Source organism: Pristiophorus japonicus, chromosome 10 (genome assembly GCF_044704955.1).
Source record: "Pristiophorus japonicus isolate sPriJap1 chromosome 10, sPriJap1.hap1, whole genome shotgun sequence".
Lineage (NCBI taxonomy): Eukaryota > Metazoa > Chordata > Chondrichthyes > Pristiophoridae > Pristiophorus > Pristiophorus japonicus.
Genome location: NC_091986.1, coordinates 140,315,111 through 140,548,124, shown reverse-complemented (window position 1 = coordinate 140,548,124; position 233,014 = coordinate 140,315,111). Strand labels below are relative to the sequence as shown.

General features: G+C 45.6%; 1 protein-coding gene across 5 annotated transcripts; it reads right to left on the bottom strand.

Annotated features, from left to right (window-relative positions):
- Nucleotides 1-40,706: 40,706 nt before the first annotated feature.
- On the bottom strand, nucleotides 40,707-205,147 carry LOC139274813 (coiled-coil domain-containing protein 138-like). Of its 5 annotated transcripts, XM_070891507.1 has the most exons (16): nucleotides 204,924-204,982; nucleotides 204,353-204,460; nucleotides 200,238-200,292; nucleotides 176,178-176,313; nucleotides 163,619-163,740; nucleotides 155,838-156,025; nucleotides 153,444-153,602; nucleotides 122,974-123,093; nucleotides 119,491-119,568; nucleotides 114,586-114,699; nucleotides 112,695-112,856; nucleotides 104,532-104,651; nucleotides 70,035-70,227; nucleotides 59,837-60,013; nucleotides 48,434-48,572; nucleotides 40,707-42,124 (listed from the first exon to the last, which is right to left on the bottom strand). In XM_070891507.1, exons 4-16 carry the CDS (start codon nucleotides 176,267-176,269, stop codon nucleotides 41,944-41,946), a joined length of 1,845 nt encoding a protein of 614 aa, XP_070747608.1. In that variant the 5' UTR covers nucleotides 176,270-176,313; nucleotides 200,238-200,292; nucleotides 204,353-204,460; nucleotides 204,924-204,982; the 3' UTR covers nucleotides 40,707-41,943. The 5 variants fall into 5 exon arrangements, with proteins under 5 accessions (XP_070747608.1, XP_070747605.1, XP_070747606.1 ...); XM_070891504.1 differs by lacking the exon at nucleotides 204,353-204,460 and having other exon boundaries at nucleotides 204,924-205,147; XM_070891505.1 differs by lacking the exon at nucleotides 204,353-204,460 and having other exon boundaries at nucleotides 70,035-70,224; nucleotides 204,924-205,147.
- Between the last annotated feature and the right edge of the window lie 27,867 nt (nucleotides 205,148-233,014).

Here is a 233,014-nt window from a genome sequence, read left to right as displayed (position 1 = left end):
ATTGTGTTAAATTTTCAGTAGTGTATCCCTTCAAAAAGACATTGGCAATATGGAGAGGACTCACATATGAGTGACAAAGAGGATTCTGAAACTCAGGGCTTTCATTTATAAAGACTTATGGGGAACTGAGAATACCTGGTCAAGAAATACTGGCTGATGCCATCCACCTACTTCTATTCTGCACAGGTACCAAGCTCTCTCCAGTTAAACATCCAGTTCCTTGATTTGGTAGCCATATCCAAACTGTGTTCAGTGCACCAGTGGTGAAGATAGCTAGACAAGTTATTAGATTCATGGCAATCTTCAACAAAATGTGCCCCTGCTTATTATTGTTTTACAAAACAGTTTGAATCTGATTACTATTTTGCTCCTAATCTTGTTACAGTCTAAACCAAGATCAGTGCAATAATTTAGATTAGCCGAACCCATGTCAGATTCTATCTTCTCCAACACTGGAGGAATTGGGATGGCTCTTAGCCTGTACATGGACATGACTAAAGCTGAAGCTTAAGCCAATCCTCCATGGTTATGTTAGGAATTTTAGACCTTCTCAATAGGTGAAAGAATACAAGCACAAAATTTTACAGTCTGCTGTTACTTGTAGAACTTTGAACCTACAGAAAAACAGTGGGAGGTATTCAATGAAGTATTTACCCCCAATACAAGACCAATATACCCCATAACAGTAAACATTCCATGTAGGTCAAGCAACTGTGGTCAACCTATGAGGTAAGGCACAGTGTAAAGCTAAGGGAAGTGATTTACGCAAATGCCAAGATAAGTGGTAATCCACAGGACTGGGAGAAATATAGCAAACAACATAGGAATATGAAGAAATATTAAGAGCAACAAAAAGGAATACAATTTTTTTTAAGTAATACAAACGCTAATAGTAAAAGTTTTTATAAATATATTAAGAGTAAGAATTATCAGGTTAATGGAGGAGGCCGCAGACTGATGAGGAGGAGGAAGCCTTACCCCTGAAGGACTTTCAGGGAGAGGGGCTCATACTTGGACCTGACGGCTGCGCTTCTTAAAAGAGGTGATCAATGAGATTTGCCAGCTCATTAAGGCAGACCTGCAGCCCAGTACCACTAACATAACTGCACACTCTGTCGAGATGAAGGTGACTGCGGCACTTTCCTTTTACGCATATGGCTCTTTTCAGGCATCAGCAGGGGACGTATGCTGCATTTCTCAGCACGCTACTTATCGCTGCATTTGACAGGTGACCAAAGAACTGTATGCATGCCAGATGGGATTTATAAACTTTCCAATGACCAGGGAGGCACAGAGTGAGAAGGCTTTGGGGTTTGCACACATTGCCGGCTTCCTCAAGGTGCAGGGTGCTGTTGACGGTACCCATATTGCCCTGCGAGCAACATTACATGAGCCGGAGATGTACCAAAACCATAAGGGATTCCACTCCCTCAACGTGCAGCTCGTTTGCGACCATACGTAGTGCATAATGGCAGTGAATGCCTACTTTCCAGGGAGCATCCATGATGCGCACATCTTGTGTGAGAGCACTGTGTCTGACCTGTTGAAGTCTGAGCTACAAGGTAAATGCTGGATGTTGGGGGACAAAGGGTACGGCCTCGCCACCTGGCTCTTGACCCCCCTGCGTAACTCTCAGATAGAAGCTGAGCAATGATATAATAAGAGCCACATTATCGAAAAGACAATTGGAGTGCTGAAGCAGTGCTTTCGATTCTTGGACCACTTGGGAGGCAGGCTGCAATACCACCCTGGCCTTGCTCAGTTCACAATGGCATGCTGCATGTTGCATAATTTAGCAATCATGCAGGGACAGGAGTTGCCACAGGGATTGCGGGACCACCTGAAGAGAGAGTGCAGGAGACGGAGGAGGAAGAAGAGGAAAATGAGGGGGAGGAGGATGAGGAGGAGCTTCCAGATGAACCCATGGCACCACCCCACAACACCACAGTGGAGGGCTCGCGGAACGTATGCCACTGCAAAATTGTTACATCAGCAGCTCGTAAATGAACGCTTTGCTAAATGTGGAAAGCGGGGTTTCATCTTTTCCTGCACACAGTGTATGGGACCCCACTGTTACCCCAAAAGTTTGACACTGTACAAGAATGCTTAAATTCAATTCAAACGTTTATGTAAAAATGTTAAATATATAGAACAATTAAAAAACTTTGTAAAACTTATAAGTATAACTTTGAAAAATTGTAACAACTTTAACAACTTGAAATAAACTTTAAAAAAATCGAACTTCAACTATTTTAAATTAACAATGAACAATTGAATACAACAAAGCACTCTTTACTGTCCTCGACCTCGACTGCGTACTCCCCCACCCTTCGGACTCACCCCCCATTTCTTACTCCCGCCCTTCCCTTTCCCAATGCCCCTGAGCCTGGACCTCCTCATGGTGGTACTAAGCCGGTGTACAGCAGTACACCCCGAGTGCTGTTGCTGTCGTTGGGGCTGAGACATTGCAGGCGCAATGATCCGGAAGGCACAGCTTCAGGGCTGGAAGCTGCTGGCAGCTGCCCACCTTCAGGTGCTGTTGACCTGACTACTATGGCAAGGGGGGATTCCACGCTATATCCCGATCCCGCTATTGCCGCATAGCATCGACAGAGTCGGCGGTTTGCTCCATCGCGGTGATCAGATGTGACATATCCTCTGACTTTCGTTCTAATAGAGCCGTGATGTTTCCAGCTATCGTAGCCATGGCCTTGAGCAGCTCTCGACCTATGTCGACGCTGGCCTGTGACAGACGCACCATGTCCTGGTACATGCCCATCTGTCTTGCAGCAATGGGCCTTTACTCCACCAACCCTCCGTCGCTACGGTAAAGGCGCTGCAATGCTGGAGGTGCATTGCTGCACACCGCTTGGTCCCACAGAATCCGAGGAGGCATGGGGGAATCCCCTGAATATAGAGTCGCTGGTGGAGTATGTTCTAGCTGGCCCAGATTTAACTGTTATCTCCTCCTCCGTCTCCACCTCCCACCTCCACTGGCTCCAGGATGAGCTGCTTTTCCTCTTCCTCTTCATCATCTCTGGCAGGGGTGAAGTCGGAATAGGGCTGGGTGATGTCAGAGGTGGAGGCAGTGGGTCTGTCATCTGGTCTCTCTGCAGAGGTCTGGTCTGAATCCTCCGAGTCTGGATGCACAAAACATTTAAAAGTGCTTGGCAGGGGTCAGCGACCAGCGACAGGGCACGGATCTCAATCTCTGTCAATAGTTCTTGCATTGGGGGTCCTCCCCCCTGTATGACGCTGATCCGCTACTATTGCAGATGTCTTCTTCTGCAGAAAATAAAGCAAATGAAAGTAAAAATCTTCAATCCATTTAACATCGAATACACACAGGTTCACACATACACACACATATCAAAACACTAGGTTGATCCACTTGTCATTGCCTGAAAGCACAAATACATCGCTGTAACCTTGGAATAAATAACATCATCCGTGTTACATGGAACCTATATTTACATGGTGCATGGCACATGGAGGGTGCATAAATAAAATCATTCTTACTCTTGCTACTCTCACCAGGTCATTCCACCTCTTACGACACCTTTCTCCAGTGCGTACCATTGTACTTGTGGAGGAGACAGCCTCCCTGATCTCGTCCCATATTTTGTTGTACTCCTATGGGGGGGCTTTCCACGACCACCCTTGGTTAAGTCAGAGTATCTCTCCGTGATGTTCGCCAGCAGGGCAGGTAGCTCCATTTTGTCGAAGGCGGGCGCCCTCAACCTCCCGTCCTTCTTGATATTTCTGTGCTTAGACTTCTATTTCATCATTTCCATTATATTTATATTTATTATATTTATTATATGATTTTTTATTTATAAAATATGTATTATTATTATTGATATTGTATATTTGATTATTTGTTATTAATAGTATTTGACTCTGGAATCTCTGATGAAAACAACTGACTCTCGAATACTTTGCTGCTCCTTCTCACTCTCTCTCGCTCGACTCCAACTCTCTGCGCATGCACAGGTGACCCCTGACGCCCAAAGTTGCAGGGGAAAAGCATCTGTAAAGAAACAGCAAAAAAAAAATTCACGCATGCGCAGAGCAGTGCCACACCATCTATCGACAAGAAAGTCGATCTTGATCAACTATAATGCTGCATACCGCTCGCATACCACCCAAAATCTTTTGACGAAACTCGTGGTCTTCGGTCTCGGCGGTATTCCGGTGGTTTTAAACCACAAACTGCCGGAATACCACCGAGAAATGGGCGGCCCTTACATCCTGATGAATTTCGGGCCCTCAGTGTTTTTCCTATCATTGCCAGTAAAAAAAAGACAACAAAGAGGGGAGGCAGGCTGCTTTAATTATAGTTCACTCCTCTTAGTTGCTTAATTCAAATTACCATTAATTCAAACAAACCATGTAAAAACACCTCCGGTTCTGTCTTATTGAAATTCCTTTATTCAAACTACTGAATAATTTTATTTTTTTCAATCAACTTCAAATTAATAGTAGACTGTATTTTTTTTAGCAGTCTCGCGGTCTATCTTATGGGCCCCTAATGCACAGTTACACAAAATATAAATGTAAAACTTTGTGTTAACATTCATTACATGATATTTGAGTCAGAACTGTTCAATTTTGTTTTAAAGTTTGCTTAATGTCTCCAGACTTCTGGTTTAATCCAGTGCTAGTGATTACCATTCAATGGCCTAGAATTTGCAGTCGGGATGACAGCGAACTGGCAGCATTCGTTGTCATTTCGCCGTTGAAACTCACTGCAACTTCAGGGTTTAGTGGATGCGCAGCTTAATGCGGCATTCCTGAAGTAGCGGTCCGTCATTCACTGCTCCACCACAGGCTGCGCTGTGCCCACCGAGTCCCCCCCCCCACTCCCACAGGCTGCGCTGTGCCCACCGAGTCCCCCCCCACTCCCACAGGCTGCGCTGTGCCCACCGAGTCCCCCCCCACTCCCACAGGCTGCGCTGTGCCCACCGAGTCCCCCCCCACTCCCACAGGCTGCGCTGTGCCCACCGAGTCCCCCCCCCCACCCCCACAGGCTGCGCTGTGCCCACCGAGTCCCCCCCCACTCCCACAGGCTGCGCTGTGCCCACCGAGTCCCCCCCCCACCCCCACAGGCTAAGCTGTGCCCACCGAGTCCCCCCCCCCACCCCCACAGGCTGCGCTGTGCCCACCGAGTCCCCCCCCCTCACCCCCACAGGCTAAGCTGTGCCCACCGAGTCGCACCCGCCCCCCACCCCCACAACAGAACTGGCAGTCAGTATAATCTCTGAAATCAGGGAAACTGATGAAAACTTCAGCTCTTTTGCAGTAATTACGCTGTTAAATTCCCCACTAAAAGTTAGGTCCAAAGGAATTAGATGTAACTGCGGAATTGACAGTGTACTGTTAATTAGCTGGGGAATTGACTGCTAAACAAAGTTTATGGCCCTGAAAAGCTAATTTTTATTTTGTGCAGTATCAAATTTATCCATGTTAATAAAAATCTAAAATTTTCAAGAAACTTAAAAATGTTTTATTGTTTTAATGTTTGCTCATCTTTATTTGCCTTTCCCCAGGTGACAGCCCCAATCTTTGTTTTGCTCTCTCTAACATTTTTTAAAAGTTAGAATTTTAAGAGCTTATTCTCATCCTTGTTCATGGTCTGTGATAATTCTGCATTTTGATTGGCTGCTTAGACAGCTTGTTGATGTCTCAGCAGCTTGCACTAGGGGATCCCCACTATATTCTGTTGATTTGAACTATGTGTCGGAAAACCCAAAATTCTCAACACAGAGATCACGAGATCTTTGTGTGAAGCTTACTTCGGGGCCAATGGTGAACGCCTTTGCTTCGCCACTGACTCAAATTCTGGCAAATATTACTGTGGAAAATAACTCTGTTATAATAATACATTCCTCACAGTTGAGTACTGTTATTGGGTAATATGTACCCAGAGACATCAATTAGTCTCCAAACATCTCAGTTGACTGTTTCCATTAATAAAATAAATATTTGTATATTTACTGTATGTGTGATATTGTTTTCACTGTTGCTGATTGAGCAGAATAAATGCTTGACCTCTTTAAAATAAAGGTCCAAAATATTAAACTTATGAATTCACTATTATCAAAACTTCTGCTGGTATTCTGTTCACAAAAGACTTCCATTTACATTGTTGTTGGTTAGATGAGTCATGCACATTATCTGTGGAACCCTTATCATTCGGTGGCAAAATTCATGAGAAAAGGAGCTGCATTCTTTTTGGCAACCAGGTGTAAGGATTCTAAACGATTCAACAATAAATTGCTTTCATCAAAGTCACAAATTACATTCTATGTGACAGTGACAAACATAAACTATCCCTCCTCATCCTTCTTGATCGGTCTGCAGCATTTGACATGGTTGACCACTCTATCCTCCTTCAAGGCTTCTCCACCATTGTCCAGCTGGGTGGGTTTGCATTTGCCTCGTTCCAATCCTATCTATCTAATCATAGCCAGAGAATTACCTGCAATGGCTTCTCTTCCCACTCTCACTTTGTTACCTCTAGGGTCTCCCAAGGATCTATCCTTGCCCCCATCCTATTTCTCATCTATATGCTGCCCCTTGGCGACATCATCCGAAAACACGGAATCAGTCTCCACATATATGCTGACGACACCCAGCTCTACCACCATTTCTCTTGACCCCCTCCATGGTCTTTTAATTGTCAGACTGCTTATCCGACATCCAGTACTGGATGAGCAAAAGTTTTCCCCAATTAAATATTGGGAAGACCAAAGCCATTGTCTTCAGGCGCCGCCAAACTCTGTTCCCTAGTCACTGACTCCATCCCTCTCCCTAGCAACTGTCTGAGCCTGAACCACACAGGTCGCAACTTTGATGTAATATTTGACCCTGAACTGAGTTTACGACCACATATCCTTCGCATAATTAGGACCGCCTATTCCCACCTCCATAATATTGCCTATCTCCACTCCTGCCTCAGCTCATTTGTTGCTGAAACCCTCATCCATTGTTACCTCGAGACTTGACTATTCCACATTCTACCCTATGTAAACTTGAGATCATCGAAAACTCAGCTGCCCGTGTCCTAACTCACACCAAGTTCCGTTCAGCCATCACCACTGTGCTCACTGACCTTCAGTGTCTTCAGGTTATGCAAAGCCTCGATTGCAAAATTCTCATCCTGGTCTTCAAATCCCTCCACGGGCTCGCCCCTCCCTATCTCTGTAATCTCCTCCAGCCCCACAAACCCCGAGATATCTGCGCTCCTCAAATTCTGTCCTGATTTTAATCGCTCAACCAGCGATGGCCCTGCCTTCAGCTGCATAGTCCTAAACTCTGGAATGCCCTCCATAAACTTCTCCGCCTCTCTACCTCTCTTTCCTCCTTTAAGACACTCCTTAAAACTGACCACTTTGTCCAAGCTTTTGGTCATTTGTCCTAACTTCTTATGATGGCTCAATGTCAATTTTTTTTGTCTTACAATACGCCTTGGGACGTTTTCCTGCGTTAAAGGCGCTGTATAAATACTTGTTGTTGGAAACCCAATTAATTTTAAAAGTATGGTGAAAGATGAATAGATCAAGGACTTAATCAGTATAGTGAAACTTGTTGGTTGCATTGGAGACAAATCAAAAGGAACAAAATAAGCACATCTGGAAATACACGTTAATAGTGTCCTTTATAATCAGGAGTACATTATGGTGGCAGAGTTCCTATATGGAAGGAAGGATAGACAGAAAGGAAACGGAAGCGGGGTGGCAATGCTGGTTAAAGAGGAAATTAACGCAATAGTAAGGAAGGACATTAGATTGGATGATGTGGAATCGGTATGGGTGGAGCTACGGAATATCAAGGGGCAGAAAACGCTAGTGGGAGTTGTGTACAGACCACCAAACAGTAGTAGTAAGGTTGGGGACAGCATCAAACAAGAAATTAGGGATGCATGCAATAAAGGTACAGCAGTTATCATGAGTGACTTTAATCTACATATTGATTGGGCTAACGAAAACTGGTAGCAATGCAGTGGAGGAGGATTTCCTGGAGTGTATTAGGGATGGTTTTCTAGACAAATATGTCAAGGAACCAACTAGGGAACTGGTCATCCTAGACTGGGTGATGTGTAATGAGAAAAGACTAATTAGCAATCTTGTTGTGCAAGACCCCTTGGGTAAGAGTGACCATAACATGGTAGAATTCTTTATTAGGATGGCGAGTGACACAGTTAATTCAGAAACTAGGGTCCTGAACTTAAGGAAAGGTAACTTTGATGGTCTGAGGCGTGAATTGGCTAGAATAGACTGGCAAATGATACTTAAAGGGTTGATGGTGAATAGGCAATGGCAAACATTTAAAGATCACATTGATGAACTTCAGCAATTGTGCATGCCTGTCTGGAGTAAAAATAAAACGGGGAAGGTGGCTCAACCATGGCTAACAAGGGATATTAAGGATAGTGTTAAATCCAAGGAAGAGGCATATAAATTGGCCAGAAAAAGCAGCAAACCTGAGGACTGGGAGAAATTTAGAATTCAGCAGAGGAGGAAAAAGGGTTTAATTAAGAGGGGGAAAATAGAGTACGAGAGGAAGCTTGCAGGGAACATAAAAACTGACTGCAAAAGCTTTTATAGATATGTGAAGAGAAAAAGATTAGTGAAAACAAATGTAGGTCTCATGCAGTCAGATTCAGGTGAATTTATAGTGGGGAACAAAGAAATGGCAGATCAATTGAACAAATACTTTGGTTCTGTCTTCAGGAAGGAAGACACAAATTACCTTCCGGAAGTACTAGGGGACCGAGGATCTAGTGAGAAGGAGGAACTGAAGGATATCCTTATTAGGCAGGAAATTGTGTTAGGGAAATTGATGAGATTGAAGGCCGATAAATCCCCAGGGCCTGATAGTCTGCATCCCAGAGTACTTAAGGAAGTGGCCCTAGAAATAGTGGATGCATTGGTGATCATTTTCCAACAGTCTATCGACTCTGGATCAGTTCCTATGAACTGGAGGGCAGCTAATGTAACACCACTTTTTAAAAAGGGAGGGAGAGAGAAAGCGGGTAATTATAGACCAGTTAGCCTGACATCAGTAGTGGGGAAAATGTTGGAATCAATTATTAAGGATGAAATAGCAGCGCATTTGGAAAGCAGTGACAGGATTAGTCCAAGTTAGCATGGATTTATGAAGCGGAAATCATGCTTGACAAATCTTCTGGCATTTTTTGAGGATGTAACTAGTAGAGTGGACAAGGGAGAACCAGAGGATGTGATGTATTTGGACTTTCAAAAGGCTTTTGACAAGGTCCCACACAAGATATTGGTGTGCAAAATCAAAGCACATGGTATTGGGGGTAATATATTGACGTGGATAGAGAACTGGTTGGCAGACAGGAAGCAGAGAGTCGGGATAAACGGGGAATGGCAGGCAGTGACTAGTGGAGTGCCGCAGGGCTCAGTGCTGGGACCCCAGCTCTTTACAATATACATCAATGATTTGGATGAAGGCATTGAATGTAATATCTCCAAGTTTGCAGTTGACACTCAACTGGGTGGCGGTGTGAGCTGTGAGGGGGACGCTAGGCGGCTGTAGGGTGACTTGGATAGGTTAGGTGAGTGGGCAAATTCATGGCAGATGCAGTATAATGTGGATAAATGTGAGGTTATCCACTTTGGGGGTAAAAGCGCAAAGTTAGAATATTACCTGAATGGCGGCAGATTAGGAAAAGGGGAGGTGCAACGAGACCTGGGTGTCATGGTTCATCAGTCATTGAAAGTTGGCATACAGGTACAGCAGGCGGTGAAGAAGACAAATGGGGTATGTTGGCCTTCATAGCTAGGGGATTTGAATATAGGAGCAGGGAGGTCTTACTGCAGTTGTACAGTGCCTTGGTGAGGCCTCACCTGGAATATTGTGTACAGTTTTGGTCTCCTAATCTGAGGAATGACATTCTTGCTATTGAGGGAGTGCAGCGAAGATTCACCAGACTGATTCCCGGGATGGCAGGACTGACATATGAGGAGAGACTGGATCAATTGGGCCTTTATACATTGGAGTTTAGAAGGATGAGAGGGGATCTCATAGAAACATATAAGATTCTGACTGGACGGGACAAGTTAGATGCGGGGACACAGTCTTAGGATAAGGGGTAGGCCATTTAGGACTGAGATGATGAGAAACTTCTTCACTCAGAGAGTTGTTAACCTGTGGAATTCCCTACCGCAGAGAGTAGTTGATGCTAGTTCATTGGATATATTCAATAGGGAATTAGATATGGCCCTTACGGCTAAGGGGATCAAGGGGTATGGAGAGAAAGCAGGAAAGGAGTACTGAGGGAATGATCAGCCATGATCTTATTGAATGGTGGTGCAGACTTGAAGGGCCGAATGGCCTACTCATGCACCTATTTTCTATGTTTCTGTGCTGTAACATAAGAGTGCTGGAGAACAGTTCTAAAAACTTTTTGTACACAAAGTTTCCAATTTCAGTTGGCCCATTGTCTTTATTTATTCATTCACGGGATGTGGGAATCGTTGGCATTTATTGTCCATCCAGAATTGCCCTTGAGAAGGTGGTGATGAGTGCTGCAGTCCGTGTGGTGAAAATATTCCAACAGTGTTAGGGAGAGAGCTCCAGGATTTTGACCCAGCGACGATGAACCAATGTTGATATATTTCTAAGTCAGGCTGGTGTGTGACTTGGAGGGGCATTTGGAGGTGAGGGTGTTCCTACATGCCTGCTGCCATTTTCCTTCTAGGGGGTAGAGGTCGCAGGTTTTGGAGGTGCTGTCAAAGAAACCTGGGCGAGTTGCTGCAGTGCATCTTGTAGATGGTACGCACTGCAGCCAGGTGCACTGGTGGTGAAGGGAGTGAAAGTTTAAGGTTGTGGGTGGGGTACCAATCAAGCAGGCCAATCTAGGCAAGTGGAGTGTATTCCATCACTTGTGCCTTGCAGCTGGTGGAAAGATTTTGGGAAGTCAGGGGGTGAGTCACTCGCCGCAGAATCCCCAGCCTCTGACCCTCTCTTATAGCCATAGTATTTATGTGTCTGGTCCAGTTAAGTTTCTGATCAATGGTTACCCCCAGGATGTTGATGTTGGGGCATTCAGCGATGGTAATGCCGTTGAATTCCAAGGGGAGGTGGCTAGACTCTTTTGTTGGAGATAGTCATTGCCTGGCACTTTTGTGGCACGAATGTTACTTGCCACAAGCCTGAATGTTGTCCAAGTCTTGCTGGTTGCGGGCATTGATTGGTTCATTATCTGAGGAGTTGCGAATGGAACTGAATACTATGCAATCATTAGCGAACATCTCCACTTCTGACCTTATGATGAAGGTCATTGATGAAGCAGCTGAAGCTGGAGTCCAGTTATCTCAGCCACAGAACATCGCTGCGGGAGTTTCTCAGGCAGCTCAGTCTGCCTGTATTGGGGTACAGGACGTACTTCCTTCCCTCCCTGAGGGTCTCCAGTTCAGCCATGGAAAATCTGGTTGCCCTCCTTCGTACTGGCCTCCAACAACGACCTCATTTGTGCTAGGTTTAACTCAAGCCAGTGGAGAGTTTTCCCCCCTGATTTCCATTGACTTCAATTTTACTAGGACTCCTTGATGCCACACTCGGTGAAATGCTGCCTTGATGTCAAGGGCAATCACTCAAATCTCTGGAATTCTGGGGGTAGAAATTCACCTGCTGCTGATTTGCTGCTAACGAGTCAAATGCTCCCTGACCTTCTTAAAGGGCAGAGTTTGCAGCTACGCCCTGAGTAGGGAAGCCATTTGAGTGGAGGACATGGCTAATGTACCAGTAGGAAGCAGGGCAACCAGATTTTCCGGCGCTGAACTGGAGACCCTCATGGAGGCTGTGGAGGGAAGGAGGTGCGTCCTGTTCCCCGATATAGGCATACCGAAGTTTTCATGAATGCCTGGAAAATGCTGAAGAGGTCTGAGCAACCTCCATGACCGGTGTTATGTCTCAAATAAAACAATGTGACTGAATACTATAGACTTGAGTAAGTGTGACCTTAGTCTCTTTATTCTGACTCCAGAGTGCTGGTACAGCATGGGAGGCCTGCTTGTATACAGTGCTCCCAAGGGATCCCATAGATGCGCCCGGTAAAATGCTGGTTACAAGGTGTTGCATACATAACATCACTCCACCCCAAAGTCAATAGTACACTTTTTTACAGGGTGAGACGATCTGGGGCTTTCCACTCCCTAGTCGATCATCTCGATACAAAAACAGGTGCAGGTGAGTTGGTTGGGCCTTTGCTGGACTGCTGCACAGCTGGCCTTGCTGGGGATGATGAGTTCAGCTTCATGGTCAACCGTGATGTCGGTTGCCACTTGTGTGTGTATCGGAGAGTCAAAGTTGGTGGTGTCCTCTTCAGGTTGCTTGTGGCTGTCTGTGTATCGCAGTTTGGTTTGGTCCTGTAAGAGAAAATTGGCATTAGGGGTATAAGTGAAATAAGGTTTAAAGTGCCAGCTTCTACATTGGCTCAGCAAAAGGGGCAGAAGGTCTTGGCTGACCTCACATTCTAACATATTCCAGCACCAAGGACCCAGAGGCCTCTGATTCAACATTGATGTACCAAAACACCAGATAACATTAAGGTACGTTCAGTCCGACAAAGATAAGACTCTGTGAAAAGACTCTAAACAGACTTTTAGGCGCTACGTACGATCAGCAAATTCTAACCCAATGAGGTCATCCCAGTTAAGGTTTAAAAGTTGCCTTGAGATCTTGGTCTGTCAATCCAAAAATCCAAACCCAATTAGAGATCGAGGGAGGTTGTACCGGGTTGGGTGGGGGCGGGGCGAAGGGATCTATGAAATGTATAAATGATGTACAATTTTGCTATTCAGGGAACATCTCCACTCACAGTCGGCTGTGATGAGAAGTATTCCCGGACGTCCGTAATTAAAGATCGTTATACCTTGCCATCCATCTCCGTCTAATAGTTCGAGGGCTGCTACGCAGGTTGGGACGAGCGTTATATCAAAGGGCCCACTCATGGAAAGAGAAGCCTTCCCATTTTCTCCTTCAATTTGGCGCTGCGAGCAGAGTACAAGAACTTCCCGAACGGAACAATGATCCAGCTGTTGAGGTGAGTATATTTAATTTACCACCTTCAAGTTAGAGCTGAGGCATTGTAAACCGGAAGGGAAGGACATTTGTACAAAGAACCATCTGTAGCATGTCCCGGATGGACGGAGACAGAGGACAGGGACGATCTAGGGGTGGGAGGGGGTTAAAAGGCATACTCTGAGACACGCGCGTGTAGGAAGCACGGCAGTGCGAGGGTACGACGCAAGGAAAGACATAAGGACAAGACCTATTGACCCAAGCAGTATGAGCGCATGGCGCAGGGATGAGACATTTGACCTGGAAGCGTGGAAGTACGGGTGAATGGCGCAAAAGGAAGATATATAGACGACGTCCCCGCAGAGACGAGACATATTGACCCAGAAGCGAGGCAGTATGAGTGTACGGCGTCAAGCGGAGACATATAAACGACGTCCTGCATCCCAAACCCGAATTAAAGGGAATGTCCAAGACCCCTACACCTTCCCCAAAATAAGATGGGTAACCCGGCTAGTAAAAAGGCGAATAAAACCAATGAGGGAACAGGAACCCAGGCCAGCAAAAAAAAGGAAGTATATAACTGGGGACCAAAAGGGTCTCTACTAAATTTGCTGGGCAAAAAATACGCAACATTAATGGAAGAAATGAAACGGAAAGGGTGGCAGCCCACGGATACCCCCGATAGACAGAAAAAATGGTGGGATAGTCAGACCAAACACAAGGTTGAAATGGCCCAAGTAATTATCCTTACCTGTTAGCGGGAACAGGTAAAAGAAATAGATACCCATACTGAATTGATTCAGGAATTAAAAACTAAAATAACGGAATTGGAAAAGGCTGTAAAGGAGAACAGACAAACCCTACAGTGCACATCAGCAACACCCGACCCAAAAATAACCCCCCCAGTACCCAAAATATACCCCTCCCTGAAAGAGGTACAGGCAGGGGAGCCCCAAGATAATAAGGAAGGGCCCCTGGCATATGACAGGCAGCTCACGTACGTACCACCACCGTCCCTGCACACGGGCAGCAACCCGCTCACGTCACCATACATGAAGTTCCCCTCACCCCGCATGAGAGACAGACACTGCTAAAAGATTTACCCACCCCCAAACCAAATGGCAAAAATACAGAATTCTGGCAAAAGGTTGAGGAAATGTTCAATGCGCATAATCTAACCCTAGGAGACGTACACGGTCTGGTAAAAGCCAAAACCGGTAATGTAAACTGGCAAAGGGCTACCCAAGCCATGCAAAACGGCAATTGGATGACGATGGGAAACCTGATGCAAACTAAGGCACAGCGGCTACTAGACCTCAAGACGGGATGAATGAATGTTGGGGACCAATAAGAACTAATTAGAGCAGGATATTAAAAGCAAGCCAAAAACCGAACGAAATTGTAGGGGAATATGGAGATCAGAAATAGCTCGAGTACAAGGACCACTCCGGTGCTAACAGCCCCGATAAAGAGGATGCGGCATTTTTAGAAATGTTTAAAGATGGAACGGGGGAGGCGCATCAAAAAATAATTAAGCTGTGATTCAAGATAGGAGATGATTATGGTGAAATCTTAGAATGGGCACAAAACGTGGAGGAATTAAAGGTCGAGCAAAAGGTGAAGGTAGCCACTCGGGCTGTATTGGGACAATCCTTGTTACTCGCTGCTGCTGATGTCCCGGACAATCGAACTTCTGTTGGGTCTGATATTTCTCTCCCCATATTATCTGATCATGCTGGGGCTCTATAAGTGCCCCTACTTCCCTCAGGGTGTCAATCCCTAGTGTGGTGCCTTCCGGGTTAGGGCAGCACCAAAATTGGGTGGGTATCATTATTCCCTGTTTCTCTAACAGTACTACTTCGCTTAATGTCACTTTTTTGGATCCTCCTCCTATCCCTTGAATTTTAACCGTGGTTCTTGTAAGAGGGAGGTCTAGATTAGTTATGGATACTGACGCTCCCGTGTCCATTAGCATGTTGCACTGCCAGCCGCCTCACACTGCATTAATAAACATACGGGGGTCGCCCAACCTTCCTTCGGGGGCCGGTAACCCCTAGCGGGTACTGGCCAATTTAAGGAAGCTGATGAGCTCCTCGCTAGAGAATGGCTCCGGAGGGGGTGGGACTGGCAGTGTTGTTTGTCAGAGAATTTCCATCAGTTCCTCATGCGTGATGGGTGTCCCTGTCTGTTTTCTGGTTTGCTGGGGGCCCTTTCCTGCCGCCCCGCCTCCCGCTGCCCAGCATCTTTTTGCTGTGTGTCCCAGTTTGTCGCAATTACGGCACCTGGGTCTATCCGTCCCTTTTTCAGCCTCCCTTTGCAGGCAATCTCTGCTAAAATGCCCGTCCTGATGACATGTGTAACACGTCAAGGGGGCTGCGTGGAGGTCCCTCCTATCTTCCTTTTCTCCCGACACTAATGCTGCCGCCACTATCTTGGGTTTCTCAATAGCCCAGGCATATTCCACCGGGCATTGTCAGGAATCCTGGAACCCCTGGACGTAGGAGAAGGAAGCACTCTACTACAGTACGTGGACGATATTCTTATTGCTTCAGGTACTGAGCAACAACACATGTTGGCCCTCACTACAGTATTAGGGGCCTTACAGTGCTCGGGGTTGAAGGCAAATCCTAGGAAAGGCCAGGTGGGAAAGGAGGAGGTTATGTACTTGGGCTATACTAGGGAATAGAGAGATGCCCGCAGATCAGAAGGAGGCTATTAGAACAATGCCTACACCAGGAATGGTAAAAGGGGTCTGACAGGTATTGGGACTATTTAACTATTGCCGGAACTTTATTCCGGAGTATGCGGAGATGGCCCAACCGATACAGGACCTAGTAAAAGGAGGAAGGCCCTCCCTGGAGCCAGTCGACTGGGTTAGCCCCCAGGAGGCGGCGGTTATACAACTGAAGCAAGCCCTTATGAGTGCACCCGCCTTGGGATTGCCGGATCAGAACAGGCCCTTCCACCTGTATATGTACAATAGTGAGACCCATTACAATGCGGTGGTAACCCAGGAACACGGGGATAGACAAAGGCCCATGGCATACTATTCCATAAAACAAGGACCGGTGGCCACAGGGCTGTCCCAATGTGTCGCAGCTCTTGATTGTGCGGGATGGGCCGTGAGGGCCAGCGAGCCTATAGTGACGACCGGGCAGGTCATAGAAACATAGAAACATAGAAAATAGGTGCAGGAATAGGCCATTCGGCCCTTCGAGCCTGCACCGCCATTCAATGAGTTCATGGCTGAACATGCAACTTCAGTACCCCATTCCTGCTTTCTCGCCATACCCCTTGATCCCACTAGTAGTAAGGACTTAATCTAACTCCTTTTTGAATTTATTTAGTGAATTGGCCTCAACAACTTCCTGTGGTAGAGAATTCCACAGGTTCACCACTCTCTGGGTGAAGAAGTTTCTCCTCATCTCGGTCCTAAATGGCTTACCCCTTATCCTTAGACTGTGACCCCAGGTTCTGGACTTCCCCAACATTGGGAACATTCTTCCTGCATCTAACCTGTCTAAACCTGTCAGAATTGTAAACGTTTCTATGAGATCCCCTCTCATTCTTCTGAACTCCAGTGAATACAAGCTCAGTTGATCCAGGCTTTCTTGATATGTCAGTCCTGCCATTCCGGGAATCAGTCTGATGAACCTTCGCTGCACTCCCTCAATAGCAAGAATGTCCTTCCTCAAGTTAGGAGACCAAAACTGTACACAATACTCCAGGTGTGGCCTCACCAAGGCCCTGTACAACTGTAGTAACACCTCCCTGCCCCTGTACTCAAATCCCCTCGCTATGAAGGCCAACATGCCATTTACTTTCTTAACCGCCTGCTGTACCTGCATGCCAACCTTCAATGTACCATGACACCCAGGTCTCGTTGCACCTTCCCTTTTCCTAATCTGTCACCATTCAGATAATAGTCTGTCTCTCTGTTTTTACCACCAAAGTGGATAACCTCACATTTATCCACATTATACTTCATCTGCCATGCATTTGCCCACTCACCTAACCTATCCAAGTCGCTCTGCAGCCTCATAGCATCCTCCTCGCAGCTCACACTGCCACCCAACTTACTGTCATCCGCAAATTTGGAGATACTACATTTAATCCCCTCGTCTAAATCATTAATGTACAATGTAAACAGCTGGGGCCCCAGCACAGAACCTTGCGGTACCCCACTAGTCACTGCCTGCCATTCTGAAAAGTCCCCATTTACTCCTACTCTTTGCTTCCTGTCTGACAACCAGTTCTCAATCCATGTCAGCACACTACCCCCAATCCCATGTGCTTTAACTTTGCACATTAATCTCTTGTGTGGGACCTTGTCGAAAGCCTTCTGAAAGTCCAAATACACCACATCAACTGGTTCCACTCTACTGGAAACATCCTCAAAATATTCCAGAAGATTTGTCAAGCATGATTTCCCTTTCACAAATCCATGCTGACTTGGACCTATCATGTCACCTCTTTCCAAATGCGCTGCTATGACATCCTTAATAATTGATTCCATCATTTTACCCACTACCGATGTCAGGCTGACCGGTCTATAATTCCCTGTTTTCTCTCTCCCTCCTTTTTTAAAAAGTGGGGTTACATTGGCTACCCTCCACTCGATAGGAACTGATCCAGAGTCAATGGAATGTTGGAAAATGACTGTCAATGCATCCACTATTTCCAAGGCCACCTCCTTAAGTACTCTGGGATGCAGTCCATCAGGCCCTGGGGCTTTATCGGATTTCAATCCCATCAATTTCCCCAACACAATTTCCCGACTAATAAGGATTTCCCTCAGTTCCTCCTCCTTACTAGACCCTCTGACCCCTTTTATATCCGGAAGGTTGTTTGTGTCCTCCTTAGTGAATACTGAACCAAAGTACTTGTTCAATTGGTCCGCCATTTCTTTGTTCCCTGTTATGACTTCCCCTGATTCTGACTGCAGGGGACCTACGTTTGTCTTCACTAACCTTTTTCTCTTTACCTATCTATAGAAGCTTTTGCAGTCCATCTTAATGTTCCCTGCAAGCTTCCTCTCGTACTCTATTTTCCCTGCCCTGATCAAACCCTTTGTCCTCCTCTGCTGAGTTCTAAATTTCTCCCAGTCCCTGGGTTCACTGCTATTTCTGGCCAATTTGTATGCCACTTCCTTGGCTTTAATACTATCCCTGATTTCCCTTGATAGCCACGGTTGAGCCACCTTCCCTTTTTTATTTTTACGCCAGACAGGAATGTACAATTGTTGTAGTTCATCCATGCAGTCTCTAAATGTCTGCCATTGCCCATCCACTGTCAACCCCTTAAGTATCATTTGCCAATCTATCCTAGCCAATTCACGCCTCATGCCTTCAAAGTTACCCTTTGTTGTAGGCATTAGGCACCTGCTAAATATATCTAAACTCATATAGGTTTAAAGTGGCCACATATAAAATGGCTGCCCAAGCATGGTGGGAACTCAGTAAGTCAAGCAATGAACTGTTGACTGAGGCTGACCGAGCAATGACCTAGTGAGGCCCACTACCGGGAATGCCTTGGATCATTATAGTACCTGGTATGGAATGTCCTTAATCAAGGACTTCGCACAGCAAAGCCCCGAGGAACAGAGATAAGGGGAGGCCTACCTCACATAACGAGGCCATTAATCAGCCCGAGCTGACAAAAATGAACATACAGCCCCTGAGGTATCAGGGTAATTCTATTGGATTAAAGAAACCTATATGTAATCTATAATCATTATGATTGGATTGTGTCCAGCCAAAGTGGGCTGAGTAACTGTAATGAACTATTGTAAAACATATAAATATCGATGAATTTCTTTGTTCGTTGGAGAGTGGAGTGCCTGGAGTTGGACCAGAGGCTCTCTCCCCGCCGGCGTAATAAAAGTCGTTTTGGCGTTGGAACCAACCCAGAGTGTCGAGTGATTCTTGCAGGAAAACATTCGCGCTAACAATGGCGTCACGAACAGGATTTCCCGGAGTCGCTGGACGCCCTTGGAAAAACCCGAGTGAGTATAAAAATGTTTAATTATAAAGGGTGTGGGAGGTGGAAGCCAGTTGATCGACATGAGGAGACGGTCTAATATCTCAAACGCCTAGCCTGAGGCCAGGAACTAAGTAGGCGTAGGGAACACACTTAGACCGTGGGATCGTGATACCGAGCGACACTTCCCAGACCCAGTAGTTTGATTTGAAAGTATACCCCGGAGACCAGGCAGTGCACAGCGACCAACGGAAACCAAACCTGTGAACAGGGTCGGACCAACAGACAAAATGATGGTAGGTAGTCGATAAGGAGGCGTGGGGCACTGCAGGAATTGCTTAAATGCGTTTTACGAATTGTATAAGTTTATGTAACAGCAGAACTTGTGACCTGACAGTAGCCAGAAGACGGTCTACTACAAGTTACGCTAGGTAGAAAGCGGATCTCTGAGAGTGGATTCCTAACGGTTCTAGTCCTACCCAGGAATGGCCAATAAAGCAAATAACCTCGAGTGGGGATCAGAAGGGTCCCTTACCCGCCACCTGGCGGAAAAACAAAAGAAACTAATTGAGAAGGTGATTAAGTCAGGATGGGACCCCCAGGACCTTCCAGCAAATCAGCGGGAATGGTGGGAGAAGGAAAAGAAAGATAAAAATGAAAAGGCTGTGGTCTTGATACTGCGAGCCCACGTAAAATTAACAGAGGAAGTAAATCAATATGTAAGAAATTTTTAAAAAAATCTGATAGTGATTATCTTAAGTGAAGTATGGATCCAAGAATAGAGCCGGCCAAAAAAATTAATAAGCTTTGTTGAATGAAGAGAGACTTTTGTGAATGTCTGTCGTTGAGAGTCCTTGTGTGATTTTTTGACTGCGGAATGAATTTCTTTTTGTGTTTTCATGTTTCTGAAAGCCTGTTTGGAAGAGGAGTGCAGCTGTCTGTTTATTTTAGCTCCACCCACTTTTCCAAACAGAGTGAAAGTTTTTTTAACCCTTTGTAGTGTTGTCCTGTATGTGGGAAGTTTTAAGACATTTTAAGTTAGAAACGCAAGTGTGGATTTATTCGGATGATAAGTTACGGAGCTAGGAAATGCACAAAGGATTGATTACATTGGGTTGAAAGACATAAATTTAGTCTAGGAATGAGATAAAGAATGCCTTTTAAAAAAAAAGCTTCTAGCTCAAAAAAAAAGAGTTTTAAATAAAGATTGAAATTACAAAATTTGAATTGGGATTTTGAGATATTAAGAGAAGGCACAGCAAAATGCTGAGATGGATTCAACTAAAAAAAAAAATTTAATTATTAAATTAAATCTCTTAAAGAAAAAAGGAGAAATAAAACTAAAAGGTTTGGAAACAATCTAGAAATACCTTCACGGATCAGATCAAACTCCTGGGTGAGTGGTGAGCTATCTACGAAGGTGTAAAAGGGACTTTTGAAAAATGTTAAAACAGCAAGCTTTAGCAGTTTTAAAAAAACATTGTAACGACCTCGAAACTGGAATTTGAGATAATGAAAAGCAGCCCTCAAAGCCTACGTGCTAGACTCCGTTCTAGTTATGGAGAAAAGAAAAAGATAAAGACGCAACTTTGAAAGTAAACAAATTGAACGAATTTGAAAGAAAAAGTGTCTTCGATTGTCTGATGATTTTAAATTAACAAATTTACGGAGTCACGAGCCCTCCATGTAAAATGCTATTTGAAGAAAGGTGATCTGAAAAAAAAAGACGTAACGCACTAATTCGGTGTTGAAAAAAAAGGGGGGTGTTTGTGATGGAAAAAAACATAACTTACTAAATACCAGTTGATATTGACTGTGCAAAAGATATTGGTTGAATTGAAAAAAAAATTGGAGGAGGTAAAAGACACTCTACATTGATAATGATTTTAAATGTATTACGAGAAAGTTTGACTGCAGTTTGAAAAGATTTCCAAAGTGGACTTGTTTATCAAGAAAAGTCCCGAACAGTCTAAACAAGCAGGAGGGTTTTGAAAATAACCGAGGAGAAAAGATCTAAGCTATGCGAACTCAGCAGAGAGAGAAATAAAACACAAGATTTGCCCAGTGAACGGAACCGTTAAAAAAAAACGAAATGTTGGAATGTATACAGCTTGTGTGAAAATTGGATTTCAGTCTCTCATTTTTAAAAAAATCTTTGGCAAGTACTTGAATTAGAAGTTTAGAAAATTTGGAGTTTAATTGGGAACCTTAAGACCCACGCAAACACTGGATGATACCAATGGATTGCAGCGCACTCAGGAAATAAACAACTGCATGAACTATGCAGTCTTGTTTAATTTAACGGATGGAATGTGCATCCCAGCCAAGGATTGGAGCAAGGACAGGACTTATTTTAATGCATGGTTACAAGTGAATCCTAATAAGAACCGAGTATGTGTACAGTGCTCCACGGGTATAAGGAGCAGCTGCATTAAACGGAGGGATGTCAGAGGGCCCGATGAATGTACTTTCGGCATAATTTGCGCACCTCCAGGACAGTCCCAGCAATCAGTCATCCGCAAAAAGGGAGTGGGGCTGTGTGGGTACTACGAGGAGATGGGGGCGGCTGCAATATCATTGTATGTATGCTTCTCACCCCCTCCGTCACCGCGCCCCATAAGAACCACCACACAGCCTGAGGAATTGCCATGCCCCATAACGACTAAGGGACCAGACAATGGGATTGTACTGTTCAACGAGGGTGAACTATTATATGATAATGTCAAACATGAAATTGTGCCTGTCCTGATCAATGTCTCAGGCATACGAATGCCAGAATATTGTACAGAGCAGGCAAGAAATATGTATAAAATGTTGAGTAAAGTAGTAATGCAGCAGGCTGCCAATGCCATGGGTGCCAGTAGATTCTGAGGACAAGAGCCAGTTCATAGAACTAAGAGGGGAATAGTTAATGATGTCGCTACCGGCTTTAATACCGGAACCTCCGTGGTAAACTCGATAGACATACAAAGGTTAAACGAGAGGGTGGAACAGCTTAGATGGGTGATGAAGGGGTTATTAGAAAGGGTGGAGCAAAACCAGGAAGACCAAGCCAACCTAGGAAAGGAGGGTGCCGAAATCCAGTTGGATGGCATCTCAGTCCTGGAAGCTCACGCCAAAACAATCAATCACCTCATTGATAGAGAAAGAGAAGATACCGGAAAGCAAAGACAGGGGCAACTCTGTCACGCTTATGGTCTGTGGATGGTGGGACAGATCTGCCACAATCTCGATCAGATCCAACGCGGGGAGGTAACCGATTGGATAGACAGTTCATATTTAGCTCAGTTGGCTAAACAGAGGGGGACACTGGATAATTGTACTCTGAAGGGACTGACCCGAGTATACCCAGCGATTCCAGATTGCCAGATGGGTAGGAATACTGGGATAGGGATAGTCCTGATGATTCATATAGCCATGCCGGACTCAGGACCGTTCCCCCTGTACCAACTAGAGAATATCGGAGTAATAGGGAAAATGTCTCCATCCGTTACTATCTGACCACCACCTCCGCCGTTCGCCGAAACGACATACTTACCGGGATTTCCCTAACAGAATGCAAGCAAAGGGGGGAGTTCACAGTATGTCCTCACCCGCTGGGCCGAGGGGAGCTAGACGAGTGCGGGTTTAACCGAACCGACGGATGTGTACTAGAAATAGTGCCCGCACATAGGCACTTCGCGAGGGCAGGCTACGGAGGGAAGGGAAGGTACTGCGTTTCTACTACCGAGCGTTCATACCAGTATAATGACCTGCAGTGCCCGATACCATAGCCGAACTTTTGCTTTGTGCCGCTACGACCTGTCACAATCAGGCAAGCGCATATCACCCAGGTTAGGCGCTGGAAGCCCGAAGTTATTGATGTAACCGATCAGCTCAGGATTATGACGAGCCAGATCAGGTCCCTATCCCACATCTAACCAAAGTATTACGAGAATTGAGGCTCAGGGTGGGTCAATCCGTAAAGCTCTACCACCAACTGCAAACTAAAATTAAAGTACTGGAAGAAGATATTGATGTAGACTTACAAAGTCAGAGTTGGTAGAGAAAGGTCTGCGACTGGGGAATAAATGTGAACATCCATCCTTGGATTCGAATAATTTCACACATACTGGTCGGGATACAATAACATGGGGCATAATGGCCTGCCAGGCATGCAGGCACCACGCACAACGAAGAGGGACCCATAATCGGTCCCCGGATACTAAACAAGCCTGTCTAATAAAGGGGCAGGAGGATTTGGCCTTTGTCAATTTGATTTAAGCAACCGGGACTTCTGAAACCGCGTGACTGGCCAGCACATTGCGGCAGGGAGTACCGGGCCGTGCACAAAATCTAATAAAGGTAGGGCGGTCGGTTAAAGGGGGACTAGGACTAGTCCCTTTACCGAAAGGGGGGAATTGTTGTAGGCCTTAGGCACCTGCTAAATATATCTAAACTCATATAGGTTTAAAGTGGCCACATATAAAATGGCTGCCCAAGCATGATAGGAACTCAGTAAGTCAAGCAATGAACTGTTGACTGAGGCTGACCGAGCAATGACCTAGTGAGGCCCACTACCGGGAATGCCTTGGATCATTATAGTACCTGGTATGGAATGTCCTTAATCAAGGACTTCGCACAGCAAAGCTCCGAGGAACAGAGATAAGGGGAGGCCTACCTCACATAACGAGGCCATTAATCAGCCCGAGCTGACAAAAATGAACATACAGCCCCTGAGGTATCAGGGTAATTCTATTGGGTTAAAGAAACCTATATGTAATCTATAATCATTATGATTGGATTGTGTCCAGCCAAACTGGGCTGAGTAACTGTAACGAACTATTGTAAAACATATAAATATCGATGAATTTCTTTGTTCGTTGGAGAGTGGAGTGCCTGGAGTTGGACCAGAGGCTCCCTCCCCGCCGGTGTAATAAAAGCCGTTTTGGCATTGGAACCGACCCAGAGTGTCGAGTGATTCTTGCAGGAAAACATTCGTGCTAACAACCTTTTTTAAGTTCTGGACCATGGTCTCTGAATTAATTGTTTCATTCTCCATCCTAATGTAGAATTCCACCATATTATGGTCACTCTTCCCCAAGGGGCCTCGCACAACGAGATTGCTAATTAATCCTCTCTCATTACACAACATCCAGTCTAAGATGGCCTCCCCCCTAGTTGGTTCCTCGACATATTGGTCTAGAAAACCATCCCTTATGCACTCCAGGAAATCCTCCTCCACCGTATTGCTTCCAGTTTGGTTAGCCCAATCTATATGCATATTAAAGTCACCCATGATAACTGCTGCACCTTTATTGCATGCACCCCTAGTTTCCTGTTTGATGCCCTCCCCAACATCACTACTACTGTTTGGAGGTCTGTACACAACTCCCACTAACGTTTCTTGCCCTTTGGTGTTCTGCAGCTCTTCCCATATAGATTCCACATCATCCAAGCTAATGTCCTTCCTAACTATTGCATTAATCTCCTCTTTAACCAGCAATGCTACCCCACCTCCTTTTCCTTTTATTCTATCCTTCCTGAATGTTGAATACCCTTGAATGTTGAGTTCCCAGCCTTGATCATCCTGGAGCCACGTCTCTGTAATCCCAATCACATCATATCTGTTAACATCTATTTGCACAGTTAATTCATCCACCTTATTACGGATACTCCTTGCATTAAGACACAAAGCCTTCAGGCTTGTTTTTTTTAAACACCCTTTGTCCTTTTAGAATTATGATGTAGTGTGGCCCTTTTTGTTTCTTGCCTTTGTTTACTTGGCCTTCCACTATTGCTTTTTACCTTTCTACCATCTGTTTCTGACTCCATATTACTTTGCCCTGTCTCGCTGCATAGGTTCCCATGCCCCTGCCATATTAGTTTAAACACTCCTGAACTGCATTAGCAAATGTTACCCCCAGGACATCAGTTCCAGTCCTGCCCAAGTGCAGACCATCCCTTTTGTACAGGTCCCACTTCCCCCAGAATTGGTTCCAATGTCCCAGGAATTTGAATCCCTCCCTCTTGCACCACTGCTCAAGCCACGTATTTATTCTAACTATCCTGCTCCCTCTACTCTGATTAGCACGTGGCACTGGTAGCAATCCAGAGATTACTACCTTTGAGGTCCTACTTTTTAATTTAACTCCTAGCTCCCTAAATTCAGCTTGTAGGACCTCTTCCCGCTTCTTACCTATATCGTTGGTACCTACATGTACCACGACAACTGGCTGTTCACCCTCCCTCTCCAGAATGCTCTGCAGCCGCTCCGAGACATCCTTGACCCTTGCACCAGGGAGGCAACATACCATCCAGGAGTCTCGGTTGCGGCCACAGAAACTCCTATCTATTCCCCTTGCAATAGAGTCCCCTATCACTATAGCTCTCCCACTCTTTTTCCTGCCCTTCTGTGCAGCAGAGCCACCCATGGTGCCATGAACCTGGCTGCTGGTGCCTTTCCCTGGTAAGTCATCTCCCCCAATAGTATCCAAAACGGTATATCTGTTTTCGCGGGAGATGACTGCAGGGGACTCCTGCACTACCTGTCTGCTCTTGCCTTGTCTCTTGGTCACCCATTCACTATCTCTCCTAACCCTTACCAGCGGTGTGACCAACTCACTAAATGTGCTATCCACAACATTCTCAGCATCGCGCATGCTCCAGGGTGAGTCCATTCGCAGCTCCAGTGCCATCATGCGGTCTGTCAGGAGCTGCAGCTGGACACACTTCCCGCACACATAGTAGTCAGGGACACTGGAATGTCCCTGACTTCCCACATAGCACAGGAGGAGCATGAAACGGGTCCGAGCTCTCCTGCCATAACTTAAGCCTTAAATTAATTTACTTACTAAAATTTAGTTAAACACCAAACAGCTACTTAGTTGTTCGCTGCCAATTAAACCAATCTAAAAGTCAGTCTAAAAGAGAGTTATACTTACTAGTCGAACAGCCAACCACTTACCAGCTTGGCTGTGATGTCACCTCTCGATTTCGCACCCCTCTATCTTTGTCTGCAGCTGGTTGGGTTGGTCTCTGGGCCTCCGTCTCCTATTCTCACACTCCTTATCAGCTGCTCTAGTGTCAGCACTGGTAGGAAAAACAAGACAAAACAACACCGAACTCACATTCTTACCAAACTCACGAATGCCACTCTTTGCTGCTGCACTCTGTGCTCTGCACGAGCTGCCTCTTTTTAGACTGTATCTAGGTCAGATGACTCACTACTGGTCAGTTGTTTACAGAACTGGTTTTAATTAGCTGCTAATTGCCTCCTACTGGAGAGTTACCTTGTTTTTCTCTGCCTAAATCTGAAAGATTCCCAACTATTTAACTTTTCCCCTTTAAATTAATCTGCTGCTTACTTAGAAGGATGTTCCTTAGAGCCGGAACATCCACAGATGAAGAAAGTAACGGACCTCAAGACCTATATTATAAGACATTGGAAAATGTTAGCTGTGATCCCGATTCCCCTAATGGTGATAGTCGGCACAATGGTAGATTTAAATTGTAGCATTGGACTAACGGACATAACACAACCTAACAGAGATTCCAACTGACAGTGGGGGTGGAACAATAACAAGGGCATAACATTAGCAGTAAATGAGACTGCAATATGCTTCGTGTTAGAAGAACGAGGAAGTTGCACTCGTAGGGAAGGGATACAGATACGGTGCATGCCCGTCTTCACTCAATTCTCGGGAAGGCCACGACAAATGAATACCTGATGGAAGATATGTCTGGCCTCCCTGTGCGTGGGTACGGACCAGTGGTGTTGGGACATTCTTGTCTGAGATAGACCCCCTACCGCTGCCCCGACAACCACCCTGGGGATAACAACTCTTCCCAGCACAACCATGCAAGCCCCCCCCATATGCCCGCCCATAAAGACTGGAGCCAAAGGGGGGCTAGTAATAAAGGAATCTAAGGAAAGGATATATTTTGGGGTGCGTCAGCGACTACTTACGGTAGTCCTAAACCTAACGGATAGCATCCTTCCTAGCTTCTGTGGGAATTAAACTATAAGTCTATACCAGAACCTGACACAATGAATCCTCGAAGGCCAGGAATCCACTAACCTGAGATTTAATGTCAGAAAGGGAACAGAACAAAGTCGAATGAAATGGGGAATACTGGAAACACTAGGCACGGGTTATGCGACGGGGGTTGCGACAATGAATTCCATAGACCTGTATGCAATAGACGACCGGGTTAACACCTTAACGCAAAGATTAAGGGGTTTATTGGGGAGGGAAATAGATAGCCAAGCCCTACAAGCACAGTTGGGAGATGGTGCTGAAGGGGAACTGTTACAAGTGGCCCACACATTACAGGAACATGCCAAGACCATAAATTTGATCCACGCAATGGGGAACGAACTAAGTAAATGATTACAAGCTGAGATAGTTTCCCCTTCAGTCCAAATGCTTTCTGCAAGTTAGTCCATTTGCAAGTTTGATCTCAAACACTCTACTCCCTTCTTTGGCTACGACAGTGCCAGCAAGCCACTTGGGACCATGTCCATAGTTGAGTACAAATACAGGGTCATTGACTTCAATATCACGTGACAAATTTGCACGATCATGGTACATGCTTTATTGATGCCGCATGCTCTCGACATCATCATGGAGATCAGGGTGGACTAGAGAGAGCCTTGTTTTGAGTGCCCTTTTCATGAGCAGTTCAGCAGGGGGAACCCTGGTGAGCGAGTGGGGTCTTGTGCGGTAGCTGAGCAGGACTCGGGACAGGCGGGTCTGCAGGGAGCCTTCCGACATGCGTTTCAAGCTTTGCTTGATGGTTTGGACTGCCCGTTCTGCCTGGCCATTAGATGCGGGCTTGAATGGGGCAGATGTGATGTGCTTGATCCCATTGCGGGTCATGAATTCCTTGAATTCAGCGCTGGTGAAGCACGGCCCATTGTCACTGACAAGGACATCAGGCAGGCTGTGCGTGGCAAACATGGCTTATAGGCTTTCGATGGTGGCAATGGACGTGCTTACAGACATTATTACACACTCAATCCATTTTGAATAAGCATCTACAACAACCAAAAACATTTTGCCTAGAAACGGGCCAGCGAAGTCAACGTGGATCCTAGACCACGGTTTGGAGGGCCTTGACCACAAATTTAGCAGTGCCTCACTGGGTGCATTGCTCAGTTGAGAGCAAGTGTTGCATTGGCGCACGCAAGACTCCAAATCTGAGTCGATGCCGGGCCACCACACATGGGATCTGGCTATAGCTTTCATCATTACTATGCCTGGGTGGGTACTGTGTAGGTCGCGTATGAACGTTTCCCTGCCTTTCTTAGTCAAAACCACGCGATTACCCCACAAAAGACAGTCCGCCTGTATGGGCATTTTGTCTTTGCGCCGCTGGAACGGCTTGTTCTCTTCATGCATCTCCGCTGGGACGCTGGACCAGCTCCCATGGAGGACACAGTTTTTTACAAGGGATAGTAAAGGATCCTGGCTAGTCTAGGTCCTGATCTGGTGGGCCATAACGGGTGACTTTTCGTTTTCAAATGCATCCATCACCAAGAGCAAGTTTGCAGACTGTGCCATTTCCACCCCGGTGGTGGGCAATGGTAGCCGACTGAGAGCATCAGCGCAGATCTGTGTGTCTGGCCTGTGGCAAATAACATAGTTATATGCAGACAGCATGAGCGCCCATCTTTGGATGCGAGCAGAGGCATTAGTATTAATACCTTTGCTCTCTGAGAATAGTGATATGAGCGGCTTATGGTTAGCTTCTAACTCAAACTTAAGCCCAAACAGATACTGGTGCATTTTTTCACCCGTAAACGCATGCCAGAGCTTCTTTTTCAATCATGCTGTAGGCCCTTTCGGCCTTGGACAAACTCCTGGACGCATAAGCGACCGGTTGCAATGTTCCCGATTTGTTTGCTTGTTGTAACACACACCCGACCCCGTACGAAGACGCATCACAAGTTAGCACTAAACGTTTACATGGGTCATACAGAACGAGCAGTTTGTTGGAACATAACAGATTTATGGCTTTCTCAAAAGCAGTCTCTTATGATTTCCCCCATACCCAGTCATCTCCCTTGTGTAGCAACACATGTAGAGTTCTAGCAAGGTGCTTAACCTGGGTAGGAAATTACCAAAATAATTGAGGAGTCCCAGGAACGACCGCAGCTCTGTCACGTTCTGTGGTCTCGGCGGGTTCTTGATGGCCTCCATCTTGGCGTCGGTAGGTCTGATGCCGTCTGCCGCAATTCTTCTCCCTAAGAACTCGCCCTCTGGCACCAGGAAAACACACTTCGAGCGTTTCAACCGGAATCCCACACGATCTAGCCGACTTAGAACCTCTTCCAGGTTCTGCAAGTGTTCGATGGTGTCCCGACCTGTGATCAATATGTCATCCTGGAAAACCACTTGCACTGTGTGGAACTGACTTTAGCAGATTCTCCATGTTCCTTTGAAAAATAGCCGCGGCCGATCGAATCCCAAACAGGAATCTATTGTAGATGAACAGACCTTTGCGCGTGTTGATGCAGGTGAGGCCTTTCGAAGATTCCGCCAGCTCCTGCGTCATGTAGGCTGAGGTCAGGTCCAACTTGCCGAACGTCTTCCTCCAGCCAGCATCGCAAATAGGTCGTCTGCCTTGGGTAGTGGGTACTGGTCTTGCAGCGAAAAACAGTTAATCACTACTTTATAGTCCCCACAAATTCTGACCGTGCCATCGCCCTTGAGAACCGGAACAATCGGACTGGCCCACTCGTTGAACTCAACCGGTGCGATGATGCCCTCTCGTTGCAGCCTGTCCAGCTCGATCTCCACTTTCTCTCACATCATGTATGGTACCGCACATGCCTTGTGGTGGATGGGTAGTGTACTGGGAACCAAATGGATCTGCACCTTCGCCCCAGAGAAATTTCCGATGCCTGGCTCAAACAACGACGGGAACTTGCTGAAAACCTGGCCACATGAGGCGTCGTCAATGGACGAACGTTCTCGGATGTCGTCCCAGTTCCAGTGGATTTTTCCCAGCCAGCTTCTGCCGAACAGTGTGGGGCCATCTCCTGGTACAATCCATAGTGGTAGTTCGTGCACCGCTCCATCATAGGAGACTTTTACTGCTGCATTGCCAATTACTGAAATCAGCTCTTTAGTGTAAGTTCTCAGCTTGGTATGAATAGGGCTCAGCTTGAGCCTTTGTACCTTGTTGCACCACAGCCTCTCGATGGCCTTTTTGCTCATGATAGACTGATTCGCACCCATGTCCAATTCCATGGATACTGGAATTCCATTCAGTTCGACTTTTAACATGATCGGTAGACATTTCGTGGTGAAGGTGTGTACCCCATACACTTCTGCCTCCTCAGTTCGAGTCTCTAGTTCAGTTTGATCCGCCATGGATCGGTCTTCCTCTGCAACGTGGTGGTTTGTCGCTCATCTGCACATTCTCTGGAGGTGTCCCATTGTTCCACAGCCTTTGCACGCATAGTGTTTGAAGCAGCATTGATGGGCTCAATGATCATCTCCACAGCGCCAACAAGGTGTTAATTGCCTTGCATTCACATTGATGGCAGACTCTGAGTCATCTGAAGTCGTGCAGCTGCAGGCGTGTACGTTCTGCCATATGCATTTCTGCCTGAAAACGACGTTACTTTGTGTACAGTACTTACCAATGCATCTTTATGCTGCAAAATTTGTTTTGTGTTATCGCTGGTGGACATAAATGCCTGGGCTATCGTTATGGCTTTGCTCAGGTTCAGTGTTTCAACAGTCAATAGTTTGCGAAGGATAATCTCATGGCCAATGCCAAGCACAAAAAAGTCTCAGCATTTGCTCCAGGAATCCACCGAATTCGCAATGTCCTGCAAGGCGCCTTAGTTCGGCGACGTAGCTCACCACTTCCTGACCTTCAGACCATTGACATGTATAAAATCGATACCTTGCCATCAGAATGCTCTCCTTCGGATTTAGGTGCTCCTGGACCAGCGTACACACTTCTTCATACGATTTGGATGTTGGTTTCACCTGAGCAAGAAGATTCTTCATGAGGCCATAGGTTGTTGCCCCGCAGACGGCGAGGAGGATCATCCTTCGTTTGACAGCGTTCTCATTCCCTTCCAGCTCGTTGGGCACGAAGTATTGGTTGAGTCGCTCCACGAAAGCTTCCCAATCATCATCTTCTGAGAATTTCTCCAGGATACCAACAGATCTCTGCACTTTCGCATGATGGTTTGTTATTTATAACTCGTCGCCAGTTGGTATGTCTTAAATAAAGCAATGTGACCAAGTACTGAAGACTTGAGTAAGTTTGACCTTAGTCTCTTTATTCTGACTCCAGAGTGCTGGCATAGCATGGGAGACCTGCTAATATACAGTGTTCCCAAGGGATGCTGGGATTCCAACAGATGCGCCCTCTGGTGGCAGTAGAATGCTGGTTACAAGGTGTTGCATACATAACAACCAGCCCGCGATCCAATGCCGCAAAAGGCTGAACGACTTCATTTGCCTGATGAGAGTGATTATATGCTCCCTCAACTCCTGACCTTCCATCTGCGCACTTCTCCTTCACCCTTCTCTTATTTCCCATCTTCACTATATAGTCACTGAAGCAGCATTTGATTGTTGAGGCCTATATATATATATGTGTGCGTTCTCGCAATGAAGGTTTCCTTTCATGTCTTAGTTATAACTGCATGACAGGGACACACACTTGTGCACTCATTGCTGAGGCCTCATGACACTACTATTCAGCAAGCCTTCTTTGTTTTGCAGGCGAAAGTTACTCACAACCGAGTGGAACAACAGAGGACTGGTGGTGGCGAGGCCGACATATAGCAGCTCACTCCATGGAAAGGTCCAGATGCTACTGGGCCCACATGTTGCCTTCCCTGTGGCCGCCGGTTGTGCCGATCCCGCTGGGAGCAGCATGGATAAGTGAAGGCCTTCCTTTAATGCCATCTCTCCCTTAAAGTGCCAGTGTCTAACACGCATTTGCTTATGATAGTTTGCAAGTTGTAGAGCCTGCATGCGTCAATGCCCTACCTCCCCCTCATGGCAGCCCTTGTGCCATTTATACTTGCAGATGAGAGCCTGAGTGTTAGCCAAGGCCGGGGACATAGCGGTGATGCGAGTGGCACTTTAAGCCAGAACGACAGCCTTGAGGGCACTGGGAGCCGAGGCCAGGAAGAGGCTCATGAGGATATTGGGAGGCCAAGCCAGGAATAGCCACAAGGGCAGTGATAGTCGTGGCCATGAAGAGGCTGATGAGGACATTGGGAGCCAAAGCCTGGACGAGAGCCAAGAGGGCATTGGCAGTGATGGCCATGCCCACACCCGAGAGGCCATTGGGAGCGCGAGTCTGGGTGACACCCTGGAGGTCACTCCATATGTTGGTGTGATGTCTGATGAGGCTGAGGAAGAAGAGGACACAGCTGGGCACCGCATCACTGCTTCCTACAGTCACACGCGCCAGTTCAGATATTGGGAGCATGCAGCCCGATCAGTTAGAGATAGCAGAGGGGGTCTGCACTGGGTGATGCACCAGGGCCTAGTGGGCTGCAGCATGGTGAGGGGCAAAGGGAACCTCAGGTGCCATTTCTCCGGGGGTCTAGTGCGAACGTGAGTTCTGAAGAGGACTCAGACGAGCCCATCGATGTTGGGGCTTATGAAAGAAGCGTGGAGGCCATGCATTCCCAGATGTTGTGGGCAGTGGCAAGGGTGCCGGAGAGGCTGTTGCAATTTGTCAGGAACACGGAGGAGTCCGCCTCCCTCATTGTCGACAGCTCTGCGCACACCAGTGTGCAGACGATGATGGACTCCCAGAGTGACCGTACGGATGCAGCTGTGATGCTATAACTCATTGGGGATGTGGCAGGTGCCAATTCAGCACAGGCGCAAGTGAATGAGCGTTTGAGTGCTGCTTTGGAGAGGAAGGCTGCGGCCTTGGAAGCTCAAAATGCTCTAATGCACTCTGGGCAACAGGCCATGGAGCATCTTACTGCTGTCCCTCTCTGGTGGGCTTCGAGACTGTGTCTGCTCTCATGTAGTCTCAGCTGGATGCCATGCGAGACCTAAGTGTTGCCATCGCGGCTGGGTCCACCAGAGACCTTCCATTGTCGTCCCACCCTACCATCCTGTGCTCCCTCAGATGGGTGGCGATGGTGATGTACTGCCCCTGGGGAGTGGCGCAGGCTCCTTGGACCAGGATGATGATGATGTGCTCTTTCAGGCTGATGATGTGCTCTTTCATCATTCCTGACCCCTGACCTGTCACTCCGCTATTGCCACGAAGCATGGACTCACCTGAGCTGGATGCTGACCAGTCTGCATCCAGCCCTTCCCATATCTGTGCAGGTGTATCATTTCACTGTGGGCAATGATGTATAAAAAGGCTCATTGGGATGGCCATGGAAATCCAAATATGAAGGGTGAAGTGACCATTAACTCATCGGAAACAAACAGCAACGAGACAGGTCTGCTCTTCCCTTGCAGGGTTTGGATGGCGGCGACGCCTCCTGGCTGGCTGCCGACCCGCATCCTGTGCCTCCTCCTCCTGCATCTCCTCAAGTACTACTGCTGGCTCATCCTCCAATGGCTGGCCCCTCATGATTGCCAGGTTGTGAAGCATGCAGCAGACGACCATGAATAGGGAGACCGGCTCAGGTGAGTACTGCAACACTCCACCAGAGCGGTCCAGGCATCGGAACCTCTGTTCAATTGTGCACCTGGCAGCTGAATTGAGAGTTGTAGGCATGCTGCGCAGCAGTCCTGGGGTTGCGAAGGAGTCAGCAGCCAAGTGCACAGTGTGTAGCCCTTGTCACCAAGCAGCCAGCCGCAATTTTGGTTTGGCCCGGAAAACATGCTGAGCAAACTGGTCTGACGCAGGATGACGGTATTGTGGCTGTTGCCTGGATACCGGGCATCAACTGCCATGATCTTGCGCTGGTGGTCGCACAGCAGCTGCATGTTGAGGGAGTGGAATCTCGGTTGATGAACATCTCCGCATTGGTTTGTGGCACCCTCAATGCGACGTGGGTGCAATCTATGGCGCCCTGAACCCTGGGAAGCCAGCAATGTGCACACATCGGGTCTGCCGCTCCTTCTGCTTTGCCCTGCTTATCGGGAAAGAAATGTATTCGCTCCTTCTCTTATAGAGAGCATCTGTAAGTTGACGGATGGAGCAATGGGTGGAGAACTGAGAAATGGCTGCAGTGACAGATTGGAAAGAGCCAGTGGCATAGAAATTTAGTGCTATGGTCACTTTGGTTGCAACTCGTCTGAGGCTGCACATCTGGCCGCAGGAGATTGCACAGCTCCCTGACGATGTGTTTTCTGAATCTGAGCCTGCGGAGACATTGGTCATCCATAAGGCCAATGAAGAACAAATGCTGCCTATAGACTCTTGCACAATAGTGCCTTCTTCCCCCAACTCAATGGTCGGCTCCTCCTATGGCAGCTGGCTCATTGCCTTCTCCCTCATCATGTTCCTTGGCCTCTGCAGCCTGCTGCTGGCAAGTATCTGCCTCATGCTTTCTTTCTATCTCGCCAACTAGCTGGTGCGGGGAGGGGGGGTCAGCATACCCAACCCTCCTTCTCATGCCAGGTCCTTCCTGGGCAACCTCTGCATTGAGGTCTGTCACCATTTCCAGGCCCTTCTCTCTATTGGGCATCCATGTCTGCTGCCTCCCTTGCCCGCTGTCTCTGGAGCCATTGCAGATGGTGCCGCTTTCTCCTGCGTGCCTCCCTGCCACATACAATGTACAGGAGGCGTTCTGCTGCCAGCATTGAGCTCATTGCCTCTGCAAGCTCGACCTCCACAATGAGGCCTCTGTGGAGTACAGATTAAGGCCCCTAGCCCACTAGCATTCAATGCCGCTATAAAAAGGGTGAGTGAGAAAGTTTGGAGAACTCGGGGATGTTCAAAAGTTTTTCGGCCAAAAAAGTGGAGATGCATGCAACATGCTTTTGAACTCCGCTGGGGGGCTGGGCCGGCACAATGCACCGACACAAAAAATGGTCAGGGGCACCGACAGGCGGCCAGTTGACTTTAAAAATGAATTTAGCTTCCAGTGCGCGATCTGATGACGTCTTTAACGACGCATCTGCAGGAGCGGGGCGGAAGTGGAGGGAGCGGAGCAGATATCCACACTGCTGCAAATACCTCCCCCCCCAGGATAATTTTGCAATTGCCGGCTATTTGACCACAAATTGGCGGCCCCACAACACCGCCGGGTGGTCGCCGCCTTCTGGCAATAACAGGCTTGATCGGGAGGCTTCATTTCGTCTGCCTGCTCTTTTGTCCATAATTGGTCCAAAGCTGTAATGTGGTCTGGAGCCGAGTGGTCCTGGCAGAACCCAAACTGAGCATCAGTGAGCAGGTTATTGGTGAGTAAGTGCCATTGATAGCACTGTCGACGACACCTTCAATCACTTTGTTGATGATTGAGAGTAGCCTGATATGGTGGTAATTGGTTTTGAGGACAGGACATACCGAAGCAATTTTCTATTTGTCAGTTACAATTCTACTGCTGCTGATGGCCCACTGTGCCTCATGGATGCCCAGATATGTGCAACTAGATCTGTTCTGAATCTGTTCCATTTAGCACAGTGGTCGTGCCACAGAACACAATGGAGGGTGTCTGCACGACTATATGGTGGTCCTTATTAACATAATAAAATGTCCCAAAGCGCTTCACAGGAGTGCTATATAAAAATAAATTTGACCAAGCCATATAAGGAGACATTCGGGCAGATGACCAAAAGCTTGGTCAAAGAGGTAGGTTTTATTGAGCGGCTTAAAGAAGGAAAAAGAAGTGGACGCAGAGATTTAAATTCCAGAGCTTAGGGCCTAGGCAGCTGAAGGCACGACCGCCAATGCAGGAGCATTTAAAATCAGGAATGTTCAAAAGGCCAGAATAGGTGGCATGCAGAGGTTTGGGTTTTTTTTTGGGGGGGGGGGGGTCGGTCGGTTATAGGACTGGAGGAGATCATAGAGAAGATAAGGGATGAAGCCATAGAGGGATTTGAAAAGGAGGATGAGAATTTTAACGTCAAGGCGTTGCTTAACTGGGAGCCAATGTAGGTTAGCAAGCAAAAGGGAGATAGGTGAGCAGGACTTGGTGTGAGTTAGTACACGGGCGGCAGAGTTTTGGATGACCTCAAGTTTATGGAGGGTAGAACTAGAGTGGTTGGCCAGGAGTCTTTTGGATTAGTCAAATCTAGAGGTGATCCGTCGTCCAACTGCACTCCTATCCAGCTGGATGATGGTGGAGAGCCGTGGGAGCAGAATGGTGTGCTCAACCGTGTCAAAGGCTGCACAGGTCCACAAGTACAAGAAGGGACGATTCAAGGCCAGCTTTCAAGACTATCAAAATGATCAACCAATTTTACATTCCTGATCACTGAAAAAGGACTGGAACACTTCTGTGAACAAGAAAATCACATGGGCTATTCAATAACAACTTGCATTTATAAAGTGCCTAACATGAGCAAACATTCCAAACATAGAAGCATACAAATTAGGTGCAGGAGCAGGCCATTCGAGTCTGCACCGCCATTCAATAAGATCATGGCTGATCATTCACCCTCAGTACCCCTTTCCTGCTTTCTCTCCATACCCCTTGATCCGTTTAGCCGTAAGGTCCATATCTAACCCCTTTTGAATTTATCTAACGAACTGGCCTCAAAATCTTTCTGCGGTAGAGAATTCCACAGGTTAACCACTCTCTGAGTGAAGAAGTTTCTCCTCATCTCGGTCCTAAATGGCTTACCCCTTATCCTTAGACTGTGACCCCTGGTTCTGGAACTCCCCAGCAATGGAAACATTCTTCCTGCCTCTAACCTGTCCAATCCTGTCAGAATTTTATATGTTTCTATGAGATCCCCTCTCATTCATCTAAACTCCAGTGGATACTAGCCCAGTTGATCCAGTCTCTCCTCATGTCAGTCCTGCCATCCCAGGAATCAATCTGGTGAACCTTTGCTGTACTCCCTCAATAGCAAGAACATCCTTCCTCAGATTAGGGGACCAAAACTGAACACAATATTCCAGGTGTAGCCTCACCAAGACTCGGTACAACTGCAGTAATACCTCCCTGCTCCTATACTGAAATCCTCTAGCTATGAAGGCCAACATGCTATTTGCCTTCTTCACCACCTGCTGTACCTTTATGCCAAACTTCAATAACTGATGTACCATGACACCCAGATCTCCTTGCACCTCCCCTTTTCCTAATCTGTCACCATTCAGAAAATATTCTGTCTTCCTGTTTTTGCCACCAAAGTGGATAACCTCACATTTATCCACATTATACAGCATCTACCATGCATTTGCCCACCCACCTAACCTGTCCAAGTCACCCTGCAGTCGCTTAACATCCTCCTCACAGCTCACACCGCCACCCAGCTTAGTGTCATCTGCAAACTTGGAGATATTACATTCAATTCCTTCATCTAAATCATTGATGTATATTATAAATAGCTGGAGTCCACTGGCACCCCACTGGTCACTGCCTGCCATTCTGAAAAGGACCGTTTATTCCGACTCTCTGCTTTCTGTCTGCCAACCAGTTCTCTATCCACGTCAATACATTACCCCCAATACCACGTGCTTTGATTTTTCACACTAATCTCTTGTGTGGGACCTTGTCAAAAGTCTTTTGAAAGTCCAAATACACATCCACTGGTTCTCCCTTGTCCACTCTACTAGTTACACCCTCAAAAAATTCTAGAAGATTTGTTAAGCATGATTTCCCTTTCATAAATTCATGCTGACTTGGACTGATCCTGTCACCGCTTTCCAAATGCGCTGCTATTTCACCTTTAATAATTGATTCCAACATTTTCCCCACCACCGATGTCAGGCTAACCGGTCTATAATTCCCCATTTTCTCTCTCCCTCCTTTTTTAAAAAGTGGTCTTACATTAACTACCCTCCAGTCCATAGGAACTGATCCAGAGTCAATAGAATGTTAGAAAGTGATCACCAATGCATCCACTATTTCTAGGACCACTTCCTTAAATACTTTGGGATGCAGACTATCAGGCCCTGGGGATTTATCGGCCTTCAATCCCATCAATTTCTCTAACACAATTTTCTGACTAATAAGGATTTCCTTTAGTTCCTTCTTTTCGCTAGACCCTCGAACCCCTAGGATTTCCAGAAGGTTATTTGTGTCTTTCTTAGTGAAAACAGATTCAAAGTATTTGTTCAATTAATTGGTCTGCCATTTCTTTGCTCCCCATTATAAATTCACCTAATTCTGTCTGCAAAGGACGTCGTTGGTCTTCAGTAATCTTTTTCTCTTCACATATCTAAAGAAGCTTTTGCAGTCAGTTTTTATGTTCCTTGCAAGCTTCCTCTCATACTCTATTCTCCCCCTCCTAATTAGACTTTGTCCTTCTCTGCTGAATTCTAAATTTCTCCCAGTCCTCAGGTTTGCTGCTTTTTCTTGCCAATTTATATGCCTCTTTCTTGGATTTAATATTATCCCTAATTTCCCTCGTTAGCCACGGTTGAGCCACCTTCCCCTTTTTATTTTTACTCCAGACAGGGATGTACAGTTGTTGAAGTGTTTCACAGGAGCGAAATCAGACAAAAATTGACGCTAACTCAAACACACATAAATCCTTACTTGTGAAAACTTGAAGATATTACTTCTAATCTTACTGCTGCAAATGAGACTCCAAAATGCATGAATGCTTTCCTTTCAAAATGTTAATTATAGACATTATTGAAACACCAGAAAATTGTTCCTGGCAACAGGATCCTCTCCTTGGGTTTAATAGTGGCAGCAACGTTGTGGGAAAAGTGAGAAGTATATTAGAACTTGGCAGAAAACTAAATCAAGACAAAGTGAAAATAATATATAAGGAGAACTCAATACTCTGATGTGTAGAACAGTTTGAAATCAGAGACCAAATTGTAAGCCTGTAATTTTCTCCCCTCTTGTGATGGATTCTAAGACTAAATTCTAGTTGTAAGCATGCTTTACTACTAAACTTTGCTGCTGCTTTTCAGCTGGTAATTGAATTTTGCATGGTAACAGGATATTTGTTTTGGTTAATAATTATGACAGACCATTCATTCTTAGATTAGGAAATCTTAAAGATGGGTGAAGGATGAAACCGCCTTGCACAATAGTAGTAATGGAAGTGTTAACACTATGAAATCCTTGTTTGCTATTTTTAAAAAGACATTAACCTGCAAAGAGAAATTAATTTCAGCAATGAACCCCACCTACATTGGATACCAGGCACTTTGCACACTTTAATATATGTTTGTAGTGAACACAGCAAAAAAAAGTAACATGAAAAATTTAGAAGATGCCTCTTGCTGGGATCCAGTTTCACTGGCTCTGGTAGAACCTCTGGTATCTCACCCATTTATCTATACTTCATATGTGAGCCTATGTAGTGAGTCAACAGTTTATTTGATATTACAACCAAAATGGATCCCATCCTTGTCCAATATCCACACATGTATACTTTAAAGCAGAAGTCTCAGGACAGCATTTTTTTTAATACCTCTTTCCACCATCTCATGTTTCAATTTGTTAGTATACAACTCATGTGCCATTAATATTGGAATAGAATCTGTATCCAAGAACGCAATTATAGTGTTTAGAACCATAGCGGCCGAAAGTGTCCCTCTCCTTAAGGCCTGTTACCACTGCGAATTGGCGGCTGCTGACTTTGTGGAATGGCCGCTGATAGCCCAATTGCCCTTTGGAGATTTCCCAGCGGTGCCCCAATCTCTCCCCCCTACCGCTCCGTCGATCCGTCTTAAGTGTGTCATCACCATGCGTACCACCGATCTACCCTCTGATGGCAACATTCCTCTCTGAAAATCTTCAGCCCGCCAGGCGGTAACAAAACCTGTTTTTTCCCAGTGGTCCAGTGAGACTGTGGCCTTCTGCAATGGCGATGCAGCTTCCCTTACAGGGGAAGATGCACTGCCACTGCCATGTTTTTTTTTGTTAGCCGACTGCCATGTCGGCCCAACAATTATGCCCCCGATTTGTTGGGCTACCAACAGGCAGCCTGGCACCCTCTCTTGGGTGCCAGGCCGCTGGCCCGGCTGAAACCCTTCCAGGTGGCCCGGCGGGCCAAAATTTAAAAATCATGAAGGCTCTCCCCTAACGCAGTGCCATGATGACGTCTTCACGGCGGTTTCTGCCCCTCAGATGTTGCCGCTGGCATGTCTCTGCTCTTCTCATGTAGTCACCGGCCCCATTAAGAGTGACTTCCGGATCGAATAAAAAAAAAACGAAGAGCGGAATTTCGCTCAACAGGTAACCTCAACCACAGCTGCGGTAAAAACCATTGAAACGGAGTGTGCGCGTTCCGTTTCAGGTGGGGGGCAATTTCTACCCCATAGTGTTAAGTCCTAATTCAGCTTCGACTAAATGTCACTGCAATTTTTAGTTATGGAATTTATCACCGATTTGGTCTTTTGCACACTATTACTTATGAGCTTAATTAAAGCTTATTTTATTCTTAATCACTTTGGTGGTTAAGTATCAGCATCAAATGAATAGCAAAATTGGTGGTAGACATGCCATGTGCAATCTTACCACAAAAAGTCAACTTTACATTTGCTGAAGTGTTGAAATTAAGTAATAGAAACAAGTGCCATGTCTAGTTTTATTTAAAATGACAGATGTATAAATTAGTGGCACAAAACCAAACGATCCAAAACGTTTCCAATTTACTTTTATTGGTACTGCAAATGCGGTCTGTGCTTTACCAAAATAAAATCTGTAAACCTAGAGTCTAAAAGAACCTAAAAGCAAGCCTATTTTGAACTCCCCAACACTCCATTTAGTGTGTTATTGCACCAAGTGGTGTGGAACTGGTTTTCCAGACTAGGAAGGTAGAAACATCCAGTTATTGATTTGTGTTTGGTTAATTGATTTTTGCCAGGAAAGTAGAGAGAATGGTAGAAGTGGAAAAGGAAAATTAGAGGGAGGAATTAAAACAAATTTTTAAAATCAGCTGGTCAGGAGCCTGCTCTAGATCACTATTCAGTGTCATACTGAAATAGATGTTGCAGGTATGGAATGAAGATAACATGTAATGGCTATAAAGTCAATTAGCCCATTGACATCATCGAGGTTCATTAGAAAATGGTCACCTGGATCAGGCATGGGCCTCTGCTGCTCATGGAACCATATCATGGCATAAGTGATTAGAATCAGGAGGACAGGAAAGAAAAATTCTGATGTGGAGGGAAGAACAACATTTATTTGCACTCCAGAATTTTAAAGAGTTTTAATGCAAAATATGATAAATTATATCATTTAACATAGCAAATACATTTAACGGATACCTTTGGAAGAATTAAAGAAGTAATTGTGTTTGTGTGTACCTTCTGATGTCTCTCAAAAACATATCAAAGTGCTTCACATATGAACCACCTTTGGAGTAGAGTTGTTATAATGTAGGCAAATGTAGCAGCCATTCTGCATCAGCAAGATCCCACAAATAGTTCGTGTCTTTTTTGGTGGTATTGGTTGAGGGAGAAATGTTGGTCAGTACACAAGGAGAACATCCTGCTCTTCATCCTGAACAGGCAGACAGGACTTTGATTTAATGTCCCACTGAAAAGTTAGCAGCTCTTTCTCAATGTTGTACTGAAGTGTCAGCCTAGATATGAGCTCCTGGTGTGAGACTCAAACCCACAATCTTCTAACTCAGAGGTATGAAAGTTAACAACTGACATACAGGGACTATTCCCCAACAGTCTAGATGTAAAGTCTCCATTTCCCTGAAGCAACTGAAGTTTCCAATTGATTTGGTTTCAATTAAAAATATGTACACTAAAACATGCTTTGTTTAAATATAGCAAAGTACAAGATCTGTTAATTATTGATAAATTAGACACAGAAAGCTTACCAATGATGCTAACAGTATAAAAAGCAGCACTTAAGTCTAAATGGATAGATGTTCACTGATTTGAAATGCTGTTTCCCAGGCTGCTGGCCAAATCAGTCCCTTTAATTATGCCGAGGTTAAACAGAATGGACTGGAGGTTGATAGCCAAGAAAGTATGCTCTGGATCTGTAGTCCTGTGTAACTCTTGAATCAAGATGTGGATTGTGAATAATTCAAATAGTTTCTTATTATTCCTGTAAAGAAAGTATACATTTCAATTAGTCTATTTGTCCAACAGTATTACAGTTTATCCCTGAGGGTTTAGAAAACAGTTTTGAGGTTGATCCTCATCCATTGGAGAAATTAATTTTAACTGCTGAAAACTGCAATCATACATTGCAATTGGGAAAATGAGTATTTTAAAATGGTGAGGCTAGTTCTCCAAATTGGTTTTGCTTTCTGATTTTTTTGTTTGAGGATCATTTGACATCCTCTCTCCTGTTCATAATCTGGACCAGAAGATTTCTCTCAAATATTACATTAATTACCTCAGCTTCAGTGCAGAGTGTGATTTAAAAAATAATTTAAAAGATTTAAAAAATAAATTAAATAAAAATGGAGTTGTGGATGCTCGTAATGTTGTTTGGGATAATCTTAAATCAGACAAAATGTTAAATATCATAGTAAGTTTCATTTTTGAAATTGCACACGTCATTAAGAAAAGCTTAATTAATTGGGGGAGGGGACTGGAATATAGAGGCCCCAATATTGATGAGCTATAAGGCCCGTCCATTTTTCGGCGGTCCCTGGGTGGCACCTACCTTTTTGGCGCCTGCTGCCGCTGGGTCCAGCCAGGAGCCAGTTTCGCCTCAGTATTGTGGGCGGCAGTGGAAGTCGGAGGGCGGGTGCGGATATCAGCATCAGTGGGCGGGAGGTGCAGGCCTCTTGAATCAGAGAACTTTGGAGGCGCTACACCGCAAATGCGCAAGATTTGGGGGAGCCGGATGTTTTTTGCAGTTCTAATCAGCACACCGATGTCATTTTTGCCGCAATTGAGACTGCTGGGACATCTGCACATGCATTTAAATGGTGAACACTCTCCTGCACCTGACAGTTGTATAGGGGAGAGTTTAGGAGACGCAGAACTACAAACTTTTCATAAGCCATTCCTTCAGTGATTTAACATGAGTGGAAAAAAGCATCAAAGAAGACTGTCAAGACCAGGCCCAGAGCTCCCTGCTTTAATGATGAGGAACTGGAGGAGCGTGTATCAGAGGTGGAGTGCAGGTATAAAGACCTCACCCAGGATGGTCGTGGCAAACCTCCACCACCCCAATACAAACACTGGCACCTGCTCGACTATGTCATCGTCCGAGCTAGGGATCGCAAGGATGTGCGCAACACCTGCACTATGACAGGAGCTGACGACTGCTGGACAGACCACAGCCTAATCCGATCCATCATTGACATCAACATAGCCCCAAAGCGGAGGAGGCAGCAGAAGCAGTGCCGCAACAAAATCAATGCCGGGGCACTTAAGGACCCAGCTAAGAGAGCCCTATACAGTCAGCGCCTCACAGCTAACCTGGCGTGCTTTGATGAGACGCAGAATGCCCACAATGCTTGGCCTGCCCCCCCCAAGTCTCCATAACCAGTGCCTGCAAAAAGATACTCGGTCACTCAACCAGGAAACACCAGGACTGGTTTGATGAGAATGATCATGAGATCCAAGAGTGAATAGATTGCAAGTGCAGGGCATTTCTGAGCCTTAAACAACAACCCAACTCGGGAGCAGCAAAGCAGCAATACAGACAGTTCAAGGCTGAGGTCCAACAAAAAGCCCGGGACCTAAAGAACAGCTGGTGGATGGAGAAAGCACAAGAGATACAGCAGCTGACCGACAGCCATGATGTGCGAGGATTCTTCATTGCAGTCAAGGCCACCTACGGCCCAAACACCCAAGGCCACACCCCACTGCTGGCCAAGAACGGGGAAACTCTCATCAAGGACACCAAGGCAGTCAGGGTCCGCTGGAAGGAGCACTTCGAAGATCTCCTCAATCGAGACTCTGCCTTTGACCAGAGTGTTCTCGACTCCATCCTGCAGCATGCTACCCGCCACCACCTCGGCAAAACCTCAACACTGCACGAGGTAGAAAAAGCCATAAGACAGCTTAAAAACAAGGCGGCTACGGGAGTGGATGGAATCCTTGCTGAGGCACTGAAGTATGGTGGAGAGGCACTGTTGGCGCGAATGCATGACCTCATCTCTCTCATTTGGAGGAAGGAGAGCATGCTGGGAGATCTCAGAGATGCAGTGATCGTGACTATCTTTAAAAAAGTGGACAAGTCCAACTGCGGCAACTACAGAGGCATCCCTTGTTATCAGCCACTGGGAAAGTAGTCGCTAGAATCCTCCTCAACCATCTTCTTCCTGTGGCCGAGGAGCTCCTCCTGGAGTCGCAGTGCGGATTTTGTCCCCTACGGGGCACAACGGACATGATTTTTGCAGCGCGACAGCTGCAAGGGCGCCAGCCCTTATACATGGCCTTCTTCGACTTTACAAAGGCCTTTGACACTGTCAACCGCGAGAGTCTATGGAGCGTCCTCCTCCGTTTCGTCTGAACCCAAAAATTCGTCACCATTCTCCGCTTGCTCCATGACGACATGCAGGCCGTGATCCTTACCAACGGATCCATTACAGACCCAATCCACGTCCGGACCAGGTTCAAACAGGGCTGCGTCATCGCCCCAACCCTCTTCTCAATCTTCCTCTCTGCCATGCTCCACCTCAGTCAACAAGCTCCCCGCTGGAGTGGAACTAAACTACCGAACCAGCGGGAACCTGTTCAACCTTCGCCGTCTCCAGGGCAGGTCCAAGGCCACCCCAACCTCTGTCGGCGAGCTACATTACGCGGACGCCACCTGTGTCTGCGCACATACAGAGGCTGAACTCCAGGACATAGTCGACGTATTTACTGAGGTGAACGAAAGCATGGGCCTTACGCTAAACATCCGCAAGACAAAAATCCTCCACCAGCCTGTCCTCGCCACGCAGCACTGCTCCCCAGTCATCAAGATACATAATGCAGCCCTGGACAATGTGGACCATTTCCCATACCTCGGGAGCCTGTTATCAACAAGAGCAGACATTGACGACGAGATTCAACACCGCCTCCAGTGCGCCAGTGCAACCTTCGGCCGCCTGAGGAAAAGAGTGTTTGAAGACTAGGCCCTCAAATCTACCACCAAGCTCATGGTCTACAGGCTGTAGCAATACCCGCCCTCTTGTATGGCTCAGAGATATGGACCATGTACAGTAAGACACCTCACGTCGCTGGAGAAATACCACCAATGATGTCTTCGCAAGATTCTACAAATCCCCTGGGAGGACAGACGCACCAACATTAGCGTCCTCGACCAGGCCAACATCCCCAGAATTGAAGCACTGACCACACTTGATCAGCTCCGCTGGGCAGGTCACATTGTTTGCATGCCTGACAGAAAGCAAGCGCTTGACTCGGAACTCCTTCACGGCAAACGAGCCAAAGGTGGGCAGAGAAAACGTTACAAGGACACCCTCAAAGTCTCCCTGATAACGTGCAACATCCCCACTGACACCTGGAGCGGAAAGAGCGTGCGGCAAACCAGTCCCACCCACCCCTTCCCTCAACGACTATCTGTCCCCCCTGTGACAGAGACTGTGGTTCTCGTATTGGACTGTTCAGCCACCAAAGAACTCATTTTAGGAGTGGAAGCAGGTCTTCCAAGATTCCAAGGGACTGCTTATGATGGTGATGACAGACACATTTGGAGGGAGATTGGTGAGGCCGTGTCCTCAATGGGCAACATTGAGCGAGATGGAGACCAGTGTAGGAAACTAGTCTGGTCTCCCACAGACCAGACTCAACAAGAGTGAGTAAACATTTATGGAACCCCTCCCGTGCAACTGCAAAAGTTATGCCCCAGATGTGTGTGGGTGTGTGCGCGTGTGGGGCATGAGAAGAGGGTAAAGGCTGCAACGTTTCTTTCTGCAGAAAAAAAATACTTCCAAGGCAGCAAACCTCAGTGCCACGGGAGGGGGCCCAGCACAGCAGAGGTGATTGAGTTGAGCAGCCTGAAGGAGTGTACCCTGGCATTGGTGGGTGACCGCTGCCGTGCAACCAAAAAGGGTGATGCAGATCCCGTGTTGGAGCATGGTAAGGGTATAATAATCTCCAGTGTGAGTAACGCTCATGGCATGAAAGGTCATGCAATGTAAAGGCAAATGCGTTTTAACGTACAGTTTGTCGGCCATTATTGGTGTGCCCATGTAGAGATGGAACTCCTTGATGGCACAATGTGAGATGAGACGGCTCACGTCAGCTTGACCTACCCTCCCCACCCCATAGACTGAAATGTTGCCCTCTACTTGCAGATGGTGAGTCAGACAGCACTGATCAATGCACGGCATCCACCTCTGGCACTCAAAGGAGGATTGTGACCCCAGTGTCTCCCATCCCAACGTTGTCCCCAGCCCAAGACTTGGGCTCCTTTCCCCCCCAAGATCACCCATTTCCACTGCAACCAACTCCGCCACCCAGAGTCATGAAGAACAGGAGAGAGAGGAGGGAGAAGGGCTCAGGTTTGAGCCATTTGAGGCCGAGGAGCTGGAAGAGGATGACACCAGCCTCCTGCCATGTGTGCCACCTGTCCGGAGAACCTCGGTGTCGGGCTCAGAGTTCATGGGCTTTGAACCGGTTGCAACATCTTCAAGTGCTGCTAGGCGCAGAGGCTGTGGAGCTGACCCAACCAAGGCGCGTCCACCCACAACAAGCTGCTGAGATTGCAGGACAGCTCACAGCAATTCATGAGATGGTCCGGCTATCGAGGACAAGCGTCGACCTAGGTCGCCAGCTGCTGAAGACCATGGCTGGAATAGGTGCCAGCATCAAATCTCTCACTCAGCATCATCCTGACTGAATGGACCGGCTCATTAGTGCTGTGGAGCGCAACACCCTGTCTGCTGAGGCGATGAGGCAGGCGATGGCTTCTAGGCAGGTCGTGCAAGCCCTCGACCCCACACCCTCAAGGCACACAGATCCAGAGGAGCTGGAGATGCCGGTGTGACACCCTCTACTGTCTCTCCAAGACATACATGTCTGCAGAGATCCGGCTGCCTTCCTGCACAACCTGCTCAAGCAGAGGCGGGGAGGGAGAGGGGCGCCATCTTGAAGGCGGGGCAGAGAAGACAATGGGCCTCACATCGGGGGTGGGGGGCGGAGAAGAGAGGTGGTGGTAGCGGGTAGAGGGGCGGGTGTTGATGGTGGAGATGTACGTGAATTCTATAAGGTTATGTCACTTTTGTAACTATGTACTTTTAAATACAGTCACAATGTTCACCCTCTCTTGGTCAATGTCTCATTTCCACATGATGTGTGATGCTTGTGAGAAACACACAGCTGTCCCTCAGGTGTTCTGCTGCATTAGGAATATATTGCGCTCCACATATGATTCCACTGTATAATGGGTCCTATCATCAGGATATCGCAGCATGACACGTAAGGGCGACCAATGCAGAAAGGCTTCCATTCAATCAGTCACTTGAACTACTTGCAGGTCACACATTAATGCTTGCAGGTCACGCCACTTTTTAAAGACGCCAAACACGGCAGAGTGCCATCCCTGGGATGACATGTTCATCAGTTACATTACAGTCCATTATATGTATTTTCCCCTCTTCCACACCTCATGTCAAGATGTTCTCAGGATCAGTTGCAGTTATGTGCCATCGATTGACACCTAATAACTTTCACTTAATAACTCTGACATAAGCTCATACCATTTGTGAAGTCACATCAGTCACTAAATAGGTTCCACATGAAATGGTCTCCAAACACTTTCATCTCCATTGAGCCTTTACCATCTTCCGTAACTCATTGCCGCTTCCTCTACCACACCTTCCCTTCAACGGAATCATAGGGAGTAACATATCCGAACTCTCTCTGGGTTAAGGTGCATCACCTCACTATTTATGTGCCACTGATAATGCTGCATGATCTGAACGATATCCTGAAGTGCAGCGCTGCAGCACTCTGAGCGAAGCTCCCTGTCGCCCGACTCACAGCCAGCTCAGACCAGCTTTTCCCCAGCAGTCCTTCTGGCGGGCGGCAGGGTGATCTTACACGGTCGTCGATGAGGAAAATGCCAGATTTCCAGCCTCCGGCGAGGGCAGGTAGCAGACTGTTGGAACCTCTGCGACCAATCTTGCGGTGGATGGACCGTGGATGGCACTGGAGGAATCACTGAAAAAAACTTCACTTCCGGCGAAACCTCGCCGACTGTGGGCAGGACTACCACCAATTTCGACCCCAAAGTATCTGAATCCTTCCACACATATGGGTGTCCAAGAACAAATTCCTATTTGTGAAGTCGTTTTAAACATTAATGCTAGGTATCACAAGCATGCCAAAGAACAATTACTGTTATGAATAAGTCAACTTAAATGACACATAAAATTACACATTAAATTTTTGAAATTATTCTTAGTATATTGGCAACATTTCAGTCATTTCATTTTCATACTTTATTTTAGAGAGTTTCTGTAGGACGACGCTGAGTTTCTCCAGTATTTGTACCTCCAGTTTAGAGTTTCTCAGAAGCAAGGAACAAGTGCGGAACCAGGTCTCATTGCTGCATGCCTTGAGGAAATGCTGCAAATATCCTGCATAAAAAGAAAATATGGTACTTCTAGCAATACAGCATGTTCCTTATTTCAGCCCTTCCCAAATTCTTTTAGAATGTAATGATTCCACAGTTTTTCAATTGTGCAGACTTTCTATTGTGGAACACTGCAAAAATGTTTCTTCTTTACCCTCTGTTACAATAAATTAAAAGTTGACCATTTGAGCTAAAGTATTTGCTCCTTTTTAATGCCATGTCTTCGTTCTGTTTTACAGTATATAACTGAATTCCTCAATTCTTCTTAAAATTAAGCATCACATTAACATGAATTCAAAACGATTTGTTTAAAACTCTAAAAATTATAATTCAATGCAATTAACTGACTGCACTGCATGTGTTCTTATGAACATTCTAGTACATTTGTAAAATATTGCACAACAACTTAGAACCAGATCCAATGTTACGACAGCTTGATAGTTCAATAGGTAAATGGTACACAGCCACACCACTCCTGAATTTAGTTCCTGATTTCTGCTAAATTAGCCAGCATCAGTTAAGAGTGGTAGTGGTGACACTACAATTTGCTGAAAAATCTCCAGGCTTGAGAAAGAAAAAATGTCAGGACTCCAGTTCATGAGCAAAGCTGTACATGTAGGGACATGGAATCATACAGCACAGAGGACACACTGTATACTTCCTTCCGGTCTGAAAACCAACCGTTCACCACTACTCTCTGCTTTCTGTTCATTAGTCAATTGTGCATGCATGCTGCCATTGTCCCTTTAATCTCATGGGATTTCATTTTGCTAACAAGTCTATTATGTGGCACTTTGTCAAACGTTGTTCATATTTGCCTGATTGGGGTAGAAATTGGTCATTATTGTGCCGTTTTCACAAGGACACCTGAAATATGTCCGATGCCATATTGGCAGAAAACAATTTTCAGGAAATTGTGGCGGCTGCCTAAAACATATGCTAATGAGGGGCATGCCGCTGGTTTTAGGTCCCCTCTCTGCTTTCTGCCTTTTAGCCAATTTCATACCAATCAATGCTGCCACCACCCCATTAATCCCATAGGCTTCAATTTTGCGAACAAGTCAATGTGGCACTTTATCAAATGCCTTTTGAAAGTCCAGATACACGTCATCATCAACTGTACTACCTTCATCAACCCTCTCCCGTTATTTCATCGAAGAACTCAATCAAGTTTGCCAGGCACGATACACCTTCAACAAATCTCTGCTGCTGTAATTTAGTAGCAACGTTCCCGCTAAGCTGGAAGTCCCGTGCAGGCTGCTTACAGGAACGGACGGCGCAACCAAAAACAATTAGGAGGAACATCGTTTATTAGCCCATGTTTTTGCAACTGACAATTTTGTCTCCAATTATGGTCTCTACAAGTTTCCCCATCACTGACATTAGGATGACTAGCCTGTAGTTACTGGTTTATCCCTCTCTCTTTTTTTGAACAGGGTTGTAACATTTGCAACCCTCCAGTCCTCTGGCACCACTCGCATATCCAAGGAGAATGTTAAGATTGTGGCTGGAACCTCCACAATTTCGACCTTTACTTCCCTCAGCAACCCAGGATGCATCCATTCTGGACCGGGTGACTTTTCTACTTTGAGCACTGCCAATCTTTGAAGTACCTCCTCTTTATCTATTTTCATCCAATCCACATAGAAACATACAAAATAGATGCAGGAGTAGGCTATTCGGCCTTTCGAGCCTGCACCACCATTCAATAAGATCATGGCTGATCATTCACCTCAGTACCCCTTTCCTGCTTTCTCTCCATACCCCTTGATCCCTTTAGCCGTAAGGGCCATATCTCTTGAATATATCCAATGAACTGGCATCAACAACTCTGTGGTAGGGAATTCCACAGGTTAACAACTCTTAGAGTGAAGAAGTTTCTCCTCATTTCGGTCCTAAATGGCTTACCCGTTATCCTTAGACTGTGTTCCCTAGTTCTGGACTTCTCCAACATCGGGAACATTCTTCCTGCATCTAACCTGTCCAGTCCCGCCCCACCAGAATTTTGTGTGTTTCTATGAGATCCCCTCTCATCCTTCTAAACTCCAGTGAATACAGGACCAGTCGATCCAGTCTCTCCTCATATGTCAGTCCTGCCATCCCAGGAATCAATCTGGTGAACCTTCGCTGCACTCCCTCAATAGCAAGAACATCCTTCCTCAGATTAGGAGACCAAAACTGAACACAATATTCCAGGTGAGGCCTCACCAAGGCCCTGTACAACTGCAGTAAGACCTCCCTGCTACTATACTCAAATCCCCTAGCTATGAAGGCCAACATACCATTTGCCTTCTTCACTGCCTGCTGTACCTGCATGCCAACTTTCAATGACTGATGTACCATGACACCCAGGTCTCGCTGCACCTCCCCTTTTCCTAATCTGCCGCCATTCAGATAATATTCTGCCTTCGTGTTTTTGCCCCCAAAGTGGATAACCTCACATTTATCCACATTATACTGCATCTGCCATGCATTTGCCCACTCACCTAACCTGTCCAAGTCACCCTGCAACCTCTTAGCATCCACCTCACAGCTCACACCGCCACCAGTTTAGTGTCATCTGCAAACTTGGAGATATTACACTCAATTCCTTCATCTAAAGCATTAATGTATATTGTAAATGGCTAGGGTCCCAGCACTGAGCCCTGCGGCACCCCACTAATCACTGCTTGCTATTCTGAAAGGACTCGTTTAACCCGACTCTCTGCTTCCTGTCTGCCAACCAGTTCTCTATACACATCAGTACATTACCCCCAATACCATGTGCTTTAATTTTGCACACCAATCTCTTGTGTGGGACCTTGTCAAAAGCCTTTTGAAAATCCAAATGCACCACATCCACTGGTTCTCCCTTGTCCACTCTATTAGTTACATCATCAAAAAATTCCACAAGATTTGTCAAGCATGATTTCCCTTTCATAAATCCACGCTGACTTGTACCGATCCTGTCACTGCTTTCCAAAAGCGCTGCTATTTCATCTTTAATAATTGATTCCAACATTTTCCCCCCTACTGATGTCAGGCTAACCGGTCTATAATTACCCGTTTTCTCTCTCTCTCCTTTTTTAAAAAGCGGTGTTACATTAGCTACCCTCCAGTCCATAGGGACTGATCCAAAGTCGATAGACTATTGGAACATGATCAACAATGCATCCACTATTTCTAGAACCACTTCCTTAAGTACTCTGGGATACAGACTATCAGGCCCCGGGGATTTATCGGCCTTCAATCCCATCAATTTCCCCAACACAATTTCCTGCCTAGTAAGGATATCCTTCAGTTCCTCCTTCTCACTAGACCCTCAGTCCCCTAATATTTCCAGAAGGTTATTTGTGTCTTCCTTCGTGAAGGCAGAACCAAAGTGTTTGTTCAATTGGTCTGCCATTTCTTTGTTCCCCATTATAAATTCACCTGAATCTGACTGCAAGGGACCTACGTTTGTCTTCACTAATCTTTTTCTCTTCACCTATCGATAAAGCTTTTGCAGTCAGTTTTTATATTCCGAGCACGCTTCCTCTCATACTCTATTTTCCCCCTCCTAATTAAACCCTTTGTCCTCCTCTGCTGAATTCTAAATTTCTCCCAGTCCTCGGGTTTGCTGCTTTTTCCGGACAATTTATATGCCTCTTCCTTGGATTTAACACTATCCTTAATTTCCCTTGTTAGCCATGGTTGAGCCACCTTCCCCGTTTTATTTTTACTCCAGACAGGGATATACGATTGTTAAAGTTCATCCATGTGATCTTTAAATGTTTGTCATTGCCTATCCGCCGTCAACCCTTTAAGTATCATTCGCCAGTCTATTCTAGCCAATTCACGTCTCATACCATCGAAGTTACCTTTCCTTAAGTTTCGGACCCTAGTCTCTGAATTAACTGTGTCACTCTCCATCTTAATAAAGAATTCTACTATATTATGGTCACTCTTACCCAAGGGGCCTCACACAACAAGATTGCTCATTAGTCCTTCCTCATTACACATCACTCAGTCTAGGATGGCCAGCTCCCTAGTTGATTCCTCGACATACTGGTCTAGAAAACCATCCCGAATACACTCCAGGAAATTCTCCTCCATCGTTTTGCTACCAGTTTGGTTAGCCCAATCTATATGTAGATTAAAGTCATCCATGATAACTGCTGTACCTTTGTTGCACACATCCCTAATTTCCTGTTTGATGCTGTCCCCAACCTCACTACTCCTCCAATTTCTCCTCGTCTTTTATTGTGTGACATTGGAAGCACTCTCTTCTTTTAGGAAGACAGATGCAGGATGTTTTATCTAAGAATACCCTTCCTGTTCTCCTTATAGGAATGGGTGAGAACAGGAATAATCTCATTGTAGTGGTCTCCATCAAATAGCACAGCTGCAATCACTATCTAACCTAGCACATGCAAAAGGAGGCACGCGGAAGCATGCCCTGCAAAGTCTGTTTTCAAGAATGGCAGAGCAAAAAAAACAGAAAACTGAGGAGGAAATTGGAATTAAAATTATAATGAAATAGAATTTAACTGGGCAATGTTAACAGGATATTTTTCTTTAATAATTTAACAGGATATTATGTATAACTTTGTGGTAGCAGCATTTGTGGTAGAGCAATCAATACACATATGCAGCCTAATCCCACTTTCCAGTTCTTGGTCTGTAGCCTTGCACGTTATGGCACTTCAAGTGCATATCCAAGAACTTTTTAAATATGATGAGGGTTTCTGCCTCTACCACCCTTTCTGGCAGTGCATTCCAAACACCACCCCGCCCGTACCCCACCCCTCCCCTCCCAATGCCCTTTGGGTGATTCTACTATTTATTGTGTCTTCCTTTGCCTTGTTAGCCCTCCCCAAATGCATTACCTCACACTTCCCCAGATTGAATTCCATTTGCCACTTTTCTGCCCACCTGATCAGTCTATTGATATCTTCCTGAACTCTCCAGCTCTATTAAACATAGAATATAGGTGCAGGAGTAGGCCATTCGAGCCTGCACCACAATTCAATAAGATCATGGTTTCATTCACCTCGGTACCCCTTTCCTGCTTTCTCTCCATACCCCTTGATCCCTTTAGCCGTAAGGGCCACATCTAACTCCCTCTTGAATATATCCAATGAACTGGCATCAACAACTCTTTGCGGTAGGGAATTCCACAAGTTAACAACTCTCTGAGTGAAGCAGTTTCTCTTCATCTCAGTCCTAAATGGCTTACCCGTTATCCTTAGACTGTGTCCCCTGGTTCTGGACTTGCCCAACATCGGGAACATTCTTCCAACATCTAACCTGTCCAGTCCCGTCAGAATTTTATATGTTTCTATGAGATCCCCTCTCATCCTTCTAAACTCCAGTGAATACAGGCCCAGTCGATCCAGTCACTCCTCATGTGTCAGTCCTGCCATCCCAGGAATCAGTCTGGTGAACCTTTGCTGCACTCCCTCAATAGCAAGAACATCCTTCCTCAGATTAGGAGACCAAAACTGAACACAATATTCCAGGTGAGGCCACACCAAGGCCCTGTACAACTGATGTAATTGGCATCACGGAGACATAGAAACATAGAAAATAGGTGCAGGAGTAGGCCATTCGGCTCTTCGAGCTCCAGGGTGACCAAGGCTGCGAACTCAACATCCAGGAGTATTCAACATTTAGGAAGGATAGACAGAAAGGAAAAGGAGATGGGATGGCATTGCTGGTTAAAGAGGAAATTAATGTAATAGTAAGAAAGGACATTAGCTTGGATGATGTGGAATCATTATTATGGGTGGAGCTACGGAATACCAAGGGGCAGAAAATACTGGTAGGAGTTGTGTACAGACCACCAAACAGTAGTAGTAAGGTTGGGGACAGCATCAAACAAGAAATTAGGGATGCATGCAATAAGGGTACAGCAGTAATCATGGGTGACTTTAATCTACATATTGATTGGGTTAACCAAACTGGTAGCAATGCAGTGGAGGAGGATTTGCTGGAGTGAATTAAGGATGGTTTTCTAGACCAGTATGTCGAGGAACCAACTAGGGAGCTGGCCATCCTAGACTGGGTGATGTGTAATAAGGAAGGATTAATTAGCAATCTTCTTGTGTGAGGCCCCCTGGGGAAGTGTGACCATAACATGGTAGAATTCTTTATTAAGATGGAGAGTGACACAGTTAATTCAGAAACTAGGGTCCTGAACTTAAGGAAAGGTAACTTCGACGGTTTGAGGCGTGAATTGGCTAGAATAAACTGGCAAATGATACTTAAAGGGTTGACGGTGGATAGGCAATGGCAAACATTTAAAGATCACATGGATGAGCTTCAGCAATTGTACATCCCTGTCTGGAGTAAAAATAAAACAGGGAAGGTGGCTCAACTGTAAGGAAATCCAAGGAAGAGGCATATAAATTGTCCAGAAAAAGAAACAAACCTGAGGACTGGGAGAAATTTAGAATTCAGCAGAGGAGCACAAAGGGTTTAATTAAGAGGGAGAAAATAGAGTACGAGAAGAAGCTTGCCGGGAACATAAAAACTGACTGCAATAGCTTCTATAGATATGTGAAGAGAAAAAGATTAGTGAAGACAAACGTAGGTCCCTTGCAGTCAGATTCAGGTGAATTTATAATGGGGAACAAAGAAATGGCAGACCAATTGAACAAATACATTGGTTCTGTCTTCACGAAGGAAGACACAAATAACCTTCCGGAAATACTAGGGGACCAAGGGTCTAGTGAGAAGGAGGAACTGAAGGATATCCTTATCAGGCAGGAAATTGTGTTAGGGAAATTGATGGGATTGAAGGCTGATAAATCCCCGGGGTCTGATAGTCTGCATGCCAGAGTAGTTAAGGAAGTGACCCTAGAGATAGTGGATGCATTGGTGATCATTTACCAACAGTCTATCGACTGTGGATCAGTTCCTATGGACTGGAGGGTAGCTAATGTAACATCACTTTTTAAAAAGGGAGGGAGAGAAAAAGCGGGTAATTATAGACCAGTTAGCCTGACATCAGTAGTGCGGAAAATGTTGGAATCAATTATTAAAGATGAAATAGCAGCGCATTTGGAAAGCAGTGACAGGATCGGTGCAAGTCAGTATGGATTTATGAAGCGGAAATCATGCTTGACAAATCTTCTGGAAATTTTTTGAGGATGTAACTAGTAGAGTGGACAAGGGAGAACCAGTGGTTATGCTGTATTTGGACTTTCAAAAGGCTTTTGACAAGGTCCCACACAAGAGATTGCCGTGCAAAATCAAAGCACATGGTATTGGGGGTAACATACTGACGTGGATAGAGAACTGGTTGGCAGACAGAAAGCAGAAAGTCAGGATAAACGGGTCCTTGTCAGAATGGCAGGCAGTGACTAGTGGGGTGCCGCAGGGCTCAGTGCTGGGACCCCAGCTCTTTACAATATACATCAATCATTTGGATGAAGGAATTGAGTGTAATATCTCCAAGTTTGCAGATGACACTGAACTGGGTGGCGGTGTGAGCTGTGAGGGGGACGCTAAGAGGCTGCAGGGTGACTTGGACAGGTTAGCTGAGTGGGCAAATGCATGGCAATTGCAGTATAATGTGGATAAATATGAGGTTATCCACTTTGGTGGCAAAAACACAAAGGCAGAATATTATCTGAATGGCGGCAGATTAGGAAAAGGGGAGGTGCAACGAGACCTGGGTGTCATGGTTCATCAGTCATTGAAAGTTGGCATACAGATACAGCAGGCGGTGAAAGCGGCAAATTGTATGTTGGCCTTCATAGCTAGGGGATTTGAGTATAGGAGCAGCGAGGTCTTACTGCAGTTGTACAGGGCCTTGGTGAGGCCTCACCTGGAATATTGTGTTCAGTTTTGGTCTCCTAATCTGAGGAAGGACGTTCTTGCTATTGAGGGAGTGCAGCGAAGGTTCACCAGACTGATTACTCCCAATACCATGAGGAGAGACTGGATCAACTGGGCTTTATACATTGGAGTTTAGAAGGATGAGAGGGGATCTCATTGAAACATAGAAGATTCTGATGGGACGGGACAGGTTCGATGCGGGTTAGAATGTTCCCGATGTTGGAGAAGTCCAGAACCAGGGGACATAGTCTTAAGATAAGGGGTAGGCCATTTAGGACTGAGATGAGGAGAAACTTCTTCACTCAGAGAGTTGTTAACCTGTGGAATTCCCTGCCGCAGAGAGTTGTTGATGCCAGTTCATTGGATATATTCAAGAGGGAGTTAGATATGGCCCTTACGGCTAAGGGGATCAAGGGGTATGGGGAGAAAGTAGGAAAGGGGTACTGAGGGAATGATCAGCCATGACCTTATTGAATGGTGGTGCAGGCTCGAAGGGCCGAATGGCCTACTCCTGCACCTGTTTTCTATGTTTCTATGCAGTAAGAGCTCCCTGCTCCTATCAACCACACAACAAATTTTTGTATTATCTGCAAACTTATTAAACATGCCCCCTACATTGAAGTCTAAATCATTGATATATACCACAAAAAGCAGGGGCCCTACTACTGGGCAACCCACCGGAAACAGCCTTCCAGTCACAAAAACACCCGTCGACCATTACCTTTTGCTTCCTGCCACTGAGCCAATTTTGGATCCAACTTGCCACTTTCCCTTGGATCCTATGAGCTTTTATTTATTTGTTTTAAACCAACCTGCCATGTAGGACCTTGTCAAAGGATCTGCTAAAATCCACGTAGACTACATCTAATGCACTACCCTCATTGACCCTCCTCGTGACCTCCTCAAAAAATTCAATCAAGAACTGGCAGTAGACACCACAGGATAAATTTTGCGAGACAGTATTCCTGACAGAGTCTTTCTTGGACTGCAGATCATAGGATCGGGTGCAGAGGTCAGTGTGCTTAAATTCTCCATCCTCCTGATCTTCCAATTATTAATTTTAATGACTGTAAAATCGGTAGCATGATTCTGCAATCTGCACTCCTGGCAAGCAAGGCTCTGCACTGAGAGTCTGGCCTCGTAAAATTAGGCTTCCTAATCTAATTAGTTTGATTCAAGTCTGCTACAGGAAAAGCCACTTAGAGAGGCACAGGCAAGTTGTGGATTCTAGCAGTTCATTCAGGAAGTGAGGAAAAAGACAGGACTCAAAAAACTCTTCCTGCAGAACAGAAACTGTGTCACATTGCTGCTGATAACAGGGAATAGAAGATTGGCCTATAGCTGTAATACCCATCAGTCATTTTCAGGGGACGTCGCATAACTTTTACTAGGCAATCATAAGTGAAACTATGAAAGGGGTCCTGTCCTTGTAAATTCCTCCCCACCTTGTTTATAATGGAAATATCCTAATGAATATGAAGTACAAGCTAATGAGGAAATACACAATTGCTTCAGATTGATGTCCAAAATTAGCCTGTGGATAAAAAGGACTATTACACTGGAGAAATTACAGTATGTCCATGTTCAAAACAGCAAAACCATTGAATAGTAGAACATGGATTCAAGATAATAACACTTCACTATGATGCTATCAAAAAGAAGTGTAGACGACAGGAATTTCTCTCTAAAGATGTATGTGAAAGTCAGTATGCACCAGTTTTGAACACCTCCTGGGATTAGAAGACGACTGCAAAAAGGCATATTTTTGTAAGACTAATGCTGATCAAGCCCATGTTAGCTTTGGTCTATTTCACTGCTAAGGTGGACTAAAAGTATGTGACTATGGCCCACTAACTGGGAGAGGGAAGTAATGGTTTATTATTATTATTATTCACAAGAAGGGGTTTGAAATGAAGGAAGATAGATAGATTTGATTATAGCTGTTACTTTGTATATTCACTCATTGTCTACAAAATATAGCAGCTTAATGATTAATATCTGGCCTTGTGCCACTGGATTACCTACAGAAGGATTGGAGAAATGCACATCAGGGCATGCGCAAAAGACACGATATCCAGTGGTCACGACTGAGAGTATGCTATTGTATGATTAGATATTGGGACATATGACTGAACACAAGACTGCTTATGGGATTGACCAGTGCCACGGAACTTCAATGAATGTCTAAGGCAAACCCGAATTTTTTAACACCATATACTGTGGCATTTATATAGTTCAACTGAATAAAGCATTCCATTATTTTCCCATCAATTCAGAAGTATATCTAGTGTACATACATTCTTAACAAAAGACCAAGGGGTAATAATTCACCTCTGCCTGAAACAGGGCGCACCTTCTGTTGTTTTAGATTTTCACACCCACATGGATTGCGGCGGAGGTGTTGTCGATATTCAGCACTTGGACATTTTTTTTTTGCTCGGGGCGAATGTAGTTGTGGCTGAGGGGCAGAAGTGTCCTTGCTGCGGGTGGGCCGCCCGATCAGTCATTTGCACAGCGTTAATGATGTTAGCGCTGAGCTGACGTGTCACAACGTCTCTCCCCTGCATATTTTTAAGTTAGGTCCACTGGGCCACCAGGGAGGGTTTCGGCCGGTCCAGCGGTCTGACATGCAAGAGGGGGTGCCAGGCTGCCTTGTTGGCGGCCCGGCAGAACCCGGGGGCACAATCGTCGGTCAACCGACAATAAAAAATAAAAATTGTGTCGCTGGCAGCACCACCCCCCCTTTAAGGGCAGACGCGTCACCAACCAACAAGGAGTGCACTGTCAGTGACACCGACACAAAAAGCTGTCAGTGGCACCAGCCGGCGGCGGCATCTCTTCTGCGGGGCAATTCCGCAAAAGGGATATTTCTCACGGGACAATTTCGGGAAGCAGTTGCCACCGGTCGGTAAGGGGTCGGCGAGTGCACGCCGCAGCGGGAAAACGGGCGCCGCTCCGCCACTGATGAAGGGCAATTTGCAAAATGGCTGCCCCTCCGCGGAGAGTCGGCGACCATTCTGCGCCGCCCCGTGGTCGCCACTTTCAGGCGGTCAGAGGCCTTATCGGGAGAGGCAATATTGGCCCCCAAGTGTATGCACATGAATTTCTGTAAGATGTTTTGAGACCAAGTTGTACAGTTAATTCCATCCATAATCTTTGCAATAGACTTTAAAAATGGTCTTTATAATCATGTTCAAATCTGAATCTTAGTTTAAGGAGCAATAAATAAATAAATTTGTTTGTCTTTTTTGTACTTGGATTTTGTACCAAATGCTGAGCAGCTGAAGACCACTGCACTCACCTTTTTAGAAGTCATGTTGCCAGGTTTGCACATCATAGGTAACATGTTTAGGTAACATTTAGCAAAAAAATTTAATACGGCAGCTCAAACTAGTTCATTGGGAAAATCTTGGCTTATTGTTCAGATTTATTAAGTGGAAAATTCTACTGTGTATAGATACTTACTTGACTCCATTGTCATCTGTAGAATGATGTCAACAGCACTGTACAGCAGACATTTACTCGAGGGTTTCAGGTAACAAAGAATAATCTGCACAGCCTGGTACTCCAAGAACAAAGCCTTGCCTTCATCTGTCTTCAGGTCGACAAGAAGAATGTCAAAAGCTTGAGCCAAATAATCCACTATTAATGAGAAGTATGTAAATTAAAAATATTAATCTTTGTCATTGAGAAAAATTGTTCAATATCATGGAATAATGCTCAGAAAAAGTAAAAAGTGGATCAAAACAAAACATCAAAGTGCATCAGCTTGGCTCAGTTGGTAGCATTTTCACCTCTGAATCAGGTTTTGGGTTCAAGCCCCACTCCAGGATTTGAGCACCTCATCTAGACTGACACTTCAGTGTAGTACAGATGGACTGCTGCATTATTAGGGATGCCATCTTTTGGATAGCGGATCCCCTTCTGCCTGATCATGTGAGCGTAAAAGAATCCATGTCACTACCTAAAAAACAATATGTTGTCCTATCAAAACAATCAAAAACAGATTAAATGGTCTTCTGCTCATTTGCTCTTTGTGTACACATTACTGTTGTATGAAGCCAAACACAACAGTCAAAGAAAAAGAAAGACTTGCATTTATATAGCGCCTTTCACGACTGCCAGATGTCTCAAGCGGTTTACAGCCAATGAAGAGCTTTTGGAGTGTAGTCACTGATGTAATGTGTAAAACGTGGCAGCCAATTTGCACACAGCTAGCTCCCACAAACAGCAATGTGATAATGACCAGATAATCTGTTTTAGTGATGTTGATTGAGGGATAAATATTGGCCAGGACACCGGGGATAACTTCTCTGCTCTTTTTCGAAATAGTGCCACGGGATATTTAACATCCACCTGAGAGCACAGACCCGGTTTACATCTCATCCGAAAGATGGCAACTCCAACAGTGCAGCACTCCCTCAGCACTTCACTGTAATGTCAGCCTAGATTTATGTGTTCAAGTCCGACAATTTTTCTCATTGCTCCAGGTTGCTAGATGCACTCAAATATGTCATCAGCATATTTACCATAAAGAATTTTGGCAGCTTTCCCTACAATTAAAATTCAGCATTTTCAAAGTATTCTGGAACAATAATTATTCCCTGCTGCTAAAGAAAGAGAATTTACTTTTATATAGCACCTGATCGCATCTCTCAAAAACATACCAAATCACTTAATGTACAATGAACTGTTTAAAGTCCAGTTACTGTTATATAGGTAACAGGGTAAGTTAGCATAGTACCTGTATTATGGAACTGGACTAAAAACCCAAAGATTAAGTGCTCAAATACCACCACGACAAGTTGAAAATTAAGTTCAATAAATTTATATATTTTCTTCTGGTGCCAACCCACAAACGGCCTTGAAAGTTGCCAGATTGCTGGAAAAATCCAACTGGTTTGCTAACGTTTCATAGGGAAGGGAACCTGCCTTACTTGGTCTGATCTATACGAGACTCATCTCACACTATGGGCTGGATTTTCTGCTCTTCTGTGCTTTGTTTTTCGCCCCGGAGCGGTGGCAATGAGATCTTCTGCACCCGGCAGCGATCCTTGGGTCCGGTTTTGCGGCGGCACGAAGCAGCACCGCCTGGAAGCGCTGTGCCGGTGTGCAACGTCCCTGCCACGAGTTTGAGGTCCTGCCCGATCCAGCAGCCCAGAAGTGCACCCCACAATGACTGCTTGGGAAATCAGGGCGGTCAAACCATCCCGTCGGCGAAGAGGTGGAGGTGAGTAATGGGCTCCAAAGGTAAGTGATTGATTTTTCTTTTAATTTTTTTCAGCGATTTGCGTTGTGGTGGCGTGGACAATGTTTTAGCAATCTTTTGTGGGTTTTTTTGGTTTCCCCCCACCTCCCCCAGACATCTCTCTCAAAGCGCTTCCGGACCGGCTCTTCAGCTCAGGAGTTTCCCATCCTTGTGCCAAGAGAGCTGTACAACGCCTCCCTTAGCGCTGCGCCCCCCTGATGCAGGGCCCAGATGCCCAAACTTACCTACGAAGGCGCAAACTATTCCCGGCCGCTAACTTGCCCGCCCCACTGCCATTATCGCTCCATAAACATAAAAACCTAAAACCCAGCTCAAAGTGCTTTACCTTTTGTGCCCTCTGAAGTGGCCAAGAAATCCATTTAGTTGACAATCACTAGAAGGCCCACAAGGACCTCCTCAGGGTAATAAATGTATATTTGCTAGCATCACCCATATCCTGACATTCAATCAATATTTTTTTTTTAAAGTGCAGAAGTCATTCTGTGCATAGCAATGCCCCACAAACAGATAATTTAAAAAATAAACCATTTAACTCATTTATTATCCAAGACAGAAATCATGCCTACTCTTTGCATAAACTCTAGGTCTCGCTGGTTGGAAATCCTGGAGAAACCACAACACTCCTAAATACTTCCCCAAAGTCTTGCCTTAATGAATGGTAGTCCCTCGGAATTGAGGAAGACTTGCTTCCACTCTTAAAATGAGTCCTTAGGTGGCTGTACAGTCCAATACAAGAACCACAGTCCCTGTCACAGGTGGGACAGGTTTGCCACACGCTCCTTCCGCTGCCTGCGCTTGATTTCTGCATGCTCTCGCCGATGAGACTCGAGGTGCTCAGCGCCCTCCCGGATGCACTTCCTCCAGTTAGGGTGGTCTTTGGCCAGGGATTCCCAGGTGTCGGTGGGGATGTTGCACTTTATCAGGGAGGCTTTGAGGGTGCCCTTGTAACGTTTCCTCTGCCCACCTTTGGCTCGTTTGCCGTGAAGGAGTTCTGAATAGAGCGCTTGCTTTGGGAGTCTTGTGTCTGGCATGTGGACAATGTGGCCTGCCCAGCGGAGCTGATCAAGTGTGGTCAGTGCTTCAATGCTGGGGATGTTGGCCTGGTCGAGGATGTTAATATTGGTGTGTCTGTCCTCCCAGGGGATTTGTAGGATCTTGCAGAGACATCTTTGAGTGAGCAGATTTTAGTGACCAGTCTCCCAACAGGAATTTGGGTAAGAGCATAAAGGAGGCAGGAACCCAGCCCTAATTTTGTCTCTTTCCCCACCCTTGGCAGAGGATCTGCCTCAATTTCACTTTCCCTTCACACCAAAATTTTGGATCCGTAGGCAACAAGGACAAATCAGTCACTCTGATGGATCTCACAATGCTAATTTTTAAAATCAATTGTGCTGTTTTATGTTTTTGTTTCAGTACAAAAGGAGATATCAAGGGCTGGATTTTCGGTTCTGCTCATTTCAAAGCGGTAATAGCAGTGGGTTGGTAAAGTTTGCGCCCGGGGACAGTTTGCGTCTCAGTCAGCAAAATTCAACAGCTGGGCCCTGAGTGTGGGGTGGAGCCCTAAGGGAGACATTACATACCTCTCTTATGGTGCTAGGCTGGCTGAGCAAGCGAAAATCTTGAGCTAAACAGCCGGCCTCGGAGTGCTCCAAGAGAGAGGCCTGGGGGAGGAAAAAAAAAACTGACCCTCCAAAAACAATCCCAATAAATAACTCATGCCACAACATAAGTTGCAAAAAAAATTAAATAAAAAACAATCACACTCACCTGAGATCGACATTCATCATCATAGGCAGTTCCTTGGAATCGACGAAGACTTGCTTCCACTCTTAGCATAAGTTCTTAGGTGGCTGTACAGTCCAATACGAGAACCACAGTCTCTGTCACAGGTCGGACAGATAGTCGTTGAGGGAAAAGGGTGGGCAGGGAGCCTGGTTTGCCACACGCTCCTTCCGCTGCCTGCGCTTGATTTCTGCATGCTCTCGGCGACGATACTCAAGAAGTTCAGCGCCCTCCCAAATACACTTCCTCCACTTAGGGCGGTCTATGGCCAAGGACTCCCAGGTGTCAGTGGGAATGTCGCACTTTATCAAGGAGGCTTTGAGGGTGTCCTTGTAACGTTTCCTCTGTCCGTCTTTGGCTCGTTTGTCGTGGACGAGTAGAGCGCTTGCTTTGGGAGTCTCGTGTCTGGCATGCGGACTATGTGGCCTGCCTAGCGGAGCTGATCAAGTGCGGTCAGTGCTTCAATGCTGGGGATGTTGGCTTGGATGAGGACGCTAATGTTTGTGCATCTATCCTCCCAGGAGATTTGCAGGATCTTGCAGAGACATCGCTAGTGGTATTTCTCCAGCAACTTGGTGTCTACTGTACTTGGTCCATGTCTCTGAGCCATACAGAAGGGCGGGTATTACTACGACCTTGTAGACCATGAGCTTAGTGACAGTTTTGAGGGACTGATCTTCAAACACTCTTTTCCTCAGGTGGCCGAAGGCTGCACTAGCGCACTGGAGGCGGTATTGGATCTCATCATCAATGCCTGCTCTTGTTGATAGAAGGCTCCCGAGATAGGGGAAGTGGTCCATGTTGTCCAGGGCTATGCCGTGGATCTTGATGTTTGGGGGGCAGTGCTGTGCGGCGAGGACAGGCTGGTGGAGGACCTTTGTCTTACTAATGTTTAGCGTAAGGCCTATGCTTACTTACCTCACTGTGGCCACTACATCTTGGACCGCCAGCTTTCACATGCAGTCCCAGCAGGATGCTCTACGGAGTGCTACAGATCGGGCAGCTGCCAAAAATCGAGCCGGTGTCGCAACCAGGGGCGTTACACACCGGCTCCTTTCTTCCGGGCGGTAATGCTCCACGTCCCGTCGAAACGGGCACCGAAAGTTCCAGCGTGGTGTTTGAAGCTGGCCGCCGGCCTGGAACAGCTTACTGCCGCCCCTCTGGGACACTAACAGGGGCGGCAACAAACTGAAAATCCAGCCCCAGGATTCTTAAGAAGACTATTTCTTACAGATGGGGTTATCTTTTAAGTTTGATTAATATCGAGTAAAAGTTTTCCATTTAACAATTTTTAAAAAAAGTTAAAAATCAATGTTATTCCCCTTCCCATTCGAGACACTGGATAAGAGACCAGGAGACAACCTGCTCTATAGTCTCTTATCAATCGCACAAGAACATATGCAACTGCAACACAAGGTAGGGCCAAGAACAAATTTCTCTTTTGCTGATGGAAAGTGTTAGCTTTAGTTAGCTCCTCTTATGACCTGACTGGTGAACTTGGTACTCATTGCAAACTGTTACCATGGCACCTTATGACACCACAAACAAATATGCTGGTGTGCTTCCCAAATACAGATTGTTTTGTATAAATCCATCACACTGGAAAGGTACTGGAGCAGTTTAGGATATATAGCCAATAGCTTATTCCCTATTTTCCCGGAGAAGGTAGTGGTGGGCCTGTTCTTTGAAGTACTGTAGTTCTTGCGGTGATGGCCCCTCCACAATTGTATTAGGTAGAGAATTTCAGTGACAACAAATGAATAGCGATATATTGGTTTTGCTGTGATTGAGGGCATTACAAGTGCAGGTGAGGGACTGGATGAGCAAATCAATAGTTGCAGCGATATCTAGTCCAACCACCAGAGGTTTGATGGATTTGGTGCTAAGTGACAAATAGCCGGCATGAGAGCAGAAAAATTGGGAAATAGCAAGCACAACATAGTTAGGTTCAGTGCAAGAATTAAAAAGGATAATGAAGATGATGTTGCTGGACTGGAAGGTAGCAAAGTTTAGCAACATAAGGTCCTGGCCCAAATTAACCAGGCAAACAGGTCAATGGATCATCAGTGGAAAAATCTTCAAATGTGAGATGCATAGAATACAAAATAAATATATTCCTAGAATGAGAAAAAGTGTTGGATAAAGGTCTAGTGCTCCATGAGTAGATTTAAACTAAACTGAAACTTTAAAAGAAAACATATGATGAAAAAGGGCTAATGATACCAAAGAAAATCATGAGGACTATATAAAGTGTAGCGGAGATGTGAAGAGAGAGATTAGAAGAGCTAAAAGGAACTATGAAAAAACTGATAGCTAATAAAAGGAAACATGGCTCTTTAAGCATATAGGGCCCAAAATTGGTCGATGCATAAGGTCCGTCCATTTCTCAGCGGTGTGTCGTTTCAAACCGCTGGCGTACAGCCGGAGACCGAAGAGGACAAAATTGGTCAAAATGTTTTCGCCGTTATGTCGGCAGCATGCCAGCGGTCTGCAGCAGGCGGTATGTTACTTCGTAGTCGATCAAGATCAACTTGCTCTTCGATGGACGGTGCGGCACTGAACTGTGCATGCGCAAATATTTTTTCCTTTTTTTCCAACAGAAGCGCTTTACCCGCGAATTCGTGGGTCAGGGGTCACCCGCACATGCGCAGTGACTTGAAGAGGGGGTGAGAAGGATCAGCAAGCTAGTCGACAGGCAGTTACTTGAAAAACACATTGCGGAGTTAAAAAATATTCCGAACAACTAATAATTCTACAGTTTAAAGAATAAGAAGCCATATTTTACAAAGCAAAAATCATAACAAATATTATGGCAATGTTAAAAAAAAAGCAAAGCGCAGGAACATCAAAAAGGACGGGAGGTTGAGGGCGCCCGCCTTCGACGAGACAGAGTTACCTGCTCTTCTCGAGCAGATAACAGAGGTACTCCGAGCTAATGAAGGCTGCTGGTGGAAAGCCCCCCCCCTCTCCAAAGGAGCACAATAGGATATGGGACGAGATCGGGGAGGCTGTGTCCTCCAAAAGTACCATGGTACACACCGGGGAAAAGTGCCATAAGAGGTGGAATGACCTGGTGAGAGTAGCAAAAGTAATGATTTTATTTATGCACCCCCCCACCCCCCATGTGCCATGTAAATGTCGGCTCAGTGTCACACGGATGATGTCATTTATCTTAAGGTTACGGCGATGTATTCGTGCTTTCAGGTCACGACAAGAGGATCAACACAGTGGGGATTTTTGGTGTGTGTGTGTGTGTGTGAGAAAGAGAGAGAGAGAGAGAGAGAGAGAGACCCTGTGTGTCTGCGATGTTAAATGGATTGAAGATTTTTTACTTTGATTTACTTTACTTTCTGCAGAAGACGACATCTGCAATAGCATCCGACCAGCGCAGTACGGGGGGCGGACCCACAACCCAGGAGCCTCTGACTGGCATCGAGATCCGTGCCCTGTCCCTGGTTGGGGATAGCAACCATGCCACCACCGACATTGGAGCTGACCCACAAAATGATAAGTTGAATAAAATACAGTCTGTGTTGCAGTCCTCTCAGGTCATGTAATGTAACTGTAATGTTGGCCTGATGTAATATAATGTAAGTTTATTGCACTGTAATGTTGGCCTCATGTGATGTACTGCAATGTTGGGGGCATGTAACGCAATGCATATATGTATTGTCTGTCTGCGATATGTAATGCAGTGCTGCAGCAGTGGTGGACATTTAAGTAAGACGGCGATAAGTCATTGTACTATGTACTCATGTAACTCTGACCCCTCCCCTGGTACCAAGCTTCCTTAAAATGTTGTTTTGTACTTCTAGACTCGGATAATTCAGACCACACCGACACAGGCGACAGACCCACTGCCTCCACCTCTGGCGTAACCCAGCCCTCTCCCGACTTCACCACTGGCAGAGATGAGGAAGAGGAACAGGACGAGGAAGAGCCACTGATCCTGCATCCAGTGGCGGCAGGGGTGGAAACAGAGGAGGATACACCAGCTCCATGTGAGACAGCTGGAACATCCTCCACCACGGAGTCTATATTCAGGGCATTCCTCCATGGCTCCTCTGATTTTGCAGGACCAAGCCATGCGCAGCAAGGCACCCCTCCAGTGTTGCAGCACCTTTGCTGCAGTGACGGAGGTTGGTGCAGGAAAGGTCGGTTGCTGTAGTGCGTCTGTCACAGTCCAGCGGCAACATAGGTCGAGAGCTGCTCAAGGACTTGACTACGATAGCCGCAAACATCACGGCTCTATCTAAGTGGCAATCGGAGGATATGTCACGTATGATCACCGCGATGGAGCGGACCGCCGACGCCATTGAAGCCATGCGGCAATCGACATGTCGCGGAACCCCCCCCCCCGTGCCATAATCGTCAGGTCGACAGCACCTGAGGGTGGGGAGGTGACAGCATCATCCAGCCCTGAAGCCATGCCTTCCACATCGCAAGCTTCTCCTGAGGCCTCATTTATTGCGCCTGCAATGTCTGACCCCCAACGACAGCAACAACACTCTGGGTGCGGCGCTGCACGCCGGTGTGGTACCAGCACGGGGAGATACAGGCTCAGGGGCACTGGGAAAGGGAAGGCCGGGAATAGTTCCAAGGGTGGTGTAGCACGCGGTCGTGGCCGGGGGCAAGGTCGTGGCCGAGGCCAGTAAAGGGTCTTTTTGTTGTACTTGTGCATTGAATAATTTAAGTTTAGTTTGTTAAAGTTGTTATTAAAGTTGTTTTAGAGCTGTAAGTTTTACAAAGTTTTAAAATTATTGTATATTTGAGATTTTTACATAAACATTTGAATTTAATGTAAGCACTCTTGTGTGGTGTCAAATTTTGGGGGTAACAGTCATCAGGGAAGGCCTCCTCCTCCTCCTCCTCCTCCTCCTCATTAGTCTGCGACCTCCTCCATTACCCTTATAACTCTGCTCAATAAACCTTCTCACATCTGATTCCTTCATTAGACAGGTTGTCAGCAATACAGGCTGAGATAGTACAGGCCCCATTCTTTTTTAATCTCCACAATATTTTTCAATACCTTCTATCTTAATAAGTTACTCAGTAACAATAAAAATACCTTTTCCATCCTAAATTGCATTGTAACATCACTGTTCATTCAGAAATACAGAGGTGCTGCCTTAGCTGACAGTTCCAGATTTCCAAAATGGCAGATCCATGCACTCCGCCCATCCCCACCCATTTAAGATCGCATAAAACCGCCTTTCGAAGACGTTATGCAGCTCCGGTGGTATGTAGGCGGTATGCTATGGAAATCAGACTTTTTGGGGGGTATGTGGGCAGTCCCTCATGGCAGATGATGTGCATACCGGTCAGCAGTATGTCAATGATGAATATTCTGCCAACCGGTATGTCGGCGGTATGTAGGTATTTTTTGACCAAAATCGCATTTTGGGCCGATACGTGGCGGTATGTCGGCCAATTTCAGGCCCTATATAAAAAGTAAAAGAAAAGTTAGAGGATAAAACTCCTCAGGAATGAATGAGGGAGTTTAACTGTGGAGAATAAAAGGAGTGGCAGGATCTTAAATATTTGTATCAGTTTTTCTGATGGTGCCAAAAACGGTGAAATATCGCCGAAAAACCAGGCACCAGGTTGGCGAATTTCCAGCCCACTATCTTTTTTTGGCTCAGTGCTCTTTTTTCTTGCATCTCTATGAAGCGGCTTGAGCGTTTTTCTAAAGTTAAAGGTGCTATATAGATGCAAGTAGTTGTTATAATTCCTTTCAAGTACAAATGCAGATAAAGCTATAAAAAAGGCGAAAAGCATTTTAGATTTTATAAATAGGAACACAGAGTATAAGAGTAACCAAATAAATTTGTACAAAATGTTAGTTAGGCCACAGTTAGAGTACTATGTTCAGTTTTGGGCACCCTATTTTAAAAAGGACATTAAAATATGAAGCCTGTTCAGTGTACATTCATCATGATAATGCCAGGGATGGGAAACTACAGCTATTGAGTCATGAGAAATACTGGGACTATTTTCACTGGAACAGAAAAGGTTAACAGATTTAACAACGGTTTTTAAAATTATGAAGAGTTTTGACAGAATGAATAAGGAAAGACAATTTCCTTTGGTTGGGGAGTCGGTAACAAATGGTAATTAATTTTAAATTGTCACTAAGAGAATGAGGAGATGGGTTGGGAGAAATTTATTTACACAGCGGGCTGTTGGAGCAAAGAATGCATTTCCCACAGGGACTGGTTGTGGCAGAGAGCATTGCAACTTTTGAGAGAAAATTCAATACACATTGAAGCAAAAGAAGATACAGAGCTACGGGGAGGGGACGGGGTTCAGAATTAGTTTTGGATTACTCAAGCAAAGAACTGGCGCAGACATGATGCAATGAATAATCTCCTTCTAAGCTATATACTTTTATGGTTCCAAGTGAAAATTCTTTCTAATATATTCAAAATATTTAATTTAGGATACTATATCAAGTCTTGCACGAAAAAGATAGTAAGTCAGACCCTGAACTGTCTCTGGATTAGGGATCTTCCAGCTGTACCTGAAACAAGCCAGAATCTGTGTTTTGGTTTGTTGCTCTCAGCAAGTTATAAAAATGAATCAGTTCCTTTCTAGCTAAAAGTTTCTGCTCACCTTGTGTAATTGTTTTCAGGATACTGAGAGCAGACAAAAATCGGATGTTAAGATCAGAGCTCCTGAGGAACGCGGATGCCTTAGGTTTGGCTTCTGCAATAGACTCCGAAGGACTTTCCTGCACTATCCGGGTCACAGTTCCTCGGTACAGTTCTTCTCCTAGTCTTCGCAGAGTTGAAGTAATCATGGACTGCTAGAGTAAATTTGCAATTATTACATATTACTGCTACAAACCATAAACATTCAACAACCCAGTATTATTGTTAGTAATCTATCTTTACCGGCTTTTTTAAATTGGAAAAGGTAAATAAAAGGTATTCAGATTTATTAAATAGTACGGACTACAACTACACACCTCATTCAACCCACACCCAATTTTGGTTAAAAAAAACTTTTTCTTACATCAGACCAAAAGTAAAGTGTTTGTATTAGGAAATTCTCTTTGTAGGAAGTGTTTGCAGCATAATTGCCTTTCCATATTTCCTCACCACATCCAAGTTAATCCTTACGTAAATAATAACAAAGAGAGTGAATAGCACTGAACATTAATGGATACCGATAAATTTATTTGTTGCATCTAGCCATCATGGCTAATGGAAACAAAACTTCCACTTCTGAAATTGAGTTTTTTTTGTTGCTAATTTTGTTGTCTCCTCTCCTGAAGGTTCCTTGTGAGGTTATAGTTCATTGGGTGCCTGTTGCCTACTGGATACCTGTCCAGCAGCCATAATTAACTTGACAATGAGTACTGACAGACTATACAACCCTATCCTCACCCAACACACTTCCACAGCACGGATAATAATCAGGAACAGGAAACATACGTTGCTAGACTTTCAAGGATGATCGTTATCGCCCAAAATGCGCAACATTTCTGACCTTAGGTGATTTTTAAATTTTTTTTAGGATCGCTGGAATATCGCCCATTTTTTTGACCGCTAGTTTTGGCTTTTTATTTTGGGCGATAGTGTTAGCTATGTGAATGGGCCTTAGCGATGTGAAATGGGCCTTCGCGATGTATTCAGTTGTGCAAGGCTGGCGTCCATAGCAACGGCCGTTCTGCGCATGCGCTTTTTTTTAAGCGAAGATCTTTTCCCGCGATTCGGGAGGTCAGGGGTCATCTGCGCATGCTCAGAAGGCAAAGGAAGGGAGAGAGAGAAGGAAGCTTTTGAAGAGGGTTGATTGTGAAGGAGTGCTTAAAGTTGAAATGATGCAAATGTCCCAGGAGGATTCGGGAGAGAGTCTGCAGGAGGTTTCAGGGAGAAGGGCAAAAGCCTTTTCAAACGAGGCTAATGAGGCCTTACTGAATGAGGTCGAGACTCAGTGGGGCCAATTAACCCGGGCTGGACGTGGGAAACCTCCACCCCGGATTTATCAAAAAATATGGGGTGAGATCGCCGATATTGTTTCCTTGGCGTCCCACGATAGGTGAGAGTCGGACCAGTGCCGCAAGAGGTGGAACAGCCTGGTTGCTTCCACAAGTGTAAGTATTAAATTATGAGATTTTAAATTGTAATGATCCACTGAATATGTAAATCTGTTGGATTGTAATGAAGCTGGGTAATCTTGCGTAGCTTCCCTGCTAAGATTTGGACTGGGGTCAGAACCTGCGCTCTAAGTCTAATTTGGGCACCATCTCCTTTTTGGTTACGTTGGTGGATAGGACACAACTGAGCACTGAGGGGACCGGTCACCTTTACCCAGACTGTGTGAGTCTCTCCGGCTGCTGTCATTCACACAATAACCCAGCCTGGACTGGGGGAGAGCTGCCCTGCTCACTGTCTGCCCTGTGACACTTTGGGACATTAGCTCCGGCCACATGGAGGTCTCCGAGCACAGCCTATGGACACTGCACCCTCCCATTATACTCTTGTCATTGCTGAACTCACCAGTGGTCCTGATTTCCCATCCCCCTGAGGGACCTCCATCGAGTCAAATAAACCACCTACCTCCCCTCAGGCACATAATGCAACGGCCTGTGGATGGGGCCCTTCCTGGAGATTGTACGCGAGATGTTTGGTATCAAACATTAGTTCCTAAACACGATCTTATAAAATATTTTCTCTGAATGTAGATGTTATAACCATGCATCTATTGTGGATACAAACCGTATTAGCATATAACGTTAGAATCTGTTGTCTTTTTGTCATACTACCTAGTCAATTAGCTATGCCATGCTCGTCATGTTTGCAGAGGAAGATATCTAAGAATCAGACAGAGCGGAGGCTTACCGGAGGAGGCCCGACTGAAGTACAGCCGCTCGCTGATTTGGAACAACGTGCTGCAGCACTAGTGGGCAGCCAGTTGTTCTGCCACCCGTGGTGATGCAGATCCCATTGTTGCATCATGTGAGTAATGTGTAAAGCAGTGGTAATTTAAAGTAATTTAACAGCATTTCATTATAATATATGAATGATGTCATGTTATGCATGCAGCTTCTGCATTACTCTCGGGTTAAGAATATAAGAGATAGGAACAGGAGTAGGCCATTTGGCCACTCGAGCCTGCTCTGCCATTCAATAAGATCATGGCTGATCTGATCATCGACTCAGCTCCATTTCCCTGCCGGCTCCCCATAACCCTTTATTCTCTTATCGCTCAAAAATCTATCGCCACAGCTCTCTGGGGCAGAGAATTCCATAGATGTATAACCATATGATTTAACATTTCATTCACATTTGTTGCAGGAGTGTTGCTCCTCGTGCATTCTCATATCTACCTTCTCTTCTAATAACCTCAATTATGTTTTGCAGCTACCGAGACGCAAAGGGAGGCCCCTGCAAGAACTCCTTTGCCGCTACAGGTGGTCATTACCACAGGTCCAGAAGAGGAGACCTCCGAGGAGGAGGATGACCACCACTTGTCATCTGTAGTACCTGTGGCCATGTCTTCATCGACAGGTGAAGTAACGGGGCCAAACAGCTTGCAGCAGGCCACCCCAAGGCGTCCAGCGCCCACGCCGACCCCATGGAGGTTGAGTCGGCGACGTAGGCACACGCTGCGACGGGCAGATCCTAACGAGGACATGGTATCGCAGTCAAGGGCGAGCGTCGACATAGGTCGAGAGCTCCTCCAGGCGTTTGCTGGGTTCACCGGAAACATTGCCACAATGTCCGCACAAATAACGGAGGGCATGGATCAGATAGTTGTGGCAATGGGGCAAACGACAGACGCTGTCCATGCCTTGCGGCTTGAGATAGTGTCGGGAGACGGCACTGCACCCCAAGGAGCCATCCCATCAGGACAGATGTGAGACAGGAGGAAGAACTTCCTTCTGATTTGGAAGACGTTTCTTTGGAAATGTCTTCTCTTCCAGCCACTGAGGAGATTCTGCCAATGTCACATCACCCGCCAGCAAGCCTTGAGGTCTTCTGCTGCAAGACGTCCTGGTCCCATTACTCGGGGCTTACTACTGGGGGGGGGGCGGGGGGGGAGAAGAGTCAAGGTTCAGGAGGGAAGCGTGGCCGCAGGTAGGGAGGAAGGGGGGGTGCTGTACATAGTCCTTAGTTCTTGTTAAAAATACATTTTTGTTAAATGTTCACTGTTGGGGATGGTGGGAGGATGCTGTTATGGTATTATTGTGTTAAAAATGTTGTTGACTGTTCGGGGTTGGCGGGGGGGGCGGTGAGATGTTATATATGTTTGTTCTAAAAAAAAATTCAAATTTGTCTTTAATTATTAAACATTTTTATTTAACTTTACAATTGTCCTCAAGTGTCTTCTAATAACATAAGGTAAAACAATGGTTGGAAACAATGGCCATGACCAGTCAAGGATGAAACGTAATGCAACTGTAACCATCGCCAATGTAAGTTCACGCAAAGCGTTCATTTATGAGCTGCAGATGCAAGAGTTTTGCAGCTGCATAACTACCATGGAACTTTTCCAGTCTTGCGGGGGGGGGGGGAGGGCATGGGTTCATCACCCAGCTGATTGTCCTCCCCAAGGTCATCATCCTCCTCCTCGTCCGCCTCCCCTCTCTCCTGAGGTGGACCGGCGGTCCCATCTGGCAATTGTCGTTCTCTCCTTATAGCTAGGTTATGCAACATGCAGTACACCATAATGAACTCAACAACCTGCGCAGGGGAGGCCAAAAAGGCCCAAGGTTGGCAGAGGAGCGTCGGCAGTGTCAAGGAGGCGGTATGGGAGTCTGGGGAGGCCTATAAAGACCCAAGGTCGGCGGAGCAGCATCGAGGAGGCCAGTTGGTGCAGGGAGAGAAGGCAAAAAAGAAGTAGAAATAAATCGAAGGGTGACATCACAGCCAAGGGGATAAATGATTGGCTGGAGATTGGCGAGCAGTTTTTCTTTTTCTTTTCCTTTATCAGTAGGTAACCTTTATCATTGTTGTTGCCAAATTAAGTTAATCTAAGGGTTAAGTCATGGCAGGAGAGCTCAGACACGTGTCATGCTCCTCCTGTGCTATGTGGGAACTCAGGGACGCTTCCAGTGTCCCTGATGAATACATGTGCGGGAAGTGTATCCTGTTGCAGCTCCTGACAGACTGCATTGTGGCACTGGAACTGTGGGTAGATTCACTCTGGAGCATCCGCGATGCTGAGGATGCCGTGAATAGCACGTTTAGTGAGCTGGTCATACAGCAGGTAATGGTTACAGACAGATAGGGGATGGGTGACCAGCAGGAAGAGCAGTGCAGGGAAGGTAGTCAAGGGTCCCCTGCAGCCATACCCTCCAAAACAGATACACAGCTTTGGGTACTGTTGGGGGGGGGGGATGACGCACCAGAGGAGGGCAGCAGCAGCCAAGCTCATGGCACCGTGGGTGGCTCTGCTGCACAGGAGGGCAGGAAAAAGAGTGGGAGAGCTACAGTGGTAGGGGATTCTATTGTAAGGGGAATAGACAGACGTTTCTGCGGCCGCAATCGAGACTCAAGATGGTATGTTGCCTCCCTGGTGCAAGGGTCAAGGATGTCTCGGAGCGGCTGCAGGACATTTTGGAGGGGGAAGGTGAACTGCCAGCTGTCGTGGTGCATATAGGTACCAATGATATACCGTATATACTCGCGTATCCTACGATCTCACGTATCATGCGACCCCTAAATTTTCGTCCCCAAAACATGATTTTATCATATATCTTATGTATCATGCGAGTCACTTTTTTGAGATACCAGATGACACTAGGCTAGGCTTTCAAACAAATTTAACAAGTACCCAACACGTAACAAGTACCCTAACACATAACAACGATCGAATACAGACCTTAACAACTGAATCATGAAACGACTCTTCCGCCGTAAACAACCGAATGAGAAACAGCTGTTTTGCTGTTTCTCAGTACGATAATAAACAGTTACCGTATTTCGTTCCAAATCTCATCTAAGATAGTAAACTATGACAAATATATTTTTACATTCTACCCTTAGCCACTATGGAGAAAAGATCTGCGAAGAAATATACTGCCAAATTTAAGCTGCAAGTTGTTGCCGAAGCAGAACAAAGCAACAACGATAAAGCTGCAAAGCTGTTTGGTGTCGGAGAAAGCTGTGTCCGAAACTGGAGAAAACAAAAAGAAAAATTGAAGGAAACTCCTTCCTATAAATGCGCAAATCGCGGGTCGAAATGTCATTGGCCGCATTTAGAAGATAAAGTATCAAAGTGGGTGTCCAAAAATCGAGAAAATGGTTATATTATAACACGATCTAAAATAAGACTTTATGCTTTACGAGAAGCAAGAAAAATGGGCATTTACTGGCTAACAGCCTAATCTTGGCCAGCACTTCACACCCGCAAATTTTGTATCTCGCGTATCATGCTACCCCCCAAATTTAGGTTACAATTTAGGTCTTCAAAAGTCGCATGATACGCGAGTATATACGGTAGGTAAAAAACTGGATGAGGTCCTACAAGCTGAATTTAGGGAGCTAGGAGTTACATTAAAAAGTAGGACCTAAAAAGGTAGTAATCTCAGGATTGCTACCAGTGCCACGTGCTAGTCAGAGGAATCGTAGGTTGGCTCAGATGAATATGTGGCTTGAGGAGTGGTGCAGAAGGAAAGGATTCAAATTACTGGGACATTGGGGCCAAGTTTCGGCCTGAGTTGCTCCTGTTTTATTGGAGCAACTGGTTTAGCATGGAGCATCTTAGAAATTGCAATTCTCGGCATTTAGTTTCCTCCAGTTCTAGTCAGTTAGAACAGTTTCAGTTTGGAACAGATTTTTTTTTTCCAAAAGGGGGCGTGTCCGGCCACTTACGCCCGTTTTGAAAGTTTAGGCAGTGAAAACATACTCCAAACTAACTTAGAATGGAGTTACGCTCAGAAAAACCTTGTCTACACTTAGAAAATCAGGCGTAGGTTACAAATCAGGTGTAGGAAATGGCGGGGGGGGGGGGGGTTTAAAAGGTTAAAAGGGAAGTTTACAAACATTAAACACTTCAGTTTTACAAATAAAGAGCCATCATCAATAATAAAGGATAAATACATCAATAAATGAACCAATAAATCAAACAAACAAAAAATTAATAAAAAATTAAAAAATCAGTAAATAAAACATTTTGTACTTACTGACTGCAGCACCGGGAGTCCTCCAACAGTGTGCTGGGACAGCCCCCACTGTGTCTCTCTGTCAGTGTCTCTATCTCTCTGACTGTCTGTGTGTGTCTCTCTCACTCTCTGTCTGTCAGTGTCTGTGTTTCTGACAGCGAGGGGAGGGGGTGGGGGAGGGGGAGAAGGGGGGTGGGGGTTGGGGGGCGGAGGAAGGGGAGAGGGGAGGGGGGGAGGAGAGGGGAGGGGGGGGGGGAAGAGGAAGGGGAGAGGAGAGGGGGGGAGGAGAGGGGAGGGGGGGAGGGGGGGGGAAGAGGGGGAGGGGGGGGAAGAGGGGGGAGGAGAGGGGAGGGGGGGAAGAGGAGAGGGGAGAGGGGGGAGGAGAAAGGGGGGGAAGGGGGGGAGGGAGGGAGAGAGGGAGGGAGGGAGGGAGGGAGGGAGGGAGGGAGGGAGGGAGGGAGGGGAGGAGAGAGGGAGGGAGGGAAGGAGAGAGGGAGGGGGGAGGAGAAAGGGGGGAAAAGGGGGGGAGGGAGGGAGAGAGAGAGGGAGGGAAGGAGAGAGGGAGGGAGGGAAGGAGAGAGGGAGGGAGGGAAGGAGAGAGGGAGGGAGGGAAGGAGAGGGGGGTGGGAAGGAGAGAGGGAGGGAAGGAGAGAGGAGGGAGGGAGGGAAGGAGAGAGGAGGGAGGGAGGGAAGGAGAGAGGAGGGAGGGAGGGAAGGAGAGAGGAGGGAGGGAGGGAAGGAGAGAGGAGGGAGGGAGGGAAGGAGAGAGGAGGGAGGGAGGGGAGGAGGGAGGGAGGGAAGGAGAGAGGAGGGAGGGAGGGAAGGAGAGAAGAGGGAGGGAGGGAAGGAGAGAAGAGGGAGGGAGGGAAGGAGAGAGGAGGGAGGGAGGGAGGGAAGGAGAGAGGAGGGAGGGAGGGAGGGAAGGAGAGAGGAGGGAGGGAGGGAGGGAAGGAGAGAGGAGGGAGGGAGGGAGGGAAGGAGAGAGGAGGGAGGGAGGGAGGGAAGGAGAGAGGAGGGAGGGAGGGAGGGAAGGGGAGGGAGGGAGGGAAGGAGAGAGGAGGGAGGGAGGGAGGGAAGGAGAGAGGAGGGAGGGAGGGAGGGAAGGAGAGAGGAGGGAGGGAGGGAGGGAAGGAGAGAGGAGGGAGGGAGGGAGGGAAGGAGAGAGGAGGGAAGGAGGGAAGGAGAGAGGAGGGAGGGAGGGAAGGAGAGAGGAGGGAGGGAGGGAAGGAGAGAGGAGGGAGGGAGGGAAGGAAGGAGAGAGGAGGGAGGGAAGGAAGGAGAGAGGAGGGAGGGAGGAAGGAAGGAGAGAGGAGGGAGGGAGGGAGGGAAGGAGAGGAGGGAGGGAGGGAAGGAGAGAGGAGGGAGGGAGGGAGGGAAGGAGAGAGGAGGGAGGGAGGGAGGGAAGGAGAGAGGAGGGAGGGAGGGAGGGAAGGAAGGAGGGAGGGAGGGAAGGAGAGATGAGGGAGGGAGGGAGGGAAGGAAGGAGGGAGGGAGGGAGGGAAGGAAGGAGGGAGGGAGGGAGGGAGGGAAGGAGAGAGGAGGAGAGGGAAGGAGAGGGGGAGAGGGAAGGAGGGAGGGAAGGAGAGGGAAGGAGGGAAGGAGAGGGAAGGGAGGGAAGGAGAGGGGAGGGAGGGAAGGAGAGGGGAGGGAGGGAAGGAGAGGGGAGGGAGGGAAGGAGAGGGGAGGGAGAGAAGGAGGGAGGGAGGGAAGGAGAGGGGAGGGAGGGAGGGAAGGAGAGGGGAGGGAGGGAGGGAGGGAAGGAGAGGGAAGGGAGTGAGCGAAGGAGAGGGGAGGGAGGGAGGGAAGAAGAGGGGAGGGAGGGAGGGAAGAAGAGGGGAGGGAGGGAGGGAAGGAGAGGGGAGGGAGGGAAGGAGGGGAGGGACGGAGGGAAGGAGAGGGGAGGGAGGGAGGGAAGAAGAGGGGGGGGAGGGAAGGAGAGGGGAGGGAGGGAGAGAAGGAGGCAGAACGGCCGGGCCCAAGACTTAGGGTTGGATTTATAGATAGATGGCGTCGGGTCTTGGGCCCCGGGTCCGCGGGGTGGGGGGGGAGGAGGTCGCGGAGATCATGGGGGAGGGGGGGGAAGAGAGAGTCGCGGAGGTCGGGAGTCGCGGAGGTCGGGGGTGGGGAGAGTCGCGGAGGTCGGGGGGGGGAAAAGAGAGTCGCGGGGGAGGGCGGTCACGGAGGTCGGGGGCGCAGAGGTTGGGTCGGGTCGCCGGGCGGGGGGGGGTGTGGGGGAGCGGAGGTTGGGTCACCGGGGTGGGGAGAGCGGGAGTCAAGTCGGGTCGGGTGGGAGGTGAGCCTTATCTCCCACATGCAGCCCCAGTGAGGCCATTCGGCCAGGGCTCGGGGCTGCGTGCTTCGGGCCCCTCCGACAGTTTTGGGCGCCTGGAACTACTGCACATGCGCGCCCACTATACCACGCATGTGCAGAGGTCCCGGCACTGTTTTCAGCGCAGTCTCCTGGCTCTGCCCCCCACAGCTCATGCTGCACCGCGCCCAGCTCCAGAGGACTTGCAGGGAGCCGGAGAATAGGTGAGTTTTTTTTAGGCGCACTCTGTGGCGCGAAAAACGGGCGTCCAGGTCCGGGCTGCGCCGTTTTAGGCGCGGCCCGAAACTTGGGCCCATTGGAACCGGTTCTGGGTGAGGTGGGACCAGTACAAACCGGACGGCCTGTACCTGGGCAGGACCGGAACCAATGTCCTAGGGGGAGTGTTTAAGAGTGCTGTTGGGGAGGGGTTAAACTGATATGGCAGAGGAATGGGAACCTATGCAGGGAGAGAAGGGAAGTAAAATGGGGGCTGAAGCAAAAGACAGAAAGAAGAAAAGTAAAAGTAGAGGGCAGAGAAACCCAAGGCAATAATCAAAAAGAGCCACATTACAGCAAAATTCTAAAGGGGCAAAGTGTGTTAAAAAGACAAACCTGAAGGCTCTGTGCCTCAATGCGAGGAGTATTCGTAATAAGGTGGATGAATTAACTGCGCAGACAGCAATTAACAAACATGATATAATTGGCATCACGGAGACATGGCTCCAGGGTGACCAAGGCTGGGAACTCAACATCCAGGGGTATTCAACATTTAGGAAGGACAGACAGAAAGGAAAAAGGAGGTGTTGTAGCGTTGCAGGTTAAAGAGGAAATTAACACAATAGTAAGGAAGGACATTAGCTTGGATGATGTGGAATCTGTATGGGTGGAGCTGCGGAATACCAAAGGGCAGAAAACGCTAGTGGGAGTTGTGTACAGATCACCAAGCAGTAGTAGTGAGGTTGGGGACAGCATCAAACAAGAAATTAAGGATGCGTGCAATAAAGGTACAGCAGTTATCATGAGCGACTTTAATCTACATATAGATTGGGTTAACCAAACTGGTAGCAATACGATAGAGGAGGATTTCCTGGAGTGTATCATGGATGGTTTTCTAGACCAATATGTCGAGGAACCAACTAGAGGGCTGGCCATCCTAGACTGGGTGATGTGTAATGAGAAAGGACTAATTAACAATCTTGTTGTGCGAGGTCCCTTGGGGAAGAATGACCATAATATGGTAGAATTCGTTATTAAGATATGGAGTGACACAGTTAATTCAGAGACGAGGGTCCTGAACTTGAGGAAAGGTAACTTCGATGGTATGAGACATGAATTGGCTAGAATAGACTGGCGAATGATACTTAAAAGGTTGACGGTGGATAGGCAATGGCAAACATTTAAAGATCACATGGATGAACTTCAACAATTGTACATCTCTGTCTGGAGTAAAAGTAAAACGGGGAAGGTGGCTCAACCGTGGCTAACAAGGGAAATTAAGGATAGTGTTAAATCCAAGGAAGAGGCATATAAATTGGCCAAAAAAAGCAGCAAACCTGAGGACTGGGAGAAATTTAGAATTCAGCAGAGGAGAACAAAGGGTTTAATTAGGAAGGGAAAAATATAGTTTGAGAGGAAGCTTGCTGGGAACATAAAAACTGACTGCAAAAGTTTCTATAGATATGTGAAGAGAAAAAGATTAGTGAAGACAAATGTAGGTCCTTTGCAGTCAGATTCAGGTGAATTTATAATGGTGAACAAAGAAATGGCAGACCAATTGAACAAATACTTTCATTTTGTCTTCACGAAGGAAGACACAAATAACCTTCCGGAAATACTAGGGGGCCGAGGGTCTAGTGAGAAGGAGGAACTGAAGGAAATCCTTGTTAGGCGGGAAATTGATGGGATTGAAGGCCGATAAATCCACGGGGCCTGATAGTCTGCATCCCAGAGTACTTAAGGAAGTGGCCCTAGAAATAGTGGATGCATTGGTGATCATTTTCCAACAGTCTATCGACTCGGGATCAGTTTCTATGGACTGGAGGGTAGCTAATATAACACCACTTTTTAAAGAAGGAGGGAGAGAGAAAATGGGTAGTTAGCCTGACATCAGTAGTGGGGAAAATGTTGGAATCAATTATTAAAGATGAAATAGCAGCGCTTTTGGAAAGCAGTGACAGGATCAGTCCAAGTCAGCATGTATTTATGAAAGGGAAATCATGTTTGACAAATCTAGAATTTTTTGAGGATGTAACTGGTAGAGTGGACAAGGGAGAACCAGTGGATGTGGTGTATTTGGACTTTCAAAAGGCTTTTGACAAGGTCCCACACAAGAGATTGATGTGCAAAATAAAAGCACATGGTATTGGGGGTAATGTACTGACGTGGATAGAGAACTGGTTGGCAGATAGGAAGCAGAGAGTCGGGATAAACGGGTCCTTTTCAGAATGGCAGGCAGTGACTAGTGGGGTGCCGCAGGGCTCAGTGTTGGGACCCCACCTATTTACAATATACATTAATGATTTAGATGAAGGAATTGAGTGTAATATCTCCAAGTTTGCTGATGACACTAAACTGGGTGGAGGTGTGACTTGTGAGGGGGACGTTAAGAGGCTGCAGGGTGACTTGGACAGGTTAGGTGAGTGGGCAAATGCATGGCAATTGCAGTATAATGTGGATAAAGATGAGGTTATCCACTTTGGGGGGGCAAAAACGAGAAGACAGAATATTATCTGAATGGCGGCAGATTAGGAAAAGGGGAGGTGCAACGAGACCTGGGTGTCATGGTTCATCAGTCATTGAAAGTTGGCATACAATACATCAGGCAGTGAAGGCGGCAAATTGTATGTTGGCCTTCATAGCTAGGAGATTTGAGTATAGGAGCAGGGAGGTCTTACTACAGTTGTACAGGGCCTTGGTGAGACCTCACCTGGAATATTGTCTTCAGTTTTGGTCTCCTAATCTGAGGAAGGACATAGAAACATAGAAAATAGGTGCAGGAGCAGGCCATTCAGCCCTTCTAGCCTGCACTGCCATTCAATGAGTTCATGGCTGAACATGAAACTTCAGTACCCCCTTCCTCCTTTCACGCCATACCCCTTGATCCCCCGAGTAGTAAGGACTTCATCTAACTCCCTTTTGAATATATGTAGTGAATTGGCCTCAACTACTTTCTGTGGTAGAGAATTCCACAGGTTCACCACTCTCTGGGTGAAGAAGTTTCTCCTTATCTCGGTCCTAAATGGCTTACCCCTTATCCTTAGACTGTGACCCCTGGTTCTGGACTTCCCCAACATTGGGAACATTCTTCCTGCATCCAACCTGTCCAAACCCGTCAGAATTTTAAACGTTTCTATGAGGTCCCCTCTCACTCTTCTGAACTCCAGTGAATACAAGCCCAGTTGATCCAGTCTTTCTTGATAGGTCACTCCCACCATCCCGGGAATCAGTCTGGTGAATCTTCGCTGCACTCCCTCAATAGCAAGAATGTCCTTCCTCAAGTTAGGAGACCAAAACTGTACACAATACTCCAGGTGTGGCCTCACCAAGGCCCTGTACAACTGTAGCAACACCTCCCTGCCCCTGTACTCAAATCCCCTCGCTATGAAGGCCAACATGCCATTTGCTTTCTTAACCGCCTGCTGTACCTGCATGCCAACCTTCAATGACTGATGTACCATGACACCCAGGTCTCGTTGCACCTTCCCTTTTCCTAATCTGTCACCATTCAGATAATAGTCTGTCTCTCTGTTTTTACCACCAAAGTGGATAACCTCACATTTATCCACATTATACTTCATCTGCCACGCATTTGCCCACTCACCTAACCTATCCAAGTCACTCTGCTGCCTCATAGCATCCTCCTCGCAGCTCACACTGCCACCCAACTTAGTGTCATCCGCAAATTTGGAGATACTACAGTTAATCCCCTCGTCTAAATCATTAATGTACAATGTAAACAGCTGGGGCCCCAGCACAGAACCCTGCGGTACCCCACTAGTCACTGCCTGCCATTCCGAAAAGTACCCATTTACTCCTACTCTTTGCTTCCTGTCTGACAACCAGTTCTCAATCCACGTCAGCACACTACCCCCAATCCCATGTGCTTTAACTTTGCACATTAATCTCCTGTGTGGGACCTTGTCGAAAGCCTTCTGAAAGTCCAAATATACCACATCAACTGGTACTCCTTTGTCCACTTTATTGGAAACATCCTCAAAAAATTCCAGAAGATTTGTCAAGCATGATCTCCCTTTCACAAATCCATGCTGACTTGGACCTATCATGTCACCATTTTCCAAAAGCGCTGCTATGACATCCTTAATAATTGATTCCATCATTTTACCCACTACTGAGGTCAGGCTGACCGGTCTATAATTCCCTGCTTTCTCTCTCCCTCCTTTTTTAAAAAGTGGGGTTACATTGGCTACCCTCCACTCGATAGGAACTGATCCAGAGTCAATGGAATGTTGGAAAATGACTGTGAATGCATCCGCTATTTCCAAGGCCACTTCCTTAAGTACTCTGGGATGCAGTCCATCAGGCCCTGGGGATTTATCGGCCTTCAATCCCATCAATTTCCCCAACACAATTTCCCGACTAATAAAGATTTCCCTCAGTTCCTCCTCCTTACTAGACCCTCTGACCCCTTTTATATCCGGAAGGTTGTTTGTGTCCTCCTTAGTGAATACTGAACCAAAGTACTTGTTCAATTGGTCTGCCATTTCTTTGTTCCCCGTTATGACTTCCCCTGATTCTGACTGCAGGGGACCTACGTTTGTCTTTACTAACCTTTTTCTCTTTACATACCTATAGAAACTTTTGCAATCCGCCTTAATGTCCCCTGCAAGCTTCTTCTCGTACTCCATTTTCCCTGCCCTAATCAAACCCTTTGTCCTCCTCTGCTGAGTTCTAAATTTCTCCCAGTCCCCAGGTTCGCTGCTATTTCTGGCCAATTTGTATGCCATTTCCTTGGCTTTAATACTATCCCTGATTTCCCTAGATAGCCACGGTTGAGCCACCTTCCCTTTTTTATTTTTACGCCAGACAGGAATGTACAATTGTTGTAATTCATCCATGCGGTCTCTAAATGTCTGCCATTGCCCATCCACAGTCAACCCCTTAAGTATCATTAGCCAATCTATCCCAGCCAATTCATGCCTCATACCTTCAAAGTTACCCTTCTTTAAGTTCTGGACCATGGTCTCTGAATTAACTGTTTCATTCTCCATCCTAATGCAGAATTCCACCATATTATGGTCACTCTTCCCCAAGGGGCCTCGCACAATGAGATTGCTAATTAATCCTCTCTCATTACACAACACCCAGTCTAAGATGGCCTCCCCCCTAGTTGGTTCCTCGACATATTAGTCTGAAAAACCATCCCTTATGCACTCCAGGAAATCCTCCTCCACCGTATTGCTTCCAGTTTGGCTAGCCCAATCTATGTGCATATTAAAGTCACCCATTATAACTGCTGCACCTTTATTGCATGCACTCCTAATTTCCTGTTTGATGCCCTCCCCAACATCACTACTACTGTTTGGAGGTCTGTACACAACTCCCACTAACGATTTTTGCCCTTTAGTGTTCTGCAGCTCTACCCATATAGATTCCACATCATCCAAGCTAATGTCTTTCCTAACTATTGCATTAATCTCCTCTTTAACCAGCAATGCTACCCCACCTCCTTTTCCTTTTATTCTATCCTTCCTGAATGTTGAGTTCCCAGCCCTGATCATCCTGGAGCCACGTCTCCGTAATCCCAATCACATCATATTTGTTAACATCTATTTGCACAGTTAATTCATCCACCTTATTGCAGATACTCCTTGCATTAAGACACAAAGCCTTCAGGCTTGCTTTTTTAACACCCTTTGTCCTTTTAGAATTTTGCTGTACAGTGGCCCTTTTTGTTCTTTGCCTTGGGTTTCTCTGCCCTCCACTTTTCCTCATCTCCTTTCTGTCTTTTGCTTTTGCCTCATTTTTGTCTCCCTCTGTCTCCCTGCATAGGTTCCCATCCCCCTGCAATATTAGTTTAACTCCTCCCCAACAGCACTAGCAAACACTCCCCCTAGGACATTGGTTCCGGTCCTGCCCAGGTGCAGACCGTCCAGTTTGTACTGGTCCCACCTCCCCCAGAACCGGTTCCAATGCCCCAAGAATTTGAATCCCTCCCTGCTGCACCACTGCTCAAGCCATGTATTCATCTGCGCTATCCTGCGATTCCTACTCTGAGTAGCACGTGGTACTGGTAGCAATCCCGAGATTACTACTTTTGAGGTCCGACTTTTTAATTTTGCTCCTAGCTCCTTAAATTCTTTTCGTAGGACCTCATCCCTTTTTTTTACCTATGTCGTTGGTACCAATGTGCACCACGACAACTGGCTGTTCTCCCTCCCATTTCAGAATGTCCTGCACCCGCTCCGAGACATCCTTGACCCTTGCACCAGGGAGGCAACATACCATCCTGGAGTCTCGGTTGCGTCCGCAGAAACGCCTATCTATTCCCCTCACCATCGAATCCCCTATCACTATCGCGCTCCCAATCTTTTTCCGTTCTTGCTATTGAGGGAGTGCAGCGAAGGTTCACCAGACTGATTCCCGGGATGGCAGGACTTACATGTGAGGAGAGACTGGATCGACTGGGCCTGTATTCACTGGAGTTTAGAAGGATGAGAAGGGATCTCATAGAAACATATAACATTCTGACGGGACTGGACAGGTTAGATGCAGGAAGAATGTTCCCGATGTTGGGGAAATCTAGGGGACACAGTCTTCGGATAAGGGGTAAGCCATTTAGGACTAAGATGAGGAGAAACTTCTTCACTCAGAGTTGTGGAATTCCCTACTATAGAGAGTTGTTGATGTCAGTTCATTGGATATATTCAAGAGGGAGTTAGATATGCTCTTACGGCTAAAGGGATCAAGGGGTATGGAGAAAAAGCAGGAAAGGGGTACTGAGGTGAATAATCAGTCATGATCTTATTGAATGGTGGTGCAGGCTCGAAGGGCCGAATGGCCTACTGCTGCACCTATTTTCTATGTTTCTACGTAGGTTGCCTCCTGAGTGGTCCAGGCATCTGAAGCGCTGCTTCAGCACTCCAATTGGCTTTTCAACGACATGGTGTGTAGCTATATGGCTTTCATTGTAGCTCTCCTCGGCTTCCATCTGGGGCTTACGGAGGGGGGTCATGAGCCAACTGGCAAGGCCATATCCTTTATTCCCCCCCCCCAGCATCTAACCAAGACCTTGTGGCTGACTGTTAAACAGGTCAGAGACAGGGCTCTCACACAAGATATGCGCATCATGGATGCTGCCTGGAAAATTTGCATTTACTGCCATGATTATTTGCTCGTGGTCGACAACGAGCTGCACATTTAGGGAATGGAATCCCTTTCGGTTCTGAAACACCTCTGCATCCGGTAAAGGTGCTCGCAGGGCGATGAGTGTACAGTCTATTGCTCCCTGCACCTTGGGGAAGTTTGCTATTCGTGAAAAACCCAAAGCCCTCTCAGTCTGTGCCTCCCTGGTCATAGGGAAGCTTTTCAAGTCCATCCTGCGTGCGTAAAGGGCTTCGGTCACCTGTCGAATGCAGCAATGTGTGACGTGCTGAGAGATACCGCAAATGTCACCAGCTGGCGCCTGAAAGGAGCCCAATGCGTAGAAGGAAAGTGCCGCAGTAACCTTAACCTCAATGGACAGTGAGGTCCTGATGGTGCTGGTAGGCTGCAGATCTCCCTTAATCAGCTGGCATATCTCATTGATGACCTCCTTTCGGAAGCGCAGCCTCCTAACCCACGTGTTATCGGACAAGTTCAGGTATGATCGCTTATCTCCGTAAATGCATTAAGTGTAATGTCTCCTTCTCTGCAGCAGTCTGTCATCTCTTTGATTGGGCACATAAGGCTCAATATACCTTCTCCCGTCTCTATTCTGCAACATGCGATTAATGACCAATACTGGTTGAGAAATTACAGGCCCCATTATTGTAAATCACTATAAATGCCCTTAATTTGTCCTCAACAGATAAAAATGTGATTAGATGATTGGCAAGAGTCAAAAAGACCCTTAAAAATCACACAAATTGATTCTCCTCACAAACACTTCAAGCAGCCTTTTAGTACAGATTCTCCGAGTTTCAAAATGGCATCCGTAGTGCCGAGTCCTGGCTAAGATCAGATGAGTGCAGCTTTTTTTCAGCGACATTTTCGGTGAATTCTGGGCGAAATGCCGAAAGTTGCAGTCAGCGATAATCTGGGCGATAATCGGGCGCAAGTTTCCATTTTCAGCACTATTCTCAGTCTTGCATGCAGACGATGTCATATTTTTTTTTTAATTAGGCCGGGTGATGCAGCACATTCATGTGTGCCGATAGTTGGGCCGGTGATAAATGGGCGATAATCGGCGCTAGTTTCCACTTTTTAGCAAATATGGGTAATAGCCTGCATCTCAGCTCTTATATGGGCAGTAAATGGGCGATGATGTGCCAAAAGTCTAGCCCCTAATTTTTGCCTCCTGGATCCAACAACACTGAGGCCAACCAGTGTCCCTTCTGTCACTCAACTGAGATCAGTTAATTCAACACAAAGTATGGATGCAACCTGGAACTTGCCTGATCTGTTGGCTCAGCTATTTATTGGTGAAACCATTGGGCAAGCTGAAATTGTGGCAATCTTGAGAAATAATATTATGGTCTTGAGTATTCAAAATATCTTTTGAAACATCTAGTCAATGTCAGAAACAGCAGAGATTGTGGACTAGAAATTGGATTGTGCAGCTACCATTTTGCAAACAAAAAAAACAGGCACTAAACGATGCAATAGGGTGCGCTCACTCCTCACTGGGTATGTGCAAACACCATTTTGGTTAGGGCACCCTGTCGTTGTCTAAGGTGCCCATCTAGAACAGGCCCTGTCCTACACAAATCGGGATCCTAACGCCTATTTCAGGCCTCCTTCTGATACTGCATCGCTACTGACCGCAGCATGAGCCGCGTATTCTGTCGTCAGTTTTGTCAGGCAAACAGCAACCGAACCATCTGGGACCTTCAAAGCAGATAATGTCATGTTAATCACTTCCCTGCCAAACCTAGATGATCATCAATATCCATTATAACAATGAGTTACAGGTACACCTGGCGCGTAATTAGGCAAAAAATGACACTGACCAAAGAAGGAGATGTTAGATGGGGTGACTAAAATCTTGGTCAAAGAGGTGGGTTTTAAGGCAGTTCTCAAAGAAGGAGGGAGGTGGAGAGATTTAGGGAGGGAATTCCAAAGCTTAGTGCCTATACAGCTGAAGGCAAGGCTATCAATGGTGAGGCAAAATGAGTAACAGCTGCACAAAAAGGTCAGATTTGGACAAGGACAAGGTTAGAGATAGGGAGGGGAGGCGATGAAAGATTTGAACACAAGGATGAGAACTTTAAATGTGAGACATTAGGGGATAGATAGCGAGGCAATGTAAACCAGCAAACAATAACAACTTGTATTTATATAGCACCTTTAACGTAGTAAAATGTCCTAAGGCACTTGACAGGAGTGTTATAAAATAAAATTTGACACTGAGCCACGTAAAAGAGAAAGATGGAGAGAGACAGAGAGAAAGATGGAGTAAAATAAGGCACAGAAATAAATCTGCACTCAGAACCCCAGTAAAATTAATTAAAATGGCCATCACGTTAACCATCATATAAACATAGAAAATAGGTGCAGGAGTAGGCTATTCGGCTCTTCAAGCCTGCACCACCATTCAATGTGATCATGGCTGATCATGCACTTCAGTACCACATTCCTGCTTTCTCTCCATATCCCTTTAGCTGTAAGGGCCACATCTAATTCCCTTTTGAATATATCTTATGAACTGGCCTCAACAACTTTCTGTGGTGGAGAATTCCACATGCTCACAACTCTCCGAGTGAAGAAGTTTCTCCTCATCTCGGTCCTAAATGGCTTACCCCTTATCCTTCGACGGTGACCCCTGGGTCTGGACTTCCCCAACATCGGAAACATTCTTCCTGCATCTAACCTGTCCAATCCCGTCAGAATTTTATATGTTTCTATGAGATCCCCTCTCATTCTTCTAAATTCCATTGAATATAAGCCTAGTCGATCCAGTCTTTCTTCATACGTCAGTCCTGTCATCCCAGGAATCAGTCTGATGAACCTTCACTGCACTCCCTCAATAGCAAGAATGTCCTTCCTCAGATTAGGAGACCAAAACTGTACACAATATTCAAGGTGTGGCCTCACCAAGGCCCTGTACAACTGCAGTAAGACCTCCCTGCTCCTATACTCAAATCCTCTCGCTATGAAGGCCAACATGCCATTTGCCTTCTTCGCTGCCTGTTGTACCTGTATGCCAACTTTCAATGACTGGTGTACCATGACACCCAGATCTCGTTGCACCTCCACTTTTACTAATCTCTCACCATTCAGATAATAATCTGCCTTCCTGTTTTTACCACCAAATTGGATAACCTCACATTTATCTACATTATACTGCATCTGCCATGTTTTTGCCCACTCACCTAACCTGTCCAAATCATCCTGCAGCCTCTTAGCATCCTCCTCACAGCTCACACTGCCACCCAGCTTAGTGTCATCTGCAAACTTGGGAGATATTGCATTAACTTCCTTCGTCTAAATCATTAATGTATATTGTAAATAGCTGGGGTCCCAGCAGTGAACCTTGCGGTACACCCCACTAGTCACTTCCTGCCATTCTGAAAAGGACCTATTTACTCCCACTCTTTGCTTCCTGTTTGCCAACCAGTTCTCTATCCATGTCAATAGATTACCCCCAATACCACGTGCTTTAATTTTGCACGCAAATTAATCGTACTGTCCAAAACACAAGCATTATTCTGGAATTATAAAAATCCTTTACATGGGTCGTGTTGAGGACTTTAATTTCACAACCTCAGGAGAGCCTTGCAACCAATGAATTCATTTTTGAAATGTAGTCACTGTTGTAATGTAGGCACAGCAGGGGTGGTAGGTGAACAAGACTTGGTACAGGATATGGTATGGGCACCAGAAATTTGGATAAACTTATTATGATGGGGCAGTCGGCCAGGAGATACTGGAAGCGGAAACATTTTCAGGGCTATGGGGAAAGAATAGGTGAGTGGGGCTAATTGTACAGCTCTTTTCGAAAAGCCAGCACAGGCACAATGAGCCAAATGGCGTTCTTCTATGCTGTATCATTCTAGGAGAGCATTAGAACAGTCAAGTCTGCAGGTGACAAAAAGGTGGTTGAGAGTTTCAGCAGCAGATGGAAAGAGGCAAGGGGGAAATGGACAATGTTACAGATGTGGAAGTAGGTGGTCTTTGTGACGGAGAGGATATATGGTCGGAGGCTCAACACGGAGTCTAATAAAACGTCGAGGTTGCCAACTATCTGGTTCAACCCAAGATAGTGGCCAGGAGAGGGACAGAATAAATAGCAAGGGTAGAGAGTTCGTGAAAGGTGCCAAAGATGATGGCTTTGGACTTCCAAATATTTAAATGGAGAGGGGTGATGGAGAGGTCGAGTTGGGTGTCGTCAACATAAATGGTGAAACTGACCCCATGTTTTGGTTGATGCTGCCATGGGACAACATACAGATAATGAAAAGGCAGGACTCCAGAACCTTAGGAAACTTCATACGTAACAGTGTGGGGGCGAGAAGAAAAACCATTGCAGGAGATTCTCTGGCTACAATTGGATAATGAGACGAACTGAGCGAGGGCAGTTCCACTGATCCAGACAACATTGGGGAAGTGTTAGAGAAGGATGGTGTGGTCACCAGATGAAATGCCAAGAGGTTAATAAGGATGAGGAGGGAAGTGCACTACGGTCACAGTCACGCTGATGTCACTTGTGATTTTGATTAAGCTGTTTCCATGCGGTGCCAAGAGCCAGAAACCAGATTGGAAAGTTTCAAACATAAAGTTGCGGAAAAGTTGGGCATGGATTTGAGAGGTAGTAACATGTTCAAGGACTTGGGAGAGGAAAGGGAGATTGGCGATGGAGTGGAAGGACAAGGGTGGGTTTATTGAGGAGGTGGTAATGATGGTAGTACTGAAAGAGGGCGTATAGTACCCGAGGAAAGGGAAGCACTGAATGTCAATTAGTATGGGGCCATGAAGGGTGGTCAGCAGTTCAGTGAGAATGGAACAAAAGAGCATGAAGTGGGTTTCATGGACAATATGAGCTCAGAGAGGGGATAAGGGAAGATACTGAGTTAGGGCATGGTTGAACCTTGGAGGAGGTTTGGCTTGGTGGCCAAGGAAAATGGAGGGTGCTGCAGAGGTAACAGAGTGCAAGGTCTCAATCTTAATGGTTGTCCCTAACCTCCTTGCACTTTTCTGGAGGTGATGGTGGAAGGGGCAGGGAAGAGGGATTCAAGGAGATGGTTGGTCTTAGAGAAAAGAAGCCAAAGGTTATCTTTGTTTTCCATGATGATTCTGCAGCAGCAAGTTGTTTTGGCAGAGGAGCACAAGGCCAGATCTGGCGATGGATGGCTAAACAATGTGTGTGCCAAATACACTGAAGTGTGCACCCCTTGCGGGACTGAAAATGGGAGCACAACCAGGGTGGGAGAGAGAAAGGGTTTTACTGGAAACGGGGGCATCAAAGGTGGAGGTGAGGGGGTGGTTGATCAGATTGACAGCTACAGGAGTATTCTGACCAAGGCCAAAGGCGAGACAGTTGAGAGTTTGAAAGTGCAGTTGTAAGTGACTTGGGGAGAATTCTTACCAGCGGTAGATGCAGAAAGAAGTGCAGTCGGAAGGGATAGGGGATGTGGGTGGTGAGGGGTTCAAGGAAACGGTCGGAGACGGAGATCATTGGAATAGAGAGGCCACGCGAGATGACAAGGTCGAGGGGTGGCCATGAATATGTGTAGGAGAGTTTTAAAAAATTTGTTCCTGGGATGTGGGTGTTGCTGGCAAGCTCAACATTTATTGCCCATCCCTAATTGCGTTTGAGAAGATTGTGGTGAGCCACCTTCTTGAACCACTGCAGTCTGTGTGTTGAAGGTACTCCTACAGTGCTTTTAGGGTGAGAGTTCCAGGATTTTGACCCAGTGATCATGAAGGAACGTCAATATATTTCCAAGTCAGGATGGCGTGTTGCTTGGAGGGGAACTTGCAGGAGATGGTGTTATCTGCCTTGTGCCCTTGTCCTTCTAGGTGGTAGAAATTGCAGGTTTGAGAGGTGCTGCCGAAGACGCCTTGGCGAGTTGCTGCAGTGTATCTTGTAGATGGTACATGCTGTGTATCTGTAAAGCATGCACTCCCATGTTTCACCACCAGGGAGCGCATCCTCTGAAGTCCCAAGGGATCCCAGCATCCCTTGGGAGCAATGTATATAAGCTGGCCCCCTAAGGCCTGTTCCTCACTCTGGAGTGTCTTAATAAAGACTGAGGTCTCTGTTACTTTAAACTCCCTGTGTGCAATCTCATGTGTGTTAGGAACACAATAACTGGTGACAAGTATATGAATCCAACGCAAAGATGCAGCAAACTGTGGGCATCCTGGAGAAGTTCTTGGAGGGTGAGGACTGGGAAGCCTATATCGAAGGAGAGACCAGTACTTTGTAGCCAACGAGCTGGACGGAGAAGGAAGCGCTGCAAAAAGGAGAGCGGTCCTCCTCACAGTCTGCGGGGCACCGACCTACAGCCTCCTGAAGAATCTTCTGGCTGCCGGTGAAACCCACAGATAAGTCATATGAGGAGCTGTGTACACTGGTTCGGGAGCATCTTAACCCGAGGGAGAGCGTGCTAATGGCGAGGTATCGGTTCTACACGTGCCAGCGATCTGAAGGTCAGGAAGTGGCGAGCTACGTCGCCAAGCTAAGGCGACTTGCAGGACAATGTGAGTTTGATGGCTACCTGGAGTAGATGCTCAGAGACTTTTTTGTTTCGAGACCATCCTACGAAAGCTTTTGACTGTAGAGACACCGACCCTCAGTAAGGCCATTGCGATAGCACAGGCATTTATGTCCACTAGTGATAACACCAAACAAATCTCTCAGCACACAAGTGCTAGCAATGTTCATAAATTAACTGAAACTGTGTTTGCGAGCAGAAATGTACTGGGCAGAAACCACGAGTCTGCAACTGCCAACAGGCCTCAGGTGACCCAGCTGACTCAAGAGTCCGCAACAAAGGATGAATGCAAGACAATTCACACCTTGTTGGCGTTGCGGAGACTTCCATTCAGCCTATTCATGCCGCTTCAAAGGGTATGTTTGCAAGAGCTGTGGAACAAGGGGGCACTTCCGACGAGCTGCAAGCTCTGCAAAACTTGCTAACCACCACGTGGCAGATGAAGATCGGTCCACGGTGGACCAAAGCAATTTCGAGCCTCAGAGAGAGGAGACAGATGTTGAAGTACACGGGGTCCACACATTTTCAATGAAATGTCCACCTATAATGCTAAATGTAAAATTGAATGGCTTACTCGTAGCCATGGAACTGGACACTGGCACTAGCCAATCCATCATGAATAAAAAGATGTTTGAGAGACTGTGGTGCAACAAGGCACTCAGACCAGCCCTGAGCCCCAACCACATGAAACTGAGAACGTACACCAAAGAGCTCATTACTGTCCTGGGCAACGCCATGGTCAAGGTCACCTACAAGGGCACGGTGCACGAACTGCCACTCTGGATTATCCCGGGCGATGGCCCCACACTGCTTGGAAGGAGCTGGCTGGGCAAAATCCGCTGGAACTGGAATGACATCCAAGCGCTATCACATGTCGATGAGGCCTCATGTACCCAGGTTCTTAACAAATTTCCTTCCCTTTTTGAGGCAGGCATTGGGAACTTTTCCGGGGCGAAGGTGCGGATCCACTTGGTCCCAGAGGCACTACCCTTTCACTGCAAGGCGCGAGTGGTACCTCATGATATGGGAGAATGGAAATCGAGCTGGACAGGCTGCAACGCGAGGGCATCATCGCCCCAGTGGAATTCAACGAGTGGGCTAGCCCGATTGATCCAGTACTCAAAAGTGATGGCACGGTCAGGATTTGCGGTGATTATAAAGTAACTATTAATCGTTTCTCGCTACAGGACCAATACCCGCTACCTGAGGCAGACGACCCATTTGCAACGCTGGCAGGAGGCAAGACGTTCACCAAGCTCAACCTGACTTCGGCCTACATGGCACAGGAACTGAAGGAGTCTTCGAAGGGCCTCACCTGCATCAACACGCACAAGGGACTGTTCGTCTACAACAGATGCCCGTTTGGAATTCGGTTGGCTGCAGCGATCTTCCAGAGAAACATGGAGAGCCTACTCAAGTCGGTACCACGCACGGTGGTTTTTCAGGACGACATATTGGTCACGGATCGGGACACCGTCGAGCACCTACAAAACCTGGAGGAGATCCTCCAGCGACTGGAACGCCTACGCCTCAGCTGAAGAGGCCGAAATGCATCTTCATGCCAGCAGAAGTGGAGTTTTTGGGGAGAAAGATCGCGGCGGACGGCATTCGGCCCAGACGCCAAGACAGAGGCTATCAGGAACGCGCCCAGGCCACAGAACGTCACGGAGCTGCGGTTGTTCCTGGGACTCCAACTGTTTTGGTAACTTCCGACTGGGGTTAAGCACCCTCTTGGAGTCCCTACATGTGTTATTGCCTAAAGGTGAGAACTGGGTATGGGGAAAAAAAAAACAAGTAATTGCTTTTGAGAAAGCCAGAACCATTTTATGCTCCAACAAGCTGCTTGTATTGTATAATCTGTGTAAAAGACTTGTGCTAGCATGTGATGCGTCGTCGTACGGAGTCGGGTGTGTATTACAAGCTACCGTTGCGGGGAAGTTGCAACCTGTCGCCTATGCCTCCAGGAGAGGGCCTACAGCATGATTGAGAAAGAGGCATTAGCATGTGTGTTCGGGGTAAAGAAAATGCATCAGTATCTGTTTGGCCTCAAATTTGAGCTGGAAACCGATCACAAGCCCCTCATATCCTTGTTCGCTGAAAACAAGGCGATAAATACTAATGCCTCAGCCCGCATACAAAAGTGGGCACTCGCGTTACCAGCGTATAACTATACCATCCGCCACAGGCCAGGCACAGAGAACTGTGCGGTTGCTCTCAGTCGGCTACCATTGCCCACCACAGGGGTGGAAATGGCGCAGCCTGCAAACTTGTTGATGGTGGCGCAGCCCGCAGACTTGTTGATGGTCATGGAAGCGTTTGAAAATGATAAATCACCAGATTAGGACTTGGACCAGCCAAGATCCTCTGCTGTCCCTAGTAAAAACTGTGTACTGCATGGGAGCTGGGTCAGCATCCCCGTTGAAATGCAAGAGCTAATCAAGCCATTCCAGCGGCGAAAGGACGAGCTGTCCATTCAGACTGACTGCCTGTTGTGGGGTAACCGCGTAGTGCTACCTAAAAAGGGCAGGGAGACGTTCATCTCGGATCGCCACAGCACACACCCGGGTATAGTAATGATGAAAGTGATAGCCAGATCCCACGTGTGGTGGCCTGGTATCGACTCTAACTTAGAGTCCTGTGTACAGCAATGCAGCATGTGTGCTCAGTTGAGCAATGTGCCCAGAGAGACACCACTAAGTTTGTGATCCTGGCCTTCCAGACCATGGCTGAGGATCCATGTTGACTATGTGGGCCTGTTTCTCAGTAAAATGTTGCTGCTGGTGGTGGATGCTTTTTCAAAATGGATTGAATGTGAAATAATGTCGGGAAGCACCGCCACCGCCACCATTGAAAGCTTGAGGGCCATGTTTGCCACCCACAGCCTGCCTGACATACTGGTCAGTGACAACGGGCCGTGTTTCACCAGTTTAAAGAATTCATGACCCGCAATGGGATCAAACATGTCACCTCGGCCCCGTTTAAACCAGCCTCCAATGGGCAGGCAGAGCGGGCAGTACAAACAATTAAACAGAGCCTTAAACGAGTCACAGAAGGCTCACTCCAAACCTGCCTGTCCCAAGTACTGCTCAGCTACCGTACGAGACCCCACTCGCTCACAGGGGTGTCCCCCGGCTGAGCTACTCATGAAAAGGACACTTAAAACCAGACTCTCGCTGGTTCACTCCAACCTGCATGATCAGGTAGAGAGCAGGCGGCAGCAACAAAATGTAAACGATGGTCGCGCCGCTGTGTCACGGGAAATTGATCTGAATGACCCTGTGTATGTGCTAAACTATGGACATAGTCCCAAGTGGATCGCAGGCACGATGATAGCTAAAGAAGGGAATAGGGTGTTTGTAGTCAAACTAGACAATGGACAAATTTGCAGAAAGCACCTGGACCAAACTAGGCTGCGTTCACAGACTGCCCTGAACAACCCACAGCAGACACCACCTTTTTCGAGCGCACAACACACACCCAAAGGGTCAACGACACCACCCCAGACCCGGAAATTGAATCCATCACGCCCAACAGCCCAGCAAGGCCAGGCTCACCCAGCAGCCCTGCAGGGCCAACAACACGCCAGTCCAGTGAGGGCACAGCCAACACACCAGAACAGACATTTGTACCGAGGCGGTCCACCAGGGAAAGAAAAGCTCCTGACCGGCTCATCTTGTAAATAGTTTTCACTTTGACTTTGGGGGAGGAGTGATGTTGTGTATCTGTTAAGCATGCACTCCCCTGTTCCGCCACCAGGGAGCGCATCCCCTCAAGTCCCAAGGGATCCCAGCATCCCATGGGAGCACTGTATATAAGCCGGCCCCCAAGGCCTGTTCCTCACTGTGGAGTGTCTTAATAAAGACTGAGGTCACTGTTACTTTAACCTCCCTGTGTGCAGTCTCATCTGTGTTAGAAACACAATAGTATACACTGCAGCCACAGTGTGAGTGATGGAGGAGGGAATGTTTAAGGTGATGAATAGGGTGGCAACCAAGCGGGCTGCTTTGTCCTGGATGTTGTCGAGCTTCTTGAGTGTTATTGGAGCTGCATTCATCCAGGCAATTAGAGAGTATTTCATCACACTCCTGACTTGTGCCTTGTCGATGCTGGAAAGGCTTTGGGGAGTCAGGAAGAGAGACATTCACTGCAGAATACCCGATCTCTGACCTTCTCTTGTAGCTACAGTATTTATTTGGCTGGTCCAGTTAAGTCATTGCCTGGCACTTGTGTGGCGCGAATGTTATCCTGGTCTTGCTGCATGCAGGCATGGACTGCTTCATTATCTGAGGAGTTGCAAATGGAATTGAACACAGTGCAATCATCAGCAAACATCCCCACTTCTGACCTTATGATGGAGGGAATGTCAGCTGAAGATGGTTGGGCCTAGGACACCAGCCAGTGGAGAGATTCTCCTCCCGCCCCCGCCCAATTTTAATTTTACTAGGGCTCCTTGATGCCACACTCGATCAAATGCTGCTTTGAGGTCAAGGGCAGTCATTCTCACCTCACCTCTACAACTGAGCTCTTTTGTCCATGTTTGGACCAAGGTTGTAATGAGGTCTTGAGACTAGCGGTCCTGGCGGACCCCAAACTAAGCATCAGTGAGCAGGTTATTGGTGAGTAAGTGCCACTTGATATCACAATCGACGACACCTTCCATCACTTTGTTGATGATTGAGAGTAGACTGATGAGGTGGTAATTGGCTGGATTGGATTTGTCCTGATTTTGTGGACAGGACATACTTGGGCAGTTTTCCACATTGTTAGTTAGATGTCAATGTTGTAGCTGTACTGGAACAGCCTGGCCAGAGGTGCGGCTAATTCTGGAGCACAAAGCTTCAACACGACAGCCGGGATGTTGTCGGCCCATAGCCTTTGCTGTATCCAATGTGCTCAGCCACTTCTTGATATCACGTGGAATGAATCGAATTGGCTGAAGACTGACTTCTGTGATGTTGGGGACATCATGAGTAGGCCGAGATGGATCATCCACTCGGCACTTCTGGCTGAAATGGCTGCAAATGCTTCAGGCTTGTTTTTTTACACTCGCCTGCTGGGATACTCATGGAACCTCCTCCTCTCGTAAGCTGTCCACCAGTGCATTGGAATAGTCACGTCTAGAGGTGGAGCAGTGTGAACAAGACCAAGGGAAGGCATAGCACGGGCCAATTGTGAAGCTGTGAGGTTGTGATGCCCACATACTGGACCAAGACCTTGCTCCATCAAGCCCGTGTGGTGGCTGGTGTGTGGGGGGGGCGGGGGGGCGTTAAGGAGGAGGATGGAAGATGAGGGAGGAGGAGGTGGAGGATTTGTCCACCACCATTCACGACTGGATGTGGCAGGACTGCAGAGATTTGATCTGATCAGTTGATTGGGGATTGCTTAGCTCTGTCTATAGCATGCTGTTTCCACTGTTTAGCATGCAGGTAGTCCTGTGCTTTAAAGATACGCCTAATGCTGCTCTTGGCATACTCTTCTGCAGTCCTCATTCAACCAGGAATGGTCCCCTGGCTTGATGGTAATGGTAGAGTGAGGGATGTGCCGGGCCATGAGATTACAGATTATGGTGGAATATAATTCTGCTGCTGCTGATGGCCCACAGCGCCTTATGATGCTCAGTTTTGAGTTGCTAGGTCTGTTCTGAATCTATCCCATTTAGCACAGTGGTAGTGACACACAACATGATGGAGGTGTCCTCAGTGTGAAGACGGTACTTCGTAGCCTAAGGACTGTACCATGGTCACTGCTACAAATGCTGTCATGGACAGATGCATCTGCGACAGGTAGATTGGTAAGGACGAGGTCAAGTAGATTTTTCCTCGTGTTGGTTCTCTTGCCACCTGTCGCAGTCCCAATCTGGCAGCTATTTCCTCCAGGACTTGGCAAGCTCGGTTAGTAGTGATGCTACCAAGTCACTCTTTGTGACGGACATAGAAGTCTCCCACCCAGAGTACCCTTGCTACCCTCAGTGTTTCTTCCAAGTGGTGTTCAACATGGAGGAGTACTGATTCATCAGCTGAGGGAGGGCGGTTGGTGGTTTCTTTGCCCATGCTTGAGCTGAAGCCATGAGACTTCGTGCAATCCAGAGTCAATGCTGAAGACTCCCAGTCATAACTGTACACCACTGTGCCGCCACCCCAGCTACCATGGTGGGATTTGAACTCATGTTTCTGGATCATTAGTCCATGCCTCTGGATTGCTAGTCCAGTAACATAACCACTATGCTACTATTCCCTTATAATTTAATTGGAGAAGTTAAAGGAGGGCAATGAAAGCAGAGGAGGGCAAGGAGAGTTAAGCTGGAAGTTGAAATCATTGAGGATGCGGAGTTTCTCGGTGCAGAAGCTGAAGGAGGAACGGAAAGAGGTTATCGCGGTGAGAAACTCATGTTGGGTTTTGATGGACAGTGGCGAATGAGGATTTTAAAGGAGGCACGAGGTGAATATTTTCAGTCACAGTTCAGTCCGAACGCACGCACAATTGCTTTCAATCTCTCCTCCCTCCTTTTGACACAAAATACAGTTTCAGCTTGGATCAGGTATTGTAGATATGGGTTTGTGAAAGTTAAGTGATTTTTTTTAATGACTGCACGCCAACCAGTAAGTGAGTAAAATTTCATTGTGCTTCCCCCTTCAAAACTTTCTAAATTTGCAATTGTTAAAGTTATGTACTTCCCTATGACAGCAACTGATGGAATATTGAATATAACTGAAGCTTAAGTTAGGACATGTCCATTTTCTACTACACGTTCATGTCTCCACTGCATTCCTATTTCTTCATATATCATACATTCAGCCACTGGATTTTAGTTTTCACAGAAAAGCAAGCTGAATTCCAGAGTGCGATTCCAAATTACTAATAAAAATGTGCACGTATGAATAACTTTTCTTTTACCTGCTGACACAGAATCATGACTCATGCATAAATAATAGCCACTTTGGTGATTTACCAGAATCATCCGTGAAACTGCACACTATCAAGAGCAGAAAGCAGTCAATTGATGAGAAAAATGGGACATCAGCATCATAAAAAAGTAATGAGATATATCTTAAGAGTGGCTGCCGAGAGCATAAAGCGGCCCAAAGAATTTTTACTGGCCGTCAGGTGGCAAATAATGCATGCTCTAATAATCTTGGATCAGCAGATGACAAGAATTATGTTTTTTTAAATCCATCATAAATGGTGGTCACAGCAATGTGCTGTGGCAAAAAACAGTTTCAGGTTTGTAACAAAGTCATCAAGTAACCTTTAGTCTTTCCCCACAGAAAAAGGGAGGAATTGACGATCGAGTTATTTCTTAGTTGCTGAATCAAGAGCAGCCTTGAAAGAAGCAAGGAAGCAGGTCATCTTAGTCCCAAGTCAAGGAACAGTGATTACCACAAGCTTATTAAAAGGGAGAGAAGAAGAAACCCTAAAAAGTTTATAAATTAACATTTTAAATATGTATTACAAGTTTCTGATACTGTTTCCCATAATAGGAAACAAGTTTAAAAACAAACAAACACTAAAAATTGTTTTAAAATAGATTACCTGTGTTTTCTTTAAAGTGCCATCAATTTAAATTTCAGTTGGAGAATCAAAGAAAAGATTTGGCAGCAGTATCATAAAAACTTTGTGAATGCTAATTTGATGTTTGAAGTTACCTTTACAGAACTTGCAATATTTAAGTAACATCATGGATAATTGTCATGACATGTACAGGTAGCACATGTCATGACATGTACAGGTTTCTTCATATGGATGCATAAATTGTTTTTTGAGAGAGAATAAAGCAAACGGTTTGATTATCTAGATGATTATCCTGATTCTCCAAGAAAGGATCTTACACATCAAATCAATATTTTAGTTTCATGCATAGCATCTCAGGTATTTATAATCATTATAAATCCTCTTCTCCCACCACTCCATTACTGATCTTACATAAACTCTTCCAAACAAATTAACTTTTTTTGGTTTAGTTAATATTCTTAAAGCTGCACTACAAAGAGTTTTGTGAGATTGTGTGTATACCTATCAACTCTTGATTTACACCTTTCTGGGTCGCAGTAGGATGGAGGTGGGGAGAGAACCAATAGAAAAGAAAAAGGAGGGTTTGTCTGAACCACAAGAATGGTGCCTCTAAAAAAAAAACTAACAACTAACTAATCGGTTCCATATAATCTAGAATTACTACTTTGACAGTTCCTGTAGGGAGCTAGGTCTCAGTATTCAGGCGCTGTTGGAAAAGATAACAGCAATGAGGAGAGAGTTACTTTTGCTAGCTACAAGTCATCAAATTCTCTCTTCTTTGCCCACCTCACTTTTTTTTTCTGAAACGGATTAATTGTGCTGGGTATTGTTTGAAAGGTTGACAAACATTATTACCTCAGTATGAGTCACTGCTTGCAGGACAGGATGGGAGAAAATTGATGCTACAAAATAAAAAATTATGAGTCAGGAAGAGAGATACGGGCCGAAATTGACCCCCGCGGGAAACAGGTCGCACCTACTATTTTTCGTGTGTTTTTGCCGCTGCAAAGGATGCGGTGGCCCACCTTGCGAAATTTAGCTCTTTGTCGTTTTTTTTCGAGCGGGCGGAAGTCAGTCATAATGGGGATGGAAGTGGAGGTGGGAGCGGAGTGGGTGTAATAGGAGGCAAGGAAGTGGGGGTGGGCAGAATATCCACCGCAGTCAGTCATCAGTGCCGGGCTGGTGACATCACCGCGCTGGCGCATCAACATGTCTCATCCCTTTTGTTAAAGGGGAGAGGCGCTGTGAGCTCTGAGCTTTATAGGTTAGGTCCACTGGGCCACTGGGCCACCATGGAGGGTTTCGGCCGGGTCAGTGGCCTGGCACCCAAGAGGGGTGCCAGGCTGCCTGGCTGAATTGGGGACATAATTGTTGGGCCGACCTGACAGTTGGCCAACAGAAAATAGATGGCGCTCTCCCACAAGTCTTAACATTTTCCTCCCTCTGTTTGCTTGTCTAAATCCTGCCCCGGTGCTATATTCATGCTCTGTAGGGACCTCTCATCCACACTTACGTTGCGTTGTGTAGCTAGCTGGTCCTCAAGCTCAGCATTCCTCTACTCAAGTAACGCAACTTTCTAACATTTTATGCCAGTGTATTTCTCCTGGATATTTTGCATATCCAGGATATCAAACATCATGCACACCACAAATATCACTAACTTAGCTCTTAATCCTGAAATTTCTACGCTCCAAATTTCTCTACTGCTCTAGATTTCATTAATTAGAACTCATTTTTACTTACATGCCTGGTCTTACTGGGCCCAAGTTTCGAGCCGCGCCTAGAACGACGCAGTCCCGACCTGGACGCCCGTTTTTCGCGCCACAAAGTGCGCCTAAAAAAAACCTCCGTATTCTCCACCTCCCTGCAGGTCCTCTGGCCCTCGGCGCAGCGCAGCAGGAGCTCTAGGGGGCGGAGCCAGGTCCCTGCGCTGAAAATAGTGCCGGGACCTCTGCACATGTGCGCTACAGTGGGCACGCAAGTGCAGTAGCTCCAGGCACCTGAAACTGTGTGGGAGGGGCCCGAAGCACGCAGCCCCTAGCCCTGGCCGAATGGCCTCACTGGGGCTGCGTGAATAAGGCTCCTCCCACACCCAGCTCCTGCTTCCTCCCGACCCGACTCCCGCTCCCGCCCCCGGACCCGCCACCCCCCCCCCCGCCCCGCCCCCGACGCCTGCTCCCCCCTCCCCGCCCCTGGACCGGACCCGACACCCGCTCCCCCGGACCCGACACCCGCTTCCCCCCGCCTCCGGACCCGACACCAGCTCCCCCTCCCGGACCGGACCCGACACCCGCGCTCCCCCCACCCCCCAGCCTCCGGACTGGACACCACACCCACCCACCCCCCGCCTCCGGACTGGATCCGACCTGACCTCCCTCCCCCTGACCTCCCTCCCGACCCGCCTCCCACCACCCCCCTTACCCGACCCAACGCCACCTACCTGTAAATCTGGTGCTGGTGTAACTCTCGGACCCGGCCCGTTCAACCTCCCTCCCCCTTCTCCTTCCCCCCCCCACTCCCCCCAATCTCCTTTCTCCCCCATCCCTCCCCCTTCTCCCCCATCCCTCCCCCTTCTCCCCCATTCCTCCCTCTGCTCCCCCCCCTCTCTCCCTCTACCCCTCTCCTTCCCCTCCCCTCGCTGTCAGAAACACAGACACAGACAGACAGAGAGATAGAGGCACTGACAGAGACACACTGAGGGGGCATCCCAGCACGCTGTTGGAGGGCTCCCGGTGCTGCAGTCGGTAAGTCGAAAATGTTTTATTTATTGATTTTTTTTAAAATAATTTCTTATTAATTTTTTTGATTGATTTATTGGTTGATTTATTGATGTATTTATCATTTATTATTGATGATGGCTCTTTATTTGTAAAACTGAAGTGTTTAATGTTTGTAAACTTCCCTTTAAACACCCCCCCCCCCCCCCCCCCACCATTCCCTACGCCTGATTTGTAACCTACGCCTGAAGTGTAGACAAGGTTTTTTCAAGCGTACAAAAATCTTCACTTACTCCATTCTGAGTTAGTTTGGAGTACGTTTTCACTGTGGAAACTTTGAAATCAGGTGTTAGTGGCCGGACACGCCCCCTTTTGAAAATAAAATTCTGTTCCAAAGTGAAACTGTTCTACCTGACTAGAACTGCTGAAAACTAAATGTGGAGAATTCCGATTTTTAAGATACTCCATTCTTCACCAGTTGCTCCTAAAAATCAGGAGCAAATCATGTGGAAACTTGGGGCCATAGATTCTGGCCCACTTTGACTCAATGCCAAACTCCTGTTTAGATCAAAACTCACCCTTTCTATCGCTCAGCAAAAGCTCACCATTAGCCTCTCACTCAGTTGACCCCAAACATATATACAATTTTAACTGTTGGTTGGTTAACATCCATGGAACCAGGCCAATTTTTAACAACATATTTTGTAAATCAATACAAGATTATAGAGAGATATTTAAGTTGCCATTCTGAGCATTTATGTTTGGTTCCTGTTTTTGTTGTGTGTGAAAATTCTTCTAGAAGTCAGGTGCTAAGCAAACTTGATAGTAAACAAAAATATCCTCAAAGTATTGCCACATACTAGTGAAGAAATGGCAAAAAAAAAGTTAATTACATAATTCTCAATGTACAGTTGCAGCGTCCAGAATCCGGAGTTCCGGAATGTTCCTGAATCTGAACCAATCGGTGGTAGGGTCATCCGGAATCCTTAAAATGTTCCGGAATACGACCCAACGACCTGCCGATCTCGGGGTCCTGCCGCTGCCTGACCTCGGGCCTCACCTCGCCGCCGCTCACCTCACCTCGGGACCTCCTTGCCAGCCCGACGCAAACACCTCCTCGGCGAGGCCCCGCCTGACGCAAACACCTCCGATGACCTCCTCGGCGGAGCCAGCCCGCCCCACGACCTCCTCGGCGGGGCCGGCCCGATGATGACCTCCTCGGCAGATACCCCCACCCCCTTCTGATGTTCTGAAATCCAGAAATACCCGAAACTGGGCTTGGGTGTTTCTGGATTTGTGACGTCAGAAAACGGTTTCAAAGTACGGAAAAATGCGGAATACGGAACGGCCCCGAGGGTTCTGGATTCGGGACGCTGCACCTGTATCAAGAAAGTATTTCAATATAGATTATATATCGAGAGATTTGCCAAAAGTCCTAAAAGGACTTGAATTATTTTTCTTTTTTTTTTAAAAAGTACGGTTTTCAGAAATCACCTGAAGTTTAAAAATAAACTTATTTGGAGCCCACTTTGAATCGCAAAGCAAGAGGCATAATTCTTGGAAAGGGAATGGAAATATCTCCACACTTACCTGTGTCCCTCCTCTGTCTATATGCTTTAAAGACCAGTAAATGAATTTCACCAGTGTGAGCTGCAGTTTGATATCCCCAGGTGGCATCAAATTAATTTGTGCTGTGATCAAGGGTAGAATCTGCAAGTCATTATATACAGAAAGTATAGTCAGGAAAAAATAAACCATAGTTTTGCCAAAACAATGTGAAACTTAGTGTAGAGCTCCACTTAAAAGTACTTTCTAAATTATTTAAATTAAAATCATTGAATGATACAGAAGGCCATTCGGCCCATCGTGCCCGCTCTTTGAAAGAGTTATCCAATTGGTCCCACTCCCCTGACCTTTCCCCATATCACTGCAATTTTTTTCTCTTTCAAGTATTTATCCAATTCCCTTCTGAAAGTTATTATTGAATCTGCTTCCATTATTCTTTCAGGCAGTGCATTCCAGTGCGATAGGTGAACAGAATTGTGTTACAGTTTCATGTAACTGCATTCCAGATCATAAGAACTCTCTGCATAAATTTTATTTCCCTCAAGTCACCTCTGATTCTTTTGCCAACTACCATAAATCTATGTCCTCTGGTTACCAACTTTTCTACCAGTGGAAACAGTTTCTCCTTATTTATGGAGCATAGAACAAATTCCTGCCAGATCAGGAAAATGCCTGTATTGGACATCTTCTAATGTCCAGACATGATTAAAAAGACAAGATGACATTTCAGGTTTATAGAAACATAGAAAATAGGTGCAGGAGTAGGCCATTCAGCCCTTCGAGCCTGCACCGCCATTCAATGAGTTCACAGCTGAACATGCAACTTCAGTACCCCATTCATAGAAACATAGAAACATAGAAAATAGGTGCAGGAATAGGCCATTTGACCCTTCTAGCCTGCACCGCCATTCAATGAGTTCATGGCTGAACATGCAACTTCAGTACCCCATTCCTGCTTTCTCGCCATGCCCCTTGATCCCCCTAGTAGTAAGGACTTCATCTAACTCCTTTTTGAATATATTTAGTGAATTGGCCTCAACAACTTTCTGTGGTAGAGAATTCCACAGGTTCACCACTCTCTGGGTGAAGAAGTTCCTCCTCATCTCGGTCCTAAATGGCTTACTCCTTATCCTTAGACTGTGACCCCTGGTTCTGGACTTCCCCAACATTGGGAACATTCTTCCTGCATCTAACCTATCGAAACCCATCAAAATTTTAAACGTTTCTATGAGGTCCCCTCTCATTCTTCTGAACTCCAGTGAATACAAGCCCAGTTGATCCAGTCTTTCTTGATAGGTCAGTCCCGCCATCCCGGGAATCAGTCTGGTGAACCTTCGCTGCACTCCCTCAATAGCAAGAATGTCCTTCCTCAGGTTAGGGGACCAAAACTGTACACAATACTCCAGGTGTGGCCTCACCAAGGCCCTGTACAACTGTAGCAACACCTCCCTGCCCCTGTACTCAAATCCCCTCGCTATGAAGGCCAACATGGCATTTGCTTTCTTAACCGCCTGCTGTACCTGCATGCCAACCTTCAATGACTGATGTACCATGACACCCAGGTCTCATTGCACCTCCCCTTTTCCTAATCTGTCACCATTCAGATAATAGTCTGTCTCTCTGTTTTTACCACCAAAGTGGATAACCTCACATTTATCCACATTATACTTTATCTGCCATGCATTTGCCCACTCACCTAACCTATCCAAGTCACTCTGCAGCCTCACAGCATCCTCCTCGCAGCTCACACTGCCACCCAACTTAGTGTCATCCGCAAATTTGGAGATACTACATTTAATCCCCTCGTCTAAATCATTAATGTACAGTGTAACCAACTGGGGCCCCAGCACAGAACCTTGCGATACCCCACTAGTCACTGCCTGCCATTTTGAAAAGTCCCCATTTACTCCTACTCTTTGCTTCCTGTCTGACAACCAGTTCTCAATTCATGTCAGCACACTACCCCCAATCCCATGTGCTTTAACTTTGCACATTAATCTCTTGTGTGGGACCTTGTCGAAAGCCTTCTGAAAGTCCAAATACACCACATCAACTGGTTCTCCCTTGTCCACTCTACTGGAAACATCCTCAAAAAATTCCAGAAGATTTGTCAAGCATGATTTCCCTTTCACAAATCCATGCTGACTTGGACCTATCATGTCACCTCTTTCCAAATGCGCTGCTATGACATCCTTAATAATTGATTCCATCATTTTACCCACTACCGATGTCAGGCTGACCGGTCTATAATTCCCTGCTTTCTCTCTCCCTCCTTTTTTAAAAAGTGGGGTTACATTGGCTACCCTCCACTCGATAGGAACTGATCCAGAGTCAATGGAATGTTGGAAAATGACTGTGAATGCATCCGCTATTTCCAAGGCCACCTCCTTAAGTACTCTGGGATGCAGTCCATCAGGCCCTGGGGCTTTATCGGCCTTCAATCCCATCAATTTCCCCAACACTATTTCCCGACTAATAAGGATTTCCCTCAGTTCCTCCTCCTTACTAGACCCTCTGACCCAGTTTATATCCGGAAGGTTGTTTGTGTCCTCCTTAGTGAATACCGAACCAAAGTACTTGTTCAATTGGTCCGCCATTTCTTTGTTCCCTGTTATGACTTCCCCTGATTCTGACTGCAGGGGACCTATGTTTGTCTTTACTAACCTTTTTCTCTTTACATATCTATAGAAACTTTTGCAATCCGTCTTAATGTTCCCTGCAAGCTTCTTCTCATACTCCATTTTCCCTGCCCTAATCAAACCCTTTGTCCTCCTCTGCTGAGTTCTAAATTTCTCCCAGTCCCCGGGTTCGCTGCTATTTCTGGCCAATTTGTATGCCACTTCCTTAGCTTTCATATTATCCCTGATTTCCCTTGATAGCCACGGTTGAGCCACCTTCCCTTTTTTATTTTTATGCCAGACAGGAATGTACAATTGTTGTAGTTCATCCATGCGGTCTCTAAATGTCTGCCATTGCCCATCCACAGTCAACCCCTTAAGTATCATTCGCCAATCTATCCTAGCCAATTCAGGCCTCATACCTTTAAAGTTACCCTCCTTTAAGTTCTGGACCATGGTCTCTGAATTAACTGTTTCATTCTCCATCCTAATGCAGAATTCCACCATATTATGGTCACTCTTCCCCAAGGGGCCTCGCACAACGAGATTGCTAATTAATCCTCTCTCATTACACAACACCCAGTCTAAGATGGCCTCTTCCCTAGTTGGTTCCTCGACATATTGGTCTAGAAAACCATCCCTTATGCACTCCAGGAAATCCTCCTCCACCGTATTGCTTCCAGTTTGGTTAGCCCAATCTATGTGCATATTAAAGTCACCCATTATAACTGCTGCACCTTTATTGCATGCACCCCTAATTTCCTGTTTGATGCCCTCCCAGTTTGATCACTACTACTGTTTGGAGGTCTGTACAACTCCCACTAACGTTTTTTGCCCTTTGGTGTTCTGCAGCTCTACCCATATAGATTCCACATCATCCAAGCGAATGTCCTTCCTAACTATTGCATTAATCTCCTCCTTAACCAGCAATGCTATCCCACCTCCTTTTCCTTTGATTCTATCCTTCCTGAATGTTGAATACCCCTGGATGTTGAGTTCCCAGCCCTGATCATCCTGGAGCCACGTCTCCGTAATCCCAATCACATCATATTTGTTAACATCTATTTGCACAGTTAATTCATCCTCCTTATTACGGATACTCCTTGCATTAAGACACAAAGCCTTCAGGCTTGTTTTTTTAACACCCTTTGTCCTTTTAGAATTTTGCTGTACAGTGGCCCTTTTTGTTCTTTGCCTTGGGTTTCTCTGCCCTCCACTTTTCCTCATCTCCTTTCTGTCTTTTGCTTTTGTCTCCTTTTTGTTTCCCTCTGTCTCCCTGCATTGGTTCCCATCACCCTGCCATATTAGTTTAACTCCTCCCCAACAGCACTAGCAAACACTCCCCCTAGGACTTTGGTTCCGGTCCTGCCCAGGTGCAGACCGTCCGGTTTGTACTGGTCCCACCACTCCCAGAACCGGTTCCAATGCCCCAGGAATTTGATACCCTCCCTGCTGCACCACTGCTCAAGCCACATATTCATCTACGCTATCCTGTGATTCCTACTCTGACTAGCTCGTGGCACTGGTAGCAATCCCAAGATTACTACTTTTGAGGTCCTACTTTTTAATTTAGCTCCTAGCTCCTTAAATTCGTTTCGTAGGACCTCATCCCTTTTTTTACCTATGTCGTTGGTACCAATGTGCACCACGACAACTGGCTGTTCTCCCTCCCTTTTTAGAATGTCCTGCACCCGCTCCGAGACATCCTTGACCCTTGCACCAGGGAGGCAACATACCATCCTGGAGTCTCGCCATACTATCCTGCTTTCTCGCCATACCCCTTGATCCCCCTAGTAGTAAGGACTACGTCTAACTCCTTCTTGAATATATTTAGTGAATTGGCCTCAACAACTTACTGTGGTACAGAATTCCACAGGTTCACCACTCTCTGGGTGAAGAAGTTTCTCCTCATCTCGGTCCTAAATGGCTTACCCCTTATCCTTAGGCTGTGACCCCTGGTTCTGGACTTCCCCAACATTGGGAACATTCTTCCTGCATCTATCCTGTCTAAACCCATCAGAATTTTAAACGTTTCTATGAGATCCCCTCTCATTCTTCTGAACTCCAGTGAATACAAGCCCAATTGATCCAGTCTTTCTTGATATGTCAGTCCCGCCATCCCGGGAATCAGTCTGGTGAATCTTCGCTGCACTCCCTCAATAGCAAGAACGTCCTTCCTCAAGTTAGAAGACCAAAACTGTACACAACACTCCAGGTGTGGCCTCACCAAGGCCCTGTACAACTGTAGTGACACCTCCCTGTCCCTGTACTCAAATCCCCTCACTATGAAGGCCAATATGCCATTTTCTTTCTTAACCGCCTGCTGTACCTGCATGCCAACCTTCAATGACTGATGTACCATGACACCCAGGTCTCATTGCACCTCCCCTTTTCCTAATCTGTCACCATTCAGATAATAGTCTGTCTCTCTGTTTTTACCACCAAAGTGGATAACCTCACATTTATCCACATTATACTTTATCTGCCATGCATTTGCCCACTCACCTAACCTATCCAAGTCACTCTGCAGCCTCACAGCATCCTTCTCGCAGCTCACACTGCCACCCAACTTAGTGTCATCCGCAAATTTGGAGATACTATATTTAACCCCCTCGTCTAAATCATTAATGTACAGTGTAAACAGCTGGGGCCCCAGCACAGAACCTTGCGGTACCCCACTAGTCACTGCCTGCCATTCTGAAAAGTCCCCATTTACTCCTACTCTTTGCTTCCTGTCTGACAACCAGTTCTCAATCCACGTCAGCACACTACCCCCAATCCCATGTGCTTTAACTTTGCACATTAATCTCTTGTGTGGGACCTTGTCGAAAGCCTTCTGAAAGTCCAAATACGCCACATCAACTGGTTCTCCCTTGTCCACTCTACTGGAAACATCCTCAAAAAATTCCAGAAGATTTGTCAAGCATGCTTTCCCTTTCACAAATCCACGCTGACTTGGACCTATCATGTCACCTCTTTCCAAATGCTCTGCTATGGCATCCTTAATAATTGATTCCATCATTTTACCCACTACCGATGTCAGGCTGACCAGTCTATAATTCCCTGTTTTCTCTCTCCCTCCTTAAATCAGACCCAGAGTAACTTGGGTTTATCATTTAACAAGTATTTACATATCTAATACAAGGGGGCTGAAATTGCCATTCACCCCAAACGGGGCACATCGTTCGAAATAAATGATTATTCTCTGCCCCAATCTACGGGGCGGAGAATAGCGGGATATTGGCATCTTTAAATGTTTTAATTTGTCCAGGTGGTGTTTGGGGCAGATGAGGGGCAGAAGGCGGGTGATGTCATCAGTGTCGTGCGACATCATCAGTGTCGTGGTGATGCGTAGCAATGTCCCTCCCGCTCAGTTAAAGGGAAGAGCCGCTGCGAGCTGTTCAGCCACTTTACTGGCGCCCACTGGGCCAGCAGGAAGGGTTTCGGCCGGGCCAGTGGCCCAGTACCCAAGAGGGGGATACCTGGCTGCCTGTTGGTGGCCCAGCCGAACCTGTGACCACCATTGTTGGGCCGACTTCAGAGTCAGCTGACAATTAAAATAAAATGGCGGCCACGGCGGAGCGTCCTCCCCTTTCAGGGCACACTCGCCACAAACTGTCGGGGGTCCACTCCACTCCCGTAGGACAATTTTCCTCGCGGGACGGAAAGGGGTCGCTGCCAGGCGGTAAGGGGTCGGCGCGTGCCCAACGGGGCATTAACACAGGCTGGGTGGAAACCTGTTTCTACCGCTCCCGGTCCAGGGACAATTTCTGATGGGTCGGCCTATCTGCCTGCTCCCAGTTGGAAAGGCCTCTAAGAGGCGGAAATGGACCTTAAGGAGGGGGGCAATTTCGGCTAGGTTTAAAAAAAATACTCATGTTTCCAATAAACATCTGCGCATGATTATAACGTAATGTTGTGAATTATAATGTTCATTCTTCATTTAATTTTCTACAGTAACTGCCTAAAGTCCCTTATGGCATGCAGTGCTGCCCTACTGAAAGAGAGGTTAGTCGCACATTCTGGACTTCCATCTGCAGTCATGTGAGATTAGTCACTAGAATGGATGATAACCTTATACAATTTTCTCTTTCTTCTTGGCGGCGAGGGGGGGGGCGGGGGGGGGGGAGTGGGGGGAGTCTCTACTTGGCACCCGTTTGCAAATCAGAATTCAACTTGTGGCTCTGTGCACTTATGAATTTGCTATGCCACCGGCAGCATGTGATATTCTTAAAAGCAAATAATGCTCTTCATGCAAGATACAAGAAGGGTAGCTCATGAGGATAGAAATTACAAATTATTATTTGTGCACAAAGCTTAAATATAGGGGCCTTGATATATCATGAAAACTGCTCAGCATTTGTTGAAAGCTAGTGAACGGTTTACATAAGTGAGTTCTGTTGGATAGAATACATCATTTTTTAAATGCAATTTTAGTATTAGCAGAAAGGTGTTTTATTTTAGTGTTAAAACAGTTGCAAGGAAAAAAAGTTGCCCCCTCCTCGCACTAGCATTAGGTCATGTGCAGTAATTGTGACACTCATACCAACTGTACAGTAGTGCCAGTGAAAAAAGTAAACCATCTTTGACAAAATATTTGAGTAGCTCTACAGTGGAATGTACATGTTTTAAACTAACTCACTTTTGATGTAAATTTCTGTTCAACCTCTTCATTCAACTCTTAAATCAATTACAATAAGATTTAAAAATGTATAGAAATTAGCTGAACTTACTCATGTCAAAAGCCAATATAAGGCTCAGAGAAACTGTCTTTTTTTTTTAAATGGGATGGGGGGCATGGTTCTTTTTTCAGTTAAATGATAATGGAGTATAAAAGTGGGAAGTCCTGCTACAACTGTAGAGGGTGTGTTGGTAATACCACACCTGGAGTATTGCAAACAGTTTTGGTCTCCTTATTTAAGGAAGGATTTACTTGCATTGGAGGCAGTTCAGAGAAGGTTCACGAGGTTGATTCCTGAGAAGAAAGGGTTGTCATATGAAGAAGAGTTGAGCAAGTTGGGACAATACTCAGAGTTTAGAAGACTTAGAGGTGATTTTATTGAAATGTATAAGATTCTGAGGGGGTTTGACAGGGTAGATGCAGAGAGGATGTTTCCCCTAGTGGGGGAATCTAGAACTAGGGGGCATAGTTTCAGAATAAGGGGTCGCCCATTTAAAACAGAAATGAGGAGGAATTTCTTCTCTCAGAGGGTCGTGAATCTTTGGAATTCTCTACCCTTGGGTCATTGAATATATTTAAGGTGGAGATAGACAGATTTTTGAATGATAAGGGAGTCAAGGGTTATGGGGAGCAGGCGGGGAAGTGGAGTTGAGGCCAGGATCAGATCAGCCATGGTCTTATTGAATGGCAGAGCAGGCTCGAGGGGCCAAATTCTCTTATTTCTTATGTTCTTATGCAAGTAAAGTTAGGAGATTACTTTATCGGTCTGCAGAAAAATTGCAATAACTATATCGAATACAAAATAGTTCAATTCCAAGTTGACATTCATACAACAGAGACAGGTTTTTTAAATACTAAAAACATTTGAGGGACGAAATACATGATTACCTTCACACACTTCTCTTGAATAGATTTTCTAGGTAAACAATTGGGACCTAATGATTTCTGAATATCATTTTCATCCTCTGGAGTCAAATAGCAAAGATAACCATCAGAGATCCAGTCCAGTAGCACTTCAAGCAGTTCATAGAAATTACTATTTATAGAAGGCTGGAATATAAAGAGGAGATATCAAACTGAGAGTTAGTTATGGAATCACTTAGGACATGTAATAAAATTGCATTGCAATATCGGTTTTAATGGTGTGCCCAAAGTAAGTGATATTGGGACCAAATATATACTGGAAAAGTTCCAAGTGCTCAGTGTAAGGATCAAGTGCAGATAAAGGGTAAAACATCCCTCAGTATCCTAATGGGTCTTAATCCCCAAAACAGAATACCACCCTCTTATGCATCTTATTTAACATTTCAGCCATTCCTATTGCCTCTCGAAGTTTTCTCCTGTTCAGCATAAATGAACACCAAATTGGTAGTTTTATGTAGTAGGCCCATGTCCACAGGAACTGAGTAAAACTACAGTGAAGATTCAATAGGATGATGTTGGAGATGGGAAATTAGAGTTATGTCGAGAGACTTGCGACTCTGGGACTATTTCCACCGGAATAAAGAAGGTTAAAGAAAATTTTAATAAAGGGTTGTAAAATTATGAAGAATTATTAACATTATACTGTATATAGAAACTGGCCCCAAGTTTTTGGATAATGTTTCCAAGGGGCATCACATAAGTGCGGAAATGGACGAGCCAAGGATGGAACCTTGGGGTATCCCAGAGGTGATTGTGTGGGGCAGTAGGAGAACCCATTACTAGAAATATGCTAGTTTCATTAAGACAAGTAGGAGTTGAACCAATTACAGACAGGCAACCAAAGATGGGTGACAAATGCAGGACGGTGAAAGAGAAGTGAGTAACTGATCATGTTGAACACTGTGGAGAGGTTGAGGACCAGAATGTATCGCACACCACAGTCGCAGTCAAAAAGAATGTAATTAGTGTCATATAACTAAAGCTGTATTAGTTCTGTGGGTAGGGCAGACGCTAGATTGCAAGGAATTTTGGGAATGGCAGGCACTGAGCTGTGTTGTCTCAGCACATTCAAGAACATTGAAGAGGAAGTGGGGGGTTAGTTATGGGAAAGGATGAAGGAGTCGAGGGAAGATGATGATGGCAGACGACTTCTTTTGTATGGTAATAGCAAAGCAAATCAAATGTCAATATCCTAGTCAGGTATCCAGGCCAAAGCTTTCGGTGCAACAGCGTGGGTATCTTGTAGGCTGTCTGCGAATTTTCTCCAAGGGAAGTGCTCAATGATGTGCTCCAGGGTCTGATTCGGAGTTCCACAATCGCATGATCAGGATGCTTTAATCTTCTATCTATATAGAGAAGGTGGTAGCATCTACTATGACCAGTTCTGAGGCGGTTGATGGCGGTTTGCGAGGGGCTTGATCCTTTAGGATGTACTGTGGGGTCCTCTTTAAGGAATCCATGATGGCAGTTTTCAAGAGGATGGGAATGGTGCCTGTGAAAAGGGAGCTATTTATGATGGTAATAAAGTATTTGAATATTCAAGAGTTGAGGGGAGAGGTGGTTGAGAGAGCAAGAGAGGATTCCCTTGGAGCAGTTAAGCCTGGTGAGGTTCGTTAGTGAGGGAAACTGAGGGGAAAATTTGTGTCAGGACAGGGATTGGGCATGATGATAAGAGGTAGCAGGTTACAGCAGCTGAAGCGGCTGTGCAAATACCTGTACTCAAGATTTCTTGCTGTTGGAGGCAAGGAAGTGGGGGGGGTGCAAATTTTTTTTAAAGTCTGAATTTTAAAAATCGATAGAATAATCAACAAATCTGAGAGTCACTGAAGCCAGCTAATGTAGCAAAATATCTTACTCGACTGATTTTACGAGCTGGTTGACTCTGTTCCTGTTTTTCCAATCTGATCCCCTTCACACCAGTGGAAACATTTTCATGAAATTTCTGCACCACACACAACTCATTCTTCCTCTGCAAAGAAGTAAAATTGATATATTTTTCTTAATGACACAGCTACCTTGCAGTGAGATAAAATTGAAAATGCTAGAATACATAGCAGTTTCATTAGTATCTGTAAAGAGAAAAGTTGGATGTAGATTCTTTGACAGGTTCAATTTCTTTACAGATGCTGCAAAATTTGAATTGTTTGAGTTTTTCAACATTAGATAATCCCTTGGACTCAGCATCAGCAGCCACTCCTGTATGTAAAATCATATTCCCCACAAACCAGAGTAGGTCTTATCTGCCCAATATTTAAGTACATTTGCTGAAACCCAGGAGTTGGCGTAAAATTGATCATTGGCACCAGTCATAGGTCTCCATTTCAAGAAGCCTATTGTGATGAGGCATAACTTGATTAGCCAAACTACAGCTGCTAAAAAATAAATACTGGTGCAAGACTTTGAAGATGACAAATGACTCGAACTAGATTGACAGGCAATCCTATTGGTGGGGATTATAGCAACACTGAAAATAAATACAATCCCTTCCAAGCCAGCCATCTGCCATTGCTGTCAAATAGAAATGGCTGATTAGTCACAGGTGTGGCAACAGCGAACCTATTTTAGCCACATGCACTAATTTTAGTAGAAAATGCCTTATATACACTCACACAATACAGGTAAATGTACTTCACATGCACATTTACTGAACAAACATCTACCAGCCTTCAGTAACCAAGAACGTAAAGCACCAAATGTTCAAAAAACACCAGAATACTGTGTTTTATCTTATTTTACCAACAAACGCACAAAAGGTTTAAAATACATATGCATACGCTGAGCAAATATGAATATGCAGATCGCAGGCCCAACAATGCTATTTACTAATCAGAAATGCAATTTTCCACATCTGTATTCCTAATTAGTGTTGCTAACATATTGAACAACACTGTTTTATATGTCCCTAGTGGAAGCCATCTATGTCCCTAAAGTTAAAAGGGCACATGGCAACACAAAGCCAAATTGGCTAACCAGTCCAATTTAGCCTTGAACATAACTTAAGCACAAATATTTTTACAAGCTTAAAGAAAATAGGTCTCAGGAGCACAGCAATAGGTATTAATCTTAGCTCAAGGTGTGGAAAGTGATCATTAAAGACACCAAAATAACATTGGAGATGAGAAGTAGATAGCTGTGGTAAAAAATAAAGACTTCCATTTATATGCGCCTTTTGCAACCACGGGATGTTTTTGATTTGTTTGATTACCTTCTGGAGTTGGAACAGAAATTTCCCGGAGGATTTTTCTTAAATTAATCCAAGGTTTTTCTCTGATCTTTTTCACCTGTCCCAGGAGAAGGTGTGGCTGGTGACAGATGGAAATCATGGTCTGCAGAAATTACACCCTGACAGAGGCTCCTTCAATTCTGGTCTCTTGCGCATTCCCGATTTCCTTTGCTCCACCATTTGTGGCCGTGCCTTCAGCTGCCTAATGCCTAAGTTCTGGAATTCCCTTGCCTAAACCTCTCAGCCTCTCTGTCCTCCTTTAAGACGCTCCTTAAAACCTACGTCTTTGACCAAGCTTTTGGTCCCGTCCCAATATCTCCTTATGTGGCCTGCTGACAAATTTTGTCTCATCATGCTCCTGTGAATCACTTTGGGATGTTAACAGTGCTATATCAATGCAAGATGTTGTTGTTGTACAAGGCAGGCTTGATGGATCAGGTATTTGTTTCCTGACCTTAGTTTTATTACGCATTCTGCTTCTAAGCAAGTCTTCCTCCCGACATCGGCCTCTACTTCCCTCACCTACGGGCTCATTCTAGCCTCTGTTGCTCAACTGCTCTGCTGCCAGTCTTGTGGGATCCTGGTAGGAAGTTCAATTCACCCCCAGCTGGTGAACTCTCACCTTGCTCTCCACCTCTCCCTGCCCCAGTTTACCTCTCCCCATACATACCTTATGGACCCAGCCCTTCTCACCTTTTTCCTACTGGTTTTCGTGGCTCGGAAAACCCATCCAACAGATAAAAAATAGAAACCTTATTAAAATGAAAGCACGCTGCGTCTTTAAAAGGTTTCAACCATCGCACTGCCTCCCGAGAGCGGATTAGTCACCCACCTCTCGTTCCGTCTTCGTTAAAACCGGGAGTGAGCGGGTTGGGTTCCTGTTTGAAATTTGTTACATTTTTACTTCCCACCAGACTCAAAGCCACCTGTTTTTTGTGGGTTAAAATTACCCCCCCCCCCCCCCCCCGAGTCTCTGCTTAGTTCAGTATCTCTACTAGCTTCAGACCAACTGGTGAGCTTTGTAAATATAACCCCTAGAAGCTCCTGGCCTCAGAGTTGTTCAAAGAGATTATAAAGAATCACTGGCTTTGCCCCTCTCTGAACCAACACATGTCTTCACCCCCTAATACAGCTGTTAATCAAACCCATTCCCCCCCCCCCTCAAAAGATCCCAAGGAGGTCAATCACATAAGATGGCTGAACTAAATTGAATAGCATGATTCACCAATCTGTGCCAAATACTTTTAAAGAGCCATTCCATGGATACCCATCCAAGTACAATGGTATCACATAGATAAGGACTTCCTGAAGGATTTTTTGAGGTGGGAAATTGTATTCAATCCAACTTCCAGAAACGGCTAGCAATAACTAAGCTTAAGTGTGCATATGCTGTGTTCGACAAGAAAGAAATGAGTAGCTAATCTAACAGAGAAGAGTGTTTCATTTTGTCACGTAAACATTACGCTCTTTAGCTTACAGATGCTAACAGACCTACTATATATTTTTAAAGCATTTCAGATTTTCCTTTTTATCTTTATATTGCTGTGGGGAGCATTGTAATTTTGTATTTCTAATTTGTTATCTATATAAAAAAATTATTACTGCCAATATATTTAAATAGGATACAGGTTATACTAACTTTTAAAGATCAGCAAAATCTTTCATTTTGCTGGAATCCATGAGCAAGTAACAACCAAAAATGAGGGGGGGGAAAGTGTTGTGGAAATAACCCATTACAGAAACATTAAAAAGTCATTTTTAAGTCAATCACAGTATTAATTTACTGTTGTTTATTCAACTAGATGGACATAAGAACATAACATAAGAACATAAGAATTAGGAACAGGAGTAGGCCATCTGGCCCCTCGAGCCTGCTCCGCCATTCAATAAGATCATGGCTGATCTGGCCGTGGACTCAGCTCCACTTACCCGCCCGTTCCCGTAACCCTTAATTCCCTTATTGGTTAAAAATCTATCTATCTGTGACTTGAATACATTCAATGAGCTCGCCTCAACTGCTTCCTTGGGCAGAGAATTCCACAGATTCACAACCCTCTGGGAGAAGAAATTCCTTCTCAACTCGGTTTTAAATTGGCTCCCCCGTATTTTGAGGCTGTGCCCCCTAGTTCTCGTCTCCCCGACCAGTGGAAACAACCTCTCCGCCTCTATCTTGTTTTTCCCTTTCATTATTTTAAATGTTTCTATAAGATCACCTCTCATCCTTCAGAACTCCAACGAGTAAAGACCCAGTCTACTCAATCTATCATCATAAGGTAACCCCCTCATCTCCGGAATCAGCCTAGTGAATCGTCTCTGTACCCCCTCCAAAGTCAGTATATCCTTCCTTAAGTAAGGTGACCAAAACTGCATGCAGTACTCCAGGTGCGGCCTTACCAATACCCTATACAGTTGCAGCAGGACCTCCCTGCTTTTGTACTCCATCCCTCTCGCAATGAAGGCCAACATTCCATTCGCCTTCCTGATTACCTGCTGCACCTGCAAACTAACTTTTTGGGATTCATGCACAAGGACCCCCAGGTCCCTCTGCACCTCAGCATCTTGTAATTTCTCCCCATTCAAATAATATTCCCTTTTACTGTTTTTTTCCAAGGTGGATGACCTCACACTTTCCGACATTGTATTCCATCTGCCAAACCTTAGCCCATTCGCTTAACCTATCCAAATCTCTTTGCAGCCTCTCTGTGTCGTCTACACAACCCGCTTTCCCACTAATCTTCGTGTCATCTGCAAATTTTGTTACACTACACTCTGTCCCCTCTTCCAGGTCATCTATGTATATTGTAAACGGTTGCATTCCCAGCACCGATCCCTGTGGCACGCCACTAACCACCGATTTCCACCCCGAAAAAGACCCATTTATTCCGACTCTCTGCTTTCTGTTCGCCAGCCAATTCTCTATCCATGCTAATACATTTCCTCTGACTCCGCGTACCTCTATCTTCTGCAGTAACCTTTTGTGTGGCACCTTATCGAATGCCTTTTGGAAATCTAAATACACCACATCCATCGGTACACCTCTATCCACCATGCTCGTTATATCCTCAAAGAATTCCAGTAAATTAGTTAAACATGATTTCCCCTTCATGAATCTATGCTGCGTCTGCTTGATTGCACTATTCCTATCTAGATGTCCCGCTATTTCTTCCTTAATGATAGTTTCAAGCATTTTCCCCACTACAGATGTTAAACTAACCGGCCTATAGTTACCTGCCTTTTGTCTGCCCCCTTTTTTAAACGGAGGTGTTACATTAGCTGCTTTCCAATCCGCTGGTACCTCCCCAGAGTCCAGAGACTTTTGGTAGATTATAACGAATGCATCTGCTATAACTTCCACCATCTCTTTTAATACCCTTGGACAAGTCTAACCATAAGTCCTTTTGACGAATACAAAATTAGAACTTCAAAGCTTGAAATCGGGGGGTGGGGGGGGGCAGAAGAGAAAAAGGAGGAAGAGGACAATGATATCTTCATCATTTTTATTCTTCCATAGATTTTCTACAGTCATCTAAAACTCACTTGCAGATTTTCTAAACGATTTTGAACCTTTCTGGCCTGAGTTTCCAACTTCTTATTCTGTTGCTTTACATCGTTAATCTGAAAAATATCAGCAGCATCAGCATTAAAAAACATAGGGGCCGAAATTCAACCCCGCCCGAAACGGGTGACACCTTCCACTTTTGAAGTGATTCCTCCGCCGCATCAGATAAGGTGGCCTCTTTCGCGAAATTCAGCTTCGTCATTTTTTTTGAAGCGGACCTGAAGTCAGTCATAATGGGGGCGGAAATGGGGCAGTAAGTACTCTAGAGGGGCGGAAGTGAAGGTGGAATGGAGTCTCCACGGCTGTCAGTTAGCAGCCGAGTGGCGATGACATAATTACGCGTGTGCCTCCCCACGTCTCTCCCCTTCACTTAAAGGGGAGAAAAGCAGCGATTCTTTAGGTTCGGTCCACTGGGCCACCTGGAAGGGTTTCGGCCGGGCCAGCGGTCTGGCATTATAGAGGGGGTGCCAGGCTGCCTGTTGGAGGCCCGGCCGAACCCGGTGGCACAATTGTCCGGCCGACCTGGAAGTCAGCCGGCAAAAAAAATAAAATGGTGGCCGTGGCAGCGGGCCCTCGCCTTTGATGGCCGTCGTGCAGCCAAGTCCCACACACACAAGGCAAGGTGCATTGACAGAAAAAGCTGTCAGGGGCACTACTCGGCAGATCAAGGATTTTTACAGCTGAATTTGGCTGGAGGTGCAGGAGATCGGTGGTGCGCGCTTTGATCAGCGGCAGGGCGGAAGTGGGGACCGCCAGAAAAATCCCTGGGCTGAATTTCACTGGCGGCGGCCATTGGACCGAAAGTCAGCGGCCACTCGATTCCGCCACTTGGCCGTCGATTTCCGGCGGTACGCGGCCTTTTTCGGGAGCTGAATTTCTACCCCATACTCTTAATTCAATACCTCTGCATTGGAAGCTAGTTTTTATAGTTCTGTAGTAGATTATTTTCCTTTTTATTTAAGAAAAGCATTTAATAAATAAATGCATATACTGTATATAAATGGCAGGAAGTTAAGGAGAGATTTTCTACTTCAACGCACATTTCTACCGGGAGCGCACATTGAAAAAAGGCGCACCCCAGCCCATGATTTTCTGCTCATTAATTTTAATTGTGGAAAATCATGAACTAGGGATGCGTTGTTTCCCGATATGTGCTAAAGGCAATTGTGTCAACAATGACAACTCTTCAAAAGTACTTCATTGGCCGTAAAGCGCTTTGAGACATCCTGAGGTTGTGAAAGCAGCTATATAAATGCAAGTCTTTTTATGGAACAGTGGTCTCCTTGTGTATGAAATACATCTGTTTAACAATTGAATATAGTTCAAAGAAGGAAAATTCAACTTTAATGTCTGTGGCAGAGCCAGAATTATTTGTTTCTTTGATCTATAATTCAGACTGGTTCAGCGGTTCAAATTAGCAGACTGTTGTTGATGTGAAACAACTGATGTGTTCCATAATGGAGCTCCAAAACCAATTTACGACAACCCGTTTGACTTGTAAGATAGATGGGGATATGTAAATTGTTCCTATCTCTCAGTAAGATATCACAAATATTGACTGCATTTGTGCAATCTGGTCTCTGAATTTAATTGGAAATATACACAAAGTATTACTAAGTTTGTCTAGGAACAACTATATTCAATTGTTAAACAGACATATTTCATACACAAGGAGACCACTGTTCCATAAAAAGACTTGCATTTATATAGCGCCTTTCACAACCTCAGGACGTTCCAAAGCGCTTTACGGCCAATGAAGTACTTTTGAAGAGTTGTCACTGTTGTATGTAGGAAATGTTGTATTGTAAGCAATTTGCGCACAGCAAGCTCCCATAAACAGCAATGTGATAATGACAAGATAATCTGTTTTTGTTATATTGATTGAGGGATAAATATTGGCAAGGACACCAGGATTAACTCCCTGCTCTTCTTCGAAATAGTGCCATGGGATCTTTTGCGTTCACCTGAGAGCAGACGGGTCCTCGGTTTAACATTTCATCTGAAAGACAGCACCTCCAACAGTGCAGTACTCCTTCAGCACTGCGCTAGAGTGTCAGCCTAGATTTTTGTGCTCAAGTCTCTGCAGTGGGACCTGAACCCACAACCTTCATACTCAGAGGAAAGTGTGCCACCAACTGAGTCACGTCTGATACTGGGCTCTGAGGATTAAGAACAAGCAGGAATATCTTTTGGAATCTGTTGTTTGGTTAGGCTTCAGAATTTTCACTATTAGGCCCTATTTGAAACAGGAAGATTTTCATGCGAGAAGAAAACTTTGTTTGTCAAATGACAGACATAGAACTAAATCAGGAGTAAATCTTCTTAATAAGGGGGCATTTGACTTATTTCAGACTTTTGCCTTGTACTTAAAGTATGTGTCAATTATTGTATTCATAAATAAAGGCAATTGCTTTGGTCTATGAACTTCTGACCTTTGTAGCAACAGAAAAGAATTGTTTTAGTAGCACATGGCCAAGGTAAATTCAGATTACTTCAAGTAGTTAATGCTAGCTCTCAAGAACTCAACTCTGCAAGGGCAGAGTGTGTCAAAAGATACAGCTTCCAGATTGTAGGGGATAATGGTCTGCTTATGGGAACCCACAGCAAGAGAGAACAGTACTAAAGTTCTAAAATATATCACTATGCTTCTGCAGTATTTGTTAAGTTGGATTGTAATTACAGCAGGTCCTGCAAATTAATATAATACATCACATCAAAAATTGTTGGAATCAAACCTCCAAACATCATAATTAACTAATTTTAGGGAGTTCCTAAGCAGTATAGTTTAACAGCTCACCACCATCTTCTCAAGGGCAATTAGGGATGGGCAATAAATGCAGGCCTTACCAACGACGTCCACATCCCGTAAATGAATAAACAACGATAAAAAGCCTTTTTTTTTTAAAAAAACATTTAGGTTGTCTAAAGATTACACAAATAATGGCTTTGATACAAGGTCAATATTCAATTTCACAAGACAACTGTTGACTGCGCGTCTACCAATTTATCATAAGATCGTTTCAATTAGTCATTTGCAATTGCATTCTGAATCATAAAAAATAATCCTTTGAACAGTTCAATAACATTCAGTAAATTAGGCTAAAAAGGTTTACAAAGATGAGAAGTAGTTGTTGAGAACTATTTAAAATTTGATAAGTGGGAGCCAGGGAAGATCAGCAAGGGGATGATGGATGAGTCGGATTTAGTGCAGGACAAATTGCAGGCAGTGGAGCTTTGGTGAAATTGGAAATTGAGGTGGGTGTAGATTGTTGGGAGTGAAATTCGGGAGCGCCCCATTAAGGATCTGCCTAATTTGACCGTACCTGCAGTACTCACTAAAGGATTTTCATGCTCAGAAAGTCACTACATTCAAATGACCTGAGGCGAGTTACTCTCTACAGCTACACCAGTTGAGACACAACCATAGTGTGGTAATATAACCTTTACAAAATAGTTCTTACCTGTTTTTTCAAGGAGTCATTTAATTCCTTTAATGTGTCAAAGGAGGATTTAAGTCTCTTGTTTTCTTTGATCTTCTCCTTTAAGACATTTGTGAGTTGACTGACATCTGCAGTATGTTGCTGTGGGGGAAAAAAAATTGGGGGTAGATTTTCAACTTGCCACCCGAGTGTAAAACTGGTGTGATGGATTAGCCACACGTTACAGAAATCACCCAATTTCTATTTCCACCAATTTCAATGGAAATGAAAGTTGGGCGGTTTTGATAACTAGCGTCCGATTCACAATGCCAGTTTTACTCCTGTTGGCCAGTGGAAAACCTACCTCATTGAGTTTCATTATTCACTGTTTAATTTTCTGAATATAAATCATATTCAACAATACTAAAGGACATGATGTTAATCTTTACAATTTAGGAATATATGAGCAATTCCAAATTCTCACTTTTCTATCATTCGCGCTTTTGTAAAATGATTTTCTTAGTGTTCTGTTAAGGTTCAATTGTTGTTCTTGACCTCTAAATCTAACCACAACATGGCCAAGAAGCAAAAGAAACAAGAAAACTGCTTGGGCCCAAAAGTCTGCAATCCTATTCCACTGCCATAACCATGATGGAGCACGGCTTGAACCCACTGGCCCCAGGCACTCCAATCTCATCCAGATTCTTAGGGTCGGGGGCATTTGATTAAAGTGATGTGGGAGGGCCATTCCAGTAGCAGCAGAGCTGGGCTATACACTAGGTGGAAATTAGTGACGGAGGAAAGCAACTAGAGGGAATGCCATCAGTCTTGCCTCCGCCGATGACACCAGGTGCAAAGGGGATGGGTGTGGGGCTGGATGGAGAAAGCACGTTTCCTCTTCCCCAAGAAAACTCTGACACACCCAAAAAGGAACATGACCTGAAATTAACAGGTCCCTGCCCAATTTCCACCCTGCTTGCCCTTGTCCATACTGATAGAACCGAAGGAAATTCAATATTCTTATGTTTCAGGTGAATGGCTACAGCAGAATGGAAAAATTTGTAAGAAAGAACTTTTATATAGTGCATTCACGGCTTCAGGACGTCCCAAAGTGATTTACAGCCAATTACGTACTTAGTCACTGTTGTAATGTAGGGAAACTTGGCAGCAAATTTGTGCTTAGCAAGGTCCCTTAACAACGCTGAGATAATGACCAGATAATCTGTTTCACTGATGTTGGTGGAGGAATAAATATTGGCCAGGACACCAGGAAGAACTCCTGTGCTCTTCTTCCAATAGTGCCATGGTATCTTTTACATGCACCCGAGAGGTTTAACGTCTCATCCAAAAAAGACGGCATCTCCAATAGTGCTGCATTCCCTCAGTACGACACTGAAGTGTCAGGGTTATGTGCTCAAGTGGAACTTAAACTCACAACCTTCTGACTCGGAGGCGAGAGTGCTATCACTGAGCAAAAGCCAGGTTCTGCTTTATTGTGCTTCTATAAACTAGCCAAATCGTTTGTCCATATTCTTGGGGGTTGGGGTGAAAAAGTTGCATGAGAAGGAAATCAAGGCATCTAACAATTGAAAGATGCAGTCTCAGATCGAAATAAAAAGACATGGTATAGATGTTCCTTGTGATAATACCTGATACACTACATTGGAGCAATAGCGCCAGACTACATGAATCATGGAAGACCAAATGAAAAGTCACAGAAATGATGGGCTAAACAATAATCGTGAAGGTGAATTGTAGGTAAATGCCATAGAAGGAGGCCATTCTTCCAATTGCGTTTGCACTGGCCGCGAAAGAGCTTTGCAGTCTAATCCCACTTTCCAGCTCTTGGTCCATAGCCCTGTAGGTTACAGCACCTCAAGTGCATATCCAAGTACTTTTTAAAATGTGATGAGGGTATCTGAATCAGCTACACTTTCAGGCAGTGAGTTCCAGACCCCCACCACCCTCCAGATGAAAAAGGTACTCCTCAACTCTCCTCTAACCCTTCTACCAATTACTTTAAATCTGTGCTCCTTGTTATTGACCTCCCTGCTAAGGGAATAGGTCCTTCCTATCCATTCTGTTTAGGCACTCGTAATTTTATACACTTCAATTAAATCTTCCATCGGTCTCATCTGCTCCAAAGAAAACAACCCCATCCTATCCAATCTTTCCTCGTAGCTAAAATTCTCCAGTCCTGGCAACATCCTCGTAAATCTCCTCTATACCCTATCAAGTGCAATCACATAATTCCTGTAATGTGGTGACCAGAACTATATGCAGTACTCTAGCTGTGGTCTAACTGGTGATTTATAAAGTTCTAGCATAACCTCCCTGCCGTTATATTCTATGCCTCGGCTAATAACGAAAATAATCCCGCACGCCTTCTTAACCACCTTATCTATCTATCCTGCAACTTTCAGGGATCTATGGACACGAACTTCAAGGTCCCTCTGTTCCTCTACACTTCTCAGTATCCTACCATTTATTGTGTATTCCCTTGATTGTTACCCTCCCAAAATGCATTACCTCACACTTCTCCATTCTGAATTCCATTTGCCATTCTTCCCACCTGACCAGTCCATTGATATCTTCCTGCAGTTTACAGCTTTCTTCTTCATTACCAACTACATGGTCAATTTTTGTAACATCTGCAAACTTCTTAATTACACCCTCTACATTCAAGTCTAAATCATTGATATATACCACAAAAAGTTAGGGACATAGGGCTCAATTTTCCCCAATTATCTGCGCCTTCTTTTTGGTGTGCACCTTTTTTTGGGGAGTAAATTAAAATTTCCAAGTTTCCCCCAAATTTCTGCGCCAGCGTAATTCAGTTAGGTACGACTTTTTTAGGTTACAATTTTTTGTGTCATAGGGGGTGTAACCCGACGTCTGCGGCAGTTTTTCACATTTAAGCAAGTTTGGCCAACTTACATTTTTCCTAGGACGGCGTATGTGACCACTCACAAAAAACCTTTTGGGCACTTAAGAAAAAGCAGCACACTAAAAAAAAAAATCGGCGCAGAAAGACGCCATTGTTTTTAGGCAAAGTTTTGGAGGGAGTCAAGGCGGCAAAGAATATGCATCAATGAATCTTAATTGTTTCAAAGTCAAAAGGGAGAAAATGGAAGTCTAATGTAATTCTTTAATTTTAGATTTTTTTCAAAGTGCCACGGCGCCACCTCAGCAGGCTCGAGGGTTGGAGCATTGGCCAGCAGAATCGCTCCCTCGCCCGGACACAGGGGCTCGGCTTCAAAAGAAGACCTGCATGGGGGGTAGGGTGGAAGCCGAACTGAACCGCCAGCCACTTATATAAGGGACGAGAACCCTTAGGCTATACAGCAGCTTTAAAAGAAGCCCCGGGGGGGGTGAGGTGGGAGGGAGGGGTGGAAGCCGAGCCCATGTCCGGGCGAGGGAGCGATTCTGCTGGCCGACGCTCTGACTCTCCAGCCTCGGTGGTGGGGTGGTACTTTGAAAAACATCAAAAATTATAGACTTCGTTGCCCCAAATATCTTCACTGAATGCCTGACTTCCCGTTCTAAGCAAGCCTATTGTGCATGCGCAGACCAGGGTGTGGTCCATACTAGAGCGTGCATCTTAGAGAGAGAGAGAGAGAGAGAGAGAGAGAGAGAGAGAGAGAGAGAGAGAGGGGAAAGAAGGTGCGAGTCCTTTGTCCTGCTGTTTTGAGCTTCTTGCAAAGCTACAATTAAATTATGGGGCAATATTGACAATGTCATACCTCGTGCAAGCAAGCCTTCTGCATGATGGTGCTGTGGAGGAGAAGATTGATTAGGCATCATCACCTGAGGAACCTCAGAGCATGCAGGATGATGGGCAGGAGGCATTACCCACATCGCGTATATCGAGACAGGCATTCATACCTACACCTGAGTAATGCAGACTGTGAGAGAAGTTGTAACCGAGATCTGTGAATTAACAAAAGCAGACCTTCACCCTAGAAGCATCAGGGGGACTGCTTTATCAGTTAAGTAAAAGTTACGGCTGCACTTTCATTTTATGCATCTGGATCATTCCAGGCCACAACTGGGGATGTGTGCGCCATTTCTCAACATGCAACACATATCTGCATTCGGCAGGTGACTGCTGCACTATATGCCCGGAGGAATGACTTCATAAAGTTCCCCATGACTGCCCAGTCAATGCATGACAGGGCTGTGGGCTTCTCCAGGATTGCTGACTTCCCAAAGGTACAGGGCTGCATTGATTGTACCCACATCGCCTTGCGAGCACCTTTGGAGGATTCAGAGATGTACAGGAACAGAAAAAGCTTCCACTCCGTGAATGTGCAGCTTGTCTGTGACGACATGCATCGCATCATGGCAGTTGATGTGAGATACCCTGAGAGCACCCATGATGCATTCATCCTACTCGAGAGCACTACATCTGCCATGTTTCAGCAGCAGCCAGAAGAGCAGAGCTGGCTGCTGGGAGACAAAGTGTACGGCCTCGCCACCTGGCTCACGACACCCCTACGCGTAACCCGGACACGAGCTGACCGGGTATACAACATGTCACACATTGCGACACGCAGCATAATAGAGAGGACTATTGGCATCTTGAAGCAGCGTTTTTGATGCCTGGACCATTCCGGAGGCTGCTTGCAATACTACCCCTGAGATTGTCGGTCAGTTCACTAATATCTGCTGCATGCTGCACAACTTAGCCATCATGAGGCAGCAGAAGCTGGTAGTAGAAGACCCACCTGAGGTGAGAGTGGCTGATGATGAGGAGGAAGATGCAACAGCACTTCAACCAGAGTGAGCACAACAAAGGGTCTTCATCCTCCCCCTCACCCCCATGCTCTTGTTCTGGAAGGTGGGATTGGAAGATGTTCTCTTCTTCAGGCTTGTCCGCATGTGAATCTTCTTCTGCATCAGCTTCAGCCTCGTCAGGGTTGGCCTCAAGTTCTGCAAAATATAACAGAACAGACAAATGGTTAGCAGCAGAGGAGGGAGCAGAGTGGCATGAGTAGGCACACACAGCGCAGGCTGCAGGTTCATTTGAAGAACCACGATGAATGATACACATTGCATCAACTGAAGCGTAGCTGACCGAGACATCCCCATGAACCGAAGCATGGCTAGCCCGTGCAGTACTTAACTTTTAGCAAAGCCAGACGGTGGAATTTGCAGGACTTACCTTCTCCCTCGAGTGTGGGCCCAGCTTGTGCAGTGGTGGTTGCTTTTCTCCAGGCAGGCCCCATCAAAGCAGCAACACTGTCTTCCAAGGGTGTCAGTGGATGCAGATTTGCCGGGCCTCCTCCTGTTCGAGTTTTCTCTCTTTTGTTGTGTGCCATCTTCCTCTGCAAAGATGAAAATATAACTTTTTAAAGAGAGGGTGTCTTTCTGCTGGGTGGGACATACAGATGATCACATTTACAATTGCAATTCCAGTGAATGAATGAAAATATTACTTACACTAACTACTTGACCAAGGTCCTGCCACTTCTTTTTGCACTGGCCTCCGGATCTCGAGGTGGTCACCATTGCACAGTAATCTTGAGAAAGTTGGTTCCAGCGTTTCTTCATTTCTTTTGACAAAACTTTTATTTGACCTCTGCTGGTGTCCAGCGCATGCCATCTGGTCTCAATTACAGTAATCAGGGCCTCCACTTCGTCCTGTGAGAAATTCTTGGTCCTCGAGTCGGTTGCATATTGCAGCTCCAATTTTTTCCACTCAGAATTAAAGTTCTCACACACAACTTACTCTTTAAAAATGATGGAATGCAGACCGGGAGGCGTACTGGGCATGCACGCCCATAGCAGTCACGTAAAAAACATTTTTTTTCGCGCCTGCGCAGAAGGGAAGGCATCCTTTATTCGGCACAGATATTAGGCTCCACCCCCCCCGAAACTAAAGAACAGGCTGCGCGGTGCCAATTTCAAAAATTAGAACGGGGAAACGGGAAAAAGGTTTTTTTTGGTGTAGTCGGGCACAAATAAAATGGGAATAACTCTTGAAATACGCCAAAAAACAGCACTGAGGAAAATTGAGCCCCATTGGAAACAGTCTTCCAGTTACAGAACTACCCGTCGACCATTAACCTTTGCTTCCTACCACTGAGTCAATTTTGGATCCAATGTACCACTTTCCCTTGTATCCCATGGGCTTTTACTTTCGTGACCAGTCTGTCATGTGGAACCTTGTCAAAAGCCTTGCTAAAATCCATGTAGACGACATCAAACGCACTACCCCCATTGACCCTCCTCGTTACCTCCTTAAAAAATGTAATCAAGTTAGTCAGACATAACCTTGCCTTAACAAATCCATGCTGACTGTCCTTGATTAATGTGTCTTTCGAAATGAAGATTCATACTGAGCCACAGAATTTTTTCTAATAAAATCCATGTAAACTAAAAGACTTGCATTTATATAGCGCATTTCACGACCACCAGACATCTCAAAACACTTTACAGCCAATTAAGCACTTTGAAAGTGTAGTTACTGCTGTAATGTGGGAAACGCGGTAGCAAATTTGCGCACAGCAAGCTCCCACAAACAGCAATGTGATAACAACCAGATAATCTATTTTTTTTGTTTAGTTGATTGAGGAATAAATATTGGCCAAGACACCAGAGAGAACTCCCTTGCTCTTCTTCAAAATAGTGCCATGGGATCTTTTATATTGACCTGAGAGAGCAGGCGGGGCCTCAGTTTAACGTCTCATCTGAAAGACGGCACCTCAGACAGTGCAGCATTCCCTCAGTACTGCACTGGAGTGTCAACCTAGATTTATGTGCTCAAGTCCCTGGAGAGGACTTGAACCCACAACCTTCTGACTCAGAGGCAAGTGTGCTAGCCATTGAGCTACAGCTGACACTATTATGACACCAATCAGAAAGGATGATAACAGAAATGCAAGGGTATACATATCAGGAAAGGATGAACAGGCTGGGTCTCTTTTCTCATGAAAAAAGAAGTCTGAGGGGTGACCTAATGGAGGTCTTTTTGATAGAGTGGATAGAGAGAGAATGTTTCCACTTGTGGGGAAGAGCATAACTAGAGGCCATCAATACAAGATAGTGACCAAGAAATCCAATATATCATACATACTTTCTCATCGACCCTCCTTGTTACCACCTCAAAAAATTCAATCAAGTTAGTCAAACACAACCTTCTCTTTAACAATCCATGCTGACTGTGTTTAATTAATCAGTGCCTTTCTAAATGACTATTAATATCGTCTCAGAATTTTTTCCAATAATTTGCCCATCACCGAGGTTAGGCTGACTGGCCTGTAATTACTCGATCTATCCCTTTCTCCCTTTTTAAACAATGGTACAGCGTTAGCAGTCCTCCAGCACCATGCCTGTAGCCAGAGGAGATTGGAAAATGATGGTCAGAGCCTCCTCTATTTCCTCCCTGGCCTCTCAACAACCTGGGATACATTTCATCCAAACTGTCGATTTATCTACTTTCAAAGATGCTAATCCCCTTAATACTTCCTCTCACTATATTTATCCCAACCAATATTTCACACTCCTCCTCCTTAACTCTACATCATCCCACTCTTTTATGAAGATAAATGGAAAGTATTCATAATGAACCATACCCATGTCTTCTGCCTGCAAACACAGGTTACCTTTTTGGTCTCCAATAGGCCCTACTCTTTCATTAATTATCCTCTTGCTTGTTATGTATTTATAAAACAGCTTTTAGACTGGATTTTTTTTGATTATCTTGAAGTAGTAGCTTGGTGCAATATACGTTTTTTTTTAAAAGTGTGCAGGGAGTGTTGCTGGATGCTTGCAAGGCCTTGGATGGTAAAGGAAGGCCTCAGAGAAGATAGAAAATGCTGGAAACACTCAGCAGGTCAGGCAGCATCCATGGAGAGAGAAGGAGAGTTCACGTTTCAGGTCAAGGTATGTCCAACATTTTATTCTTTTATTTCAGATTTACAGCATCTGCTCGCAAACGCAAAAAGAAGGATGCTACCCAGACAGCCTCTTTCTGGTCGGGATATCATCATACACCTGCGGGACACAACCCCAATTCCCCTTCCAACATTTGTCCTACAACTCATCTTCCCTCGGTTACTAACTATCACAGCTTCCTCTTGGCCACAACGTGAAATAAAAACCATCACAAAGCAAACTCTCCAATCCAACTTTATAAATCTATCCCTCCAATATGATATCAAGAAATCAACTCATCACCCTTATGCATTCGCTTAGTAGCAGCCTTGTGTGTGCCTTTACCTATCCTACTGATATCACTGCTACCCTCGTAGCTGCAGCAAGGTTGCTGACTGTCAGTGGGGGCACTGCAAATGGCTCTGCTGGTTGACGTCAAGGAGCTGGGAGTGTGAAATTGAGTGTTTCTTCTTCTTCACGCTCCTCCCCCACCCTTCTTGGTCACCCACTGGCTGGGCAAGCTGCTTTTCTTGGGTGTGTGAAACAAGAGGTGCATGCAAGGAGGATAACGTACAAGGACACCGGCATCTTGTATCCTTTCTGCCCCGCCGCTGGCCAAGGTCTCAGTCATGCCCCTGCCAAGAATGGCCAGCACCATCTCCTCCAAGGGAATGATGTGAAACTAGGAATAGGAGGTGTGCTCGTGCTTGGGAGGGGGAGTAGGGCAGTTATGTGTTAGGCTAGTGGTGCAGTTGGGTAGGCTTTTGAAGATGTACTCACTGACCTTCCCACCCAGTGTGAGGTCATGAATTTCGGATTTCAGGATACTGTTGCCACATTCGGATATTCAATCTCTGTGTCCGTAATTCGCTAGATTTGCTGCTGAAAGTTGTCTGCAGTGGGGAAATCCCCATCACCATTGTAGGAATCAATCAGTACTACACTTCAATGCTCATCGATATTCATAGGTGGTTGAAGCAAGGTAGTGCTTGCTGGGGATGTCACAGGGTCCTGTTTAATCACACACAATTCTGAAAGGTGACTTCCCTCTTGCACTATGTGGAAAATCATATTACTTTCCAATCTTGGATTCTGTTTCTAGAAACTACTGCAGATGAAGTAATGTTGTACCTGTGACGATGAGATATGGGGGGGGTTTAGTCTTCTGTTATACCAGTGCAAGGTACAGCGCAAGCTGGTGCAGGAGGGCGACGGCAGCGAAGAGGGCGACTGGATTGGACGTCATGAAGGTCCAGGTCGGTGATTGGAGCGTGGGCAGGTACAGCAGGAGTAGCGAGGTTGGGGCCCAGAAGTGGCAAAAGAAAGTGGAGCAACGTGATCATTGTTGTAATGTAGGAAACGCGGCAGCCAAGTTACACATCGCAAGCTACCACAAACAGCAATGTGATAATGACCAGCTAATTTGTTTTTTTAGTGATGTTGATTGAGGAATAAATATTGGCCAGGACACCACCGATAACTCCCCTGCTCTTCTTCGAAATAGTGCCATGGGATCTTTTACATCCACCTGAGAAAGCAGACGGGGTCTCGGTCTAACGTCTCATCCGAAAGGCGGCACCTCCAACAGTACAGCACTGGAGTGTCAGCATAGATTTGTGTGCTCAAGTCTCTGGAATGGGACTTGAACACTCAACCTTCTGACTCAGAGGCAAGAGTGCTACCAACTGAGCCACAGCTGACACTTTTGCAATTACTCTTACTCTTTGCAATTGTAGGGAGCAGCATTATAAAGTTTGCAGATGATGGGAAACTTGGCAATGTAGTAGATAGTGATGACGATAGTTATAGACCTCAGGATGAATGGATGGTGAAATAGGCAAAAGCATGGCAGATGGAGTTCAATGTGGAGAAGTGTGAAGTGATGCACTTTGGGAGGACTAATATGGAAAGATGGTACATTATAAATGGCACAATTTTCAAAAATGTAGATAAGCAGAGACATCTTAGTGTCCATAAACACAAATCCTTAAAGTTGATAAAGTGGTTTAAAAAAAAACATATGGGTTACTTGGATTTATAAATAGAATATAAAAGCAAAACCACAGTGAGATACAGTCGGGAGCGAGTGCGACTGGGAGTCCTCAACATTGTCTCTGGACCCCATAAAATCTCATGGCATTAGGTCAAACATGGGCAAGGAAACATTATCCCGATTACCACCTACCGTCCTCCCTCAGCTGATGAATCAGTCCTCCTCCATGTTGAACATCACTTGGAAGAAGCACTGAGGGTAGCAAGGGCACAGAATGTATTCTGGGTGAGGGGCTTCAATGCCCATCACCAAGATTGATTCGGTAGCACCAGTACTGACTGAGCTGGCCTTGTCCTGATGGACATAGCTGCCAGACTGGGCTTGCAGCAGATGGTGAGAACACCAACACAAGGGGAAAAACCTACTTGATCTCGTTCTCAGAAATTTACCTGAAGCAAATGCATCTGTCTATGACAGTATTGGTAGGAGTGACCACTGCATAGCCTTTGTGGAGACAAAGTCCCGTCTTCATACTGAGGACACCCTCCATTGTGTTGTGTGGCACTACCAGTGCCAAATGGGATAGAGTGAGAACAGCTCCAGCACCCAAACTGGGCATCTATGAGGTGCTGTGGGCCATCAGTAGTAGCAGAATTGTATTCCCCCACAATCTGTAACCTCATACACTGGCATATACCTCACTCTACCATTACTATCAAGCCAGGGGACCAACCCTGGTTCAATGAGGAGTGCAGAAGAGCATGCCAGGAGCAACACCAGGCATACCTAAAAATGAGGTGCCAACCTGGTGAAGTTACAACACAAGACTACATGCAAGCTAAACAGCGACAGCAGCATTCTATAGATAGAGCTAAGAATCCTACAACCAATGGATCGGATAAAAGTTCCGCAGACTTGCCACATCCAGTCATGATTGACTAACAGGAGGAGGCTCCATGAACATCCCCATCCTCAATAATGGCGGAGCCCAGCATGTGAGTGCCAAATTCATGGCTGAAGCATTTGCAACCATCTTCAGCCAGAAGTGCCAAGTGGATGATCCGTCTCGCCCTCCTCCTGAGGTCTTCACCATCACAGAAGCCACGCTTCAGCCAATTCGATTCACTCCACATGACATCAAGAAACAGCTGAGCGCACTGGATATAGCAAAGGCTATGGGCCCCAACAACATTTTGGCTGTCATGCTGAAGACTTATGCTCCAGAACTAGTCTCGCCTCTAGCCAAGCTGTTCCAGTACAGCGACAACACTGACATCTACTCGACAAAGTTGAAAATTACCCAGGTATGTCTTCTCCACAAACAGCAAGACAAATCCAATCCAGCCAATTAACACTCCATCATCCAACTCTCAATCATCAGAAAAGTGATGGAAGGTGTTGTTGACAGTGCAATCAAACAGTGAAAACTCTCCAAAGGCTGAAGTCATACCTAGCACAAAGGAAGGTGGCTGTGGTGGTTGGAGGCCAATCATCTCAGCCCCAGGATATCGCTGCAGGAGTTCCGCAGGGCAGTGTCCTGGGCCCAACTATCTTCAGCTGCTTCATCAATGACTTTCCCTTCATCATAAAGTTCAGAAGTGGGGATGTTCACTGATGATTGTACAATGTTCAGTTCCATTCGCAACTCCTCAGATAATGAAGCAGCCCATGTCCGCATGCAGCAAGACCTGGACGACATGCAGGCTTGGGCTGATAAATGGCAAGTAACATTCGCGTCACTCAAGTGCCCGGCAATGACTATTTCCAACAAGAGTCTAACCACCACCCCTTGACATTTAGCAGCATTACCATCGCCAAATCCTCCACCATCAACATCCTGGGGGTCACCATAGACCAGAAACTTAACTGGACCAGCCACATAAATGCTGTGGCTACAAGAGCAGGTCAAAAGATGGCTATTCTGTGGCGAATGTCTCACCTCCCGACTCCCCAAAGCCTTTTCACCATCGATAAAGGTACAAGTCAGGAGCGTGATGAAAAAATCTCCACTTGCCTGGAAAAGTGCAGCACCAACAACACTCAACAAGCTCGACACCATTCTGGACAAAGCAGCCTGTTTGATTGGCACCCCGTCCATCACCTTAAAAATTCACTCCCTCCACCACTGGTACTGCGGCTGCAGTGTATACCATCTACAAGATGTACTGCAGCAACTCGTCAAGGCTTCTTTGACAGCATCTCCCAAACCCACAACCTCTACCACGTGGAAGGACAAGGGCAGCTGGTGCACAGGAACACCACCATTAGCAAGATCCCCTCCAAATCACACACCACTCCGGACTTGGAAATATATTGCCGTTTCTTCATCATCGCTGGATCAAAATCCTGGAACTTCCTCCCCAACAGCACTGTGGTAGTAGATTCACCTCCCAGACTGCAACTGTTCAAGAATGCGGCTCACCACCACCTTGTTAAGGTCAATTAGGGATGGGCAATAAATGCTGGCTTTGCCAGCGACGCCCAAATCCCATGAATTAATAAAAAATATAAATGCAACTTGTTATATAGAAAACTGCTTCAAATAGAAACAGTTCAACTTGTCTTGGTTCCCAATGCTGTAGAATCTCTTCATTCCAGTGCATCTACCAGAGAATGTTAAAGCACAAAATTTACCTGTGCAGTTGTTTAAAAGTTGTAAATCATGACGTTGATTTGTGGCAGTGGAAGTTCTGTACAGGAATGCTCCATCATTCAATGTCATGACTGATCTGATCATGGACAGTTCCACTTCACTGCCCGCTCCCCATAATCCCTTACTCCATTATCGCTCAAAAATCTGTCTATCTCCGCCTTAAATATATTGAAAGACCCAGCCTCCACAGCTCTCTGGGGCAGAGAATTCCATAGATTTACAACCCTCTGAAAGAAGAAATTTCTCCTCAACTCCGTTTTAAATGGGCGGCCCCTTATTCTGAGACGATGTCCCCTAGTTTTAGTTTCCCCTATGAGTGGAAATATCCTTTCGGCATCCATCTTGTCGAGCCCCCTCATTATCTGATATGTTTCGATAAGATCACCTCTCATTCTTCTGAACTCCAATGTGTATAGGCCCAACCTACTTCATAAGTCAACCCCATCATCTCCGGAATCAACCTAGTGAACCTTCTCTGAACAGCCTCCAATGCAAGTATATCCTTCCTTAAATACAGAGACCAAAACTTACGCAGTATTCGAGGTGTGGCCTTACCAATACCTTGTACAGTTGTAGCAGGACTTCTCATTTTTTAATACTCTATCTCCCTTACAATAAAGGCCAACATTCCATTTGCCTTCCGGGTTACTTGCTGTACCTGCATACTAACTTTTTGTGTTTCATGCACAAGGACCCCAGGTCCCTCTGTACTGCAACACTTTGCAATTTTTCTCCATTTAAATTGCAATTTGCTTTTCTATTTTTACTGCCAAAGTGGATAACCTCACATTTTCCCACATTATATTCTATCTGCCAGATTTTTGCCCACTCACTTAGCCTGTCTATATCCCTTTGCAGATTTTTTGTGTCCTCCTCACAGTTTGCTTTCCCACCCATCGTTGTATAATCAACAAACTTGGCTACATTACACTCATCCCTTCATCCAAGTCATTAATATAGGTTCTAAATAGTTGAGGTCCCAGCACCGATTCCTGCAGCACCCCACTAGTCGCTGTTTGCCAACCGAAAAATGACCTATTTATCCCGACTCTGTTTTCTGTTAGTTAGCCAATCCTCTATCCATGCTAATATATTACCCCCTACCCCATGAACTTTTATCTTGTGCAGTGACCTTTTATGTGGCACCTTATCGAATGCCTTCTAGAAATACAAATACACATCCACTGGTTCCCCCTTATCCACCCTGTTCGTTCATCCTCAAAGAACTCCAGCAAATTTGTCAAACATGATTTCCCTTTCATAAAAGCATGCTGGCTCTGCTTGATTGAATTATGCTTTTCCAAATGTCCCACTACTGCTTCCTTAATAATGGACTCCAGCATTTTCCCAACGACAGATGTTAGGCTAACTGGTCTATTGTTTCCTGCTTTTTGTCTGCCTCCTTTTTTAAATAGGGGCGTTACAGTTGTGGTTTTCCAATCCGCTGAGACCGCCCCAGAATCCATGAAATTTTGGTAGATTACAATCAATGCATCCACTATCTCTGCAGCCACCTCTTTTAAGACCCTAGGATGTAAGCCATCAGGGTCCAGGGGACTTATCCGCCTTTAGTCCCATTATTTTACCGAGTACTACTTCATTGGTGATAGTGATTGTATTAAGTTCCTCCCTCTCTAAAGCCCCTTGATTATTAATTCCCCAGTCTCATCCTCTAGGGGACCAACATTTACTTTAGCCACTCTTTTCCTTTTTATGTACCTGTAGAAACTCTTACTGTTTTTATATTTCATGCGAGTTTATTCTCAATCTATCTTCCCTCTCTATCATTTTTTTTAGTCGCTTTGCTGACATTTTAAAATTTCCCAATCATTTGGCCTCCCGCTAGTTTTGGCCACATTGTATGCCCTTGTTTTCAATTTGATACCCTCCCTTATTTCCTCAGTTAGCCACGGATGGTTAACCCTTCTCTTACAGTCTTTCCTTCTCATTGGGATATATTTATGTTGCGAGTTATGGAATATCTCCTTAAATGTCTGCCACTGCTCATCAACCTTCCCATACTTTAATCTATTTTCCCATTCCACTTTAGCCAACTCTGCCCTCAAAACTTTGTAGTCTCCTTTATTTAAGCTTAGGACCTTGGTTTGAGAACCAACTTTCTCACCCTCCAACTGAATTTGAAATTCAACCATGTTAGGGTCACTTATTCCTAGAGGATCCTTTACTGCAAGATCATTTATTAATCCTGTCTCATTACACAGTACCAGGTCTAAGATAGCCTGCTCCCTGGTTGGTTCCGCAACGTACTATTCAAGGAAACTATCCCGGATACACTCTATGAACTCTTCCTCAAGGCTGCTCTGGCCAATTTGCTTTGTCCAATCAATATGAAAGTTAAAATCGCCCATGATTATTGCCATTTCTTTATTACAAGCCTCCCTTATTTCTTGATTTATATTCCGTCCAACAGTGTAGTTACTGTTAGGGGACCTATAGACTACACCCACCAGTGACTCTTTCCTATTATTCCTTATCTCCATCCAAACTGATTCAACATCTTGATCTTCTGAGCCAATATCGTTTCCCACGAATGCACTGATCCCATCCTTTACTAACAGAGCTACCCCACCTCCTTTTCCTTTCTGTCTGTCCTTCTGAATTGTCAAATATCCCTGAATATTACTTCCCAGTCCTGGTCACCTTGCAACCAGGCCCCTGTAATGGCTATCAGATCATACCCATTTCTATCTATTTGTGCCGTCAACTCATCTATTTTCTTACGAATGCTCCGTGCATTCAGATAAAAGACCTTTTAAATTTGTTTTTTTAACCTTTTCTCCTGCTTTGATCCCACTTTCTGCTTATACACGGTCCCTACCTGGCACACTCTGGTTTTTATTTCCCTCGGTTATCCTGATCTATTGCCTTCTCCTTGTTATTTGACTTTTTAAATTTTTGTCCTCCCCCCATCCCCCCCCTACCCCACTAATTAGATAAAAGCCCTCTTTACAGCTCTAGTTATTTGATTCGCCAGGTCTCTAGTCCCAGCGCAGTTTAAGTGGAGCAGGTCCGAACGGAACAGCTCCCTCTTACCCCAGTACTGGTGCCAGTGTCCCACGAACCAAAATGCATTTCTCCCACACCAGTCTTTGAAAGACCGGTGTGGGAGAAATGCAAATGTGCCAGTGCCTCGGGTAGTAATCGAGAAATTATTACCTCTGTGGTTCTGCTTTTTAATTTGGTCCCTAGCTGCTCATACTCTGTCAGCAGAAGCTCTTTCTTTGTCCTATCTATTACATTGGTACCCACGTGGACCATGACAACTGGATCTTCCCCCTCCCACTCCAAGTTTCTCTTCAGCCCTGAGGAAATATCTTTAACCCTGACACCGGAAGGCAACACAGCCTTCGGGACTCATGATCTCGGCTGCAGAGAACTGTATCTATCCCCCTAATGATACTGTCCCCTACTACTACAAAGTTTCTTTTTAATCCCTCGCTTGAACACAAGAACATAAGAACATAAGAAATAGGAGCAGAAGTAGGCCTGCTCTGTCACTTAATACGATCATGGCTGATTCGATCATGGACTCAGGTCCACTTCCCTACCTGCTCCCCATAACCCCTTATTGGTTAAGAAACTGTCTATCTCTGTCTTAAATTTATTCAATGTCCCAGCTTCCACAGTTCTCTGAGGCAGCGAATTCCACAGATTTACAACCCTCAGAAGAAATTCCTCCTCATCTCAGTTTTAAATAGGCGGCCCTTTATTCTAAGATCATGCCCCCTAGTTCTAGTCTCCTCCCTTCAGTGGAAGCATCCTCTCTGCATCCACCTTGTCAAGCCTCCTCATAATCATATACGTTTTAATAAGATCACCTCTCAATCTTCTGAATTCCAATGAGTGGAAACTCAACCTACTCAACCTTTCCTCATAAGTCAATCCCCTCATCCCCGGAATCAACCTAGTGAACCTTCTCTGAACTGCCTAAAAAGCAAGTATATAATTTCGTAAATATGGAAATCAAAACTGCACGCAACATTCCAGGTGTGGCCTCACCAATACCCTGTATAACTGTAGCAAGACTTCCCTGCTTTTATACTCGATCCCTTTTGCAATAAAGACCAAGATTCCATTGGCCTTCCTGATCACTTGCTGTACCTGCATACTCACCTTTTGTGTTTCATTCACAAGTACTCTCAGGTCCCGCTGTACTGCAGTACTTTGCAATCTTTCTCCATTGAAATAATAACTTACTCTTTGATTTTCTTTCTGCCAAAGTGCATGAACTCACACTTTCCAACATTATACTCCATCTGCCAAATTATTGCCCACTCACTTAGCCTGTCTATGTCCTTTTGCAGATTTTTTGTGTCCTCTTCACACATTGCTTTTCCTCCCACCTTTGTATCGTCAGCAAACTTGGCTACGTTATACTCGGTCCCTTCTTCCAAGTCGTTAATAGAGATTGTAAATAGTTAGGATCCCAGCATGGATCCCTGCGGCACCCCACTAGTTACTGATTGCCAACCCGAGAATTAACTATTTATTTCGACTCGGTTTTCTGTTCATTAGCCAATCCTCTATCCATGTTAATATATTACCCCTAACCCTGTGAACTTTTATCTTGTGCAGTAACCTTTTATGTGGCACCTTGTCAAATGCCTTCTAGAAGTCCAAATATACCACATCGACTGGTTCCCCTTTATCCACCCTGTTCGTTACATCCTCAAAGAATTCCACCAAATTTGTCAAACATGACTTCCCCTTCATTGAATGGCCCCCTGTACCACAGTGCTGTGATCAGTTTGCTCAGTCTCCCTGCAGTCCCTGCTCTCGTCCACACAGGGACTAAGAGCCTCGAAACTGTTCGACAACAGCAAGGGCCGAGGCTCCTCTATCACTACATCCTGGATTTACCCTTACCTGTCTCGTTTGTAGTCACACCGTTCTGTCCCTGACCACGGATCGCATTTGAATTAATTAATCTAAGGGCTGTGACTGCTTCCTTGAACACAGCGTCCAGGTAACTCTCCCCCTCCCGATGTGTTGTCGTGTCTGCAGCTCAGACTCCATGACCCATGGCCTAGACGGAGTGTTTGCTAGTGCTGTTGGGGAGGGGTTAAACTAATATGGCAGGGGGATGGGAACATTTGCAGGGAGACAGAGAGAAGTAAAATGAAGGCAGAAGCAAAAGTTAGACAGAAGAAAAGTAAAAGTGGAGGGCAGAGAAACCCAAGACAAAAATCAAAAAGGGCCACATTACAGCAAAATTCTAAAGGGACAAAGTGTGTTAAAAAGACAAGCCTGAAGGCTCTGTGCCTCACTGCGAGGAGTATTCGTAATAAGGCGGGCGAATTAACTGCGCAGGCAGTTATTAACGAATATGATATCATTGGGATTACGGAGACATGGCTCCAGGGTGACCAAGGCTGGGAACTCAACATCCAGGGGTATTCAACATTCAGGAAGGATAGGCAGAAAGGAAAAGGAGGTGGGGTAGCGTTGCTGTTTAAAGAAGAAATTAATGCAATAGTAAGGAAGGACATTAGTTTGGATGATGTGGAATCTGTATGGGTAGAGATGCGGAATACCAAGGGGCAGAAAACGCTAGTGGGAGTTGTGGACAGACCACCAAACAGTAGTAGTGAGGTTGGGGACAGTATCAAACAAGAAATTAGGGATGCGTGCAATAAAGGTACAGCAGTTATCATGGGCGACTTTAATCTACATATAGATTGGGCTAACCAAACTGGAAGCAATACGGTAGAGGAGGATTTCCTGGAGTGTATTAGGGATGGTTTTCTCGACCAATATGTCGAGGAACCAACTAGAGGGCTGGCCATCCTAGACTGGGTGATGTGTAATGACAAAGGACTAATTAGCAATCTTGTTGTGCGAGGCCCCTTGGGGAAGAGTGACTATAATATTAAGATGGAGAGTGACACAGTTAATTCAAAGACTAGGGTCCTGAACTTAAGGAAAGGTAACTTCGATGTTATGAGACGTGAATTGGCTAGAATAGACTGGCGAATGATACTTAAAGGGTTGACAGTGGATAGGCAATGGCAGACATTTAAAGATCACATGGATGAACTTCAACAATTGTACATCCCTGTCTGGTGTAAAAATAAAATGGGGAAAGTGGCTCAACCATGGCTAACAAGGGAAATTAAGGATAGTGTTAAATCCAAGGAAGAGGCATATAAATTGGCCAGAAAAAGTTGCAAACCTGAGGACTGGGAGAAATTTAGAATTCAGCAGAGGAGGACAAAGAGTTTAATTAGGAGGGGGAGAATAGAGTATGAGAGGAAGCTTGCTGGAAACATAAAAATGGACTGCAAAAGCCTCTATAGATATGTGAAGAGAAAAAGATTAACGAAGATAATCGTAGGTCCCTTGCAGTCAGATTCTGGTGAATTTGTAATGGGGAACAAAGAAATGGCAGACCAGTTGAAAAAATACTTTGGTTCTGTCTTCACGAAGGAAGACACAAATAACCTTCCGGAAATACTAGGGGACCGAGGGTCGAATGAGAAGGAGGAACTGAAGGAAATCCTTTTTAGGCAGGAAATTGTGTTTGGGAAATTGATGGAATTGAAGGCCGATAAATCCCTGGGGCCTGATAGTCTGTATCCAGAGTACTTAAGGAAGTGGCCCTAGAAATAGTGGATGCATTAGTGATCATTTTCCAACAGTCTATCGACTCTGGATCAGTTCCTATGGACTGGAGGGTAGCTAACGTAACACTACTTTTTAAAAAAGGAGGGAGCGAGAAAGCGAGTAATTATAGACCGGTTAGCCTGACATCAGTAGTGGGGAAAATGTTGGAATCAATTATTAAAGATGAAATAGCAGCGCATTTGGAAACCAGTGACAGGATCGGTCCAAGTCAGCATGGATTTATGAAAGGGAAATCATGCTTGACAAATTTTCTGGAATTTTTTGAGGATGTAACTAGTAGAGTGGACAAGGGAGAACCAGTGGATGTGGTGTATTTGGACTTTCAAAAGGCATTTGACAAGGTCCCACACAAGAGATTGGTGTGCAAAATTAAAGCACATGGTATTGGGGGTAATGTATTGACATGGATAGAGAACTGGTTGGCAGACAAGAAGCAGAGAGTCGGGATAAACGGGTCCTTTTCAGAATGGCAGGCAGTGACTAGTGGGGTGCCACAGGGCTCAGTGCTGGGACCCCAGCTATTTACAATATACATCAATGATTTAGATGAAGGAATTGATTGTAATATCTCCAAGTCTGCAGATGACACTAAGCTGGGTGGCGGTGTGAGCTGTGAGGAGGATGCTAAGAGGCTGCAGGGTGACTTGGACAGGTTAGGTGAATGGGCAAATGCATCGCAGATGCAGTATAATGTGAATAAATATGAGGTTAGCCACTTTAGTATCAAAAACACGAAGGCAGAATATTATCTGAATGACGACAGATTAGGAGAAGGGGAGGTGCAGCGAGACCTGGGTGTCATGGTACATCAGTCATTGAAAGTTGGCATGCAGGTACAGCAGGCGGTGAAGAAGGAAAATGGCATGTTGGCCTTCGTAGCTTGGGAATTTGAGTATCAGAGCAGGGAGGTCTTACTGCAGTTGTACAAGGCCCTGGTGAGGCTTCACCTGGAATAGTGTGTTCAGTTTTGGTCTCCTAATCTGAGGAAGGCCATGCTTGCTATTGAGTGAGTGCAGCGAAGGTTCATCAGACTGATTCCCGGGATGGCAGGACTGACATAGGAGGAGAGACTGGATCGACTGGGCCTGTATTCACTGGAGTTTAGAGGAGTGAGAGGGGATCGTATTGAAATATATAAAATTCTGACGGTAATGGACAGGTTAGATGCAGAAAGAATGTTCCCGATGTTGGGGAAGTCCAGAAACAGGGGTCACAGTCTAAGGATAAGGAGTAAGCCATTTAGGACAGAGATGAGGAGAAACTTCTTCACTCAGAGAGTTGTTAACCTGTGGAATTCCCTACCGCAGAGAGTTGTTGATGCCAGTTCGTTGGATATATTCAAGAGGGAGTTAGATGTGGTCCTTACGCCGAAAAGGATCAAGGAGTATGGAGAGAAAGCAGGAAAGGGGTACTGAGGTGAATGATCAGCCATGAACTTATTGAATGGTGGTGCAGCGCTCGAAGGGCCGAATGGCCTACTCCTGCACCTTTTTTCTATGTTTCTAGCTCATCAACACGGAGCCGAGGTTCCTCACCTGCAGGCACTTGCTGCAGATGTGGTCGCTGTGGACCTCAATGGGGTCAACCAGCCTCTCACATGCAACAGCAGAAACACTTCGCCTGTCCTGCCATGTCTAATATATTTAATTAATTAAGTTTTTTTTTAATTATTAATCCTGGCCCCTAATGTAAGACCCTTAATTTAAAACAAGAAAAGAAAAAGAAAAGAAGAGAGAGAAAAACTCACCACGCAATCACTTCCCTCCCTTCCTGTGACGTCGAATGTATTCACCCCGTTCCCCTTTGTCGCCCTCTCTTTTCTACTCACGTTGCTCAGCCGGGGGTGTGATGCTCCTTTACAGGTTCGGGTGGTCGGAACTCTGCGCTGGGTCTGGGCGGCTGCTGTTTTTAAACTGCTCGGCCGCCGGTGGTGCTCCCTCACAGGTCCAGGTGGCTGGCGCTCTGTGCATAAACTGCATGCCTGGCCTGTACAAGCAAGTTCAAACCACCCAGTCTATCATCATCATTATCATTGGCAGTCCCTCAAAATCGAGGAAGACTTGCTTCCACTCAAAAAGTGAATTCTCAGGTGGCTGAACAGTCCAATGTAGGAATTAAGAGTCTCTGTCACAGGTAGGACAGACAGTGGTTGAAGGAAAGGATGGGTGGGGAGCCTGGTTTGCCACACGCTTCTTCCGCTATCTGCGTTTGACTTCCGCATGGTCTTGGCAACGAGACTCGAGGTGCTCAGCGCCCTCTCGGATGCTCTTCCTCCACTTTGGGCAGTCTTGGGCCAAGGATTCCCAAGTGCTGGTGGGGATGTTGCACTTTATCAAGGAGGCTTTGAGGGTATCCTTGAAACGTTTCCTCTGCCCACCTGGGGCTCGCTTGCCGTGTCGGAGCTCCGAGTAGAGCGCTTGCTTAGGGAGCGGGTATGCGGATGATGTGGCTCGCCCAATGGAGCTGGTCGAGCGTGATCAGTGCTTCAAAACTGGGGATGTTGGCCTGAGCAAGAACACTGACACTGGTGACATTGATTTGCAGGATCTTGCAGAGGCAGCACAGGTGGCACTTCTCCAGTGCTTTTAGATGTCTTCTGTATATTGTCCACGTCTCTGAGCCATTTAGGTGAACAGGTATCACTACTGCCTTGTAGACCATAAGCTTGGTGCCAGATATGAGGTCCTTGTCTTCAAACACTCTCTTCCTCAGGCGACCGAAGGCTGTACTGGCACAATGGAGGCAGTGTTGGACCTCGTCATCGATGTCTGCCCTTGCTGAAATTAGGCTCCCGAGGTATGGAAAATGGTCCACGTTGTCCAAGGCCTCGTCGTGGATTTTGATAACCGGGGGGGCAATGCTGTGTAGCGAGGGCAGGTTGTCTTACGGATGTTTAGTGTAAGGCCCATGCTCTCGTACGCCTCGGTGAAGATGTTGACGATGGCTTGGAGTTCGACCTCCGAGTGTGCGCAGACGCAAGCGTCGCCTGCGTACTGTAGTTTGATGACAGGGAGGATAGGATGACCTTGGATCTAGCCTGGAGGCTATGAAGGTTGAACAGGTTCCCAGTGGTCCTATAGTTTAGTTCTACACCAGTGGGGAACTTGTTGAGAGTGAAATGAAGCATTGCAGCAAGGAAGATCGAGAACAGCATTGGTGCGATGATGCAGCCCTGCTTGATTGGGTCAGTGGTGGATCCGTTGGTCAGGATCATGGCTTGCATGTCATCGTGGAGCAGGCGGAGGATGGTGATAAACTTTTGGGGGCAGCCGAAATGGAGGACGACGTTCCATAGTCCATTGTGGTTATCAGTGTCAAAGGCCTTTGTAAGGTCAAAGAAGGCCATGTACAAGGGTTGGTGCTGTTCCCTGCATTTCTCTTGCAGTTGTCGCGCAGTAAAGATCATGTCCGTTGTACCCCTTAGTGGACAGAATCCTCACTGTGACTCAGAGGAGCTCTTCAGCCACGGGGAGAAGACGATTGAGGAGGATTCTTGCAATGACTTTTCCAGTGGCCGACAGCAGGGAAATTCCTCTGTAGTTACAGCAGTCGGACTTGTCCCCTTTTTTGAAGATGGTCACGATTACTGCATCTGAGAGATCTCCTGGCATGCTCTTCTCCTTCGAGATAAGAGAGATAAGGTCATGCATTCGTGCCAATAGTGCTTCACCGCCATACTTTAGGTCCTCGGTGGGGATTCCATCTGCTCCTGTTGCCTTATTATTGAGCCGATAGTTGGCCTTTTCTACCTCGCGCAAGGCTGGGATCTTGCTGAGATGGTGACGGGTAGCATGCTGCGGGATGGAGTAGAGGGCACTTGTGCCGAAGACAGAGTCTCGATTAAGGAGATCTTTGAAGTGCTCCTTCCAGCGGGTCCTGACTGCCTCAGTGTCCTGAATGAGTGCCTCTCTGTTCTTGGCCAACAATGTGATGTGGCCTTGGGTGCTTGGGCCGTAGGTAGTCTTAACTGCGCTGAAGAATCCTCGCATGTCATGGGTGTCGGCCAGCTGCTGGATCTCCTGTGTTTTCTCCACCCACCATCTATTCTTTAGGTCGCGGGTTTTTCGTTGGACCTCGGCCTTCAGCCGCCTGTAGAGCTGCTTTGCTGCTCCCGAATTGGGCTACTGCTTTAAGTTCAGAAATGCCTTGCACTTGCAGCTCATTAGGCTGGCTGTATTGGGCTTTCTTGACTGGGTCTTTGAGTGTCCCAGCGTTGATTTTCCTGCGGCATTGTTTCTATTGCCGTCGCTGTTTTGGGGCTATGTTGATGCTAATGACGGAGCGGATTCGGTAGTTGGTCGTCCAGCAGTCGTCGGTTCCCGTCATGCGCTCGTCCTTGTGGTCCCTCGTTCGAACGATGACATAATCGAGCAAATACCAGTGCTTGGAGCGAGGGTGTTGCCATGATGCCTTGTACTTGTCCCTCTGATGGAACAAGGTGTTGATGATGACAAGGTCATGTTCTAGGCATTTTGTCTGGAGCAGGGTACCACTCGAGTTGGTTTTCCTTACCCCCTCTCTGCCGATCATGCTTCCCCAGAGGTCTGTGTCCTTACGGACCCTGGCGTTGAAGTCACCAAGGAGGATTATTTTGTCGTCTGTGGGGACTCGGGACAGGGATTGTTTGAGGCTGGAGTAAAATTCCTCTTTGGTCTCATCTGTTGCGCGAGTGTTGGGGCATACGCGCTGATGACTGTAGCGCACTGGTTCCGGGCTAAGGTGAGCCGAACAGTCATGAGACGTTTGCTTATCCCGCAGGGGGAGTCTCTGAGACAGCCCACCAGCTCATTCTTGATGGCGAAGCCAACTCCATGGAGGCGGTGTGCTTCTTCTGGTTTGCCTTTCCAGAAGAAAGTGTAACCACTACCTTGTTCTTTGAGCTGGCTTTCCCCTGCCCGCCAGGTCTCACTTAGGGCGGCGATGTCAATCTCGAAGTGTCTGAGTTCTCGAGCAACGATAGCAGCGCGATGTTCCGGTCTGTCGCTGTTGGGGTTGTCCATGGGGGTCCTAACGTTCCAGGTCTCGAACTTCATTTTGAAGGGTGGAAGATGCCTGTGCACGAGTTCTTTTAACGTGGGGTGGCCGTTGCACACCAGTTACCACACGGGCTTAGCAGAGCAAGGTACAGTGGCAAGAGGGTTCAAGACGACTGGAGACCCAGCCCACATTACTGGCAGCATCCATCAACTCTCCTGCAGCTGGTGGAGCATGGGGTGGGAACCACTTCAAGATTATTCTCCATGCAAATGAGGGCAGCAGAGCTGCTTAATTTTACCTTGCTGTGTTTCAAGTAAAATCATAGTTGCTGCCAGCAGTTACCCTTTGAGATAAATGTAGCATGAAATGTTTCCCAATCTCTTTAATTCCGCTTTGTTTTCAGCTATTAAATAGATCATTTCTACCAGGTTTGCGTGCAGTTTTTAAGAAGTCAATCAATGCACTCTCACTACCTCAGCATTGACCAGGATTGAATCTGGGCCCTTTCAAATCTGTTTGGCAGACCACATAATTCAGGAAAATGCAATACATACGGCGGCGAGGGGGGGGGGGGGGGGGGCGGGGGGGAAGAGATTCACAAATATGATTTATTATCCTTCCTTGAGAGTATGGCTTTTAAAAAGATGGTTTATAAATGAAACTAATATTGGCTTAAATAAGAACCTTTGCCTAACATGACAGTCATCATGTAAATCATAGAATCATAGAAATTTACATCGTGTCCATGCCCGGCTGACAAAGATCTATTCAGCCTAATCTAACTTTCCAGCTCTTGGTCTGTAGCCTTGTAGTTTATGGCACTTAAAGTGCATACCCAGGTACTTTTTAAAAAATGTAGTGATGGTTTCTGCCTCTACCACCCTTTCAGGCAGTGAGTTCCAGACCCCCACCACCCTCTGGGTGAAAACATTTCCCCTCAAATCCCCTCTAAACCTCCTACCAATTAATTTAAATCTATTCCTCCTGGTTGTTGTCCTCTCTGCTAAGGGAAATAAGTCCTTACTATCCACCCTATCAAAGCTCCTCATAATTTTCTACATCATCATCATCATAGATCGTCCCTCGGAATCGAGGAAGACTTGCTTCCACTCCTGAAGTGAGTTCTCTGGTGGCTGAACAGTCCAATACGGGAGCCACAGACTCTGTCACAGGTGGGACAGATATTCGTCGAGGGAAGGGGTGGGTGGGGCTGGTTTGCCGCGTGCTCCTACCGCTGTCTGCGCCCCTGACCTCTTCACGCTCTTTGCAATGAGACTCAAAGAACTCAACACCCTCCCGGATGCACTTTCTCCACCACGGCCGGTCTTCGGCCAGGGTCTCCCAGGTGTCAGTGGTGATGTCGCACTTTACCAGGGAGGCTTTGAGGGTGTCCTTGTAACGCTTCCGCTGCCCACCTTTGGCTCGTTTACCATGAAGGAGCTCCGAATAAAGCATTTGCTTAGGGAGTCTCGTATCTGGCATGCAAACTATGTGGCCTGCCCAGCGGAGCTGATTGAGTGTGGTCAGTGCTTCAATGCTGGGGATGTTGGCCTGGACAAGGACACTGATGTTGGTGCGCCTGTCCACCCAGGGGATTTGCAGGATTTTGCGGAGACATCGTTGGTGATATATCTCCAGCGACTTGAGGTGCCTTCTATACATTTTATACACCTCAAAAAGGTCTCCCTTCAGTCTCCTCTGTTCCAAAGATAGCAACCCCAGCCGATCCAATCTTTCCTCATAACTAAAATTCTCCAGTCCAGGCAACATCCTCGTAAATCTCCCCTGTACCCTCTCTAATGCAATCACATCTTTTCGGTAATGCAGTAATCAGAACTGCATGCAGTAATTCAGCTGTGGCTTAACTAGTGTTTTATACAATTCAAGCATAACCTTCCTGCTCTTGTATTCTATGCCTTGGCTAATAAAGGCAAGTATTCCGTATTCTTTCTTAACCTCCTTATTTACCTGTCCTGCAACCTTCAGGGATCTGCAGATCTGCACTCCAAGGTCCCTATGTTCCTCTACACTTCTCAGTGTGCTACCATTTATTGTGTATTCCCTTGCCTTGTTAGCCCTCCCCAAATGCATTACCTCACACTTCTACGGATTGAATTCCATTTGCCACTGTTCTGCCCACATAACCACTTAATTGATATCTTCCGGCAATCTACAGCTTTCTTCTTCATTATCAATCACACAGCCAATTTTTGTATCATCTGCAAACTTTTTAATCAGACCCCCTACGTTGAAGTCTAAATCATTGATATATACCACAAAAAGCAAGTGACCTAGTACTTGCCCTGCGGAACCCCACTGGAAACAGCCTTCCCATCACAAAAACACCCATCGAACTTTGCTCCTGTCTGAGCCAATTTTGGATCCAACTTGCCACTTTGCCTTGGATCCCATGGGCTTTTACTTTCGTGACCAATGTGTCATGTGAGACCTTATCAAAAGCCTATCCATGTAGACTACATCAAACGCACTACCCTCATCCATCCTCCTCATTACCTCTTCGAAAAATTCAATCAAGTTAGTCAGACACAACCTTCCCTTAACAAATCCATGCTGACTGTCCTTGATTAATCCGTGTCTTTCTAAATGAAGATTCATCCTGACCCTCAGAATTTTTTCCAATAATTTTCCCACCACCGAGGTTAGGCTGACTGGCCTGTAATTACTCGATCTATCCCTTTCTCCTTTTTTAAACAATGGTACAATGTTAGCTGTCCTCCAGTCTCTGTAGCCAGAGAGGTTTGGAAAAATGCAAGCATAAAAGGGGCCGAAATTCAGTGTCCGTACAAAGCCCATTTCCACCGTTTTGCGGCGGAATCGAGTGGCCACCGCATTGCAGTCCATTGGCCGCCCCGACCAAAATTTGGGTCACGGATATTTCAGCCTGTCCCCACTTCTGATCCGCTATTGCCAACTGCCGCAAGCGCGTCATTAAAGCGTGCACCGCCGCTACCCCGCACCTCCATTTTAATCCGCCTCAAATTTAGTTGAAGAAATCCACGAGCTGCTGGACAGTGACTCTGGCAGCCTTTTCTGTCTGTGCACCTTGTCCGCTCTCTCTCTGCCCTGGCGGTGCGGCGGCCATTAAAGGCGAGGGTCAAAAGCTGCGACCGCCATCTTATTTTTTTGCCGGCTGACTTCCATGTTGGCCAGATTATTGCTCCCCTGGGTTCAGCCAGGCCGCCAACAGGCAGCCTGGCACCCCCTCTTGAGCCCGACGGCCAGGCCGAAACCCTCCTTGGTGGCCCAGTGGCCGAAGCTAAAAAATCCCCGATTCTCTCCACTTTAATGGAGGGAAGAGCGCGTGGTGACGCACACGCGCTGTGACATCACCACCGCTCCTGCCCCAACCTCTGCCCCTCAGCATGATTTACCACTGCACTTCTGCCCCCCCATGACCAACTTCCGGTCCAACGTTAAAAAATCTTCTAAGTGCTGAAAATGGATCGTCGGCCGCCTCATCGCTCCTGGCGGAAAAACGAGGTAAAATAATCCTAGGTGCACCAGCTTTAGGCCCCTATGTATTTTAATTATAATTTCTGTTATGTTGCAAGAAAATTTACTAATATAAAATGGAAGGAGTCTGAAAACAAATTTTAATAGATTACAGATCTTAGCAGTTTTAAAATTCAGGAATTAGATGACATATCATCCTCCATGGATGCAACAAGGCATCACCAAACTAAGGATTTTTAATGCCGAATTTACACATTATTGAGGTAACCAGTTTCAGCTAGCTGAAATTTTACTATTCAGCAAAATAACTATATTTATTTTATTATTAATGTGTTTGGTGAGAAAAATTGTGATTTTCCATTTTGGGCAGTGTCAGCATCACACACCAGGTCAGTTACAACATGATCAGATATGCAGTACAACTTATTCTGCCCGAACAATGTGCCAAAACTTAGACCACCATCTGACTGCACCATTACAAGATTGTAAATCATTGTTGAATTAGTGACAGTTCGGTACTATGTCTCTATCCAATAGAAACTGGGTTGAAATTGGCCAAACCTGTTTCATGTACAGCTGCAAAGAAGAGGCTTTAATCTCATCAATTTGGATTTGATTCAAACCTATATCCCAGAATTGAACATGGTGACCCTCCTATGTCACTTACCATGCATAGCAGGATCCTTGTTCGATTGGAAATTGAAATGTTGAACAAAGACAAGAATCAGGTGAAAGGTGCAGATTCTCTGCATTTTACTATTCTGCTGAATGTTAACTAATGATGGACTGGCCTACCCCTCCAGGTTCCACGAGGACCAAATCAGTTCATTAGGGTGGGGATTCCTCCCACTTAGCTACAGATAACCCTTCAGCCAATGCCTAATGTATAAGCTGGACAATGAGCAATTGGTTCTGTACTGGTAAGATGTTAAGTCTAAGATGTTTAGACTCCAGGGGGGTGGAAATTGCCCCCCGACCAAAACAGGGCGCATCTACCAATATAAATTATTTTTCTCTGCCCAAGCGTCGAGCGAAATTAAGGTCTTAAAATTGTTTTTTCCCTGGGCGGTGGTTGGGGCGGAAGTCGTTCGGGAGCAGGGTGGAGGGCATGTGGTCAGCACAGCGACACTTATGACATCAGCGCTGACGCGTCACAACGTCCCTCCCCTTCAGTTAAAGGGGAGGGATGCTGCGAGCTCTGCAAAATTTAGTTGGGTCCACTGGGCCACCAGGAAGGGTTTTGGCCGGGCCAGTGGCCCGGTACCCAAGAGGGGGTACCTCTTGTTGGTGGCCTGGCCAAACCCATGGCCGCCATTGTCGGGCCAACTTCGGAGTCGGGCAACTATTAAAATAAAATGGTGGCCGCGGCAGTGTGCCCTCCCCTTTAAGGGCATATGCACCGCCCAGTCACTAGCAGCTTCCCGCCAGGGAAAGCTTTCGGGGGCACCGAGCGGTGGCCCATTTGCTCCCACAGGGCAATTTCCCTCGTGGGGCAGAAAGAGGATCGCCGCCAGTCGGTGTGTGCCCAACGGGGTGGGAATACGGGCAGGGTGGCAGCGTGCACTACCACAAAAGTAAGGAAGGCAATTTCTCAAATGTCGGCACCTCCGCCCCGACTGAGCAGCAGGTGCTTACCACCCTGTTACCACCTCTTTAAAAAAAGGGCCAATTTCAGCCCCCAGGAATACCAGTATGCATACTGAAGGTTCCGTCAGCCTTGGCTTTTGACAAACTGCATCCAATTAAGCAAAGTAAGCAAAGTGTGTTCTTATGAGAACAGAATGTGATCTCCCTATCAAGCAAAAGGAAAATTCAATCATTTGGATTGGCCATTAAACATGGTGATGGGTTTTCAGCAAGGCAGGTACCCAGCTGACCGCCCCAAAAAAGTCTAATCCTATCCTTAACTAGTATTCACACACCTGGCTACCAGCAGAGATAAGAACATAAGAAATAGGAGCAGGAGTAGACCATTCGGCCCCTCGAGCCTGCTCCGCCATTCAATGAGATCATGGTTGATCATCTACTTCAACTCCAGTTGCCTGCACTATCCCCATATCCCTTGATTCCCTGAATATCCAAAAATCTATCGATCTCTGTCTTGAATATACTCAACGTCTGAGCCTCCATCTTCCTCTGGGGTAGAGAATTCCAAAAATTCACCACCCTCCGAGTGAAGAAATTTCTCCTCATCTCAGTCCTAAATGGCCGATCCCTTATTCTGAGACAGTTACCCCTGGTTCTAGACGCCCCAGCCAGGGGAAACATCCTCCCTGCATCTACCCTGTCAAGCCCGAGAAGAATTTTGTATGTTTCAATGAGATCACCTCTCATTCTTCTAAACTCTCAATCTCACATAGGACAATCCCCACCACCCCCCCCCCCTCCCCATCTCAGGTATCAGTTTGGTGAACCTTTGTTGGATTCCCTCTATGGCAAGTATATCCTTCCTCAGGTAAGGAGACCAAATCTGTACACAATATTCCAGGTGTGGTCTCACCAGGGCCCTATATAATTGCAGATCTAAAATGCTAATCCAAGTATCAAAGAGTCTCTAACTTTAGCTTCCATGCTGTTGATGCATTTTCATTCTTGAGTTAAGGGAGATAATGGGGATGAGCAGTATACATGACTGAGGCATCTATGATCACATGAAAAGAAACAGAGGAGAAATGTTTATGAATGTTTGTTCTAGAAAATATGTTCATAATAAATAAATGAAAGCTTGTCTAAATAATAATGAAAAGATACCACTGGCATTAACATTCATTTTACTAAACACTTGGATCAATTAGACAGTTTCTGACAAGTAACTGCTGATGATAAACTGGAAACATGAAACATAAACTATTAAAAGTAGTGAAGTGAGTAACTTGCTGTAGTTAACTGTACCTCTTTCATAATCTGAAACTTGGCATGAACCTCTTCCTCTACTCCTCTTAACTTTGTTAACGCATCTTGATGTTTGAAGAGCAAAGTCTCTCTGTCAGCTAGGCGTTGTTCATGTGACTGCACCTGATGTCTGTACTCCTGCAGCGCTACACTTTCTCTCTGCATTAGAACATAAAAATCAGGGCAGTTGCTTATTAGACATATGCAGGTACAATGAATCAATACATGTTAAAACCTTAAAAACAAAATATCAGGTAAATGATCTACTCCTCCAAAAAAAAACTCAACACGCACTTTTATAATGCCTTTAACATAGTAAAATGTCATACAAGCTTGATGACTGTAATTACTGATAATATATTTTAAATAAAAGCTATTTTTCACTTTGGAAAGTATGAGAGTGAGAGAAAGATATGGAGAGACAGTGACAGTCCTCATCCTAATTTGTGCTATTTGTTTCAGACCATTAACATTATGGTTTAAGGGCTGAAAAAATGGAACACAGGAACAGGAATAGGCTATTCAGCCCTTCAAGCATGTTCTGGCATTCAATGAGATTATGGCTGATCTGTATCCTAACTCCATCCACCCACCTTGGCTCCATGTCCTGTAATACCCTTGGCTACCACTCAGAATTGAAGTTATTAATTGAGCTAGCATCTACTGTTTTTAAATGGGAGAGAGTTCCACATGTCTACCACCCTTTGCGTGGCTCTGATTTTACCAAGTTATGTCCCCTTGACCTAGACTCCAGCAGAAAAAGTTTCTCTCTAGCGACCCAATCAATTCCCTTCAAAATCATAAAAACCTTGATCAAATCACCCCTTAGCCTTCTATATTCCAGGATACAAGCCTAGTTTATGTCATTGCTCCTCATAAGTTAATCCATGAAGCCCTGGTAACATTCTGTTGAATCTGTGCTGTATTCCTTCCAAGATCAATATAACCTTTCTACGGTGCAGTAACTGTGCACAGTACTCCAGTTGTGGTCCAACCAGGGCTATGTATAGCTGTAGAAAAACAACCTCCCCTTATATTCTAGCCCTCTAGTTATAAAGGCTCACATTGCAATAGCCTTTTTGATTATTTGCCCAACTTGGTGCTTTGAGGGTCAAATTCTGCAACTTTGTCCACTGTTTTATAAAATGGTACATGAGTACCCCTTACTTTATATATATTTCTTTACATATATGTATTTAGCTTTAAACTTGTACGAGTTTAAAAATTAAGGATAAACAGAAAGAGTGTTCAATATGTATCAATTGGAGGTAGCTAATTGTTATTTATCAGGACATGGGATTAGGTAGAGTTTAGTTGACTGAAGACAGTGCTAGGATTTGGTAACACTGGGGGATGGTCTTGGGATTTGGCAGAATTGATGTGTAAGGACAAAGAGCTTGGCTGCACTGTGCGAGGTAGCTGGGGTTTGGCAGAATGGAGATATATACTGTGGTCTAGCTGTACTTTGGAGAAGGAAATCTGCTCCAGCAAACACCCATTTTTATTCATTTTCTTCTTTTCCTTCATACAAACTCACGCTCCAAATCAAATATATCTCCGGAACCTTCCTCCCGCTAAATTACTTAAACCAACCTGCGATATTATGATACATTACTAATAAACCAACCCTGAGCGCCACACATTTATGCGATATTACTATATTATATATTAATACTTAAACCAACACAGCTTCCAGTTGTTGGCAGTAGCCAGTTTGTTGGCAGCAGTCACTCTGTATTTAAAAATGTAATTGAAAATCTACTCGAATTCATCATCCAGTTTTTATTGAAATTATTTTCCAAAACCATAAACTGGCTTACTGTTATATTAGTCATTATGTGCATCCAACAGCAGGTGGTATTTTGGACATAGTTACCCCCAAAAAAGTTAAAATATAGATTCAGCAGTCAATTTCGAGAGATGTAAAGTATAATGTGACTAGTCACTTTGCTATAATGTGACTAGATTCTTTCCTGGTTTTATACTTCACATGCTTTCCTCAAACAGAATTGCAGTCACTACAATTTACATCCATATGCAAGTTGACTACACCACAGTAACGAAAGGCAGCAATGTATTTTTCCCCACAACTTATTTAAGAATTTGCTTGGTAGACAGTGGTATTTACAGAGTAAGAATTTGTTCAGCTTTGGAACATTTGTTGCAATCAATCCAAATGAAGACCCAAGAAGCAAAGTTCCAGCAGCTTCATGGGCACATTAAAAGCGATGAATAAAAGCGATGAATTAAAAGCTGTGAAAAGCAATCCTAGCAAGGCTTTTGGCTAATCAAGAAATGTTTAGAATTATGCATTTGTTTGACAGTAATTGACCATAAAACTACTAGTTTTAACAATCATAATGATGCCATACTCGTAGTATATTATATACCTACCTGTAAGTGTTGCCGTATGCATGTTAACTCATTACAAATTTGCATTATTTCAGCTGGCAAAAGGCAGGGATCTTCCCAAGATTCTGAAAGGCTTCCATTCTTCTTTGATCCTGTAATGCTGTCATCTGTATAAGGAACTGTAGCCGATGTGAAATTGGTGGCAGCTAGGTTGGAAGGCAACGTAACATCTGAAGACAAGAACAAGGTTAGAAACTGCTAGCCAAGCAGGGAATGTCTTTATTAAATTATTACAGCGACAAAATAATAATAATGCAAAACTAGAGTACAGTGACCTACTCTAATGACACAAGGTCACATCATCAAAGATGGAAATTAATAGCTTAAACTGATCATACAGTAATGTATCTGGGAATGGTGGCCATTACAAAATTAGCATGTTTTGTATGAAAAAGTCAAATATTAATGTGCAAAAAGGTAAGGTGGCAAAAATATCAGAAATCATACATGTTGTTGCAGTTTAAACTGGAGGCTGCTTTTAGGAAGTAAACCAGGTTAAACATTTTTAGTCTTTAAAAGGATTTAAAAATAATCAGGAAAACTCTTTGGAATAGCTTTCGGCCTATTCAGTGTATGAAATAGTAGTAATATTAAAATACACAACAGGTCCTCTACCACTGAGAAGCTTCAAAAAGCATATAATTTACTAATATGTTAAAAGGTAACTATACAAAATAAGGGCGCATAGGGTTGGTAGTAATGTATTGGCAAGGATAGGAGATTGGTTAATAGACAGAAAATAAAGAGTAGGGATAGAATAGAATCTCAGAATTGAATCACAGAATGGTTACAGCACAGAAGGAGGCCATTCGGCCCGTCGAGACCGTGCCGACTCTCTGCAAGAGCACTTCAGTTAGTTTTACTGCCCCGCCCTTTCCCCATAGCCCTGCACATTTTTTTCCTTTTGAAAGACATGATTGAATCTGCCTCCACCACCCTTTCAGGCAGTGCATTCCAGATCCTAACCTCACGTCGCTTTTGGTTCTTTTGCCAATCACCTTAAATCCGTGTCCTCTGGTTCTCGACCCTTTCGCCAATGAAAACAGTTTCTCTCTATCTAGACCACTCATGGGTTTCGGCCTCAGTTGCTCCTGATTTTTTGGAGCAACTGGTGTAGAATGGAGTATCTTAGAAATTCAAATTCTCGGCATTTAGTTTGCTCCAATTCTAGTCAGTTAGAACAGTTTCACTTTGGAACAGAATTTTTTTTTCAAAAGGGGGCGTGTCCGGCAACTTACGCCTGTTTTCAAAGTTTCGGCAGTGAAAACTTACTCCAAACTAACTTAGAATGGAGTAAGTGAAGATTTTTGTACGCTCGAAAAAACCTTGTCTACACTTTAGAAAATCAGACGTAGGTTACAAATCAGGCGTAGGGAATGGGGGGAGGGGGGTTTAAAGGGAAGTTTACAAACATTAAACACTTCAATTTTACAAATAAAGAGCCATCATCAATAATAAATTATAAAAACATCAATAAATCAACCAATCAAAAAAAATTAAGAAGAAATAATTTTATTTTTAAATCAATCAATAAAACATTTTCTACTTACCGACTGCAACACCAGGAGCCCTCCAACAGCGTGCTGGGATGCCCCCCCCAACCCCCACCCAGTGTGTCGCTATCTCTCTGTCTGCCTGTGTCTCTCACTCTCTGTGTCAGTGTCTGTGTTTCTGACAGCAAGGGGTGGAGGGGAGGGGGAGGATGGAGAGGGGGGGGGGGGGGTGGAGGGCGGGGGGGGGGGGTGGAGGGCAGGAGGGGTGGTGGAGTGGGGGTGGGCGGGGAGGGGGGGGTGACAAGTGAGGGAGGGGAGGGGGGGTGAGGGGAGGGAGGGGAGGGGGTTGAGAAGGGAGGGAGGGAGGGGAGGGGAGAGGGGGGTGAGAAAGGAGGGAGGAGAGGGGGGGGAAGAGAAGGGAGGGAGGGAGGAGGGAAGGGAGGGAGGGAGGGGAGGGGGGGAGAGAAGGGAGGGAGGGGAAGGGGGGAGAGTAGGGGGGGAAGAGAGAGAGAGAGAAAGAAAGGAGAGGGAGGCTGAACGGGCCGGGCCCAGCCAGGCCCAAGACTTCGAGCTTAGACTTACCGGATTGACAGGTAGGTGGCGTCGGGACCGGGGTCCGGGGGCGTGGATCGGGGGGAGCGCGGGTCGGGGCGAAGGGGGGGGTCGGTCGGTGGGGGGGGGGCGGAGATCGGTCGGGGGGGGGGTGTAGATCGGTCGGGAGCGGAGGTCAGTCGGGGAGGCGGGGGAAGCGGAGGTCGGGTCGGGGGGGGGGGGGGGTGGGAACGGTCCGGTGGGGGGGTGGGAGCGGGAGTCAAGTCGGGTCCGGAGGAAGCAGGAGCTGGGCGTGGGAGGAGCCTTATGCACGCAGCCCCAGTGAGGCCATTCGACCAGGGCTAGGGGCTGCGTGCTTCGGGCCCCTCCCACACAGTTTTGGGCGCCTGGAGCTACTGCACTTGCGCGCTCACTGTAGGGCGCATGTGCAGAGGTCCCGGCACTGTTTTCAGCGCAGGGACCTAGCTCCGCCCCCTGCAGCTCGTGCTGCGCTGCGCCAAGGGCCAGAGGACCAGCAGGGAGCCGGGCACTTTGTGGCACGAAAAACGGGCGTCCAGGTCGGGCTGCGCCGTTCTAGGCGCGGCCCGAAACTTGGGCCCATGATTTTGAACACCTCTCAAACTTCACTGCTCCAAGGAGAACAAAGCCAGCTTCTCCAGTCAATCCACGTAACTAAAGTCCCTCATCTCTGGAATCATTCTCGTAAATCTTGTCTGCACCCTCTCTAAGGCCTCCACAGCTTTCCTAAAGTGCGGTGCCCAGAATTGGACAGATAAGGCCAAACCAGTGTTTTATAAAGATTCATCACAACTTCCTTGCTTTTGTACTCTATGCCTCCATTTATGAAGCCAAGGACCCCGTATGCTGTTTTAACCGCTTTCTCAACCTGTCTTGCCACCTTCAACGATTTATGTACATATACCCCAGGTCTCTCTGTTCATGCACCCTTTTTAAAATTGTACCCTTCAGTTTATATTGCCTCTCCTCATTCTTCCTACCAAAATAATCACTTTGCACTTTTCTGTGTAAAATTTCATCTGTCACGTATCCGCCCATTCCACCAGCATGTCTATGTCGTCTTGAAGTCTATCACTATCCTCCTCACTGTTTACTAGAGGTTGAACCTCACTTATTCAGAACCACCCCTCGTCCAGAATCATTCCTGGCCACTGGGTGGCACATGCGCAGAACTCTGACATGAACAAATTGAAGTCCTTCCTCGCTGCCAACTCCTGCCATCGCTGGCCTGACCTCACGATCATCCGCCCCCCCCCCCCCCACCCGCCTCCTCATGATCTCTCTGCCGCACTCCCAGCCCCAAGCCAGCCAGCACCGATATCCCCTTGCTCAATACCTGTACCATCCAATTTAAACATGATCACCCCTTGACTGGAAAAATCCCTTATCCAGAACAGGCCAGGTCCCAAGGGTTACGGATAAGGGAGGTTCAACCTGTACTTACAAGTTCAGTCTCATCTGCAAATTTTGAAATTGTGCCCTGTACACCCAAGTCCAAGTCATTAATATGTATCAAGAAAAGCAGTGGTCCCAGTACCGACCACTGTGTACCTTCCTCCAGTCCAATATACAGCCGTTCACCACTACTCTGTTTCCTGTCACGTAGCCAATTTTGTATCCATGCTGCCACTGTTGCTTTTATTCCATGAGCTTCAACTTGGTGGCAAGCCTATTATGTGCCACCTTATCAAATGCCTTCTGGAAGTCCATGTACACCACATCAACTGTATTGCCCGCGTCAACCCTCTCTGTTACCTCATCAAAAAAATTCAATCAAGTAAGTTAAACATGATTTGCCTTTCACAAATCCATGCTGGCTTTCCTTAATTAATCCACACTTGTCCAAGTGACTGTTAATTTTGTCCAGGATTATCATTTCTAAAAGCTTCCCTATTACCGAGATTAAACTGACTGGCCTGTAGTTGTTGAATTTATCCTTACATCCTCAAGGGTATAACATTTGCAATTCTCCAGTGCTCTGGCACCACCTCCCGTATCTAAGGAGGATTGGAAGATTATGGACAGTACCTCTGCAATTTCCACCTTTACTTCCCTGAGTGTCCTAGGATGCATCCCATCTGGTGCTGGTGACATATCTACTTTAAGTACAGCCAGCCTTTCTAGTTCCTCCTCTTTATCAATTTCTATCCAATCCAGTATCTCAACTACCTCCTCTTTCACTATGACTTTGGCAATATCTTCTTCCTTGATAAAGACAGATGCAAAGTACTCATTTAGTACCTCAGCCGTGCTCTCTGCCTCCATGCAGGTCTCCATTTTGGTCTCTAATCGGCCCGACCCCTCCTCTTACTACTCGTTTACTGTTTATATGCCTATAGAAGACTTTAGGAGTCCCTTTTATGTTAGCTGCCAATCTATTCACATATGCTCTCTTTGCCCCTCTTATTTCCTTTTTCACTTCCCCCCGAACTTTCTATATTTAGCCTAGTTCTCACTTGTATTCTCAACCTGACATTTGTCATGCGCCCCCTTTTTTTGCTTCATCTTACTTTCTATCCCTTTCATCATCCAGGGAGCTCTGACTTTGGTTGCCCAACTTTTCCCCCTTATGGGAATGTACTTCGATTGTACCCGAACCATCTCCTTTTTAAAGGCAGCAAATTGTTCGATTACAGTTTTGGCTGCCAATCTTTGAATCCAATTTACCCAGGCCAGATCCATTCTCAACCCACTGAAATTGGCCTTCCTTCAATTAAGCATTTTTACTCTAAATTGCTCCTTTTCCATAGCTAATCTAAACCTTATACTATGATCACTGTTCCCTAAATGTTCCCCTACAGACACTTGCTCCACTTGACCCACTTCATTCCTCAGAACAAAATCCAGCAATACCTCCTTCCTCATTGAGCAGGAAACGTACTGATCAAGAAAGTTCTTCTGAACACACTTCAGAAATTCTTCCCCCTCTCTGCCCTTTACATTATTACTATCCTAATCTATATTAGGATAGTTGACCCCTCCAGGACATCCTCTCTCTCCAGCACTGTAATATCTTCCTTAATCAATACTGCCACCCCACCTCCTTTCTTTCCTGAACACCTTATATCCAGGAATATTTAGTACCTAATCCTGCCCTTTTTTGAGCCAGGTCTCTGTTATTGCCACAACGTTATATTCCCATGTGACTATTTGCACCTGCAGCTCACCAACCTTATTTAGCACGCTTCGTTTGTTTACACACATGCACTGTAAATCTTAATATTTCTTATATTCTCTCTTAATCTGACCCCATCTAATACTGTACTATTTCTTACTCTAGTGCTATAAGTGTCTCCCAATCCTTTGTGCACCTTGTTTCTCCTTTCTAATGCCACTTCCGGGTGCCTACCCCGCTGCCAAATTAGTTTAAATTCTCTCCAAACCGGTCATTTTCCAGTTGGCAGGCTGTAACTAGTGGGGTGACGCAAGGATCAGTGCTTGGGCCTCAGCTATTTACAATCTAAATTAATAGCTTAGATAAAGGGACCGAGTGCAATGTATCCATGTTTGCTGACAATATAAAGCTAGGTGGGAAAGTAAGCTGTGAGGAGGACACAAAGAGCCTGCAAAGGGATATAGACAGGTTAAGTGAATGGCAGATGGTGTATAGTGTGAGGAAGTGAGAGTTTATTCACTTTGGTAGGAAGAATAGAAAAACAGAATTTTTTTTTAATGGTGAGAAACTATTAAATGTTGGAATTCAGAGAAATTTAGGTGTACAGAAAAGACAGAATGTTAGCATGCAGGTACAGCAAACAATTAGGAAGGCAAATGCTATGTTGGCCTTTATTGCAAGGAAATTGGAGTAATAGAGTAAGGAAGTCTTACTACAATTGTACAGGGGTTTGGTGAGACCACACCTGGAGTACTGTGCACAGTTTTGGTCTCCTGATCTGAGAAAGGACATATATGCCTTAGAAGGAATGCAATGAAGGTTCACTAGATTGATCCCTGGGATGAAAAGGTTATCCTATGAGGAGAGATTGAGTAGATTGGGCCTATATTCTCTGGAATTTAGAAGAATGAGAAGTGATCTAATAGAAACATATAAGATACTGAGGGGGATTGAAAGGGTAGATGCTGAGAGGTTGTTTATCTATCTAGAGCATCTAGAACTAGGAGGCATTGGCTCTGGATAAGGGGTCGGTTATTTAAGACTGAGATGAGGGTTGTGAATCTTTGGAATTCTCTACCCCAAAGGCTGTGAATGCTGAGCCGTCGAGTATACTCAAGCCTGAGCAAGATAGATTTTTGGACTCTAGGGGAAATCAAAGGATATGGCGATCGGACAGGAAAGTGGAGTTGAGGTTGAATTTCAGCCATGATCTTACTGAATGGCGGAGCAGGCTCAAATGGCCATATGGCCTACTCCTGCTCCTAAGTCTTATGTTCTTAAGCGGTGGGTTCAACATGAGGCTGCTTAAGAGTCATTCCCTTGACTTAGCAGGAAAGCTACAGCGAGCAGGTTTCTTTTCAGAGGGATCTTAAATATGACTATTGGCTTTCAAAACCTGCCAATAAGGTGATGTTATTCCAAAAGGCATAAATACAGATCTATTGGCCCACCTGTGCACCGGTTCAATAGCAATTAGATCAGGGATAGTTCTCATAACTTATTCTTAACAATTCCTAATTCAGAATCATTGGCAAATGGAAACTGGATGCGGTTTGAGAATTGAGAGATGGAGGCACATATGCCATCCTCCAAGGCTGCTTCATGATCTCCAGCACAGCAACCAATAACCAGACTGGACTGTATCTATTCATTTGCAATGAATAGATTAATTCCTGTTATCTCCCTCGTGACACTATTCGAAGAGGAGCAGGGGAGTTCTCCCTGTATCCTGGCCAATACTGATCCCTAAACAGACACCACTAATAAAATATTGCTGGTCATTTATCTCATTGCTGTGCGAAAATTAGCTGTGAAATTTGCCTACATTACAGCAGTGACTACACTTCAAAAGTACTTCTTTGGCTGTGTAGTGCTTTCAGACAGACATCAGAAGTTGTGAATGGCACTATATAAAGGCAAGTTCTTTCTTTTTCACTTGTTTTGGGATTGAGGACTATAAATTATTGCTGATCCTTACTCTAAAAGTAGAAATAGTCTAGTAGCACGACCACTGTACTTTTTAAGTATAGCCTGTACTGATAGAGACCATATTCCACATTTATTTTGGAGTCACCAGGCTCAATGAGCTTTACTGGAAAGACACCACAATTTTTGGCTGAATTCAATTGGGGTGGGTTCAGAGAGGAATCTGAGCAGTTCCTTAACATTCTGTGCAATTTGACCAGCCTGTAAAATATAACATGCTTTTAACCTACAGACTTGAAATACATATTTTCTTCACGGATGTGCTAGTGGAAGCATGGCAAAACTTTTCAACGCTCTGCTTCATGCAGGGCACACTCATGCAGGGTGATTGGCCAAATGTGAAGGCTGGAGTCATGCAGATCCCATACCAAGTCATTGGCAATCAGTAGAAACTTTGATGAGCCAAAGACTGAGGACATCACATAAACTAACCACACAGGAAAAAACATGACAGCATCTAGTTTGTTTATATGCCATTTTTCTTTAAGCTCTTTGGGAACATAATGTTCCCGTCACCTTGCCAAACCAAGAACTAAACAAAAGCAAAGCATCACTACAGACATCAGTGTAAAAGACGCTCGACTGTCATCAGTACTAACCAGTTTCTGTGTAAAACTGTGTTCCACTATCTTGTATTGTGTACATCGGGGGTTCTTCCTCACTCAAATATCCCTCTAATGCTTGATTTGAATAATGAGGATAGTCATAAGCATCATCAACCCTGTAAATGTAATGACATTTTAAATAAGTATTAAATTGTTTAAAATACAAGTTAAAATATTTATGCAACTTTTACTTTAAATTACACACAAATATGAACACCAGATATGCATCTATTGACAATATTACATGAGCATGAAGCAATCGATTTAAATCCATATTCAATAGTCACTGTGTAGTCAATGTTGTTTTGCCTACGAAACAGTGACAACTGTTCAAAAGTAACTCTATGGCTATGAAGTGCTTTGGAATGTTCTGAATATGAAAGGCACTGCATAAATGCAAGTTCTTTGTTCTAACAAAATGTAATTGCAAATTTTCACAACATTTATTTTTGCCATAAATGCAATATAACCAATACAATTAGCATCGCATTCTTAAAGGAGCTATCTATATAATTGAAATTCCAGTTATGTCTGCAGCAACACACTTCAAAAGAACTACATCCATAGGGCAACAAATAGTTTATTCAAATAACCATCTATTAAATTAATTGTGTTGATTGACCAAATATAAATATATATGTCAATCAAAAGATGTTTCATTCACTAGGGAAGTAGCAAAAGATAATGTCATGTATGCACCTGAGAGTGTGCTTACAGATTGGTAGAGCTGTTCATTTGGGAGTGGCTTAGCCAGTCACTTGATGTTCACAAGACTCAATAAAACCCCAGCCAGTCGGGTTCAGGGGATCCACGATAAGGCAGGTAGTTGTCAGCCTACTGGGCCTAGTGAATGAACTGGTAATGTGTAGTGTGAATGTTAAACTTTTTTGCTAATAAGCCAACTAGTTCTTAATAGCAATGTGTTGCTATGAATTCTTAAGCAAAGAACTCATGAAGCAAATACATTACAGATACCAATCAGCATTCAACATCCAGCAAAAATCCAAGTCATTAAATCAATTTTATTCAAAGCTACTTCAAGCGTACACAAAACTAATCAAATTGTTCAAAAAACTTCATCCAACTTTTTTTTTTAAGTTGATAAGTTTTTTAAGTTTTTTGTAAAGAAACAAAAATATCTAAAATAAATCACTAACTTGATCTATAAATTAATATATTTTAATCTTAAAAATACAGTCATCAGTACAAGGTGGTAATTCTCTGGGAATTGCAGCTGGAGTTCTATTAAGTTCCCGACACAAGCAGTGCTTTCCTGGACTTTCCTGCCAATATTTTGAGCACTGAGAATACAATACCTGTTTGCAGGCTGTGACAAATAGGAGGCTGTCGTTTTTATGTCTGACACTAACTAGCTCGCCAAAGCCACAATAAATAAAGTTGGTAAATCATGCAGTCCAACAATTTATTTCTGAAATTTTCACTGTCAAAATAAAATCGCATTGCTCGAAAGCACAGTGGACAAACAGGCAGGTTTAGCCAACGAACATGGGTCCTGCTTGGAAGGTTGTTGGAAATTGTTTGCAACTAGGTCAGTGACTGGAATAAATTATCTGAATTGTTCTGCTTTACTCTTTTGGTGAGTTATCTCAATACTTTTTACGGGTAATCATCACCAGAAGAAAATATAATCTCATGAAGATTACTGACTTAATTTATTTCAGTATGTACTTGTGACCAGGCTCAACTTTGCTGCTTCCTGGCTTGTTTCCCCTTCTAGTTTCCCAGCCTCCAGATCCAAATGAACCTACCCAGATCCGAAAGTTTGCCTTTCCTGGATAGCAACAATAATATTTATTAAAAATGGAATTATAGAATACACAAGTCCACATTAATAACAGATGTAAAATTGCATTCTGCTAATAAGACATATGTAACAAGAAATAGAGAAAGAGCAAAAGAGAAAACTTTAATTTATATAGCACCTTTCACATCCTCGGGATATCTCAAAGTGCTTTTCAGCCAATGATGAAGACATAGCAATAATAATATTAATGTCAATGAATGATCCATCTTGGCCTACCTCCTGAGGTCCCCACAATCATAAAATCCAATCTTAAGCCAATTTGATTCACTCCACGTGTTATCAAGAAACATCTGAGTGTACTGGATACAACAACAGCTATGGACCTAGACAACATACCGGTAGAAGTGCTGAAGACTTGTGCTCCAGAACTAGTCGTGCCTCTAGCCAAGCTATTCCAGTACAGCTACAATACTAGCAACTACCTGACAAAGTGAGAAAAGGCCCAGGTAAGCCCTGTCCACAAAAAGCAGGACAAATCTAATCTGGCCAATTTCCACCCGAATAGTCTACTCTCAATCATCTGCAAAGTGATGGAGTCATTGACAGTACAATCAAGTGGAACTTACTCACCAATAATCTGCTCACCGATGCCCAGTTTGTCAGGACCACTCGGCTCCAAATCTTGGTCCAACATGAACAAAAGCTAAATTCCAGAGGTGAGGTCAGAGTGACTGCCCTTGACAACAAGGCAGCATTTGACTGAGTGTGACATCAAGGAGCCTGAGTAAAATTGAAGTAAATGGGAATCGGGTGGGTGGGTGGTGGGAGGGGGAACAGTTCCACTGGCTGAAGTCATACCTAGTACAAAGCAAGGTGGCTGTGGTTGTTGGAGGCCAATCATCCTAGCCTCAGGACATTGGTACAGGAGTTCCTCAGGGCAGTGTCCTAGGCCTAACCATCTTCAGTTGCTTCAGCAATGACCTTCCCTCCATCATAAGGTCAGAAGTGAGTATGTTCATTGATAATTGCACGGTGTTCAGTTCCATTCGCAACTCCTCAGATAATGAAGCAGTCCGTGCCTGCGTGCAGGACCTGGACAACATTCAGATAAGTTGCAAATAATAATGATGCCACACACATACTAGGCAAAGACCATCTCGAACAAAAGAGAGAGTCTAACCACATCCCGTTGACATTCAATGGCATTACCATTGTCGAATCCTCCATCATCAACATACTGGGAGTGGCCATTGACCGGAAACTGAACTGGACCACATAAATACTGTGGCTACAAGAGCAGGTCAGAAGATGGGTATTCTGCAGCAAGTGACTCACCTCCTGACTCCCCAAGGCCTTTCCACCATCTACAAGACTCAAGTCAGTAATCTGATGGAATACTCTCCAACAACACAAGAAACTCAATACTATCTCGGACAAAGCAGCCTGCTTGATTAGCACCTCATCCACCACCTGAAACATTTACTCCCTCCAGCACCAGCATCATGGCTAGTGTGTACATCTCCAAGATGTGCTGCAACAACACGCCAAGGCTTCTTTGACAGCACCTCCCAAACCCATGACCTCTACCACCTAGAAGGACAGGGGCAGCAGGCACATGAGAACATCACCACCTCCAAGTCACACACCATCCTGACTTGGAAATATATCACCATTCCTTCATCATCGCTGGACCAAACTCTGCAACTCACTCCCTAACTGCACTGTGGGAGTACCTTCCCCTCACAGACTGCAGTGGTTCATGGTGGCGGCTCACCACAACCTTGTCAAAAGCAATTAGTGATGGGCAATAAATGCTGGCCTTGCCAGTGATGCCCCAGCCATGAATGAATTCAAAAAAATAATAGTGCAAACAACTGTATTGCATAGTGGATGTTGCATGTTTCAAGTGGACTGTCCAGGGAAGTGATCAAAGCTAATAAACCTTTTGAAAGGAAGCTAGAGATGCATTTGGCAAGAAAATCAGTGGTGTCATCAAGCAAGTAAATGATGTTCACACCACAACAAAAGTGCTAGGTAGTGACCACGTCCAGCCATCTCCACTTGACCTTCAACAGGCCACCAACACCAATTTTCCATAAGTGTCTCGAGGCTCACCATTGACTAGAAGCTTCATCATCATAGGCAATCCCTCAAAATCAAGGAAGACTTGCTTCCACTCCAAAAGGGAGTTCTCAGGTGACTGAACAGTCCAATACGGGAATTACAGTCTCTGTCACAGGTGGGACAGACAGTCGTTGGAGGAAAGGGTGGGTGGGGAGCCTGGTTTTCCACACGCTCATTCCGCTGCCTGCGCTTGTTTTCTGCATGCTCTCGGCGACGAGACTCGAGGAGTTCAAATGCCCTCCCAGATGCTCTTCCTCCACTTAGGTCGATCTTAGACCAGGGACTCCCAGGTATCGGTGGGGATGTTGCATTTTATCAAGGAGGCTTTGAGGGTGTCTTTGAAATGTTTCCTCTGCCCACCTGGAGCTCGCTTGCCATTTTAGGAGTTCAAAGTAGAGCGCTTGCTTTGGGAGACTTTTGTCGGGTATGCGGACAATGTGGCCTACCCAACGGAGCTGGTCGAGTCTGGTCAGTGCTTCGATGCTGGGGATGTTGGCCTGATCGAGAACACTGATGTTGGTGCGTCTGTCCTCCCAGGGGATTTGCAGGATCTTGCAGAGGCATCGCTGGTGGTATTTCTCCAGCGATTTGAGGTATCTGCTGTATATGGTCCATGTCTCTGAGCCCTGTAGACTATAAGCTTCGTGCCAGATTTGAGGGCCTGATCTTCGAACACTCTCTTCCTCAGGCGGCCAAAGGCTGCGCTGGCGCACTGGAGGCGGTGTTGAACCTTGTTGTTGATGTTTGCCCTTGCTGATAATAGGCTCCCGAGATATGGAAAGTGGTCCACATTGTCCAGGGCCGCGCCGTGGATCTTGATGACTGGAGGGGCACTGCTGTGTGGCAAGGTCAGGTTGGTAGAGGACCTTCGTCTTAAGAATGTTTAGTGTAAAGTCCATGCTTTCGTACGCCTCAGTGAAGATGTTGACAATGAGTTGGAGTTCAGCCTCAATGTGCGCAGAGGCAAGCATCATCCGCGTACTGTAGTTCGACGACAGAGGATGGGACGGTCTTGGATCCGGCCTGGAGGCGACGAAGGTTAAACAGGTTCCCACTGGTTCTATAGTTTAGTTCCACTCCAGCGGGAAGCTTGTCGAGTGTGAGGTGGAGCATTGCAGCGAGGAAGATCGAGAAGAGGGTTGGCGCGATGATGTAGCCCTACTTGACTCCGGTTTGGATGTTGATTGGGTCAGTGATGGATCTATTGGCCAGGATCACGGTTTGCACGTCATCGTGGAGCAGGTGGAGGATGGCGACAAACTTTTGGGAGCAGCCAAAACGGAGGAGGACACGCCATAGTCCCTCGTGGTTAACAGTGTCAAAGGCCTTTGTAAGGTCAAAGAAGGCCATGTACAAGGGTTGGTGCTGTTCCCTGCATTTCTCTTGTAGTTGTCGCGCCGTAAATATCATGTCCATTGTACCCCGTAGTGGACGGAATTCGCACTGTCACTCCGGGAGGAGCTCCTCAGACATAGGGAGAACCAGGCCAGAACTAGCGATGACTTTCCCAGTGGCTGATAACAGGGAGATTCCTCTGTAGTTGCCGTAGTCGGATTTGTCCCCTTTTTAAAAGATGGTCACAATTACTGCATCTCTAAGATCTCCTGGCATGCTCTCCTCCTTCCAGATGAGAGAGATGAGAAGCTTAACTGGATGTTGACTTACAATTGAGTCTTATGGTTTCAGACACCAGACAATCAAGTCCACAATAACAGATTGTCTTTTATTTACAGTACAATACAGAGTATAATTACCTCCATCTGGGAACAGTAGCCTAATGGCTTCAGCACACTATCTTCTCAAGTCTGTCTGCCAGACAGCAGCTACATTATCTATATTTATATACAAGTTGTTTACTACATTTATGACCTGGCCTTGCTCAACCATAACCACAAAAAGTCTGCATTCTTCTGCCCATGACCCAAAGGCTATTTCATTATCAGACATCGATACTATTTCTGTTTTATTTCCCAATACAAAGACCATCTGTTGACATGTTACCTTTCGGTACAATTGTAACAGACACAAGCAACACTAGGTTATTATTAAATCCGTATCCAGACATTACGATTTCAGAAATGCTGACAGGCGCCAATTTATTAATAAAACCGTAAAGATTACCTGCAAAGTTACATAGAAGCAATCAGCACAATAGTCTAAAAAGAATACATAGCAGTACAAGGCTTGTGATATACACGCTGGCTGCACGTCCTATGCTACATGGGTAAGCCATATCAAAGCAGTGGCTAAAAGAGCAGAGAGAAGCTGCGTGTTCTGCGATAAGTGACTGATCTCCTGACCCTTCAAAGCCTATCTGTCATCTACAAAGGCTCAAGTCAGGAGTGTGATGGAATACTCACCACTCGCCTAGATGGGTGCAACCACAACACTCAAACACCTTCTCGAACACAGCAATTTGGTTGATCAAGCCCCAGGTTACTGATCTCAATACACTGTGGCTACAGTATGTATGATATACAGCACCTCCTTCCCGCAGCCCCCCACCTCCCCCTCCCCGCCTCCCCTGTGACTTCTATCATTGGGAAGGACAAGAGCAGCAGCTGTTGTGGAAATACCATCATCACCAAGTTCCCCTCCAAGTCACCAGCCTGACTTCGACATACATTATTGTTCCTACATCGTTGCTGGGTTATTATCCTAGACTTCCCAACCTAAAACCATTGCGGAAACACCACAAGGACTGCAGCAGTTCAAGGCGGCACTTTTCTCAGGGCAACTAGCATGGGCAATAAATGCAGCCTTGTCAACATCACCCAGATCACATGAACAAGTAATAAAAAAAGATAATGAAGAATATAGGTAGTGAACTGTATATTCTGCTTCCGAGTGAACAAAATGGTTATTTCCAGTTGTGTACATTCCTGGGTTCTTGCATCCCTCCCTCCCCCACCCAGTTTCCTGTTCCCTCCCATCCTAGGTCGTTGCCCCAGCTCCTTTGTACAAATGTGACATGACACACATCCACTCCTCCACTCAGACACTTTCTTGGTTTTATGTCCCATATCTAGTTCCAGGTCTCCATGGCAGGTGAGGGAGAAAATGAATGAGTACAAAACATGCAGGAATAAAGATACATACATACATACATACATACATACATAAATATATAGAGAGAGTGTGCAAGGAAGAGAAAAGTTTTAGTGTCTAACAGAGAGATACTGAGAAAGAAAGAAAAAGACAATCTGCATGAAAAAGAAAACCTTGCATTTATATAGCACCTTTTACGACCTCAATGTCCCAAAGCACTGCACTTTTGAAATGTAGTCACTGTTGTAATGTAGAAAACACGGCAAACAATTTTCACATAGCAAGTTCCCACAAACAGCAATGTGATAATGACTAAATAATCTGTTTTTAGTGACATTCATGGAGGGACAAATATTGGCCAGGTCACCATGGATAACTCCTCTGCTCCTCTTCGAAATAGTCCATGGGATCTTTTACATCTTAATTCAGAAGCCACTTCCATGAAATGCCCAAATACAGAACACAAGAAGAATATAAGAAATAGGAGCAGGAGTAGGTCATTTGGTCCCTCTAACCTGCTCTGCCATTCATTGTCATGGCTGATCAGATCTTGGCCGCAACTCCACTTCCCTGCCTGCTCCCCATAACCCTTGACTCTCCGATCGTTCAAAAATCTGTCTATCTCCATCTTAAATATATTCAATGACCCAGCCTCCACAGCTCCCTGGGGTAGAGAATTCCAAAGATTCACGAGCCTCAGAGAATAAATTCCTTCTCATCTCCGTTTTAAATGGGTCACTCCTTATTCTGAAACTAGATTCCCCCATGACATGAAACAATCTCTCTGCATCTACCCTGTCAATTCCCCTCAGAATCTTGTGTTTCAATAAGATCATCTCTCATTCTTCTAAACTCCAATGAGTATAGGCCCAACCTGCTCAACCTTTCTTCATAAAACAACCCCTTCAACTCTGGAATCAACCGAGTGAACCTTCTCTGAACTGCCTCCAATGCAAGTACATCTCTTCTTAAAAAAAGGAGACCAAAACCGTACCCAATATTCCAGGATGTGGTCTCACCAACACCCTGTACAGTTGTAGCAAGACTTCCCTACTTTTATACTCTATCCCCCTTGCAATAAAGGCCAACATTCCATTTGCCTTCCTAATTACTTGCTGTACCTGCATGCTAACTTTTTGTGTTTCATGTACAAGGACACCCAGATCCCTCTGTACCACAGCATTCTGTAGTCTCTCTCCATTTAAGTAATAATTTGCTTTTTTATTCTTCCTACCAGTGAATAACCTCACATTTTGCTCAGCTGTTCTCCAAGAAATTTAACCCGATCTTCCGCTTCAGGCCCTGCCGCTAGCTCCCCTGTCTCTATTTAAATAGCAGCGCCACCCAGCCCCATTTCACCCAGCTTTGTCATGCAACACAGAAAAAAAACGATGGCATGGTCTGAATGTTCTCTCCTCTTCCCAGCTCTTCAATGTTAATTTGAAAAACTTTGTTTGAAAAACTCTACATTTTTTCAAATTAAAGTTGCCGTGTCATTCCTACCTGCTGCACTGCTGAAAAACAATTCTTGCACAATAAAACCACTGATTCTCTCACTTTCTTGTTTCTTTCTCTTTACCCCAATCATTTTCGTCTCTTCCCCCGTTCCCCCCACCATCCTTTCAACTTTTCTGCCTGCCCTGCTGCCACTCCCACCTACCACCCCGCTGCTCTGACTCTATCCTTAAACTGTTTTTTTTCTCTCTCTCTCTGACACCTCTTTCAACTCTCTCTACTTCTTTCTTCCATCTGTGCTGCACTCTCCCCCTCTGGCACACTCTCTCCCAACCCTTCTCTATCCCAACTGCTCTCGTACTCTCCTGAGTTTCTTGCCCCTCTTACTCTTTCAAACCTCCCCATAGCTCCCTCACTTCCCCACCTCTCAATTTCTCACACTCAATTGCATCTCTCTCTCTCTCTCCATTTCTCCTACATTCTTCTTCAGTTCCTCCTATATCCCTCCTCTGCCCCGCAGTCTCCCCTCCTTTGCCCCTACACTAAACAGAAAAGTGTGATGGGTGCAGTTGGAGGCCATAAGTTTAAGTAGAGGGAACATGAAGGATAGGTACCAGGCCTCAGTTAATGGTGGGAAGATAAAAGGCACCCTGGCTAAACTTTGTAAAGTTTGAATTGAGACAAGAAGCAAAAATCAAGCTGGCTGGAGGGGGATGAGGTGCTGTGACTGACTCCAAATGCAGCCAATCTGGAGAACCCAAGTAGCAAATTCAAATTTAGTTTTCTTGTTTATAGAAGAGCACCCATTCTACTGCAAATTTGCATTTTCAAGTTGCAAATTCACAAAAAATAATTCAAATTTACAATCAAAGATGCCCACTCTTAACTTTAACTGGGAACTCAAGGATGGGAAATTACTGACTTTTGAATAGAGCGCCATCGAGTGGTTTGATTCAAAACAACTAAATCACATCCAACTTAAGTAATGAAAAACGAGCAGTACACAGCACAACCATGTCTGCGATTACAGATTGGTTTGGAACTTGAGACATTCACAAAAATGTAATTTGTTCCCAACTTCTCCTTGATGATAATATACAGTTATCTCTCTAGTTATAGTCAAGGTGGTATCCATTTCTTGAGAACAAAGATGTCTACCTCTTCAAAGCAAACCTATTTTATTGTTTGCACCCAACTACGCTTTCTAGATCATTGAATTTAGAGGCACAAAAGGAGATCATTCAGCAGTCTGTGCTGGCTCTTTGTTAGAGAAATCCAAAACTATGCCTTGCGCTCTCCCTGTAGCATATTCTTAATTCAAATATTTAACTGATTTTTCCTTAAAAGATGCAACAGTCCCTGCCTCAACTATTCTCTGCAGCAAACCATGACCTCCCAACAACGCTCTGCATAAAGCACTATCCCCCAACCTGTCTACTCATTCTCTTAATGAATTGATGACCCCTGGTTACTAACCTCCAAACCAGTGAAAATAGTGTTTCCCTATTCATCTATTAAAATCCTTAATAATCCTTCTCTGCACCATTCAATATAGATCCAGTATCTCCTCATAACTACAGTTTCCAATCCCTGGCATCATCCTAGTGAATCTACGATCTTAACGTCCTCTCTAAAATGGGGCACCCAAAACCACACAGTGTACAGGTGCAACGTCCCGAATCCAGAACTCCGAAAACTGGAATTGTCCAAAAACTGGACATTTTGCGCATAGCTGATGGAGTTGTACAGAATCCAGAATTATTGTCCGAAAACCAGACATTTTTGAGGCGGGAACATCGGGCAGCGAGGGATGAGGAAACCAGTAAAAAGCGCAATGCCGGGGGGCCGCAAGCGGAGGTTCGGCGGGAATCGGCGACAGGAATCAGTGGGCAGCGAGGAGCGGCATGAATCAGCAAGGTCTGAAATCCTGCAAAATCCATAATCTGACACGGATTCAGTCGAGGATTCCGGATTTCAGACAAGAAAATCAATAGTCTGAATTCCGGAATCTTCGACCTAATCCGTGCTAGATTTCGGGTTTTGTCGGATTTTGGACCTCACCGCTCAAAACCCAGCACGGATTCGGTTGAGGATTCCGGATTTCAGACTATTGATTTTCTTGTCTGAAATCCAGAAAAACCCAAAAAACAGCATGGACTCAGTTCTGAAGATTGGGCCTCTACTCATTGGAATTCAGAAGAATGAGAGGTGATCTTAACGAAACGTCTAAGATTATGAGGGGGCTTGACAAGGTGGATACAGACAGGATGTTTTGACTGATGGGGGAGACTAGAACTAGAGGGCATGATCTTAGAGTAAGGGGCCGCCCATTTAAAACAGAGATGAGGAGAAATTTCTTGTCTCAGAGGGTTGTAAATCTATGGAATTCGCTGCCTCAGAGAGCTGTGGAAGCTGGGACATTGAATAAATTTAAGTCAGAAATAGACAGTTTCTTAAACGATAAGGGGATAAGGGGTTATGGGGAGCGGGTGGGGAAGTGGAGTCGAGTCCATGATCAGATCAGCCTTGATCATATTGAATGGCAGAGCAGGCTCGAGAGGCCGTATGGCCTACTCCTGTTCCTATTTCTTATGTTTTTATGTTCTCCTCACTGATCACTATACTGGCAAGTCATCTTCAAATTTTGAAATTGTGCCCTGTACACCCAAGTCATTAATATATATCAAGAAAAGCAGTGGTCCTAGTACCGGCACCTGGGGACCACTGTAAACCTTCCTCCAATTCGAAAAACAACCGTTCAACACTACTCTATGTTTCTGGTCCCTTAGCCAATTTCATATCCATGCTGCCACTGTTGCTTTTATTCCATGGGCTTCAACTTTGCTGGCAGGCCTATTATGTGGCACTTTATCAAACGCCTTTTGGAAGTCCATGTACGCCATGTCAACTGCATTGCCCTCATCAACCCTCGTGGTTACCTCATCAAAAAACTCAATCAAGTTAATTAAACACAATTTGCATTCAACAAATCCACGCTGGCTTTCCTTAATTAATCCACACTTGTCCAAGTGACTGTTAACTTTGTCCCAGATTACATTTTCTAAAAGCTTCCCCACCACTGAGGTTAAGCTGACTGCCTGTCGTTGATGGTTTATTCCTTACACCCTTTTTTGAACAAGTGTGCAACATTTGAAATTCTTCAGTTCTTTGGTATCGTATCTCAGGAGGATTGACAGATTATGGCCAGTACCTCTGCAATTTCCTCAACTTCCTTCAGCATCCTAGGATGCATCCCATCTGGTCCTTGTGATTTATCAACTTTAAGTACAGACAGCCTTTCTAGTACCTCCGCTGTATCAATTTTTTTATCTCATCCAGTATCCCCACTACCTCCTCTTTCACTATGACTTTGGCATCATCATCTTCCTTGGTGAAGACAGATACAAAGTACTCATTTAATACCTCAGCCATGCCTTTTACCTCCATGCATAGGTCTCCTTTTTAGTCCCTAATCAGTCCCACCCCTCCTCTTACTACCCATTTATTATTTATATGCCTATACAAGACTTTTGAATTCCCTTTTATATATTAGTTGCCAATTTATTCTCATACTCTCTCTCTGCCCCTCTTATTTTCTTTATCACTTCCCCTCTAAACTTTCTATATTCAGCCTGATTCTCACTTGTATTTTCCACCTGACATCTGTCATATGTGCTCTTTTTCTGCTTTATCTCTATCTCTTTCATCATCAAGGGGGCTCTAGCTTTTGTTGCCTAACCTTTCCCCCTCGTGGAAATGTACCTCACCTGGACCCGATCCATTTCTGTTTTAAAAGGCAGCCTCAAATTACATATTCTAACATTTTGCCCGGAAGTGATATTACAGTAATTGATTTCTAGATACCCGATTTATCCTTCCCTCCCCTCCCCTCACTACAACCATTGATTGAGCCTAGATTGCATGCCTACATGAATATTAGAAATGGCATTCCATTTTCTATTTAAAATTGATTATCTTTACTCAACATGATATACTTTCAGCATCCTGACTTGTCCATAATTCACATTTGTAAGCTTGTTAGTGCACAACTTTCTTTGTGGTTTTCAAAATTATTCACATCTAATATTTCTTAATTAATGGTATTCTCTGAAAAAGCTGATTCTGATACAAAAAGCCATTGTTGAGGTATGCCAGCCTTACCATGCAAAGTTCATTGTCTTGCATAGATTGCGCAATATTCTGTTGTAGTGCTTTCTCTCGCTGTACGTCAGACCAGATATAGGTGACTTCATGGGAGAAGTTGAACATCTCTTTCCTGATGATGTATCCAGAACACCTAATATTCAGACAAAGCTAGTTTTGGATTACTCAGAATGCATAATCACACTCCATATATACCAAGAGTTACAGCTGTGTACAACATAACTGCCACTAATCCTTATCTAACAAGGTAAAAAATTGACAAGTATCAGCTTGCTGGTTCAAATTTAATATTAAGAACCAGAAATTAACATTCAAATAACTGGCACAAATGGTGTGTATTTAGTGATTCTGTGAAATAAGGTTGAACGTACAGAATTTGTTAAACTGTTCATTCATTCGGGGAAAAAATTAGAACTTAAGAAAACACATTACTGTTGGAACGTGGAAAGCAAAATACAAATACTTCATTCATAGTGAGATAATTAAAACATTTTCTTTCAACTTTGGAATACAAGACAAAAACTAATCTTTGTGGATATGGTTATATGACTCAAATTCCACTAAAGAGGCCTCGAGGAATATTTAGGCTATGTGTAACAAGGCTTGGTTGCTTGTTTCATTTACTTCAAAGAACTAACTGGTTCATTTCCTTTATTTAATTTAACAGCATTGGTTCTTTGATGTGAAAGAACTTGCTTATTCCACTGTATGATTTGTACAATTGAGAGAGACATGTAAAGTGGTCATATCTGCCCAAAACACCTGTTCACCATTCTCAAGTGTTATTAAGTTTGTTTGAGAGTCTCCACGTTAAAGGAGCAAAAAGAAGTGCTAGTTTTGCCATTCCAGAGGTTTAAACTAGGAGTTTTAAATAGGACAAACCTCCTGAAACGTCTGAAATCTAAGGCTGGCTCAGAAAGAAATGCAGTTTTCATTCCTTTAGGGATAGTAAGAAAATGACTGAATTCAACATGTCAAAACCTAGAACTTAGTAAATCTCAAGACTCGTATTCAAAGGCTCCCATGTTCCCTCTAAACTTATCTCGTCCATGAAGCCCACCAGCTGGTTCAACAACAACGCCCCCTCTCAGCTCTGACCACAAAAATTCCTCCCCTCGGCTCCTAATTACTATCAACCTCCGGCATTATCCCTACTTTCTTTAGAACAGCCAACATTGCCCCACCTCAAACATGAATCTTAAACCTGCTCACAGTCTCCAATTACTGCCTGATCAAATATTTCCTTCCTCTCCGTAGTTCTGGACTGCATCGATGCTTTGTGACAACACGCCCACCTCTCCCTGCTCGAGACCCTGCAAAATTGCTTCTAGATCACTCACATGAATGAGAAATCTCTGGTCAAAGTTACAAAACACATCCTTTGTGACCACGATCGCAGCTTGCTGTCCTATCTCATCCTTCTAGACATCTTTGACGCCGTTGATCATTTTATCCTCCTCCAACATCTCTCCTTAACAAAACACCTTTATATCTCTTTCCTACTTTTAAACATATCCAACCCAACAACAACACTAATATCCTCTAAAAGTTTCTCCTCCCATGCCCACATGGTGACTATCTGTATACCCTATCTATATGCTTCTCCTTGGTGACAACACCCAGAAGAATAGGATCAGGTTTCATATGCATGCTGATGAAATCCAACATTAACCTTTCTACCTCCTCTCTTGATGCCAACAACAATTTGCATTTATTGAGCAGCTTTAGTGCAGAAAATGCCCCCCAAGGTGTTTCACAGACGCACAAAGAAAAAATGGGATGCCAAGCTAAAGAAGGAGATATTAAGAGGAATGGCCAAAATCTGTCAAAAATGTGGGTTTTAAAGGGAGGAGAGGCTATAGGAAATTCCAAAGTATGGGGCAAGTTGGCATGGCTACCAAAGCATGCCTAACAAAGGAATGGGGGGGCTGGGAGCATAAGGCCAGAGTCACAGAAATGCAGAGTTTGGAGGAAGGTTTGTAGTGCTAGAAAAGGTTACACAGATACGGAGGGACAAAGTCATTGAGGCATTTAAAAGAGAGAATGAAAATTTTAATTTTGATTTGTTGAAGGGCCACATGCCAATATGGATCAGCAAGGACAGGGGTAATGAGCGAGCAGGACTTGGTCTGGGATAGGCTTATCTGGTAGTGTAGCAACTGTAAATATTAATTAACTGAGGAGTATACTTCATTATAGGGCATATAGAAGCTAATAATGAAGTGAGATAAAAGTTAATTTCTTGTAAGATATTATTGTATTAATCTTTTAATTATTTATTATATATTCAGAAATCTGATTTTTTAAAGAATTAGGAGATGTGAAAAAATAATTCAGTAATTCTTGAAAACTCTGGAAAATTGAGGTTAAAATGTGGTAATACAAAATAATGAAATGCAAATATCCTATTGATAGAAATAAATAAAAAGACTTGCAATTATATAGCGCTTTTCTTGACCCTTAGGATGTCCCAAAGTGCTTTAGAGCCAAATAAGTACATGAGGTGTAGTCACTTTTGTAATGCAGGAAATGCAACAACCCCCAAACTGTGCACAGCAAGGTCCCATAAACAGCAAAGGGATAATGACCAAATAATCTGTTTTAATGGTGTTGATTGAAGGATAAATATTGGCCAGGACACTGGGGAGAACGCCACTGTTCTTCAAAATAGTGCCATGGGCTCTTCTTCAAAATAATGCATTTACGTCGACCTGAGAAGGTAGACAGGGCCTCGGATTAATATCTCATCTGAAAAACAGCACCTCCGACCTTTGCCCTCCCTCAGTACTGCACTGGATTGTCAGCCTAGACTTTGTGCTCCTCTGTACATCCACAAAGGTGACTGTTTTATTACAGGTTTTATTATATTTTAAATCAGCACTTTCTATGCACACTTTCAACATTTAAGTATCCATTCTCATTATTTCAGCCTCATTGAATTTTATTTTGGTTGACTCAGCTTTTGCTTTTGGGGGAACTTGCTACTAAATTTTGGTCACTATTCATCATTCTGCAACCAATGCACATGTTTGGAAATTCTGACTGTGTGCATACATATTTGGTATTGGAACAGAAAAGGCTTGGTTCTACCCTTATGCTTCCGATCCCATCTCAAAGACCGCCTACTTTCATCTCGGTAACATTTCCCACCTCTGTTCCTACCTTAGCCCACCTGCTGCTGAAACTCTCAATCATGCCTTTGTCACCTCCACACTCAGCTATTCCAATGCTCTCCCAGCTGGTTTCCCAGTCTCCGCCCTCCGTAAAATTCAGCTAATATAAAGCTCTGCTGCCCATGTAATATCCCTCATTAAGTCCCTTTCACCATTTGCAGGGCTATGGGGAAAAAGGCAGGGGAGTGGGACTAATTGGATAGTTCTTTCAAAGAGACAGCACATGCACGAGGGGCCAAATGGCCTCATTTTCTGCTGTAAAAGTCAATGATTCCATGAACGCGCATTTATATAGCTCCTTTAACATAGTAAAACGTCCAAGGTGCTTCACAGGAACGTAATCAGACAAAAGTTGACAGAGCCAAAGAAGGAGACATTAGGACAGGTGACCAAAAGATGTAGGTTTTAAGGAGCATCTTAAAAGGAAAGGTCGAGAGATTTAGGAAGGTAACATCTTTAATCTATAAAATATCTCAAGGCACTTTTAGTAGTTTGGGTTTTGCCCATTTCGCTTGAGCAGAATTGAGTCAATTTATAATTCTTATATGTTAAATGCAGCAGTTTGGACTTAACATTAAAGCCAGTAAACATGAAACATTGGATGGAGGTTTGGTGATTTATATTGTTAATGAGCTCCCATCAATAGAACTACCGCCAGACCATTTACTTTGCGGGCGTAATTGCTGCCAATGAACCGGAAGTAGTTGTGCACATGCAGTTCCAGTGTTTTTGTTTGTTTGTTGTCGCCAGACTTCCCAAAATGAGGAATAAAGACTCTGTTGAAAAAAATCTTTTCCATTTGTAGTTTAATTTATTAATTGTGTGAATTGTAGAATTTATTCAGATATGAGCCACTTGTTTGAAATGGGATTGTGATCTGCCTCAGTGTTTCTGATCAGACATTTCTCCTAACAGCTCCCGTGTTGACAGCCCTGACAAGTGATAAAATAGGTTAATTGTTTTTAAATTGACCATGCGGTGTGAAGAGCAAAGGGCCGTGATACCAGAGGTTGAGAAGGAACGAGAAGACTAGGTAATGGTGAAGTGACAGCAAGCTCGGCTTTTAAACACCTGTAGATTGTCGGAGGAAGGGAAGTTTGAGGGAGAGAATGAGTTCCAGAAGTTTAAGGTCCCAGGAAAGTACAGATTAGTGCAGGAGAGGGATGGTGCTAATTACTGAGCGCTTAAAAATGGTTTTTGCAAAAATGGTTTCCTGCGAGCTAGGGTGGTTGGGGGGCTCTCAACTGCAGAGCTACACAAGCTGTTGTGAACATTATTTTTTTAATTTACATAGTTTCCAGTCATTGTCAGGAGTCCACTCCATGCCTTTGCAGGTTACTTTAGCTTTAAGACATTGATGATTATTGGGTATGATTCTCAGCATTTTTTGCCACTGTGATGGAATAGATCTAATTCAATATGCCCATCAGGGGATTTGCTAAACAGATATACAGGTGCCATTAGCTCCTACATCAAAGGAAAGGTAATTCTTCTAGGATCGTAACTTTGTGTGTAGGCGATTGGCCTATTGAGCTGTCAAAATTGAGAGAGGGTTCAGTGGACCAACTGCCTTTGGGGATGCTGATTCTGGGCTAAACTCATACAGACTAACAGAGGAAGTCATGACAAAATTAAAAGCTCTACAACTGAACGCACGAAGCATTCCTAACAAAATAGATGAGTTGTCGGCACAAATAGAAATAAATGGGTATGATCACATTGCCATTACAGAGATGTGGTTGCAAGGTGATCAAGGCTGAGAACTAAATATTCTGGGGTATTTGCCATTTCGTAAGGATAGGCAGAAAGGAAAAAGAGGTGGGGTAGCTCTGATAATAAAGGATGAGATCAGTGCACTAGTAAGAAATTATATTGGCTCAGAAGATCAAGATGTAGAATCAGTTTGGATGGAGATAAGAAGTAATTCAGTTAATTCAGAGACTAGGGTCCTGAACTTGAGGAAAGGTAACTTCGATGGTATGAGACGTGAATTGGCTAGAATAGACTGACAAATGGTACTTAGAGGGTTGACGGTGGATAGGCAATGGCAAACATTTAAAGATCACATGGATGAATTTCACAATTGTACATCCCTGTCTGGAATAAAAATAAAACGGGGAAGGTGGCTCAACTGTGGCGAACAAGGGAAATTAAGGATAGTGTTAAATCCAAGGAAGAGGCATATAAATTGGCCAGAAAAAACAGCAAACCTGCAAATGGGAGAAATTTAGAATTCAGCAGAGAAGGAGAAAGGGTTTAATTAAGAGGGGGAAAATAGAGTATGAGGGGAAGCTTGCCGGGAACATAAAAACTGACTGCAAAAGCTTCTACAGATATGTGAAGAGAAAAAGATTAGTGAAGATAAACGTAGGTCCCTTGCAGTCAGATTCAGGTGAATTTATAATGGGGAACAAAGAAATAGCAGACCAGTTGAAAAAATACTTGGATTCTATCTTGACGAAGGAAGACACAAATAACTTTCCGGAAGTACTAGGGGACCGAGAGTCTCGTGAGAAGGAGAAACTGAAGGACATCCTTATTAGGCGGGAAATTGTGTTAGGAAAATTGATGGGATTGAAGGCCGATAAATCCCAGGGGCCTGATCGGCTGCATCCCAGAGTACTTAAGGAAGTGGCCCTAGAAATAGTGGATGCATTGGTGAGCATTTTCTAGCAGTCTATCGACTCTGGATCAGTTCCTATGGACCGGAGGGTAGCTAATGTAACACCACTTTTTAAAAAAGGAGGGAGAGAGTAAACGGGTAATTATAGACCAGTTAGATTGACATCAGTAGTGGGGAAAATGTTGGAATCAATTATTAAAGATGAAATAACAGTACATTTGAAAAGCAGTGATAGGATCTGTCCAAGTCAACATGGGAACAAATTGGATAGGTTGGGTTTGTTCTCATTGGAACAGAGGAGGTTGAGAGGAGACCTCATCGAGGTGTACAAAATATTGAGGGGCCTGGAAATAGTGGATAGTAAGGGTCTATTTCCATTGGTGGAGGGGGCATAGTTTTAAGATGGTTGGTGCAAGGTTTAGAGGGGATTTGAGGGGGGCTTCTTTACACAGAAGGTTGTGGGGATCTGGAACTCGCTGTATGGAAGAGTGGTGGATGCAGAAACCCTCACCACTTTTAAGAGATGGTTGGATGGGCACTTAAAGTGCCATAACCTGCAGGGTTACGGATCTAGAGCTGGTAATTGGAATTAGACTAGACGACCTTTTGTTGGTCGGCGCAGATATAATGTTAAGTACCGCAGGGAATAGAATACGACCAGGGTGATCTCCTGGACTAGTTTCCATCACTCGGATGGGTCGGAGAGGAATTTTCCCAGAATTTTTCTCCCTAAATTGGCCTGGGTTTTTAATCTGGTTTTTGCCTCTCCCAGGAGATCACATGGCTCCGGTTGGGGTGGAGTGTAGATGTTTTTAGTATAAGGGGTGTTGCAGTGGTGTGGGGTGGACGGGTTGGGCTGGGTGCTCTTTGATTTTCTGTCATTGTTCATGGGTTTGTACGTAACCTTTAGGGCTGCTGATGAAGGACTGTGCGGCTCTTTGTCGGCCAGCGTGGACACGATGGGCTGAAATGGCCTCCTTCTGCGCTGTAAATTTCTATATTTCTAACATGGATTTATGAAAGGGAAATCACGCTTGACAAATCTTTTAGAATTTTTTGAGGATGTAACTAGTAGAGTGAACAAGGGAGAACCAATGGATGTGGTGTATTTGGACTTTCAAAAGGCTTTTGACAAGGTCCCACACAAGAGATTAGTGTGCAAAATTAAAGCACATGGTATTGGGGGTAATGTATTGACAACTGATAGAGAACTGGTTGGCAGACAGGAAGCAGAGAGTCGGGATAAACGGATCCTTTTCAGAATGGCAGGCAGTGACTAGTGGGGTGCCGCAGGGCTCAGTGCTGGGACCCCAAGTATTTACAATATACATTAATGATTTAGATGAAGGAATTAAGTGTAATATCTCCAAGTTTGCAGATGACACTAAACTGGGTTGCGGTGTGAGCTGTGAGGAGGATGCAAAGAGGCTGCAGGGTGACTTGGACAGGTTAAGTGAGTGAGAAAATGCATGGCAGATGCAGTATAATGTGGATAAATGTGAGGTTATCCACTTTGGGGGCAAAAACACGAAGGCAGAGTATTATCTGAATGGCGGCAGATTCGGAAAAGAGGAGATGCAACAAGACCTGGGTGTCATGGTACATCAGTCATTGAAAGTTGGCATGCAGGTACAGCAGGTGGTGAAGAAGGCAAATAGTATGCTGGCCTTCATAGCGAGGGGTTTTGAGTATAGGAGCAGGGAGGTCTTACTGCAGTTGTACAGGGCCTTGGTGAGGCCTCACCTGGAATAGTGTGTTCAGTTTTGGTCTCCTAATCTGAGGAAGGACGTTCTTGCTTTTGAGGGCGTGCAGCGAAAGTTCATCAGACTGATTCCCGGGATGGCTGGACTAACATATGAGGAGAGACTGGATCGACTGGGCTTGTATTCACTAGTTTAGAAGGATGAGAGGAGATCTCATAGAAACATGTAAAATTCTGACGGGACTGAACAGGTTAGATGCAGGAAGAATGTTCTCGATGTTGGGGAAGTCCAGAACCAGGGGACACAGTCTAAGGATAAGGGGTAAGCCATTTAGGACTGAGATGAGGAGAAACTGCTTCACTCAGAGAGTTGTTAACCTGTGGAATTCCCTACCGTAGAGAGTTGTTGATGCTAGTTCGTTGGATATATTCAAGAGGGAGTCAGATGTGGCCCTTACGGATCAAGGGGTATGGAGAGAAAGCAGGAAAGGGGTATGGAGGTGAATGATCAGCCATGATCTTATTGAATGGTGGTGCAGTCTCGAAGGGCTGAATGGCCTACTCCTGCACCTATTTTCTATCTTTCTATGTAAGTAATAAGGGAAAGAAGTCACTGGTGGGAGTGGTCTACAAGCCCCCAAACAGCAGCCACTCTGTGGCACAGAGTAGAAATAATGGAGGCTTGAAAGAAAGGTACAGCTATAATCATGGGCGATTTTAATCTGCATATTGATTGGACAAATCAAATTGGCAATGGTAACCTTGAGTAAGAGTTCATAGAGTGTATGAAGGGTGGTTTCTTGGAACAATACGTTGTGGAAACAACCAGGGAACAAACTATTTTAGATCTGGATAATGTGTAACGAGTCTGGATTAATTCACGATCTTGTAGTGAAAGATCCTCTTGGGAAGAGTGATCATAACATGGTAGAATTTCAAATTCAGTTTGAGGGTGAGAAAGCTAGGTCTCAAACTAGTGTCCTGAACTTAAATAAAGGTATTTACAAAGGTATGAAGGCAGAGTTGGTTAAAGTGATCTGGGAAAATATATTACTGGTAAGACTGTAGAAAAGCAGTGGCAAACATTTAAGGAGATATTTCTTAACTCTCAGCAAATAGTTATTCCAAAGAAATAAAGATGCGAAGAGAAGGATGAACCAATCCTGGCTAACTAAGGAAGTAAAGGATGGTATCAAATTGAAAACAAAGGCATACAAGGTTGCGAAGGTCAGGGTATTGGGAAATTTTTAGAAACCAGCAAAGGATGACTAAAAAAAAATGATAAAGACAGAGAAGATACCGTATGACAGCAAACTAGCAAGAAATATAAAAACAGACAGAAAAAGCTTCTACAGGTATATAAAAAGGAAACGAGATGCTAAAGTAAACATTGATCCCTTAGAGGATGGGACTGGAGAATTAATAATGGGAAACAGGGAAATAACAGAGACTTTGAACAAATATTTTGTATTGGTCTTCACGGAAGAGGATACTAAAAACATTCAAAATGATAATCAAGGAGCTATTGGGGGGGGCGACGACTTAAAACAATCACTATCACTAGAGATAAAGTACTAGGCAAACTAATGGGACTAAAGGTGGACAAGTCCCCTCGACCTGAGGGTCGTAAAAGAAGTGGCTGCAGAGATAGTGGATGCATTGGTTGTAATCTACCAGAATTCACTGAAACAGCGGACTGGAAAACCGCAAATGTAACAGCTCTATTTAAAGAAAGGAGGGAGACAGAAAGCAGGAAACTATAGACCAGTTAGCCTAATATCTGTCATTGGAAAAATGCTGGAGTCCATCATTAAGGAAGTAGTAGCAGGACATTTCGAAAAAGTTCGCATGCAGGTACAACAAGTAATCAGGAAGGCAAATGAAATGCTGGCCTTTATTGCAAAGGGGATGGAGTATAAAAGTAGGGAAGACCTGCTCCAACTGTACAGGGTGTTGGTAAGACCGCACGTGGAGTACTGCGTCATGGCAGGAGAGCCCAGATCCGTGCCATGCTCCTCCTGTGCCATGTGGGAAATCAGGGACGCTTCCAGTGTCCCTGACGACTATGTGTGCAGGAAGTGTATCCAGCCACAGCTCCTGTTAGACCGCATGACAGCAATGGAGCTGCGGATGGATTCACTCTGGAGCATGCGCGATGCTGAAGATGTTGTGGATAACACGTTCAGTGAGTTGTTCACAGCGCAGGTAAAGGTTACAAAGGCAGATAGGCTACGGGTGACCATCAGGCAGAGCAGGAGTAGGAAGGTAGTGCAGAAGTCCCCTGTGGTCATCTCCCTCCAAAACAGATATACCGCTTTGGATATTGTTGGGGGAGATGGCTCACCAGGGAAAGGCAGCAGCAGACAAGTTCATGGCACTGTGGGTGGCTTTGCTGCACAGGAGGGCAGGAAAAAGAGTGGGAGAGCTATAGTGGTAGGAGATTCTATTGTCAGGGGGATAGATAGGCGTTTCTGCGGTTGCAACCGAGACTCCAGGATGCTATGTTGCCTCCCTGTTGCAAGGGTCAAGAATGTCTCGGAGCGGCTGCAGGGCATTCTGGAGGGGGAGGGTGAACAGCCAGTTGGCGTAGTACAGATAGGTACCAACGATATAGATAAAAAGCGGGATGAGGTCCTACAAGCTGAATTTAGTGAGCTAGGAGTTAAATTAAAAAGTAGGACCTCAAAAGGTAGTAATCTCAGGATTACTGCCAGTGCCACGTGTTATCAGAGTAGAAATAGCAGGATAGCCAAGATGAATACGTGGCTTGAGGAGTAGTGCAAGAGGGAGGGATTCAAATTCCTGGGACATTGGAACCGGTTCTGGGGGAGGTGGGACCAGTACAAACCGGACGGTCTGCACCTGGGCAGGACCGGAACCAATGTCCTAGGGGGAGTGTTTGCTAGTGCTGTTGGGGAGGGGGTTAAACTAATATGGCAGGGGGATGGGAACCTATGCAGGGAGATAGAAGGAAATAAAATGGGGGCAGAAGCAAAAGATAGAAAGGAGAATAATAAAAGTGGAGGGTAGAGAAACGCAAGGCAAAAATCAAAAAGGGCCACATTACAGCAAAATTCTAAAGGGACAAAGAGTGTTAAAAAGGCAAGTCTGAAGGCTCTATGCCTCAATGCGAGGAGTATTAGTAATAAGGTGGATGAATTAACTGCGCAGGCAGCTATTAACGATTATGATATAATTGGGATTACAGAGACATGGCTCCAGGGTGACCAAGACTGGGAACTCAACATCCAGGGGTATTCAACATTCAGGAAGAATAGACAGAAAGGAAAAGGAGGTGAGGTAGCGTTGCTGGTTAAAGAGAAAATTAACACAATAGTAAGAAAGGACATTAGCTTGGATGATGTGGTATCTGTATGGGTAGAGCTGCGGAATACCAAAGGGCAGAAAATGCTAGTGGGAGTTGTGTACAGACCACCAAACAGTAGTAGTGAGGTTGGGGATGGCATCAAACAAGAAATTAGGGATGCGTGCAATAAAGGTATAGCAGTTACAATGGGCGACTTTAATCTACATATAGATTGAGCGAACCAAGCTCGTAGCAATGCGGTGGAGGAGGATTTCCTGGAGTGTATTAGGGATGGCTTTCTCGACCAACTAGAGAACTAGCCATCCTAGACTGGGTGTTGTGTAACGAGAGAGGACGAAATTAGCAATCTTGTTGTGCGAGGCCCCCTGGGGAAAAGTGACCATAATATGGTAGAATTCTTTAAAATGGAGAGTGACACAATTAATTCAGAGTCTTGGGTCCTGAACTTAAGGAAAGGTAACTTCGACGGTATGAGACATGAATTCGCTAGGATAGACTGGCAAATGATACTTAAAGGGTTAACAGTGGATAGGCAATGGCAGACATTTATAGATTATATGGATGAACTTCAACAATTGTACATCCCTGTCTGGAGTAAAAATAAAACGGGGAAGGTAGCTCAACCGTGGCTAACAAGGGAAATTAGGGATAGTGTTAAATCCAAGGAAGAGGCATATAAATTGGCCAGAAAAAGCAGCAAACCTGAGGACTGGGAGAAATTTAGAATGCAGCAGAGGAGGACAAAGGGTCTAATTAGGAGGAGGAAGCTTGCAGGGAACATAAAAACTTACTGCAAAAGCTTCTATAGATATGTGAAGAGAAAAAGATTAGTGAAGACCAACGTAGGTACCTTGCAGTCAGATTCAGGTGAATTTATAATGGGGAACAAAGAAATGGCAGACCAATTGAACAAATACTTTGGATCTGTCTTCACTAAGGAAGACACAAATAGCCTTCCAGAAATACTTGGGGTTCGAGGGTCTAGCGAAAAGGAGGAACTGAAGGAAATCGTGTTGGGGAAATTGATGGGATTGAAGGCCGATAAATCCTCAGGGCCTGATAGGCTGCATCCCAGAATACTTAAGGAAGTGGCCCAAGAAATAGTGGATGCATTGGTGATCATTTTCCAACATTCTATTGACTCTGGATCAGTTCCTATGGACTGGAGGGTAACTAATGTAACACCACTTTTTAAAAAAGGAGGGAGAGAGAAAATAGGGAATTATAGACCGGTTAGCCTGACATCAGTAGTGGGGAAAATGTTGGAATCAATTATTGCGAACATAAGAACAAGAATTAGGAACAGGAGTAGGCCATCTAGCCCCTCGAGCCTGCTCCGCCATTCAACAAGATCATGGCTGATCTGGCCGTGGACTCAGATCCAATTACCCGCCTGCTCCCCCTAACCCTTAATTCTCTTATTGGTTAAAAATCTATCCAGCTGTGATTTGAATACATTCAATGAGCTCGCCTCAACTGCTTCCTTGGGCAGAGAATTCCACAGATTCACAACCCTCTGGGAGAAGAAATTCCTTCTCAACTCAGTTTTAAATTGGCTCACCCGTATTTTGAGGCTGTGCCCCCTAGTTCTAGTCTCCCCGACCAGTGAAAACAACCTCTCTGCCTCTATCTTGTCTATCCCTTTCATTATTTTAACTGTTTCTATAAGATCACCCCTCATCCTTCTGAACTCGAACGAGTAAAGACCCAGTCTACTCAATCTATCATCATAAGGTAACCCCCTATCTCCGGTATCATCCGAGTGTATCGTCTCTCCAGAGCTAGCATATCCTTCTTTATGTAAGGTGACCAAAACTGCACACAGTACTCCAGGTGCGGCCTCACCAATACCCTGTACAGTTACAGCAGGACCTCCCTGCTTTTTACTCCATCCCTCTCGCAATGAAGGCCAACATTCCATTCGCGTTCCTGATTACCTGCTGCACCTGGAAAGTAACTTTTTGGGATTCATGCACAAGGAGCCCCTGTTCCATTATTTGAAGGGGCTGCTCCTGAAATTCTGGCTGCACTTCAGTCCCACTCTCCTGATCTTTGGGCACCCTGTGCGGAGGGGAGCGGGTAGGTCCGAAGGCCTCCTCGTAGGACTGCTCCTGGGCACGGCCAAGGGTGCCATCAGCCGGTCCAGGCAGCGGGCGGTCGAGGGGGTCGTTCAACCTGACTGCCTGCCTCTCTTCCGCTCTTACATCCGGTCCAGGGTGTCCTTGGAGATGGAGCACGCGGTGTCCACCGGTACGCTCGCGGTGGGCACCGGAGGGACTGGAGTGCATCATCACGCCCGGCAACCAAATTTTAATTTGATTTTACGTTTTAAAGTTTAATTTGTTTTAATTGCCGGTGTTTTTAGTGTCCCCTTCCCTTTTATAGGGGGCACTGGGGAAAAATTGTGATTTTAGTGCCCAAAAAAAAAACCAAAAAAAAGGAAAAAAAAACCCAAAAAAAAACCAAAAAAAAAGAAAAAAAGGGCCTTGTAAATGTCTGGTGTGTCACCCAGGTCGGGTGGCACGGTTTAATGTGTTTTGTTTTGCAGATAAACTCCAAAAAGAGTTTCATGCACAAGGACCCCCAGGTCCCTCTGCACCGCAGCATGTTGTAAATTCTCCCCATTCAAATAATATTCCCTTTTATTGTTTTTTGTCCCCAAGGTGGATGACCTCACAGTTTTCGACATTGTATTCTATCTGCCAAACCTTAGCCTATTCGCTTAACCTATCTAAATCTCTTTGCAGCCTCTACACAACCCGCTTTCCTACTAATCTTTGTGTCATCTGCAAATTTTGATACACTACACTCTGTCCCCTCTTCCAGGACATCTCTGTATATTGTAAACAGTTGTGGTCCCAGCACCGATCCCTGTGGCACACCACTAACCACCGATTTCCAACCCGAAAAGGACCCATTCATCCCGACTCTCTGTTTTCTGTTCGCCAGCCAATTCTCGATCCATGCTAATACATTTCCTCTGACTCCGCGTACCTTTATCTTCTGCAGTAACCTTTTGTGTGGCACCTTATCGAATGCCTTTTGGAAATCTAAATACACCACATCCATCGGTACACCTCTATCCACCATGCTCGTTATATCCTCAAAGAATTCCGGTAAATTAGTTAAACATGATTTCCACTTCATGAATCCATGTTGCGTCTGCTTGATTGCACTATTCCTATCTCGATGCCCCGCTATTTCTTCCTTAATGATAGCTTCACGCATTTTCCCCACTACAGATGTTAAACTAACCGGCCTATAGTTACCTGCCTTTTGTCTGCTCCCTTTTTTTAATAAACAGAGGCGTTACATTAGCTGCTTTCCAATCCACTGGTACCTCCCCAGAGTCCAGAGAATTTTGGTAGATTATAACGAATGCATCTGCTATAACTTCCGCCATCTCTTTTAATACCCTGGGATGCATTTCATCAGGACCAGGGGACTTGTCCACTTTGAGTCCCATTAGCCTGTCCAGCACTACCCCCTTAGTGATAGTGATTATCTCAAGGTCCTCTCTTCCCACATTCCCGTGACCAGCAATTTTTGGCATGGTTTTTGTGTCTTCCACTGTGAAGACCGAAGCAAAATAATTGTTTAAGGTCTCAGCCATTTCCACATTTCCCATTATTAAATCCCCCTTCTCATCTTCTAAGGGACCAACATTTACTTTAGTCACTCTCTTCCGTTTTCTATATCGGTAAAAGCTTTTACTATCTGTTTTTATGTTTTGCGCAAGTTTACTTTCGTAATCTATCTTTCCTTTCTTTATTGCTTTCATATTCATTCTTTGCTGTCGTTTAAAATTTTCCCAATCTTCTAGTTTCCCACTAACCTTGGCCACCTTATACGCATTGGTTTTTAATTTGATACTCTCCTTTATTTCCTTGGTTATCCACGGCTGGTTATCCCTTCTCTTACCGCCCTTCTTTTTCACTGGAATATATTTTTGTTGAGCACTATGAAAGAGCTCCTTAAAATTCCTCCACTGTTCCTCAATTGTACCACCGTTTAGTCTGTGTTCCTAGTCTACTTTAGCCAACTCTGCCCTCATCCCACTGTAGTCCCCTTTGTTTCAGCATAGTACGCTCGTTTGAGACTCTATTTCCTAATCCTCAATCTGTATTACAAATTCAACCATACTGTGATCACTCAGGATGAAATAGCAGCGCATTTGGAAAGCAGTGACAGGATCGGTCCAAATCAGCATGGATTTATGAAAGGGAAATCATGCTTGACAAAGCTTCTAGAATGTTTTGAGGATGTAACTAGTAGATTGGACAAGGGAGAACCAGTCGATGTGGTGTATGTGGACTTTCAAAAGGCTTTTGACAAGGTACCACACAAGAGATTAGTGTGCAAAATTAAAGCACATGGTATTGGGGGTAATGTATTGACGTGGATAGAGAACTGGTTGGCAGACAGGAAGAGGAATAAACGGGTCCTTTTCAGAATGGCAGACAGTGACCAGTGGGGTGCCGCAGGGTTCAGTGCTGGAACCCCAGATATTTACAATATACATCAATGATTTAGATGAAGGAATTGAATGTAATGTCTCCAAGTTTGCAGATGACACTAAGCTGGGTGGCGGTGTGAGCTGTGAGGAGGATGCTAAGAGGTTGCAGGGTGACTTGGACAGGTTAGGTGAGTGGGCAAATGCATGGCAGATGCAGTATAATATGGATAAATGTGGGGTTATCCACTTTGGTGGCAAAAACAGGAAGACAGAATATTATCTGAATTGTGACAGATTAGGGAAAGGGGAGGTGTAACGGGACCTGGGTGTCATGGTATGTCAGTCATTGAAGTTTGGCATGCAGGTACAGCAGGCGGTGAAGAATGCAAATGGCATGTTGGACTTCATAGCTTGAGGATTTGAGTATCGGAGCAGGGAGGTCTTACTGCAGTTGTACAGAGCCTTGGTGAGGCCACACCTGGAATATCGTGTTCAGTTTTGGTCTCCTAATCTGAGGAAGGACGTTCTTGCTATTGAGGGGGTACAGCGAAGGTTCACCAGATTGATTCCTGGGATGGCAGGGCTGACATATGAGGAGAGACTGATCAGTTGGGCTTGTATCCACTGGAGTTTAGAAGAATGAGAGGTGATCTCAGAAACATAAAATTCTGATGGGATTGGACAGGTTAGAGGCAGGAAGAATGTTCCCATTGCTGGGGAGTTCCAGAACCAGGGGTCACAGTCTAAGAAGGGGTAAGCCATTTAGGACCGAGATGAGGAGAAACTTCTTCACTCAGAGTGGTTAACCTGTGGAATTCTCTACCGCGGAAAGTTGTTTTTGCCAGTTCGTTAGATATATTCAAAAGGTAGTTAGATATGGCCCTTATGGCCAAAGGGATCAAGGGGTATGGAGAGAAAGCAGGAAAGGGGTACTGAGGTTGAATGATCGGCCATGATATTATTGAATGGCGATGCAGGTTCGAAGGGCTGAATAGCCTGCTCTTGCATCTAATTTCTGTGTTTCTATATACAGTTTTGGTCTCCTCATTTAAGGAAGGATACACTTGCATTGGAGGAATCTAGAACTAGGGGGCATAGTTTCAGAATAAGGGGTCGCCCATTTAAAACAGAAATGAGGAAGAATTTCTTCTCTCAGAGGGTTGTGAATCTTTGGAATTCTCTACCCCAGAGAGCTATGGAGGCTGGGTCTTTGAATATATTTAAGGTGGAAATAGAGAGATTTTAGAATGATAAGGGAGTAAAGGGTTATGGGGAGCAGGCGGGGAAGTGGAGTTGAGTCCAGGATCAGATCAGCCATGATCTTATTGAATGGTGGAGCAGGCTCGAGGGGCCAAATGGCCTACTCCTGATCCTATTTCTTATGTTCTATGACCAGTTATCTTAGAGAGTTAGCGTAAAAATGAGTTTTTTTTCCTTAAACCAACAGCAGAGTTGCATTTGATTATTTTTAATGGTACGGATATTGATTAATCTCATTGTGAAAACTGTATACTGTTCAGTTATGTAAATTATGTAAAATAAACTAGTTTGTTGGTTTGTAATTGTGCCTTGTCTCAGAGTGGATTTCAGTCCGCCGCTTTTAAAGGCAATAGAACACATGTAGTGAGACTTCTGTTCATCATAGGCAGTCCCTCGGAATCGAGGAAGACTTGCTTCCACTCCTAAAGTGAGTTCTTTGGTGACTGAACAGTCCAATACGGGAGCTACAGACCACATCACAGGTGGGACAGACATTCGTCGGGGGAAGAATTTACCACACACTCCTTCCGCTGCCTGCGCCTGACCTCTTCATGCTCGCGCCTGACCTCTTCATGCTCGCGGCGTTGAGATTCGAAGAGCTCAACGCCCTCCCAGATGCACTTTCTCCACCTAGAGCGATCTTCAGCCAGGGACTCCCAGGTGTCAGTGATGTCGCACTTTATCAGGGAGGCTTTGAGGGTGTCCTTGTAAAGTTTCCGCTGCCTACCTTTGGTTCGTTTGCCAAAGGAGCTCCACTTAGAGCAATTGCTTAGGGAGTCTCGTGTCTGGCATGCGAACTATGTGGCCTGCCCAGCAAAGCTGATCGAGTGTGGTCAGTGCTTCAATGCTGGGGATGTTAGCCTGGGTGAGGACACTGATGTTGGTGCGCCTGTCCTCCCAGGGGATTTGCAGGATCTTGCAGAGATATCGTTGGTGATATATCTCCAGTGACTTGCGGTGTCTACTGTACATCGTCCATGCCTCTGATCCATACAGTAGGGCGGGTGTTACTACAGCCCTGTAGATCATGAGCTTGGTGGTAGATTTGAGGGCCTGGTCTTCGAACATTCTTTTCCTCAGGTGGCCGAAGGCAGCACTGGAGGCGATGTTGAATCTCCGCATCAATTTCTGCCTTCGTTGATAAGAGGCTCCCGAGGTATGAGAAGTGGTCCACGTTGGCGAGGGCCGTGCCGTGAATCTTGATGACTGGCGGGCAGCGCTGTGCGGCGAGGACAAGCTGGTGGAGGACCTTTGTCTTACGGCTATTAAGTGTAAGGCCCATGCTTTCATATGCCTCGGTAAATGCATCGACTATATCCTGGAGTTCAGCCTCAGAATGTGCGCAGACGCAGGCGTCGTTCGCGTATTGCAGCTCAACAACAGAGGTTGGGGTGATCTTGGACCTGGCCTGGAGGCGGCATAGGTTAAACAGCTTCCCACTGGTTCTGTAGTTTAGTTCCACTCCAGCCGGGAGCTTGTTGACTGCGAGGTGGAGCATGGCAGCGAGGAAGTTTGAGAAGAAGGCTGGAGCGGTGACGCAGCCCTGTTTGACCGCGGTCCGGACGTAGATAGGGTCTGTAATGGATCCACTGGTAAGGATCACGGCGAAGGATGTTGACAAACTTTTGGGGGCATCGAAAACGGAGGAGGACACTCCATAAGCCCTCACGGTTGACAGTCTCAAAGGCCTTTGTAAGATCGAAAAAGGCCATATATAAGGGCTGGCGCTGCTCCCTGAATTTTTCCTGCAGTTGTCGTGCTGCAAAGATCATGTCCATTGTGCCCCGTGGGGGACAAAATCCACACTGTGACTTCGGGAGGAGCTCCTCGGCCACAGGGAGAAGACGGGTGAGGAGAACTCTAGCGACAACCTTCCCAGTGGCTAGTAGCAGGGAGATTCCCCTGTAGTTGCCGCAGTCGGACTTGTCCTTTTTAAAAATGGTCACAATCACTGCATCTCAGATCTCCCGGCATGCTCTCCTCCCTCCAAATGAGGGTGATGAGGTCATGTATCCGCGCCAGCAGCGCCTCTCCGCCAAACTTTAGTGTCTCAGCAGGAATTCCATCCGCACCTATAGCCTTGTTATTCTTAAGCTGTTTTATGGCTTTGCCTACCTCGTGCAGCATTGGGGTTTCACTGAGGTGGTAGCGGGTCCCATGCTGCGGGATAGAGTCGAGAACACTCGAGTCAAAGGCAGAGTCTCAATTGAGGAGATCTTCAAAGTGCTCCTTCCAGAAGGCCCAGACAGCCTCGGTGTCCTTGATGAGTGTTTCCCCGTTCTTGGCCAAGAGTGGGGTGGGGCCTAGGGAGTTTGGACCGTAGGTGGCCTTGACTGCAATGAAGAATCCTCGCATATCGTGGCTGTCGGCCAGTTGTTGTATCTCCTGTGCTTTCTCCATCCACCATCTGTTCTTTAGGTCCCGGGTTTTTTGTTGGACCTCGGCCTTGAGCCGTCTGTAACATTGCTTTGCTGCTCCCGAGTTGGGTTGTTGCTTGAGGCTCAGAAATGTTCTGCACTTACGATCCATTAGTTCTTGAATCTCCTGATCATTTTCATCAAACCAGTCCTGGTGTTTTCTGGTTGAGGCACTGGTTATGGAGGCCTGGAGGGCAGACCAAGCACTATGGGCATTGAGCATCTCAGGGTCATAAAGGCAGGCCAGATTAATTGTGAGGCACTGGCTGTATAGGGCTCTCTTAGCTGGGTCTTTAAGTGCCCCAGCATTAATTTTTTTGCGGCACTGCTTCTGTTGTCCCCTCTGCTTTGGGGCCAAGTTAATATTGATGATGGATCGGATTAGGCGTTGGTCCGTCCAGCAGTCGTCAGCTCCAGTCATGGCGCAGGTGATGCGCACATCCTTGCAATCCCTGGCTCGGACGATGACATAGTCAAGCAGGTGCCAGTGTTTGGAGTGAGGGTATTGCCACAATGCCTTGTATTTGTCCCTCTGGCAGAACAGGGTGTTGGTGATGAGGAGTTCATGTTCCAGACATTTTGTCCGGAGTAGCGTACTGCTGGAGTTGGCTTTCCCTACCCCCTCTCTGCCAATCACGCCTCCCCAGAGGGCTATGTCTTTGCCAACCCTGGCATTAAAGTTACCTAGGAGCATCAATTTATCGCCCGTGGGGACGCAGGACAGGGATGTCTCGAGGTTGGAATGAAAACCCTCTTTAGCCTCATCCGTTGCATCCGTGCATCGAGTGTTGGGGCGTACGCACTGATGACTGTGGCGCATTGGTTCCGGGATAGGATAAGGCGAAGAGTCATGAGGTGTTCGTTAACCTTGCAGAGGGAGTCTTTGAGACGATCGACCAGTTCATTTTTGACGCGAAGCCGACTCCATGAAGGCGCCGTTCTTCCTCTGGTTTTCCTTTCCAGAAAAAGGTGTAACCTCCACCATGTTCCTTGAGCTGGCCTTCCCCTGCCCGCCGGGTCTCGCTTAGGGTGGCGATGTCGATGTCAAAACGTCTAAGTTCCTGGGCAACTATGGCGGTCCGGCGTTCCGGCCTGTTGCTTGGTTGGAATTGTCCATGAGGGTCCTGACGTTCCAGGTCCCGAACTTCATATTAATGAAGTGGAAGATGCCTGTGTATGAGTTCTTTTAACGTGGGGTGGCCGCTGCACACCGGCAACCACACGGGCTTAGCTGAGTCTTGATCCAATGACAAGAGGGTCAAGACGACTACAGACCAGGCACCGCTGTATAAGTCTAATTGCCTACGGCGAGGTGTTGGCCGCAAGCTCGGCGCCGAGTAGCGCCATTGATGGCAAGTGGCCCGAGGCTTGGTTGGGGGGCAGGCATTAGGAAGGTCAGCTGTCCACTGGGGTTCCAAGGGATGTTTTGTAAAGTTTCTCCTACGATTAAAAATGTCCTCAAAGGTTTCCAAGTTGTTTTAAAAGTTTAAGAGTTTAAAAGTATTTCCAAAATATATATATATATATATATATTTTTTAAGTTACACAGGTTGATTAAAGGTTTGATTAAAAGTTGATAAAAAGTCTAAAATGTAAATCAGTAGTAGGTTATAAAAGTTTACCCAAATTGTTTAAGGGTTTAAAAGTTGATTAAAAGTTTAATATTGATTAAAAATGGATTAGAGGTTTAGGATGTACGTCAGTACAGTAGTAGGAGTTCCGGCCCCTCAAAGAAATTACAGCAGCTTGGTCCTTTCAGCGCCGATCCCGGGGTCCCTTCGGCTGGTTCAGCAGCGGTCCCGGGTGTGGAAATTTACTTTAGAAGTCACATTTCCTGTCAAATGTACCCTTTTGTAATAAAACAAAATGGAGTATCATTTTTCCCAGAAGCCCCTGCAGCAGACAGTTTGCTTCTGCATAAGCATACTAACCTTGACTGATAGCTGACTAAATTAAGAAAAGCAGGAGCCATCTGTGAGAGTGAGGAAACCTTGAATTTACCCTCCATAACAGAAAGAATGTCCTGTTGGAATTGTGCTCCCTACTAATAACTGTTGCTATGCTAAACCTTAGAAGTACTAAATAAAAGTTGTATAGATATGTAAAGACTAAAGCAAGGATGCAATGTCAATTAAGTGATTGAAGAACTCCTTATCTGTATTTGCTGACCGCAAGGGCAGAACTGATACACGTGATGGAACCATCATTTGTTTGTTCTTCTGTATAAAGATAATGTGATTTTGTACCACTGTAGAAGTCTTCGCTGAGCCTTTGACTTAGCGGGGCTTTTCCTTGCAGCAAGTAAAACTTATTAAAGGAACATCTACCGGAGCTGTTTGTGTCAGAGTCTTATATTGAGAGTTAAATTGAGAGTCGAGATTTCGACACGGGGTCCCTTCGGCCGGTTCAGCGCCAGTCCCGGGCTCCCTTCGGCCGGTTTTGAAAAGTCTTGAATGATGTCCCGGTGTAGGCCGCAAGCCCCGATCAGGAGCTGCAGGCCGGTGCGTGGTCCCTTCGGCCCGGGACAGAAGCGGGCCAGTGCGGGATCAACTTCTGATACCGGTTAATGGAACAATGTCCCAGGATGCGCCATTATTTAACTAGATGTTGGACAGTAAAGGTGCAATCTAGATTATTGAGGACTTGAAGTACACTTAGGGGAGTGAACAGTGACACTGAACTCGAGAATATCCAACACAAAACACATAAAATTGTAATAGCAATTTATAGAGAAATAACTAGAGGAATGCATGTTGAGCCACAGGTGAGGGTTCGGAGAAGTGATTGAAGCCTAGATCGAAAATATGGGTTTTGAGTTTTTTTAAATCAGCACAGAGCAGTAGAGAGGCATAAGATTTTATGAAGGGATTTCAAAAGAGTAGAACAGAAGCACCTGAAGGCTCTGCCACCAATGATGAGGTAAAGGGATGCACATGAGACTAGAGTCAAAGGACCAGAGTGTTGGAGAGGATACAAGGTGGTTGCAGATGTAGGGAGGAGAAAGGCCATGGATTTTACACTGTATGCACTGGGGTATAAGGTGCCAGTGTAGTTCACTGAGGATGTGGATAATCGGTGAGCAAGACATAGTACAGGCAACTGCGTTTTGAACAAGTTGGAGGGTGGATGATGGGAATACTAGGAAGTAGAGCTTTCAAATAATGGAGTATGGTCGCAGCAAAGCATAATTAAGGGTTGCGGGGCAGAGTGGCTGATGGGGGGAGGAAGAGAGGGGCACAATGTTGGAGAATTCAACAATGGCGCAAAGGTAAAACTAAGTACTCTTGGTGTTGATAAGGATCTTGGGTGTAAAGCTCAGCTCAGGATCGCACATGATGCCGACAGTATGTCACCAACGCACACCATTTTGAAGCATCCTCGACACAAGAAGTATCTCTACAGGGTCTGAAAGCAGAATGTCACCAACTGCGTGCAAACGCAAACCAGCGCCTAACTGCCCTACTCAAGCAGTGGGCTAAGAACTTCAACAGAGACCCAGTGTTCACTTGATCCCAGAAGAAATCAATTAATTTCCTGTGGAGGTTGATGAGCAATTCAAGAGAAGGAATTAAAGTGTCCAAACAGTACTAAAGAATAGCAGGCACCAGGTGGTTTATGACCAAAGCTGTACCCTTGTGGGAAGGCATTCAGAGCAATCCTGCCCAACGTCCCAAGTCAAGTGGTGACTTGTGCTTCCCCCCACCCCCCCAATACCCACCTAACCCTCCAAACCACTGCCAACACCACCCCATCTACCCCCACTTCAGTCCCCGCCACAGACTCCATTCCCTAGCCACTGACTCCAACCCTCCCCCAGCATCTGTTTGAGGCTGAAACAGACTGTTCGCAATCTTGGTGTCATATTTGACCCTGAAATGAGCTTCCGACGACATAGCCGCACCATAACTAAGACCTCCTATTACCACCTCAGTAATATCGCCCTTCTCCACCCCTGCCTCAGCTCACCCGCTGCTGAAACCCTCATCCAGGACTATTCTAATGCACTCCTGGCTGGCCTTCTACGTTCGATCCATGTAAACTTGAGGTCATCCAAAACTCAGCTGCCCGCGTCCTAACTCGCACCAAGTTCCGCTCACCCATTATCTCTGTGCTCACTGACCTACATTGGCTCCCAGGTAAACAATGCTGAAATTTTAAAATTCTCATCCTTGTTTTCAAATTCCTCCATGACCTCACCCCTCCCTATCTCAGTAGTCTCTTCCAGCCCCAACACCACCTCCTCCACGCTGAGATATCTGCACTCCTCTAATACTGGCGTTTTGAGCATCCTTGATTTTAATCGCTCAACCATTAGTGACAGTGCATTCAGCTGCCTAGGTTCTAAGCTTTTGAATTCCCTCCCTAAACCTCTACGCCTCTCTAACTCTCTTTCCTTCTTTAAGACACTCCTTAAAACCTACCACTTTGGCCAAGCACCCGCCCTAATTTCTCCTTATGTGGCTCGGTGTCATTTTTTTTTCTTAATCCTGTGAAGCGTCTTGGGACATTTTACCATGTTAAAGGCACTATATAAATACAAGTTGTTGTTGCTACCTCCAATTCCATACACTAATTTTTATTAATCTAATCTATTGCATGGAACCTTATCAAAACGAGGACTTTGTTGTTTGAGAGAAAGAAAGGCAGAGGGAGAGGAAGAGGGATTGAGGGGAGGGGGATACGAGTCTGCAATTTTGATCACACTTTTCATGTCAATTTTTAACATTGAAAATGCCTCTGTACCAGTTATAATAGGAATGCCCTATGTAAATAGGTCTGTGATACTGCAGTTCCAGATTGCTGCCACTAAGTAGTGTTATAACTCCATTGTATCTACTGGTACCACAGGTGATCTACTAGTATTATATATATTGTTTTATTTTTAAAATTCACTTGCCAGTTATAGTTATAGACAGCTTCCCAAAGCTCTTGTGCTGGAAAGGCAAATAGCAACAAGTGTTCAAATACTTTGGCATACACTAAGAAAATACAAATTTCTGATTGGCTGAGACACATTTTTGTAGCAATATACACCAGTTTACAAATCTAGGACAATTACTACTTTCAATCTATAGAATAGTAAAAATCATAATTTTACCTTTGATAGATGGGTTGATGTTCGAACTAATTCTGGTTATATTTACTGTGGAGTCCTAAAATAAAAATTATTAACTGTTGAAATGAGTATTGTGACTTTTAAATCAGATACCCAAAATAGCAAAATGTGCCAGGTTCACTGCATAAAATGTTATATGCTATATTACATGTAAAATATTGTACCACAGCAATATAATGCTAGGTTTATTTAACAAGTAATAAAAGACCATGGACAAATTACCACATTTTTGTTGTGCATAATATAAACCTAGCAACACCTCATGATGCATTATAATATTGGGATATTTTTAATTAATGTTTTATTAATTTTTCATTTTAGTAAGTGACCAGTCTCACTAAGTTGAGGTGAAATACCAATGGGAGAATTTATGACCATGTTTATAAATCTCAATATTTTGTATAGCATGAAACTCATAGGATTAGATAGGATATACAGCACAGAAACAGGCCATTCGGCCCAACCAGTCCGTGCCGACGTTTAAGCTCCACTCAAGCTTCCTCCTGTCTTTCCTCATCTAAATCTATCAGCATAACCCTCTATTCCCTTGTCCCTCATATGCTTATCTTCCCGCTCCTTAAATTAATCTATACTACAGGTGCAGCGTCGAAAATCCAGAGTTCCAGAATCCGGACCGATCGGTGGCAGGGTCATCCGGAATCCGTAAAATGTTCCGGAATCTGGACCCGCCACCGCCCTTATCTCGGGGCCTCCTCGCCAGCCAGCCCGAACACCTCCTCGGCGGGGCCCGGCCGGCCCGAACACCTCTTCGGCGGGGCCCCGGCCGGCCCAAACACCTCTTCGGCCGGACCCCGGCCGGCCCGAACACCTCCTCGGCCGGCCCGAACACCTCCTCGGCCGGATCCCGGCCGGCCCGAACACCTCCTCGGCCGGCCCGAACACCTCCTCGGCCGGACCCCGGCCGGCCCGAACACCTCCTCGGCCGGACCCCGGCCGGCCCGAACACCTCCTCGGCCGGACCCCGGCCGGCCCGAACACCTCCTCGGCCGGACCCCGGCCGGCCCGAACACCTCCTCGGCCGGCCCGAACACCTCCTCGGCCGGACCCCGGCCGGCCCGAACACCTCCTCGGCCGGACCCTGGCCGGCCCGAACACCTCCTCGGCTGGACCCCGGCCGGCCCCGAACACCTCCTCGGCCGGACCCCGGCCGGCCCGAACACCTCCTTGGCGGGGCCTCGGCCGACCCGAACACCTCCTCGGCGGGGCCCTGGCCGGCCCGAACACCTCCTCGACCGGACCCCAGCCAGCCCGAACACCTCCTCGGCGGGGCCCTCCCCCTGTCTTTCTGACGTTCCAAACTCCAGAAATACCCAAATCTGGGTGTTTCCGGATTCGTGACATCAGAAACACGTTCAAAAGTCTGGAAAAACACGAAGTCCGGAACGGCCTCAGTCCCGGATTTTAGGTGCTGCACTTGTATTCGCTTCAACCATTCCCTGTGGTAGCGTGTTCCAGAACCTCACCACTCTTTGGGTAAAGAATTTTCTTCTGAATTCCCTATTGGATTTCTTGGTGACTATCTTATATTGATGGCCTCTAGTTATGCTCTTCCCCACGTGGAAACATTCTCTCTACATCCACTATCAAAACCTTTAATAATTTTTGAAGACCTCTATTAAGTCACCCCTCAGCCTTCTTTTTTCAAGAGAAAAAAAAAGAGACCCAGCCTGTTCATCCTTTCCTGGTATGTATACCCTCGCATTTCTGGCATCATCCTTGTTTATTTTCTCTGCACGCTCTCCAGTGCCTTTATATCCTTTTTATAAATATGGCGACCAGAACTGTGCACAGTGTGGTCTAACCAAGGTTCGATGCGTGGATGCAATCCATCCGGACCAGGGTTTCTATCCTCGAGTTTAATTAGTTTATTTAACATATCCTTCTTTTTATTTTAAAGGTACTTATCTCATTATCATCATCGTAGGCACTCCCTCGAAACGAGGATGACTTTCTTCCACGCCAAAAATGGATGAGTTTACAGGTGTTTCAATCATATTCCGGATCCCAAACTACATCCTGAAGTGTGGAAGATGCCTGTGCATGGATATTTTTTAACATGTGGTGGCCATTGCACCCTAGCCACCGCACAGGCTTGACAGAGCTAGTCTTAGTCCAGTGGCGAGGATTAACCAAGACGACTGGAGACCAGCTCTGTTGCACGGACCTAGTGCGCACACATATCGCAGTATGGGCTGGCCTGTGCTGCCCCTGGGCCCTCGCCTCTCCTGGGCCCAGATCACATCCCTCTATGAACTCTTGCCGCTCCTTCGTCCTGACCTCGCCGCACCAATGTCATGTCCACCTGTTCTATCTCCCTTGTAAATACTGAAGCAAAATAATTCTTTAATATTTCTGCCATCTCTCTATCTTTACCTGTGGTATTATTCTGTCTATCCCTTAATGGCCCTATTCCTATCCCAAACTTCCCTTTTTTTTTAAAACTGATGTGCCTGTAAAATATTTTACTATTTTGTTTTATGTTCCTTGATAATTTGGATCTCATTGTTCCTCTTTGCCTTCCTAATTTTTTTTTGCTTTTCTCCTAATCTTTTCTTATTCTCCCTTATTATGCACTCCTGTGCTGTCTATGTACTTAATGTAGGCCTCTTTCCTTACCCTCAATGGTTCCCTTATGGGTTTATTCATCCATGGAGTCTCCTTATTGTTTAGTTTATTCTTTCCTTTTAGCAGAATATATTGTTCCTGCAATCTGTTGAACACCGTTTTTAATGTTTCTCATTGCTGTTCTACATCGATTTTTGCCAATATTGTTGCCCATTTTATTTTCCCAAGTTCTATTCTTAGCCCCTCACAATCAGCTTTTCTGCAATCTGTTTTTTTGTCATACTTATGTCCTTATCAATGATCATCTTAAAGTGAGTTGTTGTGATCTGGAATGCACTACCCGAAAGGGTGGTGGAAGCAAATTCAATAGTAACATTCAAATGATTATTAGATAAATACTTGAAAGGAAAAAAAACTTACAGGACTATGGGGAAAAGCAGGAGAGTGGGATTAATTGGATAAAACATACAAAAATGAGATAAGAACATAAGAAATAGGAGCAGGAGTAGGCCATTTGGCCTCTAGAGCCTGCTCCGCCATTCAATAAGATCATGACTGATCTGATCATGGACTCAGCTCCACTTCCCTGCCCCCTCCCCATAACTCTTTACTCCCTTATCGCTCAAAAATCTGTCTATCTTCGCTCTACCAACTTTTATTATTTTGATAGCTGATGTTGTACTTGATTACATCAAATTTAGTTAGGTTTTCTAATGCATTACTTTTTAAAGTACATTTCCCTCAAATCGGAACATTTTTTTAATTGTCCAAAGTGCTGCAGGACATGAATGGAGTGTCAACTGTGGATCAGTGAGCAGCACACTCACTTCTGAGCTAGAAGGTTGTGGGTTCAAGTCCCACTCCAGGGACTTGAGCACAAAAATAAAATCTAGGCTGACACTCCAGTGCAGTGCTGAGGGAGCCTGCGCTGTTGGAAGTGCCATCTTAAACCGAGGCCCTGTCTATTCTCTCAGGTGGACGCAAATGATCTTATGGCACTATTTTGAATAAGAGCAGAGGTGTTATCCCTGGTGTCCTTGTAAATATTTATCCTTCAATCAACCTAACAAAAAATTATCTGGTCATTATCACATTGTTGTTTGTGGAGCTTGCTTGTGCGCAAATTGGCTGTGACTACACTTCAAAAGTACTTCATTGGCTGTAAAGAGCTTTGAGACATTTGGTGGTTGTGAAAGGCACTTTATAAATCCAAGTCTTTCTTTTTTAATTTGATCAATTTCAACAAAAACACAAAGAAAGAGAGCAATATATAAAATACTCTGCTTCAACTGACATGGGAAATTAACTTCTAGAAAAATATAAATAAACAGCAAATAATGGATACCTGCAGTTTTGCAATGAGTTCAGATGAAGCCAAGAAAACTAAAGTAGTTCATAATAGTCAAACAAGCATCAAAAGTAGAGTTATAACCATTTGTGGCAGAATGGTACATTGTTCTTTTGCCTCTAGGCTTTTGATTGTTTCAGAAAAGCTTAAAAGTGGGTCCCACCTGTGACAGAGTCTGTGGTTCTCGTATTGACTGTTCAGCCACTTAAAAACTCATTTTAAGAGTGGAAGTAAGTCCTTCTCGACCCCGAGGGACTGCCTATGATGATACCTACGGCAGCAACGAATTATCTTAGAATTATATCATGGTATGTTTCTAGTAATGTTCTAACAAACCATTAATAATGTTGAACATCATCGTGGAGCAAGGATATGGATAGTTACTGCAGGCTCAAAAGGAAGCATTTTGCCTGACATCACAGCTTATAAAGTATTTTATATTGATATTTTGAAGTATAATAACTCTTACATAGGCAAACACGGAAGCCACTTTGCACACAGCAAGATCTCATAAACAATGAGGTGAATGCCCATTAATGGTTGAGGGTGGACTGTTGGCTCCAGGATCAAATCCATGGGATCTTTTAAATTCACGGAAGAGGCAGGTGGACCTTGATTTATCACCTCAGCACTATAGTTTCAATGCAACTTCTGGAGTGAGCTCAGAATCCCTCGCCCTCTGGACCCTTCGCAAACCCCCGCTCCACCTGCCCCCGCCGCCGCCATCCTCACACCTGATCCTCACGGTCTGCCAGCCGCACTTTAAACCGCTCCACGATCGCGCTCACAGAGGAACGCCCTCTCCTATTTTCCGCCCCATTATTGCCGAGGTAGGGATCTTGTAACCGCTCGATAACGGAGCCGAGGGCCTTATCTCCGTTACTTCCCATCACCGCGCCACCACAAACAAAGCTGCATCTCCGCGGCAACTGTTCGAATCTCGAGCCGTTCCAACCGGAACTTCCGGTTGTTCATAGGTCAAAGGCGAGGCTCGCCGTCATGGCGACCGCCAGCTGCAGCACAGTGATTTTTGGCGACACCAACGACCTGCACCCTGATGACCATCATAGGCGGTCCCTCGAACGAGGATGACTTGCTTCCACACAAAAAGGAATGAGTTCGCAGATGTTTCAATGAAGGACCCAATATTCCAGTCCTGAACTCAAGGGATGGAAGATACCTGTGTGTGGATTTTTTTAATGTATGGTGACCGTTGCACATCGCCACACGGGCTTGACAGAGCTAGCCCATTATCCAGTGGCAAGGGTAAACCAGGACGACTGGAGACCTGCTCTGCTGCACAGACCTAGTGTGCACACATATCGCAGTGTGGGCTGGCCTGTGTTGCCCCTGGGCCCTCAGCTCTTCTGGGCCCTGTACCCCATTTGCCGCACCTCCGCCACGATCTCTCGCCGCTCCTCCACTGCAAACATTCGGCGCACCTCCGCCACAATCTCTCGCCGCTGCTCCGCCACAAAACATGAGATGACCACACCGTAACTGACAGTGCATCGCTCGGTTTACCCTCTTAGCAAGGAGGTTGGCCCACAATTTGCTGGCAAAATAACAGCGAGTTCATGGCGCTCGCCGTTATTAGTGTTATATATGTGGACTTGTATTTACTCTGTACAGCCACCAGAGGGCTCATCCGCTGGAATCCCAAGGGATCCCATAATCCTTTGGGAGCACAGGTATTTACAGAGGCTTCACAGGTTGGAGAGGCACTCTAGAGACCTGCAATAAAAGACTACGGTCACACTTTACTTTGAGCTCACCGTGTTCAGTCTGACGCTTTCTCCATACATAACAATTAGTATCTTAAAAAAAACATCAATTTGTGGTGAGAAAGAGTTACAGCAAAAGTTGCAAATCGCCACAAATTGCTGGATGATTTGCGCCGTTCTGTCATTGGCCTTGCAAAAATGGCAAGCCTTTGTCAACCTCCCCATAAGTTTTAAGAAAATCCCAACTTTGCACTGTTAAAACAAATTAAACTTCATGCAGAAAGTTACGGGCTGGCATTTGACAATATAAGGACCCTTTTAATGAAGAGATTTATGTTCCTGCAATGCCACTCAACTGTGGAGGCCCGGAAAGGGAACAATTGAAAATGTGAAGTCTCACTCCTGCAAGTAGTAAATTGTTTCTAGAGGTTTTATTACATTTTTTTTTAATTCTAACTTTCCTTTCTGTCTCTTTTTCCCTCTCAATCCAATCCCTCTATTTATTTCTCTTTCTGTATCGAATTTGACTAATTCACCCACTTTCTTCCTCTGCTTTTTTATCCTTAAATTTAATTGGTTAAGGGGATCGACTGATCACCCGACTCCACCCCTGCCTCAGCTCATCTGCTGCTGAAACCTTTGTTACCTATGGACTTGACTATTCCAATGCTTTCCTGGCCAGCCTCCCATCTTCCACATTACATAAACTTGAGCTCATCTAAAACTTTGCTGGTCGTATCCTAACTCGGACTAAGTACAGTTCACCGACCACCCCTGTGCTTGCTGACCTACACTGGCTTCCAGTCCACTAACACTTCAATTTTAAAATTCCTCCATGGCGTCTGTAACCTCCTCCAGCCCGACAACCCTCAGAGATATCTGCGTTGCTCCAATTCTGGTCTCTTGCGCATCCCTGATTTTAATTGCTCCACCATTGGTGGTCATGCTTTCAGCCGCCTAGGCCCCAATCTCTGAAATTTCCCCCTCCCCCCAACTTCTCTGCCTCTCCACCTCTCCTCCTTTAAGGTGCTCCTTAAAATCTACCTCTTTGACCAAGCTTTTGGCCATCTATTCTAATACCTCCTTATGTGGCTCGGTGTCAAATGTTGTTTCATAAAGCTGTGAAGTGACATGGGACATTTGACTATGTTAAATGCAAGTTGTTGATGCTGGAGCACAGAAGGCTTAGGAGTGACCCTTTTGAAGTGTTGTAGATCCTAAGCCGTATACATGAGATATATGTCAATCTGTTGAACATAGGCACAGATTCTACAACAAACTTGGAAGCGAGATTGTGAAAAGTTAGACAAGATTTATGTTATATATGTATACTTGTATTTACACTGTACAGCCACCAGAGGGCTCATCTCCTGGAGTCCCAAGGGATCCCATAATCCCTTGGGAGCACAGGTATTTAAGAAGGCTTCACAGGTTGGAGAGTCACTCTGGAGACTTGCAATAAAAGACTAAGGTCACACTTTACTTTGAGCTCACAGTGTTCAGTCTGACTCTTTCTCCATACACAACAACTGGCAACGAGATAGAGAACCCAAAGATACAGAGAACAGTGGGCATCCTGGAGAAACTTTCAGAGGGAGATGATTGGGAAACTTTTGTAGAGCGACTCGACCAATACTTCGTGGCCAACGAGCTAGATAGGGAAGGGAGCGCTGCCAAACAGAGGGCGATCCTCCTCACCATCTGTGGGGCACCAACGTATGGCCACATGAAGAATCTGCTCACTCCAGCGAAACCCACGGAGAAATCGTATGACGATTTGTGCACACTGGTCCGAGAGCATTTGAACCTGAAGGAAAGCGTTCTGATAGCGAGGTACTGGTTCTACACCTACAAAAGATCTAAAAGCCAGGAAGTGGCAAGTTATGTCGCCGAGCTAAGATGCCTTGCAGGACATTGCGAATTTGAAGGACATTTGGAGCACATGTTCAGAGACTTTTTCGTACTTGATATTGGCCACGAAACCATACTTCACAAATTTTTGACTGCAGAGACCCCAACCTTGAGTAAGGCCAGAGCGATAGCCCAGGCGTTCATTGCCACCAGTGACAATACGAAGCAAATCTTTCAGCACACAAGTGCTGCTACAAGTACTGTGAACAAAATGATGTTGTTTTCGAGGGCAGGTCACACATACCTGCAGCTACAGGTCTGCAGATGTCTTAGAGTCCACCATCGAGGGTGATGAATGCAAGGCCATTAACATCTTGTGCGCTGCGGGGGTGATCATCGTTTCCATTCATGCTGATTCAACGAGTACGTTTGCAAGGACTGTGGAACAATGGGACACCTCCGAGTGTGCAGGCGAGCTGCAAAGCCTATTAAACCTGCAAACCACCATGTTGCAGAGGACAGATCCGTGGAGGATCACGACGAACCAGACCCTCAGATCAAGGAGGCAGAGGTACATGGGGTGCACACATTTACCACGAATTGTCCCCCGATAATGCTGAATGTTGAACTAAATGGATTCCTGGTGTCAATGGAGCTGGACATGGGCGCGAGCCAGTCCACCATGGGCAAAAATACTTTCTAAAGGTTGTGGTGCAACAAGGCCTCAAGGCCAGTCATAACTCCAGTTTGCATGAAACTAAGAACTTACACAAAAGAACTGATTCCTGTTATTGGCAGTATGACCATAAAGGTCTCCTACGATGGAGCAGTGCACAAGATACCACTCTGGGTGGTACCGGGCGATGGTCCCACGCTGCTCGGCAGGAGCTGGCTGGGAAAGATACACTGGAACTGGGACGACGTCCGAGCGCTATCGCCCGTTGACGACACTTTGTGTGCCCAGGTCTTAAACAAATTTCCTTTACTGTTCGAACCAGGCATCATGAAATTCTAAGGAGCAAAAGTGCAGATCCACCTAATTCCGGGTGCAACCCATCCATCACAAGGCGAGAGCAGTACTGTACATGAGAGAAAGGGTAAAGATCGAGCTAGACCGCAAAGAGAGGGCATCATTTCCCCGATCGAGTTCAACAAGTGGGCCAGTTCTATCGTCCCAGTCCTCAAGGGAGATGGCACCATCAGAATCTATGGCGATTACAAAGTAACTATCAATCGTTTCTCCCTGCAGGACCAATACTCACTGCCAAAGGCCGACGACCTCTTTGCAACGCTGGCAGGAGGAAAGATGTTCACGAAGCAGGATCTGACTTCAGCCTACATGACGCAGGAACTGGAGGAATCACCAAAGGACCTCACCTGCATAAACACGCACAAAGGTCTTTTTATTTATAACAGATGCCCGTTTGGAATCCGATCAGCGGCGGCGATAATCCAGAGAAACATGGAAAGCTTACTGAAGTCGGTCTCGCACACCGTGGTCTTACAGGACGGCATCTTGGTCACAGGTCGGAACACAGTCGAGCATCTGCAAAACCTGGAGGAGGTTCTTAGTCGACTCAACCGGGCAGGGCTCAGGTTAAAATGCTCGAAGTGCATTTTCCTGGTGTCTGAAGTGGAGTTCCTGGGAAAGAGGATTGGGGCGGACGGTATCAGGCCCACCAAAGCAAAGACGGATGCAAACGAGAACGCACCGAGGCCACAGAACGTGACGGAGCTGCGGTCGTTTCTGGGACTCCTGAACTACTTTGGTAACTTCTTACCGGGTCTCAGCACACTGTTAGAACCATTGCATGTCTTACTACGAAAAGGGGACGAATGGATTTGGGGCAAAAGCCAAGAAAATGCCTTTGTAAAAGCGAGAAAATTGTTATGCTCAAACAAATAGCTTGTGTTGTGTGATCCATGTAAGCGTTTGGTACTAGCATGTGATGTGTCATCATATGTTGTCGGGTGTGTATTGCAACAAGCTAATGATTTTGGGAAACTGCAACCAGTTGCTTATGCATCCAGGAGTCTGTCTAAGGCTGAGAGAGCCTACAGCATGATTGAGAAAGAAGCATTAGCGTGTGTTTATGAGGTAAAGAAAATGCATCAATACCTGTTTGGGCTAAAATTCAAATTGGAAACTGACCATAAGCCACTTATGTCCCTGATGTCCGAGAGTAAAAGGATAAATACCAACGCATCGGCCCGCATCCAGAGATGGGCGCTCACGTTGTCCGCATACAACTACGCCATCCGCCACAGGCCAGGCACAGAAAACTGCGCCGATGCTCTCAGTAGGCTGCCATTGCGCACCACGGGGGTGGAAATGGCACAGCTTGCAGATCTAACCATGGTTATGGAAGCATTTGAGAGTGAGCAATCACCCGTCACTGCCCGGCAGATCAAAACCTGAACAAGCCAGGACCCCTTATTATCACTAGTCAAAAGCTGTGTGCTTCACGGGAGCTGGTCCAGTGTACCAGTGGAAATGCAGGAAGAGATAAAGCTATTCCAGCAGCGCAAAGACGAAATGTCTATACAGGCAGACTATCTTCTGTGGGGCAATCGAGTAGTGGTCCCCAAGAAGGGCAGAGACACCTTCATCAATGACCTCCACAGTACCCACCCAGGCATCGTAATGATGAAAACGATAGCCAGATCCCACGTGTGGTGGCCCGGTATCGATGCGGACTTATAGAGTCCTGCATTCACAGATGTAATACATGCTCGCAGTTAAGCAATGTACCCAGGGAAGCGGCGCTAAGTTTATGGTCTTGGCCCTCCAAACCGTGGTCTAGGGTACACGTCGACTATGCAGGCCCGTTCTTGGGTAAAATGTTCTTTGTGGTTGTAGACGCGTACTCCAAGTGGATTGAATGTGAGATAATGTCAGCTAGCACGTCCGCTGCCGCTACTGAAAGCCTGCGGGCCATGTTTGCCACACACAGCCGATGTTCTGGTGAGCGACAACAGGCCATGTTTTACCAGTGCTGAGTTCAAAGAATTCATGACCCATAATGGGATCAAACATGTTACATCTGCCCCGTTTAAACCAGCGTCCAATGGTCAGGCAGAGAGAGCAGTGCAAACCATCAAGCAAGGCTTGAAGAGGGTAATTGAAGAGGGTGTTTCAGGTCAAACTTTCAAATGGACTCATTCACCGGAAAACTTGGACCAAATCAAACTCAGATTCACGGACTATCCTGAGCAACCCACCTTGGACTCTACCTTTTTTGATCCCCCAACATACGCACCAGTGGCAACCGGCACCACGGTTGACCACGAAGCAGAACCCATCATCCACAGCAGGGCCCAACACCTCAGGCAGCCCAGCGAGGACCCAACAAATGATTCAACAACACCAGCTTTCACACCGAGACGATCAACCAGGGCAAGAAGGGCCCCAGATCGACTCACATTGTAAATAGTTGCACTATTGACTTTGGAGGGGGGGTAGGGAATGTTATATATGTATACTTGTATTTACTCTGTTCAGCCACCAGAGAGCTCATCCCCTGGAGTCCCAAGGGATCCCATAATCCCTTGGGAGCACAGGTATTTAAGGAGGCTTCACAGTTTGGAGAGGCACTCTGGAGTCCTGCAATAAAAGACTAAGGTGACTCTTTACTTTGAGCTCACAGTGTTCAGTCTGACTGTTTCTCCATACACTACAATTTAACTATGTAAACAATGAAATAGGCTATGTAGGGAGGTAATGATGGCTTATTGAATCAATAAATTCAAGAGATAAATACTGGGTGAAAAATTTGATACAGAGGAAGGAGAACGTAAGAATTTGGAGCGGGAGTTGGCCTTCGAGCCTGCTCCGCCGTTCAATAAGATCATGGCTGATCTTCAATGTCAACTCCACTTTCCCGCCCTATCCCCATATCCCTTGATTCCCCTAGAGTCCCACAATCTATCTATCTCAGCCTTGAATATACTCAATGACCCAGAATTCACAGCCCTTTGGGATAGAGAATTCCAAAGATTCACAACCCTCTGAGTGAAGAAATTCCTCCTCAACTCTATCTTAAATGGCTGACCCCTTATCTTGAGACTATGGCCCTAGTTCTGTACTCTCCAGCCGGGGAAAACAACCTCTCAGCTTCTACCCTGTCAATCCCCCTCAGAATCTTGTATGTTTCAATGAGATCACCTCTCATTTTTCTAAACTCCAGCGCGTATAGGCCCAGGATATGATATTACCTAGGTGCTGGGACTGGACAGCCACCACACTTGCACAGGGCTTCCAAGGCCTGGATGGGACTATTTGATCTGTAATGACATGATATGTTGGACATCTTTGTATCTTGGAGCAACAGACTTTTCAAGAATAACAGGATGGCTTTGAAGTGGAAATAAGTGACAGTAATGACATCAGCCAAGAGTGATTAAAGTGTAACTTTAGTGGCTAGGGTAATAAAGATAGGTAGAGAATTTGTTAACTAGTATAGAAAAATAACAATGAATAAAGCCTATTTTTCAAAGAGGTTAAGAACAGTAATACAAAAGCAAAATACTGCGGATGCTGGATATCTAAAAAAAACAGAAAATTCTAGAAATACTCAGCAGGTCAGGCAGCATCTATGGAGAGAGAAACAGAGTTAATGTTTCAGGTCAATGACCTTTTGTCAGAACTGAAAAAAGTGAGAGCTGTAACAGGTTTTAAGCAAGTGCAGAGGGAGGGGAGAAAATAACAAAAGGGAAGGTCTGTGATAGGGTGGAAGGTAGGATAGATTAAAAGACAAAAGGGATGATAATGCGAGGCAAAAGGAGATGGTAATGGGACAAGTAAAGGAACAAAAGATGGGCCTAGAAATGGTATAAATGTGAATGAAAGAATCATCAACAGTTGCCAGCATTTTCTTTTTTATTTCAGGTTAAGAACAGTTACATGGAGTAAATAACTACAACTGTTTACATGCTATACTGTCTTCAAAGGATTTGGGAATAGATACGTCATGAGGTCTTATCTGCGACTTGTACCTTTGATGTAGGCAAAATACGGTGTGTAAAGGAGCATGGTTTTCAATACTTCTTCAGTGAGCTCAAAAGTACAAAAACCAAAAAGCTGCTCTCTCTGTATACAATCAGGCACTGATCACTGTATTGTATATCAATCATCATCATCATTGGCGGTCCCTTGAACGAGGATGACTTGCTTCCACATGAATTCATAGATGTTTCAATGAAGGACTCGATATTCCAGTCCTGAATTCCAATTGAAGGGTTGGAAGATGCCTGTGCGTGGATTTTTTTAACGTGTGGTAACCGTTGCACACCAGCCACCTCACGGGCTTGACAGAGCTAGGCCTTTATCCAGTGGCAAGGGTTAACCAGGACAACTGGAGACATGCTCTGCTGCACGGACCTAGTGCGCGCACATATTGCCGTGCTGCCCCTGGGTCCTCGGCTGTTCTGGGCCCCATACCTTCATTTGCCGCACCTCCGCCACAATCTCTCGCCGCTCCTCCGCCACGAACATTCGCCGTTCCTCCGCCACAAACATTCGCCGCACCTCCGCCACGATCTCACACTGCTCCTCCGCCACGATCTCTCACAGGAACATCAGTGGGGCCCAGGTACAGTGGAGGAGTGGGAAGGTCGGGGTGGATAAGCGGCGAGAGATTGTGGCGGAGGAGCGACGAGAGATTGAGGTGTAGGAGTGGTGAGAGATCGTGGCGGAGGTGCGGTGAATGTTTTTGTGGTATATCAAAGTCTGTTCCGTATACTCTATCATCAAGTCTCTCATGCTTACTTGAAGTGTGGTGTGAACCATAGAAGGAAGGGGGTTGACAGCGCACACCGACCAGTAGCACATCTGAGACTGTGACCAGCACCAGTGGACTGCCAGAAGTGGGTTCAAATTCTCTGGCTCTCTGAAGAGTGGCATTAAGCTGATTTCTTAAGGCACCCTCCAATGTCTGCATATGGGGGAGCTTCAGACATGGATCTGTTGCCCTATGCCACTGCAAAAGAGAAGCTGCTGGAAGCTGGTCTACGTGAGACAGCTGATTCCCTGAGATGAGTCATCTCTTTTATTCATGTTTGGACCAAGGCTGTAGTGAGGTATGGAGCCGAGTGGTCCTGGCGGAACCCAAACCGAACAAAGGTTGCAGGGAAATTAGCCCAACGACCCAATGTTCAACCTTATTTCACTTGAAGTACCTTTATAGAAGTAGTAGACTAGGAGCTTGATTAAGTAAGTTATCTGGCAAAAAGGATAGACATGGTGCGTAGTTGTAGTTGCGATGAATAGTTTTTTTTGCCACCTTTTGAGGAAATGTTTTTATGGAAAGTAGATACAGCTTGAGCACATGGAGTTCTGAGTTCATTTCTGTACATGCTTGCAACGTTTGGGAATAGGATGATAGCAGGGGACCATTGCATTTCTATCATGTAGGAACTTTTCAGAGGTCTTTGATAGTGGAGAACTTTGAGGAATAGGAACAGGAGTAGGCCATTTAGCCCCTTGAATCTATTCCACCATTCAATGAGATCATGGCTCATCTGCGACCTAACTCTATATATCTGCCTTAGCCCCATATCACTTAATACCTTTGGTTAACAAAATATCAATGTCAAATTTAAAATTAACAATTGATCTAGAATCAATTGCTGTTTGTGGAAGAGAGTTACAAACTTCTACCACCCCTTGTGTATAGAAGTGTTTCCTAATTTCACTCCTGAAAGATCTGATTCTAATTTTTAGACTATGCCGCCTAGTCCTAGTCTTCCCAACCAGCAGACGTAGTTTCTATCTATCCTATCCAGTTCCCCTTAATATCTTAAAAACTTTGATCAACTCACCCCTTAACCTTCTAAATTCTAGAGAAAACAAACCTAATTTGTGTAATCTTGCCTTATAATTTAACCCTTAGAGTCTGGGTATCAGTCTGATAAACCTACGCTGCACTCCCTCCAAGACCAATATATCCTTCCTAAGGTGTGGTGCCCAGAAATGCTTACCGTACTCCAGGTGTGGTCTAACCAGGGTTTTTGTATAGCTGTAGCATAAATTCTACCCCCTTGTATTCTAGTCCTCTAGATATAAAGGCCAGCATTCCATTAGCCTTTTTGATTATTTTCTGTGCCTTACATTTTAATGATCTGTGTACCTGGACCCCCCAAGTCTCTTTGAACCTCCACTATTTTTAGCTTTTCACCATTTAGAAAGTACCCTGTTCTATCCTTTTTAGGTCCAAAGTGGATGACCTCACATTTGCTTACATTGAAGTCCATTTGCCACAGTTTTGCCCATTCACTTAATCTATCAATATCCCTTTGTAATTATATGCTTTCATCTACACTACTTACAATGCCACCTATCTTTCTGTCATCATCAACTTTGGATATGTGGCTTTCTATCCCATCATCTAAGTCGTTAATAAATACAGTGAAATAGTTGCAGCCGCAACACAGATCCCAGCGGGACACCACTAGTCACATCCTGCCCATTATCCCTACTCTTCATCTCCTGCCGCTCAGCCAATTTCCTAACCAGGTCAATAATTTGCCTTCAATTCCATGGGCTTCAACTTTAATTAACGGTCTCTTATGAGGGACTTTATCAAATGCCTTCTGGAAGTCCATATAAATAACATCCATAGATAAACCCCTGTCCACTACTTTAGTAACCTCTTCAAAAAAACAAATCAGGTTTGTCAAGTATGACCTACCTTTTACAAATCCATGCTGGCTTTCTGTGATCAGCTGAAAATTTTCGAGGTGTTCAGTCACCCTATCCTTAATTATAAACTCTTGTAATTTCCTGACAGCAGATGTTAGGCTAACTGGTCTATAATTTCCTAGTTTCCCTCTCTCACCATTCTTAAATAGCAGAGTGAACCTTTCTTCATTGACCCTACTGGGCTATAAGCTGTGCTTTCCTTTTTCTGGCTGCTAGCAGTCCTAATCTACCTCCTTCCCTTCCCTTGCACCCTGATCATGCTGTGGGGATGGAAGTGCTTTCCTAACCTCCATCACCACTGCCTGACGCCACCACCCCCCACCCCCCTCCCCCAACATCATCATCATCCAATTCAGCTTCTGAAAGTAGCAAGCCTATTATGCAGTATGCTGCAAACTACAATTCTGGAGACTCCTGAGCTATATTGCAAGGATCCACCAGATTTATCTGGGCATTTAAAATGAGACTTGAGAGTCTAAATAGTTTTCTCTATGATACTTCTTGAAGTAACAGAGGCCTCATTCCTCTGCCTGTGGAAGCTTTACTGGTGTCACTATCCGTGACTACAGGGGATAACTCGATTGAAAGGCCATCCTAGACTGGGTCTTGCGTAACGAGAGAGGATTAATTAGCAATCTGGTGGTGCGTGGAAGAGTAACCATAATATGGTAGAATTCTTCATTAAGATGGAGAGTGGCACAGTTAATTCAGAGACTAGGGTCCTGAACTTAAAGAAAGGAAACTTCAATGGTATGAGACGTGAATTGGCTAGGATAAACTGGTGAATGATTCTTAAAGGTGTAAAGTCCTTACTCTACAGCATGAAACCACACGAGGCACATTCTGGGAACAAGGTCACTCTGACCTTAACTCTTTATTTACAGGACTCCAAGTGATGACCCTGCATGGGACCTCCCTTTTTATATCTGTGTGATCAGGTAAGGAGTGTCTCCCACAAGTTCACTCCTTGTGGTCAAGGTGTGCATCTAGGTTGAGTGTATACAGTAATACAGTGGTGTTACATTAAGGTTACATACACGACATCACCTTAGAAAATAGGTGCAGGAGTAGGCCATTCGGCCCTTCGAGCCTGCACCGCCATTCAATGAGTTCATGGCTGAATATGCAACTTCAGTACCCCATTCCCGCTTTCTCGTCATACCCCTTGATCCCCCTAGTAGTAAGGACTACATCTAACTCCCCCCCACAAAGTCTTATTGGGATCATAGGTTTAGACTTTCAGGTGGTCTACGCTCCCTCGTGGAGCGCCGCAGTTGGGGCTCTGGTTGTTGGACACTGACGTGGGTGCCTGTCACCTGTGGTGATTCCGGCCTGTCCTGAATGCTCTTGTTGCTCGTTCACTGGCAGTGTTGTGAGCTCAATTTCATGGTCTTCTTCAGGTTCCTCCGTGTCGATGTTGAACTGTTTTTTTACTTGGTCCAGATGCTTACAGCATATCTGACCATTGTTGAGTTTTACCACGATGACCCTATTCCCCTCTTTGTCAATTACAGTACCCTCAAGCCATTTGGGCCCCATGGCGTGATAGAGGACGAATACAGGATCATTTATTTCTATACACCTCCCTCTTGCATTACGGTCATGGTACTCGTTTTGTGACTTGCGCTTGCCCTCAACTATGTCGGTCAGGAATGAGGGACAACCGAGTTTTGAGTGTCCGTTTCATTAGTAGCTCTGCGGGCGGGACCCCCATGAGCGAGTGCGGTCGAGATCTATAGGCCAGCAGGAGGCGCGATAGGCGGCATTGTAGGGAGGGTCCTTGAATCCTGAGCATACCTTGCTTAATGATTTGGACCGCACGTTCCGCCTGGCCATTGGAGGCCAGCTTGAACGGCGCAGTCCTGACGTGGTTGATGCCATTGCCCGACATAAACTCCGGAATTCGTAGCTTGTGAAACATGGGCCATTGTCACAAACCAGGATGTCCGGCAAGCCATGGGTTGCAAAGATCACATGGAGGCTTTCCACGATGGTGGATGACGTGCATGAATTCAGAATGATGCACTCGATCCATTTCGAATACGCACCTACTACAATAAGGAACATCTTACCCATGAACAGGCCCGTGTAGTCAACATGAATGCGTGACCATGGCTTGGTGGGCCAGGGCCACGGGCTGAGCGGGGCCTCCCTGGGGGAGGCACACGTCGTGCACCTGCGAACGCAGTGTTCCAGGTCTGAATCAATTCCAGGCCACCAAACGTGTGACCGGGCAATGGCCTTCATCAGCACAATGCCTGGGTGCTCGCTGTGGTGTTCCCTGATGAATGCCTCCCTGCCCTTCTGGGGCATAACTACCCGGCTGCCCCATAGTAGGCAGTCGGCTTGGATGGAGAGCTCATCCATCCGTCTGTGGAACGGTCTGATCTCCTCAGGGCATGCTCCGTGTGCGGGTGCCCAATCCCCAGTCAGGACACATTTCTTAATCAGGGATAGGAGGGGATCTCTGTTTGTCCAGATTTTGATCTGGCGGGCTGTGATGGAGGAGCCTGCTCTGTCAAAGACATCGACAGCCATGGCCATCTCAGTGCTTTGCTCCGCTGCCCCCTCAGTGGTGGCCAGTGGAAGCCTGCTGAACGCGTCAGCGCAATTTTCAGTGCCAGGCCGGTGCCGGATGGAGTAGTCATAAGCAGCCATCGTGAGGGCCCATCGCTGTATGCGAGCTGATGTGTTGGCATTGATAGCCTTGCTGTCAGATAACAGGGATGTTAATGGCTTGTGGTCCGTCTCTAACTCAAACTTCCGACCAAAGAGGTACTGATGCATTTTTTTTACACCATAGACACATGCAAGCGCTTCCTTCTTGACCATGCCATATCCCCATTCTGCTTGAGAGAGTGACCTGGAGGCATAAGCCACAGATTGTAATTGACCCTCAGCATTGCCCTGCTGCAACATGCACCCAACCCTGTTAAGTCCTGACTCTAATGTACTGACTTACACGAGACACATGCTGAAGTCAAGGTTATTCAGGACCTGCACCTTTAATTCCAGCTCTCCAATGCTGCACTTGCCTGAGACCTCCCTTTATATACCTCAGTGGGACAGGTATGGAGTGTCTCCTGCAAGTGCACCCCTGGTGGTAAGGTATGCTTATTGTTCCAGGTCATATCCAGTTACAGTCATGTATAGCATGGTAAGATACAGTTATATACAGTAATGTGAGATACATGACATCACCCTCCCCCAAGGTCTTATTGCCTTTATAGATTCAGTCTCTCAGGTGGTCTGCACTCTCGCGTGGAGCGTCTTAGTTGTGGTTCAGTTGTTTGCCTTGGTGCCTGTTTTTCGTTCAGTGTGATTGCCGGTATCTCACCTGGGCTGTCTGTTTCGTTCGGTGTGATTGCTGGTATCTCGCATGGGTTGTCTGTTGAGACTGCCCTTTCCTCAGGTTGTTCCACCTGTCTGTCCACCAGGTGTGGTGTGAGTTCCACATTGTAGTCTGCCTCTGGTTCTTCAGTGTTAGCAGTGAATCTACTTTTTACTTGGTCTACATGCCTCCGGCAGGTTTGGCCATTGTCCATTTGTACAACCAGTAGCCTGTTTCCCTCTTTGTCTGTTACTGTACCTGCAAGCCATTTGGGACCCCGGCCATAGTTTAGCACAAACACTTTGTCCCCTATCTCATTCCACCTCCCCCTCGAATTTCGGTCATGGTATTCAGTTAGCTTTTGACGCTTAGCCTCAACAATTTCATGCATGTCTGGAAGGATTAATGAGAGCCTGGTCTTTAAGATTCGTTTCATCAATAGTTGCACAGGGGGAACCCCAGTCAACGAATGCGGACGAGATTTGTATGCCAGCAGCAGTCACGATAGGCGGCTCTGCAGCGTGGGACCTTGGATTCTGAACATGCCTTGTTTAATGATCTGCACTGCTCGTTCCGCCTGGACATTGCAGGCCAGCTTGAAAGGTGCCGTCTTAACGTGATTTATACCGTGGTCAACTATAAAATCGTGAAATTCTGCGCTGGTGAAGCACAGACCATTATCACTGACCAATATGTCAGGAATGCCGTGCGTTGCAAACATGGTTCTAAGACTCTCCACAGTGGTGGAGGTGGTGCTCGAGTTTAAAATGGTGCACTCGATCCATTTTGAAAATGCATCAACGACTACGAGGAACATTTTGCCCATGAATGGGCCCATATAGTCTACATGCACCCACGACCACGGTTTGGAGGGCCAGGGCCAGGGGCTTAGGGAGGCCTCCCTGGGGGCATTACTGAGTTGGGCACAAATGGTGCACCGACGGACGCAGAGCTCCAAGTCCGCGTCAATGCCAGGCCACCAAGACATGAGATCTGGCTATGGCCTTCATAAGGACGATCTCCGGGTGCTCGTGATGGAGCTCCCGGACAAACGCCTCCCTGCCTCGTAAAGGCATAACTACTCGGCTGCCCCACATCAGGTAGTCTGCTTGTAGTGAGAGTTCATGCATGCGCCTATGGAAGGGTTTGACCTCCTTGGGGCAGGCATCGCGAGCCTCTGCCCAGTCACCGGTTAAAACGCATCTTTTAACTAGAGATAACGTGGGGTCGCTGGTCATCCAGGCTCTGAGTTGGCGAGCCGCCATGGGCGAACCTGTGGATTCAAAGGCATTGACTGCCATGACCATCTCACAGTCCTGTTCGTCGGACCCTTCTGTGGTCGCCAGGGGTAGCCTGCTAAGCGCGTTGGCACAGTTGTCTGTGCCTGGTCTGTGTCTTATCGCGTAGTCGTAAGCCGCCAGCTTGAGTGCCCACCACTGAATGTGCGCCGAGGCGTTGGCATTGATTGCCTTGCACTCGGATAATAGGGATGTGAGGGGTTTGTGGTCGGTTTCTAACGCAAACTTGGCCCCGAAAAGGTATTGGTGCATCTTTTTGATACCGTACATGCACGTGAGCGCCTCCTTCTCAACCATACCGTACCCGCGCTCCGCCCGCAAAAGTGACCTGGAGGCATAAGCAACGGGCTGCAATTTACCCGCATCATTGACGTGCTGTAAAACGCACCCGACCCCGTATGTTGACGCATCACACGTAAGGACTAACTTTTTACCTGGGTCAAAAAAGGCTAAAACACTCTTGGAAAATAGAAGATTGCGTGCCTTATTGAAGGCGCGTTCTTGGGCGTCCCCCCAAAACCAATCGCACCCCTTTCTGAGTAGCACGTGGAAGGGCTCCAGCAGCGTGCTCAAGTTCTGCATAAAGTTCCCAAAGTAATTGAATAGCCTGAGAAAGGCGCACAGTTCTGAGACATTCCGGGGCCTGGGTGCCAGGCGAATCGCTTCGGTTTTGGATTCGGTTGGGCGGATTCCATCAGCGGCAATCCTTCTGCCCAAAAATTCAACCTCGGGCGCGAGAAACAGACATTTGGATTTCTTAACTCTTAGGCCTACACGATCCAATTGACTTAGTACTTCCTCAAGATTGCAGAGATGAGAGCAGGTGTCCCTGCCCGTGATGTGTATGTCATCTTGAAACACAACCGTCCCTGGGATGGACTTGAGCAGACTTTCCATGTTGCGCTGGAATATAGCTGCTGCCGACCTGATGCCGAATGGGCATCGATTGTACACAAAAATGCCTCGATGTGTGTTATGGTGGTGAGTAGCTTAGACTCTTTTCAGTTCTTGCGTCATATACGCAGATGTGAGGTCAAGTTTCGAGAAAAGTTTTCCTCCAGCCAATGTGGCAAATAGGTCCTCCGCTCTGGGCAGCGGGTATTGGTCCTGTAGGGAGACTCTGTTTATGGTAGACTTGTAATCCCCACAGATTCGCACGGATCCATCAGGCTCCATGACGGGGATGATGGGGCTTGCCCAGTCGCTGAATTCCACGGGAGAAATTATGCCTTCCCGCAGAAGCCGGTCCAGTTCATTTTCAATCTTTTCCCTCATCACATAAGGCACAGCTCTAGCCTTGTGATGGACCGGTCTGGCATTCTGTGTGATGTAGATTCTAACTTTAGCCCCTTTGAAGGTGCCCACACCTGGCTGAAAGAGATGTTCAAAACGGCTTAGAACTATTGAGCAGGAGGTCCGTTCCTCTCACGAACATCATCCCATTTCCAATTAAGTTCTGCTAGCCAGCTTCTCCCCAACAGGGCTGGGAGATCCCCGGGGACAATCCACAGGGAAAGTCGGTGCACCATCCCTTTGTGTGTGACTGAGAGCATGGTGCTGCCAAGGACTGGGACGATTTCTTTAGTATAGGTCCTTAGTTTGGTGTCGATCTTTGTGAGTTTTGGTCTGTTGCTTTTGTGCGGCCACAACTGTTCAAATTGTTGAACGCCCATGAGGAATTGACTGGCCCCCGTGTCCAGTTCCATGTTGACGGGTATCCCGTTGAGTAGAACCCTCATCATAATTGAAGGCGTCTTGGTGTAAGAACAGTGGACATTGATCGTGTTAACCCGCTGTACCTCGGCGTCCCATGCACTGTTCCAACCGTCTTCTGGTCCACTTACTGACCCTTCCGATTCGTATACCAGCTGAGCTGCTGTTTTTCTGCACATGCAAGCCAGATGCCCTGTGTAGTTGCAGTTTCTGCAAATGGCATGCTGAAATCGACACACCCTGGTTGAGTGCCTTCCCCCACATCTCCAACACAGACCGTTTCCATTGTTTCCGAAGGATGAGCTGCATCTGGCTGATCTTCCTTGAGCTTCTCTCAATCTGTTGTTGATTGCTTGCATTGTGGGTTGATGAGGTGTGATCGGCCATTCATGTGGCCCTTGATTTTGATGGCTTCTGGCGTCACTGTCGCTGTTGAAGGTCTGCTCTCTTGCCTTTGTCTGTGTGTGGGGGTAGCGGTTTGTTTCACAATGTAAACCCCTTGTTCCGATGCCTCGTTGGTTGTCGTACCCGAAGTATAGATCAGCCTCGTTTCTTCTTCGCCTGCCAAGAACATCTGTGCGACCAGCGCTGCTGCCTCTAGAGTCAAGTTCTTAGTCTCTATAAGCTTTTCAAATATACCTGCATGACCTATTCCTTCAATAAAAAAGTCTCTCAGTACTTCTCTCCTTAGTTCATCGGGGAACTCACATGAACTAGCCAGCCTCCGAAGTTCCGCCACGAAGTCGGGTATGCTTTGGCCCACACAGCGTCTGTAGTTGTACAACCTGTGTCTGGCCATATGTAGGCTGCTCGCTGGCTTCAGGTGGTCTCTCACCAGTGTGCTCAACTCCTCAAATGACTTGCTTGCTGGTTTCTCGGGTGCCAGCAGGTCTTTCATTAAAGTGTATGTTTTCGAGCCACAGCTGGTCAAGAGATGGGCTCTTCTCTTGTCTGCCTTATCGTCACCCAGCCAGTCTTTGGTGACAAAGCTTTGCTGGAGCCTTTCTATAAAGTCATCCCAATTTTCTCCAGCATTGTATTTCTCATCTGAGCTGTTGGTAGCCATTCTGTGGATTCTGTGATCCCGTATCTCGTCGCCACTGTTAAGTCCTGATTCTAATGTACTGACTTACATTGAAACATAGAAACATAGAAAATAGGTGCAGGAGTAGGCCATTCGGCCCTTCGAGCCTGCACCGCCATTCAATGAGTTCATGGCTGAACATGCAATTTCAGTACCCCATTCCTGCTTTCTCACCATACCCCTTGATCCCCCTAGTAGTAAGGACTATATCTAACTCCTTTTTGAATATATTTAGTGAATTGGCCTCAACAACTTTCTGTGGCAGAGAATTCCACAGGTTTACCACTCTCTGGATGAAAAAGTTTCTCCTCATCTCGGTCCTAAATGGCTTACCCCTTATCCTTAGACTGTGACCCCTGGTTCTGGAATTACCCAACATTGGGAACATTCTTCCTGCATCTAACCTGTCTAAACCCATCAGAATTTTAAACGTTTCTATGAGATCCCCTCTCATTCTTCTGAACTCCAGTGAATACAAGCCCAGTTGATCCAGTCTTTCTTGATATGTCAGTCCCGCCATCCCGGGAATCAGTCTGTGAACCTTCGCTGCACTCCCTCAATAGCAAGAATGTCCTTCCTCAAGTTAGGAGACCAAAACTGTGCACAATAGTCCAGGTGTGGCCTCACCAAGGCCCTGTACAACTGTAGTAACACCTCCCTGCCCCTGTACTCAAATCCCCTCGCTATGAAGGCCAACATGCCATTTTCTTTCTTAACCGCCTGCTGTACCTGCATGCCAACACGAGACACATGCTGAAGTCAAGGTCACTCAGGACCTGCACCTTTAATTCCAGCTCTCCAGTGCTGCACTTGCCTGAGACCTCCCTTTATATACCTCAGTGGGACAGGTATGGAGTGTCTCCTGCAAGTGCACCCCTGGTGGTAAGGTATGCTTATTGTTACAGGTCATATCCAGTTACAGTCATGTATAGCATGGTAAGATACAGTTATATACAGTAATGTGAGATACATGACAAACCCCATAGGACGATGCATCACATGTAAGGACCAATTTTTTACAATGGTCGTACAGGGTCAACAACTTGTTTGAACAAAGTAGATTTCGCGCCCGATCAAAAGCCCATTCCTGACAGTCCCCCCAAAACCAATTGCAACCCTTACGCAGGAGCACGTGTAGCAGCTCCAACAACGTGCTCAAGTTCGGCAGAAAGTTCCCGAAATAGTTCAGCAGTCCCAGGAATGAACGTAACTCCGATGTGTTGCAGGGCCTGTGTGCTCGTCGAATCGCCTCTGTTTTGGATTCGGTGGGCCTCCCTCCTACCCAGAAACTCCACCTCAGGAGCCAAAAACACACATTTAGACTTCTTGAGTCGCAGGCCTACCCGGTCCAGTCAGCGTAGCACCTCCTCCAGGTTGTGGAGGTGTTCCTCGGTGTCTCGACCCATGATGAGGATGTCGTCCTGGAATACGATTGTTCCAGGAATGGATTTGAGCAGGCTTTCCATGTTCCGTTGAAAAATCGCGGCAGCTGATCGAATGCCAAACGGGCACCTGTTATAAACGAACAGTCCCTTGTGCTTGGTAATGGTGGTCAGTAGTTTGGATTCGTCGGCCAGTTCCTGGGTCATATAGGCTGAAGTGAGGTTCAACTTGGTGAACAGCTTGCCGCCTGCCAGCGTGGCGAAAAGGTCCTCCGTTTTTGGGAGCGGGTATTGATGGTGGCCTTGTAGTCGCCACAGATCCTGACAGAGCCATCCGCTTTTAGGACGGAAACGATGGGGCTCGCCCAGTCGCTGGATTCAACAGGCGAGATGATGCCCTCTCTCAACAGCCGGTCCAATTCGCTCTCGATCTTTTCCCACATTACATACGGCACCGCTCTGGCTTTGTGGTGCACTGGCCTAGTATCTGGGGTGATGTGTATCACTACTTTAGTGCCTTTGAAAGTCCCAACGCCAGGTTGGAATAGTGAATCAAATTGTTGCAGAACTTGTGAGCACGAACTTCGCTCCACCGATGACATTGCGTGAACATCCCCCCATTTCCAGTTCATCTCGGCTAACCAGCTCCTCCCCAACAGTGCGGGACCATTGCCCGGGACAATCCAGAGCGGTAGCCGATTCACTATCCCGTTGTATGTGACAGCCAACATTGCACTGCCTAGCACTGGAATGATTTCTTTAGTGTGCATCCGTAATTGTGTCTCAACACGTGCTAATTTTGGTCTACTGGCTTTAAATGGCCATAGCTTCTCAAATTGCTGAGCTCCTATGAGTGACTGGCTCCATGTGTACAGGGCTACCATTTAACAAAACCTTCATCATCATGGGTGGCGTTTTGGTGTATGAACTGTGAATATTCACCACATGGACCCGCAGAACCTCGGCATCCATCGATTCGCCCCAAAAGTCATCCTGCTTCAGAGGACCCTCTTCTGGTCCATCCGTCTCATATTTTAGTCTGGTTGCAGGCTTCCTGCACATTCGAGCTAAATGGCCACTGAGATTGCAGTTCCTGCAGACAAACTGTTGAAATCTGCAAGATCTGGCTGGGTGTTTTCCCCCACACCTCCAGCATGAGTTAAAGTTTCCATTGTTGGGAACAAAGGGACTGTGGCCAGGAATTCCGCGCTGACTGTCCCTTTGACTGCTCTTAAGTACCCTATTAGTGGGTGTCAATGGCCCCATCCCGGGCCGCATTTAGGGTTAGGGTTAGGGTTAGGATGATGGCGTGAATGTCCGTTCAGCCTGCCATTGTCTCTGTTGAAGTCCTACTCTGGAGTCTATTGCTGCCTGGGGGGTGTCGAACTGCCTCTGCCTGCCTGCGGGGCTCTGAGCCACATTGATGATGTTGACTCCCTGATCCCTCGCCGTGTTAGAGGCAGAATTGCGCGCATATATTATTTTCGTCTCTTCCTTCCCTGCCATGAAAGTTTGAGCCATCAACACCGCAGCTTCCAAGGTCAAATCCTTGGTCTCAATTAATTTGCGAAAATCCCCGCATGACCGATGCCCTCGATAAAGAAGTCCCTTGGCATCTCCCCCCTGCAGGCATCTGTGAACTTACAGAGACTGGCCGAACGCCAGAGGACCGCTTCGAAGTCCAGTATGCTCTGTCCTTCCTGACGTCAGTGGGTGTAGAATCTGTGTTGGGCCATAGGCATGCTACTCGCCGGTTTGAGGTGCTCCCCGATTAATTTGCTAAGTTCTTCAAAGGTTTTGTCAGCCAGCTTTTCGGGTGCTAGTAAGTCCTTCATGAGCGCGTAAGTCTTTGGTCTGCAGCCTGTCAAAAGATGAGCCCTTCGCTTGTCGGCCGCTGCATCCCCCAGCCATTCTTTCGTAACAAAGCTTTGCTGAAGCCTCTCTACAAAATCGTCCCAGTCTTCCCCAACACAGTACCGTTCCTCTGTGCTACCGGTGGTCATTCTCGTGGGTTGTGGATTCTCATTTCTCGTCGCCAATGTAAAGTCCTTACTCTACAGCATGAAACCAAACGAGGCACATTCTGGGAACAAGGTCACTCTGTGACCTTAACTCTTTAGTCACAGGACTCCAAGTGATGACCCTGCGTGGACCTCCCTTTTTATACCTGTGTGATCAGGTAAGGAGTGTCTCCCACAAGTTCACCCCTTGTGGTTAAGGTGTGCATCTAGGTTGAGTGTATACAGTAATACAGTGGTGTTACATTGAGGTTAGATAGATGACAAAAGGGTCGACGGTGGATTGGCAACGGCAGATATTTAAAGACCACATGGATGAATTACAACTATTGTACATCCCTGTCTGGCGTAAAAATAAAACAGGAAAGGTGGCTCAACCGTGGCTAACAAGGGAAATTAGGGATAGTGTTAAATCCAAGGAAGAGGCATATAAATTGGCCAGAAAAAGCAACAAACCTGAGGACTGGGAGAAAATAGAGTATGAGAGCAAGCTTGTAGGGAACATAAAAACTGACTGCAAAAGCTTCTATAGATATGTGAAGAGAAAAAGATTAATGAAGACTAATGTAGGTCCCTTGCAGTCAGAATCAGGTGAATTCATAATGGGGAACAAGGAAATGGCAGACCAATTGAACAAATACTTTGGTTCTGTCTTCACTAAGGAAGACACGAATAACCTCCCGAAAATACGAGGGGACCGAGGGTCTAGCAAGAAGGAGGAACTGAGGGAAATCCTTATTAGTCAGGAAATGGTGTTCGGGAAACTGATGGGACTGAAGGCCGATAAATCCCCAGGGCCGGATAGTCTGCATCCCAAAGTACTTAAGGAAGTGGCCCTAGAAATAGAAATAGTAGATGCATTGGTTATTTTCAAAAATTCCATGGACTCTGGATCAGTACCTATGAATTGGAGGGTAGCTAATGTAACCCCACTTTTTAAAAAGGGAGGGAGAGAGAAAATCAAGAATTATAGACCGGTTAGCCTGACATTGGTAGTGGGAAAATGCTGGAATCAATTATTAAAGATGTAATAGCAGCACATTTGGAAAGCAGTGACAGGATCGGTCCAAGTCAGCATGGATTCGTGAAAGGGAAATCATGCTTGACAAATCTTCCAGAGTTTTTTGAGGATGTAACTAGTAGAGTGGATAAGGGAGAACCAGTGGATGTGGTGTATTTGGACTTTCAAAAGGCTTTTGACAAGGTCCCACACAAGAGATTAGTGTGCAAAATTAAGGCATATGGTATTGGGGGTAATGTATTGAAATGGATAGAGAACTGGTTGGCAGACAGGAAGCAAAGAGTGGGAATAAACGGGTCCTTTTCAGAATGGCAGGCAGTGATTAGTGGGGTGCCGCAAGGTTCAGTGCTGGGACCCCAACTACTTACAATATACATTAATGATTTAGACGAAGAAATTGAATGTAATATCTCCAAGTTTGCAGATGACACAAAACTGGGTGGCAGTGTGAGCTGTGAGGAGCATGCTAAGAGGCTGCAGGGTGACTTGGACAGGTTAGGTGAATGGGCAAATGCATGGCAGATGCAGTATAATGTGGATAAATGTGAGGTTATCCACTTTGGTGGCAAAAACAAGGCGGCAGATTATTATCTGAATGGTGACAAATTAGTAAAAGGGGAGATGCAACGAGACCGGGGTGTCATGGTGCATCAGTCACTGAAGGTAGGCATGCAGGTACATCAGGCAGTAAAGAAAGCAAATGGCATGCTGGCCTTGATAGCAAGAGGATTTGAGTATAGGAGCAGGGAGGTCTTATTGCAGTTGTACAGGGCCTTGGTGAGACCACACCTTGAGTATTGTGTGTAGTTTTGTTCTCCTAATCTGAGGAAGGATGTGCTTGCTTTGAGGGAGTGCACCCGAGTAATTCCCGGGATGGCAGCACTGACATAGGAAGAAAGATTGGATCGGCTAAGCTTATATTCACTGGAATTTAAGGGTATCTCATAGAAATATATGAAATTATGACGGGACTGCACAGGTTAGATGCAGGAAGAATGTTCCGGATGTTGGGGAAGTCCAGAACCAGGGGTCACAGTCTAAGGATAAGGGGTAAGCCATATAGGACCGAGATGAGGAGAAACTTTTTCACCCAGAGAGTGATGAACCTGTGGAATTCTCTATCACAGAAAGTTGTTGAGTCCAGTTCGTTGGATATATTCAAAAGGGAGTTAGATGTGGTCTTTACGGCTAAGGGGATCAGGGGGTATGGAGAGAAGGCGGGAGTGGGGTACTGAAGTTGCATGATCAGCCATGATCATACTGAATGGCGGTGCAGGCTCTAAGGGCCGAATGGCTTGCTCCTGCACCTATTTTCTATGTTTCTATGAACCATCTTGATGCATGTCATGAGGGCTGGTATGGTAGATTGTTACACGATGAAAGTCTCACCTTTCTGAGTATCAAGTTTTGACGTGCATGATAAGATTGCCATTGTGCAATAGCTGGACATTAATCGAATGCAAGCCTGTCCTGCTCACAACATTAAAGTCATTTTCATATGGGGTTTTGAGTGACACACACATTCCATCAACTGCTCCTTGCACTTGTCTGTAGAACTAGTTAGCTCTCTCTGTTTCTGTGGTTCTCGTGGGAAGTATATGAATTATAAGGCTCTCCTGAATAAAGTATCAATCATCTTCTTGATGCAGTGGTGAGTTGCTCTCTGATTAATATGCTAGATGTTGCTTGCAAAGATACTGCGGCAAAGAAATTCAAGGCAGTGGTGACCTTTACTGGTACAGACAATGCTTTCTCCTGGTGGAACTGGACTGCAGGTCTTCACCAAAAGTCTCCGGTGGGGGCGGGGGGAGGGGGCAGTGGGGTGGCATGGGGAACATAGCCTTCTGAGACACTGACGCTCAGGAATGTCTGTTTGTAAAACCTGATGAATAGGTATGTGCATGTAAGCAACAAGCATCTATGATGCCTCACTTTAAATGATTCCAATTTAACTTCTTACATCTTCAGTGGTGTGAAAACTACTATAGACCAGGAGCCCCTCAAGAAAGAAAAATGTGGGACCATATCACCGAGGCTGTCACTACTAGCAGTGTTGTCCCCACCATCTGACTCCAGTGCCTAAAGAAGCTTCATGCCCTCAGACTAGGTCAAGTTCAGTGAATGCATCCTCAAAAGACATCTCCGACCAACTACACCACTAGCCTCACGCACTGCTCAATGCACAACTCCCATCCCCAATCACTCACCTACTAACAATCTGCATCAATCACAAGGCACATCTTCCATTCCTAGCCTCACCTCACTCCTTAAAGGAGACGGTGCAGGCCATTCTTGGCAGGGGCATGGCTGAGCCCTTGGCCAGTGGCAGGGCTCAAAGGATAAAATATGCTGGTATCCTCATGTTATCCTCCTTCTGGCTTTCCCACCCTACCATCACCAAAACTCCACCCTTGTGCCATCCTCATTTCACACACCCAATAAATGCAGCCTGCCCAGCCAGTGGGTGACTAAGAGTGGAAGAGGAGAGTGAAGATGATGATCGATTTGACACTCCCATCCTCAAGGTCATCCAGCAAGACCATTTGCAGTATCCCCCATTGAAAGTCAGCAACCTTCCACCAGCCGTGCTGTAGCCACTGCAGTAGCACTGCGTGACATCAGTAGGATAGGCAAAGGCCCACACAAAACAGTCACTAAGAGAATGCATACGGGTGATGAGTTGATTTTTTGATATCACATCGGATGGATAGGCATATATAGGTGGATTGGAAAGTTTGCCCTTGTGGTTGCTTTTATTTCAGCATCGTGGCCAAGAGGATGTTGTGATGGGTCATTAACAGATAGAAGGTAAAGAGTGGGACTAATGTTGAAAGGTGAATTGGGGCTGTGGTCACTGGGACTGCAGGCGGATGATTCCATCTCATATATCCCGCCACAAAGGGGCTATCTGGAATTCATCCTTCTGTCTTCCAACTCTTCCTACGGGTGTTTGGACTGTAGGTGGCCTTGACTGCGATGAAGAATCCTTGCACATCATGGCTGTCGGCCAGCTGCTGTATCTCCTGTGCTTTCTCCATCCACCACCTAGTCACAGTATTTATGTGGCTGGTCCAGTTAAGTATCTGGTCAATGGTGACCCCCAGGATGTTGATGGGGATTCAATGATGGTAATGCCACTTAGTGTCAAGAGGAGATGGTTAGACTCTCTCTTGTTGGAGATGGTCATTGCTTGGCACTTATCAGCCCAAGCCTGAATGTTGTCTAGGTCTTGCTGCACGCGGGTACGGACTGCTTCATTGTCTGAAGAGTTGCGAATGGAACTGAACACTGCAATCATCAGCGAACATCCCCACTTCTGACCTTATATTGGAGGGATGGTCATTGATGAAGCAGCTGAAGATTGTTGGGCCTAAGACACTGCCCCGAGGAACTCCTGCAGCAATGTCTTGGTGCTGAGATGATTAGCTTCCAACAACCACCTTCCTTTGTGCAAGGTATGACTCCAGACAGTGGAGAGTTTTCCCCAATTTCCATCGTCTTCAATTTTACTAGGACTCCTTGATTCCACACTCTGTTAAATGCTGCCTTGACTTCACAGGCAGTCACTCTCATCTCACCTCTGGAATTCAGCTCTTTTATCCATGTTTGGACCAAGGCTGCAATGAGGTTTGGAGCAGTGATCAATTTTCCATCTTGTCAGGTAGATGCCAGTGTTGTAGCTGTACTGGAACAGCTTGGCTAGAGGCACAGCTAGTTCTGGAGTACAAGTCTTCAGCACTACAGCTGGATGTTGTTGGAGCCCATAGACTTCCTGTGCATTCAGCCGTTTCTTGATATCATGTGGAGTAAATTGAATTGACTGAAGACTGGCTTCTGTGATGGTGGGGGCCTCAGGAGGAGTCTGAGATGGATCCTCCACTCAGTCCTTCTAGCTGAAGATGGTTGCAAACGCTTCAGCCTTGTTTTGCACTCACGTGCTGGAATCCGGCATCATTTAGGATGGGGATGTTCAGAGCCTCCTCCTCCCGTTAGTCATTGAATTGTCCACAGCCATTCACGACTGGATGTGTCAAGACTACAGAACTTTGATCTGATCTACAGCATGCTGCTTCTGCTGTTCAGCATGTAGTTATGTTGTAGCTTCCCCAGGTTAGCACCTTATTTTTAAATACATCCAATGCTGATCCTGACATGCGCTTCTACACTCCTCATTGATCCAATGTTGGTTGCCTGGCATGATGGCAATGGTAGAGTGAGAGATATGCCAGAACATGAGGTTGCAGATTGTGGTGGAACACAATTCTGCTGCTGCTGATGGCCCACAGCACCTCATGGATGCCCAGTTTTGAGCTGCTAGATGTCTTCTGAATTGATCCCATTTAGCACGGTGCCACACAACACGATGGAGGATGACCATAGTATGAAGACAAACACTGTGCGGTGGTCACTCCCAATACTGTCCTGAACAGATTCATCTGCGACAAGTAGATTGGAGTGTATGAGGTAAAGTAGGTTTCCCCCCCCCCCTTGTGTTGGTTCTCTCACCATTGCCGCAGGCCGAATCTGGCAGCTATGTCCTTCACGACACAGCCAGCTTGGTTAGTAGTGTTTCCGAGCCACTTTGGTGATGTGGATATGGAAGTCCCCACCCAGAGTACATTCTGTACCCTTACTGCCTGCCATGCTTCTTCCAAATGGCACTGAACATGGAGCAGTAGGTGGTAATCAGCAGGTTTCCTTGCCCATATTTGACCTGATGCCGAGACATCATAAAATAGTCACTGTTGAGGACTCCCAGGGTCACTCCATTCTGACTGTATACCATTGTGCCATTACCTCTGGTGGGTCTGTCCTGCCCGTGGGACAGGACATACCCAGGGATGTTGGCTGAAAGGGATGATTCTGTGAGTATGAATGTCAGGCTGTTGCTTGACTAGTCTGTGGAGCAGCTCTCCCAATTTTGGCACAAGTCCCCAAATGTTCATGGAGGACTTTTGCAGGATTGACTGGGCTGGGTGTGCTTTTGTCATGTCCACATCCAGTGCCTTAGTGGACGCCAGGTGGTCCATTGTATTGTTACTACTTTTGAGAGCGGTTTTCTACAACTGAGTAGCTTGCTAGGCCATTTCAGAGGGCAGTTGAGTCATCACATATCAGCAAAATTAACCGATTTCCTTCTCTAAAAAGGACATTAGGGAACCAGATGGGTTTTTGACAACAATTGGTAGTTTCATGGTCACCATTACTGATGCTAGCTTGCTATTCCAGATTTATTTAATTAACTGAATTTGAATTACCCAGCTGCCATAGTGGGATTTGGACTTATTTCGCCAGATCATTAGTCCAGGCCTATGGCGATCTTGTAGCAACCATTACGGTACCATACCTCCATGTATTAATCTCAAGTGCATCACATCGTTACTGGCTTAGTAAATGAAGCTATCAGAATAAAAAATAAATGCACAATTTAAAAACATTTAGAAAGGTACAATTAACTTTAATGTTGGTAGGCATGTACCTCCACTTCAAGTTTGCATGAATTTGAAAGAAACTAATAGAAAGGAAACTGCTTAAATCAACAGAAGTAGATACAGAATTATTCCTTTATTATAAATATTTATAAAGTTATGGGTTTTAACTATTTAAATTTACCAATTTAAAATTAGAGCCAAACATTAGCAAATATGACAATCTGTAAAAAAAAACTTTACATTTTACAATAGTGTCAAATCTATCAGTATTT

Bases quoted from the DNA above. Each gene is read 5' to 3' on its own strand.
- LOC139274813 (XM_070891504.1), bottom strand. From the start codon at position 205,079: ATGGGAAGTAACGGAGATAAGGCCCTCGGCTCCGTTATCGAGCGGTTA. The intron at 200,293-204,923 runs GTGTGAGGATGG...TTTTTATTTTAG, and splicing joins TGGCAGACCGTGAGGATCAG to GACTCCACAGTAAATATAAC. The intron at 114,700-119,490 runs GTGAGTTTTAGA...ACTTCTTTGCAG, and splicing joins ATCGTTTAGAAAATCTGCAA to AGGAAGAATGAGTTGTGTGT.